Source organism: Nyctibius grandis, chromosome 5 (genome assembly GCF_013368605.1).
Source record: "Nyctibius grandis isolate bNycGra1 chromosome 5, bNycGra1.pri, whole genome shotgun sequence".
In the NCBI taxonomy this organism is placed as follows: domain Eukaryota; kingdom Metazoa; phylum Chordata; class Aves; order Nyctibiiformes; family Nyctibiidae; genus Nyctibius; species Nyctibius grandis.
The window spans coordinates 27630303-27844558 of record NC_090662.1 but is presented as its reverse complement, the minus strand read 5'-3'; the positions used below and the strand labels follow the sequence as shown (position 1 = coordinate 27844558).

Sequence of the window (214256 nt, the reverse complement as noted above, 5' to 3'; positions counted from 1 at the left end):
CACCTGTAGAAACCGGTCTGCAACAAATTGGTGGGACCAAACCTGCCTGAGAGTTCTAGAAGAACTCACGAATGGAATATCTGAGCAATTATTACGTATTTTTAAATGTCTAAAGGAATGGAATGCAATTAAAAAATGTCTGTTTTTAAAAAGCTTCGATTGGGATCTACAAGCTCAATTTTTATTTCTTTGTACTTGATAGAAACTGATAATGACTAGAATTAGTGTATGTGTCAGTATTTACATATTGGCAGAATCCTTGCCTGATGGCCATCAGAGTTCTCGGAAAGCTTCATTGAGTAGACAAAGGTGGCCAGGTTGATGTATACAGAGTCTCCTTAAAGTTTCTTAGAAAACAGTGATCCACTGGTTGAAGAGCAGAGGTCCCTTAATGTTACATGGCTATTTGCAAAATAGAATAATAAAGAGCAAAGGAATAAATTACCAATATTCCCAACACAGACAGGCTGCTAGAGGAGTCCAGCAGGACTCTGCTGCTCAACAGATACGTAAAAGGTCAGTTAAAGATGGGTAAATAGTAACGTAATGTTTGCACTTATGTTGGGTTCTCAAAAATGACAAAAATGCAAATTGTTAAAAGTAGCAGAACAATCTCATGATGCAGAGTGTCTGCTGAAATGGTGGGTGTAATTCAACATTTGCTAAAATAATGTAAATATAAAATAATATCTAAAATAATACTTATTTCTCTGTTTACCTGCAGCTGAGGCCTCCGAAGTAGCTATTGCTGTGTAGGAATGTGATTTTGGCGTTATCTAGGTAATTCTATTGAAACATCAGCTCATTGCTCAGCAGCCGGTCAGATAAGTGCTAAGAGTGTCTCAGTGGGTGATAAAGAATAAAACAGAAAACAGTTTTACACTGTGTAAACTGATGTGCACTTGGGTCTTAATGTGTAAAATTCTGGTCCGCTCCTCTGCAAAAGTGTAGCAAAACTAGGAAAGGCTCAAATAGGAGGACCAAAGTAGTCAAAACCATGTAATGACAACACATCTGAGAAGCAGCTGAATTGTCTGGGACTCTTCTGGCTGGGAGAGAGGCTGCTCAGTGAGGATGTGACAGGGATCTGTAAATTCAGGAGTGCTGTGGAAAAGGTGGGTCTTTTGACAGAAGAAGTAGTAGGGAGGTAGCCAGTCCAAAATGAAGAAAGAGCAGCATTTTTTTCACACGTGGCATGCTTAAATTGTAAAACTGGCCCTATAGCTTACATGGGTGTAAAAAGTGACTGAGACATTAATGGAAGCAAAGCCCATGGAGGCATAAAATGCAGAAGTAACACATCTGGATCAAAAACTCACTAAAGACTGATAACTAGAAATTAAGAGTTTGTAACCAGGGAAGCATTCCTGGATGCCTGTGACAGTCCTACAATCCTCTGGCGTACACCACTGACGCTGTTTGATACAAGACACTAGGTTAGGTGACCATTTGGCACTATGCAGTGCAGCTGGTTTTAGTTTCATCTCAATGCTCCAGCGTTTGAGTGAATTTTTAGGATGAGAGGGTATTTGTAGTACCACAAACTGAGAAGCAATGTGCTAAGCACTGTAACAGTAGAAAACATGGTCTTTGCCTTGTAAAGTGTGTTGTCTGTCTGCATTGTAAAGAAGCAACATTTTTGTCTCAGCTGTAGGTTTTATTTATTCTAGGTCTGAAATGAAAAAGAGGAAATATATTTATGCTTCCTGCTCTGAAAGTCCTGCTCAGTTGCCTCTCTGAATAGCACGGAATTAATTTGCGTTCTTGTCTTCTTTATTGAACTTGGCAAAATGTTGCTCAACCATACACAGTAAAGATCAGAAATTCTGAGGTTTGTTTTCCCCTTTCTGTTCCCCCTCACCAGGGAGGTACTTTCCACTGAGCGCTGGCTTTTCTTGGCAAGTTTTTTCATCTCCCACCTCATCCTGCTGGAATGTCTGGGCCATGCACTTTTCTTGTTCAATAGATGTGACAGGTGACAGAAGGAGGACCCAGGTGGCTTTCACCTTGACAGCAGAGGGTTGAGTTTTGCACTTACACTAAAAATCTCTGAGAAGCAGAATTGCAAGAGGGGTAAGGGTCTGACTTTTTACACTCTCAAGGGTATATATGAATAACTCAAGTTAGGCCACACTGTATAAACACTGTCACTGCAGTTTTGTTACTCTTCCCAGGATTGCCTAAAATGTTCTGAGAATAACGTAACTAAACCAAGAAAAATGTCACTCTCCATTATATCTATATCAAGTTACAGTAATCTTCCTCTAGTACTTTCAATTCCGTATCTTGCTTTTATACTCTCATGATATTCTCTAAAGACAAGCAGCAGCTTTTTCTTCTAGTTATGTCTTGTATTTAGAATCACAGAGTCACAGAATGGTTGGGGTTGGAAGGGACCTCTGGAGATCATCCTGTCCAACCCCCTGCCAAAGCAGGTTCCCCTAGGGCACGTTGCACAGGGTCGCATCCAGGCAGGTCTTGAATATCTCCAGAGAAGGAGACTCCACAACATCCCTGGGCAGCCTGTTCCAGTGCTCTGTCACCCTCAAAGTAAAGAAGGTTTTTCTCATGTTTCAGTTTGTGCCCATTGCCCCTTGTCCTGTCACTGGGCACCACTGAGAAGAGTCTGGCCCCCTCCTCTTGACACTCGTCCCTAAGGTATTTGTAAGTATTAGGAACTATTTGAGCACGCAAAAGTTGTTAAGTTGCGTGATTACTTACAGACTTCTGCTTGCATACATCACATCTTATAATAATATTAGTTTACCACATTATTTCATATACATTTAAAGTCTTTATTATAAATATGACTAACTGCTAACTGTATTCCCTTTGTCTACTGAAAAAAAAATCTGGAAGGTATTGAAAAAAACCCCTAGCATATTACAACTAGAGAAATATTTGCTTCATGACTCTGCAATAAATCTACCTAATGCAGTAGAAAATGATGAACAATGTTAGGATCTACAGCTGTTTTAACATTTTTAAAGTGCTAATACTTACTTATACCTTGTACCTTATATTATGAAAACTTCCGAGTGTTGTGACTGCTCTGTTCCTCTGTAAATATTTATTCAGCAATGCCATATGCATTGAATCAAATCTGTATGCCCACATTTATGAAAATGGCTACTGCCAGATAAGAGAAGTTTCACCAAAGTTTAAGAGTGCAATGAGGGGATTCTTAAACTAAATAAAGTAGATTAAGTTGTCCAGTTACAATTTGTATATTTTTCATAAAATTAACAAAATTTTGGGAACCCTAAGTATATTTTGTTGCTCAGCACAGATTTATTTATTAGGTTAACTGTTAACTTGTTTTTCTGAATTGGAGTTATGCTAAGCCTTTCTCTACAGAAGAGTAAGTAATAGTTATACTGTATTTGCACACATGAGAACTGGTGAAGCAGAAATAGGGGAGCAATGTGAAGATAATTTTACATTGTTTCCACCTGTGAAACTGTGGCCCTGTGACTTCAAAGCAAATTTTACTATTTCTTTTCAGCAAAAGACATGTGGGATAGACGTTTGGATAAACTTTGCAAGTGTGAGTGTAGTTAAGTGCTGGAAGGGGTCAGTCAGAGAAGTACTATAGAATTAGGGATTTTTTTCTTGTCAGAAGAACAGGAATATTTTTCCCTGTGTCGATAAAGGAAATGTTTTTTACAGCTCTATTTTCTTTTATTCTGGTGAGACTAAAATTACATTGTTTCTGTGTGGGGCTAAAAATAAGTGCTCATCATATATAAAAATTGTTTTAATAAATGTTCAGTTGTGTGCTTTGCTTGAAAAGGTGACAAGTTGGAGTGTTTCTGCTGTGATTAATTCATCTGGATATGGTATTCTTGACTTAAATTATTTAAAAATGTGTTTAATTTCTCTGTTGTGTTATTTGGGGCTAAATTAATCTCAGGCTTTTAAAGAAAGCACATTCTGTAGGTGGATGGATTAGTCAATAGTTAAGTGAACTGACAATAAAAATGTGTTCCTCAGTCAGGTCTGGAAAATGTAATGGTTCTACAGTCAGTAGTATTGACCAACCCCTTATTTTAATTTAGGAAGGTATACCATACATTTCCTAGGGATCTTCCTGATTGATAGCCTAATACACTTGGAATGGCTAAGGAACTGAGGAATAAACAGAATTTGAGGTAGGAGTTCTTTCAAAATTACATTCAAAAGTTAAAATTATGTGTTAATCATTTTAATCCAGAGTAGAAATTTTCTTAGACACTGACTTAAAGCATGCTTTTGCACGCAGAAGTCCTAATTTCAGAAGTAATGATTACCTTTGAGAGAGTCACATCAGAACAGTTTTGCCCATCTCTTTTATAACATTGTTGGTTGCTCTTGTAAGACATACAAACAATCTAAAATATGAGCTGGGAAAACATCTCAGCAAAGTTTTAGCCCAGGACAGGAAAACTAAAGATTACTCTCAAAAAACAAAAAAGAGAAAAAAATCCAACTTTAAGGTGTTTTGGTTAGTAACTCTATTAACGTTCAAGATTTGTCAACTCTAAAGTACTTTTAATTTTGAAAGTTCTTTCCAAACACTCACCTACAGCTATTTACTTAAAGACTTCTGTTAAGAGGGTGAAAGGAATGTACTGGGAATGTCTCTTTATGGAAGCTGACAAGCCTCTGTTAAAATAGAAAAGATTCTAAGTTTTCCTTTTCCCTGCTGTTTAAACCTTAAGCAGTGATGTTTAAACCTTAAGCAGTGGTATTTAAACCCATGAAGGAAGGAATCATCAAAATATATTGTTTTAATTACATCAACACATTATAAACCTGTAATCTGATTTCATATTTAGCTAATGATGGCATGATTTTAAATCAACCCCAAATATTCTCTGTAATTCTCTTTCTAAAGTCTGTTTTAAAACAGGTAGATTATCTATCAGCCTTATGTAGAATTTATTAATTTTTTGTGTTGGCACTACCTGGTTTTACTTTATTTTCCCAAACAAATAGTCTCTTCGGTATGTTTTAGTTTTAAAAGTGCATCAAAACATAGTTATATGGAAAAAATAGTTGATTTAAACATATTAATAAGATATTATTCAGCTACTTCATATTGTATTTCAGAGGGATTCTGAATTGGTTATATTTGGATTATATTTTAATTTTTGCAACATCAAATCCTAAGAACATCTACATCTCATGTATAATATACCTCCATAATTAAAAAATGTAACAAAACAACCCACAAAAGAGACAAGCCCAAACAAGCCAGTAATCAGACAATGAACAAAAATGCTTCTATTCACTTTTTACCCCCTCTGGAAAATTCAAATCAGTTGTGAAGTGTAGAAAATGACAACAAAACATTTTAGATCTCTCAGATCTGAGAAGTATCTTTCTTAAACCCTGCTTTTTCCACAGCCCCTTTCCTGGAATGCTGGTTTTACACACGACCTGTTTAATCAAAACGGTTGAGATCACCCACTGACAGTATGATGTTCAGCTTCCTCCCAGCCCAACCACAGCGGTTCAGCATGACATCCCTCCCTCAGTTTCAGCTTTCAAGACACTTCCACACAGCCCGATGCAATCGCCATCAGGCATGTTTTGAACACGCTGTGCAGTCCAACAGACCAGAGCTGAGAGGCGGTGGAGTGACTCTGCGTGGGGCAGCACACAAAGAACTCATCAGTCCGCATGCCAGCTGCAATGGGGACTTTCTGTGTGGCCTCCTTCACTATATGTATTCTGGCTACCTCGCTTTTGTTAGCTGTAAAAATGGTTAAACTTAATTTTCAGCTTTACTTTTAGAAAGACCATGTGGACTGGGTTGACAAAAGTCAGTGGTTAAAAGATGTAATGTACTTAAGGGTATTTATTTCTAAAGTAACTTCTGTGCCACAGTGGTTGCTGTTATCTTGTTCTGTTGTAATCATGCCGTGGCAGCTGGACTCGTGAGGGAAACTATATAGTCATAATCAGGTCAATAAGTTCAGAAGTATACCGTTATCTTTTTCTGCTTGTCCGTAAGAACAACAAAATATCATGTCTTACATCTCCACATATTCTGTTTGCTTGTACAATAATTTCTCATCTACGTGCACAATATGTAAAGTGCCCCAGGTGACGCATTTCTGTACTGGCTTATTGTATATTCTGGCAGCACCACGAGAATGCAACAAAATGGAATAAACTCATATACTCTAGTATATATAATAATGGCTGGTCTTGATGGGGCTGGTTAGATGAATGGACGTCTTGAGAGGCACGGGTGAGTATTTAGTCTACCTTCCTGTATGATGTGGTTGTCTTAAAACTCTCCTTGCTAACAGAGGAAGTCTGTTAAACAAATACCCATCAGTACAAAACTTTTTGATACAAAAAAATCGAATTCTTATTTCCTTGTGCCTAAAACACTCACATGAATGAATTCGTCCACTGAAGTCAGTGGAGGCGAAGATGTGGTTTAAGTTGTACATTTGCATGGATATTTACTGTACTGGGGCTAACCAAAATGTAATGATCAAAATGTCTGAAATTATTGGCACCTGGAAAACTTGATCTAAAATTATAGAGCTTGTTTGGCAGTTACAGCAGGCACACCATCTGCAGCAGCGTGGACTAAATCATCTAGAGGACAACAGCGAGACAGCTGTACGTACCCAAGAGCATTGCACCCTTGTTTTGTATGCATACAATAGAGGTAACACTAAACAATATTTTCTTATTTGTAGGAGACTTTAATTTGTTTCCTTGCTACCAAAGAGCATCAGGGGACTGCTGAACCTAGGAGATACTGGGATAGTCATTCAAAAGTCTGTGAGTGGCCTCAGCAAAGCAGCCACTCTGCTAAAGGAAGAGACGATGTTCCTGATCATGGGAGCAGTAAAGAGGAAGAAGGGCAGCCAAAGGTAATGGGACAGAAGAAAATATGGTTTAAGGAATTTAGAGAGTGAATTGGAAGATGAGTGTTTATGGAATGAGGAGTCTACTTGTATTTTTCTTTTTCAGTGACTGAAAGTTGGTTTATTTGAAGCAGAGCTTGCTCCTGAACTTGAGGACAACTGCATAAAAAACTGGTGCTTGGGGATGACCGACATGAATTTTCTGGTTACCTTGGCTTTCCTCATTTTCTGGACTGGTTTGGGTCCACTTGTGCTGTAGAAGAGAAGGAGAAAAAAATAAACGCTCTACTAGTCTTGGCTACCTACATAATGAGGCCAGGCTGAAGTGAAAAGGGAACATGGCAATGAAATTATTTAGTTTACACAAAAGGGGAGGAAAGACCTTGTGACTGGACCTGGAGGACTATGACATATCAATTCTATATTTGGGGTTTTTTGGAACAGAAACTAGAACAATTAATTTAAAAAAAAACAACCAACCAAACAAAATAAACCCAGACAAAATGCAGAATGTTATACATTAGAAATAAAAGGGTTGTAAAGGTTTCTCTTCCCCCCTGCTAAATGCCCTTACAGACTGGGCCTTTCCTTCACATTTGTTGCTCTCATTCCAGCAACTCCGTGACTTACTTGCTAGCTTCACACATTCCCACTGCATAGGAGGCTATTTAGGACACGTCCTACTGTCGCCCTGGAGGCCTGGCTGAGTGACCCCCCCTTCCTTCTCTGCAGGAGCCTCAAAACTGGTATGCTTGCCAACGGTTGTCCCTCTCCACCCTGTCTCCTTCTCGTGGAAGCCTTTCTGACGTGGTGCTGCGGGTGGAGGGGAAGGGCCTGGCATGAGGAGGGTGTCCCAGTACATGGAACAGTTGGGGAGCAATACAGATACCCTCCACTGCAAACATCATTTGAGCAGGCATGGAGTGGCTAGAATGGAGTCAATGACACTGGTATTCTCGGTTTCTTCCCACTCCCATTGGTCATTTCAACCACCTGAGTATAAGCAGCTAGGAAGAACTGCAAGGAAAATACTACTATGCATCACATAAAGTACATTCAGAGCCCTTCTGCATGTGCAAGGCGGTGAACGGCTCTGCTTGCGGAAGGGGTGCATGAGAAAACAGAAAAGTCTTTGTGCAGATACCTTTCATATAATAAACCCAGATAATGTAACTGAAAAAAAGACAATAAGAAGGCTCTATATCACCTAAAAGAAGAGATTATTCACTGTGTCAAAAGAAGAGAATGACTTTGAGAGAAGGCAGGGCTGGCATTAGAAAAAAGTTTGTAGGAAGAAAGAAGAAGACCTGAGAATGGAAGTTCAAAGGTTCTTACCTGAGATGTGAAGAAGGGGTCCACAAAGATGCCAGAGGAGAAATGTGGACCATGACAAAACAAAATATTTACTTAAAATAAAAAGGAACACAAATGCTGTCAAGAGGTCATGAGATATTTCACTTTTTTCCTGTTCTGCATACCCGAAGATAAATGTCTATGTTCTTGCAGCATATCTGGGCATTTTTTGATTATCACTGACTCTTATTCAGCTCTCAGCAGTAACCAATGAGTCTGAGCAATCGAACTGGACAGGAAGAAGCAAAGAATTTGCTGACCGATTTCTTCCTCCTGACATGCAAATGTGCCTTTTAAGCAGGAACCAGTATCTTCATAAGACTTTGGTCTTCAGCTGCTTTCCCTTACCCTCACGTCAAGCAACATTCTGTATTATTAACATATATAAATAAATAGATACCTGTGTTTCATTGTCACTCTTCTGTCAAAAGTTAGTAGTGAAGAACATGGCTGAGATACAAAGAGATGCCTTTGGACAGATAACTCAGCTGGCCCAGCTCCTACCTAAAACTTTAGGGAAGCTGAGGTAGGTTCAGTAGTCTGGTGAGCTGAATATCAAGATTTGCCACTGCCTAAAAGGTCCTGTCCCTTCCTCTGTTTATGTCCTCTCTCACTGATGTTCTGCTGTTTAACTTGTACCAGCACGAGGGCCCATTGGACCTCTCAGTCTATGCAACTGACTTACCTGGCAGAAAACCAACCCAGCTGCACAGTTTTTTCTCATGAAAAGATCTAATGAACACCACCACAAGGTAAGAAGAGAGGAAGGGAAAAAGCAAGAGCAGAGGTAAGGAGGAGACACTAAAGGCAGGGGAGAGGGGAGCAAGTGAGACCTTCCCTTTTCCATTACTAGAAATGGGAATTACTAGACTGACTGACCTGCCCATGGAACTGCTGGCCTAACAGCATCTTTCTTGGGGCAAAACATCCAGCAACCACAGCTCTTAACACACTGATAAAATTTACAGACTAAGGATCTGAAATGGACCATATATTGACTCTACATATATATAGACTGTAAATCCTATGATAAGTAAACACATTGCTTGCATAATCCAGATAATTTATTGCCTCTTACATAAAGACAAAATATCAAATAAATTGAACAACAATGAGAAGCAAAACTAAAAGGGGAGTCTCCCGTAAAGCTCTTCTCCCATTAACATCAATTGTTTTACTTTCCAAGGATTTGCAGAATCTTCTCTGCCAGCCTGCCTGCACTGCGAGCCAAAATCGGAGAGCTGAGCCAAAGAGGGATTAAGACATGAATCTTTGTTCTCTGGAGCGCTCTGTGGAACAAAATCACAATATCATTAAGGCTTACAGTGTTCTATGAATGGGAAAAGGGGAGAGAGTCTGTTTTTTTACTATGCTGGGATTAATTTAAACTTCAGTAGTATCAAATCTTCCAGTGTGCAGAGCAGTAATGAAATGTATTTCTCCTATATTCTTCACTCTGTGCCAGTCTTCCCCATTCACTACTTATAATGGGAACACACACAGGACTGAAGATACTGCAAATCTAATTGCAATCTGGATTGAATTCAGGATGAAGTAAAAAATGGCGGAGGGTGTGGCTGAGCAGGCTTTCTCCAGCACAGTTTAACTAGATGTTTTGCTTGAATATTTACAGTGCTATGATGCCTATTGTACATAGTGCTTTTATCCAATATTTGAAGTTAGTGAGACTTTATGGCCTTTGCCATAGTTTTTAGCATGCTAGAAAATAAAAAAAAGAAATTAAAGAGTTGACCATAAACAATGAAAATTGCATATAGGTTTGCACTGTGAAGATGACAGACATGATTACAAGGACTTGACTATCCTTTCATTTAGAAATGATCTGTTTGAGCTTATTTTTCATGTGAGCTCATTTATCACTGAAATGGTTGCTTGGACACTATACTTCGCAATTCGAAACTTGCTCTAGAAAAGAGCAATTGTGAACAGGTTTTTAAACATATTCTTGGTGGCCTCCATACAGTGAAATTATTGATGCAAAATGGTTTTTATTATATCAAGTCCTGATCTACAAGCACTTATATCTGGACTTAACTTTATTCAGAGTTGCAGAATGATTCACATTAGATTTCCGAGTGAAGGTAAGCATGCATAAAATGGATCTATTCAGCTGGTCTTAAATTCCTGCTAACTTTCTCTGCCTAATATTTTCCTCTGGGTTGGCTCCTGGCAAATATCTATCCAGGTCACTACTTAGACCATGGAAATCATTCTTCACTGGTCACTAGCTTTCATCACCGAACAAACACCGAGACTTATGTAAAATGGAAGCTGTGTGAATATGAACTGGATTGCTTAAAACCCCAGTGAGATGGCACTTTTTAGCAAGTCTTGTGACTTTCCTCTCACCTTTTCTGTGCCAGGGTATCTTTAAACACTTAAAGTCTATTCCAGATGATGCAGATGGAAATAGGGTTCTGGCTGCGAGCACTGGAGATCGCTCCTGACAGTCATGGCTGGTTGGTTTTGGCAGAAGCGATCCCTGCAGGATCTTGCCTCATGCAGAGCAAGGCAGGAGTTGGCTGCTGCAGCGAGCATCCAGGCAAGCCGTCCTGAGTGAGTGGAAGGAGCAGGCAGAGGTAAGCAGGCTTGAGAGCCCGTAATCCGCACAGCAGGAGCAGCCACTGGAAGGAACAGGTCTCGAAATCCCAAATAGGAAATGAATACTAAATTTGTTTTGTATGTCAGAAAGAGGAGATCTGCAGCTTTCTGCTAAGAATTCTGAACTATGTACACATACCTGCGAGTATAAATACTTAGCTGGATATTTCTGATCTTACAGATAATTGTGTTCTGCAGTTATTTGAATATTATGCACTGAAGAATCTTTCTTGAGGAGTTTGAGACCCAGGAGGCCTGACTCTATATCCACTTATACCCTTTTCTTAAGCAACTAGTTAATGTCAGGGGAACTGGTCCCCATTTGGAATAGTCCTGGCTTATTTTCTGAAGTGTCAGAATGTGATCAGATACGTCGGCAGACATGTAAGCCCAGAGATGTGTTGGAATCCTGATTCAAAAGATGACAGGAATCACGTTCATTGCACACTAGCTGTGATTGAGAGAAGTATTTACAGCTTAAGAAATGTGCATTACATACTATCGTCATGAAAAGAAACCACAGAACATAGGGAAAAAGCCATCTCACTCCTTGGAACATCTGGAAAAGCAGATGAACAGAAGGCTGATCCCCAGGAGTATACAGGAGGCAGTGATCTGCCTGCCCGCTACTGATATCCTTCAGATCTGTTTTTGCAGTATCAGTCTTGGTACAGCAAATGAGTAAAAGCTGTCAGCTTGTCCTGAAGACTTGGGGCCCATAAGTGATCTTAGAGTTGCAGGAAGGATGAATGGGCTGTGAAATGTAGGGGAAAATGTGAGGATAAAGAGCCCACTTCCGAACTGGAAAGGGGGAAATGACATTGGGCTGGAGGGAGTGCGTGGTTACTTTCTGTGCTGAAGGTAACTGAGGGAGCAGAGGGTGAGGACAGAGACGATTATTTTGTTCTGGTGTGGGACTCTAGCAAGGGGGTATGATCTCCACATCATGAAGAGACCTTTAAACCAAATCTTTATAAACTGGTTTTAATCAAGTCTTCTAGCAATAGCACGTAAAACTCTGATTAAATTCCCCTCACTAAGAATCTGGGAGAAGTTGACAATCATGCAAATGCCACCCACATAGCTGGTGGTTGTGGGCCCAGAAATCAGGGCATGCCAAAAACCACAGGACAATCTCTTAAACAATAAAGCAACTCTACTGTGCTCTCCTCTTCTGCTGATGGGGTTACTGTGGCTCCCAGGATGTGGAGCCACAGTATGTACTTTGAAGGTACCAGCTCCCTGGCTACTGCTCTCCATTGTACAGCATAGACCTACCCCAAAGCCAGCGGCAGGGAACCCATGGTTTTCCAATGTCCACTAGCCAGACTTTTTGGCTTGTCAGAGGCTTTGCAGCACAGGCTGGCTGGAGCAGGGCCTGAGGATGTGAACTGGTGTGCTGGGAAGGAGGGAGCATGAGCAACATGTCTCCAGAGAGCAGAGATGGGAGTTTCTGTGTGAATGGCAAGCACCTATCACTGGATTCCTGCTGAGGATAACCTGCGAGTCTAACTTAGACAACTAGAGCCCCAGACAGAAAACTGAAATGCAGTGCATGTGACAGCTGAGGTTCTGCGCAAGGTGTTGAATCACTTTTACGGCATTTTTCTATATGTGCAAATTGATGGTTTTAGTATGGAAAAAAAAAAGGATTTGAAAGCTGAGTAAACACCAACACTTCAAACAAATATATACTCTACTCTTTGTTGCTGTATATAGGCCTCTAACTTGCTAATGCTGCTGCTGAATTATGTAGATTGACTCAAAATTATCATAACAATGCTCATTTCTTATATATGAGGCAGTGTAGGAAGAACTCTTCCTTTTCAAAAGTAACTAAGGATGGAGGATAAAATAGGCAACTTGTGTACAGATATTTTTCGCTAAAAGAACTTGATTATACGAGAAGTTTAAGTCTACAAAGATAACAGAGTTCCTCAACTGTTGCCATCTGTCTCATCCCTCTCCTGTGTCAGCAGGGGGAAGTAGTAACTAAGACCTTCTGTGGCTTAGATACTAAGTGCTTTCATTGGGGTATTTTTGTCCACCCTCCTTTCTTTCCCTCTTTGACATCACTAAGAAGTTTTATTTATACACTGCTATGAGATATTATATCTACTGCGGAAAATTACTGACAACTGCTTTGTCAGTGACACTTATGTCCAAGTAAATCTGCTTCCCTTTACAACTTTTTTGCTAATCTGGATTAAAGTATTGCAGGTGCTGCTCAGATTTCTAATGCCTGCAAGATATTAATATTGTTTCAATTAGACTGATTGCTGTAACAGCAGTTTTCTAAAAATTGCAGTGATGGTGGCTTCGAGGCATGCAGTGTGAGCAAGGACACTCTTGTTCCCCATCCAGATCTCCCGTCTGCGTCTCCAAACCCCGTTCCTGCTCAGAGCTGAGCTAGTTTAGCCCCACCCTCTGAGCAGTCCAGCCTTTATTTATATGAAATCTGTGGTCCAACTGGCTTCAGATGGCGTGTGTATGTGCGTATGCCTGCCTTCTGAGTGTGTGAGACGAGCTGGGATCATGAGCCAGGGTTGTTCCAAGTGGTTTTAATCAGCAGCCCATTAGAGGAGAACGGAAAACTTCTAACAGGATAAGAACCGAGTAAGTAAACCTAACTTTGAACTCGCAATCTGGACAAAACAAATGCAAACGAAAATCTTCATAGTCTGTCAGTTTTCAGATAAATGATCACTTTTAGAAAGAAAGCTGTGCATGCTGACAGGAAGGAGGCAATTTAAAAGGACTGGAATGAAGGAAACTGTAAAAACAAAGTGGGAATTGAGAATGCAAGAGAGAAAAAAACAGCAAACGATTGTTCACGAAGTTGGTACATGCTCTCACTCTTTTCAGCTGTGGACAGGACGTGTTAAGCTTTAACCTTTTGCTTTTTTGGATACTATTGTCTGGCTGAGTGGTTCCTTCTGCAAAGAGGGTGAAGATTTCTGCTCCTCACCTGTCTGCCAGCAGGTCTGTTCTCCCGAGAGCGCAGTGTGGAAGAGCTCGCTACGGCTCCTTGCAGAACGCCCCATGGCACACTGCTCTTTGCCGCTGCTCACTTCTTGTTTTTTCACAGGTTTTTCCCGTACCCCCATGGGAGGGTACTTCCCAAGCCTCTGCGTCTCTGGAACCCATGACTTCTTGCCAAGCACCAGGAAAGCACTCAGCAGCAGAAATGGGGAAAACTCTCACTAGTTTTGGGTGAAGCGTGCCTTTGACTTTTTTTACCCTGGCAAGACGTGGCAACTTGGACTGCATCTGCAATGTGGCAAAGGGTGAAGTGAGGACGGCAAAGAGGCCATGGTTTGTGGGCAAGTCCCCAGGTGCCGCAGGCTTTGTCGCCCTCGTCCCTTCCTTCTGGCCTTAGTGGTGGCCGTCTGTCTGTTCTACCAGACCCTGACTCCTCTCATGACCAGCAGCATCCTTTCGTCAGTCATTAATGGGATTGCACCCAACAAACTGACTAAAACACAGCAAGGAAGACACAAGGAGATCTCCCCAAGCAGCACTCACTGCTTCCACCCCGGCAGTAATTCAGAGACAGTGAAAAAGGTAAGTCAGCTGGAGCAGAGTGCTGAGCAATAATTAGCAAAGCGAGGGTAGCGAGTCTGGCAGGATCATCTGAGTCCAGCTAAAATTAGCCTAAGCTTGGAAGTCTGAGATCTGTATACAAACAAATGGGTGATCTAATGACAGCGGCATATGTGCAAGCACATCTCCCTTACCAGCTCCTCAGTGTGGTGTTATTAACACAGGAATCCTGAAATCTTTGACTGAAACATGGCATTGCTCTGTGACTCCAGGGAGATTTCAGTTTGCTGCACAGACCGTATTTTATTTTGGCTTTAGGAATCAGTTCAGAGGCTTTACAGTACGGGCACGTAAATCAGGAGCCAGCGGGATTTCAAGAAAGTGACTGAGGCTGTTAATTAGCACCAGGACTGCAGCTGCCCTGCGTTCAAGTTAGCTGCTGATCAGTTTTGAACTTTACTGGGATTCTGCTGAGAAGCTGAATTTAACTGTATTTGAGAAATAAAAAAATGCTTTTCAGAATTTGAAATCACACTATTTACTTTGGAATCTTTGTCCCACAAAATTTACTTTGTCCTTAGGTTACCTGACCTCATGTTTATTTTGTATAGGATTCCTAGAATGAGTCTTAAAACCTAACAAATGCAGACACTGTTATTTTAGTTGGAAAATGTGGTTTGTTAAATGGTCCAGACTGAGGCAGTTATTTTTACTCTGGAATCTGTGATCAGCACTAGCACAAATGTTTCAGGTTTTCTTCAATCCTATAGAGGGCTGCTAATAGTGCAGCAGATATCTCACTGTGAAATTATCATTATGCTGGCATTTTATATACAACTGTCTCAGGACTACAAACATTAATCTGTGACTTCACAGATTATGGACAGCATCCACATAAAGCAGCTCAACTTTAAAAAAAAAATTAGAAGGCTGCTTCTTTGATTAGACAGGGTTCAGAGTCTGAAAGGTCAGCAATATTGATTTTAGAAGAGCAGTTGTAAAGTGCATCTTCTGCAACAAACAGTCTCATAAGACTTAACCTTAAGTCTTAAAAAATTGATTTTTTCTTATGAAGGTCAGAGAGAGAAGTCTTTTGAGTTGCAGAAATCTACTCCATGCTGCATTTGTCATAATTTTATATTTTAATGACCTTCTAGTACACTAGGTACCCAGATTTAGATTTGTTCAACAGTGTGACATGGAGAATTACAGTTTAAAGGGAAATAAACACAGCTGACAGATGCAGGTCGCATTGTGTTACAGCTTTTGACACTTAGCAGTCCATTCCTTTTTACTCATTGCTATTGTAACGGCAAAGGACATTTCATATCTTACCTTGGGCTACCGAAAGTCTGTAAGAACCGGTGAAATAATGGCAAAGTTTTGCTAGTATGCTGTTTGGCTGAAAAAATCTGTAATTTCTTCTTTCCCAATTTGCCTGAGAAAAATGCAAATTGACACTGAACTTGGTGTGCTGGCTGTGTGAAACGTGAAGGAAGCTTATGTTTTTACTACATGCTGTACTTACTGCCCTCCAGCTTGCACAGTTGGATGTGACTATCACACGCATATGCTGAATCTATAGTACAGATGTAAATGTGCATGATAACCCTTATAGGTATGTTTTCCAGGGCTGTGCTACTCTAACACATTCCTCTTCAAGTTCTGAAGACCACCCATAGCTGGCTCCCTATTTGTCTTGGAAGTTTCCTCTAGAGCATGATGAACAAAATGTCTTGCACATGTTGGGATGTGACTCTAAGTTGCTCTCCGTTTCTAGAAAATACTCTGCTGGTTGTGTGGGCTGAATAATAACTCAGGGAACAGAAAAGACAAACATCTCTAAAAATCTCTACCACTTTGGTTTGAGAGTGTGCTCTTGAATTGTCTGGTTTTGCCCACTGCTTGTTCAGATAACTGAACTGTTATCTTGCTTGATTTTGTTGGGTACCCAGTAACATCTAAGACAGATGTCATGGCTGAAACTTTACACTATTTTATTTTAGTCACGTGCCCACCCACAGTAGATAGTTTGGAAACAAGTTTTCATTAGAGCTCTGGCTTAAATATGCATGTATGAATCTGGAAAAATACTTTAAAATATAGTCCAAATTACTTACATTTTTAATTAACTAGCTACACATGTATTCTTATTCTGTAAATAGTCCAGCAAGAAAATTTATTAAAAACAGTGCAGTTAAACAGTGCCTTAAAGCAAACGCTGCAACATTGTTTATGCAATCAAAGTTCATGAATAAATTTTAAGGAAAAGAAGACCCTGCTGGAGATAATATTCTTTAGATGACACCCAGTGTTTCTGGGTTTTAAGCCATAGTGTCTGTCACACTGCAGAATCTCTTTTGACTGGGTAGGGGCAGGTTTAATTCTTGCTTCATTCAAAGGAACAATCAGTATTGTATTGAGCCTGCTGTGAGATTTGGTTATGATTAGTATTGCATGAGCAAAATCCCCTTTCAAAGTCTGACAGTTTCTCCATTCAGAGTATGCATTGCACAAGTGCCTCAAAAAAAAAAAAAAAAAAAGCTGTCACCTTTTATGAGCCATTGGGAGAAGAGGAGGGGGAGATCTGAAAAAAAGTGCAGCTTTACCACTGCATCTGTGATCTCAAAATTAGTCTTATTTTGGAAGGGAAAGTTCCAGGCAATGCAGAAAAAGCATGGAGCTGGAAATTGCCAACTTGATCTGTAAATGTGTCTTTAACTACATCCAAGGTGCCTTGGGATGGAGCCATTACTGTCAGGCACATAGTGCAAGCTGTCTTTTTCAAATTGAAAAAATGCAGAGTTCATTACTAGCCTAGAAAACCTGCCAGAACTCAAAGTACTTCTCTCTCAGGTATCACACATTACAGAAGTTTTAAAAGCTGCTGGAGAGATGGTCATGTAGCCTTATTTTCATATGAACAGAGGTCAACATTTTATAGTATAAAATCAAATGTTAATATCCACAGCCTGGAAAATAGAAAGCTTATTTCTGAATCTCCAGCACTAAAGGCATGAGAGGGAGATACCACATCCAGCAGCAGGTTGTCTGCAGGTTCGGCGAGACACATTTTCCTCCTGCATGAGGAAATATTTGCGAATATATATAGCAGAGAGCTGGTGGTGGAGCATCTAAACTGAAATAGGTATCAACAAAAAAAGCCCATACAAGCCCTGTGTAGGTTTGCCTGGCATGATATCATGCCAGAAATACCTTTGGTACCAGACAGATGTAAAGCTGTTACACTCATCTTAAGTAATTCAGCTCTGCTTCTCTGCCACTTCTGAGAAGAGCTAATTAGCTGGTTAAGCTGTGTTTCCACTCTCTGAATTAATTCAACCAGAGCCAACTTAGGTGTCTCTGCACAGCAGTGTGTTTTGCCCAGGTAGACGTAGCACCTTTGCTATTGGGAGGAAGCAGTGAGACAACATTGCTCATGTGCTAGGCACTGTTTCAGCATACTAGATCTCTAGCCATGGCCAATGTATAAAAAATGAGATTTTAGATTTTAAGATGGGTATTGAAGGAGGTTATTTCATGGATACTCACAAGAGCCTTGCTACGTCCCCTGGCCATTTAAGGACACCTGAGAAAAAGAAAACAAACAAGACATGCAGCTGATTATATTAGAGTTTAATGAGTGGGTGAGGCTGGCATCTTAATGAACGAAAGATAATAGGTATGGTGAAAAAATCTGTCTTCACTTTCAAGGCCTTCAGACTGCCACTTATGTTTGGTATAAAAGATATATCTCCAAGAGGAGCTATAAGGAGGTGAGCAAACAGGAAGAATGAGAAAAGGTTTTTTGTGGCTTCATTCAGAACAAATAGGATAGGATATCATTTACTGGGAGTGGACAGTATAAAAGGTGCACGATAATGACAGCTTGATGTGCCCATATCTCAGAGATACTATGTAGAAAAAGGAAAAAAAAAAAAAAAAAAGTAGTAAATAATAAAGAGAAACATCATATTTTAGTCCTAACCAAGATCTAGAGGAGGATTCAGCTGAACCTCTTGCACATGTTACAGGCCCAGGTGCCTGTTTTTGAAAATTTATATTTGAAAATTAGGAATGAAATTACTGAAAAGCTGAGAAATTGTTACTAGAGCTTTAGAAATCAGGACATCCAGAGTGGAATTATCCTCTCTTTATTTGAGTGCTCCACTCTATCTTGATAGAGCCAGAAAGCTGGATTTCATAGTCAATGGAAATAACTGCCTCTAATACAAAATCCATCATGACTTAATGAAGACATTTAAAACAAATCTGATGAACTTCACCCTCTAAAGGCATATGTCTGTTTTTTTTTTTTCTATTGATTTTTTGGATGGAATATACTTGCTTCAGTCAGAATAAGGAGGGAATGAAGGGGGCAGGAGAGGAAAGTCATGGAAGAAGGCATGGGGAAAGGAGGCAGAGTAGGGAACTATGGCTGCAAAGTAATAGTAGCCTCAGAAGGCACAGAAGAGATTGTGCACAGAGGAGGCTGGATTTGTGCTGGGGGAGAGAAAGGGAGATGGGAATGGAAATGGAAAGAAAAGAAGACAAAGCTAGTGGGAACTTTTGAAATGTAAATATGCGAAAAAGGAGAAATGAAGCTGAATGATTGAATGAGAAGGGGTGATTTTTGCTATTATGCAGAAATGGAGTGTGGTGAGAGCTCTGGATAGAAAAGATTACATTATGCATAATAAGCTTTGATACATTTTTAAAGTAAATTTAATCTTAAAAAGGATATTTATTTTATAGAATACGGTAGGGGGATGCGAACTCTTTTCTCCACAAAAGAACAAAGAACTTTGCTAGTATGAAACCTCTGTTAATAGAAAGCAATCGACAGAAGGTATGGTATCAGCAACTGCTTTCCTTGGAACGATACCACATTCACATGGCACCCTACTAAAGCAGGACATTTTTTCCCCCTTTTCAATGTAAAATGCAAAAGGCACTGAGGAAATAGTTATTTTTACTGTGCCGATAGCTAGAGAGATTTTGGTGATAAAGGGCAAGGCTATTGCAGTAGCAGTCAGGAAAGAAGGGCAGGGTGCAGACTCTTTGCAGGAAGGGAACTTTGAGAAGGATGCATCAGCAGCAAATGGGAAATGGAGGCACAATCTCGCTCATGCACTTCATTGGAGCCCTTTCCTCAAAGTAGCTGTTTTGATAAGATGGTAGGATTGGCTCATCGTCTGTTCTCAAGACAAGGCAGTTGGTACCGTGAACTATATGTAATCATGAAGCAAAGGCATTTTGATAAAACAGCTCTGTACTTCCAGCTCAGAGTGCTGGTGTTGACTATGCAAATAACTCCAGTTTTGCTCTTGGATTTATGAAGTCATCAGAAACCAGCTATTAAAGTAGTGCCAATAATCTAGTTGCTTCTTCTGTATTTATTCAGCAAACAATTGGAAGCAGAATTACATTCCAACCATTTCATTCTACAATCCAGTCCTGTCTGATTAGGAAATCTAACAGAACATAAAGCCAACACATTTAAATGTCCTGCAGAAAGTGAAACAGGAAATTAACTTCTCTGTTACTTCTTGATACAGGAGCTATGTGCACTTCAACTATAACAGTAGTATGAACAACTTACCATTTCTCTGAACTTTCATGCAAACATGAAAAAGAATTTAAAAGTCACATTTGGAATTAATAAAGGTCTGCACAGTCCTGTAAATGAATGACTTAGGGCATTAGAACCACATGCTAGGTTTTTATTCTTGTTACTCTTATTAATGCTGTTTAGTATTAGTGCAGTAGTTTCTAGGAGTCCCCCTCATGGATTTCTTTTCAGTGTTGTTGTGCTGGGTGGTATTTAGCAGCGAAGGTAGATCCATGCTTCCTTTGCTGGCTAAATGGGAATTTAGGCAGTTTGCTGCCTGTGAATATTGCTAGTAGTGCCAGAGTTGTTTATGTAAGGCTGGTTCTTTTTCGTGGTATCTCTGTTGCACTCCCCTTTCATACAAAGGCCTTTTGGTTCACTTAGTGGCTCCTATATCTCTTTTGCAGCAGCCCAGTACCTGCAGAAAGCAGTGGGGTTAAAGCAAGCTGCTGTCAAGTTATTTGAAGCTATCAGATAAGACTGACATTGGCTAGCTTGGTGTAAAAAAGTGGCTGCCCGTCATCAACACAGGGACTAACGCGACCAGAACTGGGTAGCTGAAAAGATGATTCACAGTTTTTGAGTTCTTTCCTGAGACAAGCATAGGCAGACATGAGTTGGGCCATTATATTAGGAAGAAGGATTTTGTTTCTGCAGTTGAAGTGATGGTCAATGAAATTCTATGGCAACAGTTCAAACTGTGTATTTGTTTCCTTGCCAGGCAGAGACAAAGCATCAATATTTATGGAATTATCCAGTCTTCTTGGAATCTGAAAAAACGCCAAGGAACTGTTTTTCTCTCCTCAACTTGAAATATCTTTGCTATTTTCTTCTTGGCCAAAACAATGACAGTAGTTATATATTACAAGATTCTGTTACTGACCAAATTTCGGATTTTTGGAACAACCCAGAAATTCTGTACAAAAGAGGAAAGCTTCAGAGACTAATACAATCAATTATATCTTTATACATTCATAACCTAGAATTGGATAAACTGGTTTCAAGCAAAATGTCAAAACATTTTCTCTTTAACAGAGAACTTCACAGCTATGTGGGACTTGCAGGCAGACAGAACTAAGAATTGCAACTCAGATAATAGATGACTATTTTCAGTCGGACAAGGATGATTACGTAATTCTTGCTTTTTCATATTACATGAACTGGGCTGTTTGTCTCATTTGTTAAGACCTCAGAGGAATATACATTTGATTTAATATTTTTTTAAAAAATCTGTAATAAATTTTATGGAGCTCATTTTGCTTTCTTTTGTGTTTTTCATGTTATTCTATAAACAGAAAACAAAATTACAAAATTCATTTTTATGCATTTTTATTCACTTTACAGCCCATTGTGGTTTGTTTATACCAGTTGTTAAAGCTGTGGATCATCTGTGTAACAGTCTATTGCACTAAAACGAGGTCAGTGACTCAGCTAAGTGCAATGGTTTGCAAGCTGTAAGAGCAGGTATATCATGTCAAAGCTGACATAGGCCTCATCCTAAATCATATGGGAAGTCTCAGCTTTTCTGTAAAGCCTCATTAATTTCAGTGGAGACAGCCACGCTATTCTCTAGGTAAGACATGGGCCACAGATGTTCTTTACCAATCCCTTTCACATGAGGTGTATTGAATCTGTAATAAACTGACCTGCTAATAAATAGCCTGAGACTTCAAACTGGCGAAAAGCTGAAAAATGGTTGGGACATGAAAACATTTGGCCATTTAACAATTATTCTCAAATATTCAAAATGTTATGGATCCATTTTTTTCATCTAAGCCTGCTGCACATTAAAGTTATAGGAATGCCAAAAAAATCAGAACCATAAAACATTGAAATATGTGAACAGTTTATTTTCATCTATTGCACTCTGCTTCTTTTACACCAGCTCTCTGCCCAGACTGCATTTTTATGATTGAGAAACATTTTATGAAAACCAGCAGACTCCTTAAGTGTATATACATGACTGCTATTACTATAATACTGGAAATTCTGAAATACATCCAGTAGTAACTAGATCAGCATGGCTAGTGATGTAAGGCATTTTATGTAGAGATTTGGAAAAAATTATGGAATCACTTGCTACAAGCTTGCAGTGGGACAGAATTTTTTTATTCCTTGTAGCCAACGGGGAGTTTAAAACAAAACAAAAAAACACCGTACTTTGCACTGGCTTGGCAAGAAAACAGAGAGGACACGTTGCATCTTGTAACCCAGACTGCAAATAGCTCTGAAAGGAAAAGGCAGGGGAAATAAATTTGGCAACACTATGCATGGATCTCAAGCAAGCACCGTAAAAGGTGTTGAACTACTTCATATTATTTAATAGTACCAGATTAGATATCAGGTCAAACTGTTAAATTTAGGCCCCTGAATTGTTTCAGTGTCCCAAAGATCCTGTCATGGCTTTTTGGGAAGACAGTGGATAAAAGCAGAGCCACGAAGATGATTAAGGGAGTGGAACATCTCCCTTATGAGGAGAGGCTGAGGGAGCTGGGTCTCTTTAGCTTAGAGAAGAGGAGACTGAGGGGTGACCTCATTAATGTTTATAAATATGTAAAGGGCAAGTGTCATGAGGATGGAGCCAGGCTCTTCTCAGTGACATCCCTTGACAGGACAAGGGGCAATGGGTGCAAGCTGGAACACAGGAGGTTCCACATAAATATGAGGAAAAACTTCTTTACGATGAGGGTGACCGAACACTGGAACAGGCTGCCCAGAGAGGTTGTGGAGTCTCCTTCTCTGGAGACATTCAAAACCCGCCTGGACGCGTTCGTGTGTGATATGGTCTAGGCAATCCTGCTCCGGCAGGGGGATTGGACTAGATGATCTTTCGAGGTCCCTTCCAATCCCTAACATTCTGTGATTCTGTGATTCTGTGAAAAGCGCCTCGTGCCTACTGCCTGGGAAGCTGGGGGCACAGGCGAGGGTGTGTCCCCAGCCAGGCCTGCTCAGTCCCTCCCAGCCCTGCATCAGGAGGCTTTGGACACTGGCAGTCTGAAGGATTTTTACATGCCTCGGGGCTGTGTGTCCCAAGGAAAGCCCTCTGGGGCAACTAGTGGTGTACTCCGTGCACGAAGACCATCGCAAGCCCTCTGAGTGCCTGTGGAAGGCGGCTGCTGGGAGCTGGCTGCTGCGTAGCCCCTGTGGAGCCACTCAGGGCCCTTTGCCTTTGTGTTTTGTGGAAGTGGCCTAGGTTACCACCATTGCTTGAACTTCCTTTTTTTTTTTACACTACTATCAATGTTCTCTTGAATATTTGCCATTGCCAAACTAGAGCGTTGTAAACATTTCTGCTAATCTCCAGGGAACTGGGAAGGATGCTGTCTGCATCAGCACTCACGTGGCGGCGGGAGGGAGAGCCCCCTTCCCCTGGGACATCCTGCCGCAGGCGGGCTGGTGCGGACTGAGGCCTCTGGTCCCAGGGACCGTGGAGTCCTCGGGGCCCTCGGGATGGCTCAAGGCCCTTGGTTCCTGTCCCCCTGTGCCTCGCTGGTCAGGAGGCAGGAGCAGCGGGGGACACAGCTTGGCCCCCAGGCCCAGCCGGCACCCAGGGCTGCCATGGGATGTTGCAGCAGGCATGGGCTGCGAGGCAGTGGCTGGGCTGGGGTGAGCCCTGCGAGAAATGTCCTTGGAGTACTGCCCGCAGGGGAAAATAAAGCCATTGCTGGGTGCTTGAGGCAGAAGCTCTTAAAGATTTTTTGAAGCAAAATGCTTAAGGAGTGATGTTGCAGGAGGTTTCGTTTTTGCAAAGAAAGGTGGTTTTTGTTAGCATGAAGAAAGCGTGATAACTGTTAGTGAGGAGGGGTGCACACGAAATGCTGCCAAGTCCCAGGTGGGACCCTCGTGCCAGGCAGTAAGCACCCTTAGCCGCACCCGGAGGGACGGGAGCAGGACAAACTGTAATCGCCAGCTAAAACCGGACAGGGATGTGTCCTGGGCTGCAGCCCCTCTGCGCTCCTCACGTGTCCTCAGTTCACCCCACAACACTGGCCCTTGCAGCACACGTGGATGGAAAAATGGATTTGCTTGCAAAATAAAGCAAGAGGTGTCTCTCTCTCCTGATGTTCTTCCACAATGCGAGTGAAATGGAAAGTGAGAAGTATCTGGCTGGACTGCCTGGTGGAGGAGGGAGAGGGAGCACAGGAAGGGGGGCCCGGGCAAGGGCTGGATTTCGGAAGAGGGAGGGAGGGAGGGAAATGGAGAGGACAGGCTGCCAGTGGCTGCTGGCACTGCAGGAGAGCAGGAAAGAGAGAAGATAAGAGGAGAGGAGGGAGGGGCAAAGGCAGAAGGGGAAAGAATGGCAGGTGTTGCAGTGGGGAAGGGCGATCTGAGACACTCTAACACTGTGCTTGCCACTCAATTAACGTGCTCTAAAAATGCTGGGATGCTAGGGAGGACATCTGACAGGTTACCTAATGCAGTTCCTGTGACTTCATCCTGGTCTATTTGTGCTTCTGGCCAGCACATGATCAACCCTTACTTGAATATCCCAATGCCTAAAGTAGTTCTGAGTTGCACATTTAGCAAATATATGTGGAAGACTCTGACAGTGTTGTATTGAGATATTTTTCAGGGTCCCCTCATCGGTGAAACTAACCCTTTCCACAGGGGATGTCTGCTCTGGAGCAAAAGCAGACATGGCATTAGAGGCTCTGGGCTCTGATATAGTTTGTGCTCCTCACTGCCTCAGAGAAGCTTACACTTCAGCCAAGCGTAATGTAAGACTGCATCCTGTAATTAGGGAACAGACTGCTGAGAATCATGACTTTATCACTAGATCCTAGGCCTATAAAGAACTGGACACATCTTGAATGACATTTGTTTATGTCAAAGCATCTGCCTCTTTTCAGTGTGGTCTACTGTGCAAAAAATGGTGCTGCCTTATTTGTGTAGCACTTCCTATCTCCAGTGATAAGCTTACTAAAATTAGAAGATATGGAATAACTTAGTTCTTAAAGGACATCATAGTGCTGACTACTGCTAGGTTGAAATTCATGAACTTGACAGGAACTAATTTCATGTCCTGAATTGAATCCCTTAAATGCTGGTATGTTTCAATCCTAAAGACAAATATTTTTCACCAAAAGAAAATCTTGTCTGTTAATGGTGTTTTTATTGCAAAAGAACAGCTAGACTATTCCAGACATTAGTGACCTGTTTCCCACATGGAGCATCGTATTTTTATGCCTTATGTAAGACATAAGATATCCCTCTTTCCCAAAGACCTGATGACAGTGGCCCCGTAATTCACTCATTTCAGAACTTCATGTCAAGCTCACACTATCTCTGTGTGTTTGGGATGGCTCTCTTCCATTTTTGTTTGCAAGAAGCTCATATCCCAGTCTATTATACAGACGAAGGGTTTTCTCTAGATGCCATTGTCCCTAGGCACTGTGTAGGAAGACAGTGAATGGTAGACATCCCAAGAGTTCCTTGGGATTCATTGGAGACATCATAGACCTTTCCACTTGCTCCTATATACAAGCCTTTCTGCCTGTCCTCCTGGGCTGGATTGTGTTGGACTAATAAGGCAATAAGGTAATGGCAAGGTTACATTTAATTTTCTAGAGGCACAGCAATCTACAGTACTGTTTAGGATTCTTCTGCATGCTTTTACCTCAGTACCCTTCTTACTTTTCTTAATTACTCTGCACACCAGAACTCAGACTGCTGCACTTACTATCTGCATAGGACCCACGTTCTTTGGAACAGTTAACAGGGGACCCACCAAGTCCTCTCTGCTAGGTGACCCACAGATCAGCATGAGGCCACAGTCAAAGTCACCTGGCAAGTACTGTTACCAGCTCACCAGAGCAGGCTGTGTTTCAGCCAAAGGTGTTTCCATGAAGGGAAGACAATGGTTTAAAGATTCTCCATTGCTACCCTGAGCTTTCGAACCCTTGCAGTATCAGTCCATAATGAAGGTAGAAAAAAATGGAGAGGCAGATAAAATGGAGTTTGTGGTCAGAAGTCCCTGATATAAAGAGAATTCTTAAATTATACCAGAAATATTTCCCAGATTGTCACAGTAAATTACTAGTTTCTTTTTGTGAAAAATAACAGCTATATATTATACTGCTGAGGAGTGTCTTATCTTACAACCGTTGTGTTTGCTGTAGATCGATGACTCCATTCTGCAGTACTTTGGAAGCCATAGGAGAAGAGCAGTTCTATACGCACCTCCTGCCCACCGTGAAACCGATCGTCAGCTCTGTCAGCGCATCCTGGCAAAACATGGATATACAGTGACAGTCCTCGAAAACAGGAGACTGATAGAGGATCCCAGGCATGAGGGCCCTTATCACAGTAAGAATAACTGGACTTAGTTAATTCATTAACTACTAAATGTTAGCTATTGATCCAGCATTCTTCCACAGAGGTAAATCTTATAAACTCTGGATGGGAGTAAGGATATTCTAGCCCTTCCCAGTTATGCAGCTAATTTTCCACAATTAGATTACTCTTTCATTAGATAGTTCCTTCTGTAAAAAATGCAGCAGAGTGATTCATCATAGTCCTGACAACCAAATCACATCAGTTTGGTTCCTGATGACTTCTCGTACCAACTTCATCAATGTAATAATGGAGTGATTTTCAGTAGAACATTTCACAAGAAAACAAATACTTGTTACATTTGGTTCTTTCTCATTTTCTTAAAGAAAAGCTGTATGCATGAAGGTACGCTTTTTCCTTCAGTAATGTTTCGATTGTTCTGTAAGCTTGTTAAAGAACACGGTACAAAGAAGTGCATTTTGCACTTGCAGCAGAAGCTGGGGTAAATTACTGCTGGTTCTTAGTTCCTGTTGAAATTTGACCCACAGTTAGAGCAGGCTACTGAAAAAGCTTGATCTGTCACAGAATGGACTATAGGTTTGTGGTGTAGGGTTATACTGTGCCAGATAGAGGAGCTTTGGGCACCAGTTATATATACTGACCATGTTTAAGTGCTCTTGGACACCTTAGAAGTATGAACAGAAACTGTGATCTCAATTTGGTCTTCTGTTGGAAGTCAATTCTGGAACTAGAAGACTTTGAAAAAAATACACAGGCCACCATTCTGTCAGTAGGAAAATGGTGTGGTTAGTTATTTCTCACGCTAAAGGGAGTGCCACCTGAATCATTCATGCTTGCAATACATGCCTGGGGTTACCAGAGAGCTCAGTTTTGCTTTATGCTTTAACCGGTCAGAGTAGTTTCGTAGATGAAAAACATAATTATTTAGCATGCTTGAGGCTGCTCAAAATTCCACCACTATTTCCAAGTTTCTTTAAGAAACTTTCTTGAAAATAAGGAACATGCAGTTTTCTTGCCAGGCTGTACCGAGAAATAGTAAATTGTCTTCACCTTGGTCTTTTATTTTGATCTGGTTTCATAGGCACCTTTCAGCCCCTCTTTGCCTTGAGTACTTTCCATCCCAGAGTGACAAAACACAGTGTGTCCACAGGTTTTTGCCAATGTCAGATGGGCTGTGGAGAAAAGATAGCATCTCTGGGGAACATGTGCACCATCTCTGTGAAATGCTTTTGTTTCAGATGGCCAAGGAAGTGGGTATACAAAATTCAGTTATGACTTACAAAAAATCACTGTACTAGATTTTGCTAGAGCGCTCAACGCAGGTTCACGTTCTCCAATACAGGTTTTTACCCTCCAAACACTGCCTCTGCAGAAATCAACTTAACTGTGGGTATTTATATTTTAAAGGCTAGTACCAGTACTTCTTGTAGTATTTTTCCAGTAATGAAAAAAAGAAATAAAAAGGTTTTAGGTATTTTCCAGGAACATCCTACAGCTTCCAGCAGATGTTGAAGTATGTAAAAAAGTCAAATGCTTGCCAATTTAAGGTAAGGAGTAAGACTCCACTAACTCCATTTCATGGCAGCATAAGTCTGCCTTTAACTATTCCCTGTGTTATGTAAGTGCCTAGATTTAAAGTTATGTTTTAAAAACAAGAAGTAAGTAAAAGAGCATGTCTGCATACCAAACCAATGATCTTTTCTTAGAACTAAACAAGTTACACTCAAAGTTATTTTTCTTTGCCAGTAGATGATGGGGTTTACTGTTCTGGATGGGATAGTAGTCCTTATTTTGGAGAAGGGTATTTTGAGCTATGCTTTGTCATAATATTTTCCTAATAGAAGTATTATAAGTTATTAAAAAATATGTTCCCTGAGGCCTCTATTAAAAAGATATAGATAATGGACTGAGAAATATGGATCATGAATGTTATGAAAAATCTATGAGAAGAGTCATTCCTTCTTACTTGGTATTATTTAGCACGTCTATCCAGTGCTTTTATTTTTGTGCATTCTGTCTTACTCATGTATATTTCAAAGTTCACTCTAATTTTGAAAGGATTTTTTGTTTAGAATGGCTGAGAGCCAAGAGTCTAGCTGAAGTCATATATGGAAAAAAATTCACCAGAAAACATTCCTAACTTTTTTGTGTGGACCGCTATTAATTTTGGGACCAGTTCTGCTCCTGTTTGAAACCCAAATGTGGCAGCTCTGCACACTGATCTTCCAGAGAGATTGTCCACACCTGGGCTACAGCACTGCATTGAGTTTATTGCTGTCAGAGAAAATCGTCAGGAGAACAGTTTTCTTCAGTGGAAATTTTTCACTTCTTACAGACCAACCAAAACATTTTGAGTTTTGGTAACTGGAAAATAGTTGGCTAAAAAGGAAAAGGATACCTTTTTTTTGAGTCAAAGAGACTGTGGTTTATTGGTTTCCTATGAAAAATCTGTACAGATGCTTTCTGCAGTAAAATAAAAATTATTCAAACCTCTAATTTTTCACTGAAAAATAGCTCTGTCAGTAAATTCTCAAGCAGCTTTGGTTGAACAAAAAGTAGCTGTGCTTTCGCCATCCTTAGCAATTGAACCCACATGGAGGGAAAAGCCCATGCACTGATGATATCTCTGCCTGCTCTGATCTCTTTGAGTCTTCCTTTTGCGGCAGCCTTAAATGAGCCAGTTTTTCTCTAAGGTTTAACACGTCTCTTAGTCTGCTGGTAGGACAGAGATAGAGAGGCGGTGTTGTGTTAGTAGCAGACGACAGGATAGTCAGGTTTTGCAGAGAGCTGGGATTGCCAGCATGGGCATGCAGCTGCTGCTGGGGCATGGTCAGTATCTCCAGAATCTGTGGTAAGTCCGTCGTGAAGCAAACAGTTCAAATGAAGTTGGAAAACAGCTGATGAGGAAGATATCAGGTAGTATTGGCCAGCACATCTCTAAATGGTACACTTGTTTTGTTTGCCAGCTAGGCAGAAGAAGGTGTGATTGGTGTGGTGTTACTTCCTTCCTCCTCCTTTTTTTAAAATGTGAGAATCTGCTCACAGAGACATAGCCTCTGGGTCATGTTCTGCCTTTGCTGTAGCCTTGGAGCGGGTTTGAAACTGGTATCACGCAGCTTCACGGAAAATAATAAAAGGATCAGAAGGAGGAGGAAGAAAGCCCCACACCTCCGGGCTTTCTCCTGGGAGACTTTTTGGGCTGAGCCGCACAAGCTGCAGGCCTTGCTTCCCTCAGCCCGGCACAGAGCTGTGCTGCTCTATTGGAGCACAGGATGAGCTGACTGGCTTCAGAGCACCCTTAGGTCCTCGCAGAGTGGCAAACACTGGAGAAGAACTTACCAAATATTTTCCAGTCTTCTGCCTTCTTCCTTGTCCTTCCAGTCTGAGAAGCTCTCATCTCCGGGGCCACAGCGAAGATTAACAGGATCTGTGGGTCCCTACAGCTCTGTGATGTCCTGCCAACATTTTCATAACGTTTTTTGATAGGAAAGTTTTATCTCAGAAATTTGTTGCACTAAAATGCATTTGTGCCCTCCAAAAATAATGTTCCCTGGTTACTGTCTGCTGCCTGAACCTTTCCTGAATTCCATACTTTCCCCAGATAACATCTTCTAAGATAAATAAACTACTTATATCTTTCTTTCTGGAGCCATCAGTTTTTCTGTCCTTTGCTCATTGTGCCTGCTTCATTAGTCAACGGTGAGCCTCCCTTAATAAGCATTGCCTTCATTTCTCAATTCTTCACCTTTACTAATAGTTGCGCAAATCTCAGAAAACTATGGGCTCCGAAAAATGTGTGCAGTTGTGTACTACAAATCTGACCAGCCAGTGTTAACTCGTTCTGCAATAACATGCAAAATTCTGCTGTTACAGCTCACTTCTGGAATGGAAAATGTTCTGTATAACCTTAATGACAGCCAGTCAGTTTGGCCATGGAAAAAAGCACATCTATTCAGGCTGCTGGCAAACCAAGTGCAGCGTAACATTATATGCTCCCTGCACCTTAGAATGTTAATTTTAATAATTTGATGGAAGTTTGTGCAATTGCAATGGACGACTTTAAAAAAATAATCATAAACCATCTTCATAGCATTGATTTTACATGATCATTTCCCATTTTTAGAATACTACAGTTAAGTATATAAACTTTACTATGGCTTCTGTTTGCAGTTTGAGTGACATCCACTGAAGACGAAATTTTAGCCATGCCATTGGAAAGATCATTACAGTAGATATACTGATTTGGTGGTTTTTTTGTGATTTATTGTTCTATAAGTTAAGTATTGTACTCATATTAGCTTTGGTTGATATTTACCTCTTGTGTCAATAAATCTCAATATTTATTTCCACTGAAATCAATACCAGCTTCATGTCCTATTCCTTCACCTGAGATTGTTAAGTGGAGATCATATACTATATATACGCTTAAATTTACATATATTGCAAAGAATACTAGATCGGAAGTAATTTCCTCTTTGCTGACTTTATCAATATGCATTGAATTCTGTTCTGTTTTCTGCCATTTTAAAAGCATGCTGTGTTTAAGTACTTGGCTGTGGAAATTAAGTCCTGGTTCCAGCAACTATGAGGATGATCTGGCTTTTTGAAGAAGTGGGAGCAGTGCTTGGGTGGAGCTGCTCCAAGAACAGGAAGGGATGAGTGAGACAACAGACCCATGGGAGCAAATCTGAGCGAATCTTGGCCCTTCTCTTTATGTGCTGGGGCCAAGAGATCTGTCTGGCATTTAAGGTGGCATCTCATGGTATTACTTAGGTATTACAGCAAGGAATGAATAACTCCTCAGTGTTCAAGCAACCTGAATATATTCAGACTCAACTCATTTTGCTGTAAAATGCTGATTTGAGAATTGCTGAATTGTTATGGCAGATACGGCCTCTGCTGCCTCCCTCATTGGCTCTCTATTGAGTGCTCTGTTGCTTCCTTGTACCCAGCGGTTGCTCCCTGTAAAAGCTGCTGCTTGGGGAATGTCAGGAAGTGTGAGCCTGCAGGAGCAAGCACAGGTGTTCAGCAGATGTGGAGTGATGCTAGCTGCAGGTTTCTGTCTCTCTCTGTATGGTGCATGACTGAAGCAGCAGTTGGGGAGAGATGAAAGAAAATTCTGCTTTGATTCTCCCAAAAAGCAATTTTCCAAGTCAGTCCTTGTCAATTTTTCATTTTGGTTTGTTGGGTATCCTTTGGAAAAAATTGCTTCCATGGGAAGAAAATGGCTGTGTCTGTTCACTTCTATTCACAGTAGGACCAGGAGGCAGAGAAATGTTGCCATACCAGAGTTAGAGATGGAGAAACTAGGATAAAAACTGTAGGAGTCACTGTCAGAACTAGGATGAAATGCATGCTCCTTGCTGTATCTCTCTATGTTATTCCTGTGGCATATTGTATCACCTCTAGTACTCCTCACTATTCATACTTTCGACCAGAGGCTAAATCAGCAAAAGAATCAACTTAATTGCTGACATCTGGCCAGCAGCAAGGTAGGAACTTGCAGAATTGGTACTTCATAAGCGCAGCCAATAATAGTTTCCTCAGGGCTGCTAATTAGTCCAGAGAATAACCTACAGCCATGGGTTTCAGAGGTCCCCAGGGCCATGGTCTGCTGACTGTCAGATATTTGGTTTTCATTTTTCAAGACATACTATATCAGCAAAAGTAGTGAGAATTAGAGGAGGTGTTAGAGACAGGAGGACACAGTGATGCTCTTTCTTCAATGAGTGTGAAGACTGGTATGACTGGGGGAACAGAGGTACTTGTTAACGTTGAAATATTAAAAAAGTCTGCTGCCAAGGAAAAAAAGAACAATCTATTCTTCATGCCTGTGGTAAATAGGACATGAAGTACTACAACAACAACAAAATAGTTAGGTTAGGTATTAGCAAAACTGTTTTGGGGGTAAGGCTAGTGAAGTAATCAAATGGATCCCCTGGAGCTGTGGAGCATTCGATCTTAGAGGTCTTGAAATATTAGGTAAAGTGATTTTATTGAGTATATAAGACTTGAAGTCTATGACTAGCCTTGAGAAAATGAGGCAGACAAGTAACTGAAGGGGGAAAACATAGTTGATTTCTAAAGCAAATAGAGAGATTTCAGGTACAAATCAGCTGTGGTGACTCAGGGCTTTAACTGAGGAACAAGCAATATGTAGTTTACAGCATGTTCTTAAAATGCAAAATATTCTCAAAAAAAACCCAAATCTTTGAGAAAATATTCCTGATGGGAGTGGGGAAAAGGGAAGGGAGCACAAAATCAGTGGTACTTAGAGTATAGCCAGCTGAAGTTTGAGAAGGTAGAAAGCAAATAACATACCCTGAAATAGGGGTGGTTTTCATGGGATGGCATGTAAAAATCAGTACTAAGAGAAATAGATCTCCTCCCTTAGTGAGTGGTTTTCTATGGAGTTTGAAATATATTAACAGGAGTAGGTAGCATTAGTTCTAACTTTAATTTCATTTTTTATTTTTAATTGTTCAGAGTACAGTTAGGAGGAGACCCAACTTGCTGTTTGTTACAGCCTCAAACAAGTTTCCATGAAGTCCAACTAACTTTAGCAAACAATTATAAAGAGTAAAGGCCTCAAGGAAAATTGCTGGTGTGTTCTGTAAACATCTGGTTGCCATTTTCAATTACAAGGACCAACCCACTGAAGGAAGCAGTTTAGTTTTTTTGGAACAGAAATGGGACACTGGGGTTTTTGTTCTTTTTCATATTGGAGAGTAAAGGAAATGTCAGGAATAGAGAGGTCACTAGATGCTCAGCTTTTATAAATACAAAAGTCTCTGAGAAAATTAAAGTAAATTGAAATCAGGTTCTGAAAGTGTAAACAACACTGTGGAGGTAAGGTTAAATAAGCAGGACTGGAGATCCTAGCATGCCAGCAAAAGCACAAGATCATTCTATCATAAGTAAGTCATTTAAAGTGTTGTGCAAAATAATACTGGTGAGGCTAACCACAGAAGTATTTTGTGGGTTATCGTACAAATACATGTATATCTTCAAATCTAGGAGATACAACTGCTCTTCCAAAAATTGTTTTGGTTAAGTGTTGTCACAAATATATAGCTGACAATATACAAAACTGGCTGATTTCTTAATGCAAAGTATATGTTATGTGAGTCCTGTGCAGTTTTGACAAGTAGAACATGTTTCAGAAGCATTCTTTTTGTATGTTGTTAAGCAAGGAACTTCTAAACAAGCTAAATAGGTAGAAATGTGATCATCAGAGCATGCTGAGTTACAAGCACACTTAATGTTTGTTAAATTTGTTCTCCTTCCTTAAAATGAAAGTTCATATAGTTTTAGGAAGAAAATGTATACCAGAAACATACACTGTCTTGATCACTTTTTAATTTTGCTTTTAGCAATTAAGCTTGGCTGTTTGCTAACTAGTTGAAAGCAGATGCCTAATCTCGTGCCACAGACGTCATTGGTTTCAGTACAAGACAGATCAGTTTTGGACAAACCCAAATAAATGCTCTTCTCTAGTGTGATGCTGTGGTTTCTTGTTAGAAAATCTAAATGCATCATATATTGTTCTGAACAATATGTATTCTCCTTCCTAATTATTAGCAGAACATATTCATATTTTCTAGCAGAAGAGCACACAAACTATTTCTTTGATTCACTAAAATAAACCCTCTGTAGAATTGTACTAAAAACTGTGTTTCAAATGCACTCTTTTCCTTGAGAAAGGGAAATTCTTTATTTGTTCATAACAGATGTATAAGGACATTGAACTTTGTCAAGTTAAAACCAAAATATAGCATTTAGTCATAAAGTTACCAAACATACCTTTCTTTGGATGTTCTTTTTAGTCATGTAAAAAGAACATACAGTCCACTGGAGAGTGGTATTTATTGGGCTGACTTAGAACTTACAATAATTAAAATATTACACAGTGAGCTAAAATTAAAACTTTGCTGGAATAAATTATGTCATGTTAATAGAATCTGAAAAATACCAGTGTCCAGGCAGATACATGTCGGCCAAAGGAAAGCAACAGTGTGTGAGTCCACTGAAATTAAATAAATACAAGGGATTAAGGTGTAAGTATACAAGCTTTATAATATGCTAGTAACATGCAAATCCTGTAAAAGAGTCTGAGGCAATGTTTTGTAAATGTAGCCTAAGGGATAAGACGGTGACAGCAGATAATTGTTTATTCAAGAATTTTTAAAATGCTTGCCTTTAAGAAATGAATTCTGGCTCTGATAAGGTTCAAGCAGAGACTCTGGTTTATAAATATATATGTCTGTTCCTAAATGTCAGATCATTGTCTACTAATATAGGTGCTGGTGAATGACAGTAAGTCTAGCCAGAAGCCTGTAGCAGTCCCACCAGAGCACTCTGTCTAAGGGATTGTTGCATTAGTGTTGCCTGGTGTTTTGACTGCTGGAAGCTGTGTACCCTTTTTGATGCACTCACTGGCTCTGAGCCCTGGTCAGCTGTGATGTGTGGTGTCTTTCATCATTGTGCTCCCATTTTAGGTAGAAGCATTATGTACTTCTGAAACCAAACATTTTTTTTTTCCTTTTCCCCTCACTGTAGCTACCATGACTTTTATTGGTTCAGATAGCAAAGCTTATACACTGTGTGGGCCTTGATTGTAATTTGCAGCCAGCCTACTCCATTCCTAGGTTCAGATTCCAACTTTCTCCAGCTGCATCCACTTCCAGCTGACAGCTCTTTTGAATGCTGCATCCCAAAAATGCCCCAGACATCAAAAGTGCAGTAGCCACCCACGGGTTAGAACATGTTTCTGAAAATTTCACACACCATATTGTTGTTACACTGGCTTATTTTAGATCAAAAGAGAACCTTTCCTTCATGAGGAGAATGATTATTCTACCTTTCTGATGTTTATTATACTCCCTCAAAGTTGATTTTTCAATGTAATAGTGAATATTCTTTTATTCAGCCCCTGAGGTTGTCCATTTGGAGGTAATCCCAGTTTGCACTGATGTTGAAGAGAAAGGAAGCTTCTCTGACATACTCAGAAATCAAAACTAACTATTCCTCCAATTCAGGCTGGTCCTGAGAGCTTTCAGATTGCAGAAAAAAAATATTCCGTACAGAAAACTATTATTAAAAGTGACACCTACTCTTTGATTGGAAAGGAAAAAACCCACATAATTAATTTCTGCCATTTTTGGCAGGTGTGTTTCCCTGCAAAACAATGTATATTTTTCACAACAGAAGGGCAAAATGTGGAAGAGATTTGGGTTAAAAAGTAACAAAGGAATAGGATTTGAACAACCTTAACTGGTAGCAAGATTTAAAAAATATAGTCTTAATATATTTCGTCAGTGGTGCCTCATGTAAGTAAAATGTATTCAGACTTTGATAGAGGGAAGGAGAGAAGAACTGAGTGGTATGCATTTTGGAAAGTCTGAAACAAATGATTCAAGGCATGAAGTGTTTCTATAACAAGCTCATTGTTGTAATGACTTTGTTTCTGACATTTGTGGTAATGCTTTCTGAAATAAATATTTAGCTATTAAAAGGACTTTCATTTTTAATATATAGCATCTACTAAAACTGTGTTATGTACATAGAATATACTGAATTTTCTTCTGCATTGTGTAAATGCAAGATGAATCTGTCAGAACCACAGTTGTTTTAGATCTGACAGTTGGAATACAGCTCTACTGATCAGTTTTTTGAAAAAGGACTTTTAGTGTAAAATGGTAAAATAAGACAAAACCATTTTTTCTTTATTTGGAAGAAAATCAGCTTCCTACAATTCATTTTTTTTTACAAGAGATGAAATAGAAAACCTATCAACATATAGAAGTACTTTGTTAAGCAGGCTGATAAACAAACTAAGAACAAGACCTAGCTATTTTGGACCAAATCAAGAAGTATTTGTCTGTCTAAATGGGAATTAAATTGAAACAGTTTTTTTTCCATTTGGCTTCAGCAACTCACTCAAAAAAAGGAAAAGCCCACACTCCAATTTTCACAACCACAGTGAGATTAAGTATCACTGGGGCCTTTCTAGAAGTCAGTCTTCAACAAAAAATAATTGAGGTAATTTTCTGTAAAGAGTAGGCTGAAGACAAGGACTTTAAATGCATAGAGTTTGGCACATGTTAACCCCATTTTCACTTGGAATGAAGTGTTACAGCTTTAGAAAAAAGGTTAGAGGACCTTTGGAGAAAGCTCTAAGAATAGAAAGAAAGAAGTATTCAAGAAAGTACTAGCACAGGAGGTAACTGTAGACTACTTAGGTTGCCCTCTTTATGACAGGAGGATGTGTGAGGTAGGAGAAAGCAGCAGGTTTTCTTCTTCTCTACCCAGCTCTGTAACACATCCGATTTACATCCCAGATGTTACAATACACATCTTTTGCAAATCTAACAATGTAGGGATTTCTGTTGACCTTCAAAAGTGAGAAGTCTGACCCTATGTTTCTTTAAAATGTTTGGAGAGATAATTTTAACATCTACTTTAGAGTCCATGTTCCACGGATGCTCTACATGGTAGTCATGATGATGTCTGTATCACCAACGTCCATGTTCCACGGATGCTCTACATGGTAGTCATGATGATGTCTGTATCACCAACGTCCATGTTCCACGGATGCTCTACATGGTAGTCATGATGATGTCTGTATCACCAACTTTCACTACCCCATGGCATGCCAGGTGACTAGAGTTGAAAGGCAGTGTAAGGTGCTGCACAGAAAACAGTATCTGTGCGATAGTGTTGGAAGTCTCCCTTACATTAGCCATGACTTAATTATTGCATCACTGTCTTCTGTGGTTTTGTCTAACTCATAAATAAAATGGATCAATTCCCTAGTCCTGAGGACAAGTGATGCAGTATGGCTCATGTCCATGTATCTAAACTCTTTTTCCCTGACTGAGGGTGGCCTGCTCTTTGCTGAGTTTTAGGAACTGTCGCTGGCTTGAGCTGTCTCCTGAGGCATTGCGTGGCCACCCAGGGAGAGGAAAACAAACACAGCGAACGATTGCAGGCCAGTGGTTGAGCCTGTGTCCTGACACTGTTTAGTTTAGCCATTGCCTCTATTCCCAAGCTTCTCTTTTTTCAGTATTCTGATTGTTTCCTGACTCTTGGGTATAAAGGAATCTGACACATTAATTAGTGTTGGCATAGGATGCCCGAGTGCTATAAATGCGGTGATCAAGGGCTGCCATTCAGACTTTAAAATATGTGTCTTTGTTTCTTGCATAGGTGATCAAACACCATACTTCTAACGTTGGAATTGTTATCTTAATCCATTGTAATTAGAATGAGACAGGACATTAAGACAAATAAACCCATCTACTTCTTAGCTGCTTATCCTGAGGCTCCTTTTATATCCATAGAAGGGAAGAGGCTGTTTTCTCAGCTCTTGCACAGTTTCTGCCCTTTAAAGTCAATGATGAATTCTCATTAGTGCCATCATTCAGAGGGCTTCTCGGCTCAGCTTCCTCATGTTCTGTCGCAAAGAGTTGGAGTGGTAGAAAGGTTGGGTTGAAGGGCAGGGTGGATAAGTATACTCAAGCTGGCAGTTTGAACTCTTTCTCCTCCAGGCACTGCTTTCCCATTGAATCACCCATTGAATCTTCTTTCCAGCCTCCAGCTCTTTCCATTTGTTGCATGCACCTCTCTAAAGACCCAGACTCTTCCTTGTAAGAGTAGCAGGATCAGCAGGCTTGGTAGTAGTCTAGTTGGGAAGATGCCTCAGTACCTCTTGTTTTTGTTGTAGCTCCTATGAAAACACTCATCCAAGTTAGGGATTGCCAAATCTGGCAGCCTGACAGAGGTGAGGCTGATGCAGATCCGTGCCCCCACGTTCAACCAGCAGCAAGGCTGAGCGTGTGCTCCCAGACAGCACACACGAACACCTATACACCACTCGTACACACACACGGCCACACAGACCGATACACTCAGTGCTCACACAAACATGAACAGCACTCATGGCCTCATCCATTCACCAGTACTCACACGTGCACTTGTACACCTGCTCCAGCTGCTGCCACCATGGACACATGGGCCTCTGAGCCCTGGTCCCCATCCAGGGGCTGCGCTTGGAGCCTCAGACACACACACACACACGCACACGAGAGAGCGCCCTGCTTCCAGGCAAAGAGTTGGCAAAGGTGTTTAATGAGAAGACAGGACAGACTGCTCTGACCAGGTACAGGACGTGGCCAGCCAAGAGTAGCATCCAGCCCACTGCTTAGGGATGGCAAGCCCTTTTTATCCTTTTATTCTTCTTTTTCCCATGTTTGTTCCTCTTCAAGCCACCTTGATACCTCCTTTTCCCACCTTTGGTTCCTCCACTAAACAGCCCATATAAGCAACTGGGAAATGCTCTTCCACTACACCCTGTAACGGGTCCAATACCCTTAGGCAATGCGTTTCCCTTCTTCCTCAGGTCCACAAGGTGCTTTGGGGCTCCTGTTCACTCATCGTGGTGGGCGCTGGGTCTGAGTCTCCCCTGGGACAGCTAGGGGGGACCAGGGCAGGGGCTTGTGTCTCTCTGACAGGGTTACTGGGGTTCCCCTACCCAGCATCGTGCCTCTGTGCTCCTTCATGTGCGTGTGCACATGCATAAGAGAGAAGTGTTTTGTGTGCAGATCCCTCTCCCACGATGTCCCTGGGAGCAGCTGGAGCAGGGTGCTCTTTGGGTTCCCCCACCTGCTATGGTTCCTCTGGGCTCCATTGGGCCCATCTGAAAATGCACTTTTTATCACAGAACCAGCTATCACAGCACTCCTACTCTGCTTATTTAGCAACAGACATGGGTCTGAAAACTGTAACCTGTATTCCTCTGAGTTTCTCTCAGTAAAATCACAGAGCTTCAGGCGTAACTAAATTTCCTTTTTTGTTTCCTCTGCCACAATAATTGGAGTTTTAGTAAAAGTTTCTGTAATAGAATTTTGAATCCTGGTGATTTTGCATCAATTGTATCTGTCAGTTCTTCATCCTACAACCCTGTATCTAGCCAAGAGGAGGCTTTCCTGTCCCTGGTGTGTTCATTGCTGCATGTGTTTTCCTCCTTTTGCCACTCTGCTCTGTGAGTGACATAGGTAACTACCTCACATATTTAAACTGATGTTTTTCCTTATCTGAAGTGTAAATAAAATAACTATAATAAACAGTTGGAGATCTTTATGAACCTTGTGAATATCAGCCCAGAGCAGGCATATATGCACACAAGCAGCACACAGTTAAGTACTCAAAAGCTATGACATGCACTCTTTTCAACTTTGATTTGACTCATTTGCTCATGATAAATCCTTCCACTGCATGACTGCAGGCTGCTTTTCCACATGACTTTGCCTCAGGGTGCACAGAACAGGGATACAAAGTTCTTTCCTGGATATAGTCCCAAGAGTTCTCTGTTAGAATAACTCGGATCACGTAGCAGCGAGGGTTGTCCAAAGGGAATTGTCTCAGACAGAGTCTTCTTCCCTGGCACAGAGCAGGGTGGAGCTATTCTCCCCTCTCTTCTGAGGCTTGGAGAGCTGAGCACCCTCCTCCTCATTGCATGAAGCACTGTGGTTTTCCTCCTTCAGTGAGATGCATGTGTGAAAGTCTGGGGATGTTTTGATTTATTTTCTTTGATCCATGCATGGCCCAGTACCACCTCTCATGCCAAGCCCCAAACCCCGCTACCAGGGCAGGGACGTCATTGCAAATATTCCAGTGCCTGTGACAGAAGGAGCACATGGACAATAACTTCCTTAACTATAGAGTTGCCCTTCCCATGAGCTGCTTCATCCCAATCTGATCCCTTCATATCTCAACTGCATGACCCACCGCCTCCCCACATGCACATCCTCTCTTTCCAGTTTTCACCTGGTTCTTCAGCACAGTCCACTGTCAATAGCCTGTCTCTAATATCTCTCAATCTGTTTTTTCTGTCAGACAGTTTCCTTCTCCACCTTCACAGCAGGTAAGTGAGCACCCACATAGATGGGTTAGCTGAGCTTTGGCAGATCTGTGACAGCTATGTGCTTTAACTAGGTACCAAGTACTTCCATCCCAGAGAAGGGTAGGTCTCAGTCCCACAATGCTTTCTTGTGCGAGTGAGAAACATATCTAGCAGCTGTGACTGTGGTAGCCTACCTGGTATATTAAATACGTATAGAGTAAGAATTCCAGCATTTGGGAGCAACTAGAGATGTAAACATTTTCAGCTTGCACACAAGTAGAGCATACCATATTGGATTACTAGATGCCTTTGTTTTCACTGAGACTTGCTGTGCAGAAAGTACCCATGTGTGGAGAGCATACCAGAGTAATCTGAATATTCATCCAAAGCACTGTGTGTAAGCACAGAAGAGGAATAACAGGCTTGAGTGTTTGAATTGCCCTGATGTATTTGCCATTGGGTCAGGGCAACATATTTTCCTTTTGTTTGCTATTGAACTCTACTGTAGCTCAGAATGTATTTTGACAGCATATTTTCATAGCTTGAATTGACAGATTATGCCATGATAAAAACTATAAGTTGTTAGAGTTACAATCTGTAATACAACTCAGTTGTATTCTTCTTAGCCTGACACAGTCTCTCCCATGTGTGTCTAAGTGGTGTAGCAGGCCACTAACCATTTCCCCTTGGAATATGGGGGCTTCACTCTGCTCCCTGCCCCTGTCTTCCAGCTCAGGGGCCTGGGTACCAGGAGAACAACTGGTCTTACTACTAAAGACTGAGGTAAAGAAGGCATTAAGCACCTCAGCTTTTCCTCAGCCTTTGTCACTGTGTTTCCCCCCACATCCAATAAAGGATGGAGATTCTTCTTGCCCTCCTCTTGTTGCTAATGTATTTATAGAAACCTTTTTATTGTCTTTTATGTCAGTAGCTAAATGAAGTTCTAGTTGGGCTTTGGCTCTTCTAATTTCCTCCCTGCATAGCCTCACAACATCTTTGTAGTCCTCCTGAGACACCTGCCCCTTCTTCCAAAGCTCATAAACTCTCCTATCTTTCCTGAGTTCCAGGCAAAGCTCTCTGTTCAGCCAGGCCGGTCTTCTTCCCTGCTGGCTTGTCTTTCAGCACATGGGGAGGACGGCCTGCTCCTGCACCTTTAAGATTGCCTTCTTGAAGAGTGTCCAGCCTTCCTGGACTCCTTTGCCCTTCAGGACTGCCTCCCAAGGGAGTCTGTAAGCCAGGCTCCTAAACAGGCCAAAGTCTGCCCTCTGGAAGCCCAAGGTAGCAGTGACAGTGCATTAATTCTTGAGCACAAGGCAATGTTTTGCTCTAAGTTGCTCAGGGACAGATGAGCTGTCCTGGGAATCAGACTGGTTCCACTTGGTTCATGCCAGCCTCTTCTCAAAGAATGCTTCCCTTGGCACTCCAGATCCTCTTAGTTAGGGGGTAGCTGAGCCAAAATAAAACCCTGATCATCCTCATGGGGGGTGAATAGTGACTGTCCTCAGGATTCCTGCAACCTTTCCCCGGCAGCCATACAGCAACTGTACGAAGTATTTTGTGAATGAACTGACTGTGTCCAACAATCTCAGCCACATACATAGTGTGGATTGTTTTTTTTTTTTTACACTTATAATACTACACTGCCATTAATGTGCCAAAAGATTTCAACCTAATTTGTCTAGTTAAGCAGGTGGTTACTGAACTGGACTGTGTGTTATGGCAGAGTACAGTCACTCTCAACAAGTAGAATGGAGCATGCTGTGTGAAACAGGGAGTGGTTTGCACATGGACAGGTGAACAGCTGCCTTCCACGACAGTTCAGAAACCTCATCCTTTTCCTACACTATATCTTCACATAGCAAAGTGATCATTTCTTTATTGTTCTGGTAGTGAGTTCAAAGTGGCAATAGCTCATAGCCACATTAAAAGAAAAATTAAAATACCTCCAAGAACTACTTCTTTAAGGGGAAAATTCCTGCACGCCTAGGTATGAGACATTCCTTTAGGGAAAGCCCTACAAATGAAACAGTGATATCAAAAACTTGTAAAAGGCCATATCATTAACAAAGAGAAAGCACTCAGTCCAACAAGCAGCATTCTGATCTTTGCACAAGTGAGACAGCCAAGCTGCTGTAACCAGAAATAGGCTTCAAAGGATATTTTTCCCTGAAGCGTTATCAGTGAAGCTCAGATCTTCAGAGGTGTAGAATTCCCACGTCCTCAAACCCCGTCATGCAGCCTGCCTGGTGCTGCTGCCCTCTGAGATGCTAGGAGGCACAAAATCCAGCCTGGAGTCCAGGGCCAGGCACTGACGGAGTAGGTCTGTCTTTCAGACTCTGATAGTTCTTCCACTCTGAACTCTTGACTAGCAAACTATTGGCTCCTATAAATTGACTATATTGCAGGGATGAAGCCTGCTTTGTAAGACGTATTCCTCTGTCTTGTTTAAATTCGAATTTGTGCACAAGCAGCTACTTCCATAAATATGTGCCTGCTCACCAAATTTTGTTCAATCTGTGCTCACTCCACTATCCTGCAGGACCAGAGGAGTTTGAGTGGTCTGTAGCCTCCTAAAGTAATGTAGTCCACTACTTCATCCTTGCGGTTAGAAATTTTCTTTATATAACCTTTGCTGCAAGCTAAAATGTTTACTTTGTATCTTGCCTCCAGTGATTAAAAAAGGCAACTGATTTTGGACGAGTAAAAATTTATTCTATGGTGTTGTGGTTTAACCCCAGCTGGCAACTAAGCCCCACACAGCTCACTCCCCCTAGGTGGGATGGTGGAGAGAATTAGAAGGGTAAAAGCGAGAAAACTCATGGGTTGAGATAAAGGCAGTTTAACAGGTAAAGCAAAAGCCGCGCTGAAGCAAAGCAAAACAAGGGGTTCACGCACTCTTTGGCACCAGCAGGCAGGTGTTCAGCCATCTCCAGGAAAGCAGGGCTCCATCACACGTAATGGTTGCTTGGGAAGACAAACGCCATATCTGTGAACATCCCCCCTTCATCCTCCTTCTTCCCCCTCTTTTTTTCTGAGCACGATGCCATATGGTATGGAATATCCCTTTGGTCAGTTGGGATCAGCTGTCCCAGCTGTGTCCCCCTACCAACTTCTTGTGCACCCCCAGCCTGCTCGCTGGTAGGGTGGCGTGAGGAGCAGAAAAGGCCTTGACTCTGTGTAAGCTCTGCTCAGCAATAGCAAAACCATCCCTGTGTTATCAACACTGTTTCCAGCACAAATCCAAAACATAGACCCATACCAGCTACTATGAAGAAAATTAACTTTATCCCAACCAAAACCACTACATTTGGGGAAGTCATTTCCTATCACCTTAACCTTGTTTTAGAGAAAGTGCATCCAAAAAAAAAAAATCAAAATTCTTTTGATCTTCTTCATAGTTCAAATGTGTGGTAGGTTGACCCTGCCAGCAACTAGAGGCCCACCAGCTGTTCGCTCACCACCCGCTGCAGCAGGATGGGGGAGACATTTGGAATAGAAAAGGCAAGAAAAACTCCTAGGTTGAGATAAAGACAGCTTAAAAAGTGCAGGGGGAAAAAAGGGGGAAAAAAGCACCAAGTGATACAAAGGCAATCACTCAGCACCCCCCATCAGCAGACTGATACCCAGCCAGCTTCCAAGCAATGGCAGCTTCGTAAAGACTGCACCCCAGTTTTATTTCTGAGCATGGCATCATGTGGTATGGAATACCTCTTTGGCCAGCTGGGGACAGTTGTCCTGGCTGTGCCGCCTCCCAGCCTCTTGCCCACCCCAGCCTACTCACCGGGGGTCAGAGTGAGACACAGAGAAGGCGGTGACACTATGCAAGGACCGCTCAGCAGGAGCTAAAACATTGGTGCATTACCAACGCTGGTTTGGTCACAGATCTAAAAGACAGCACTGTGCGGGCTGCTAGGAAGAGGATTAACTCCATCCCAGTCAGACCCAGTACAAAGTCTTCTAAAACCCACCTACTTCTTGTAACCCTCTGCTGAAACCATGTTTTCCAAAACTGGGAAACGGTGTTACTGGTGAGGCACGACCAACACCAACCACAGCAGAAGGATTACCCCCCATTCCTTGTATATAACACTTATAAACAGGTTTCGTTGCAATTCTTAATGTCTGTGGGGTTATGATTATAATGAAATAGTCTCTATTATTTAGAATTCTGTGTGACATGGAATAAATTCAAACTGCAGTTCTAAAGGAGGGGAAGTCAGCTCTTTCAGTCCCAATAAATCTTTGCCAACAACTCAAAAGTTATTTGGGGATTTTTTTTTTTTTTGCAACAGTATTATACTGTTAATTCATATGCAGCTTATGAATCTGGTCCTTTTCTGCAGTAGTGCTCTCTGGCCGATTGTATCTGTCCATCTGGTTTCTCCTTCTGAATTATGGCACTCTGAACTTGTTTTGAATTTCCTCAGGTTGAATTTGGACCATGTCTTTCAAAGTGCTTATACTTCCCCTCAACTTGGTGTCATTTGCTATTTATAAATGCACTTGCTGTTCCATCATTCAATTTGTTAATGAGAAATTAGAACAGAACTGAATGTATGGTGGAGTATGCTTTGAGGTTCTGCTCCAAAAGAATTCCACTTTGGTAGTGTAGAGTTCATTTTTTCAAATACCTGTGCACTCACCTGATAGGTATCTTATATGGAAACAGTGTCTAAAAACTTCTAAATCAAACTCTTTCATCGCTATTTCCTTTGTTCACTAAATCAGTTGCTCTGTCAGAAGAAATTAGACTAGTTTTATATGTTCTTGACAAACAAATGTTGGCTGTTTCTTGTCATCTTCTTACCCTCTAGTGCTTGTAAATTGATTAATTTTAGGGTGATGGTGCAAGTGAGTGCAAAATTGCAAACTGAGTAGAAATTAAAATAAAAATAAAGCCAACCAGCCTTTTCATTTCCTAGAATGAATGAAGTACAGGAGATGAGCATAAAAGATGAAAACTGTATTTGATTTTCTAAGTTCTTTCATTTCAAAATTCAGGATGGGTACCTTAACACTGAAAAATGAATTTTCAAGCTATGGTATTGAGATGAAACTTACTCATTTAGTTAAATCAAATAATATTTTTCTGTGTATACACATAGGATATTAAAAACTCCAGCAGTTGCATTTAACAGTTTTCCTGCAAAATCCAGCTTCCAATGCCATAGCTCATGGGGAGAATGTGGTAATTTCAAAGTCTGGAATAAGATCACTTCATTTTAGAAATCACCTTCAGAAATTCTTGAAGTTCATCTATAAAATGTATATGCTGTAAGCTTAAAACCCCACTACATCCTATAGTTTTCATTTTGTTTCTGTTCACTTTGATCTATGATATCAGAATACATAAACTGTCTGCAGAATATTTTTATAGAAAAGTTGAATGTTTTCATTGGTCTCTGCATTGCTATTTCCACTGCTGCTAAAAACATTTGTTTTTTTCCCTAGATAATTATCTTTTAAATTATTTTTCCACATTAACCATTTGAATTGTTCCCAGTGACAATTCAGAGTCAAAGCTAATGAAAACAGTGGTATCTTCTTGAAAATTATAATTTGTACATTATATCAATTCTCAATTTTATATCAGTTGAAACATATTGCTCTCTAAATTGAATAGCATGTACTTTGACTCATTCAGAAAGACAGTAATTAAAGGTGGTCACAGCAGATTGGAATCAAAGTATGCTGTACTACTTATTCTTGGATTAGCAACTCAGGTTGATATTCTCAGGTAAACATGAGATAACATCTCAGGTACACAAACACTTTTTAAGAAGGGACTGCAAGATGGGGCTACAAAGACTGGAGGAGAGGAGGGAGAAAGAGCTGGCAAAAAAGACAGATGAATAAAAGCATTGTGCTGCTGGCATAAGTTGTATCCACATTAAACTCACTTTGTGTACATAATAAGATGTAATTCTGCAGATGAGCATTCCTTGTGTAGGGAAGGCCTTAGTTAACAGGCTGAACTAAAAAATTTTGGTTTGGAAAGATGCTCAGAGAGGGGATGAACACACAATTGCATATTCTTATCTTAAGTTACCACTCTTCTGCTTGTCCAAGTGCAAAGTAATACAAAGCAGTAAAGACTATCTCCCGGAGGTGGGATTTCATACAGTTTAACTGGTCTACTGCTCTTGCACGCTGAGCTCCCCTGGTTTGCTGAATAAAGCAAACAAGATTTCTGTAACAGTAGACAAAGCCCTTCATGGGGAAATAACTTCTTGTATATTGCAAGTAGTTAAATTGTTCAGATATGAAGTATCCATTTTAACCTTCCACTGCAAATGTCCTGTCAAGGACACTTCTGATGTGAAGTCTGCAGGAAACCAGCAAAACAGTGTGTACATTGAAGATGGAATAATATGAACATTATTAATGTTTCTTCATTAAACATCTCTAAAACCATTTTGAAACATGAGTTTTTCTGTGCAGATGACTTGTGTTATTCCTGTCATTTTTGTTCTTCCTTTTTCTTTTATTGTAGACTGTTTTAGCTCATATGTATCTTGCTTTACTTTAGACATAATTTCTGTGAAAGGAATCTTCTGTGTTAAAATATGGTGTCTGACAGTTTGGGATCCTTTGCCTGGGCCATTTGGTGTTACTGGAATTTTAATAACACTAGCACTTTTTTGCTGAGATATAGTTTTATAATTATTACATTTGCAGAAGAGAGACAGACTCATGGTCTCATGATCATAGATGTTCATTTTCCACAAAAGGTTAAGCTGTGAGAGGAATGACACCGGCAATTTATAGGCTATATCTATTCGCAGAGGAGTCTGTTCCAGAACTAAATAACTGTTGTAACATATGCCTCTTTCATTTTTGTTTTCCAAGAACATTTTTTCAGGTGTAGTTGATGACGAATGTATTGACACGTTTAAATAGAAGTCATACTGCTCTGTCAGCCTGAATCCGAGAGACAGCACTAGGTGTACGCTGTTTTTCTAATAGGAAGTGTCCTGTTTTCTATAAATAGACGTGTTTCGGTTCTGATTGTTCTCTACTGAAATAACTGGCTAGATCTCTAATTACTCTAAATAGAAAACGCAAATAATGGCAGGCATTCAACCATTCCTGAAAAATTGTTCCTAGCAGTTAACTGTTCTACTTCCCGGGTGCTGGCTCAGAAACATGCTACGTCTGAGGGCCCTTTTTCCTTTTATTCTCTTCAGTACATTCATATCGATCACTCTGCTGTGTCCTAAAGGCAAATGATACACAGTGCAGCGTATCCTTTGGAGTCTGGGCTCAAATTCATCCCTGGCCAGGATGTGTAACAATAAACAAGGGAAGGAAATGAACAGCTTCTGAGAAATGGAGTCCCCCCCAGCTCCCTTTCAATTTGCACACAGCTAGGCATTGTGCTTTATATGTAATTATAATGATTTATTCAAAGGTGTTTACTAGTCAAAGGCATAACATCTTGCTATCTGATAATTACATAGCTGGTAAGGTCACTGAGTAGGTTGTTAACACTGTCAACCTTCTGCACTAAAATGAAATATTTGCTTGTATGTTTCTTTAATGTTTCATTTATTTGCTGTCTGTGCCGGTTTTATCTACCTGCAGTTTTTTGTTTGTTTCTTTCACAAAGGAGCACGTATTGAATCTGTCTTGCCTAAATTTCACATGGCTTAAATATTTTTATACCATAATACTGGTTCTCGTAATGTGAAATTGAAGGATTCTTGACAGTAATGGATGCAGCATAACTGAAAATTCAACTCTTCAGTTTTGTCGCGCTGCTTATAAACATTAAAAAGCTGGTAGTTACTTTCATAGTCCTGGACCCATTCTGCAGAATCAGTTCATTACTGTGCTTAATGTAAATTGAGTGTTAAATCTCCTTAAGCAAAATCTTCACCCTGCTTGGCATTTGTGACTATGATTGGGATAGGAAAAAATTACATTTTGGAGAGGGAACTCAGCCAAAATATATATCTCTCTGGGCTATAAGTGGGACCAAATTTAGAGGGTAATCTAATAAAATTAGGAAGGTATCACAGATGGATAGCACAAAATGAAATAAAAAGTATGTAATCTTCCCAACCCTGGGAAAAAGAACCAACCAAGCAGTCACAGAAATAGCTGTCCTGCAGAGAGCTTTGGCCTAATGCTACACCCTGCCTTGGCTGCTGTACAGCTCCTCTGGCTGCCCTTTCTGTTTGGAAGTTCTTTGTTTCTAATTGTCATCCTGTCACTGAAATAGTTTACCCTTTATTGAACATATTAATGGTGTCCTCAACAGATGTAGTGATCCTGTTGATCTTTTGAGAGATGCCATCACCTCTAACTAGTTCAGATTTCGAAGGCTGTATACAGAGGAAAACAAATAACCACTTCAGGGAGCTGACCAAGCTCATCTGAAGCTACATTGGCATTTCTGCACCACATCACATGCTGCAATATGGGCAAACTCCAAGACCTATTTGTATCTTCTAATCCATAACAGTGTTTTAATTGGTGCAATTCAGTTGTGTCTCTTCTTCAAGCAGTCATCTCTGACTCTGGTGTTGCTTGTTTCCAGATAATAGAACTCCATGGTCTCACAGGTCAGCTTTGCCCCAGAAAGAAAGCATCAGAGCTGGCTCAGCAGCCAGCTACTTGCTCAGTGCAGATTAATTCCCACTTGTACACCAGCTCTAGATGTTGTCAGTCTAGTGTCTAATATTTAGGAAGCCACTACACCAAAATTCAGGCTAGAAATTCCTGCTGTTTGCAATACCATAATCAGTATTACTTCTTGTAAAATTTACTTCCCAATAATGAAAGACTTCAGAAGATCACACTGCGTATCATGGATGTTTGTTATAAGTGTGCATGATGAGGAGTTCAGAAAAAAAAGAATAAATTAAGGCACCACCATGTTATTGAACGTTTTCATTTCTGAATGCGAAACAGATCAGACACCAGGGGACTGGACATCAGTGGGCGGGTATAACAGGAGATGCGAACTGTGAAATACCTAAATATAGTTCCAAAGCTTGAACTGTAGTAGTGAATATGTCTTTTTCCCTTCTGCCACCTGTAGCTGTTCATGTACTTAGTGTTCCTAGAGTTTGCTGTTTCTCAGGATTTCTCTCTGAGTATTTTTTTGTTCAAATAGGAATTGCATGATATTTTATTTCTCAATACGCTTTTTTGTTTTCCTTTCCTGATAGGTGGTATAAGCCCTTGGGACCTTTTGATCTGTTTATCTTCCAGAAAAAAGGATGGTACTGACTGTGTTCAAATAGATGACTTGCATCGTCTAGAGTTATTCCAAAAGGTACAAGATTATTGTGTTATCCTTTGTGGGAGTGAGAGGACAGGGCTAGCCCAAATTTTCAGCACTCATAAAAAGAAAAGTATCTGATGCTCATTTTATACTGCAGCAGCATGGTTTAACAGGAATTAAAAAGTTTTTTCAAGTTTCCTATCTACTGAGAAATACTTGTCAGATACCAACATTTCATTCTCCTTTACATCGCACCCAGTGATCAAAACCAATTTCTCATTTGGACATAGTATGTTATTTTTCGTGTAAGAATTTCAGTGTAAATACTGAAAATTTTTACAACTGAGTGTCAAGTTTTCATTTTCTCTTCTTTAGCTTGATCTTCTGTGTTCTTGGCCATCCCTCAACTGGCATGTCAGGCAGCAAAGTATCTACAGAAGTCAAATGAAAATTAAACTATTTACCCCAATGGAAAAAGAGAATTTAGAAATGGGGATAAACAACTAGCCAATGCCTGCAATATTTCAGAATAATAGCATAGGCAGAAGATAAAGCTGGACTAATTTAGGCTTCACATCTTATATCACTATTGAGTTTCATCTAATGTAATTGCTCCATTGTAAACATAATATAGGCATCTCTCCAAACAGTGACAGTGCTCCTACAACTGATAATGTGCGAGCTGGGCCAGTATCCTCCTCCAGGGCCTTCATGGGAGTTCCTTGCTCTGGCATTGTAATCTGCATACTCACAGTCCAAAGCATCAGTGGTGCCAGTATTTCTTGGTATTTTCAGGATTGCTGTTTTTTTTTTAATTTCAGCTTGTTGTGGGCACAGTTTAGATTACTTAGATATGCAAATGTCTAAATAAGCGCCTGACCTGTTGGTGAAAATATGTAAGTGACTTAAATTGAGGGCTTGCTTTGAAAAAATGTGACCAAACTATGGATAAAGCTTGGCTTATATTGCAAGTACAATGGCACACATAATAGTGGTGAGACCTAAAAGTATAGACTCTGACCTGAGGGACTGGTAGAAATACAGCTGCTCTTAAAAGAGATTTCGTTGAGGTTTGAAGTTCGGGAGGGCGCAAAAAAAACACTGCGTGTCCATGGAAGTCAGAGCTAGGAGCATGTACACTGGGGTTCCCTGGGACAGGATACCTTATCTAAGTGTATCCAGTGAAATTTTTATAGCAGTTCCAGTTTACTAGAAATATACATGCTTTGGATTCAGGTCTCGGATCGTAAAACACCCCAGGCTTCTGCAAACTACTTTTTGCTCATCCTACCCATATTATCATATCTGAGCCTCTAATACTGTGCAATATAATAATCCTTGCAGCACTCTGTAATGCCCAGAAGTTTCACACATGAATAACTGAGACATAATGTGATCAAAGGAATTGTCCAAGTTCCCTCAGGAAGTCTGCAGCACAGCAGGGACTTAAACCAGATGGCCCATATCTCCAGATAACTAAATATTGGACTAACATTACTCGCTGCTGGCATGTCCATACCACGGTGCAACACCGTTCTTTGTTGCAAAGCCTGGATGTGGTTTAGCTACGTTAGCTTACCACTGTTCCCAAGCACAGCAATTCAAGAGGCATAGGCTCTTTCCACGCAGGGAGAGACAGTGATTGATAACTGGCAGGGAACAGAGAAGCTGCAGAAACTGAAAAGGGGGCAGGGAAGGTGTGAAAATTTAGCAGCCAAGAGGAGAGCCGTAAGTCTAAAATTTTGTTTTGTGATGGCCGTGGAGGAAGAGCCTGTACCTTAACTTCATTATCCCACATTGCAGGAATGGCAAAGTTGTAAATCCCTTTTGACACTGACAGGAGCTTTGTACATGAGGTGTCTCTGATAAATTAAATACAAACCCATTGAAGGCTCCAGGAAAAAGAGCACTTTTCTGAATGGAATCATTAAAGCTTCTCTTTTTACATACAGGTAAACCTACTTCCAGAAATCCAGCATTTCCTTTGCAGAAAAGAGGGAATATGCCAGATAACAAAAGCCTTTTCAGGTAACTTAATTTCTTCAAATCTGCATATGTGATGATGGTCTTTTAATAGTTGTCACAGGAAGTCTCTGAAATGAAACTGTCAGGCTTACAATTCCTTTGTATTTTTAGTCGTGAATGGAAAGGAAGGGGGAATGAAACAAGAATGATAATCCATTTCAGACAACACTTAAATACGAATTACAGTTTTGCATTATCTTTTCAGGTAAAGGTATTGCAATGTTTAGCCATTGCATACTGCAGAAATAATTTGGTTATAAGTGTCTTATCTTTGGACTGTTTTGTGGTAATATAGTGTATTGGTGTTTACACTTCAAAGCCCTGGGTTCGGTGTAATATGTTTATTCAGCTTTACAAATATGTTGTGGCATGGAGAAGGAGTAGGAGCTGGAGTTTGGTTCCCATCCAAACATAGTTTACTGATAAAAAGCCTTTGTGTAATAAGACCATCAACCAGAAATGTTTAAAGGTTATGGGCCAGTTGCCAGAGAATTCTAATTTACTATGGGTGAAATTTAGCTTTGAATAGAAACTGGAAAAAACTTTTCTGCACTGTATTAGGTCTACTTAAACCACAGAGCGACACATTCTGATCTCAGTTACATCACTAAATATCCAGTGTCAATGCTATTTTTGGTTTATGATCTATCTTCACTATATAAACTTTGTTTATAAGAAATCTTGTCTTTTTTTTTTTTTTTTGAATCCAGTAACAACCAATCCCACATTCATTCCATTAGTATTTAACCTTGTTTGCAGACAAATATACAAAACTGATTGGTCTTTTCCCGCTGTATTCAGCATTGATGCAGCCTCACCTTGAGTATTGCATGCAGTTCTGGGCCCCGCAATTTAAGAAGGATGTGAAAGTCCTTGAATGCGTCCAGACGGGGGCAACAAAGCCGGTGAAAGGGCTGGAAGGAATGTCCTATGAGGAGCATCCAAGGACTTTGGGCTTGTCTAGTTTGAAGGAAAGGAGGCTGAGGGGTGACCTCATGGCTCTCTACAGCTTCCTGAGGAGGGGAAGTTGAGAGGGAGGTGCTGATCTCTTCTTGGTATCCAGTGATAGGATGCATGGGAATGGTTCAAAGCTGCGCCAGGGGAGGTTTAGACTGGACATGAGAAAGCATTTCTTTACTGAGAGGATGGTCAAACACTGGAACAGGCTTCCCAGAGAGGTGGTCGATGCCCCAAGACTGTCAGTGTTTAAGAGGCATTTGGACAATGCCCATAACAACATGCTTTAGCTTTTGGTCAGCCCTGAACTGGTCAGGCAGTTGGACTAGATGATCATTGCAGGTTGCCTCCAACTGAAATATTCTATTCTATTCTATTCTATTCTATTCTATTCTATTCTATTCTATTCTATTCTATTCTATTCTATTCTATCCATCTCCTCCCCTCTCATTTTTTATATATATGCTATATTTAGCACATAAGGGAAGGATTCATTATATCTCATTTAACCATTTAGCAGTCAGGTATCTTTTGCACCAGAATTCTAGTCTTCCCCTTAAGTTGGCGGAGAGAGAGGGGCACCTTCAAACACTATTTCATTTAACCTAAACTATGTGTTTAAAATGGGTGTGTTGAATTACCCTCTGCAGGTACTTACTACCCAGTTACCTCTCACCACTGTCTGTAAATGGAGCCTAGACAAGTAGCTTAGATTAAATACCTGACACTTGGATGCCTGACTAAAGCTGTGGTTATGTGGTTCCTAACTTAAGCATACCATGTTTTCCCTTTTAAATATTGTCCTGTTTCATTTAAAGATTGATCAATATTTAAAACCTATGTGGAGTGTTTCCCTTGAAGAGCTGTATGTTGAGGGTCAGTTTAAATGGGACATTTCCATTTTCCTGGTGCAGTACATTGTCAAAACTGATCATAAGGAACATGCAGTCTAAGGAACATCTATCCAGGTCCCATGTGAGTCCTTTATCATGCAGTCATATTACACCAGGAAAGTGATATAGTCCTTTTCGGCTGAGTTTTAAGTATGTCTTCAGAGATGCCTTGAGCCTTGGTTCCCTTGCACTGGAAAGTGAATTAAAAAGGATTCTGAAGTAGTACCAGTCTCAGACAAACCTGAGCAGATTTCTAAAAATTTCAAAGACTTCAGGAACTGGTAGTTCCTACCCATGTTGTAACAGACTGCCTTTAAAAAACGTTGGTTAGCCCTGCTACTTGGAGAAAGGCCAGTTGCAGTAGTTTTATTATTTTGCTACCACAAAACCACAAACACAAGAGGCACTCACCACACACAGAGCTTTCCCCTTAAAATATGCGCTTTTTCACTGATGTCCATAAACTGTGGTACAAGCCATTTTGTATATGCGGTCTGTTAAGCTGTCTAGTGTTTTCTACTCTTTAGGGAAGGGCCATTTGTAAACATCTTATTCCATACTTATATTATTAGTGCTTTCCTGGCAAAGAGAAAAGCCCTTCTGACTGATGCTGAAATCGCACTGAAATCAAGGTAGTATGTGTGCTTGGCAGCAGGGGTCTGAGTGTCCTACCCACCCAGTAACAGAGGATTATTCTAGCAGTCTGCTGAAGCACTGTCAGACAGAAAAAATCCCACTCCTCACCTTTCAGTTACCAGTAAAAAAATTTTGAACCAAAATTAACTGCAGTGTTTTAAAGTAAAAAGAAATCCATATCTTAAATCTAGGTGTCTCCACATCAGCATGTGGCCTAGGGGCTGAGGCAGCTGTTTCAACACAAGGGTCTCATGCCACTTGAGACACCCGGGGGAATCCAGGACACCCAGTAGGGTGGACAGATTTGGCACGGAACCCATGTCTTTCTGGTCCAGCAACTGGAGGCTCGGAGGGATATCCTATGGTGTCCTAGATGGCAATAGATGTTGGTGTGTGGACATCTGAATTTAACAGTTGGTATATAAGCTCTCAAAGTTAACAGAAGTACAGTTTAGAGTGAGCAAGCCCAAAAGAGCATTTACTTTCAGCATAACTTAGAGTTAGCTGAATTGCTCCATACTGACTGTGTAGACTACACTAACGTCCACTAACAGAAATGGGAACTTAAACTGTGGCACACAGGGGGTCATCTTTGTATAGACTAGACCTCAAAGTGTCTCAATATCACTGGATATGTGACATCTAATTTACTATGAGTGAAATTCACCTGTAGAAGGTGAAATTAGAATCAGAAGGGTAAATAATTTGATTTCAGGTTAAGAGGACAAAAGACATAAGTTAAAGCAAACTTCTAGAGCCAAGATTTCAGATACTCTCCTCCCCTCCCATTCATCTGATAAAGCCAGATCTTTCCACTTCTTTCTTTTGCTTGCATCCTCCGACAGACCTTTCTTTCCAACAACAGCAAAGTTGCCAATTATTAGGATTTGTTTGATCCTCAATTTTAAAATTATTTGGGGAAAGAACGGTTTTTAGCAGTATTTCCTCCAGAGAAGAGTTTGTTTCCTTTCAAATCAGTCATGTACTTTCACTCTTGTGTGTTTGAGCCAACAGGGCTTCTCTGCAATTCCTGTTGAAGAGGATCAGTTGGTTTGTTATTACTGTGTTTGTCATTTAGTCAGCCCCCCAAGGAGCCAAGCAATTTCCTGTAAAAGTGAAAAAACAAAGTTTCTGCTCTAAGAATTATGTGATCTAATTAAAGACACACTAAATCATAGAAAGAAATATCAGGCAGCAAGGCTGAGAGGATGGGATTACTGGATTTACTGTGGGTATGACAGTGTTGATATTGATAAGCAGTGGGTACAAGGCTAAAGGTTTTTTTTTTTTAAATATGTTATTCTATTTGTTGTTGTGTAACTCTTAAGCTGCTAGGTTTTGTATTCAAGAAAGCATGCTCCTTCTCATTCTCCTGTTGTATCAATATAGGAAAGAAAATAAGTTGTTGAAAATACCAGGTCAGTGTTTGTTTCTTTGATTTGCCTCTTCAATGGAAAATCTTTTTGTCAGTCTGAAAATTCAAATTGGTTTTATCTGTGTGGAGGGAAAAATTATGCACATACCAGTGATGACTGCTTTTTAGGAGACAGGAGAGAAGCTGGGAAGATGAAAAAAGTTAGGAAAATCATACTGGAAGGACTGTTTAGAGGAGCAAAATGGTAAAAAATACACAATGTGTGTGGATAAATCAGGTTGAGCAAGAGAAGGAGTTGCTGGAGGATGGGCACATGTGGCAGTGGTTTTGTGATGAAGTATAAGAATGGTGATGGATCTTAAAATTCATCATGGAAGACACTGATAAGTGCTTGCTCCTCAGTCTGAGAAGACTGGTTTCACTCCTGCTTTTTCAGGGCATTTGGCCCAGTTTTTGATCAAGTGCCTGATATCTGCTCACTATATGGGACTTGGGCCATGAGGAAGTTCTGGTACAGCTATTGAATGACCAAGGAAGGCTCCTGGCATTTATTACTCAGGTCAGCAAAACTGCAGCTGTTGCAGTGATCTGTGAATGAAATTTTCTTGCAAATAACCTATACCTAGAAGCTCTCTGAGGTTGGGGAATGACTGGCAAAGAGATTTCAGGTGTTCATCTGTGGTGGGATACACAGAATCACAGAATCACAGAATGTTAGGGATTGGAAGGGACCTCGAAAGATCATCTAGTCCAATCCCCCTGCCGGAGCAGGATTGCCTAGACCATATCACACAGGAACGCGTCCAGGCGGGTTTTGAATGTCTCCAGAGAAGGAGACTCCACAACCTCTCTGGGCAGCCTGTTCCAGTGTTCAGTCACCCTCACCGTAAAGAGTTTTTCCTCATATTCTTAGCTGATAGACAGAGAGGACTAAAGTCCACAATGTGAGCAGAATTGCCCAGCCTCAGCTTAGGGCACAGGAAAGGCATCCTGATGTATGCACAACAGATACTCTCTCTGACAGGTTTTGCTTGGGAAAATAATGGAAATGCTTATAGCATTGCCTCCCTGACTTTCTTGTTCCCTAAGCAATCCAGACTAGTCTGTCTTTCCACATAAGAATTTGTCTTGCTTCATCACTTCCAGGGCCCAGCCTGTGCCATGCATAGCTGTTTTCTCTACCCATCCAGATCACCAACTCTTTTTAAAGTAATATTTTGCTGTATGCTTTCCTTCTGCGTTTCTTTTTATTAGTGTCACTAGTGCAGAGACTTTATGAGTGTCTACCAGCCTTGTGTGCTCACTTGGTCACCTGCAGAGCTGGCCAACAGCATTAATCACACGGAAGGTCTTGGGATAGGCATGACCCTAATGAAATTGAGTGGAAGGAAGAGCCAGACAGTCCAGCTGTGTGACTGTGCTCTCACTATGTGATATGTTTACTGTCTGGTGCTAACCCCGTGCCAGCTTTCTTCTCCCCCTGCGTAGTAAATCTACCCTGCCTCCCCAGTGTCCATGAGTTACTCTGGAGTCAGCAGGAAGGGTGATGAGGGGAGGAGAGGAAGCAAGGCCTAATGAGGCTAGCTATGTAAGAGAGAAATTACAGATTAAATTTGTTTTCTGTTGTAATGATTCAACATCTCTGTGACAGGAACATGCTTCTTTATGAGGGTTGCATTTCTTTTGCCAGCTGGCCCTTACAAATGCCTGCACACCAGTTGTGATCAGTTTTGTGCCTATTACCTTTCTGCTACTGAAGTTGCTAAGAGCCTTAAGAATGGCCAATAAAATCAGCATGTGATTCTTTTTAGTTAATTTGATTATAAACTACATGGGGCAGGATTTTCTTTGTTTTACAACAGGGTTAGATCTCAGCTAGGACACAACCATACTTCTGTAATAACAACAAATATGAGGAGGCTGAAAAGAAGTAAAGCAGTTAAATGAATTTAATTACTTGGCCTATACTATTCTGCATTGTACCAAGTTACTAGTACTAGTGGCTGTAATCATGTAACAGTCAGCCAGCATTTTCACTGAGTTGCTTTTTCCAGAGTTTCATAGCTTATCTGTAAATTTAAGTTCTGGTATGAAGGGTATACACAGAAGCAGCAGCCCTTTTGGAAAATATTGAAAAAAAACCCCTGTCTTTTAACTGTGAGGATGCTTTAGGAATGAAGAAGACAACATTGTATTTAATAAATACTGTTTTCTATGCATTTGTCAAAACAGAGAAGCAAAAGCCATATTAAGTGATTAATCTAAACTGAAGCTGTATTTGCTGATGTTTTTAAAGGGGAAAATAAACAACACATACATTTCAAAATTATGCACTACCGTAATTTTGTCTTTACAACTCTGAAACTTCACAGGTGCTTTTTAGCATGAATTTCAGTGCATTTCAACCCACAGTTTATATTCCTTTCCCTCGAGATCTGCTTTACTATAAACTTTTTTTCTATACTAAATATATGTTAGTTTAAATTTCCAGAAATTACTAATAATTTGAAGTTTCTCCATTCTAAATATTCAGGATGAGTTGCTCTGGGGTTAACGGTATTACAGAGGGAGGGATCACTGCAGTGTTTGAATATGAAAACTTTTTAAGAACAGCTAGATCAATAGTCAGTAGTGGGTGGGATATTGAACCTGCAGCAATGCGCACATCGCAAATGAACCTTATAACACATGTCAAAATCATCACAGAAGCGTTAAGCATCAAGCAAAAAATCATATTCCTGTGAAATCAATGGAAATTTTGCCAGGACTTCACAGGGGGCCAGGATTGCCCCTAGTCTTCCTAGCTTCCTTCAATTACTCAGCATCTGCTTTGAGTTTCACAGCCACCCTTTTCTAAATGCGTAGGTTATAAAACTGAGTGTTAAAGGTTCTCTCTCTTTCTTTAGCAACCTCAACGCATAATGTGTAAGCCATAGGAGAGTACTAATCTTTGTTTCAGAGTCTTTTCATCCTATAGGTCAAATGGATAACAGGAGGCAATTAAATGGAATAGGTCTGCTTTCTGTGACAAGCCTGCAATGACCTCAAGGCATGTAGCTGCAGTAGTTCAACAGAAATCATCCATCCTCCAAAGTCAACACTGAAAAATGAAAAAAATGCACTTTTAATGCTCATTACTTTCATGGTTATGCAGCTTAGAGCAGGTTGCTATACATGACTGAGCAAAAGGTACTGGATAATAGGCTTTATTTTGATTAAAATCCCCTAGTCCTGGAGGGGCTCAGAAGTCTGCCTAAGACTCTGTGAAAGCTTTTTAAGCATCTCCTGATGTGAAGAAATCTTTGCAGCTGTTTAACACACCTTTCCAACCTACAAAGGCTGGAAAATAGCCCAGCTGTTAATACCAGAAGAGGACCAGGTTGTAGCAATGCAGCTTGCCCGGTCTGTATCAGAAATAAGCTCTTTGTGCTCCAGCAGCCCACAGCAATCAGGCAGCTGGATGACCCCTGCACAGGATGCAATATGAAGTTGTTCTGAATCACTGAGATGCCCTGTCAGAGACCAAGACTGCAAGGCAGGCAGAGAGGACCTGTTATCAGTCCTTTCTAAATACTGTGCTGCAGAAACTACTGAGAAATTACATGAGGTGACTATCATTCTCCTTTTTTCCTGTGTGAGAGAATTCAGGCTCCTGCTACAGACAGACTATCACTATGAAAATCTAAGAAGAAGTTCAGAAGGCTTCTATGCAGATGGAAAGTCTCTATATTTTCAGGATTAATGTACTTTCATGTTCTAAAGTGAAGAAAAGCAATTGGATTAAGAATCTGCAAGTACAAATGTGCTGAGATTACAATGTCCTTTATGAAAGAAATGAACAGTGTGCTGGGCTCAGAACAAAACACAGCACCTTAGTTGTGTTTCATCCCATCTCTAGCCTTGTGCTTCATTAAACAACCAGGAGATCCCAAGGTCACTCAATTGCTCTTGAAATGTTTCTAACAGATCTGACAGTTGATGGGCACTTCAGAAACAAAACAACCTTTTTCTCACAGACAATAGTCTTAAACGTTCCTTGTTCTATGTTTGAAGCGTGTAAAATATCACCTATTTGATCTTGAACAAAGTAAAAAAATTAACAAACAAAACCATATCATAACCCTCCTTGTAATATCAAAGGATAATAATAAAAGGAGAGATAAAGAAGAGGACACATTCTCATTCATCTTTTGTTTCCTTTTCTTTCAGTTGAGTGTTACTCACTTAGTTCAACCAGTAGGGTCTTCTCCTGAATTCCTTGCCTTTGCAGGTCACCAGATGTTCATGTTAACCTATGTGTTCCATTTACCACCAGTCCACGTGGCCGCAGCCGAGTCAACACTGGCCTGGCTCTGCTCCAGGAAGTCTTAATTTGTCCAAATGTACTTCTAGCTATCAGTAAACCTTTTGCTCAGCCACACGTTGTAACTCTTAAATCAGCTGTTCTTTATTGCATATGGGTTGAATCTCATGTTACACTTAAGAACTCTGAGCCAAAGACAAGTAAATAATTTGGGAGCCGGAGATGGGGGGAGAGGGAGCAAGAAGTCATAGCTGTGTAAAATACTTGAAAAGCCTCATTAGGTGTCAGTGTAGCTGCTGCATTAAGTATCAGTTGTCGCTGTCAACTGATCTGTTTGACTCTGGTACTTTGAGAGATTGAAGTTGACAGAACAATATCTAGCATCAGTTCATGCGACAGAGGTGCTTAATTTTTTTGATCTAGAGGTGTTGACTTGCTTTGGTGGATCTTATACCTCCCTTTCACATGTGCCCCCCCCAGCTGTTCCTATGTCTCAGATGTATGTTTTACCCGCTGCTGTGGTTAGAGGGCTAATGTGTGAACTCCTCTGAGAACTTGTAGTGGCTTCCTTGCCCATCAAAATGGCATCACGGAGAACACCCTAGGCAGAGGTAAAGTGGTGCTGTTTGTTGGTGTTTTCAGTGGTACCATTTCAGAGATGTTAGCATAAGAAACCTTCAAGCCAGAATTTTGAGGAAGTGAGCTTTTTTTTTAAGTGAAAACAGGTATTCTGCCTTAGGCCCTTTGATTTACACTGGATCACCACAAATGGCAGCGGCAAAAGGTACTTGTGACAAAGCCTGCAGCTGCTCTTCAGGAAAAACAGAAGTTTATGTAGCCTTTCAATTACTGCATAGCCACTTCAAAAGGGAAAATGTTAGTTTCTAGTTTATGTCTTTTTTTTTTTCCTTTGATCATTAGAGTCTGCTAAAAAATTACTGATATTAAGATTTGGATTTTTGAAAGAGGGGATATAATCTGGACATGATACTAGGATGCTGGGATTCTTTCTAACTTAGTTTCCCAAGCTGCCTGACACATATCAACTGCTGAGCCTACCTCATCTCATCTATTATAAAATGTTGATGTTATTTAAATACTTCAAAAGGACTGGTTAATTAACAACAGCTTGTAGAGTGATTTCAAGATGGAAAAACATGGCAATTATTGCAAACAGTAAAGGCACTGCAGGCTAATTTTCATTGATGATAACGTTGATTAACAAATTTACAGCTCTAATATACACTGCTACTGATTTGAGTGCAAGAGCAGGTGAAGAGTTACCATGAGAACTGATGCATCTGAGTGTGCTGCAGTTCAGCACTACTGATGTCTCTTTATTATTATGATAATTATATTCATTGATTACTAGGAGTGGCTTTACCAAAGTGAGGGACTGTCACTCCCTCATTAACTCTGTCTGATGATGTACACGCTGTGTGTTATCTCAAAGGAGCAAGCACCTTGTGACAGTCTCACGCCCTCTTCTCCTTCTTCCAGCTACCTTACGATGGGCTCTCTCCCAGGTGGAAGCTAACACAAAAACAACATAGCTGTATAAGGCACCATACAAACAGGATGCTCTATAGCATGAGGAACAATTCACAAGCATTGCCTCTTTTTTAGTTCTCGATGCTAATCACCAACACTCGGAATTTAAGCTTCTCTTCTTTAAGAGATGGTAGGTTTCAAATTTTTTTTTTATGTTGAGGCATTTTGCAATGACAGGGCAATACTAAGGATCTTCTACAGAGTAGTCTGAGAATTTCAGGACACTTTTGTTTTTTTATCTGTCCCTACCCATTTTTTTTTTGTTATATTGAGCTCTAGTAAATGGTCCACTGGGTAGTGACAGATGAATTAATGTCAAAGTAATCTTTTCTATTTCCCTAAACCAGCTAAAAGTCTCATTTAAGAGGGGTAAATAGGTACAAACCTAATCTCATTCTTTTCAGACTCTGTCTTGTGAGTTAATACCATATTGGTTACTTGTTGCCTTAGCAACACAATTAAAACCATATTTTAAAAAGGAAAAAGACTCTCTACTTTCTCTTGAGTAATGAGCTGAACAGCCCTTCTCTGCTGCCCTGTTCTTATTTTCAGTGAAATATTTGCTTTCTTTTAAATAAGAAAATTATATTTTATGCATTTCCCTTTTCTCAACATTATGGTCATTTTAACTAAAGTAATTGCTGAAAAATGTGCACCTTTGACATAATTTGGCTTTCAGATGATCAGCTGAGAAGAGCTGTTGTTCTTGCCCTTTGCATGGTTCTGTTAGTGTTGTCACGTAGCTACGGCCTAATGTAAAAGGTGTATATGTTATATCGAGCCTGGTCTAGAAGCACAGTTCTGCCTCCTTTCAGCTGTGTGCTGTAGCCATCAAGGGAGAACACCCTGTCTCTCTCTCTTGTCTGCCTGCCTAGGTGGCATTGGCAAGGGGGTAGCTTGGATTGCTGTCATGGGCTTCTTTGGGTTTTGTGTGACTGACACCACTCATGGTCAACAGATCAATATCTTGCTGTTTAAAGATCTAGGCCATGAGATTTGAACTCAAGAGTCTGACAGTACTGGGCTCTTTCTGATTGGATGTGCTACAGGACCAAGATACAGGGGAACAGGACTTGGCTTTATAACTCCATAGACAGTTGCAACAGCAGAGGGCTGTGTCTTGCCTTTTTACCAATGTGAGGACAAATCAGAAAAAAAGATCTCTGAAGTCATCTATGCACTGTGGAAGGCCTTTATATGTTTTAATAATTCTGGTTTTGCCTGAACAACTCAATGATCAAACTTTACACTCAGGGAATTATTTTCAGCTGCAAGTAGCTTATTTTTCTTGCATAGTCAGTGAAAAGAGGACGCTTTCAGAGAGCAGCTCAGAACCAGTATTTCTCTTAGCATTCCAAGGACTGGTCTCTCTCTCCCTATTGCCTAAAGACAAAGCCTAAAAATACTATTTTGTTAATATAGGCACTTCAGTTAGGTAACTAAAATGCTGCATAGGAGTAGTTGCTATGGAACCATTGCAAATTGCCATGGTGAAATGCCGTTGTCTCTTTACAGGGTGGAAATTGCCATAGTAAAATGCCATTGTGTTTTTACAAGGCAGATATGAAACAAATAGCACTTGATTTAGCAGATCTTCTCCCTGTGCATATTCAGAAGCAAGTCTGCTGAATAAACGACTTAATGGGTGTTTACTGGCTTATTCCTGTTATCACTGCCCAGCCAAGTAGGCAGACAGCATCCTGCTTCGTTTCTGTACCATCAACAAACAGGTAGTCACTTACGAAGTCCAAATCAGTTATAATGTGTAACACCACACAAAGATGCCAATGAGAGTATAATGTGAACATGAGGTGCTATATTAATAAGTGCCTGTTTTTCATTAGTAAAGCCTTTAATCCTGCTAAATGGTGCATGTAAGGCAAAGGACCAGATTAATTTTAGATCCCAGTTGAGCTTGGAAGACTGAACTGAGCTGATCTAATGAACAGCTGATAAACACAATCACAATGTCGTTTTAACAGGATCTGTGCGAAAATGAATAGTCCTTTTCCTTAAATGGCTGCTCACAGCTAATCGCCAGAAATACAACTTCAGTTTTATTTTTCATTTCGTGTACCAAAGTTGAGAGTGTATGCTTTAGAAGCGAAGCTATACAAATGAATTCATAACATAGCACGATGCAGTATGTCATTAAAAAGATAAGTAATAAGGTTTGGGAATAATGTGAACAGCTTGACTTTTCCCTGACTATTAATTAAGAACTTGAAAGGTGAGGTGTGTTAGAGTTAATGAAAATCACCCTACATGAAATAATGACATAACATAAGGGCTCTGTGCCTTTTTACCAGCACAGTAAAAGCAGAAAATGCATACCACTCATTGACTGATCTCACATCACAATATTTTGATTACTTTTAATAGTCACATGCCTCAGTAATCTTGAGGACTCTGGTACATCAGTCCTGCTCCCACTGCAGGCAGAGCTAAGCCTCCCATAGATTTCAATAACTACAAAACATAGCCTTAAACGATGAACCTAGAAACAAGGATATGTGGTTTTTTACTGAGCTGTCTGTCTGATTCCAGTGGCAAAGTCCCTTGGTCTGTAGTCAAATAAATTTCTTATCCCTGTTAATTGTAATTAGGGCGATGTGAGAAACCATGTTTTGGTATTTTATATTTAGAAATAAAGGATTTCTATTTACAAGCAGAGGGAAGGGGATGCTTTTTGTATGCAGCACTCATGCACTCACCTATGAAGTGGGAGCTGCAGCTAAGCCTGGGAGCTTGCAGCTGGAAGGGGGTGCTTGGTGAGTGTAAAGCTCGATGCTGGCAGATCCAAAAAGGATTATAGTCTCAGCATTTGTTATTTTACATTTTCAGCTGATGCTGGTAGCTCCTCTCTGCCTACTGTGTTTTACACATTTTATCCTTAACAGCAGGAGTCGACCACTGCTTTCAACGCTCTGCTGACTTTCTTTCTCATCCCCTTGGTACTTTTTCAGACCTGCAGCTCCCTGTCGTCACCCGAGAGTGCTCTGGGCAGCGTGGACTGTCAAGGGCCAGTGCCGCAAGCAACGTGTCCCAGGGCAGCGAAAGCACTGACAAGATGCATCCGGCACGTCTGCAGTACTGGTGGAAGCAGAGCACAAGTGCACAGCTGTAAGCGAATGAAACCCCACCCTCAGGAACTGCAAGTGCTTCATCATAGTTACTTGGTAGTCAGAGACGCAGAATGTAGCAAGCGACCACAGCAAATGGAGCGCTTGGCTGTACTGTATCTCTTATGCTTGCATAATGTTTGTTTCTGTAGTAGTCAAGTTTGCACGTGTTTTGTGTGTGAACAGCTAAGTCTTTATGTTGAGGGCATTGAAACACTGACATAGACAAATACAGACACAGAAACACCCATGAATGTTTCAGTCTCATGGTGGCTGAGCTATTTCCTGCTCCCATCCCTGCCTTTCCCCCACCACATATGTAGTGCTTTGCACAGAAACCCTCCCTTAAGTGAAGAACCAAGAAGTACTTGAGAACTGTCTGTCCAAGCACTGTTTCCTATGTTACAGTATCTCACAAATTTTATGCTCTGAGGACCTACCATTCTGCAGAGGAGAGAAAAAGGTGTCTAAGATAGATATTATTAGACTCCCTTAACAAATAGCAAAGTTGAGGTCTGGAAAGGCCACATATTGCCAAAGATTACACAGAAATGGGAGGAGAGCCCTGTGTCTTTTACCAGTAATCAGTCTTAGAGACCCATAATTTGTATAGTCATCTTCTCATTGCATTTGCTATGAGGTCGATTGATGCTCAGAGATTTTAATAGGCAGAATAACCACATTTGTGAATATGCCCAAATATAGCTCAGATTTCCCCAAGCTTTTAAATAACAGATTTTTTTTCCCCTTGGGTTTGTTGTTTTCTGTCCTGTTTCTATGCTTGATACTTTTTGAGTGGACTTTGGGAGCTGTAGACCGGTATCCAGAGCCGTGTCACTTCCTAGACAAAGTTAGCTTGCATAATTCTTTTATGTTTAGCAGTTTTATTATGTGTTATTCCTAGGTGTCATTGTCTTTCATAATATTTGGAATTATAGTTCACAGCTTTGATTAGGGAAAGCATGCAGTACCACCTGTTTGTTTCCCTTTATTACATTGAAGAAAGTGCTAACAATAGTGCAGTCTTTTCACAGGGTTGTTTGTTTTTTTTCTGAATTTACTACAAATCAGTGTTAAAACTGGGTACCTTGAGTATGCACTTCTGTTATTTAAGCTGCTTGGATTTCTTTAATGTTTTTACCTTCACTCTGAATGTCATGGGTTTGAAACAATTCCAATATGCCCCCAATGCGTTTACCCATATGTACTCTCAAACATAACTCCCTCCTAACATAGTTACTTTCTATGTATGGAAATTAAGATTTAAAAACACTGAAAGTAATAAAAAGACTTGATGTAAAGCTTTGTTCCAGCCTGCTTGGTTTCCTCTATTGTGTTGCTTAACTTGGGGGAAAAAAGGCTAATTTTCTATTTCTGCTAATTTCACTATTTCACTATTTGTTTTATAGCTCATTTTCCTCACTTGCAAAAGCACTTCATTAATGCTATGTATTTTTATTACTTTCCAGGAATCAAGTATCAGCTTCACCAGACCACAAGGACATCCTTAAAGCTCAAGACCTTTCTGTCATCATCAAAGCATATGTGCTTGTGACATCCTTAACACCTCTGAGGGCATTCATTCATTCAACTACCACTGTCTGGCATCCACTCAAGAAGCAGCACTTTTCTGTAAAGGTAAAACATTTCATTTCCTGTTTTCTCCATCTTTCAGGCAAAATACAGAGACAGAAAACCAGATAATATCTTTCTTCTCATTTACCCCTTCTTTATTTGCAGTCCACAGCTGACAGTGGATATTCTCCTAATGTACAGCTTTCATTTCTCAGAACGAGTGGGGTTTACTTCATGAAGCAGGGAAGAGTTGACCTGTGCAGTGGGGGTTATGAAGGGCTCTGGGATTTACTTGCCCCAGGGCCCATTTTTATTGGTTACATTTGACAGCAGTGGCAAGGTTAGAGGTTTCTCTAAAGCACAGCAGTGGGGGTGCTGTCACACAGTAACGTCTTTTGCCCGGATATTGACAGTGTTGTAAAAAAGGAAAGTAAATATTTAAAAAAGTTTGTTTAGATTTCTTTTTTAGGTGCAGTAAAACAGAATGGGGGATGGTCAGGGCACTTCTAAATAAGGGGAAGGAAGTATACCATGGAGAGGGTTTGCCTCCCATGGTCTCGGTTTTATGAAGCAGGATGTTTCACATGTGCCTTAAGTGGATTAACTCTGGACATCTCTTAAGTGCCTGGAGAGACCCCTCTCTCTCCACATATAGTTTGCTCAGCAGTCCTATGGATTTCCAAACATGCCTTCCCATTCCTTTGTTCTTTCAGCAAGGAACTGTGCTTGCAACACTGGCAGCTCTTCGTGAAGGAACTACAGTTCTGTGGCTGCTCTTTTCCTTTTGAAGGAATAAGGCCACGAAGTAGCAGTGATTTCTTGAGGTCAAGTAGATCAGCTCCTGCAGCGGCCATCTGAGGATGGGTTCACTTTGCCCATGCGGCCTACTCTTGGGATAGGACCAGGTCTTGGCTTTGGATCAGTCTGAGAGTTGTGGTGTCACTGTCAGGACTCTTGATGGTGCCAGCTATTTGGTATGTTCTACAATTCTACCTCTCTCAAAGTTAAGTGCCAAGTCTAAGCTCATTATCTAATTCTAGTTATTGGAGAAACAGACACCTCTAGAGAACAAATCATCCCACCCAATTTAGACACCAATTTTGGAATGAGATTAATTTCCTGCTAAAAATGTGTCTGCTTCCTTCCATGGGCTATGACATTCTTAGAGAACAAGCCAAATTCTAGATTGCCAAAATCAGGTGAGATGAACCTCCTTCTCTTCCTTTCCCCCCTTGGAAGCTCTGGAAGCCCACAGAGATATGTTATTTTGCCTTCTATTTTCCTCTATTTATATTTAGGAAGGCTAATGGTCACTCTCTTTCAAACCCTGGGGTTCAGTTTTGGTTTATGTTTATTAAAATAGCACAATGTCCAGCAACATCACTATCGCAGCTGAAGTAGGAACTACTTTAAAGGCTAGTAGTCATTAATAATTGTGATATGACTCTGTAAATTAATTCCCACTGAGGGAAATCTGCTGAATGGGGTGCCAGCCACCATTTACAGAGCACTTTGGCAGCTGAAGAAGCAGTAAAAATGATAGATAGAAGCAGCAGTACATCTACAGTAGTTCCAATCTGGTTACTGCTGCAGTGGTGTTACATCTTCCAAAGCTTTAGGCAAACTTGTCAAAATGGCAAGAAATAAACAAAAAATAGTCACCACAGAAAGCACATTTGTAGTGATTGAAACACAAATTAACAAAATGATGGAAAGTGGAGTGTATAAGACTCTCTCTCAGCATAAACAGTGCGCCCTATAAGGAACCTGGGAGGAGTCAGGGAGTCGCCAGAAGTGAGACACTGGGAATTCATGGAGTGACCAGAAAACATTACTGGGAAAAACATAAAGAAGCTTCTGTGCTTCATGCAGAGGCATCAGGCAGGAGATCATCAGTCAGAAAACAATACTTGGGAGAAAGTTTGAATTCAACCATTGATAACCTTTAAAGATAAGATTACATCAAGTTTCACGTAAACGTCATAGAGCCATCACTTGTTGTTAGTGGGACGTACAATACCAGCAGAGTGATGTCTCCCAAAGTAGCCAGTGGGGCTATACATGTTTGTGCCAGCCAAGGAACCTGGTCCAGAAAGCTCCTAAGCTTTCAGTTTCTGCCAACTCTATTATGTATGAAGGAAAATTGCATGTTACGTTGTGAAGTTCCAACCTGTCAATAGTCAATAAAGACAGAAAGGGTCTCTAAGACCTGTTCTTCCACTGATTGACAGAATACCCATTTGTGTCACTGGGGACTGAACATGCCTATAGAGGAGACTTTGGTTTGGAAAAATTTGCTAGTGTTTGATGTGTTTTTCCCCAAGTGCAACTGACTGAATTATTTTTTTTTTCTTTTAATGAACAGATGAGAATAATTTTAATCTGCTGCATTGCCATCATAGATGTGCCGCTTTCAGTAACGTTGCACAATAACTTAGAGACCTCCTCAGTGTATATAGGCCTCTGGTCAGCAAATTTTCTCATACCAGTGTAATTAAACTATTATCGATGAGAAATTAATCCACAGTTGTGGTTAACTTGGTTACAACAATACTATCGTAAACATCATAAACTCAGTATGTTAAGTTTAAAATTTGATCCCCTATGTACAACAACCCTTTGTGGTTGCTAGAAGTAACCAGAATGTGGTATATATGAAGGAAAGATTTTTAAAGACTGGAGATGGGGTGCCAGATGATGTCAAATGATTAAGAGAAACTGTGCAAAGAAGAAACAGAAGGTTAGTGAATTAAATAATACTGCATTCACCACTGCTGCTTTGTTAGTTAACTATTGTAAATTATTTTTACAACTCATATTTACTTATCCTAATCTTTGTAGCAAGGCTTCAGAATGACTCCTTGAATAAGCATTGGCCAAATGGCATTTCAGGAAGAGTTCAAGTGTGTTTTGCTTACCAGCTGCCAGGCTTTCTCTGGATTATACATATTTTAGTATCTCAGTTCAGAAAGCAAAAGAAGGTAAATCCTGAGCTGGCATGAGGATTTTGTGTGTAGTCAAGGGGAGGTAGAAGTGCAACTCTAGATTTGGGCCCTGGTTGGGAAGATGCAGGAGTTGCAGGGGAGAGAGTGGCTTTCTGCCACACAAATGTTTTGGTGTGAGACTTGCATAATAGCCTTATTTCCTTGAGGAGATTTGGAAACCCCTTATTTAGACCATCTGTTTGTTGAAAAACTAATAATAAACCAGAAGATTTCTATTTTGCATGTGGTACCAATTAAGGGATGGGTCTCTGTCAATGCGTGCAATAATTCCCCTCATGTTAATCAACATTATGCATGTGTATTGAGCAGAAGGCTGACCCCTGAATAATCTTCTGTTTTATAGAAGCTGGTATGCAAAACAGTCATTTATGATTAATTATCTCAAGGTTTAACACACTGTGAAGTGCTTCCTTTGCCTTGCCATTAACCTTTCCCAACCTGGTACCAGTTCTTAACAAAGGGACACACTTGTGTAGACTGTAGTGGTGCCACGTCCTGCGTCACCTGGGAAGGCCCTTCTCTGCAGTCGGCAGCTTCCCACGGCCCCGCTCTGGCTCACCGTCCCTTCGCTCACCCACAATAGACAGTCAAGTGCCTTCTGGATTTTAATTTCTTGACTGGTGTTTTTGCATAACCCTCGATACCCTCAGCTGAAACTGTGCTCTCAAGTGATTTTTCAGCTGTGCAGTGAAGTAAACGTGATTTATTAAAGCAGTTTGCTGTTAAGCTTGCTGTGGTACAAGTCGCTATAACTATTGCTGAAATTCTCTCCCTCTGTATTAAGCATTTGGAAACTTGAGTAAAGAGAAATCGTTTTTATACTTAACATATATGCAAATAAAACTAAACCCTCACCTACCCAGGAAATAGAGCTTTTAATACGACATGGAGGTCTGGCTTAGAGCCAAACACTGTTGCAGTATTGCCCTCAAGTGGCCAGTTTTGATACTACTTCAAGTAACTGCCACAGATATTTAATGTGAGACAGAATGCAAACATAGACGCAGATAAAGAGCAAAACGCTTAGAAGCAGCAGAAAGGCTCAGGATTTTTTCCCTTTGTTTTTTCTTTGAATTCCATATTCTTACCCTGTCACTTAGCAGGAGCAAATACAAAAGAAAATTACCATCAACTCTTAATCAAGTAGATTGCAGGCTTATTTGGGTATAAAATTAAATTTGTTCATTAGGTTCTGTAAGAACTTAGCATATGCATTTCACAGTTCTTGCAAGTAGCCTGTGTAGAGAATCAAATGCTGTAATGCTTCTCTTCCTGGGAGACTGAGCATAACAGAAATGCCATCTCTGTTTCCTATCCTCGTAGTATCTAGAGCCCTATCATTTTCTTTTCACCGGTATGAAAACGAAAGTCTGTCCGGACTGGGGGAGATCAAAGACGGGCGTAGTCTGACATTCTGTTTCTGGCAACAACCAGGCAAGAAAGCATCATGAAACTGTGTAACAGGATAAGCATAAAGTGGCACTGGTCCCTAGGCAGGCTGTAGCTATTTCTGGTAACCTGCAAGGTTAGAAACACGAAACTGGAAGTGGAACATATATCTTTATGTTTAATAAGCTCCAGTGGACTTTTATGTCATGCAATTCTCTACCAGATTTTTTTAATCCATTAATGTTTTTGGTCTTCCCCATGTCTTGTGGCAATGAGACTCTACAGATTATTTGTGTGTTGCTTGAGAAAGAATATTTGTTTGCTTTAAAACTTCGACCTGATTACATAATTTCATATCCCCAATTCTTGTCTTAAGAGAAAGAATGAGTAATCCTTCCTTCTTTACCTTCTCCATGTCTGTGCCAATCTGTTATGTAGGCCATAAATAAAGTTAAAGTTCTTCCTGGAGTTCTTTTCTGCTCTTCTCATTATGAACATGCCACTTTAGCTAGTAAGAGCTCTAGACTGATTATTATTTATAACATGTGGATATGTCATAAGTAAGTCTTTACACTGTTATCAGGCCCTTAGCTCTCTGCTTTTCTCCTGGTCCACAGATCCTCTTGCTCTGGCTGTTCAATCCAGGCAGCTCTGTAAGCATGCCCTTCTGTGGCTCCCAACTTCCCCAAAACTACCTCCTGTTATCCTGATTCTTCTTATCTTTCTGTTTTTGCTTTCCAGCTTCCCTTAGTCAAGCTGATCCACTTCTGCTTCTCACAGTGCACTGGGAAATGCTGTTAGTAAATCATTCTTACTTTTCCACTAAGAAGTTGATGCTGGGTTAGGAAACCATTCTTAGTTCAGTCTCAGTCAAAGAACCTAATTTAGTGGTTGCTGAAGCTAGTGAGCAGCTTTTTGTCTTTGGATTTAGTCTTAAGAGCAAGAATCTTTAGAGGAAACCTTTCTCCGATGGCCTTTTCTCCTCCATGTAAATAAGTTATAGAAGCGTTAAGGAACAAGAGGTTTTTTTGTCCTGAACTAATAAATAACATCTCTTTAAAAAAACTCATATAAAGAAAAAAATATTCGTAAGTGGGAAATTTATTCTATAAAATAGCTGAATAATACCTTGGTTTCCCCCTTCATCAAGTGCCATGTTAAAGCTGCAGAGAAATGGCACATCATAACAATAAATCAGGGGTGGAATAAACAGACCTACCTAAAGCTAACACTATAAACTTATGATAAACTACTGCATTGTCTTCTCTGTGATGTATTCTGGAGCCACTGTTTTGATTATAGGTACATTTTTCTCCCATTACATGTCTTATGACTTTTTCTATATACTGTGATCGGTGGAGAGGTCTGCCTGTGCTAGCAGGCAATATAGGAAACAGCTTCATTGCAAGATATGTTTTTTCTGGCCTTCTATGTGGAATCAGTCTGTATTCTTGCAGACATCTTGGGTATTCAGATACCTCCATACATATAGTCAAGATATTCTTGTCTGTGTGTAAAAAGAGTATTTTTGTGTCTATGAATGACTACTTACATGCAAAAGTATTTGTACTTGGTGAAAAAAATTCACCAAATATAGATCCAGTAAGAAGAATGAATGTACAAAAATGAACTGAGAGCACAGAGCCTATACTGAAAGTTATCAGAGACTGATTGAATCGATTCAAGTGAAAACATCCTCAGCTATTTTCAAGGAAAGGCAATTACCTTAAGTCTTTTGAGACCCTGCAGATCCAATTGATCAGAAAGAGTGCAACAGCTCCGATGCATAGCAGAACGATCTGGAGAGGACACCCTTTGTTGCTTCAAGAAAGGTAATTTCTTGAAACCAAAGGTCATGCTTTGGTTCCTCAGATGTAAACCTTGCTTTCAGGTATGGTCCTGGTAATGTTGTCTGCCATCTAGTTTTGAAGGCTACAACTAGGAAACAGTAAGGTCCTTTCAAAATCTATTCATACAAATCCTGTAAAGTATGATGCACCAAAACCCAAAATGTAAACCTCAAAATTACACTGAATTACTCAGTAGCACCAAAGGTCTCTTATCTTCTATGCCTTTGCCTCTTGGGTAAGTTCAGAGCTCAGCTACACCTCCAAAGGTGAGATACTGTTGCGGGAAAAAAGTGATGAGTTCATATTGTTTAACTAAAACCAGGATAGAAGTGGCTAGTTGATGATATGTAATTAACTGGCAACCAGCAATAATAATACACTCAATATCAATTTCTGTGACAGAACAGGTAAACATGATACCAGACACTTCAAAAATATTAATAAACATTGCACATTTCTAAACATCCTTCTGTAAGCACCCTCTGAAGCTGTAGTCACACACACCCACTCACCCACAAAGTCACTTTGTAATTTCATGGTTATTGTTTAATTAATTAATTATTGTTGTGTAGTCACACACACCCACTCACCCACAAAGTCACTTTGTAATTTCATGGTTATTGTTTAACCTTGCTGGCGGTTGCCTTCCTCTTTATCTTGATAAGTTTGAGACAAACATCGTCCCTAACAGTCATGTATATTCCAGGCACGCAGGTTTTGTTGTCCATGGATGGGCTGTCTGAGCACTCCCATGGTGTATCGCCTACCTGTCTTCAGTGTTTCATTTAGATTCCTGTCTTCAGTGTTTCATTTAGATTCCCTGTACAGTCCCTAGAGGAACAGAGCAGTTTTAGATTGCAATTAATGTCACCGTTTTGAGGCGTCTACCTTAGGATGGCATAAATCATGCTCTTCAGGCATCTCTGTTTTGCAGTGAGGTATAAAAGGAACCTAGACATTCAGCTCGCACATAGACATAAGCCATGTAGCCTTGCAGAGTGGGATTCCTCTACAGATTTTGACACCTGAGTGAATTTTCTTCATGTGAGCTGTGCCTCTGAACGCCTATACAATCAACAGAAAGCTAATCAATGCAGTCAGTGAAGGTAGGTGGTTTAAGTTTGCATTTATTGCCATTCCTAAGGTTAGTTAAGGAAAATATTTCTTGTTTGTCTCATCAGGAGGCAAGACTTTGCTAGGACTGAGCTAGAAGGCAAACTCAGAAAGATTGCTACAGTTTGTTTTTATACTGTTTCCCAGGGCAATCCTCAGCTGACCATTCGGCTAGCTGCCCCGGGCTGCCTTGGCATCTCTCTTAAGGAATTCATTTGCAGAAAAATTACACACAGAATCACAGAATGTTAGGGATTGGAAGGCACCTCGAAAGATCATCTAGTCCAATCCCCCTGCCAGAGCAGGATTACCTAGATCATGTGTCACGGTTTAAAGCTGGGCTGGCTATCAACCAGGTGGCAGATGCTCTCTGTTAACCCTCTCCCCCCCCTAAGGGAAAGGGAAAGGGAAAAGGGAGAGAGACTTATGGGTTGGAAAGTTAAAACAGCTTTAATAAACTATAATAAAGAAAAAGAGTATAATAACAATAATAATAGAAATAATCAAATATATACAAATATATACAAAGCCAAGACTGAGAGCTTGGAAATCCTCCTCAGGCAGAGTTGCTCCCCCCAGCACGGGCAGAGGGGAAAATGCAGTAGCTCCCCCCAGCACGGACAGAGGGGAAAATGCAGTAGCTCCCTGCCATCACACCTGCAGGCTTTTAACTGGAAAATTGGCAAAGCTGGTACCAATCAGTGGGAGACAGGAGGGCCCATCCCTCCTGGGCCCCACCTCCAGGAGGCAGTGGGTTAGTGATAAATAGGAAAGTGAGAATGACGTGTATGGGATGGAATATCTTGTTGGTCAATTCTGGGCCACCTGCCCCATCTGCTCCTCCCTGCAGGTGCGACCCCCCTTTGGCTCTTCACTCATAAGCAGTGAGGAATTTAGCAGTGACCTTGGTTTCTCTAAGACTAATTGGCCTGGTTTGGGCCAAACCAGGACATTCCACCCCTTATTCCATACCATTCACGTCATACTCAGATCACCACTACCTTTTCATTTTCAAATATATATATACATATCACTAGTTTATGATTCATCTTTATGCAAAAAGTTCATCAAGTTCATTTGGTTCAGGATTGTGGGTTTCCATCTGGCTAGCAGTCTCTCAGCAGTCTCTCTGGCTAGCAGTCTCTCTTTCGTCATGGTTCGTGCCCACGGGTTGCAGGTTAAAGATGTCAGACTCAAGGAGGTTACTGGACGCCACTTGATGAAGCTAGCTCCGGTCTCATCACCACTGTCTTAACCTGAAAGACACTTATGCAGTAACAACATACAGTTCAGAATTAAGTAGTCTCACCCAGAATCAGATCACCTTCAGGGACACATCGGACTTCACCATCTTGCAACATCACCCACCAAGTACATCCAGGTCCCTGAGCAAAAGCAATCCCACAAATGGGTTTACCTTTGCCCGTTGCAGGAAGAATCCAGACAGTTTTTCCCAATAGATTCCTTTCATGCACCACAGGGACTTTATCTCCTTCTACTGTATGTAGAAGGTCTGACTGAGCAGGGCCAGCTCGATTGATAGATCCCCTGGTGTTAACTAACCAGGTAGCTTGTGCCAAATGCTTATCCCAGTTTTTAAAGGTTCCACCCCCCATTGCTTTCAGGGTAGTTTTTAACAGCCCATTATACCATTCAATTTTCCCAGAGGCTGGTGCATGATAGGGGATGTGATATACCCATTCAATGCCATGCTCTTTGGCCCAGTTGTCTATGAGACTGTTTTTGAAATGAGTCCCATTGTCCGACTCAGTTCTCTCTGGTGTGCCATGTCGCCACAAGATTTGCTTTTCAAGGCCCAGAATAGTGTTCCGGGCAGTGGCATGGGGCACAGCGTATGTTTCCAGCCATCCGGTGGTCGCCTCCACCATGGTAAGCACATAACGTTTACCCTGGCGGGTTTGAGGGAGTGTGATATAGTCAATTTGCCAGGCCTCCCCATATTTATATTTCAACCACCGCCCCTCACACCACAAAGGTTTTAACCGTTTGGCTTGCTTAATTGCGGCGCATGTTTCACAATCATGGATAACCTGTGCAATAGAGTCCATGGTTAAGTCCACCCCTCGGTCACGAGCCCATCTGTATGTTGCATCTCTCCCTTGATGACCTGAAGTGTCATGAGCCCACCGAGCTAAAAATAGTTCACCTTTATGTTCCCAGTCCAAATCTATCTATCTGGAACACTTTAGCAGCTTGATCCGCTTCTTGGTTGTTTCGATGTTCCTCAGTTGCCCGACTTTTAGGTACGTGAGCATCTACATGACGTACCTTCACGACTAGTTTCTCTAGCCGAGCAGCAATATCTTGCCACAATTCAGCAGCCCAAATAGGTTTACCTTTACGCTGCCAGTTGTTTCGCTTCCACTGCTTTAACCACCCCCACAAGGCATTTGCCACCATCCATGAGTCAGTATAAAGATACAGCCTTGGCTACTTTTCTCGTTCAGCCATGCCTAAAGCCAGCTGGATGGCTTTTACTTCTGCGAATTGACTTGATTCACCTTGTCCTTCTGTGGCTTCTGTGACTCGTCGTATGGGACTCCATACAGCAGCTTTCCACTTCCGATGCTTTCCTACAAGACGGCAGGATCCATCGGTGAACAGGGCATACTGCTTCTCACCCTCTGGTAATTCATTATATGGTGGGGCTTCTTCAGCACGTGTCACCTTCTTTTCTGGTGGCATTCCGAAGTCTTTGCCTTCTGGCCAGTCCATGATCACTTCTAAGATTCCTGGGCAATTAGGGTTTCCTATTCGAGCCCTCTGCGTAATTAATGCAATCCATTTACTCCATGTAGCATCGGTTGCATGATGGGTAATGGGAACCTTACCCTTGAACATCCAGCCTAGTACTGGTAATCGAGGTGCCAGGAGAAGTTGTGCTTCAGTACCAATTACCTCTGAAGCAGCTCTAACTCCTTCATATGCTGCCAGTATCTCTTTTTCAGTTGGAGTGTAATTGGCCTCGGAGCCCTTGTATCCTTGACTCCAAAATCCTAGGGGTCGACCTCGAGTCTCCCCTGGTACTTTCTGCCAGAGGCTCCAGGTAGGACCATTGTCCCCAGCTGCAGTGTAGAGCACATTTTTAACATCTTGTCCCGTACGGACTGGTCCAAGGGCTACTGCATGCACAATCTCTTATTGTCGTCGGTGCACCGTGGTAGTAGCAATTGGCACCTGTTGTTCTTCAACCTTCAGCAACCCCACAACAGAAGGATCTTCTGAGAGGCCAGGCAAGGTAGACAGCTGTTTAATGTCCTCAGTCTCTACAGCTGCTATACCAAAGGCCCATCTATACCCTTTTGGGTCCTTAAAATACCCTCTCTTGAGGTAGTCTATGCCAAGGATGCACGGAACATCTGGGCCAGTCACAATGGGGTGCTTTTTCCATTCATTTTTAGTTAGGCTCACTTCGGCCTCCAATACAGATAACACTTGAGATCCTCCTGTTACTCCTGAAATACTGACAGGTTCTGCCCCTTTATGATCCGATGGCATTAGGGTGCACTGTGCACCAGTGTCTACCAGGGCTCGATACCTTTGTGGTTTTGATGTGCCAGGCCATCGAATCCACACAGTCCAATAAACTCGGTTGTCCCTCTCCTCCACCTGGCTGGAGGCAGGGCCCCCCTAATTAAGAAATGGATTCGTGCTGCTCACAGGGACTGGACCTTCATTTCTCCTATTCACACTTGGGAAAAAGTGATTTGAGGCCCATCTACCCTGGCTGGAGTCCTGCTCACTGGTAACTGGAGCAGCCATCCTCCTAGAAAAATTCTCTCTGGTATTTCTGTTAGCTTGCAACTCACGTACTCGTGCCTGTAGGGTACTGGTAGGTTGTCCATGCCATCTGTTCATGTCCTCCCCATAACCACGCAGGGCAAACCACAGGATACCTCGTGATGTGTTCCATTTCCTTTGAGCTGGTCCTGTAGGAGAGTGTTTTCTCCTAACAGCTGCAACGCGTGCCTGCGTAGGTAGAGAGTCAAGTTTATTCTCGATCCTGGACAGTTTGTCTGACAGTTGTTTAAATGAGTCCTTGTTTTCCTTAGTCAGTTTTTCCACAGCCGAGACACGGGCCTGCAGTGGGGAAGAAATACTATCTTCATACTGTCGCATACAGTTAGCCATTTCACCCACAGTAGAACGTGCCATATCATCTTCTCCCCATACTAATATTGACAATGTATGGGTATATGTCGGTGGGGCATTCTTCACAACCTTCCGGAACATGGATCGGTTGCATTCCACTTCATCAGGATCTACAGGATCTACAATGTCCCGTGGGTGTCTATAAATGATCTCTTGCACAGCCAGTTCTCTAAGGTAGTTAATACCTTTTTCTATAGTGGTCCATTTGCTTAGGTGACTCATAACATCATCTTTATAGGGATACCTGCTCTTTACAGCTGACAAGAGTCGCCTCCAGAGACTGACAGTGTTTGACTTTCTTGCGAGCGCCTTATCAATACCACCATCTCTGGACAGGGATCCCAACTGTCTGGCTTCTCTGCCATCCAATTGCATGCTATCTGCCCCATTATCCCAGCATTGGAGCAGCCAGGTAATAATAGGTTCACCATCATAACAGCTGAAGTCTTTCCTTATATTTCTCAGGTCCTTCAGGGATAAGGAGTGGTAGGTTATCTCTACGTCCGAGTCCTCTTGTGATAGTTCTGCTTTAGAAGGACCTTTCTTCTGTGATGGGTCTGCTTTAAAAGGACGATTGAGGAAAGCCCCATCTGTGTCAGGCCCTAACTCTGCCTGAGAAGGGCCCTCACCTGGGTCATATGATGGCTCTGCCTTAGAAGGCTCTGAGTCATCATCCTTCTCTTCACGAGCTGATTTCTTTTGGTATTTCTTCCTGGTTACAGGAGCAATTGGTACAGATTCGATAGATGCTGGGGTCTGAGTAGATGCAGTGGCTGTCGTGGGAGTGCTGAGAGTCTGAGTAGCTGCAGTGGCCATCTTGGGGGGTGTAGCAGTTGTGGTGCAGGCTGCCGAGGCTTCAGTGGGTTTAGTGGCTGTAGCGGCAGTACACACTGTAGGATCTGAGGTGGCTGCATAACACCTACAACTGTCCCTGTACCGATATTTGATCTTATCCCACATCAGAGACACATTCAGGACAACCGAAAATAAAAACATGCCACCTAGACAGCACCATCCTAATTTCACAAAATCTAGTGGAATCAGCTTGGCAGAAAAGGAGAAGGTACTATTTCCTGAAGTAAAACTGGAAGTGTAATCATTAACAGAATCAGCTAAAGGACGCCTGGAGCATGCAGATGAAGTCACTGCTACTGATTCGCGATTAAAGCTGCCCATCATTGTGTCATAGAGATAAGAGATCGGAATATTAACTGCCCAGTTTATCACAGCATAAATCAGTATCAAATCCCATACCAAAACAATACATTTTGACCAGCGCCCACTGCTAAACTGCATGTAAACATTCATAAGAAGCAAGCAATAACACAGTGCCCACGGCAGGTAAGGCATCATTGCAATACTCAACTGTGAAAGAAACTCCATAAAAAGATGAGATAACACAGCATTCAAAAATGACATCACCATCTTCACTATCTGTTTTAAATTTCCAACCCCTCATAAATCTCAAAGGAAGAAATCTGATATTCTCTCAGCTGAGCTCTCCAGGTCTCCTCCCACCAGAGCCAGGATTCAACTTATCAGAGCAACCTGTTGGAGCTTCTCTTGAGCCACATGTTGGGCACCAATAAAATCTGTCACAGTTTAAAGCTGGGCTGGTTATCAACCAGGTGGCAGATGCTCTCTGTTAACCCTCTCCCCCCGCTAAGGGAAAGGGAAAAGGGAGAGAGACTTATGGGTTGGAAAGTTAAAACAGTTTTAATAAACTATAATAAAGAAAAAGAATATAATAACAATAATAATAGAAATAATCAAATATATACAAATATATACAAAGCCAAGACTGAGAGCTTGGAAATCCTCCTCAGGCAGACGTTGCTCCCCCCAGCACGGGCAGAGGGGAAAATGCAGTAGCTCCCCCCAGCACGGACAGAGGGGAAAATGCAATAGCTCCCTGTCATCACACCTGCAGGCTTTTAACTGGAAAAATGGCAAAGCTGGTACCAATCAGTGGGAGACAGGAGGGCCGGTCCCTCCTGGGCCCCACCTCCAGGAGGCAGTGGGTTAGTGATAAATAGGAAAGTGAGAATGACGTGTATGGGATGGAATATCTTGTTGGTCAATTCTGGGCCACCTGCCCCATCTGCTCCTCCCTGCAGGTGCGACCCCCCTTCGGCTCTTCACTCGTAAGCAGTGAGGAATTTAGCAGTGACCTTGGTTTCTCCAAGACTAATTGGCCTGGTTTGGGCCAAACCAGGACATCATGTCACACAGGAACACGTCCAGGCGGGTTTTGAATGTCTTCAGAGAAGGAGACTCCACAACCTCTCTGGGCAGCCTGTTCCAGTGTTCAGTTACCCTCATCGTAAAGAAGTTTTTCCTCATATTTATGTGGAACCTCCTGTGTTCCACCTTGCACCCATTGCGCCTTGTCCTGTCAAGGGACGTCACTGAGAAGAGCCTGGCTCCATCCTCATGACACTTGTCCTTTCCATATTTATAAACATTAATGAGGTCACCCCTCAGTCTCCTCTTCTCCAAGCTAAAGAGACCCAGCTCCCTCAGCCTCTCCTCATAAGGGAGATGTTCCACTCCCTTAATCATCTTCGTGGCTCTGCGCTGGACTCTCTCTAGCAGTTCCCTGTCCTTCTTGAACTGAGGGGCCCAGAACTGGACACAATACTCCAGATGCAGCCTCAGCAGGGCAGAGTAGAGGGGGAGGAGAACCTCTCTTGACCTGCTAACCACACCCCTTCTAATACACCCCAGGATGCCATTGGTCTTCTTGGCCACAAGGGCACATTGCTGGCTAATGGTCATCCTGCTGTCCACTAGGACCCCCAGGTCCCTTTCCCCTACGCTGGTCTCCAACAGGTCTGCCCCCAACTTGTACTGGTACATGGGGTTGTTCTTGCCCAGATGCAGGACTCTACACTTGCCCTTGTTATATTTCATTAAATTTCTCCCCGCCCAACTCTCCAGCCTGTCTAGGTCTCTCTGAATGGCTGCACAGCCTTCCGGTGCGTCAGCCACTCCTCCCAGTTTGGTGTCATCAGCGAACTTGCTGACAGTGCACTCTATTCCCTCATCCAAGTCATTAATGAATATATGAATAGTACTGGTCCCAGTACCGGCCCTTGAGGGACTCCGCTAGACACAGGCCTCCAACTGGACTCTGTCCCATTGACCACCACTCTCTGGCTTCGTTCCTTCAGCCAGTTCACAATCCACCTCACTACCCAATCACCCAGACCACACTTCCTCAGTTTAGCTGCGAGGATGCTGTGGGAGACCGTGTCAAACGCTTTACTGAAATTGAGATAGACCACATCTTTACCATCATCTTTACCACAGCTTTACCATCATCTGTCCACTGGGTTACGTCCTCATAAAAGGCTATCAAGTTGGTTAAGCATGACTTCCCCTTGGTGAAGCCATGTTGAGTGCCCCTAATGATCCTCCTACCCTTGATGTGCCTAGAGACAGCACCAAGGACAAGTTGTTCCATTACCTTTTCAGGGATGGAGGTGAGGCTGACCAGTCTATAGTTCCCCGGGTCCTCCTTCTTGCCCTTTTTGAAGACTGGAGTGAATTGCTAGAGGAAAATCCTTTCAAGGGAATTACTACAGTCACCGTAACATCCAGCCCAGCGGGTGCCACACTCTTCCACTCTCCTTGAGTCCCCATGACTCTGTGCATGAAGCCTGCAAATCGGAATTCCTTTGTCAATTAAATTGTATTTTTTCAGTGTGTCAGGCCTTTAACTGATGGTTCAGCGTATTTTTAAGGAGCCAAAGGGATCTGTGTCACTGAGATCATAAACCTTATTTTAATGACTGCAGATTGTAAAACGTGGATGTCAAAGTGGGTAGAGAAAAAGCATTGCAAAATTAATACTGAGTTAGCCAGTGGCTTATCCTAAAGCAAAAGTAGTTATCAGTGAACGAAAGGTCAATGAATTAAAATTAATCTTAAGAATATTTCTAGCTTATTCTGCCTTTACAGAAAATGTGTGCTTGATCCATGTAATTTGACTGCATTTACACACTTCTGTAAGGCATTACATAAATATGTGGAACATACTTCCAACTGTACACATCCAGCATGTGGATGAATGTCTTCAAGCTCCTGAGAAGTCTTGCAATTCTACATACAATGGTGTCATTGTACAAAACATATGTGCATGACTACGTTAAGTTTTACAGCCTACTGAAATTTAATCACTATTCCTCTGCTTAAGAATTTGCCAGCCAGAGGTTAGCTTTCTCCCAGACTACATTGCTGTGATTGCCACCAGTTTTTCCCATTCTCTCCTCTTTTTACTATTCAATGCTGCTTTTAATCATGCTCAATCAATAATGAGATTGAATCTTGCTGGACAGGTAGTCTGTTTCCTCTGAAGGTGAAAGAACCAGCATCAGTGGTGAACATCTGAAGAAACCTTCAACTCTGTGACTTTAATATTTTGCAGATGAACACAGATATTTATATATCTTTGTTGGGCACACTCAGAAGAACGTGAGGTTGCTGCAGGTTTTCACACTTTATCACCCCTAATCCATACAGTTTACATTTTCCTTACCAGTTGCTGAGACTCCTGTAGAATCCATAGGAGTAAAATCTAACCTGAACTTGTCTAAATAGTTTTTTTTTTCATGAATTGGAATTTAACCTGAGGTATTCATCTCTTGTCTCCATTGGTCCTGAAGTAGCCTTACTAAATATTTATTTTCAGTCATTGGCTTAAAATAAACATTGTCCTAAACCTTGATATCCTCTAATGAGAATCAGTTGAGCAATGTTTCTTTTCTAGTGCGGCTGAGGAGTGGTGTAACTAAAATGCAGTTCCTTGGAGAAGTCAGTTTTATTTTAATGCCTGTTGTGTTGGAAACAGATGTCTATTATAGTGCAAATAGGGCCAATCAGCCTGTCTTTCATCAGTTCTTACTAGAAATATATACATTGTGTATCCTTTGTGTTGAGGTGCTTAGGAATTGTTTTATGATGAGGAGCAAATGAGTTAATGTTTTTTTTTCTGTCCCTCTTGCCCTTCCTTCCAATAATATCCGTCTCTCCTTATAAAATTCTGCAACTCCTTATGTTCTGTGTGCAGCAAAATAACACAGTTTCTCACTTAGCCCCTCAATACCCACTGCAGATTTAGGAAATTAGAGAAAAGGTGCAAGGCAGTGTAGCAGGAATGTGAGTGATGTACAGGATCTAGCAGAGATGCTGGAAATAGTTGTCAAAGTCAGCTGAAGAACCACCATGTAGTCCCACCTTGGTGAGATGAGTCTTAATTTTAAATTTTTTATTTCACCTGAACAGTTTGATTAACTGGTTTTGGCCTGAAGACGGAACTGAAATGGGACAATTTCACTCAGAGATGAATCTAAATCAGAACCGATTTGAATAATGTGCAGCTTCTTGTTCTTAGTCTTTGTACTACTCTGTGGGAGAAACACAGCTTTGGTGATCTTGGACTTTGGGAAACACAGACTCCCTATCAGCCTGTGGTGGCAATGAAATGGAGTGTGATCTGATGATTTGCATAATCTCTTTCTAAATAGCAATTCAGGGGCTCTTTTGCCCTAGAGACTCATGGAATTTCAGTACACATGGAAAACTTTCTACAGCGTAAAAATACAGTGTGATGTAATTCAAGATTTCAACATGATGAGAATATCCAAAGGGCAGAGTTGAGGCTATATGTGCAACCTTCACTTTGAAATTTCCTGGCAGTCAGAGGTTTAGTTTTATAACTTTAGTCATATACACTGTTGTGATGTTTTTCCTACTGGCATTTAAAATAGCTTTATCAAAAAGAGGAGGAAAAGTCAGTAAAGCTTGGGAAGGGAACTGCTTGTTAGAATAAAACCAGAGGAGATAAGAACAGAAAGACAGGCAGACCAGCTTCCTACCACCAGTTATTTGCCAGCACAACAGAATGGAGTTACTGGAACTGAAGAGAGCAAAAAGCAGACGATCAGCGTTAGCTGCATAATCAAACATTTCCCATGGCTGGCTGTAGGCAATGATACAGTATTTTTTGAAAAGGAAAGTGGAAAGTGATTATTACATTTAACTGCAGTATGTTGCCTGAAGAAACTGAAAGCCATTCCTCCATGCCAATGCAGACCATCATGCTAGGCACCAGAGAGTGGTGGTCAATGGGACAGAGTCCAGTTGGAGGCCTGTGTCTAGCGGAGTCCCTCAATGGTCGGTACTGGGACCAGTACTATTCAATATATTCATTAATGACTTGGATGAGGGAATAGAGTGCACTGTCAGCAAGTTCGCTGATGACACAAAACTGGGAGGAGTGGCTGACACAACGGAAGGCTGCGCAGCCATTCAGAGAGACCTAGACAGGCTGGAGAGTTGGGCGGGGAGAAATTTAATGAAATATAACAAGGGCAAGTGTAGAGTCCTGCATCTGGGCAAGAACAACCCCATGTACCAGTACAAGTTGGGGGCAGACCTGTTGGAGACCAGCGTAGGGGAAAGGGACCTGGGGGTCCTAGTGGACAACAGGATGACCATTAGCCAGCAATGTGCCCTTGTGGCCAAGAAGGCCAATGGCATCCTGGGGTGTATTAGAAGGGGTGTGGTTAGCAGGTCAAGAGAGGTTCTCCTCCCCCTCTACTCTGCCCTGGTGAGGCTGCATCTGGAATATTGTGTCCAGTTCTGGGCCCCTCAGTTCAAGAAGGACAGGGAACTGCTAGAGAGAGTCCAGCGCAGAGCCACGAAGATGATTAAGGGAGTGGAACATCTCCATTATGAGGAGAGGCTGAGGGAGCTGGGTCTCTTTAGCTTGGAGAAGAGGAGACTGAGGGGTGACCTCATTAATGTTTATAAATATGGAAAGGACAAGTGTCATGAGAATGGAGCCAGGCTCTTCTCAGTGACATCCCTTGACAGGACAAGGCGCAATGGGTGCAAGGTGGAACACAGGAGGTTCCACATAAATATGAGGAAAAACTTCTTTACGGTGAGGGTGACCGAACACTGGAACAGGCTGCCCAGAGAGGTTGTGGAGTCTCCTTCTCTGAAGACATTCAAAACCCGCCTGGACGCGTTCGTGTGTGATATGGTCTAGGCAATCCTGCTCCGGCAGGGGGATTGGACTAGATGATCTTTCGAGGTCCCTTCCAATCCCTAACATTCTGTGATTCTGTGTGATTCTGTGATTCGTGCTCACAAGGGCAGGCTCCAACACTGCCTAGAAAATTCTGTGGACTAGAGTGCACAGAAGTATGTTGTAAGATATGGTGTCAGCACAGTGAATACACCATAATGCATCACCAGTAATTAGTGGTGTACCCCAGGGATCCTTACTGGGTCCATTCCTGTTCAAAATCTTTGTTAAATGTCTGGACGATGGGACAGATTGTACCCTCTAATGACACAAAACCAGGAGGAGTGGATGGTACACCAGAGGGTCGTGCTGCCATCCAGAGGGACCTCAAAAGGCTGGAGAAATGGGCTGACAGGAACCTCATGAAGTTCAACAAGGGAAACTGTGAAGTCCTGCATCTGGGGAGGAGCAACCCCAGGCACCAGTACATGCTGGAGGACAACCATCTGGAAAGCAGCTTTGCAGAAAAGGACCTAGGAGTCCTGGTGGACACCAAGGACTACAGCCAGCAGTCTACCCTCTGGCACGCCTGGAGTACTGCGTCCAGTTCTGGACTCTCCAGTGCACAAGGGATGTGGAGAGAGTCCAGCAGAGGGACACTAAGATGATTAATGGACTGGAGTATTTCTTATGTGAGGAAACACTGAGAGAGCTGGGACTCTTTAGCCTGGAGAAGCTTCTCAGGGCCTCAGGGGGATGTCATCAATGTGTATGAATACCTGAAGGGAGGCTGTAAAGAAGACAAAGCCAGGCTCTTCTCCATGGTGCCCAGTGACAGGACAAGAGGCTGTGGGCACAAACTGAAACACAGCAGGTTCCTTCTGAATATCAGGAAACACTGTTTTACTTTGAGGGTGACTGAGCACCAGCACAAGTTGCCCAGAGAGGTTGTGGAGTCCTTATCCTTGGAGGTATTCAAAAGCTGTCTGGACACTGTCCTGGGCAACCAGCTGTAGATGACCCTGCTTGAGCAGGGGGGTTGGACAAGATGACCTCCAGACGTCCCTTCCAACCTCAACCGTTCTGTGGTTCTGTGATTCTGTGATCATGCTTTAGAGCCAAAATATCGCCTTAAACCTTGTTACAGACTTCTGCTAAAGGCCAGGCTTGGTTAGGTTAACCCATCTGCTGTGGATACCTGTTCATGAGTGTAGTAGCCAAAGGCAGCTAGAGAGATGACAACCACATCAGTCCCCAGTGAGGTTGTCTACAGAAGCCTGCATGCTTCCATCATGTTACCCCAGTGGGACATGGATAAGAAAATACATAATGGCATTTTAAGTCAATCTAGTAGAGAAATTCCTGGAAATAATCAGAAATTTTTCTTTTCTGAATATCAGTACAAAACATGTTCTATGTGTACTTTATGTGCTTTATCTCTGAAGACACTACTTTTTTACTATATAAATGTATCTGTTAGGTAATATAGTATTACTAAATTATCTAATAGTTTTACATAGTTCAGACGTTAATTGGGTTCTGTGCCATGTGATAACTCTAATGGAAATATGGCTCAAAGGTAGCCCCTTTCTTAGCACGGAGGACTCTGATGCAACAAAACCTGTCTGTGTCTCACTCTTCACTGGGGCTCTGTGTTGCTCCAGTTGATTCCCTGAATATCTGTCTGAAGTGATGAGATGAGTGAATTCGCATGAGTGATGCAAGCAGCTGAGGACTGTGTTGTGCAGGCCAGTTTATATGCCACGGGGAGGATTCACGAGCCTAAAAAACTCAGGATGTGCAAGAGTTCAGTCAAAACACAAGCTGTGGTGACTGATCATTTTTTTCAACATCTTTCTTCTATATTCTATTTAAAGCTTGTTAACCTGGGGTAAGGATTCGTAGTCAAGGTCAAGTGGGATAGCCCTTGGCACAGTATGTTAACAAGAGAAAGACTTTTACTTTGAGTGTGCTATTACCCTACTGCTGAAGAAATAAGTGTTTGTGGTTTCCATTGCCTAGCACCAGTTGACAGCAAAAGGTTTTATCAAAGTAAGCTTTTTAAAACAATTAATACAGTTTGTTTCTCACATGCTTATTTGTAATCAAAATTTCATTCTCTACTAGTATGCTGCGTGGAGCTTTTCATGCCACTTTACTATGCAAATGAATAAGTTGCATTCTAAGGCAATTTTTACTTCTACCAGCCTTTTAATTTATGATCTTGAGCACTGATTTACTGTAAATGTTCAAAAATATATGTAATCTCTTTCACAGCTGCAAAGGTTTTTTGAGATATTCTTCAAAAACAGTTCTCCCCAACAAGCCTTGAACAACATGAAGGAAGCTATAAGCAAACTTCTACTTATAACTGAGGTCTTCAGTGAATCATCTGCCTCAGGACCAAATTCTTTCAATCAGTAAGTGATGTGCAGTGGTCATTGCTATGCTATTGTCAAGATAGCTCCTTAGAACAGAATAAAAACTGTAGAGGATACACAACTCCTAAAATAAACAAATCCCCTCTATTTCATACTTCCTTATAAAGTGAGGACATGCTGCATTTAGGAAGTAAAACTCTTCAATATCCCCAGTGTTTCTGGTCTGTGGAAAGGTTATGATGAATACTTACGACTAGATGTTTTGTCCTGACGAAGTGTTTCAGGCAGTACCAATGAACAGAAATCACTCACAATTGGGCTAGTTGTAACATATAAAGCTTTATTTCCCTTCAGTGAGCCTTCTGTCATGTGTCAAAGTATTTAATGTTAGAGTAGCCCAGACAGTTCAGAGCTGGCTGTGGCAGGCAATCTGAACAAGAGACACTGTAGAATACTTTATGAAATGTACATTATGAAATACACCTAGGCAGTAACAGTTGCATTTCTATGAGTGTTAAATCATTGTAATTACTTCTATTAGAGTGTTACAGTTCTTACACATAAATCAACATTTATTATGTAATATTTTTATTAATTAAAATTAATATTTGTTCTACATATGTTATGTCACATCCCTGACATTTTTATGATAAATACTAAACAAGTTACTATTTATTATGTTTATATGTTTTATAAAGCTATTTGAGAAACCAGGTGTTTTAGTAGCGGTAATATAAAGTTCATTATTTGACTTACGCAGGTTGGGAATAAAGCTTACATTGTTAGCAGAAAGAGTAGTGAGGAGGTGAGGAGTGTAACAGGGACAGAGCTATTTTGACAGTGGTGCAAACTCTAACATTTTTTTCCCAATGGGATGGTATCTCTTGTTTATGTAACCTGAGACTTGCTTAGAGCTCCTGGCCCATGCCTTCAAACATCCCCACAGCTGCAGCACAACTCTTTGGCTTCAGTGAGCCCAGAGAGTTTCACCATCTATTGCCCTCCAAATGCCTTTTGCAGGACTTCATTCTCATCAAAAGGCATTTCCTTCTCCAGCGTAGTTCACCTCCCTCACTGGTTTAAAAGTCAACCATATAAATATACTGTAATATAACACTATTTTCAGCAGCTCACAAGATGACTCCATCTATGTTCAATGCTGCTAGCTCTTCTTAGAAATTTTATTTAGTCCATATCGCATGCTGTCTCTTGACCTATGTGTGTATGTTCTTGTGTGTGTTCTCTGGACCCATGTGTGTATGGCATTGTAGCATATATAGAGATACGGTTGAGTGGTGGACTCGGCAGTGTTAGTTTTACGGTTGAACTTGATGATCTTAAAGGTCTTTTCCAACCTCAATGATTCTATGACTCTTTGATTCTTTTTTTCACAATAGTACCTAACCTCACTGAATCTGATTCCTGTTATATTGTATTTCAGATGCAGCCAATGTTTTCAAATGCTCACCTTTGACATTGGATTTGGCACCTCCATACACCCAGTAGTTCTTGAGGTGAGAAAAATCGCACAAATTATTGCTTGACCCAAAAAATTTACACCAAAAAGAACACAGCAGGGAACCCTCTTTGATAGGTACTCTCAAATCTCAGAGAAATGTACAAACACATTAATATTAATTTTGCCTAAAAGTGGAGAGTTGCTATGGGAGAATACATTTTAAAGGAACAGAGGTCCTGTGATGAAGTTCACCACACCATTGAAGTGTGCAAACTTTCAGTTTTAGCATTAAAGGACTGTCACCCCAATCGAGTATCAGCAAAACAAAATCTGTAGAAAGCATTGCATGAAAGTAGAGTTAGGTATTAACTGTGCCAGAACAAAGATAAAGGGAGGAAGTTAAAATACCACAATCGACTTTTAATACAAATTGAAGTTCTCCTTGAATTGTACTTATTCAGTTCATGACCTGCTATGACCTCCACTGTGCTGCCTTCTTCCTTGATGGTCCTCAAGGCCCTCAAAACCAGAGAAATGTGACCTGTGGCATGAACTCCCTGTGTCAGTTTTGTACCACTCCTGCCTCAGAACAGCCTGGCCAGAAACAAAAATCGTACTTTCCAGCTGCTTCTCATTACCCCTGTATATACATATGAATGTGTATATACCTAGGTACATAAAATCTTTGTCTATATTTATGATACCCAAAAGGCAAAAATAAATTAGTAAATATATCCTGGGAAATTACGGGAGAACACTTTTAAAATTCATCCTCAGTTAAAATCTGTTCAAGTTTCTAGTAACAACGGTGCAGTCAGTCTCTCCATCCTTCACCAAAAAAAAAATCCTTTAAACACAAAGGAAAAATGGACATATGAAAGAAAGCATGCACAATTTAAAAAATCCATGAAGGCAATATCCTCAATTAGTCTAACAAGACTTATTTAACTAGTATAAGTAATGTTACATGTCATAACAATTTTATAATTGTATACCAGGCTGTAAAAAAAATTTCCCAGCAGCTGCTTAAAAAACAAAACATAAAGCATAATGTTTACCTGCCTGTATAGTAATCTCAACCACCAGCCATAATCCTTAAACATGCAGTAAATCAGTAGGGTTTAGTAGTTTCTCATGAAAATACAAATTGCTTTAAAAAATAACGGTTGATAATTACTATGGCATTTGACTTTGAATAGTGTCCCTTGGGATCCGTAGTATGCACACACCCCATGCAGCTTGAAGTTATATTTGTGTTTATGCTAAAATACTAATTTATTCATATTTTATAAACATGAGTTTATTCATTGTGTTTATATACTGTAAAACTTATACTTTCATCTGTAGTAACTCCTAAATAACTGAGTTTTGCAAGAGTTATGTTAACACATAAACTGACATTTTTTTTAATCAAATTTCAAATCAAACACATGAAAAAAAACTCTCACATGAGAATGCAGTACTGTGCTCTATCCACTGGAGGTCAGCAAACATTATGGTGTGTAGTTCTGACAGAAAATGTGGTACAGCATTTGTTATGTTATAATCCTGTGTGGTTTATTAGTGTTATTATGATTTTTTTTTTAATACATATTTCCAGTTTGGTATATGTGGTTATGAGAAGACTGGGCTTGATATTCAAACTATAAATTCTTATATTGCTTTCCAACAGGTGCATGAAAACTTTGATTTTCAAGATGAGGATGAATCAAACATTCAGGACCAAACCCTCAAAGAATTTCTTTTTGAAGATACTTTTAAATTCCTCTTATCTAATGAATCCTCAACATCCAGTTTCATAGAAGCTTTCCAAAAAATATATGGATCAACTGTGAGCAAGGTAGTTCATTCCACATTGTTCTTATTATTAACTATTTGAAAATATTTCATTCTAAATTGTATGCCTTTCTGAAATTGTTGGTGCCAACTTACAGAATGAAGGATTTATTTAAACAAAACTATCTGTTACAGAATTCTGCGGAACAAAACTGTAATTATGTTGAACAACCAAATTTTCTTTTATGAAAATTCCACTTTCAAATTATGTCATTCTCCAAAGTACAGTACTTTAAAGATATATTTAAAACTTTAACAAAGTAATTTCCCCACCATTTTTTAAATGGTCTTTTTTAATATACAGGTTTGTGTGTTTTCATAAACCTAGAACTGATTAGTTCAGAGAAGTAGATTTATGAGCATCAGAATTAAATTGTTTCCTACAACTTTGTGTCTTATTCTGAATGCAAGATCCAATTACAATTTTTTGCATTGATAGGATCTGTATAAATTTTGCATCACTAATGAAAACTATTTCTGACAAGCTGGGATCTCCTCTAGCAGTATTTCTCTCTGTCTGGGAACTTTTAAGGGTGCATTTCTGACAAGCCCCCTGCTTGCAAGACTTACAGGGACTAAATTATCCATGTGACTTCTGCCTCTCAGACAGCTGTGAATAAAACAGGGTCGCGGGTTCTAAATTTATGACAGGATAAAGTAGTAAGCCTCAGACATATGCACACATACGATACGATTACCTAAGTCTGTGTTCCATAGGAGGCCAGACCATATTTCAAACTATCCAATTCATTGTCTATACTTTATGCAGTCTCTTCCCATGGTAGTTTCTATGGGTAATATTCTACACAAAGCTAATGCACAGTCTGCTTTATTCTAGACTGAGAAATGGGAAGAGCTGTCAAGGAGATGTCTTGACATGACTTGGATGAGGTTAGGGCGAGTTGAGAGCTGCTGTAACTTGTTCCTTTGATCACCAAAGGGATTGGGGTCTAATGAAATCACATTGTTTTCCATGTGATTTCACCAGAATATGCTGCCCTTTCCTTCATAGGATGGAACTTACCACAGAGAAGATGAGCAATGTTTGTCTTTAGAAGAGATAAATTCAATGATTACTTTCATGAAGGAGCTGAAGAGTCTTGGACAATTTGAGCTGGTAAAATAAACAGAGATTTGTTGTATTGGATACATAATTTATGTAAATCTCTTAACATTTCTCCTTCATTACCATTCTTTGCTGTCTCTGGTACATGTGTTAAGCTGGATAGACAAGAAAGCAGGGAGATAGAGGTTATGCTGATTTTGTTTTGGAGCATTTTTGAAATTTAAATTAAAAGATATAAAGAAATAAAACAGAGAATTTGAATTGAGGATTCATTGAAAAAGATAGCTGAAGCAGAAACAGAAAGAAAAAGGAGGAAAATTATGTGAATGACTAATGAGCTGCTAAGAAAATAGAAAGATAATGAAGCAAAGCAGGTGTGAAGGGAAGAACTGCATACAGCACAACACTGAGATCATGACCAGGGAATAGATATAGATAAAAATATGGCAAAAAACCCCCATGTGGAATATGTAATATGTCGTCTTCTTTACACTTCAAAGGAGTTCATTTTTGGAGAAGAATAAAGATGGAGGAATAACAGCCAGTGTCTGTGAATAGGCATGGCAGTTAATGAGGGAAATGACAAGTATTGGGGAAATAAAAGATCTGCAATTGGATCTGTTGTTCAGAAAATCTGCATGATATCAGGATTTCTTCTAGACCTTCTGGATGAGTATCAGGATTGGAGACTGATGAGGCTTTCTGAAAAAGGGTTGAGTTGAATAGATCTGGAAGTCGAATCAGAGGCAAAGGAGTTAGACTTCCATGTCAGTACTAGTAATCCTGATACTCAAGGCTGAGCAAGACAGTAATTTTCCACACATATGGGAAAGAGCATTAAGATATATCCATCCATATACTATATACACTGTCTTCGGATCATTTATCACTTCTTTGCATTTTACAAATATTATAATGTTCAGTCTCTAATCAATGTCTCTCTTCTCAGCTTGTCCCTTCTGCTGCACCCAAGATTCAAACTTTACTGCACGACCTTTATCACATGGTAGACCCAATGAGGCGGCTTGGTTCAGTCCTGACTATGCATTGGTTGCTTTCGAGTTTACTTGAACAATTCCAGTCTATGACTAAAGAGGCACATACAAGTCTTTCAGAATGGTAAGATAGCTATTATATGTTAATGGTAACTTCTCAAATTATATAATTGCAGTAGCTCCAGTGAGCATCATAAAACTTAATCTTTCAGTAGATGTAGGTGAACTTACAACACTTGAGATAAAGGTCCATCATCCCATCATGGAGCACTGTCAGCTATTCTGCCATTAGGCAGGTAGCTAGGTTTCTACATCGGACAGTTTTGTCCCTTTATTTCTCTTTCTAATACAGAGGACTCTGGGTTAAAAAATTAATCAGAGCTACAGTAAAGTTTTTTCTAAAAGTATGAAGTAAATTAGGTAGGTTGTTTCTGAACAACTGTAGACTCAAAATTAGGAGTGCTTACCAGGGTTAAGACTGTCTTTTAATTTATTCACCAATGAAAAGCAAAACTGTAAAGAAAAAATAAGAATTTGGGTGAAGATTTTTCCAAAAGGGACTAATAATTCTGAGTGGCTCTAAATTTTCTGTTCAACAAGAGACAGGTCAAAGAACATAATGAACTGAGAACCTCATTTTAACTCTTCTTGAAAAGCTGGAAAAATATTGTAATGACAAGATTAAATCCATTGAGCTTCTGGCAAGAAATTTGCACTTTTATAAGGAGGGAGGGAGAAAGGAAAGAAGGGAGGGAGGGAGGAAGGAATGGAAGGAAGGAGAAAAGTTGTGGTATACTGTACGTTTAGTATAAAATTCATAAAAACATGTTTTCTGTGCTCATTATCTCTTGGCTAATGACATTTCATACACCTGTATGCCATACTTCTTTACTGACTACAGGCATATATGATTTTTCAAACAAGGGCTTGGGAACAGAGGCACATCAGACAATGTATGTGCTCCATTCCACTGCATCTCAAGTTAAATGTGCGAATGACATTATTGTGTACATTTTTCTTGGGGAACACCATAGTGACTATATAAGGCATCTGTAAGGTTTCTTAAGTTTTAATTTTGTTCCTCATTGAATTAGGTGTGGCTTTCATCAAGCCGATAGTCATCTGTATCTTTGTTTTTTTAGCTATAAAGTGGAGCTTATACTTTACCACCATGCTAGGTAACTGTTTATTAGTGTTTTGAAAATATACAATTCCATGAATGTGGTAAGTATCATTGTTGTTACTGCTGGCCACTCCATGAAAAGTAACTCAAAGATGCAGCTGCTTGCATTCATGTGTAAGCCCTTGCCCTTTTGCCAAAATATTTAGGTTTGCATATCAAAGCATACCAACCTTTAGCAGCTTTCTGTTCTAATCTAAGCTGTGCCACTCATTCTATTTGAGCAAGCCCCTTGGCCTCTTTTTTTCTTCAAGCTGAACATTATTGTATGTGTACAAATATGTAGAAATACCATGACCTTTCTCCAGGGCATAGGCCAATCTACTTCTTTGCACTGTATTTTTCTGCAATGGCTAAGCTAATAACACTATCTGTTCATTCAGTGTATAAAAAAACCATGTGTTTTGACATTGCTAAATCATAATCTTCCAGTCCTATAGCTAAATGCATGTGATAGTGATGCATGTGTCAGATATGCATGTAATTATACTTAATTGCAAGGAAGAAAGAGCTTAGTAGAACTTACTCCCCAAATAACTCAGGTATGCATTCTCTTTGAGCTTTGATTAATCTTTTTTGAGATTCCCAGCTTTGATGAGTTTGTATCTCAGAACACTTTTCCTGAATTTCTTCAGTTAAGGCCAGGTAGTTTGCTTAATTTATTTAACAGTTCTTATTTCTCTGATTACGCAAAATTGGTATTTCCATTTACAAAATCCAGTGATTTGCATAGCTGACTGTCCAACCAGACAAGATACTTATGGGAAAAATAATGACTTCTGACTTAAGTCTTGTACAGTTATTCTGTTTACTGATTATGGATCCACAGGATGGAAACAGGATTTAAAGAATTTTCCTGGTCTACTTTTCTTAACCCATTTCATCTAGTATTGAAACCTGAAATGGTATTAGTGAACTCTGAATTCCTTCCACAGGAGAAGCAAGAAGAACTCTAAAAACTCATCTCAAACTATAATGAAATGGTTACACCCTAGGTGAGAATGACCATCTCAGATGTATTGGTATAACATATCACAAAGTGTGGCCAGCAGGAGTAGGGCTGTGATTGTCCCCCTGTACTCAGCACTGGTGAGGCTGCACCTCAAATATTGTGTTTGGTTTTGGGCTTCTCACTACAAGAAACACATTGAGGTGCTGGAGAGAGTCCAAAGAAGGACAACGAAGCTGGTGAAGGGAATAGAGCACAAGTCTGATGAGGAGCAGCTGAGGGAACTGGGGTTGTTTAGTCTGGAGAAAAGGAGGCTCAGAGGAGACCTTATCGCTCTCTACAACTACCTGAAAGGAGGTTGTAGCGAGGTGGGTGTTGGTGTCCTCTCCCAAGTAACAAGTGATAGGATGAGAGGAAATGTCCTCAAGTTGCACCAGAGGAGGTATAGATTGGATATCAGGAAAAATTTCTTCATCAAAAGGGTTGTGAAGCATTGGAACAGGCTGCCCAGGGAAGTGGTGGAGTCACCATCCCTGGAGGTGTAGGTGTAGATGTGGTGCTTTAGAAGACTTGTAGATGTGGTGCTTAGGGACGTGGTTTAGTGGTGGTCTTGGCAGTGTTAGGTTAATGGTTCGGACTTGATGATCTTAAAGGTCTTTTCCAACCAGAACGATTCTATGATTCTATGACATATTGTTTTCACCTTAGAATAGTGTTTGGGACTGGGCAATCAAAAAGGAACAGCGGAGAGAAAAAATGTATTTGACAGGTGTTAGCCATTACCTCATTGGCAAGCAGAAAGAGGGGTGCAAAATTACTTATAACTTGGAAAATAAACTCTCTAATAGGTTTTTAAGTGCCTCCTTTGAAGGAGGTCATGGATGTGCATGAGTTTAGGGTGGTGTCTAGACACTGCAAGCTCAGAACTACATTTTCATGCACACACACAGACACATGGATCTGCCAGCAGCTTCTTTCCTTACCTCATCGAGATAATGCAGAAATCTCTGTTTTATTGTTGGACAGTTTGCATTTTACCATGATTGACCTCAATATTGCTTTCAGCAGCTCCTGTTGAAACATTAGGGATGACTGATTGCGCAGAACAATATTGCCACCTCCCTTCCTTGGCACAGACAGTAACTTTATGTCTTTCAAAATCCAAACTGAATGGGCAGCAGTATCTGGGAAGAAGCTGCTTTATGAGAACTTCTACAGAAAACACTGGGCGGAAAACGTGAAAGCTTCAAGAAATGCTAATAGACCTCTGAGAAGGTCTTATCAGCCAGAGGTCTAGTACATGGATTGGAGAGAAGCCTACTGCCTTTCTTCTACTATGCTCCTAAAATGCTACATGAAAGAAAAAATCTGGAGTTAGCAACATGGGCACCACTAACATGTTAATGAATTGTTGCAATTAATTGTCTTTTTACACTGAGGATTTATATATATATTTGGGATGTTGATCATGTGATTTGTTTTGAATTAACAAACATATCAAAACACATAGATGTTCCATTATATGAAGTCATATTAACGTCGGTACAGATAATCACCTTGACACAGGCCTTCATTTATATTTAATTCTTTTTGAACAAAGTCTAACTTTAACTTCAAGTATATACAAAAAAGCCTCATACAAACAGTTAAGAGATATGGTTTGGGTTATTTTATTCTTGGCTATATCCACTCTTCTTTTTCCGAGCAATTCAACTATGTTTTGAAATTTATTTCTGGTTTTCTTTTTTCATCATATATGCTACCATTTATTATGGAATGTGTGTTTTCTGCCATGTTCATTCAGGTAATATTTCTAATGCTGGCAACATGAATCCAGAAGGTTCATCTTTCCATGGAGAATATTAAAATACAATGTGCCCTGAGCTGCCATATAGAAATTTTTGAAAAATATTTCTTGGTTTCTGTTCCTTCCATTCATGTAGAAATATGTCTGCTATTGAATTGACAGGAATTCTTCTCAAGAAAGTGTGAGTCCTAAGCAGAATGTTCCTTCTGACTTCAAGAAGAATTATGAAGGTAAAGGATCAGAGCAAGGTCTTTTATATACAGTATGATTTTCCTATTTGTACTGGTTCTGATAACATCTATGATTTAGATGACATTGTTTTGCATTCCAGCTGGAAAGTCTTGGCTTACTACACATAAAAGACCAATTTTTTCCTTACCTGTGTAAGTTGTTCTGCTGAGCCCACAAGCAGTGTTCATGAGCCTAAAGCAAAGATCTCACACTGAAAAGAAAACAAGTACACTGTATTTTTTATGATTAACACAGTAAGAGTTCCTCCTCCTATAGGATTGTGAATCAGACTTAGAGTAGAAAATTATTAATTGTTTCTGTTTGTCTTTCAGTGCTGCATTATTCCAGTAAGGCTAAAGACAGACAATGCAGTTACGGTAAGTCAGGGTCTTTCTAGACCACTAAGGGGGAAGAAGAGAGATTACTTGAATAAATTTCTTGAATTTTTCTGCATAACCTTTCAGTGAATGGAGTGCCTGTGAGCTGTTATGTAAAAAAAAAAGGATTTTTAAGTAGCAAGAATGTTTATGAATCACTCAATAATTGGGCTATTATGTTAAATAAGCCTCAAGCACAAAGTTAAACATTGCTGTGTGTGCATACTAATGTGGGTATTCCAGCACTCATCGATCCCTTGCTGCACTTCAGTAGACTTTTGCCCCTTATTTTCAAGAACTTTAGCATGCATTTGTTCTCATGGAATAAACTTTAAGCTTGTATGGAGTTTAATCAGCCTTGTATAAGGCCAGTCTTCAGCTCAATGGTGGAGTTCTAAAGAGCTGCTTAAGAGATGAAGAGTTTTTCTAAAATATCTGCTTGTAGGAATATTTCAAGTATATTTAAAGATATGTAAAGATTTAAAGTGTATTTGTCTTTAGTGGGAGCAATGCTTTCTGCTGCCTTCGTCATCGACCCACTACCTGAGGGGTCACTTTACAAATGTGAAACAATTGCTCTGTGGCAGAAAGGCTTTTCTACCCATTGAGCCTCATTTCCCCTCTGTTACTGATCTCATGGTGCCTCCAGGAACTCCTCTGTGTCAGTTGGAGGCCAGAAATGCTCCTGGGCTGGCTGACTGACAGCACCATTCCGACTGCATGATATTTTATTTTGAAAATACCCCAATTCATTTTATTTTGAAAATTCCTCCTCATTTTTAGGCTACTAGTGAGATAACCTTTCTAGGTAAGGCATACAGGATCTGGAGAACTGTTTATACTCATGTGTAGGATTTTTTAGAAATACCTTCTGTGTGCCAATTTATAAGCCTCTATTCCCCTACAAATCTAGCCCAAATTCTGCTCTTCCACTGGAATAACTTCCTTTACATTTTAATCCATGCAAGAGAGTGCTGAAATTGCCTTGTTATTTTCTCAAGGCAGATATTTCGAGGTAGAAAAGGCCCACATAGAACAGCTTGCATCCTTTATGACCCTTTTAAGCCATGTTTTAAGCCACAAAATTTTTCAGCTATTATATTAGAAGAGTTTCCTGGCTGGATTATTTTCTGAAGTACCCAGTTTTAAACACATACTAGAGAATATATGTGGAAAGCAAGTTTTGAATGTCTGCTTATGCTGTAAATCTGAATCCAATAGGTTAGATTAAAATAATTGTCTTAAGTGGGTTGCCAGCAAATAATTATTCTCATGAGTCATTTGGCAAACACTACAAAATAAAGGATACACTTGAGCAAATAGGATTTGATTGTGGAGGTTTCATACACAGGGAAGGAGCTGGAATTTGTTGATTTAGGAATTTTAATAAAACATTCTTCCAGCTGTACTACAAATGACCCCATGGGTCTAGATATATCCATGTGACTTGTTCTTATGAACAGTAAGAGTATGTCTAACTTATTTTGATATTTATTGGCAATTACACATGTACATAAACCCTGTACACAGGCTGGTACCTAAGTAGGTTATGAATTTTGGCCTAACTCTTTTTTAAGTTTCAGTTAACCAACTGGAGACAGGATCTCCCAGACCTAATCCTTGCATTTTCAAAGGCTTACTCAGACTTTGAGTTTTGTGACTCTGACTAGAGTCATTGGGCACTGAACAGTTAAAATCCCCACAGGGTCTAAAAATTTCTCTCAAATGCCAACAAACTCCATTCAGACCTTGCAGCAGGATTATCGGTCTCAGAGTGACCAAGCATTAAAAATCTTGCCACTGTACATGTTATCAATCTGCCAGAAGTTGCATGTTACTTAAAAATGTTCATACATTTCACAGTTTTTTCTTTGATGCCTTCTTGGAACAGATAAAGATACCCTATCTCATATCAGGCAGATCTTCACCAGTCCACAGCTGGACTTGAATCCTCAGTTTAACCCAAAAATCAGAGAATACTACGCAGAAGTCCCATTCGACATGGTGACAGTGAAGATAGGAGCAGAACCCTCTAACTGCCAATGCCAAGTACACCTTGATGAGAAGAAAGGGCCAAGGTATGAGCAACAAAATAGGAGTGTAAAAACTAAAAGTGTCCTTAACTTTTGAAATTACAGAATTGGTTTATATTTCCAAAAGCAGAGAATGCCAATAGATTAGTTACAGGAAAGTCAGAGGGAGTTCAAAACTCAGAAATTTGTATTTATTTGTCAGTGCCCTGAAGGCAACGGTAATATGTTCACAAGCCATGACTAACCCTGGCTTTACTGAGTGCACAGTTGCTAGCATATCCCCCAGCTTCTCCAGTCACTAACAGCATCAAAGCTGGGTGGCAACAGACCACCATTACATTGCACACAGTAGACAGCAAAGAATTTGAGCTTTCGTATCCAAGCCTTGATTTTGCACTGTGGTCTAAGCTACTGCCCCGCTGGGCTTGGTACCTCAGCCAGCAGTCTGCTTACGTGGGTCAGAGTAGGGCAGCTGGGATCAAAAGAAGAAATAAGTTCAAGTTTACTAATTCAGAATCATCCATTTTTGTCAGAATTATATTATAAGGGATTATCATGGAATCATAGAATCATTTAGATTGGAAAAAACCTTTAAGATAATCAAGTCCAACTGTTAACCTAGAACTACCAAGTCCACCACTAAACCATGCCCCTAAGCACCATGTCTTCTAAATGCTTCCAGGGATGGTGACTCAACCACTTCCCTGGGCAGCCTGTTCCAATGTTTGACAACCCTTTTGGTGAAGAAATTTTTCCTAATATCCAATCTATACCTCCCCTGGCACAACTTGAGGCTATTTCCTCTCATCCTATCACTTGTTACTTGGGAGAAGACACCAACACCCACCTTGCTACAATCTCCTTTCAAGTAGTTGTAGAGAGTGATAAGGTCTCCCCTAAGCCTCCTTTTCTCCAGACTAAACAACCCCAGTTCCCTCAGCTGCTCCTCATCAGACTTGTGCTCTAGACCCTTCACCAGCTTCATTGCCCTTTGGACCTACTCCAGCACCTCAATGTGTTTCTTGTAGTGAGGAGCCCAAAACCAAACACAATATTTGAGGTGCAGCCTCACCATTGCTGAGTACAGGGGGACAATCACTTCCCTAGTCCTCTGGCTGCACTATTTCTGACACAAGCCAGGATGTTGTTGGCCTTCTTGGCCACTGCTGGCTCATATTCAGTTGGCTATCAACCAACACACCCAGGTCCTCTTCTACTGGGCAGCTTTCTAGCCATTCTTCCCCAAGCTGTAGCGTTGCATGGGGTTGTGTGCCCCAAGTGCAGGACCCACCACTTGGCCTTGTTGAACCTCATACAGTTGGCCTCGGCCCATCGATCCAGCCTGTCCACATCTCTCTGCAGACTCTTCCTACCCTCAAGCAGATCAACACTCCCGCCCAACTTGGTGTCATCTGCGAACTCTACTGAGGGTGCACTTGATCCCCTCATCCAGTGCATTGATAAAGATATTAAAGAAAACCGGTCCCAATACTGAGCCCTGGGGAACACCACTTGTGACTGGCTGCCAACTGGATTTAACTCCATTCACGACAACTCTTTGGGTCCAGCCATCCAACCAGTTCTTTACCCAGCAAAGATTATGCCTGTCAAAGCCATGAGCAGCCAGTTTCTCCAGGAGAATACTGTGGGAAATGGTGTCAAAGGTTTACTAAAGTCTGGGTAAATAATATCCACAACCTTTCCCCCATCCACTAAGTGGGTCATCTTGTCATCAGCAAGAGTCCCATCTTATCTGATCTTTAGAGAAGTATAAAGCTGGAGGATAGAGGAGAGAACAAAGTCATCATTAAACATCAGGTTTGAGCACTGACCCACAGTTATCCATGTTGTTTAATTGCTACTATGATCCCTGGCACAGTTATGGCTTTCCCAACCACCTCTCTCACAGACAGCAGCATGTACCAGGGACAATCCCAATAGCCATTTTGGGCATGACCTCTTTTTGGATGTTGGGAGGGACAAAAAGTGTTTGTTTATCTGGGTCAGGTACCTCAGAACCAGAGAACTGTCCTATTTACATAACAGCCCTTAGGCTGTTATGGAGAGAAGGGACAATGATTCCCTTGGGAGGAAGAATCCTTAACCATTACAGAGCTAGCTTCGCTTCATGGCATGAAGCGCCTATGCAACACACCATCTTTTGACTGAGTATGAAGCAGATGCTTTGACCTAGAATGTCTGCTAATAACCAGGCAGTCTGTACAGTTGTTACTGATCTAATGCCTCATATGCTTCCTGTATTGTCAATAAGAAGTTTGTCTTGATTTATCATTTCAAAAGAAGTTCTCATAAAATTCTTCCACCCAACTTTTTAGTGTTTTAATGTAACCATCTTGTCAGTTAACACAGATACCTGCAAAAAACTTGAGAGATATCTTCCTTGTAAAAGGAAAACAGAATAGTAACATGTCCTTTACACTATAAGGTAAAAGCCCTGGGTGTGCAGGTTCTCTGTCTTTCAGCATTTCTCATTTCCCTGCCAAGGGAAGAAGAGCACAGTCCAGCTTTGCTCTTGTCTGTCACTCTGAGCGGTTTGTCTGGGAATCCATCACATTTGGCTAGCGGACAACTTCGACGGCTAGCTGACACCTCTGATCTTGTTTGTCTCCCTGCTGACTTCACCATGAACTTGGACTTGCCAGGAATTATTGTCCCTAGTGGCTTCACTCAGAGATTTCATGTCAGAGTTGTTGCCACTGCCAATGAAGTTATTTTCACTAAGTTTCACTGTCAGTGTTTTGTCTTCCTGAAAGAACTGTAAATTGTTGCAAATCTTATTTTACACTGTGTTGTATTTAAAATCATATGTATTTCATAAGAGAAAGAAAATGTTAGAAATAGAAGCCTCAAGAAGCAAGTAAAGTTTAGCTGCCATAGATAAAGCAGTGTAAATCTTTGTCTCTCTACTGTTTATTCCACTTCTTTCCTGTTTTGCCTTGCAGCATTGCTAACTACCCCCTTGGCCTTGGATTGAACAAAGTCATCATTCTCATAACAGATGATTCTCAGCCCAGCCCTCAGGTTGTGAGCAGCTACAAAATCACAATTTATCGAGAAGACCGCCCTAGTCTGCCTTTGTTTGATGAGTATATGATGTGTGGGTTTGTGCAGGTATTGTCTCTATATTCTTTGCTATGCAAATTGATAGTGACTTTAACTGGTTTCTCTTCATCCAGTGGTATAAATTAGGGTACATGGACCAATACTTATGCAGAGTTAGTTTTGTTGAGATTAGAATCTGAGTTCTAAATGCTATAATTGTATGAAATACAGTATTATATGACATTTTGGATATAAAAACCAAGCCCAGCATAAGTACCTGTTAGAGTTACCATGTATTTGAGAGCTCCAGGTTGATTAATCCTTACTTTGGTCAGCCAAAACCTTACCCATCAGAAAGCTGTTGTTTACCCGTGAGAAAACATTCCCTCTGTACCACGCCGTGGGCAGACCGCCGTTTTCACAACTATCTATGACATTGGAGACATGGAAATCCTTTTACCAGGAAAGACATTTATGATGACAGTGTGTTTATCAGTGTACAAGACAAATTCTGCTAGATGATTTATGAATGAAAAGTGTTTATTCTAGAATACCAACAAACACAATGGAAAAAACCCACTGATGATTCCGAAGGAAGGGATGATTGTCACTTACATTACATTTATCTGAATATAAGTTTGGGAATGCAAATAAATTACTCCTAACAAATAATAATCCTTAGGAAGCAGTGGAACTCTTGAATGAAAAAAAGGGTGAGAGTCTGTCCAATAGGCATAAAATGGGGCTGGGGAAGGGGAGCTCAGGCTGAATTAGACACGAAGTTGGAAGAAAGATAATGAAAGAAAGCAACAGTGAAGCTTTCAGTTAGTGACACTATGGTGGTAAAGATATTCTTCGTAAGACAGAAAACCTGGGACACAGGCTGGAGCAGAACTGTTCGGATTCCAAAGTTTGAGGACTAAACATTGCTATTTGATATGGAGGGCAAAGATAAGCCAGTCGATTCAAAGAGGGAAGTGGTGTGGTAGATCATAATTAAGGGCAGTACTTTTGTCTGTGGGATTTTAGGCAGATTAAAAGGTTTGGTGGGTTCATTCTAAATAGTAGAGCATCCAGAAGGAATATGTTTCATCACAAGTAACTGCAACAAGGAAACAAGTTTTTCAAAACCATGGTGTTGAAACTGTCATCCATGTTCGTGTCAAATATCTAATCTTAACTTTATTTATTTTATTTATGAAGATCTTTATATATCAATATACCCTTTTTGTAAAACTTACTTCCCTTCTCCAGTTTCTTTCTACATACTGCAGAAGAGGTTGGGAGACCAGGGTGGGAGAAGGCAGAGCATTTTATGTGATGGGACAGATCAAGAGGGACTTTTTTTTTCTTGTGGATAAATGAGCACTGGGGCTTAAAACAGGAGCCAAAGAGATTATAAATGTTGATAGCAAATTGTATGTTGACAATAATTATCTCAATCTACAAATCAGAACTGTCAGAGAAATGTAGGTAGTAGTCATAGCCTGATGCTGATCTGAATACCTGATTATGGTGCGTCTGGCCCTCTACCTGTTTTTTGTCTCTTCTGTTGCACTTATCTTACAAGATCAAAAGGTCAAGGACCATCTTCTTGCTCTTTGTACTGGGTTAACACTAAATCTAGTAGTTACTACAGTAAAACAAATAAGAATAAAACCATATAATACCCAAGATTTCAGTTCAGGTGTACGGCAATTTGCCTGACACCTTAGACGTGAATTAGTATGAAAAGGAGAGCATCAATAGGTTGAACTGCAGTTATATTACTAGGAGAACACACTGGCTGGAAAGATGTAAGGAAAGCTCCTCTTGTTGCTCAATTTGGGGCATGTATCTGAGTGTAGGAACAGGAATTCAACCTCATACACATCCACCCACACTAGAGTTTACACTGTTGTTAATGTTTTGTGATAGCATTTATGAGACTGAGTATGAATCTTTTAAGGACTGTAAAGGCAAAGAGATCTAGAATGATAAAACTGAAAAGAGTTTTAGAAGCTTCTTTTCACTGAGCTAGGTTTTCTGCTCATCTGTGAATAACTACTCTAATTAATATAATTATTCAGAGCTAGGGAGGACTTCAGGAGTTTAGAGTAAAAATGAGATGAAAAGCATTCTTATGGTATCTAACAAGGGCTGTGAAGACACAGTACGAGATTCTAAAACAACATTTTTTTTTTGGATATGTTAAGGGCAAACTTATCAGAGAGTACACTTAAAAAACAAATGAAAGCTGGAGCTGGAGATAGAAATGGCATTCTAAAACACTCAAAAGCCTGCATTTTTTTCTGTTTTTCCCTATTTGCTAGAACAGAATTTATGGTCTTTTACGTAGAGTGATGTTTTTATCAATACAAGACTCAGGTCTTAAATAGCATCATTACATTCTGCTTTTCATACCAGAGAACGTTACGTGCTCTTGCAGGGCGGGTTAATACCCCCTGATCAATGGCATGAATACTTGTTCTCTTAGTAATAAGACACCTGTTTTAGGAGCAAAAAGATAAATACAGCATGAACTGATGGAGTCTCCTTTGGACACTTGACTAGGCACAACTGGGATCACACATGTGGAGAGAAAGGTCACTGACAGTGGTGTGGTCTTTCTCACAGAAGGCTTCAGTTAAAATTCTAATCCAGCGACTTTTTTTCCTGACTTTCTTTTATGTTTAATCCCATTAGGATATTCAGGTTTCACTGCAAGATGATACTATAAGAAAGGTTAAAATAAAAAGACAGAGTGCGAGATGTTGTTTCCAGTCTTCTAACAATTCTCATGCAGTTGAATAATCCTGGATTAATTTCAAGGCTATTGAGTTAAGAAGTGTGTGATAAAAGGGGAAAAAACATTGTCCTCTCTACTTTTTGATAGCAGCTATAATATCCTCATTAAAACCAAATTAGTAGGGAATAAACTGTGGCATCACCATAGCACCTTCAGCAACTTTGATTGTCTTTCATTGTGTGTTCTGTATTCTGACAGTATTGTTTGGACTGCAAATGGTTTGTGGTTATTGGTTTGTGCTTTAACTTAATTTTGTGCAATTGTTGACAATATTCACATGAAGTGTCCTTGAGAGAAGTGGTTCCATTTTGTTATCACCTGTGAAGCTGTGATACCAAGATGGGCAGAATACAAAGCACGCAGCAAAATACGGTGAGCTCTTAAGACGGGGGTATCAGCATGACCCCCAAGTGAAAGATACCAGACTACGTACACACTGTCATAAAGGACAAAATATTTCACTCATTCTTGCACTGTCCGTTATCTTTCAAACGCAAACAGATTTATCTGTGCCTCACTTGAAATGTCTGGATGCTGCCTCCTTGATTGTTAATCTTTGCCTAGTTGCCATCATGGAAAGTAACTGGTGATGTGCTTAGCAAAGCTTGTTTGACACTGTGAACTTTTGTACCTACAGTGTCCTGCTGCCACATGGTTTGTTTTTTTTTGTGGTGTGGGGTTTTTTTGTATTTTAGTAGTACACTTATTTATTTGTTTTTGCATTTGCATTGTGAGTAATGGATAGCTAATATTATATTTTATAGCCATAGGGTGCATCATTCTCTTTGTCTGTGCATTTGCACAAAACGTGAAAAAGTACTTTCCAGAATCAGCACGGTGCAGTGGGCTGACGCTCTGCCTTCCCTACAGCTTTCTCAGTTCTGAGAGAATGGACTTACAGAACAGCTCTTAAAACTTTCCTGATTTTTATAGAACATCTTATTCTTAAGTACTATTATCTCTTATATTTTTTATAAACCCTTTTATCATATTCATTTCCTAGAGTCCAGATAGCATAAGAAGTCCAACAGAGCTGATAATGAAATATAGGTATAGCATTGCTCACTCTGTAACACCAAATGGCTGCAACGCAGCTGGCAACAAGATGCCAACAACAAGACGTTGATTTCTCTTTCTGTCTACTGAACTTCCATTGATGAAAAAGCAATTAAGACCTAGGCCTAATACAATAACTATATTTAACTTTACTGTAGTCTTTGAGGGGTAGAGATGAGAAAACCCTTTAGAAAGAAGGAGCTTTAAAAAAAAGTATTTTCTTTTTTTGTAATGTAAGATATGAGAATAATTATATTTTTTTCAGCGTAAGTTATAAATTTCTCAAGGAAAATAAAATGTTTTTATTTCATTTTAAACTGTGTGGTATTACAGTTACAATGCATTTCGTACCAGATAGATAGTACAAGTAAAACTGTCAATTATAGAAACATAAATTAACTCTTTGCCTAGTGCTTTCATGCTAAGATTTCAAAAAACTTTGCAAATATTAAATTATGTCCATAAAATAAGAATAGTTAAAAAAAAGCTTAGGAGAGAAACAAAGAACTTGTCCTGTAGTAGAACAGGCTTGAAGCACATTAGTCTGTTCTGTATTTCCCATTAGCTGCACTAGATTCAGTGTGACCCCCTTTGCAAACCACCCGTCTCTTCTGTCCTTAGGACATTGCGGATGCCACGTGCAGACTCTTAGGTTTTGCAGTGCTTGTTGTACCAGCATCTAACCTTCTTGGTAGTTCTGGGTTTGAGTGTCTTGCTTGAAAACACACAGAAAGTGCATCTCTGGGACTGAATATACAGCCTAATTATATCAGCAATGAGACTGTATCTTATTTGCAAAGTTAGCTTACTTCCCTTTCGGAGAATAAAAGAATATTCATTTTAGGAGCAATCATGCATTGCATTCTTTAGTCTTCTCAGATCTAGAGCTGGTGAGGATATTTTTCAATGGTTTTGAATTTTTCAGAAAACAACAACAAATGCTGCAAACTTAAAAAAAACTAGTTTGATTAGATTTTTTTTCCTTTTCTGTTTTTTCAAAGCTTTCTGATAATGCAAAAAAAAATATAAAGGCCTATGCTTTCTTCTAAAGAAGATGTTTTGATTCAAAGAGGGTAATTTGATTAAAAGAGATTAAGATTTGAAATTTATATTGGCATAAATGTTAAGTTAGAGATTTTAGCTATTGTGCAGTCCAGAATGCTAACTCTATTTTCAGGGAGGGAGTGGCTGGGACAAGCAAAAAGCCTCCTCATTATTAGATCTGAAATACTCTAGCCTATACTCTAAATTTTATTCAGAAACACTGGTGAGAGCATAGTATGACGGTCATTTTTTCCAGGAGCAATGCCAACTTAAGCATCCCTTTCCCTGCCCACAGCTACTCGTGAGGCAGATGGGAGACCTTTTTTTTTTTTAAAAGGACTAGTTTCTAGGATAAGGTTCCCAATCTCTCTATGTGAACACAAGGGAAGGGGTAGGTGCAGGGGCAGGAATGAGCAGCTGGGCACAGAAGAGTGGTAGTGAGTGCTGCTTAAGGCAGATTTTGCTTTCTTCGTGAAAGAAATTCACATCGAGAATGAGTTTAAACCTCTTGCAAGTGACAGTTATAGCTTGCAGAAAAAAAACAGAGACCTGGTTTTAAATGAGCAGGAGCTTCATGTTCAGAAATTGTAGGAGTGACTTATGGGTGAAAACACAAAAAACACTAGAAGTGCATTTGCATTGCTATCAATCTATTAAATAAAGCATAAATTATTTTGGGCTTTGAGTGTCTGCAACCCACTCACCAGGAAAGACAAAAAGAGTGTTCACATAACCTTGAGATGCAAATATGTAGCAAACTGAATACATTGTTAAATTGGAGGCATTTCAGATGAAAGCCACCGAATGATTGAGAGCTAGTACAGAGAGACTGCTGTATGTCAACATGGTTCAATTAATTTCAGGGGAGTGATTCCAAACTACTCTGATGGAGTCCCTGTCCTGACAGTAGCATATGGCTAAATTCTCTTCCATTATATAGGCCAGGCAATGTTAGTGAGTGAGTTCACTTGTGTAAAACTGCTGAAATTGTTAGTAATTTTCCTAAATATATGTGGTCAAACAACAGCTCAGGAAAACCTAAAAACTATTTGAAGGGGTTTTAAAGTATTTAAAGATCAAGGGACATATAATCACCATTCACTGTAAGTATGAAGTGAACAAGCACCTAAATCTAATAACACAACTTCGTGCTTCTAAAAAGTGTATTTATGAAGATATAGAAGGTAGAGGTGTAAATAATAAATACACTAAGGTAATTTGCAAATACAGGGTTAATTTCTGTGTGTATCTCAGCACAAAATGTTTTGTAGAGTCAGCAAATTCTGGTTTTGTCAGCATCTATACCATTGGGGAGAGAAGCCTTGCCACGTTTTCTTAATTATAACAAAGACTTACATGATGATTTAAAGCATTGCTGTGTAGATGGGTCAGAGGAACAATCAGCCATTGTGATGGGTCTTCCTTTACATTTATGCTGTTCTGTGCTGAACTCCTGTTGGATCTCAGCATCAGAGATGTGGCTGTTTGTTAGGCTGGTATCTTGATCAGCGGCCAGTATCTGCTGCTTTAAGGAAAGAACTCAAAAGCTCAACAGAGCATAGATCTGCCCTTCGGGGGAATTAATGTAATGCCTTGGGTTTTCTCTAGAAATCAAACACTCACTTCTTTCACCTACACAGCTGACTTCATACATAGCCTACACTATCATCTGGTAATCACAGGTTCCCATAATCACTGTTCACTGTCAGACATCTGCCAGACTCTGAACAGGACATAGAGAGAAAATGGGCACAACTAGGGTGTAAGGTGGGAAGAACCAGCAAAAGAATGAGTTTGGCTCTGCTTCTACTCAGACATCACTTTCTCTAAGCACGGAATGAAAATTTGCTTTACGGTTTCATCCTGTATCTCCAGCAGGCTGTGCCTGATAGGGCCATCATCATACTCTCCAGCATTTTGGGGATGCCACATTATAGAGCCCAAACTTTGAGGCTCAAGTCCATGTTGGGTCCAGCTGCCTGGAGAAAATCATATAGTCTTCCAGTTTACTGCATTTTGCTTATACTCCTGATTTTATATTAGTTGTGCTTAGTCTTCTCTATATAGCTGAGTTTCCTGTTTAACATGTGATGCAACATTAATACCAGATACCCTCCAGTAAATGTCTCCAGAAGTATCAGGCAGAGACTGAAAAGAGCGGATGTTTCCATGCAGCAGCTACATTTGTCATTATTATGACATATTGTACACAGGAAATAGTGTGTTACACAGATCACTGACAGATATCTTGCCACCAGTGCTTTGAGACAACCTATGTGAATGCTGATTCAGTGATTCAACAGTTTTAAGCCAATAATGTCTGAGATGACACCAACAAACTAATTTTGTTTATGACCATTAACCAGAGGAAGTATTAGGTTGCTATAATAATTAGCCCCTGAAGAGACAGAATTTTTTAGGCAGCGTTCAGCCTTCATTTTTCCTATGCTCCCTTTCCTTGCACAGCACTCTTGTAGTTAAGAACTTCTTAAATAAGGAATGATATCACTTTTCATCACTGCTGAATTTATTGATGCCAGCTAGTGTTGTTTGTAGCACCTCCTACCTCAGCAAAGGAAAATTTAGTATCTCCTCCCCTTCCTTTCCCTCTTCTGCGTGCTTGCAGTTTAGCACAGTCTTACTAGGAACATCCCACCATCCTAGACATTCAGTTAGGTGACTACTGACTTGAATGGTTATTTTGTTCTTATGCTGCCGTAGAAAAATGTCATTAGTATATGTGAGGGACAAACCCATAAAAGATAAACCTCAACGACCTGACAGAGCAATTCCATTCTTTTATGTGTTCAGGCTGTTCTCCCCCTTCATACAATTACTGATGTCATCCCATGGGCATGCATGATACATTAAAGATACAGAAGATGAAGATCTGCCCAGGAACTAGCCAAGCAGAAACTCATAATTGCATAACTAGAAATGTTAGGGAGTTGGATTATGACCTGTATGATTGTAACTGGTGAACAAGATCCCACTGGTGCTGGTGAGGTGTATGTTTGGACATTTCAGCCTGAGAGATGCCTTGCAATACCTGGTTCCTAGGGTGCTACAGGATGGGGAGATGCTGAGGCAGATACAGTGCTGTGGATGCAGATTCTGTATATACAGTGATATCACAGAATCACAGAATCACAGAATGTTAGGGATTGGAAGGGACCTCGAAAGATCATCTAGTCCAATCCCCCTGCCGGAGCAGGATTGCCTAGACCATATCACACAGGAACGCGTCCAGGCGGGTTTTGAATGTCTCCAGAGAAGCAGACTCCACAACGTCTCTGGGCAGCCTGTTCCAGTGCTCGGTCCGTATCTCTGAGCCCATCAAGGACGGCTAGTACAGACTGGACTAGACCCAGGTTTTTCCAGTTCCTTGCCTTTAACCACAGGATTTAAATGTCTTTTTAAATAATAGCAGTGAACCATTGTGGGTTGCATGAAAGGAGACAGGCAACAGTAAACACTGGGTAGGCAATTCAGCTCCTGGAAGAACACTGTTCTCTGGAAAAGATTACCAGAAATGCTCTTTTTATATAATTCTTGTTAGCTATGGGGGTTTTGTTTACACTAAGTTATCAGGCAATCATCCCACATATTTAGAATAGATTTTTCACTTACGCTCCTTTTTTTCTCTTATTTTGGATGATTTCAATATGATACAGGCCCAGTAACACCACTGGAATCAATTACATTTTGCTGGAGAACTTGTAGCAGTAACTTCTGCAGAAGACTCCACGTAGCACAGACTTTTTTGTGCTTATTCTTGTTTCCTCTCCCTGCCCTCCACAGTAATTCCTCCATATATTTCTGCATTGTGGCACAGCTTGGGCAGGAGAGGTACAGCTTGATGGACTGATGGTTAGAGCCCTTTAGGGAAATAAGGGAGCCACGCACTCGAATCGCCTCAGCCTGAGGGCAGTCTAGAGGCTGAGTGCTTGGGGGGACCCTGACCCAGCCTGACTAACCACAGAAAGGTTGCTTCCTTCTGGCTGCCCCTGCCTACAGGAGGGCACCGCTGGAGCCAGACCCCGGGCAGGCAGAGGCAGCTCCTGGCATGCAGCCCTGAGCCAGGTGCCCCTGAGACATACCCTGTGTGTTGTACTAATGATATCATCTCGTGAAGGCACCTGAGATTTCTGGAGAGGAACAGATGATGTACTTGGGGACTCTCTCTCACCCTCTAACAGCTGTTGTTTTTCCTTGATTCCACAGGGAACTTAGCTTAGCCATCTCAATCACCATGGTGGGCCAAGCTCTTGCTTTCAGGCTTTGCGTTGCCTACATTAACCTCTAAATTAGGGAGTCAGAGTGTAGCCCATAATTTTCCATGCTTCCATTTCTAATTGTGCAATATCAGGATATAAGAATTAACTCCCCAGTAAAATGTAAAGCCTTACAAGTCTTTGAATGAGCCACATAAGTATGAGAACTGCAAAGTATGAGTTCAGCAGTTCTCCTTTACGAGCTCCATGAAGTGCAATGATACATTTAAAAGTACAGTAATAGAAGGTGGGGAGGAAGAAAAGGTCATCCAAAGTTTCTGAAGCCTCATTGAAATATTTAACTTATGTTTTTGGTAAACAGCTGTGTCGGTGTTTGCATTCTGTCAATGTACCTGATTCATGGAGAGAAAGTTCATTAATTAGAAATAACTTGCACTGTATGACAGCACACAAAGTGTTACAGCCATGGTCAGACTGCCAGTTTATAAGTCACAGACAAATCAGTACATGCATATGGGCAAAATATTTGCAAAATACACTTTGCACACACATCTGTGGCTTTTTTTTTTTTATAAATGGTCATTGCAGTTTGTACTGGAGCAAAAGTTAATGTTATAAGGTTAAAATTCAGTAGCTTTGTGTGACACACCAAGGTTCTGTGGTGCCTCAGTTACATTTTTTTGTGAATGGTGGCATTCGTTAAATTGCTGACGTGACAGTAGAGTGCTGTGGAGCTACTTGTGCTGGCTGTGAGCAAGCTGGTGCAAGTACAGGGAACAAACAGGGTGCCACTGGTGCATGGTACCCAGGCCAGTCCAGCTCCATGTTAATGTGGTGTCATGGTTTGTGGTACCAGAACTTATTCTGACTGCAAGACTTTCTGTCATACTCATAGACATATCATGAGGTGTGCGTGGTAAAACTGTCTAGAGACAAGTTCAGGGCACGCAAAAGTTGCATGTTGCTTAGTGTACAGTTGTGCAACCACACCTCAGCTCTTCCAGTTCTGAGACTCTCCAAGCAGACTGCCATTTGGATTCAGTAACAGCTTTTGTACCCATTTTTGTGATGTGTATAATAGTAAAAGAAGAGAAAAATATCTTTAATCCAAGACCTTTGAACAAGGAAAAGACTCCCGTTGACTTCAACATTGTTTGGCTCTGACCTAATTAGACTTATTTTGTTAGCATATGGGGTCAAAAAATGAGTCTGCAGAAAAGAAAGTGTGCCTACTATCACATCTCCAGAAATAATAGCTGTGCTTTGATCATCTCAGCTTTTGATGCTAGGGGAAATTATTGGTGACATTTTGCCATTAGAAAGCTGTAATGTGAAGTAGAGGGTATAGGTTGTTACAAAGATGGTATAAGGGGAAGACGGATGAGTCATAGTAATGACTCCATAACTCTTCATAGTAATTTGTCCAGTCTTTTAATGATAATCGTATAATTCTGATTTGGTAAAATAAAAGCAAAAAGGGTAGTTCTGCAAGTCAGCCATATGGTACAATAGAACAATGGAGATTGAAGTGATTTATTGCTGCACTGCATAAAGGCTATCACCTCTTCCAGCTATATGCTCACAATGCATATTTGAAATTCAGATTGTTTTCCCTCTGCGTTATGTTGGTAAAGAGGATGTGACATGACTGAAATCCTGCTGTGGGTTTCATGATCTGGCATAGAGGTTTGACCATTTTTGTTCTCATTAAAAGAGCCAAGGTTGCTGTGGCACCAATAGTGGGTAACTTAGGCTCCCACAGGAAAGCTGAGAAAAGAGATAATCCCATGTCCCAGTGAATACTTGAAACAGAACGGAGACCTGAAGGTTTTATCACAATATGAGGCAGTCCTTGCACTCTGGGCCTGTTACAGATAAAGTGGAAAATTTGGTCACCCTTGTTTAGAAGCTTGAGAAATGGCGTGCTTCGTGGACTGAAAAATTATAGAAGTATTCAGCCTAATTCATGTGTCTCTAATTCATCAGTCAGAAGTAGTTGTACCTAGGTCACAGAGCCATAGATGTTTTCTAGTTTCATCTATGAAAACTTGTGGAAAGTCAGAATCCAACTTCCTTTCTCAAAGTTCAAGAGGTAAATAAAGAAATCAGTGTTCTTTGTTATTTTGCTTTGTTCCTCAGTAGTTTGTTCTTGTAGAATATTCTTAATTGAGATCCAAAATAGAAAGTTATTTAACTTCTTACCTAGTTAGTCAGATTAGTTTCTGTATAGAGTTATAAATATATGAAACATTTTTACTCTTTTAAAGAGTGCTGGTATTGGCCTATGTTGCATCTAAGTAAGACAGTGAAAGATTATTTTGTGGATATTCATAGTTTATTTGATCTGGTTTTGTGTTTATTTAACAACTTGATAAAGAGCAGTAAAATGAATCATTGAGAAGTATTTACTATGCAAGATGAGCCTTACACCAGAAGGATAAGGTCCTGCCAAAGTCAGGAAGCCAGTCCTCCACTGCTCTTGTTCCTTTCAAAATCAAGGTAGATATAAAACACAACCACCAATGTAAGAAAAAAGGAAATTCATATTTGATACACTTCACTTTGTAAGTATATTCACTGAGACAATCGGGTTCACAGTACGTATCTATTGCTATTTCTGTATCTGTAAAATTGTCTGTATCCTCCAGAGAACTGTTGTTCTCTTTACCTGTCCCTCTACAGTTTGTGTTTCAAAGCTGAAATCCAGGGCATTCACTATTGACAATTCAATTACTGTATGCTTTTCAGTTCACTTCATACACTGCTCTCAAATTCATCAGAAAATGTGAAAAAGATTGTTGAATTTTCCACTTGATGATACCACAATAGATGTGAAAGAAGAGCCTTCAGTGTGAGGCTTCCTAAGTGTTAACAGATCATGAAAATTGGCAACAACTGTTGTGCCAAGTACCATAATCTGCAAGAGGAAGGCCAACAATTCCACAGTGATGAGAAGAGAGTGCTTGGTGTTTGAGCTGTGGTCACATTTGCCTTTCAAGTCATTTGGGCCTCCATAACACACTTTGTGGGACAAGAAACCTAATGCAGCTGCCTTTGCTAATCAGTCAGTATGACCCAGCCCCTCAGGGAGGCAGGCAAAGGCAGATACGTACTGAGACACACAATCCTTGCTGATTAACAGTGAAAGCTGGTAAAGTTACTCTCTAAGCCTGTCTGGCCCATCAGCTCCAGAAATGTAATTTAGATGATTATCTATATGCCCATTAAACCTTGTGACCCATCAGTACTCTGTTTGAAGTTTGCCTGCTTAAACTTGCTAATAGGAAGAATAGAAGTATTAACTCAGAGGTCATGAAATGAGAGAGCAGCAAAGAAGATGACAAAAAAGCAGAGGAAAACTTCCTACTGCATGTGTTTGGTAAGGAGAAAGAGCTACAGTACCACGATCATCTCAACAGATAGTGTCACTTTACAGAGCAAGCGAGCCATCTGGAATTCAGGCCATTTAATACTTTTTTGTGCATGCTTTCAACCTATTTTGTTTAGCTGCAGAAATAAATAAAATGCGCTACCTGTGTGATAAACGCTGTCAAGTTAGGTGTTTACAGAACATAATGCAACATATTGTAAAAAAGCATAGAATGACTGATATATAAGTGTTTCTGATATTGCACAGGGTCACAGTGTGTAGATATAAACAAGGAAGAGCTTAATTTAAATCAGTCACATCAGAGTAGTCACAGTCAGGTCAGAATCGAGGCCAGCCTTGTTCCCTTCAGGGTAAGACCCTCCAGCCATTACAGGTGCTCGTGAAGATTATCAATTAAAAGCTTACTCAGTGTATCTTGTTTTTAGTTAGTCAAATTGAACTAAATATAAACATTTATCATGATCTGCATAAATCACTCACAGGATGTTGCGATAAAAATGGTGACCGGTTAAAATGAAATTTGTAGAGAAAAGGTGGGATTCATTGCAGAGAACAGAATGGAATATGTCTGTACCTCAGCAAGGGTGTCCCGGGGTCCTGACTAGTTACTGGAAGAACATGAGCTTGAACTTTAAATTAAGTCTGAAGGTCATTTACCTACTTCTGCATATACTACCACCCTTGGAATGAATCCTTGCCCTTTTGCTGAAGACACAGCCAACCTACTTGCTGAAAAACATTGGTTGGGGGCATATTTCACTGTGTTTCAAAGAAGTCAAAACCATATCACCAGTTCTATGTCGGGATCCCTGTGTTTTGCAGTATGAGATCTCTTTATAAAGAATTATTGTGGTCTACTTTGCAATACTTTTGGTACATTTATTTATTTATGTGATTTTTGTTGATATAGTTATGATCAAATATAGTTCTGTTTCTCATTTTATTGTGTTGAATCAAGCATATTTTCCAGCTGGAGTCTCTGTACATCTCAGACTCCTTTCATTGACTTGCACAACTCTGTGTGAGAGAGACAGCAATATGCTAGTGGGGAAAAAATAGAACAGTATTCAGTGCTGGGACAATTAATTTTAGAACTTGAGACTTTTATTTTTTTCAGTGTTCTTAGTAATTTTTTTTGTGGCTGATGCTGGAAACTCAGATACTTGCTGCTCTGAAGCTGTTGCCTGTACTTTGTAATAAGATGCATCAATTTTAAAATTGCACTGTAAGCACCACACTGAAGCTGCCTTGCACCTTAATCTGGTTAAAAGTATTCAACACTAGTGTCAACCACAGTTGAGATCTTCAGTCTGAAACTGTTAGCCTTCATGTATTGACCACACTGGCAGTAGTTCTCCCCTTGAAAAATATGTTTTCCCAAAAGTTTTGGGAAGGAAGCAAACTTCTATTGCTGATCCTGAGTCTTCCATAGAGTGGCATGTGCTCAGCTGCTTGCAACCAGACTGCTTCAGAGGACAGAAGTTATTCATAAATCTCATTCCATCGGAATTGTCTGAAAAATAAAGTAGATGCCAATATCTGCTGCGAAGCCTTGTAGAAAACAGATCAAAGGCTTCTGGAGCTTATTTAAGAAGGACCATTTGTGAGTGGCTTAATGTCTGACCGTGGCATGAAAAGTGAAACAGCCATGACAATGAGCCACCGTACACAGAAGTCCTCTGGGCTTCAGTAAAGAATTTGAATAATATGTGGTACAGGTGGGCTGATGTCTCACCCTGTCATTCTGTTTTTCCTTTGCCTCTAAATGAGCATTTCCCCCTCTGTCTAACCCTCTGAAAAGAGGGGAAACTTATTTTCAAAGAGATTGCAGAATAGAGCCTTTTTCACTTACACACAGTGAAGTGCTCACTGAAGATATGTTGTCTTCCCTAGGTCATTTGGTTTAAAGGGTCTGTGAGTCTGTGTAATTCACTTAACCTGTGACCAGTGCTCTGGCTAGCATTTTTACTTTGAGAGTTTCTTAAAATAAATCACACCCTTCAGTGTATCCTTGTTCCTGGTGTGAGAAACTGGCTTATTTTTCATTAGAATTCTCTGTTTTATTCATACCTACCCCTCCTATGCCCTGTAGGATTCCTTCACTTATAAAATACTTGGAGACAGCTGCAACATCCCTCAGTTCTTACCAGTGATAGAAGGAATACAAATAGTTCCTGTGCTTTCCTATGGAACCATCACTCTTATGTTTTAGGGTTTTCTTTTCTATTCTTTTTTGTCCCATTATTTTCTTCTTCCTTCAGACATTTCCCATGTGACTATGTTTTCAGTATGGATTGCAAGTACAAGAGCAAAAAAAAAAAAAACCAAAACAAAATTTAGATGAACTCCAAAAGGGGTTAAAATTTTAAAGAAGTGGCTATCTTGGTTTCTCAAGGTGCACCCTACTCCTTAGTCAGCTGTTTATTGACCTCAATGGGATACAAAGGCAGAAACCCTTTCCTGGCCATACCATGCCCTACTGGAAGAAGGGGGTTTAGGACTGCTTCCAATCACTCAGACCTCTTAGCCTGAGTTCTTCCAAGGAAAGGAAATGCTTCATTGAGGAAGTTCCCAACTATTGCTTCTTTAGCAATGAAATCAGTTTAGAAAAAGATCAAGGATCTTAGTAGGAACAACCATGTGAAAAGGATCCAAAGAGCAAAGGAACAGGGATCAATTGCCTCGATATGCACTTCTTGTCACATCAGAAACTCAGTATCACATCTCACCCGAAGCTGCTGATCCCAGAGAGACTGGGACTGTGCGTGCTTGCCAGTTATGTGTAAGTGCTTCATATTATTTGTATTATTTCTACACCTTAATGCACCCAAGTGGCACTAGATACCTGTGTTTCAGTACCTGTACCAAACCCTGAATGTTTTTGGCTGGTCACCTGATAGGTTAAGGTAATTCCCATGACCTGTTGTTGCTATATGAATTTCTTCTATGAAGTATGTTGTCACAACTCAAAAACCCTACTGATACTCCTGCTGATATCTGTCTTCAGTGTGCTATACTTTTCCTGGTCCAACAGTCTAGTGTTTTTCATGGTATTAAGCTACAGATGAAAATGAAAAAAAGGGATCGGAAAAAAATTGCTTGAGGATTTATGTTCTTTTAATTAAAATAGAAACATTGCTAAGTAAAATTATTATGTATTAGCTGCCAAGTAAATTCTAGGCAAAAGGGAATGCTAATAGAATGCAGGAACTGAACAACAATATGGTGACAGCAAAAAGACACAGAAAATACTTGAGGAGAGCTCTAATCCCCATGGCTTGATGAGGTTTCAGAGGGAAAACATGAAGATTTAGTGCATTTTTCTGCAAAGAGGTATGCACACTTAACTTCATACACTGTGGACATTTCCACTGAAGTCAGTGGGATAACTTGTTCTGAATAATACCATATGTCTCCATCTTTGCAGGCCCAAAGTCTTAAGCAGAATTTATTAAGTCTGGGATGTGTATAATTTTATCCATGTTCACATTTGTCCAGTGCTAAAACAGGACAGTCAGTACTTACTTATTCCCAAAACAGAAACATATTTGTAGTGCCTATCAATGCTCATGACTTGTGTCTTCTAATTCTTTTTGCTCTTTTTCATAATGACATGCTTTGATACGTATGAAAAATGACCCTGCTTTTTAGACAGAAACAAATAAATGCTCTATTTCAATTTTATGTGAGTTATTACGTTAGTAATTCAGAGAAGCAGATTCATTGATTACACAAAGCCATTGATAAATGTCAAGGAGTTGCTTATACATATATGGGGCCTGAATCCTTTCTTCTGAACTAGATTTCCTGAAGTCTTTACAAATTGATGGAACATAATAATCTGCTAGAATAATCAGAACTAACAAAGAAAGAATATATCCTCTTATTCTTTCTTTCTTTTTGTCTTTCTGTCTTTCTTTCTGTCTATATGTCCATCAGTAACATTTGGTCGCTTTGTTTGGGCAACTGTTTGTGGAAAATATTTGTTAGGTCCACCACTGATGTCCCTTTCACAATGAAAATGAAAAAAACTCTAGTCTTCATTGGCTGGTAAAGTGATAAAGCTTGAGCAAACGCTTTGGGGGAAAACAGGTGAAAGACATGCAATTTCAGAAAGAACCTCTAGTGCATTTACAGTGTGTGTGTCCTCAATTCCCACTGGGCGGGGGTCTTGGTAAGTAGGACAAGTAATCAAAGGACAGAGAGAAAATTGGATTTGTATGTTTTGTGCTGAAGTGACTAAGTTTTATCATGTAAGCCTCATATCTGGGTAACTCTTCAGACCTCAGATTGTGAATATCTTTTCCACTCATTTATGAACACTGTAACAAAGTACTTAACTAGCTATAGTTACCATGCATGTACCTTTAAAATTTCTCCCTAACAATATTTTACCAGCAGTATTAAATCAAATGCTTTCAAGTATTCTGTAGCTGTTTTACTCAAGACAAAAAAAAAAGTATATTCAATGAAAGCTTTAACTGATCAAGTGATAATTGAAGCATTTTTTATTTTTAATAGTAAAATGCCTTAAAAGATTACATGGTGCACATTGTGTATTTTGGCAAATATGATTTTATATTCTTCCTTTCCTAAGTTCACTGGTCAACACAGAGTTTTCATTTGTCAGAAATCTGCAAGATACTAATTTTTGTTATCAAATCAATCACTTCTCTTACTGTTCCTTTTTGTTTGCAATTAAATACATTAAGTTTTCCCTCTGCCAAACCTTTGTATTCTTTGCACTGCAAGAGTTGACAAGCCTAACCTAGGAGTAAACACAACACCTGGCATCTTCTAGCTGAATGTACAATGAGCACAGAGGCTAAACTGGGGTCTTCATAAGGATCTGGAAATCCCACAACAGAATTTGAGAAAAGAAATGCAGCAAGAATTCTGTATTTGTAGTTGACCTTAGAAAAAACATCAAAAAAGTGCGGATACACGATGCAGGACTGTCTTTTAATTTTCACATTAAAATGTTAGGATATGACTTTTCCATTCTTTAAAGGATGTGGAACAATTTAGAGGAGCTCTTTTTTAAGCTAAAATTCAAATCTTGTGGCTGAAAACTTGAAATGTAAATAAAAGCTATAGGCAGGGCCAGTCATGAGCAGAGTCCCTGCCTGTGAATGTGCAAGATAGGTCTCTGCAGTATACATAGTGTATACCACTAAACAAATGGCAGGAACATATGACTGAAGAATTTATTTGTGTTTCAGTAACCTTGAGATCAAAATATTCTAGATGGGTTACAGTGACCAAAGGAAAGTACTACAGTTGTCTCTACAAGCAGCAAATCCATTGAACAGAATAGCCATGCGAGAACAACATCTACAGCAGTAGATCTCAGTCCCTGGCAGGTGCACTTACACTGGTATTTCAGTATTTTATTTCTGGTATTCAAAGCTTCTTGTCTGTGATAACCTCTGCCACTGCTGCTCCCTATTCATCTGTGTATTCACTCTTCCACTGCAATATTTTGACTGCTACAGAGGGTTGGAGAAACTAAAGCTCATCTTCAGAGCAAAACTAACAAAATGAAATTAATAACAAAACAAGATTATGGTATTTTGTTTCTCCTGCCTTAAGTTTTAGAGGACTTAAATTATCTTATCTCTTTCGCCCTCCTTTTTCCTTTCAACTTTCTCACTTTTCTCGTTTCCTTTGCGAATTCTGGCATATCTCCTGAGGAGGATGTATATAGACTGAGGGAATAAGGTTGTGATTTGCTCTGAATGAGATGATGCTCCCAGTCATCCACCTCCCCTTAGGGAGTAAGTATAACATTCAGTCACTGGGAAAGTTCATACACAGTTTCACTCTCACAAACCTTCTAGTTCCCCAGTTGTAAGAGGAAAGTAAGTGTCAGGAAAACTTTCAAACTTGCAAATAAATTAAGTATATCCCAAGCAGAACTGGTAGATGAGTGCAAAAGACTGTAAGGTCATCGTCTAGATCAGGCGGTGAAGCCCAGAAGAGAGCGAATACCTGCACTGATGTCCTTTTCCCCTGGTTGCAAACAGGGTGACTGCACTCTTAAATATTGCACCAAATCACTGAGCACTTTAGGGGCTGCTGGTGAACCACATACCAAGGACTTTGAGAGCTGGGATGTAAGCGCATAGACTGTGAATCCTTGGCTGGGCAGATACTTTAGTTGTCCAGTTCGCTGGATGGTGCAGAAAGTACTTGGACAGCGGAAGCTGTTCTGCTTCCTTGCACCTGAGCCCAGGGAGGGTTTCTCCACAGTTTGTTTGGCAGAGTGCTAAGACTCAGCATTTTGTACCAGACCCACTCTCTCCTGATAGAGAAAATGCACCATAAGCTTTTAGAAATAGGCGATTCACAGTATTGCTTACTCTCACATACAGACAGAGAGCAACTGGTCTTATAAGGCCAATGCTACTCGCTAAAAAACCTTTAAGAGGAAAATGCAGAAGACATCCATATTGAAGGCATCAGCTAAACAGCAAGCAAAGCGTTGTCGATCACAGTGGGAGAAACTTGCATTACGTATTGCTATTAGCAGTTCTTAACGTGCAGTAGGCAGGATAAAAAGCCCCCTTTTTTTTTGTTTGGAGTTTATGCTGAGGGGTAAGAGGGTGCTTGGCTCACAGAACCCCAACCCTCTCCTGTCCCTTTGAAAAATACACTTTTGCGTGTACTGATTTCACTTCTGCACTCAGCTTTGGCCACACATTTCAAGGAGATTTGGGCACATGATTAGGATGCATTTTTAAAACTAATAATAAACATCCAGAAGTCTTTTGGAAATATGTGTGATGACTAGCACATATTCCAAACAACATGAAGGCAAACTCAAACTGTGAGACATGGGGCCTTGAAACTTCCAGCAGAGAAGCTGACATTAAACTGCATGAAATTCTTGCGTGTCAAAGAAGGGAAAGTGTTAGGAGGATGGCAACACAGGAGGGGCTTGGCACAGTTTATTGTCTTTATTTTACTTACATTCACGCATTCCTTTTCAGATATATTGCATACTTTATGTTGACATTATGAAGCAGTTTACCACAATCAGTAATTAACATGCATTTTTTTTTCTTAAGCTGTTTTATATTTTTTATATTTTATTGTTGCAAATGAGGACTGAGCTTGCATTCAGCTGTTGCTGTGCCACTCTGCCATAAGCCCACAGAAGTAACTGAAGCTATTGTAACTGAGTACAGAGTGTAGGTTTGTGCATTTTGCAAAGCATCTGGAAACTTTGGTGGATCAGAGCCAAAACTGTAACTCATTGTTATTGCTCTGATTATGTGATGATTTTATGACATATAATATCCCATTTTCTTAACAGCAGTCTTTTAAATGCAAACCTCTGGGAACTGATATATTTCTTTCTCTAACTTTTGTTTGTTGCTAGCTTGGGTGAGAGTGTTATATTGAAGACCAGGTAAAATGTTTTTGTTAGACTTTGAATCTAGTGCTTAAGTATGATGAACTTTTAACACATTAATAAGCAGTTAAGCCATGCAAGTCAGCTTCCAAAACAGGACTGAGGGCATCATAACACACCTGACCTTAAATCAGAAAAAATCATGAAGGACCGAACCATTCATTCACTGTCTGACAGACTGAGATACTCTCCTTAATAATATAATTTGGCTGGGAACCTGAGAATTCCTATTTGAAATGAGCACAACAGAAAAATGGAATGAAACAAGTTGAATGACTTTTTTTATACTTCTGTCTGTCTTTAGGGGTATAAAGAAACTTAACATATATTTACTGCTTTGAATGTTTGTAGTGTTAATCCTAGGTCTGAGACAGGATCATTTATTTTTATTTGATAGATATTTTTTGGTACTTGGATTTTCAGAACTGCTCCACCGAATTTCACATTTGCATTATTGTATATAACTAAATATTCTATTAAAACAAACATGGACTAAAGCAAAATAGGGGTTCAATGGAAGGCATAAAAGACTTTTATTATCACCTTGGCAAATTCTACCATAAAATGTGAATAATTCACTTGGAAAGTAGTTGATACATGTGAAAATTAAGTTCAGAAGTATTGATTCATTCTCTGTTCAGACTTTCAGTTTTTCTACCCCTACTTTGTCTATCCCATGTCCAAAGAGACTTTTTTTGAAAGCTGGTTCAGCAGATAGGAAGTTGAGCAAGTTGGTGAGTTTTTTCATAAAATGAACCTTCAACCCCAAACTTCCTCCTGCTTCCTCTAGTCTTGCTCCAAAATATAAAGAATAGCAGCTCCCAGCTTCTTTGTCTTCTGCCTCCGACTCCGTGGTTTCCTATCTTCCTCATTCTGAATGACCTTCTCCAGTTGTTCCAAATCTGCTCCAGGTTCTTCTCTCTATATATCAAAATAGAGAGATTTTTCCTCATAAAACTCTTTTCTGTGATGGGACAGAAGAACTGGCTTCCTGGCCTATAGTTTACCTAATGTTTCATTGGTGAGGTGAGGTTCAGATGGCCTGAATGCATAATGAGTACTGCTGCGTCCTCCTCCTGACTGGTTTTTGCCCTTCATGAGAAGTGTGACACCACCTGAAATAATTCTAGTAACTCCTGCTGATGGCCTTAATGGCTCCTTCTGAATCATATTCCAGTGATCATCCTGGTTCAAAATGCGTGCTAGTCAGCTATCAGAGAAGCTTTCTATTATTGGTTTATGGAATTAAGTTCTCCACAGTCCCAGATCAGTATAGTTGTCCTAAGGCAACAGTGTCTGTAATTTGATCTCTTATATAGCTGGGTGATGGACTGATGTACAAAAAGATGGTTCTCTGTTACCTTAAATATCATGCAGACCTAACTTCCCTGTCAAGGAAAATTCCACTCATTTGGGATTTTATCCAAGATAAAATATTTTCAGTATCAAGCAGATGTTAAAATTCGTAATTATCTTTTGGACTAAACTGTCAGTGAAAGAGAGTTCAGCTCTCTCAGAGCTCAATTGGGAGGGATTCCTTGGGAAGCTTCCATAGACGATAAAGGAGCTAGCGAGTGCTGGGAGTTTTTCAGGAATGCTAACCTGGAAGCACAAAAACAGTTCATCCCCTTTAAAGGTAAGGGAAGTAGGCAGAGCAAGAGACCCCCTTGGCTTAACTGGAGATGGAAAAGTGGACGAATACCCATTAAGACTCACAAGGGCATTGCCAGGGTGTGCAGAGATTCAGTTAGAAAAGCAAAAGCTAAGCTCAAATTTAAATTGGCCGCAGGTGTCAAAAAATACAAGAAGGGGTTCGTCAGGTGTGTAAACAAAGAGTAGAAACAGAAGGGAAATATTGGCCTGCTGTTAAACATGAGAGGTGAATTAGTCACAAACAGTGCTGAAAAGGCAGAGGTTCTTAACACTGTGAACACAGCTTTTCTCACCTCCTTTGTCTGTGTGCCCCATGGAGCAGAACAGGGAGTACTTCCACTGCATCTAGCAGAATTTTACCTGTCTTTGAAGGTCTGAGCTGACTGTAGCACTTCCACTTTGCTAAATACCATGATACTTTGTGCCTGCCAGCTGGCAATCAGATGTACAAGTGGATATAACCAATTAGCAGGGATCCTAGTTCTAGTTGGGGATTGGACTTGCTGTGTACATATCCTACGCATTATTGCAGCTAGGTTTCAACCTACTAGGCCTTTGGCACTGTAAGGCAGGAGCATCGTCTGCCAAGCCAGACTGCAACTCCCCACTCACCAAGCTAGAAGCTGTGCCAAGTTTGCCTTAATGTGAAGCTAAATATGAGACAAGATACATTGTAGTACTCTCATACAGGTTAGTTCAGCAGAGAAGAGGGACCACATTCAGTGATATTGTTTTTCTGTTCTTATACATTTTATTTCTTTAACATACTTATTTACAATTTTGTAAACCACTATTTCTATCACATTTAAATAAAAAACTCACCTTGCTTCTCCAGCATTACTCTGTCATTTTGAAGGAGAGAGTTAATTAAAGTCCAAAGGATGCCATATACTCCTTTATATCGCATTTAATCAAAAACTCCACTCAGAAGGATTTAACTCTTAGTCATATTCATGCAAAAATATCTGGGACTGATAATCAGTATCTTATATGAATTCACATTTTTTAACATTCGTATTTGAAATGAGCACAAATAATCTGGTGTTTTCTGTTATCAGGTCTTTTGGTTAAATATCCTTCTTGTGTTAAAATTCTGGATTCACTTTTTTTCTGAATACTTCTTGTGCATTCATGCCAATGTCTCTTCTCTATTGCATTGTTTTTAATTAACTTTATAGTTGCAGATCTGTAGAGAACTGCTTTTTGCCGTGTGAGTTAATTCCTTCCTAATAACAGTTAGTTATAGATTCATCTACAAAACAAAGGAAGGTCCTATAAAGAAGAAATAGTAAATGGAAAACAGATATTTGACAAAGAACATTATTGCTCATTCCTTTCACCCATCGCTGTTTCTTACCATTTCATGAGTAATAGATTATGTGGCTTCTCCCAGACTTTTTTAGCTATGTTGTGGAATGCCCTTCACTGGAAGACTTTAAGTGAGATAAGTAAAACTGCTGGTAAATTTGATCTTGCCTCAGTATGGGAGGATGAACTGGATGACCACACGGGTTTCCTTGCTCGTGGGTTTCTTTCCTGCTTTGTGTGTCTCTGATTCTCACAATTCAGACTCCTTTTGTAAAAAGCTGTGCCGTGCTGCATTTAATTTAGCCTAAACTGGAAATAACATAGAACTGCTAATGGTTTGCTCTATCTATATATCACATATCTGAGCTTGAGATCTTCTTCTCTTTCCATTCAGTTTTGAAGCAGTGAAACAAGAGAGAAGTATAATTTAGAGACTTCTTATTGCCAGAAATCTTGCTCACAAATGCTTTGCTCTGTGAAGATAAAGGTCAAGAAGGTTTTAAACCAGGATGTTCCTTGCCAACTGAGCAATTTAGGAAGCAATTATTTGTAGCTAATACAGTTTGGGATGGATGCCATCATTAGAACAATGAGACTTTTCCCCTGGTTTTGATCCAGTAAACATTCTGTTACAGAGCTATGTAACCATACGTATGGACATTGGGGAAATGAAGGCAGAATTTGAAAAAGGAAGTGACTGAATTGAAGATAAACTCATGATACAGATTTTAACTCAAAATGAAGCTGGACTCAAGAATAAAGGCTGCATTTTGATTGCTGAAGAATTATGAGGTTGTTGGAAGTCAACAGAACTGTGGTGTTATGATCTACATGGAAATATAAAACCAAAGAAAGCAATTACTTTAATCCATTGTTCAAAGCAAGTTATTATGTCTGCCTAGTTTAAATTAATGAATTCTGATGTAGTAGAAAACAAAGACATTTTCAGACAGTATGTTTTACTTGCTAGCAAAGTGATCTCAAACTGCATATTGCTGCTCTAATGCCTTTTCAGAAATTCAGCTTAATCAATAATCAATAAATTTTCCAGAAGTCTTTTTCTATGTGGGGTTTGGAATACCAAACAGAGAAGAAAGATAGACAAAAGCATTTTGTTTGAAATGCCCTTTTCTATCTTAAGATAATTGCCATGTACAAGTATGAGAAGTTATATATACTATCAGAAGACATAAAGTTCTAATATAACTTCTTTTTTTACAGCATAGTCATAGGAAGCATTTAACACTTTTTCTGCATTTCTGATCAATTGTGCACAATGAAAGCAAGTTATTAATAATTTTCCTGTTCAGATAAAATCTTTCCTCTGATATTGGTGGTAATTCCAACTGAAAGATACATTTGCTGAACAAAACATATTTTAGCCACACAGCTCCTATTGTATCTCAGTTAGAGCCCTATGGAATGGCCAATGTCCAAGGACACTAAAAGAGGTAAAACATCTGTTCCAAAATAAAAGTGGAAAACTACTTTAGGGGACACTTATGTCTATTAACATCAGATGTGTCACATATGTTAAACTTATACTAAGCTCTAGTGTGCTGAACAAAGCCAGAGTATGTAAAGCTCTGTTCTTTTGAAACAACAGAACAGAAATAGGACAGAAATGAAACAGTAAAAAAGCAGCTGCAAAAAGAAGACGATCACATGCAAATACTGAAATGATGACTTTTTTCTGCTTTAATGATGCTACACTCCTCATCTCGGAAACATGTATTAACACATAGGTACCAGAAGAGCTGAACATATCTTGTCAAGATGGTTGTTAACTTATTAGAAGCAGAATCTATCTAGTTGTTTCTGAAAACAAAATTTGGACTGTGCTTGCATACCTATTTCTGCATCATTAAGCAGGAGTATGTTAGGCTGCCTTTTTTCCTCTTGTTACACTGTGTTACAGATTTTACCTACACATACTCCACTCTGCCTTACTGATGCTTTAATCCAGTGAAGGAAGGCTCAAGGCTTCCTTATCTGTAATAAGTGAAAAATCAAGCAGTCTCAATTATTAAGACTATGTTTGGTCTAGCCACCAAAAATGTTGATTTTAATGATAAAAATTATTGTGTATCATATTTTAAGCCTAGGCAAGACTTCAAAAATAGCCATAGAAATCTAAAAATGTCAGCTCAGTACTTCTGTGTGGGAAGATCCTGCTGGCAAAAGCTATGGAAGGACAAAATGGCAGTAGGCTTTATTATGCGATTTTGGTGTTCGGTCCAGATAGGTGAAATTGTGATGTCCTTAGCCAAGGGACATTTTCAGAGACCTCTTCCAGGCACAAACCCAGAAAAGCAGAGTCAATACATCACCCACACCTTCTTTAATAACTCTTTCCACCAGGGCTTAGGTTGGGAAAGAAACTCTTTATTCGCTGTTCTGTAGGTTCAACAGAGTTTGAATGCCTGACAGGCTAAATTAAGGTGAGGCATTATAGACCAGGCTCTGTCTGAAAGGCTCATTAATAAAGACAGAGACCTCTGCTAGAAAGAACACTGTTTCAGAAAAAGAAAATGGGGCATTGTAGTTGTTTTGTTCTACTTCAATAATTCTGTGTTCTGTGGCTGTTTTCAGAAAAGAGAAGATGGAAAACTGAGTCATGGATTAAAGGTATATGACACTCAATAGGAATTTGATTATTTCTTTTCTATTTTACAATAAATTAAATTAATAATCAACAGCTTTAGACAGGAGCCCAGAAAAATATGTAAATTCACCAAAAAAAGAAATGGGAAAGAGTATCATCTCTTCAGAATGCATTTTGTTGTTCCCTTTGAAAGCAAGACATTGAAATAGTAGTTTTTAGTTTAGCCTCAAAGCTCTGTTTTTCCGTATTGTGGCTTATTGCCCACGATTAACTGTTTCCAAAGCCCATTCAAAACTTGTATGTTCTTTGACTGCTTCTGCTACAGATTGTGAAAGACATTGGTGTATATCATGGCCCGTTAAGTTTTATATTTGGTTTGCTGCAGAAAATATATTAACGGTGTCTTCTGCTGCCTACTCTTTTGACAGTAGGAAAGATGAGGACAGTAGTGTGGATTCCCTCTGTGCTTTGTAGCAGGCTTAAAAGAAATTCATTGGACGATGAGTTGCCGGAGAGCTGACATGGTACCTGAAGAGCTACAGTGTGTATTTCTAAAGGGTGCTCTGGTAATTGACAGCCTTTGATGACCTTCTGTACTAAATATTTTGCTCAGTCCCCACTCTCTGCAAAAATAAAAATATAGCAGTGGGATGGAAGGCAAAGCCTTCTGTGACTCGAGTAGTTTTCTCAGTCCATACACTGTGGATGGGATCCATCTTACTTGACTGTTGTTTTCAACAACAGAGCTCTACAGCTGAGCTTGTTCCTTTGGACACCTTTATAATTAACTGGGAAAAACTGGCAGTTTTAAGGCACAGTTCAGCTGATCTGTTTTGAATATCTATTTTGGTTGTCTGAATGGCTTAACTATAAAGATGTAGTGTCTGTGTTTCAGCTGTTAATATTTGCTCAGATGAAACCGATCCTGTGTAACTTGCATCCTGAGAAATCCTGATAAAACACATGCGACAACTCATGCATGCAAAGTTACATGTGTCTCATGTTTACAGGAGGTAGGGAACGTGGTGCAAACTCCTTTAGCAGGATATTTGTTACATCCACTAGCACATGAGATAGATACACGTAGTTCAAACCTGCTGTCAGAACTGTGGTGCCACTTTGTGACTCCTGAGTATCTGATGATGGATATGATGTTCAGAAGTTAAAGACTTGTCGGGTGCTGGGTATTCTGTATACGTGTATTTCAGAAGAATGAAAGCATATGTTCGCTAAATGATTTGACCTGTGTTGGATCTGATTCTTTACCTACTGAAAATTCCTAAAAGTCTTACCAACGCAGGGTCAAGTCATTATAGAGTTAATGTAATTTTTGCGAAAAGGTTTGTTTTGGAAAAGGAAGTGAAAGAAGAGAAAAGGGGGAAAAAAAAAGAAGACTGGTGATGAAGGAAATTGAACAGCGAAACCTCTTTTCCCATAATAATTTTATTTGAAAGTATAAATTTGTGCGGTTTTTTAAATTTTTTTTTTTATAACTTGAGGCTTTACCCTTCATCCAGGGTTTTATCATGTTAGGAATGCCATTTGTAATTTAAATAAACAATAGAGAAATAAACCCACTAGTGATAAGACTGAAGGCTCTGTCTTTAGTCTCTATGAAATAAAAATTCAAAGTGTACACCCCTCACCTTATTAAGTTATAAAGCTTTGCTCCAGTCACATACTTTTGTGACTGTTCCGTACCTTTAGGTGTGAAACTCATTGTAACTTGTTCAAAACCAGTTGAAATATAAAAGCTGATCTGTAAATATTATGATTTGCTTTTATTATTTTGCAACAGAATAATAAGAACAGCATAGCAAGTTAACATACAGTAGAGGTTCAAAAGTGCACTTTTTTTTCTTTTCATTCTTTTGAGATCTCAATTCCCAGCCTGCCAGTCTGGGCTCTTTCAAAAGTGTTCCTCAACCTATAAATACCAAGCTTCAAAGAAGGTAAGGACCATCCAGAAAAGTCATCTTCCTGGAAAGAAGACATGGATGGCATCTAAGTTTTCGGGGTAGGTGTCCATCAAGATGGAAAGAGCACATCATACACTTAATTTTGGATGTGGTTTTGACCCTCTCACTTTCTGAGCAAGTGCTGGACTTTAAGAAGCTTAGAAACTTAATTTGTAGTGATAAGGACCTGGATTAACAATTCTTCTTGATAGGAGCATTGACTTTGCATTAACTCTTCATGAGAGCATCTGTGTTAGGGGGATGCTTACAATAAGTTCCCTCTGTGGCAAATGGGCACTATTCTGGTTCCTCTGGAAGGCTATTAACTTTGGCATGATCCAAGTCAACTTCTGGAGCTGCTACTCTCCATCTTTTGACTAAAAATGGCTTTAGCTGTTGTCTCATAACTTACAGGACACCTCTAAATAGGAATACAGGACAAAGCATCAATTTACATGCCAAGGTATGAATGATAGAATACTCTTGTGTCAATAGCTAGTCTGTCATAAAATGTTATTGTTAAAAAAATTAAGACAACTTTAGATTTCAGTCATCCTACATATGTCCATATTTATCTCAATTCTATATCACTGTAGTGTGTTTGAAGATCCCCTGAACAATATGGAGGGAGGTGTTCATCCCTGTCCATAATCTGAGCATCTCTCTCTCAGATGCCTAAATTAGAGCGTCAGTCCCTCAGAGTCCTCAGTAAAGGGAATGGAGAAAGGCAATCCTCCAGGGAGTGAGTTGGGGAACCTAGCCCATGCCATCCAGCCATTACAGAAAAGAGCTCTTCTTGAAGTCAGTAACAACCCTATTCTTCCCCTTCTCAAGGATCAGCGATCATGATAACTTATAAAACAAGAAGTATAATTTAGGTGATGACGAGAAAAAATATGTTCACTGAGCTTGTACTCTCTCTGTCTTTCCACAATTTTTGCAAACTGTCCTGCAACTTCAGAAAAGACCTGTGAGTTTCCTGGCTATTATCTGTGAAAGGGGGCTCTTACTATAAAGATACTACAGAAAGGAGGCTCCATGCCTGTAACACCAGCGATTGCAGGAATTGAAGTGGTTGTTCTTGTGCAATGCTGAATATTTTGTTCTCAACCCAGCGAAGTACTGATATGAGTGCTCAACCTTAAACATGTGAAACTAAAGCAGGAAGACGTAAATGGGAAGTATGCATGTGCCTAGCAAGAATAGGATGTTACCCTGCCTGCTTGCTCCGTCTCCTGCCACAGAACTGGGAATTTTTGTCACACCTAATCTCTCCATTCTGCTAAGGGAATGACAACTATTAAATCACAGAAATAGTTATTTAGTTACTCCTTATAAGAAAGAGATGATTGTCTGGAGCAAGCAGTTCTGGGGAGTAAAAAGACAAAGAGCCTACCCCTCTGTTATCTGCACAGCTGCCACACATAGCTCTCTGTGCACAGGCTGTTAATTAATTTACTGGGCCGTGTTTTAAGACAGAGAGAGATATTTTTGTTCAATACTGTTATTGTTTAGGACATTTGGTTGTAGTGACTGATTGCTAAGCCCTTTGCTGTAAGTGCAGATATGTTTGCAATAGATTTTTCTTAATTTGTGTTTTTGTAATGGTTTGTGTTATTGCTAGTCTCGAATAAATTGCATTTGGTGTCATACCACACAACTCAGAAAACTACTATGAAATATTAGTAAAGGTCATTCTGCAAATGGACCTACCATGTCCCATTTCCTTAATGAAGCAGACAGAAGCTGATATAAATGAATACATATTTCGAGTTCTGTATTGCTAAAAATATCTTGTCTTTATGGACCAGAACTGTGACTGATAACCAGACTTAATTGTAAACTCTTAGTAAGTGCTAAATTACAGTTCCTTGTTTAGTTGAAGCTGCAAATTATCTAAGTAGGAGTTAAAATACTAGTAACACCAAATAGAGGACTTGTCAACTTGCAATCATTCAAATAAAACTTAATTTCAACAAGTACAGTGCAGCTGGTTAAATTAGGAATTATATTTACAGCTCAATAAAAAAAAATTTATTGTTTTTTTTAATCTATGAAAATGTTGCCTAAAGTGGAGCAGAATCCCCATGCCAGATGAACCCCTACTTTAGAGTTAGTATCTGCTTACCCCACTGGAGATTTTTTACTTAAATCACTAACCAAACTCACATCAATCGGTACGTAAAGGACTTGAACTTGCATCTCCTACATTGCAGCACTAATCATTAGGCTCTTGGAGATTACAAGTATCTCTTAGCTGTGTTTTCCACTGGTCTTAGTCTGGCATATAAATTCACAGAATATTTACTAATCAGCCTCTGCTGACAAAATTAGGGGAATACCTACTTCTACCTTGAATCTCAGCACCGTTAGGCATCAGGTGGTTGTGTGCATGCCAAGCTACAGCATAAAAAGCTCTTAGGGCACATTTGGCCTGCAGCACTTGCCTTCTGAGGAGAGGCTGAGGGAGATGGTCTTTTTTTAACCCAGAGTGCAGAAGGTTTTGGGGAGAGTTAATAGCAGCCTTTGTATCTAAGAAGAGATTGCCAAGAAGAGAGAGCCAGGCTCTTTATGAAAGAGGTGCACAGCAGAAACCAAAGTTGATGGTCACGAATTGAAACAGGGCAGTTTCTGGCTGGAAACATGTAAGGGAATATTTCTCACTTTGAGGACAGTCGAGTGATGCAGGCTGCAGAGGGGGGTTGTGCAGGCTCCGTCCTTGAAGGTTTTCAAGACCAGAACAGACAAAGCAACCTGAGCACCCTGGTCTGATCTCATAGCTGAGTCTGCATGGAGCAAGAGGTTAGATCAGAGACCTCCTGAGGTTCTTTCCAACTGGAACGATTTTGTGACTCTGTGATTCTGTGAACTGTATGGAAGAAGACGCACATTTTTGAGAGGTATAAAACAAATCAGATGTGCTCTTTGACTGTGGAAAATCATTATGATGTGAAAGATTCAAAGCTATATATGTTAGTTTATATTAATGATTAGAAGTGCCTTTTCATTTTGAAATTCTATCATTTGACATCTGAAGTAACTAATGGAATTTACAAAATATGAAGAGTGTTACAACTGTAACATATAAGACACAGATGAACATTCCACAGCCTCAAGGTAACCCATTTCTTGCTTTATAAGCCAGAAATACTTGTGGGAGTATGATAATGTTCCAGAGCGCTACACTGTGCAAACAGATCTCTGCTCTTAGTTGACAGATGTGGAGCAAAAACTTGTGGTCAGACAACCCCTTAAACACTGCACATGTGGATGTTGCAAGAGGCAAGTTATTCCAGATAAAAATCACTATAAAGTTATGATCAGCATGCTTTTGCTCCATTTGTTATTTTTCTGACAGTATATAGTGATTTGACATTGTATTTTTTTGATGTTTGTGTGAGGAAAGCTTCGGATAAGGAGCTTGTACTTCAGAAAAGAAGGACAAGCAGATCTGGAGAGTTGCTCTGTTGGAAAAAATTTATGTGTGTGAGCTGTATCTGGTAGGGTACAAAAATGAGTACTTGGGAACTTACACCTTGAATTAGCTCCTGGCATTTGAGGCATTCACTATAAAGCATTGTGAAAGGATAGATATTACATTTGGAACTTGCTGTATTTGCTGTGGAGAGGTGTTCATTAGCCTTGTGGACCTTTGAGATAATTGCACTCAACACCTACCACTGAGGTCAATAAGAAGACAGGAAAAAAATATCTTGGGAAATGTCCAACTTTCTTGTAAAAACTGGTTATGAACGGCACACTGCCAGTGGACCACCAGCACTCATACATAATGATAGCACCTCTTTCATTTGGCTTTAACTCAGAACTAACTTCACAATGTCAGTCAGTTACTGGAGGGTGAGAAAGGCAGAAGAGGACTGAGACAGCTTTTTTGCTTTACAAGTAATGCTTACAGCACACCCAAGTCTCATTTACATGAAGCTTTGCTTTTGCACTCTGATACAGTGAAGGGATTTATACTGTTTTACCAGGAGAAAGCAGGGTCAACACCATGCCATTGAACTTGGCAACGTGAAAGCCATTTGGAGCCTCTGTGTATCTGGGTTCTCATAGCTGCCTTGAGGTCATGTCTTGGACCTGCGTACCTTTTCATTCCCCAGTATGAGGGATGTTGAAGTTCATCAGCCTACAATAAGGAGGTTATTTAATCACCATAATCTCTGTGTGGTGGTCTATTAAGATCAGTCTTTGTATGGACATTTTGCAGTGCAAAATGGTAAGCTAGAGTTTATCTACTACATGTTTTATTTTTAGCTCACTTTATATGAAAATAGTAATGCAGTGCTTTCAGACTAGCAGCCAGTCTCGAGTTGTTTCCTCCTATGTTATTCTTTCAAAACAATAGAAGGCAGGTTTAATATTGCAAAATAGAGTAATTTCAAAGTATTTCCAAATATTTTTTAGCAATTGCAAACAATTACTTAAGCAATTCTGTTCAGTTGTTTTAACATGGCACATCTAGACAGCCGTGTGCCCTAAGAAAACAATTTACTGTTCATTTAACCCATATTCTTCGCTTTTCCCTTTCCCCTTTCTGACCTTCTCTCAAGCTTTCTTACTGTCTTTTTCATGTCCGTAATATGAAAAAATAATTGAAAAGAAATAAGAAAAGTTGTCAAACATGAATACTTTCCTAGTAGTATCCTTCCCTGATTCAGTCATGCAGAACTGCCATTTTTATGAGAGAAAGGGGTATTAGCAACTGAAGGGTAAAGACCAATGCGGTAGAATCAGCACAGCAAGATTACTCCACATCTGTGTATTTCTGTAAAAAAGTCTCTAAAGTTTATACAATCTCTACTGTTGTCAAATGATAAAAAGGCTATAAAAAGGATGTGGAAGGAGGGGATTAAAAAGAACTAAAAGCAAGATGAGAACATCCTTACACTAATACTTAATTTAACCTTTGTTAAATTACTATCATATATCTAATATAGATTACAGTATACCATGTATAATGTTATCTAATTTATGCTATATCATAATACACTGTAATCTAATATTTGCTGGAATAGATCCCTTCCATTATCTCAGTCCTTTTGTCTGTAGTACATCCTCTAAGTCTGATTCGAACTGGAAACGTTTTAGTTTTCTGCAATAGCCAAGCCTGCCGCAGGGCCAGGGTCTCGGCGTCCACAGTAAGTTCTGGCAGCCCTTTGCCACATGGAAGAAAGGGAGATTCTCATGCTGGAGGGAATCTGGGCCGTGTGTTTGGCTCAAGATTTGTAGGGGTTTTGCTGAGTTACTACTGGGAAAACACTCTGAGTAAAACTCCTGTTGCAAGATATCCAGTATCTTATTGAGGAAGAGTAAGAAGATGAAAAATAGCTGGTTAATGATGAGGAGTATGGGCAGGCTAAAAGCAGTCCATCAGCTAGACTGTTTATCTGTCTAGGCAAAAATATTGAAACAGTAAGATAATATTCAACCCATGGTTTCAGAGCTGCTCAGGTGGCATTGCCTGTAATCAAATAATCCTATTAGTCAGAAAAACAATGTGAGTTATAGTGTGGGAGGGTTTGCTATGGGATGTGAATGTACCCATGCCTACTTTGCTGAAGGAAAAACTTGTTCCACATCTCCAGCAACCTGAATTTACAGCAATTCATTTTATTAGTGGACACAAGAAAGCTGAATGCAAAACAGCTCATAGGCTGACTCAAAATGCATACAAAAGGTGGAGGAGTTCTCTACAGAGTTATTTCTTTGAAGTGCTGAGTCTTGGTGAGTGTAGGTTGGGTCACCGCCTGGGCCTGGAACATTGCCCAGATCCAAGTGTAGCCTCCGTCCTTGAAAGAAAAACAGTATTTAACATGTTTCTGGCATTTTGGAGGGAACAACCTGATTCAGTTATGTTTGTAGTGCTGCACTGGCTGCATTATCTGCCTCCTCATTTCTCCCCAGACCTGAAGTGAATCACAGAAATCTTTCAGAGTTCTGTCTATTAGGGAGAGTAAATTGCTGTATAAAACTATTTGTGTAGGTCAGGGGAACTTAGGTGATTAATAAACTGTAATTAACTGCCTTAATACATTGTTGAGGGAGCCTAGATTGTGATTTTTAAGGTTTTTTTTCTGTTTCCACCGTGCTCCATCTCTGTGCTAATGTGATTTCAGTATTGACAAGCTGAAGCAAGGCTTCAGCTCAGCATCGCTTATCATGCCTTGTGCAGTAGAATGAACATCGTCACTAAGCACATTATTCAATTTTCAGAAGTAATTAGTTGGTTTTTGTGAGGGGGGCCTTGTTCAACTAGTGGCTGCTTTATTGCTTTAGCTGAATGAAAAGGACATGCAGTAGTAAATTACTGCAAGCAGGCTGTTGGAGAAAGCGGGGCGATTCTAACTTCAATCTGCTCATTTGGCACTAACTGCATGCAATCTGTTTCCGTCCATGTGTGAAAGCTACCTGCATGCAGTCTGCTGTTCGGTAAGCCATCAAGCTGTAAGGAGACTGCATTTTCAGTCTGCTGTGCACCAGAAGGCAAACCTTTAATCAGTATCTTTTGAAAAAGATCATGCTTAATAAAAAATCTGTGAAATTCACTTCTGTGATTATAGCAGCAAGTGTGCTGCAAATTCATTAGAGTCAATTTTGACCCCATTGTAGTTTAGAAAATAAATTACTACATGGCCAGATTTGTAGGTGTTCTAGGAAAACAAATTTGCCTGTCTTACTCCTGTCTCCCAGCTGTGTATATTAAATGAGTATCTGGGTAGTCCTGGACGTAGCTATTAGACAGCAAGGAAAATATTCTAACTCAAAGATTCTTTTGAATGAAATATGTATTGATTTTCAAAGGCAAATCAGTCCTTCGTTACTTCATTCTTTTCATGGTAAGCCACAGTGTGGTAAAAGGGAAGTATAAATGATAACCAGATACTGTCTATAAATACATTTATCTTTTCTGTTTTGATACAGTCTTCATTGTGTGCATTGTCCAAGCAACTTTCATCTTGAATGATGTTGACTGATTTCCTTTGAAGTATTTTATTTTTACTGAAGCTTTTAACTGAAGAGAAAGAAAGGCAAAAAAAACCCCACCACTTCTTAAATCTTCACGCTTTCTCACTCTCTTTCATGCATATAGAGTAAAAGTCACAGTCTTCCCGTCTGCACTACTACAGGCTTATACAGCACCTTCTGAAAATAAATAGCTTCAATTTGAGCTATGGATAGTACAGAATGGAGACCTATGCACGCACTGTCCATCTGTCCTGGACATTTGCACAGAGACTTTTTTTTGTGTCATTTACACATTATTGGTTTTAGCCCTCACATTTCTTTGTGCATGCAAGAAGACTCTAAACTGTACGTCAGTAATAGATTTTTCATAAAATATTTGCTGGTTACAGTTAGAAAGATTTGTGTAAATGCTCTCTTTCTAAAAATATACCTTCTCAACATGTTTGAACCTGTCTCTTGACTCACTTAAACAAATAGCTTAGCATCTTAATAGGAGAAGGATCTGATATTTGGCCAGAAAAAACGTCAGAGACTGATTCTTCATCAGAGATGGGCCCTTCGTTGAAGGCCACTTTAAAAACAGGGCAAAATACAGAAGGGTCAGGCTGCTGCTTGCAAGGCTGCCAGTCGCTATGACCTGCCTCCTGCTGAGCTGCTGGGAAAGCACAAGGTGTTAGGGATCATTCCTGTCCAGAATGGGGGCACTGCAGCCAGCGCACATCTATTTCATATGTCTCTTTTCTTCTTGGCACCTTTCAGGTGAGGAGCAGTAGTCGCTGAGGCGGCCTTCCACAAAATGGACATCCCCAGGCTCAGGTCTAGCCCCATGGCACACCCCCTGTGTCCCTCCGACCATCTACACCTGGGTGATATTTTTCAGTTCAGACTGTATATCGAGCAGACAAACCATTTGTACCACTCTCACTGGAGAGCAGGCATAGATCCTTTCACAGGGGGTATTGCCTTTTCCAAGAGGAGGGTGTATGGCTCTTGGGAGGTCACTTGAATGACTCAGCTGCTCAACACAACTGCTTTCAGGATCTGGCCCTGTATGTTCCCTGGGACACCATGAAAGACAGCCAACATCAAAGCACATGGCTGCGTGAAGCTGGCCATGTGCTCAGGCTCTTCAAACATGTGTCAGTGCAGACTGTAAATATGCAAAGGGAAATACCTCCTGTTGTCCACCAGATAAAAGCATGCTTTCCATTAGAGTGAAGCCTCCACACATATGTAGACTTTCTCTTTACATGAAAGGCAGGAACTCGCTGGGTTTTTTGGTATTGTCTGGGAAGACAGTTTCAGAAGTCTTCCACTTGGTGTTTCTGACCTTGTATTAGTGGCTTCCTCAGTGTTCCCCAGACCATGCACGGCTCTGATGTGTATTCCAAAACCTACTATGCCATGGAGAACAATTTCTGTATAAAATAGTGTGTGCACTAATTCCTTAAACAAAAAACATTTTGATTCACCCTGCAGCCAACATAACGTAAATAAATTAACAAACTTTTCTGGCTTTTTTAATGAATATATTTAGTCCAGCTATTTATTATTTTCTTAGGTTTGCTTTTGTCTACTTTCCCAAGGTAACAAAGCTCTTAAAATCTTGCTGTCAGTCCATCCATGGCTCACTAATACCTTTTCAAACCTTTGGTCCAATTTAAGCTCAATTTAGACTAAGAAAGGAAAACCCAATGTTCCTTTTTATTGTTTTTTATAATGGGAAGAAACAAAAAGAGGCAAAATCAGTGCTCCTATCGAACTGGACTTGCAGAACTTAGTTCTTTTGCATCCTGTTTGGCAGTCATCAGCTTGCTATTCATCATGAATATTTTGCTGAAAAAAAATCGGTGTTAGGTTCCTTTTCTCATGTTCAGGAGATCTGCAGGAGAATCCAGGGCCATCAATTGGGAAGAGAGATATTTAAGCATCCCATTTAAGCAGTGTAACTGGGCTCTTTATGCATTACGCAGGAAGTGTTAATGAGGTAAAGCTTGCGGAGAAAAATTTAGGTTGTTTTTTTAGTAGAGCATCTGATAGAACTGGGGGATGAAAGCACAAACAAAGAAGTGTCTGGGTACAACCTTTTTTTAAATGTGGAATAGAAGCTTGTAAAAATAAGATTCTACACGAGCCAGCACAGTGATTAGGGAGTCAGAGATATTGCCCCACAGATATTCACATGGAAAAGAATGTATCTTAAGTGTACCTTTCTCTGGGAGTTACACATCCAGTCTTGGGTTACGGGAGAGCCTGTCCTCCACTTTGAATTGCCGCGTGCTGTCTCAGGGAGTTAATACCTACTTCAGTCGGTCATTTCTCACGTAACAGTTAACAGGGAGCCTGCTGGTGCTTCCACCTTTCAGTTTCACTCTACGTTCTTTACACATATCTAGCCTGTGTGTGGAACACGTTCAAGGCTCTTTACAAGCCAGTATTTAATTGTATGTACAAAGCAAATGCAAGCAGCTTCCTTGGGAGACACAGAGACAGAACTGCCCAGAATAGCCTATAGCCCACTGAGTGGAGGGAGGACATTGGGAGCTTGAACTGAAATATCTGCTGCAAATCAGTTAAAAGAGGGGCTTCAAATTGTGTTTGCTATATCACAGGGAAATGTTCTACTAGGGAAATACCAGTTAATGCTTTGTGCACTGCTCAGTCCCAGTGGTATGTCCTGAGAACACCTATCAGACCAAGCACTGCTGGCAAAGGGATTGTTGGGGCTGAAGGGGCTGACCAACACAGTTCTGCTGAGCTATGGGTGCTTTTGCCTATGCCCACTAGAAGAAACTTATGCACTTAGGAGAATGGTGGCAACTGAGTGAGGGTTTTGAGACGATACATTACAGGTGTGAGTAGTGTTGGATGGCGCTCCAAGCCATCTGTCCAAGCTGATGGAGAAAATAAGAGGCACAGTTGTGAACTGGACCCAAACATCCTAAATCTCTCCTTGGAATCTTAAGCACAGTATGCCCCAAGCCCTAAATAAAGTTAATAGATGTTCTTGCAAGATCTACAGGATTTTGTGCTAAAAGTTAGAAAGAAGTACTTTTGGTACGTTACACCCTGAAACACCGAGTTCAAATCTGCAAGCCTTGCTTACTGTGAAAAGCAACTTTAACAGTAGCTGTAGCAGATGCATAGTCCACTTTACTGAGTCCTTGGCTAGCATATGCTTTTTCAATGCATTGCATTCATTGTCGGAGTATCACAGAATCACAGAATCACAGAATGTTAGGGATTGGAAGGGACCTCGAAAGATCATCTAGTCCAATCCCCCTGCCGGGGCAGGATTGCCTAGACCATATCACACAGGAACGCGTCCAGGCGGGTTTTGAATGTCTCCAGAGAAGGAGACTCCACAACCTCTCTGGGCAGCCTGTTCCAGTGTTCAGTCACCCTCACCGTAAAGAAGTTTTTCCTCATATTTAAGTGGAACCTCCTGTGTTCCAGCTTGCACCCATTGCCCCTTGTCCTGTCAAGGGATGTCACTGAGAAGAACCTGGCTCCATCCTCATGACACTTGCCCTTTCCATATTTATAAACATTAATGAGGTCACCCCTCAGTCTCCTCTTCTCCAAGCTAAAGAGACCCAGCTCCCTCAGCCTCTCCTCATAAGGGAGATGTTCCACTCCCTTAATCATCTTCGTGGCTCTGTGCTGGACTCTCTCTAGCAGTTCCTTGTCCTTCTTGAACTGAGGGGCCCAGAACTGGACACAATATTCCAGATGCGGCCTCACCAGGGCAGAGTAGAGGGGGAGGAGAACCTCTCTTGACCTGCTGACCACACCCCTTCTAATACACCCCAGGATGCCATTGGCTTTCTTGGCCACAAGGGCACACTGCTGGCTCATGGTCATCCTGCTGTCCACTAGGACCCCCAGGTCCCTTTCTCCTACGCTGGTCTCCAACAGGTCTGCCCCCAACTTGTACTGGTACATGGGGTTGTTCTTGCCCAGATGCAGGACTCTACACTTGCCCTTGTTATATTTCATTAAATTTCTCCCCGCCCAACTCTCCAGCCTGTCCAGGTCTCTCTGAATGGCTGCGCAGCCTTCCGGCGCATCAGCCACTCCTCCCAGTTTTGTGTCATCAGCGAACTTGCTGACAGCACACTCTATTCCCTCATCCAAGTCATTAATGAATATATTGAATAGAACTGGTCCCAGTAACGACCCTTGAGGGACTCCGCTAGACACAGACCTCCAACTGGACTCTGTCCCATTGACCACCACTCTCTGGCTTCTTTCCTTCAGCCAGTTCACAATCCACCTCACTACCCGATCATCCAGACCACACTTCCTCAGTTTAGCTGCGAGGATGCTGTGGGAGACCGTGTCAAACGCTTTACTGAAATCGAGATAGACCACATCCACAGCTTTACCATCATCTATCCACCGGGTTACATCCTCATAAAAGGCTATCAAGTTGGTTGAGCATGACTTCCCCTTGGTGAAGCCATGCTGAGTGCCCCTAATGATCCCCCTATTCTTGATGTGCCTAGAGACAGCACCAAGAACAAGTTGTTCCATCACCTTTCCGGGGATGGAGGTGAGGCTGACCGGTCTATAGTTCCCCAGGTCCTCCTTCTTGCCCTTTTTGAAGACTGGAGTGACATTCGCTTTCCTCCAGTCCTCAGGCACCTCTCCCGTTGCCCATGACTTAGCAAAGATGATGGAGAGTGGCCTAGCAATTTCAATTTCAGAATTCATGAATGAACAGTAATAGTTTTCAACTCATTCTTTCTCTCATACTTTTTTGTACTTTCTGAATATAGTTATAGCTGTTCGGTCTGAGAAGTTCTGCTGTTTGTCATGGCTGTGATATAAAGTCTTAATCTAAAAATCAAAGGGACAAGGCTAGAGCTCAAGCATCTCTTGCACACAGGAAGGTGCAGAGTACAGATCTCTCTGCAATGTGAACTGTGAATGCCATATACCCTGAGCATGAGAGGGTAGAAAAGAATGCTCCTTAAAAATAGCCAAAAAGCTGTGGGGTTTCTCAGCTAAGATAGCACATTTTTTATCTAATTACCAGGAAAAACAGTTAGGGCCACATCGGCACTTTATTGAGAGAGAACCATAAATACATAATAATTATTTTCGTTATCACATAAAATATTTACTTCTTACACTGTCAAATCACATGGTTTTCTCAGGCTATTCCCCATTTTCAGATAGTGGACTTGGCAAAACTCAAGTCAATTCACAGTCAGATCTTGCACTGGGAAAAGACGAGGGGAAAGAGGAGGACTAAGGGGGAATCCAAAACTGATGCAGCTCTTAAAATCTCCAGGTCAACATTACCATCTCACTTTTCAAACTAAAAAAACACCAGAACCTAAAATAGCAAAATGCCTCTCTTTATCTGTTATTCCTTGGTCCTGTTTTATCTTCATTTTGAGGGAGGAAGAAACACTAAATTCTTTTCATTCCTTTTTTTCTTGCTTCGTGCTTTTAGTTTATAAAGAATACAAGCTGGAAATCACCACTGTTCTTGCTTGGGAAAAATGTAATTAGTTGCATTAGGAAAATAACTTTGCTAAGAAAACAGTTGAAAAATCCATGCCGGTGTTAGATTCAAATATTGAAAAAAAAAAGCTGTAATTATCTTTAGGTACAGTTTGAATTATTTTCCAAAACTTATGTTTACAATATTTTATTCTTAATGGAGTTGAATTTCACATTCAGCCATCTTACTTCAACTAATTCTGCTGCATCTCTGAGCTTCAGAATCATAATTTACAAGTCCGCTAGATTAAGAATCATGCTTTTTAGCCTTCATGGGAATATTTTTGTTCTATGGTTCACAAATGCAGAACTTTGAACTATTGACTATTTGGGAGCAGGAAGGTAGATAGAGAGTCTAACTGACATTGGGTGCAGAATTATATATGACGTAAAATGGAGTTGAATCAAAATCCTTCATAGATTGAAAGGATTCTATTATATTCTCCACACAGATAAAACATATTAAAATATTGGTATGAAAGTTGCAATATTTTCTCTAGCACTTATTTCTCAAAACAGTTTCTCAGCTTTCTGTGAGGTTAGCATTCTCAGTACAAAGGAAGCCACTTTGCATCTGCTCTAGTGTCAAGACAAAATTTGTCCATATACTCTGTATGTGCTTTGAGGCAGTTGTCTTTGTAGAGAGGCACCTACTGGGATTTTCAAAAGCCCTTTAGTACATAGTAAAGGTATTGTATAGATATGACATCCTTCTGTCACTGGCTAAAGCATATGACATTATTCCCCAAAAAAATTTCTATGCAGAAGTTTGTGATTGAGAGAGAAAAATCCTGCAATTTATCTTATGCTTGTATTCTTAAGGCAAAATAATTAGAATTATAACAACATGAATAGCGCTAGTAAGAACTTGAAAGCAATTTAGACTTATGGCTGCACTTTGTACACATTTCAAACTGTTTTCTGATGTCTCCACCATGCATTGACAATATGGCCAGTATCTCAGCTTTTCATATCATTCCCAGTCTCCTACTGATGTCTGCACACTGCATGCTTCACCCCTGTGAGTGCCCAGACTCCTTTTCTAAAGTGGTTTTATGGCCTCTACCAGATCCCTGTGGAACTGAGCATCTCATAGCCTTTAAATGTGTTTTTTGTGACAGTGCCTTTGGGGTCATTGGGGAAATATTATCCCATTTTTGCAGATGGAACACATTAGGTTCCTTTCAGAACACAGTGGTGGCAGTTTCTTTCCTCTAAAACAGAGCCGCAACACACGGACACATTACTCCATCAGTTCAACCCATTAATCCTATGTTCTCTGTTTAATTCATTTCTGTGTCTTTTGATGTAGGCTATGTCTTAGGCAGTGCTTGATGAATAATAATAGTCATTGTTTCCCAGCCAAAAGCAGTAATGAACTGAAATTTCTTGGGAGACTGCCTCTCTCCTTGCGAGAGCTTTCTAGGCCTATTTTGTACACCCAGGAGTTTCAGTTCAATCTAGTCAATTTGGGTGTTGAACTGAACCAGCCTGAATCTCTGAATCTTTGCAGGTTCATCTACCACTGAATAATGCAGTCAGACAGAGGAAGACGGTTGAATAGAAGTCAATATGCCAACTGTTCCTTCATTTATTACTGCCATATTAATAAAGTTGATAGAGTGGAACTAATCCATCTGCTCACAACTTATTCCCTAGTGATAAGATACAATTTCACTATTTCATGAGCTCACTCTTTGACTAATTTTATTAGAATTCCTTCGATAGCATCATTTTTGTCACTCCAGTCTTCAAAAAGGGCAAGAAGGAGGACCCGGGTAACTATAGACCGGTCAGCCTCACCTCCATCCCCGGAAAGGTGATGGAGCAACTTGTCCTTGGTGCTGTCTCTAGGCACATCAAGAATAGGGGGATCATTAGGGGCACTCAGCATGGCTTCACCAACGGGAAGTCTTGCTCAACCAACTTGATAGCCTTTTATGAGGATGTTACCCGGTGGATAGATGATGGTAAAGCTGTGGATGTGGTCTATCTCGATTTCAGTAAAGCGTTTGACACGGTCTCCCACAGCATCCTCGCAGCTAAACTGGGGAAGTGTGGTCTGGATGATCGGGTAGTGAGGTGGATTGTGAACTGGCTGAAGGAAAGAAGCCAGAGAGTAGTGGTCAGCGGGACAGAGTCCAGTTGGAGGTCTGTGTCTAGCGGAGTTCCGCAAGGGTCGGTTCTGGGACCAGTTCTATTCAATATATTCATTAATGACTTGGATGAGGGATTAGAGTGCGCTGTCAGCAAGTTCGCTGATGACACAAAACTGGGAGGAGTGGCTGAGATGCCGGAAGGCTGTGCAGCCATTCAGAGGGACCTGGACAGGCTGGAGAGTTGGGCGGGGAGAAATTTAATGAAATATAACAAGGGCAAGTGTAGAGTCCTGCATCTGGGCAAGAACAACCCCATGTACCAGTACAAGTTGGGGACAGAGCTGTTGGAGACCAGCGTAGGAGAAAGGGACCTGGGGGTCCTAGTGGACAACAGGATGACCATGAGCCAGCTGTGTGCCCTTGTGGCCAAGAAAGCCAATGGCATCCTGGGGTGTATTAGAAGGGGTGTGGTTAGCAGGTCGAGAGAGGTTCTCCTCCCCCTCTACTCTACCCTGGTGAGGCCGCATCTGGAGTATTGTGTCCAGTTCTGGGCCCCTCAGTTCAAGAAGGACAGGGAACTGCTAGAGAGAGTCCAGCGCAGAGCCACGAAGATGATTAAGGGAGTGGAACATCTCCCTTATGAGGAGAGGCTGAGGGAGCTGGGTCTCTTTAGCTTAGAGAAGAGGAGACTGAGGGGTGACCTCATTAATGTTTATAAATATGTAAAGGGCAAGTGTCAAGAGGATGGAGCCAGGCTCTTCTCAGTGACATCCCTTGACAGGACAAGGGGCAATGGGTGCAAGCTGGAGCACAGGAGGTTCCACTTAAATTTGAGGAAAAACTTCTTTACTGTAAGGGTGACTGAACACTGGAACAGGCTGCCCAGAGAGGTTGTGGAGTCTCCTTCTCTGGAGACATTCAAAACCCGCCTGGACGCGTTCCTGTGTGATATGGTCTAGGCAATCCTGCCCCGGCAGGGGGATTGGACTAGATGATCTTTCGAGGTCCCTTCCAATCCCTAACATTCTGTGATTCTGTGATTCTGTGATTTTTAATCACTTTTTATCCAGTTTTAGTTATGTGTAAAATAGTAGAAAAAGATGGACTAAAGAGACATGAAAGGATTTAATGAGAAACTCAGGTCAGCTTAAATAGAACCAGATCAAATAAAATCAAGTCAGTGAGCCTACAAAGGCCAACAGAAAAGCGGTCAAAATTACCTCTTTCACAGGAAGCTTTGTTCTGTCATGTCTAAAATGTAAACAGTCAAAAGAAATAAGGCAGCCCTTGCAGCATCATAAGATGAGGCAGGGCTGCGGAGCCTTAGGGGAGGTGGCTGGGTTACCTGCCAGGCTGATGGGCAACACTGTCCAAAGGACTACGGGGTCGGAGCTCGATGGATGGAGAGGTCTCCTCCCTTCCTTGCCAAGAACTAGTGAATGAGGTTTAACTCATTCGCTAGTTCCCAGACATGTGTGGGTTCTGGATGTTAAAAAGATGCAGGATTTGACTACATGTTGGTTGTATGCAACGTTAAAATGAATTCCTGTGAGCTTAGTTATATTTCTCTTGTTATTTATTTTAAAACATTATGACACACTGATTCTTTATTAGTCTGGTAGGGGTAGTCTTCAGTGATCTGGGCTGGGTGCAATTTCAGACATGAGTACCTAAGCAGAAATTACCTGTTTTTCAAAGTGCTGATCCCACCATTCCCATTGATTGCTAGGGGTTTTAATAGATATACAAGAAGGAATTTTACTGAGAAAGCTGAGTGTAGAGCCTAGATGCAGGCATCCTGGGTGGGAGTTTCCAAAGCAGTCAATTCGTTAACATAAGTCTACTTCCACTGAAAAAGATAGTTGTAGCAACAACTTTGAATGGACAGAGTGGGATTATTCCAGAAAAATTCTGAAAATTCTACCTTCCTGTTTTAAAATGCCTTTTTGATCTGAAAGATAACAGCAGTTGTAGATTCTAAAAGTAACTTTATTTTTGTTATGTGGTGCTCTGTCACTGCTGGAGCACTGACCATTCAAATGAACAAAGACAGACAATTTGTCTCTATTCGATATGACTTTTCCCAGGAAAGTTGTGGGTTTCTTACCTTCTCTTCTTTTAACGGCTTCCAGTTTGGTGGAAGCTTATGGGGTTAATCTGTAGGCAATTACTGCAATTTCAGTGTGATCATTCTTTCATTAGGGTGGAAGCGGTAAAAAGGTAAAACAGCAATTAAAATCCATTAATAATTAAGTTAGATCTCTTAATCTAAAGCATAACTGCAACTACAATGGTATTATCTATCTGACATTCATTCCATGATCTTAGCTGCATGACTGTGGATCATCTTTATAATGCTTTGGTTCTCTCTCTCTTTTTCTCTCATCGATATGATTTTAAAACTGGTGTATTTTTTTAAATATTTATGTACACTTGAGTGAAACTGTGTATGTATATGCATATGCATAAATATAAGTATATATGTATATGCATATGTATATAATTGAGAGGAAATACAGTGTGGTTATTGAAAGCTGAGCTAAACAAACAAAATTCTTATTTAATCAGGCACCTAGACTATAAATAAATGAAATAACATATGCATTAATAGTTCCAAAATAATAATTTGAGAAAACTATAAAGTAGCAGGCTCAAAAATATGTGTGATCTCTTAAAGGCTAAAACTTTATGAAGAATCAAGTTCACTGTAGTGTGGTCTGAACAGAAACAATTCTCATTTCACACAGCAGGTGGACTCCAGAAATGTTCACTCTCTAAGTATCTACTGATGTTGACTGAAAGCTATCTAGATGTATAGAAGAAAGCTTTATTCCTTTTTTTATTTGCTAGTGTCCAGAAAATCTTCTGTAAAGATAAAAGACAGTTTACTAGTAAACTGCCAAACCAGTCTTATAGTCTATTCTAACTGTGCACTGAAGTACATAATGCAGGGGAATTATTCGTTTGATTCTAGTCCAGACGTTTCAAGGGCCTTTTTATGTCTGCCTTCCAAAAATGAAGGTTTGCAGGGAGAACAGACACAGAGCAAGAACTATCATTTAAGTTTACGTGTCTGGCTCTCATCTTTGCCATGAGTGATCTTTTGTAAACATACTTAAGATCACAAGATGTTTCATATCTTTGGGCAAGGCAAGAAAGATGTCATGTCACTGCAGCACTTGAAGAAAACTTTAAAAAGTCTGCAGGCGGTTAGAAAAGCCCTTAACATGCTGTACATTGGTGGAGCTGCAGTAAATCCATAGATGTGCAGATTCATTTTGCACATTATATAAATATATCATTGACAATAAAGGATTGGTCTCCCACAAAAGTAAAGATGAAATAAATAAGTGTTGTTCAGTGATTCACAATCTCTCATGACCCTATAGTTTTAGATGTGAATTACATGTTAAACACAAGCAGTGTCCTTTAAAATTCATGGTTTGCATATTTTGAAAACACAATGAAGTCATAGGGAATTGGTGACGTAGTTTGACCTGCATATTGATTGTGATTAGTAATAAACCAGCCCCATGGAACTGTTGCTAATGATATTGTCCAAGGAATGCAATTAAAATCAATTCTTGTTTGTTTAAACACATACCCTGAGCAGAGGCATGAACAAGAAAATCCCTGGTAAGTTATTTTATGGCACTATGTTGACAGCAGTGGCAGCATATTCAGGAATTTCAGCCTTTCTTGTGAAGTCCTGTGCAAATTGTTTTACTGCAAGGTAGGAGCTTTCTGCTGTTAATGTTAGTTGAAGTAATACTGTCAAATAGCTGTACAGTGTGCCCAGACTCAGAGGCTCCAAGACAACATCACAGTTTAACACTAGAAGATACTGTGACATTCATTTTGTCATAACAGCTTTCCCTAGTTATAGAGCATTAAGCAGAGAACAGGGCAGTTGTACAAAAGAACCCACACATATCTACCATTTGTCTGACTTTTTGTGAACAAAAATGACCTTAACCCTTTAAAGTCAGTGGGAAGATTTTTATTCCCCACCATAGAATTTAATAAGATTAGAATAATTGTGAGACAACTATTTCCCTTTGTTTTTTGATTCCATAATCAAGATCCACCAGTATTTACTAAATTCCAGGATGGATTCATATCTCTATCTATACTAGCGGCACATATCCTACTAATTGCCAAGTTTCACCTTGACAATATTAGGACATAATTGTCATTTGCTTATTGGTTCAATTTAGGCATAGCATCCTAGATGCAGCATAATTTCACGGAAACAGTGGATAATATTACTTGACAGTTGCCAAATTGATTTTATTATTATTTTGGAAAATAAAAATAGAAATCAGCATACTTCAGTGAAGAAAAGACCAATGAAATATTTTTTTCTTTTTGGAAAAATTACATTTTATTATTCTTTTTGGTTTCAAGAATACTCCTTCCTGAAATGGACACACTCCAGTAAAAGCGTGTTTCCATTTGTGTATTTTGCTTGTAACTAGTTAATAGGACTAAGCATATGCAATTATTCAAAAAGACAAATTTTGAATTATTGAACATTCCCATGACTAATATTCTGTTTAGCAAGAAAGGGCCACAACTGCATTTTTCATACAGTGTTTAAAAATAAAAACACATTAAGTAATGATTGCCATGGTTGAATTTTCACAATATTTTCTTCTTTGTCATAAAATGATCTTTTTCACTGTTTTAAGTCCCAGTTTCATAGCTTTTCAGTTTTGGTGAAAAAAACATTCGTGTTCTGGTGAACTTGTCACAATACAGAAATGAGGGTGAGACAATGAAATATGAGATAGTAGACACTATTTCTTAAGGTAACACTGACCCGAGAATGCTCCTATCTTCTGATGAAACAACTGGCAATAGCACCAGTTTGGGCAATGCAGTGTGGAGGATGAATATTTGTACAAAGTCATTTGAAGACAGTTTCATCTGAACTAAGGTAGATATATGCCTCAGAATTGTTCTAAACTCTTTTAACAGTTGCGGGAGAAAGGCATTTTTAGGATGTGGTTCATTTTAACCCAAAGTGCACATCTAAAACAGATTAAAAATATGTCCTAGGAAAGCTTTTCTCTGCAGAAATGATAAAGGAAAACTAGAATGAGCAACTCATGCAGCTGCCATATTTACTGCAGATGTCTAAAATTACCAAAAGAATTGCCCAATATCACAAATGTTGTGATGTCATTTATATCATGTCAGTGGATGCTTGAATATTATAACTATAAGGCACAAAGTTGATATAGTCCATTACTTGAAATGTAAGAACACACATGTGCTAAAACTTGTGATAAGGAATCACTATTTATCTGGATATTTTGTCTGAAATTTTTGGGAGCCGGTGGCACCTCTGGCCTTCCATAGAGAAAAATAACAGTTTTCACCTGCAAATTTCAAGAAAGTTAATTTTAAATTGATTGATTTGTATTCCAGGTTTTTACTGCCAATTTTTTAGACATCTAACATTAATTAATTCTTATATATACGTTTCTGCTAGTACCTATAAAATTTATCAGAAATGATCAAAATGTGAGAAATTCAGCTCCTTATGAAGTGTGTTTACAGTGTGTGCCATTACATTAGCGGTCTCTAGTTCTTTACTGTATTCTGTTGATTTAATAACCAGTCTATATTTCTGTATCCAAGCATAAACATAGATAAAATATTTCTGTCTTAATTGTGGGTCTTAGGGAATTCTTCTTTAACTAGGACATGAAAAAAGGTCAGATTCTTTTCTATAAAGAAAATTAATTAAAAAGTGAATATTTTTAAATATAAATATGTCCATTATTTATGCTACTCTTATGGTAGTGTCTGAGGTTTACTATGGATTACGTCTCACATGAAGACCCACAAGAAGATTATATTTATAGTTATACTAAATCCTTTCCTTCAGTACCTCTAATAAGTTTTTGTAACGGCTTTACTAGCTCTAACATTTTCTCCTTGATATTTTTCTTTTTTCTTTCTTTTTTCCTTTATGCACCTGTGTCACCTGAAGATAATTTGGGGCATTTCATCACAGAAATGTATTCCATATGACTGCAGATATGCAAAAAAAATTGCTAAGGGCAAATAGATAGGATTGTATGATAAGTAGAGACAACATGACAAGAATGTTATATAAGTTTGCCTTAATAAATTTTCTTATATCTTTAGCAAATGTAGTACCTTGTACATTTACTGTGGATTGGGATAATTTATTACAAAACTGTTGTCTGAATGAAGAAAGGATTCTAAATTTCATATTAAAAATATAAACTGAAGAGCAAAGGATGAATGAATTGCAGAACCAAACCCAAATATTTTTTTTCCTCTTTAAATGTCCTTGAAGAAGATTTCAAAGTCATATAGATGGGTGCAGTGCTGCCATTTTCACAGATTCCATTTTAAATTCAGGACTGTGGTTCTCGAATTCGTCCAGAGGAATCCTGTGGCTTGCAGCCTCTGTCTCATGAATACCTCTCAGCAATTTCACAGACGGTGTTTAAGACCTGTGAAGGTGGAGACACAAAAGGTTTGTACTTAATCCTCTTTCTTCTGAAAATTAACTCATGCACCTCATCAAGGTAAAACTAGAAAAAATGTTTCCTCTTTTCTATGGACATGCACTAACCTACGCACAATAAATTCAGCTAATCACTTGTAATAGTCACAGATATTTAAAATCAGGTTAATTAGTTTATGTGACAATTTTTTGTTTAATAAATTTCTGTCAGTGATCCACCACTGGTTTTGTTATTGTCATGTAGCCTTTAAAATGCATTGAAATATTTCCATCAAAAACATTTAAAATAAGAATACTTCATTCTAAATGTAAAGGATTATCTACTCAAAATAAAAATTAGCTTTAGAAAAAGAACACAACATTTTGATCCATTTGAATTTTATATTTCCACTTCTATATTGGAAACACAAAAACAATTAATAATTTCAAACAGTAAAGTATGTGTTTTTACATATATTGATACCTTAAAAAACAAGATGGACAAATCAAACATGGTACAATAACCAATAAAATCAAGACATCTCTTTGGCTTAGTGAGAACCCAGATTACAATGGAACAGCAGACAGGTATTCATCTTTAGGACACAGCTGCATGAAGATTTATGCAAGTGTACTTTAACAAATCTGAGTAATCCACAAGACTACTCAGGTATGCAATCTTATTCAGAGCTGAAGTTGTTGCTGGATTGGACAATAAGTAAATTTTTTCAATTCTTTGTTAGACAAATGAAAAATAACCCAACACTCTTGTATCGTCTACTAACACAACTGTATATTTTATCTTGCCATAGATAGGAGCAGTTTCTCACAGCAGTAAATTTGCACAAACTCATTGAATAATCAATACAAAGCAAAAGGAATGTGGGAAGTGCCTGAGTGCATCACTTTGTGTGAAACATAGAGGCTTATATTAATTTTGTGTTATATGAAGGGAACACACAGAGGAGACACTGTTGTACCTGGCAGTGTATTTGAATCACACAGCAAGCTGTGAATCATAAAGAAGCACAACCCATCCTATGCTACTATATCAGAACATAACATTCCTGACTAGAAAGTGCAAACCAAATTGACAGAAGAGTCCTTCTGGGGTGGACAATCTGTTTCTCCTGATATATATAATATGCTTCTTTTGAATACCGTGTCTAGCTAAGTGAAGCTGAATATAAAATACCTTACAGCCTTACTGCAAATAATATACACATTTTAAATGGAAACAAACTTCAGGAGATATAGTCTCAAAGGACAAGTATATTAAACAGGGAAGAATAATTTCTACTTATAAAGTGAAGATTGCCAAGAGGCGTCTAATAAGCCTAGAACTGGTGTTTGCAGTATGTGGCAACAAGTGGTTGTACAGTTTTAATGTACATCACAACTTCCAACTGAAACTGGAAAGCATGGCTTTTTGTGGAAAATCATTCCAAATGTGTAACAACTGAATGATACCCCAATCCTGGCAGTGAACATTTTCCTAACACATATGGGAGTAATTGCAAATTCCCACCCAAAGCAGCAACATATCTTGTACTCAAATAAGTTAAATTTTCAGAGAAGCCAAGCAATGTCCTGTTTCCTCTCAGAAGAAAACTGAAAACTTCTGCAGAAGTAAGGTAGCATCATACATTGTTCCTACGCCAGGGAACAGCTTGGTTGCATGGGGATGCTGAGGTACTAGCACAGAAAAATGTGTCTCTGCTGGCAAAAGTTTCTGTTTGTGCAGACGTAGGCAGAGGCTGAGGCAGAGCAGCAGAGAGAGATGAAACCTTAGTTCTTCTGACATCAGTGGTAAAACTTAGAAGTCTGCTTTGCAGTTCGGTACAACCAGGATTTCATGCCTCATTTCTAGTCCTTTGATGCACTCCAGAGACAGCAGTTCAGGGTCTAAGCAAAGGCAGAACTGTCTGCCTCCTGTCCTAGTCACCACGGCACTATTCTTTGGAGGAAGCTCAGCATCTTACCAAATGTGCACTTAATTTACACCATTTCTTTCTCTCTCTCTCTTTTTTTAAAAAAAATCAATAAATACAAATTGGAATATTCAACAGAGGAAGTTTCTCACTTTCCATCTTGTTTGAATCATTGAATTAAATTATTATTTTTATAGCAACAAAAATCCTTTTTCCTTCAGAAAATCACCTTTAGTTCAATGGGGTTTGAACCAGGCTATCACGGGAATATTACCTCTCTGTTCACTATTGCTGTGTTATCAATAGTATAGAAGTCAGCAAGCACTAACCACGTGTTTAGCTTCTCAGAGAGAGAGAAAGAATTGATAGAGACCATGAGCACCCCAAGCTGTGCTAAATGCCTGCAGTTGAGTCGGGCTACTGCAGTCTGGAAATTTCGTATGCAGACACTTACAAAATCTGGTGGGTAAGAGAACACAGCTTCACTTCTAATATTCTGCCTCACTGCTATGACATACATGTTTTAGTTGTATCCAGCTTTCCATATTTTCCACAACTGTATCCAGTTTAACATAACTCTGTACGAGCTCTCTCCAGATTTAACAGCTACCTGGATTTAGGTCCAGCAGAGACATAAACTGATGTTCAACTAAATGAGCATCTCCTTTGATTACAAACAGTAAATTTCAGTTTGGACATAAGTTTGTAGGCCTAAGGCCGTTTATTCTGTAGCATGAGAATTGTGTCCTTTTAAAAATAATTTAATTTTTGTTGTTCATAAATGCAGATTAAAAAAAAAAAATCTATACCCTATTCACCAAGAAAACATTTTTTAAAAGACTTAGGGTGCCAAATAGACATCAAATGTAAAAGTAAGCCAGTCCTTAGCATTAGTTTGGGTTAAATTTTTGAATTTGGAGTTGTCAGTTTAGCATTTTTTTTCTTTTTATATGGATAATTGTATGGCATTATAAAAAAGTCGGATTTTGATCTTGAAAGTAAAATATGTGTATTTGTGGCTATGACAATGGGAAAGGTTGAATAAAAATAAAAAGAGGCTGCAAGACCTATCCAGAAGAAACAAACTATCACATTGAGTGTACAGCCTTTATTGGTTAAAAGTTTTAAACTTAGGCTAATATTTTTTAAATACAAGGTAAACAGTCCCAATGAATTTTTTTAAAAGCAAATTTCATGCCATTTTAGGAGAACAGTATGTAGGAGCACTGGCAATGTTTAATCTCATATCTTAAGCAGAAGATTTATGCATGCAGCTGATAAACTGCTTTAATGAGCCAAAATTCCAGTTTACTTTCACTCTTCCTGTGGAAACCTCTTACTTACTGGCTTTCATAAAACTTTATTTTTAGCAGTTTTTAATTTGGGGATAAACTTAAACTAACAGCAGCTGTCTCTTTCTTGCTCTCAGTGAGTTGTAGGTAAACTTTCCTTCGCCTGGTAGATCCAATACTAACTCTTTTAGGTGAAGCACCAGAAAATGCAGACTGCTTGAAATGGTGCTGAAAGTGACATTGGGTGCTGCTACCTCATAGAAATGGGGGAAAAAAACCCCAATATATAATTGCAGTAAAATATAAGCTTAATTTCCAAACTAATATTGATTGTTTGCAATTTTTCATTGTTAACTGTCTTCCTCTTTTACATATGAGTTTCATTTTATCTTTTAACACGATCTTATTTTTGAAGGGTAGGAATGCATTGACTAACTGTTGCGAAGATACAATAGGAAAAGTTAATAATAATTGGATTAAAATGCATAAATTTACATTTAAAAAATAATTTAAAAATCTATACAAATACAAAAACTGCAACTCTTCTATGAGCATTAAATGTCAGTGCTTCCTATAAATATGAATTTCTCTCCATATGTCCTTGTTCTCTCATTTTTTCACATTTGCCACTAACCGATTTTGCATATGCCAAAAATTGTTCTTTTTTTTCCTTAATATACCTAGAGAACTATTGAATATAAATCAAACACACTATTTGAAAGAAGCTTTTCAAAAGGTACTTATCATCTTCAGTTACCAGTTTAAACTTTTATTGTTCAGATGTTTCAGCTCCTCAATATTCATTTTATATAGTTCTACTTTTCCAGTTTATTACCTAAAACCAGATCAGCTCATAAATGTATGGGATGTTAAGAAGAAAATACCATAAAATGAAGGATCTCAGAAGTTGTAGACATTGCCAGAACTTTTACGTATTTGGTTTGAGAGAAAAATTATAACGTCAGGAGAAAACTACCCAGTTCTATAATATTCTTTGGATGTAGTGGTAGTCTGAGTCCGGACCTCAAACCAACCAACCATTCTATCCCTACTCTGTTACTCAAAAGGCACAAAGCAATAAAAGGTGTTTGCATGGCACCTATTACTGTGTTATCTGAGACCTTGCACTTTTCAGTCTCTTCATATGACTGCTATGAAGCTGGGAATGACCCTTTAGCCATGGATTGCAAACAGGGCGTGGAGGGAGCTAAGAGCAAGATCCACAAGTGGCCATAGAATTCTTGGAGGGTCAAAGCATACCAGGCCCCTGTGGTAGCCAGGAAGCCACAGGCTGGAGCAAGGGACCTCAAAGTCAAGGGAGGGCCATCATGAGGAAGGGATTCACAGTGGCCAGCACTGGAGGCTTCAAGAAAGAGGAATCATCTAAATTCAGCCCTCGGTTTCCCAGCTGAGCAGGGTATTCAACTGGAAGAGCACTCCCTGCTCCTGGTTATCCACCTTGTATCTTTAGATAAAGACTCACTTTAACACCTAGACAAAAAGTCTACATAGAATCTCACCCAGGGACCAAAGTTTGGATCTCTCTTCTCCCAAATAAATCACCACGTTACAGTCATGCTATTTTCCCATCCTAGTGAATTTTGAACTTTAAAGCAGGCCTCAGCTGACGAGAAGAGTGGGGAAAGTTATCCTTAAGGACAAACAGCTAGGTGATTAGCACACAGGTGATACAAATTTATAACTCCTCTGGGCAATGAGCACTGGGCAGCTCCATCTCTCTGCTTGCACCCTAGCACCACGTGCCTGAGCATCCCTCCTTCCTCTCCTTATGTCATGGTGAACCGGGCTGCTTGCCTGGCAGCAGCCTTCAGGAGGCACCCATGGGAACCAGGGGAGCCAGGTTATGCTCACTGATCCACAGCGTGCTAAAGTCAGTGTCCAGGCTTTTGTTTAGGTCCAGTCTGCCATTACTTGCCCCACATCACCTGCAAGTGTAGCTGAGGGTGGGGTGAGCATGCTCTGCATGGGGCAGAAGTAGCAGTGGCTGTGCAGGCTACACAGCAGCTGGAGCTGCGTGGTCATAGCACCGTGGGATGCATTCCACCCTTAGATGTACCAGCGCAGGCTCCTGTACAAACAATTCTTGATGGGTTTATTTAGAAGGACTTTTTTATCTGCTAAGATAATTCCCCCTGCTACTTACCACAACATATCCGTTTAGGACTTTTGCTCAGTGTAAGCCAGGCTGCCTCCCTGGGCGTTCCCTTGCTCCTGAGGTAGCAGCTGTCTCTCCCAAGGCTGCTGAGATCTTGCAGGGTTGCTTCACTCAGCCTCCCACTCAGTCCCTGGCCTGATAAATGTCGATAGGCAGCCTTGTTTTTTTGCTGTGACTTCTTGTGCAGCAGCAATCTATCACACACAGCGAAGCACACCCGGCTGGCTGCTGAGCTGCTGCTCAGTAGTAGTGGCAGTCACAAACTCCAAGGCCAGATCAACTCTGCAAACATTTGCTTTCAGAGCTGTTTGCTGGGCTGCAATGAGAAACCCGGCTGTGCTAGCAAGGCCTGAGAGCATTGACACAAGGACCTGGGGGCCTCTGCGCTTTTCCTGGTGTAAAATGCCTTTAATCAGAGGCAAAAGCAGGTTTTGCTGGCAGAGCTACACAGACACTGGGAGATATTGTCAGGACAATGCACTTGTATGGGTGAGAAAAGTGTTTCGTCTCTTGATCTGAATATAAAGGCAACTCGAAAGTTTTCTGTCTTCTTTCAGAAGCTAAATACCTCTGACTTCCAGTAAGATTTTGGAAATTAACAAAATAACAAAATCATTCAGCTTTTTAGGTAAGAGATGCTTAAAACCCACTGAATTTTTGTAATGTCACTTTATGGCCCTAATCTGTAAAATCATTTTTGAAAATAGGGATTGGGCTCTAATAAATCACATAGGTTGTTCATCTCACCTTACTGTCACCTTCTGAAACGTATATGTGTAGTATGGGATGGTTCTCTGAACTCTCACAAATTAAAGAAATTAGTATTTCTGAGGGAAAGTCATCCTCTCATTATCTGTACATTATCTGTAAAATCTTAGATTCATTTTTCTATCAGGGGCCTCTCAAAACCTAGCTTCAATCAACCTCCCACCTTTTAGATGTTTAGTGGTATAGGAGAATGAATCTTGTCTTTAGACACTTCTGGATGTGAATATTTTTCTCTTCCCATTCAGCCTCCACACTCCCTTTCCGTTTCTCATATACCTTCTGTGGAGAAAGGACAAGCTGCTACAAGAAAGGCAACGTGAACTGAGAAATGAACCCACACACAACTATCAAATTTCAGCATTTGCAGCTCTTTCATGGAAAGGAAAAACTCCCATCCTTGCTAAATGAAAAGGGCATAACACAGAGGAAGGAAATAGTCTCTTCAAAGGGTTGGAGGGCATTTAATTTAGGGAAAACTCCTAAAACAAAATAGTAAAAGAAAATCTCATTTGCTGTATAATAAGGCTACTCACAAAAATACAGAGGAGGTGCTGACATTCTGTTACTGTTTTCCAGGGCAGTGGATTGTCCCTTGCCTCAGCTGCTCTGACAACAGGACCTGTGACTGGAGAGAAATAACGTGGCAGCCCCATGGCTGCCAATACTCTGTGCTAGCCAAGCCTGAGGTCCAGCGCTGTGTGGAGGGCAGAAGGGTATGTAACAGATTTTACATTTTATTTTGGTTTTATTCACCTGCATATTTAATGTTCTGAAGCCTTAAAAACAATTTTATGAATGATCTGTAAGAAAAAATCTCTTTTTATTATAATTGGGAAAAGATTCAGATGGAAAATCCACAGGGACAAAAACCAACCGTCATCCATAATTTAGCCTCATATGCAGTCACAGTTGTCTGCTGCCATTTCGCATAGAGTTTAGGTCACACCAGTGGAGTTTTAAGACCTACAGTGTACGTGGTTACCAGTTAGACCTGCAGTGAGTATATAAGGACTGTAAATGGAGGATGGATTTGCATTGTTGTCACAGTTTGTCTCACACTCGACATGCAAGCTGGGTTTCTTCTGCTGCATACCTAATGCATGGCATTGCTTGTGCACACTAATCTTACCAAGTCTTCTCGCCCATTCTTTTCTTGTAGTGAAGCTTCTAAAGTGATTGCTTGGAAATACAAGGTGTCCTTAATAAGCATGCTATGACTGTAAAACTGTTGAGAGAGCTCTGATCTGAGGCTCAGGTACCTTACTGAGGATACAAGTATCCAGAAAGTAAGTAATTAATTGTTATAAAGACTTTTATAGTGTGTTGTCTAGGTAAGAAAATAGTAACTAAAAGTGGCGTTTTGATAAAATCCGAGAGCATTTCTATACAGACAAATACAAAAATAGCAGTCTTTCAGTTAACATTTCCTCCTCTTTTCTGGTCATTTCTTGTCCTGCACAAAGTCCTTCATTGCCTTTTGGCTTTATTTCTGCCTGTGGTTTTCTCTATTACTATAGAGCTGTGGGTTTCTCCTAACATATTTTTCTAAAAAAACACAGGTTTATATGACAGAGGAGAAGCTTGATTTGTTCCTCATGTACAAAGCAAGCACTTCTGGATTAACCACAGCAAAAAAATATAGAAGAATTTGATAGCTTTGCTTTGGTCTTTAATTTCCATAGACAATGGGCTGCTTCAACAAGCAAACACCCTTTTGTCAGGCAACTGAAGGACAGCAGAGGAACAATGCGCCACTACGGAAGTGGATTGCCAGGGTATTGCTGGGAGAATTGTGCTGACATTCCCACCTCCTGAATTTGACCACTCACATTCACCAGTGTGAAAAACAAGACAACGTTTGTTAAGGGTCCATCAAAACCAAGTATCTGAAATGAATGTTTGTTAGCTTGATTTTTTAATGAAAATTCATCTATGATATGACTCTCTGAGGTCACTGATCTATTCTAGTGTCAGATGAGAGCCAGATCCTATATGATCTACATTAACACCCTTCAAGAAAAATCTCTGTGAGACTAATTGTACTTGTTCCCCATTCTACATCTTTTGCAAAAGTCTTCCGTCATTGTCTGATAACATTCACTGCTCTGTAGAAATCTGCTGGATCACTCCTTTTACCTTTGCATAGATGTCCATTTAACTGGTTTATTCTTTTAAAGTCATAACTCTAATGCATGTCCCCCTTTTGGTATATTTCTCCTATATCTTTCCCTCTGATGTTATTTTTGTCATCACTTTGCAGTGTTTTTAAATTTGTGTGACATTTCACAATAGCTTTTTTTCTTCTTTCACCGTATAAATAAATGTAGAGCCTGGACCAGCCCCCTTGTGTCGATAGAACTTAAGAACTAAGAGAGTTTTTCTTCAAACCTAAGTTAGATGAGTAAAAATGGCCCTCAGCTTGGATGATAAAGTCATGATTCTGTCTGTGATTAAGGCAAACTTTAGAATTACTTTACACAGTCTAAGCAATGTAATAGAAAAAGTATTTTTTTTCTGGTTGTCACTGAAAGAGACTTTTGCCTGTTAGTTGTAATATATGCTATTATATATGTTTAAGCAATCTGGATCTTTTATAAGGGAGCTATGGAATAGAGAGATATGATTTTTGTGAACAAATACATTTTTATTACACAAGAGATTTTGGTAACCATCTATAAATATTTATATTTCCTATTTTTTATATTCATTTAAAACCATTATATACCTTGTCTGTAAGCGCTACAGAGATCACTGACTTCTACCCAAAATAATGACATCATAGTTCTGTAGTAGAATAAGCAGAAGGTTTCAACACTGGAAATGTGAGCAGATTGCAAAAAGAGCATGAATGCAAACCATAAGGGCAAAAATCATCAACCCAAGTGAGGACACTGAGATGATCTAGAATGCTGTTTGATTTATATTGTCATATGCTGAAGTTCATTAAGAACAACAGCTCACTCATGTATCACTTCTCAAAATGTACTCAATTAACCTCTATGCCCCTGCATTCTGGGGATTTGTAGTATGCCACCACACTTAGTATATTCAGCTTTTGTAACTTTGGTCTCTGGAGTTCAAAATCCTTTACAAAGGAGTCATGTATAATGATCTGCATTTTGCAGCATCAGACGCAAAATCGTTCTATCAGAACTGGAAGTAACCATGAGCTCTCCCAACCCCAGCCCCATTTTCTTACTTGCAGATCACACAGAATCTGAATTGTTGCTCAAAGTTTGTTTGAACTAAGGCAACAAAACCAATCTTTCCTCAGGAAAGCAGAGATAGGTATGTCTACAGCATCATTGGGACAAATGATGTCACACCTTCCATCAAAACATTAACAGCCGTCTGTGACTGAATTTCTCTTCTTAAAAACCCATCATAAAAAGTTCAGTCATGCAAGATATGACCAGGAATCAAAGGTAAAGCAAGTAGTGGCATTTGTGATTCACTAGACTGAAGTCTCTGATTTTTGTCCTGAAAAAAATAATTTGGTTTCAGGATTCTGAGCTGCTGGCTTTACTTCTTAGGTTAAAATGTCATGATAAAACATTATTAACGTGTCTGTGATTACGTCTTTTCTTTTAAGTAGGAGGTGTTAATTGCTATGCCACTGCCAAATTCCAACTATGATAACTACAGGCTGTTTTCTTATACTTTACTAGTTTTATATGCAAAAAAAATATAAATAAAAAAAAGCCTACTTGTCTTTCTACTTCTGATGAATGTGAAGGGAAGCATGTAATGAGTTAAACACTTCTGTGCTGTGTCCCTGGTCTGAGTGCACTGCAGCAACTGATGAAATAAGATGTACAGTGAATGCTCTTCTTGGCTGAAATGCAGCACATGTAAGACCAACTGCATGTTTAAGTGCAGTCGTTCTGGTTTTCCCATGTTTCATAAAACAACAGTAAAATGCAGCCTTCAGCTACGTCTCTTGCTCATTAGTTTCTTTTATGCATTTGTCAATGTTTCTGAAATATGTTTATGGTCACCCAAACAGAGCACTTCTTTCCTATCTACATCATAAATAAGCCTTCAAAAATGCTTTCTAATTTGTTTTCTAACTCCAGGCTGCTTTCATGTCTTATATTAAAATTGATTTGTTTTTCAGAGCTCATCTCTAAAACTATCATCTCCTTTCTCTGTAACAGAAATTCATTTTCCCTGGCTGTGTCTTCCAATTGATTTCTCATCATCATTAACTGCTATTTTAATTTGTGTGCATATAAAACTTTGTTTGAGCTAAGTTGTCTCTGTTTCATGAAAACCTAAGACCACCTGTAGTGAAACAATAACATGCAGATTGGTGGAGACATGAGAGAGGATATACATCCACAAAAATGTTTATGAGGCCTTATTTTGGTTTATGATGTGTTAGCAAGACTAGTCAGTCATATGTCTGCATTTCAGACATAGAAAACAGGAAAATTTTGAAGTGCTGAGGCTAACATGATTCTGACTGAGTAGATTTTCATTCAGTCCACTTTTCTCCTCCATTTAAACTAAGGGTAACAAATGTAGGCTGTGTTGTTCTTAGGGAATTTCACATGTGTGTCCTAATTAGAATCATAGAATCATTTTGGTTGGAAAGGACCTTTAAGATCATCAAGTCCAACCATTAACCTAGCACTGCCAAGCCCACCACTAAACTATGTCCCTAAGCACCACATCTACACATCTTTTAAACACCTCCAGGGATGGTGACTCCACCACTTCCCTGGGCAGCCTGTTCAAATGCCTGACAACCCTTTCGGTGAGGAAATTTTTCCTAATATCCAATCTAAACCTGCCCTGGCACAACTTGAGGCCGTTTCCTCTCATCCTATCACTTGTTACTTGGGAGAAGAGACTGACACCCACCTCGCTACTACCTCTTTTCAGGTAGTTGTAGAGAGCGATAAAGTCTCCTCTGAGCCTCCTTTTCTTCAGACTAAACGACCCCAGTTCCCTCAGCCGCTCCTCATCAGACTTGTGCTCTAGACCCCTCACCAACTTTGTTGCCCTTCTTTGGACTCTCTCCAGCACCTCAATGTCTTTCTTGTAGTGAGGGGCCCAAACTGAACACAGTATTCGAGGTGCAGCCTCACCAGTGCTGAACACAGACAATCACTTCCCTAGTCCTGCTGGACACACTATTTCTGATACAAGCCAGAATGCTGTTGGCCTTCTTGGACACCTGGGCACACTGCTGGCTCATATTCAGCCGGCTATCGATGAACACCCCCAGGTCCTTTTACACAAGGCAGCTTTTCAGCCACTCTTTCCCAAGCCTGTAGCATTGCATGGGGTTGTTGTGACCCAAGTGCAAATCAAAGTGTGACCCAACTGAATCAAAGAAATAAAAATATTATATCTGTATTATATTGGCTCAACAAAATCCTCTGTAACTGTGGTTAATGAGTTTTTGCTGTAAGATTTACACAATTCTATTAAGACATGACGCTTTGATTTTTGTACAAGAATTTTAAAAAATGAGTGAAGGAAAAGGGATTCTAACAGGTAATTATTTATCCAATTAGTAGCATATAGAAAGCTGGCCTCAATAGCAGGGGGATATGTATTTTGTTTATCATTGAGAAATATTACTCAGAGTTTAGTCTTATAATAAAGTACCATTGAGTCATGTGTAATTAAGAACAGGAAATATGAAAAGGCAGTATTTGCTGGAGTACTTAAAATTCAGCTGTTAAAACAGGAATTTTAAATTATAATTTCTTAATAATATTTTAGAGTTAAGTAGTGTTTTGGACTTACAGGTGTTTAAATTTCCTAAGTGTAGTTAATTTATAATGATAGGTCTGGTTAAGAAGTGAATTCCACTATGCTTACGCAATCTTTTAAAACCTGTAAGCTATAATGGAATGTTTCACACAAAACAGTTGCAACAGAAGACACTGAAAACATCTGTCTGCATGAAAGTGTTGTTCTTTGTCTGGTAAAATTACAGCCCTATGTATGTCTGATCCTCTAGTCATCCTGCAGACAAATCTCAAATTGACCTGAACAGTACATGACTAAGTCTTGTGCCAGACTGTAAAGAAAATAAGATATGGCACATTCTACACACTCAAGCCATCATTTTGCTCATTATTGTCATAAAGCTAAATACAGAATCATCCCCAGAGCCCCTGGTTCAAATCATGTTAAATACTATATGGCATGCACAACTATAGTAAGTTCACACAACTGTATAGAAATAAATGTGGCCATGGCTACCATGCTTTCAATTACATCGAATAATTATTCTAGTTCATTTAAGCTCTCGGCTTAGTTGAAGGACATAAGTTTTCTTCCTGGGGCTATACACCACTTACTTTAGCCTTTGTGTCTTCCAAGCATTTTCTGTAAATGAAACTGACTTGCAAAAGGTGGGTGCTTTGAAAGATGCTTTCTGAGGGTCTGCATACCATAACGAAATGTGCTTAACCATCTCTGCACAAGGGCAATTTGAAAAGCTACTTTGCAGGTAGGATTCCCTACAAATGTTCTTTTCTTCTACCTGGATTTTTTTTAGGGAGAAGAAAAGAAGAATTTGTCTGTTTTTCTAGGATTTACACGTCTCACAGCATGGTGGGACCAACAGTTAGCAGCAGATTGTTGGATGCTCTGTGTGTGCAGGTTTGCTGCTGATGTGATATGCATCCACCAGCCTGGGATGCATTGGATTACAAGGAATGCAACCCATCTTTCTATTTGAGATCTTCTCTGCACTTATGGGAGAGCATGTACTTCAAAATCCCAGCATGTGTAGTGTTCAGAGTGTGACTGCTGATACCCTTCTGTGACTACTGCAAACAGACTTCAGAGCCCTCCATCAGGGCTAGAGGACAGGGACCATAGGTTTCACATGTTGCAGTCCTAGTTTTAATGACATACCTTTCAACAATGCTGTGATTTCACTGTGAAAGCAGTAGCTGGAGTTAAACAGATTTGCATGATTCCAGTGATACAGTCCAGGTATGGCTCATACCTACTTAACAGTCAAAGACTTCTTGACTGAAAGCTAATACAGTTGCTATAATTGACTGACATCTTTCAGGATAACCTACACTGGTTTTCTGTACAACTACAAATCCACTTTGGCTCATTTCTCTCTTCCCCACTTACATCAAGTCTTAACTATTTTCTTAGCACACTTGTTCCTGAGGATTCAGGTTCATTTAGCTAGTGAAACAACCTGTATTCCTCAACAATGTGATGTTGCCATCTGTCTCAGTCCTGACTCATCCTGCTCAGACACACCTTCTCCTAGGAATAAGTACATTCCCAGATGGGCAACCAGACACTCTATAGCATTAGCTGTCTGATCTTATCTATTTCCTGACCTCCTGCTTTACCTCTTCACAACAAGCTCACTTAAGAGTGGAAATGGAGATGTTCTGAGACTCAGAACTTACTCCTTCAGAGATAGTCTATGTGCAGTCTCATCAGTCTTGTCATAGTATTTGAAGAAGTATGTCTGGGACCTAACAGTTATCTATTTCATCCAATTATACTCTAAAGGAATCTACTCTGACTCCCGTCACTCCCTTCATGTTCTCAGAACATCAGGACAACAACAGTACTATTCTAAAGCCTACCAGATATTTTCATATGGTGCCCAGCATCATGGCGTTTACAGACTAGAACTGCCACTTTAGGACGTGATTGTACCTTACTTATCTCTCCTGGTACTGTTTTTCTAAATTACTGTACACAGTGCCCTACCATCTGCAGACCTGGCCAGCTGTGTACCCCAGGGCAGACTTGAAAACTCACTCATGGACTCACTGCTTATATGTGTGTGCGTGTGCAGGTGTAGAAATTGTAAAGCCTTACAATACTGAAGTATTTAATAGTGTAAATTTAGTGTGTGTGTGGGCAGGGGGAATGCTCTAATTTTGACATAATGAAAAAATGGGAAAGAGGCTGATGAATCAATCTCAGTCTTTGATGCTCTGCTACGTTTAAGACTTTGGAAGTATTTAGAATGACATTTCACACTTAAATTGCTAGAGAATACACAGTGTTGGCAAAACACGACATCTGTGCATCAAGTTCATTGGCCTTGGCCATGGTTCTCTCCTTTTTTTTCCATGAAGGGTGTTGTTCTGCTATTTGAATTCAGCAGCAGATGAGATTAGACCAAATACAGTTAGAAGGAGAAAATATCTATCAGAATCTTAGTCACAGTAGAATGAAGACTGAGATAAAAATGTCACATCTACCATATCAGTGTAATTTATAGCTGAATACGCTCTTTTGCAATTAGAAATCCCCATAGGCAGTGATAATAAAATGGTATTTTATGTTATTAGAAGCAGAAGAAAAACAATCTAGCATGTTCTACCCACTGCTCTATGTGTGTAACCTGGTAAAGCCTGTTTGTTATTCTGCTAATGATGTTCTGTGTTTTTATAGAAACGTTCTCACCCACATTGCAAGTTAATGATATCCTTGCCTGCTAATATCTGAGAACTGTTTTTTAAATAGATATACATCTAGATACCACAGTGATGGACTTATGAAATGGAGATTAGAGAGACATGGATATAGACAGACTGGAGAGACTAAGAGATTTTGCGAGTTAAAAGAATTGTTTAAAACCTCAAGTTAACCTACTTTAGAATTAGGACATATTGTAAGTGTGGACTGTCTCCCTAACCGTAAATAATGGTGTGTATGTTTGTGTCTGTCAGGGAGGGGAAAGAGAGAATATCCGATCAGTCCTTCCAAGGATCGAAGGATGCTTGACTTCTCTGAGTCATGTCATGCTTGGTTTAAAGGGTTTCTTCTGACACAATGTGAAAACATTTGGAAATCCCCTTGCATGTGAGAGAAGAGCTTGTTCAGTCCAAGCATGAATAGCAGCTGTTTAAGAATTTACTCTATGAAGCAGCTTTGAGAGGTCCAGGACAGGAAGTCTACATATGCTCAGTGCTTGTTTTAACTTGTTTGCTACCATAAATAATCTGTCAAGGGCTTCTCTGCAGCCCACAACAGGCAAGGCATGGGAAGTTCAAGTCATTGTCATGCCCATTCTTGGCCTTGCCACCAGATCAGGGTATGTTCATCTGAAACTGCCTCTGTTCTGTGGGAACCATCATTGATACTTATTTTTACTCTCAATAGATTCATAGTGGGAATCAGTTCCTAAAACTGTGACATTCCTGAAGGGAACAGATAAATAGAGAAGTATCAGACGAAAGAAGTCCAAGATGCTGTCACCACATAAAATCTCTAAGAGAATCTTTGGAAATGTATTCTTAAACATGTAATCTTGTGCAGTCTGAATTTTATTTGCATATTCAAGGTGGAAGTGGTAAAGCATCAAACCCCAAATCAAATTAAAAAAACCCAAACAACAAAAACTGAATTTACAGGATGCCAACTACCCTGAGTGCCAGAGGAGGTAGAAGAAGTTACATACTGCTGTGCAGAGAACAGGGCTGTTACAGTGTTATGACTAAAACTGGGTTTCTGACTCCCAGTTTTACATTTTTGCTCTTCTATGTGGATTTCTGGCTGAGGTGACTGTGGTAATAACTGATTACGCACACAGTTTCATTGGCAAAACACAGTGAACCTGGGTTCTCTTCCCCTTCGGACTCTTGTCATGGCTTACATGTTCTCTTCATCAGGAAGAAATGTTAGTCCTATCCACTAAAACCAGGACAATTACATTAAAAACCCCACACATTAGGTTCTCTGATGCCAACATACAGAGATGTTGATTTGTCAGGGGAGTCTACAGAATGAGTAGGAGCAAGCCCAAATTTGACTTCTTCATTCATTTGCAAGTTCAGAGTAGTCCAGCGAAGACTGCTGATACTTGAAGTACCTCCATCATCCTGATGGCACTTCTAACTCCCTTCAGGCCACAATGTTTCCCGGTGGTCACCTCACACATGCCAGGACTCTATTCAGAAAATCTGCCACCAAAATAACCCCCCCCCTCCTTTTTCCCAGCTCTGAAATGGCAGAAAGACCATCTCTCTATGAATAAGGCAGCAGCTGCATTTATTGATGTGTGTGTGTGCATTACTTTGGTGTAAATTCTAATGAATCACATTTATGGAAGACAGACATTAACCAAGATGTGCTATGTAGGAACAAACCACATGAAAAACTGGAGGAACGAGAGCAGGAAGCTGCAAGCAATCACAAGAGGTTCTGTACTAGCAATTGGAAGTAAATATAAACTTAAGAAAAAGAAATTATCAACAAGGATGAAAAATGCAGGACTAACTGTGCAGCTATAGCCATCTTTGAGACTCATAATATAGCCTTTTGTTAATCAGATCACACAGATTTTGTTAAAGGACAACTTTAGTATTGAGATGTCAGGGCTGGCAGCTCACAGAGATATTTCTTGAACATTATGAGAAGGGTTTAAAAACCTCCAGACTAGTTGTATTCTTTTTGTAGCTTTTGGTTTTTGGAGTGTACAACTGCTAAGTCAGTCATATCTTTTTTTCCATCCAAAGATTCTTTTTATAGGTGACTCAACTAACAGAGGGATGATGTACTATCTAATAGAAAGAGTGAATAAGACTCTTCAGGAATGGCAAAAGACTCATGGTGTTAAATGTTATCATAATATCAATGAGGGGAAAACATTTATCAGTTACTCCTACTACCCCCAGTTTTGGATGAACACAAACCAGAGACCGACTTTTGAAAAAGCACTAGAACAACTGCTGCAGAGGTACCGTACAAACTCTATTGCTGGCTTATTTGTATTCTCATTCTGTTCACAAATGTGTTTAACACATTTTACAATTAAAGTCAGTAAACAATTAAACATAATGTGTGCAGACCTCACTGTGTGGTCGAAAAACAGTAGAAAATGACATCAGGCTTCTGATCAGGATGCCAGATACAGTTCACTGAAGTGCAGTGCAATGCAGTTAAAATGTTTGCCATCTGTTTTAAGGCAACATGTGTTGTTTTTCCTTTATGGGTTTCAGATCACGTCCCCTGGAGAACACAGATCAGACCGTATTAATTGTAGGTGGCGTTCAGTGGCTTAATTCCAATCACCTTCAAATTATCCAAAAGGTGTTGAACAGGTAATGTTATGTGTTTGGTGTTATTCCAAGTCTTGATATGATAAACCATGAGAAACAACCAAAAATTTTAAGTACAAACATTTCATTTGTTTTCTCATGGATGTGCACTTACCTGACTTTGAAAAAATAAATATGAAGTTTCTTTTGATGTGTCTGTTAAGTGAAATGTGTATCATTCTTTTTTTTTTTTTTTTTTTAAATTTACCAAACAGGGAAAATCTATCAAATATCCTGGTAATTATAAAATCCATAGGGATGGGTTTTCACCTCCCAGTGGATGGAATACATTCTCTATCACAGGTAAGCTACAGTATATTTAGAGTGCATTTTCATGGAAGACTTGTCATTCCAGCAATAATTTTGCTGTCTGGTCAAAATATGTTACAACCTCTGCTGAGCAAGCTTTAAGTAGATCAAAGAAAGAATAATGCTTGTATTTGTTCATATGACTTGCTGATGTGGATTCAAACCTATTCGCCTTATTTCATGGATTCCGCCACAATCAGAGCACTGTTCAAGATGCCGCACTGAGTCAGACGTCCCCGGAACCAGAATTATCTCTGATATTAAGCGTGCTGCCAAACTTGAGAAATCGAGCTGGGGACAGGCAGATTGCTCCTCATACCACATCAAGCACAGGCCCTTCCCAGGCTTCCTCCATGGTTACTGCTGGATCAGATTCACTGGTCTGGCTTCATTGTGTGGCTCACCATGAATCTATCTGAACCAATCTATGAAGCCAGAACATTACAGAGCAGCTGGAATGTACCAGTGAATCTAGCCTGTTATTTGTATGTCAATCGGGTGTTCCAGTCAGTTTAAATCACGTCCAAGACTCTCAGAGTAACAGACGGGCTCATTTCAATGTGCTGTGTAACTAACTCATACAATTCAATACTTTTATTTACAATTGGGACGGTGGTTCTCTATTGAACACATATAAAACCCCTGGATGAGACGGGGCTGGGAAGCTCTGGAGGGCAGAGCGGAGTAAATGATGCCTACCAGCACTGCGTGTAACACTCCAGCTATTCACAGGTGATGAAAAGAGAAAATCATTAGCTTTCATAGTTTACGTACAGCACTCCTATCACACTGGGGACTGGCACCCACGTCTTTTTGCAACCGTAACACACTGCTGTGTTTAGTGTGTGACTTACTGTTACTCTGACTCCTCTTTCTGCTACGGAGACTGCCCTGTCAGATTTTGCCCATTATTTCTTTCTAAGTTAGTACTATCTGCCTTGCCTCTACTGAATGTCTTTTTATTGATTCCAACCATTACCTTAATTTATATAGATGATCCCATTAGGATACAGTAGGGAAATTGTTGGACTCAACGTGAAGAAACGTTGTCCTAGGTCCTGCCTTAGCTTTCAGGGGAGTTCAGTCCTACAAGGAAGAAGCAGAACTTTGGCCAAAGGTAGGTGAGACAAGGACAGAAACAGTATTAAAGGCTTCCCGGGACTGCCTTTTTCTGTTTCTCATCCGGTAGCTTATAAAACTCCAAAAGTCAACTACAGTGCATAACCAACATTCTTTTCCCTTTCAATATCAGAATCATATGCCAAATTACCCATGTGGTTTGGGTGCTCTGGACTTCTGGATTACCCCAACTACTCTCAAAGGCCTTCTGTCTTCAGTGACAAATCCACCGCCTTGACAAATTTATGGCTAACATTTTTTCTATTCCTGGCCTTCCTTCAGTATCTTGAGAAATAACAATCTGTTCTTCACTGTAACCATTTCTAGGATACCCATGGCCCTATACTCCTTTTTAAGTAACAGTCTCAATGACTTTGATTTGAAGCTGAATTTTTCTTTTACAGGAACAATTTCACCATTTTTTACAGACAACTTTATAATAGGAATTTTTTCTGAATTATACCTCATATTAGCTAAGTATATATTCAAAACAGTTACCCAGTAATTATATTTTAAACAACATTGAATTCTTTCTATGAAGGAAGTTGCACAACTATTGAAAAATAAGTATAGTTACTGCTAGTCGATTTTTAGTTTAGATCTTTTTGAAATCAACGTGATTTGTTGTGTAATTACTGGAAAATTTTTCAGATTTTCTTGTAACTGTTTTTGTGCTGCTAAATCCATTCTAAGAAATTTTTGCAAAAACCTACAATAGTCTTGGAGTAACAGCTACTTTCAAGAGTGAATTGATAGTAATTCATGTCTGGAGTATAATGTAATTTCTTTACTCAAAATGCAGTTTTGCTGTTCATTTCAGTGGCAGAATAAAATAACCCTTAAACAGTCCTTCTGACAAGACATTGCAATATTTTATCTGGAATGCAGGCAGAAGTGCAAAACTTGTGGAATGAAAACTTGCTTATTCTGGATACAGCAAAAAATTTCGGCTATGAAGTTGTTGACACCTTTGTCATCACCATGGGACGTTACAAAGAATTCCTGCAAGGGAAGTGTGGCTGCCATTTCCATGAGGTAATAGTTTACACTCATATCGTTCCCAGGTGTTTAAGAGAGATTTTAACTGTCAGGTGCTTAGAAACAAAAAGGTATGCAATGAGGTTTGGATCCGTGACTCAAAGTTAGGCCTAAATAAAAACTGCGGAGACAGAAGTTTGAACGACAACGCTTGTCCCTCGCTGCTCAGAGTGCAACACCGCCTGAGGACGGGCTGAACTGCTGTAGTGGTGATTCCTTGAAATAAAACCAAGCACGCTCTTCTGCAAAGGTAACCCATATAAAAGGATGTTGCACCGTCTCCAGGTTCTTGTATTATTTGCAATGCGCTATATGTGCCTACTGCTTCTGCACGGACTCAGTTTATCTTCTGTGTGGACTCAGTCCCATCAAACCATAGGTACATTTAAAATGGATCTTAAAATTGAAAGACCAATCTCACTGCTGTATATCTGTTTTCATATGTCTGAGAAAGAGTTATCTGGGATAGTTATAGTGACTGACTAGACAACCAGAAGTATAAGTCGCTTGTTCTCACTCGTGCCCATAGTTCTGTTTTCTTTTTTGTCTGAAATCTATAGAAATTCTGTATTCTGTTTTATAGCTGCTGGACGGTGAAACAGGGACGTGGAAAAATATATGAGTAGGGCAATTGAGTACATATTCTTCCATTCATTCTAAGTTCTGGCAAGGAATCCTCACAACATATTGCAAATGACAGGAGTTTATGGATTAAATCAAAAACAAATAAGCAAACACATTATTATACCTAGGCAAAAAATGAGCCCAGGAGCTGCCAAACCAGTGAAAGTAAAGAGTTTGAAAAACAAGATATTTAAAGTTTTTCTGGTTTCCTTTAAGATGTATTTTGAGTATGTGGTATGTCTTTTTATAGTGAGTGCTCTTCCCTGTCGGCAAAGGAGGGAATGAGAAGAAATTATTACTGAAAAGATAAAACTGAAGGAAAAAAATGATGCAACGAAAGATGTGTCTTTGAAACTGAGAGTTAACGAATTTATGGTGTTTCACAGTCAACTGGGGGCTTTGAGCCAGTAAGAATACACTGGTTGGAAGAAATCTCAGGAGTTTGGTTAGTGACTAGAATAATGACACAAGTGATTTGATGTGCCGTTTAGAAGACAGAACTCCACAAGTTAGTTCTTATGGAGAGAATCCTAGAACTTTTTTTATTAGAGTTATCAAAAGTGTATAAATATTTAAAAAGACTGTCACCCACACAAGTGAAATGCTAGCATTTTTCCAGCATGAATTTAGGAATTTGTTTTCTGTCAAAACAAATTACTTCAAATAAGAGAGACCACCAAATGTTTTCTAAATCTCTCAAGAGAAGGATAAAACCCCTTTGCTTATTTTGCCAAGTCATGCCCATTTTTCTGGAAGCCTCACTCTTGGCCAAGCCTGTTCCCAGGACCTGGACGTGTGCAAGGTTAGCACAGAAGATCTGTAGAGCTTCACAGGTACAAAGGTGGGCCGTGACGCCAGGAATGAAGTAGAAGAGCTAATTTTTGCTGTGAAAAAATGTCAGGACAGTTGTGATATATTTTTCTTAAAGATCCAAAAGAAGCCAAGATCTAAAAATAAGGTTTCCTTCACCAGACACCCACAGTATACACCAGAAAACAAAATATACCATGGCTAATTAAACCTAGGAGAAGTTTAAACAACAAACTGAAAGTCAGTGGTGATGATAGTAAAATTCAAGCATAGGCTCCGAAGTGTCCTTGCGGTGTCTGCTGGCCAAGGACTAGCATAGCAAGCCCAACTATTTTCTTGTAGCCAGTGGATTATATTTAGTTCTCTCAGCCACAGAAGTCACATTTACAAGAAGCAGAATAAAAAGTTTAATAATTATAAGGCTTTGATTTTTCTCCTTAAATATCACAGACAGAGATACAATGTCAGAGGCAGTCTACTGGACAACAAATATGTTCCCAAAAGAGAGTGGGGAGATAATTATCTGCCACTGGTTGGGACTCTGTTCCAGTATGAGGCTCACTGGGACTGAGCACAGGTTTGGGAGCATTATCAGACCCATCTGACCTCACAGCTGGTTTCCACCTCAGGCTCCTCAGAAGCTTACATGTTTTCAGCCTATTGCCATGGCCTCTGTCCTTCTTTGGGACCAAACACAGCAGGTGTGGTTAGTTAACCCATCCTTTAATCTACTCTGCTCATTACATGAGAGAGGCATGAACAGAGCTCAGTCCAAATGGAGCTGGAAAAGAGGGAGTAAGTCACGGAGCAGATACTTACTCAATGGATAAATAGTCCCGTGGAGTAAATGCCTCCCTCCATTTCACCCAGGCGGCTCTATTGACCCTTTTTTGTCCAGAACCCAGATGCTGGTGTCTTCATGGTTCATTGCTGATGCTCTCCATTTCCACAGAGCTTTTGCATGAAATGGAGAGCTTCAAAGTGAAGTATTTCAGATGCTTTGTATGGAACTGGGTGGAAAACAGCAGGGCATGATCTATCCTCAGCATTTTTCATGCACTCCTCCATCATTTTGTATTATCTCATGTGCAGATTTAGCCTTGCTCTTCTGCAGAGGAATCTCAACTCAGAGTGTGTGTTTCTGGGGAGGATCAGGGCAGAATTTGGCTCTCGGCGCTGTTGTTTATGAGCCTTCAGAGGCCATTGTGCCTGAAAGAGGTGTAGATGTGCCCAGGAGAATCCATCAGCCTCCAAAAACCAGACTTGATCCTTGCAAAAGGCAAAAAGAAAGTCCTTGAATGCTTTTGATACCTCATTAGTTTTAACAGTTTTGTCATCAGTTTATTTCTGCATCCTGGAAAGTTGAGTTTCATCAGGTGCTGAAGCAGTTTGCACTAAGAAAATGGCATTCTGCCTCCAAGGACGGAGCCAAGAACACTGTGTAAAACTCCAGCACTTTTCATGTTTTGTGAAACCAGATGAGATGGATTAAATCTACTGCTTTGTACTTTCACTTTCTTTCTCTCAAATAGTGACCTCCTAAACTCCCAGAAGGCAGCACCCCTCTGTAAATGCCATCTGAGCTAAAGCATGGCTGTGTGGGAACGGGGGGCTGGCTGTTCTGTGCAGTCAGAAAACAAGAAATGAAATGCATTCAGCAGTTCTCATTTAGTTCTCGCTAGCTGGCCAAACAGAAAGCTATTTCCCCTGATTGTCCTGATAAATTATTTGAGTTCCCACCAACCCACTTCAGAGGGCCTCGGGTCATCCTGATAGCATAGGAATCTGTAGCTCTGCAGACCCTAAAATCTTCGTTCAGATTGCCAAGGGATCTGGACTCACAAAGGGATTTTATCCGTCTGGGACAAAAAATCTTGCATAACTCTGGTACTCTCTGCCCAAACATCCTTCTAGTTCTATGCACACATGCAAACCTGATTTTTTAATTACCTCATTCTTCACAAATGCTTATGGAGAAGAGATTGGTCAGCAGTTATAAAGATCTTTATGGAACCTATTTTTTAATTCAGATTTATTTCCTAATTTAATAGCAATGAAATCACGGTCACAACATAGAAACTAGCAACCACTGGATTTTGGTATCTTAATCAGTGTCTGGCTGCTGGATGAACATTAGATTGCATTCCTGGGAGATTATGTCTAACAGGAATGCAGTTTGGGTGACTGGTTCAAGGTGGCATCATTTTGGAATAGTTCTAATATCTAAGGCACTAATTTAGAAAAATGAACCTGTGGTAATTGCATGAAAACGAATAACAGCACTTGGCTTAGCTGTACCAAATTGATCAGAGGATATATTAATTTTCTACATGGATAATTCCTGGTCTTTTTTAGTTCAGCCAGCTCCCTCATAGCCCCTCTGCCCAGTCTTTCAAGCCTTTGCACATTTTATTCCTTCACTCACATTTAATTTTGTATGAGTTGTTTCTTTTATTACAAGCTTCACTACATATTAACATTGTTTCTGATTGTTCAGTGACACTAAATATATATTTTTAAAAAACTAATATGCTTCCACATAAATATATGCATTAATAAATGAAGCCTGCTTTTTCAAGTGTCTGCTGTGATTGATATAGCAGGAAAATTGATGGCCATCAGAGCTATCAAGTCAGCATATATTTACTCTTTTAAAAATAAGTTAAACACATGGCCCCTGTTCTGCTTTCTCTGGATTTGCCGATGCCTGGGCCGGGGTCCTCTGTCCTGCATCTGTGCGAGATTCTGAGGTTTTGCCTCTCTTGAAGTTGCTTCATTATTCATCTGTGACTGTGTGTTCACTGAGACGAGACCTTCAGCATCTCACAGGAGACCACCCGCTCAGTCATTAGGCTCCTGACAACCATACCTTTCACTTTCTTTCTCATTAGTCCCATGGGCATTTGTTTATTCCATACAAATTGAACATAATACCACAGGTTCATACATATTTGGGGGTCCAAGGAGGAGCATTCTTCTGCAGTAAGTTACTGAACCACATTGTGGTTATGCCAGTGTGACGCTCTGGGGAGAGGGATGTCAAATTGCACCGTAACTCCCTTCTTGGAGAAATATGACACATGAGTGTTTTCATCTCAATATGGAGCTGGGCCAGGTTTACACTAAGACCTGAGAGTGAGGCATTCTTGCAGGGCTCACAGCTGAAACACAGCATGTGTTCCTCAAGTGCTTGGGATCACAGCAGGATTTAAACCTTCCTGCAAGTCAGGGCTGTCCTGAGTTTATTTTTTTCCCATGGTAAATATACAGACAAGCTGTTAAGTACTAATTTTGTTGTTCAGATAAATTGTCCCTAACAAAGAACAGAGTCTAATATACAAAGGCATTACAGACTCAACCAACTGAGTATAATGGGCCGATACATTTAGATTTCAAGGCTTAAATGAATAAGATCTTGCACTTCATGTACGTAACATAACAAGGTGGCCCACTAAAATACTGTTTCTGAGCAACTTGCGGCTCAAGGTAAGAGTATCAGGACCTGCTTTGTGGAGAATGTCTCAGCATTTCTGTACACACAGCTGTGTATCCTTCCAGGTGCAGGCAGAAAGCACGCACATATGTCACTTCTTTTGCAGGTGGTGAAATCCAATCCCTCTGAAGAAAGTCCGCACATAACAATGACGTTATCACGGCACTACACACTGGGGAAATATTTCGGCAATCAAAGCAAGCTATCACAACTGCAGGACTATGTAACAAATTCTCAGTCCCCATATCATGTCCGAGGGCCAATAAATCAAGTTTATTCTGAAATCCTTCTCAGCAGGCTCTGTGCAAGCAAGAGGGAGCTTGTCAGCACATAGCCTCTCTTGGATGAAGCGCTGGGACTGGAGATGTGCCACTACCTGAGTGACGTTCGAAGGACCATGGTGGATTTATGAAATGCTTCCTTGATTGGCTACACACACACCAACAGAGTTCGGGACAAGTGGTATTTTTCCTAAAACTTTATGAAATCAAGATATGCCCTGGCAACTCTGTGGTGTCAAAATGGAAGAAGGAGGGATGCAAAGGAGAGAAGAGGGGAAGTTACTTGAACCTTTGCCAAAGGCTAGAACAGCTGTAGCTCAGGCAACTGTGTATTAATGATAGTAAAGAGGGAGAAATATATACACTTGAACAATTTGGAAAGGACTGCTTTAGCTCTTCAGCACCATCTAGTTTTCTATTTATAGAGACACTGTAATATTTGAATGTATTTAGAAACTGGCTACATTCCGTTTTAAAGAGTTTTATTTTACATTGATATGTTCCCTTCAATATCAAACCTTTTCTATTTAGACATTTGGTTTATACAATGTGAAAATGTCTATTAGCATTTTACTGATGATGCTAAGTTTTGAACTCCACTGTTTTTAGTGAAAACACATCCCTTCTTTGATGGAACAGATGTCTACTCTATTTTTTGCATGTTCTAAAGCTAATATAGAGATGGATTACTTAGACTTGAGACTGATTATAACTGTCTCGATGTAATATGTAAATATAGTGAATATGTTAACATAACCTTATTTGTGGTCCCAGTTTAGGAGAGTGGCCATATGCAGGAAGACTTCTTAGATACGTGCTTCAGCGTCTGCCTTGGCCTCTAAGCCTAGCAAGTATTCTTCCTGCATGGAAGTGTCATTTCTTTTACGATTTTTTAAAAAATACTTGCCAATGTGTGAAGCCAGTACCACAAACAGAAGAAAAATCCCATTTGCAAGGACACATAAGAACCTTGGGGTCTGGTTTTTAATCTGTCATGACAAGCGTGTGATGCAATGTGGTTGGAGCATAACATACTGCCTGCATCTTGTGCTTGGCAGGGACAAGACCTTCTCTGAACACTAGTTTCATGCTGTAGCCCAGCTACATCACCAACATTTGTAACCTAGTCTGGGTGAAATCCCAGGGAAAGGCTTCACCACTGTAGGGGGGAACCGTCTGCTGATCGCCTGCCACAACATCGACAGCACATTCATTTGCAGCTGCAGTGTCCCGATGGGAAACCAGAGGTGGTCCAGGCTTAGCAGCTGGCTGATGGGTTAATGGTGGCAGAGTGCAAAGCCCCCTGAGACTGTTCTCCCTACAAATTATCCAGTTATAGATTTTTATTAATCCAGTCACAAAGCTGGCAATTCGGGCACCACTCTCTCCCACCATGCACTAGAGAAGAGAGTCAGAACCAGGCAAGTACGAGTCTAACGAAGGATCTGCCGAGCTCTGTGGCATGCTTCCTCCCTCACAATTTCATATATAATCCTCCACTAGCTTCTACTGCCTTTTGGGGAAGGAAGACTCAAGAAATGTTAGGGAAGAAACAAATTATAGCACAGAAATAATCACTATCTTATTGGCCTTAGTGGCACACATAGGGGCTGCTCTATATAGATGTAGGACTAGAAATTCATGACACTATATTTAGAATTTGCCAAATATCCTTAAACTCAACACAGTCTGTATCCCCAGCTAAAGTATTGTGAATTCTTGCTTCTTCAGATAAGGTATGTGGAAATATGATGGGAAATTGTCCTGCAATATGGAGTTTGGCTTCCCTAGATGATCAGGGGATCCTCAAAAAGAGGATCTGGCATATTTAATTCAGGAGACTTTCCACTATATTGGCGAAGCTCCTAATTTAGACAATGAGATTACATTTAGGGAGACAGTGTGAATATTTCTGTTTCTCTATAAAATGCTGCTGCTGTGTTCACAGTAAATGTCCCTGAATTTCTATGTAAGGTTTTTCCCTGGCATGGAACTCTACATGGAAGATGGGTCAGGAACTGTGCATAAATACTGAAAATATCAGCATTTGGTTTTGAGCAATATGATTATGTAAGAAATATAATTGTATGCTAATTATGTAATATATAATCTCTGCTGCACAACCTTAAAGTTGAGAGATTTAATATCATGTCATTAATATCACTAGATGCAAAATTCAGCCAGATGTCTTGGGTATTAAGATAATCAATGATAAGTGTATTACACTTCTGCTTCTGTTAAGATTTTTTTTTGTAACTCATTTAAATACACATGCTGTTACAGTTTTTGTTCTGTACACAAATGTTTTTAAGTCATGAACTGGGTTTTTGGTTTTTGTTGTTTTTTTTTTTATCAAAGCCTGTTGCTGAAGCATCAGTTATAATGATGAAAATGAAAGAGCTGACTTTGTTATATTGTAGCTGATATTGGCAAATGTGCAATTCATCACTTCTCGTTTCACCACAAAATGGTTTACATGTGCTGTACACCCAGATGTCTTAAAGTTTTCCAAATCTTAATATTTTTCAAATGTATGAAGTTGAAATTTTCCTGTGTGTTGTCTGTTTTTTACATGTCTATGTACATATATATTCCTGTACAAAGTCATTGGTACAATTTGTAAATTGATCTTTATTTAAACAAGTTCTTTGAATAAGTTTTTTTCCAACACTATATATCATCCCTGTAATCTTAGGAATAAACAAAGGGAATGCAGACTAAAACAGGTCCCAAGGTACGTTTTTCATTATGTAATTTTGAAGTATATCTAGCACCTATAGGTATGTGAAAGAAGAGAGTTGAGATTCACATGGAAGCATCACTCACACATGCACATGAAAATTCACAGATAAAGACAATAAAATAATTACTATGTTTAAATCCAGTCAGAACACATGTGTTCCTAATGATGTTTTACTTTATAATTATCACATCTACTGTGACATTTTGCCTGAATAAGCATTAAAGTGTTCCTACTCTATTAAGACTGATTCAGAATGTAGGATTTTTTTTTCCCCCGTGTATTTACCTTAGTCCTATTACTTACTGTTAAAATAGCAAAGGACATAATTATCAAGATGAGTTCCACCTCCTGATACAGACATGAATGTCCCTGGAATTCGTGGTAGGATTGAAATAATCAGGCTGGGGAACAAGTACACTGAGAAGTGGTGTTTCCAGCTCCACGTCTACCCAGAAGTACGTGGAGTTTAGAGTAGAACCAGGGTATACTTTAAGCTACAGGTAGAGAGACTGAAACTGTGCTGCAAAAAAATAAATAGCCTGATATACAAAGCAGTAATCTCAGCTGTTATTGCATCCCTTTAAGCTTCAGCTGAAGCTGCAGTATGATGTACCAGTGTCCAATGAGTTATAACTCCTCACTTCTCCTGTAACTCCGAAGATGTTGCACAGTGATTTGGTTTTTAGCCTTGCAAGGTAGATGGCCACCATGATCAAGTCCCTCTCAGTGAGTGTCTTTGGAATAGATGGCTATAACAAAAAAGATTTCTCTATTTGTAGGGAAATGCCTTGACGAGTCAGCTCTGTCATCAGAGATGCTGTATTTCAAATAGCCTTATTTGACAAGGAGCTGAAAGAATGAACTCCAAATACTTTTTTTACGCTTAGTATTCATTTGAAAATGTTAATCTTTAGAATAATCTCTTTCACTCCATTAAATAGAAGGCCTTTATTTTGCTCTTCTGTGACATATTAAAGGGACATCAAAGTCACTTTATTTGCTTAGTGGGTGGGGTAGTGAGGCATCCAATTACCTTGAAGTTGAAATAACCATTAATAGTTATGCTTCTGTTGCTATACTGAGACAAATAGAATGCTTTGAAGAAGCAGATATGTGTGATATTGAGTTGACTGCAGTCCAGGGATCTTTCAGATTACTTTTTTAGAGTAAAGCAATTTTTTAGAGGTGCAGCGAGCTATTTGGCACAGAGTCAAACTGCTAAACAAGCCTCTGTAGGCTCACATGAAAAATATAGTCTTACCTTTTTGTTTGCCTGTTAGCCTTACATCTGGCTTGTTTTACCTCGCTGGTATGACTATCTGTACCTGCTGTATTCCACATCAGCCTTTCTTTCAGATGACCTGAGAAGTTTCTGTTTCATCTTAGAAGCAACCTTTGGAAATCTGAGATATGATTGTTGCAGATTCAGCCTAATTCTTCAAAATATCAATGTTATTATCTTAATGTTATCATCTTGTTATTATCAATGTTATTATCTTATTATCTTTGTCAATTCCAACAGCAAAATATCTACTGAGTGCAGCAGAGGAAGAGTACACCTCTTCTCTAGGGCAGTGATTTTCTCTGATGAATTTAAAACAGCTGTGTTGTGGTAAGTACTTAGTGTGGACTAGCACTTAGCTCTTCATGGAGCTTGCCTTTACCAAGTCAAACTCCATCTTTCAAACTCGACTGCCATCTTTACCTGTGTAAAACTTCAAAACACCAGCACAGTTGGTGTATAATGCAAGCAGACGTAGGTATTGGTGCTCGTACATATCCTGCAGTATGTACTGGTACCTTCACGCTACCCATTGAATGGAAAAGCCCTGACTACACAGTAAAAAGATGCGGTGCATTTTAGCCTTGCTTGCATGTGGTTTGGTGGTAGTAAAAATAGTGTTACGCATGTCAGTCTAGGCCAGTACCAAGAGCCAAATGTTCTAGAAAACTACTCAGGTCCTTAACTTGAATGGGCAAGACGGGCCCATAGGGTCACAACAGGGGCTCCTGCAGCACCAGTTTCTACTGCGATGGACTTCTCCCTTTTCTAAGTTCATTCATCTGGCTGCTTGGCCGGCTCACTGACAGCTGTGGGCAACCCTTCCTGCAATCCCTTAAACATGTTCAACAGCCTTGGCAAGGTACACCATGCTAAGTAGCCCTGAACTGAAGATAAAGTGCATGTTTAAATGAAATCTGAACTGAGGTCTTTGTGAAACACAGCACCTACTCAGCATCTCCTTGATTTCCTCTAGAATTGAACTGCTCTAATGAGGAGCAGAATTCAGTCCCTTTCAGCTGAATCTCAGATAACGGGTTCTATTCTCAACTTTCAACAAGCTTTCTTCTCACTGCTTGCTTGCATGAAATAAAGGGAGGGATCTTCTCTGCATGCTCCCGCCTAACAGAGTGAGGTGAGCTGCATTCGCACAGTCACTGTGGTAGGCATTTCCCTCATATACCTTATTATGGGGACAAATTTCCCACAGCAGATGGTGTTTTCAATACTTTGATTTTTTTTTATGTGTCTTGAGAACTGAGAGGCAATGCAGTTAACACAGCCAGTGCCTGGCTCGGTGTCTGCCAGGGCTGTCTGCCCCAGTGGTGCTCTCAGGATGCCAGGGACATTCTGGACAAAGGCAAGACTGCAGAACTAAAATCCTTGAGTGAGGAATCAAAATGCCTCAGACACCTTTTGGCAAAGTCGGGGCAGTTACGAAGAGCTCACTACAGATCAAGCAGGCGAAATGAAAGTTATCAGAAGCCCTTTAAGGTTAGTAAATCCTGTGGGATATTGCCAGGGTTTGAAGACCGGATCTGTATCTGGCAGTTTCTCACTTGCCATGTTCTGAAAGAGTCTTTTATCTTTTCTTTTGTAGTTGTCATTATCAACTTCCATGTTTCCATTATGATTCTCTCGGATTGAGAGGCTTAAAGTAATATTTTTGCTCTGCCTGACAATGGCTCTGCAGCCTCACCAAATGGTAGTTAAATTGTCTTATGGATCAGAGAATTTTTATTATTTCTGCAGGGTTTATTTCCTTTACTTCCACATGCCAACTCCAAAGGTTCTGTATATTTACAGTTAATCATCAGTGGCTTTAATTATAATAGCTTGAATGCCTCCAATGTATTCGAAGAAACCTGATGATCACTTTTTATCCTAATTGGACAGAAAACACTTTAAACCTGGAAAACCTGACTTTGCAAGTCATTAGACAATGCAGCACCCAGCATGATTTATCCCACAACTGGCTTCCTTTAAAATAAAGAATCAGAGTCACATCTTCATATCTAATAATGTGATGTTGTCTCTTACTAACATTTTTATGTGAGCAATCACAATTTGAACATGATTTGTGTGGACTGATAGTTTTTTTCATCTCAGGGCCCTGGTTGAGCTCTCTTTACAGCAAATGGTATCTATTAGCTACTGTAAAATCCTGTTTCAACATCCTTTGTGCACCGTGTCCTGCCCAGTTATTATAAAATACATACATACAAGGGGATTTACTGCTGGTGGTAAAGGTTAAATCATAACAGTTCTTACTGCTCCACCCATTACTGGTCCTTAAATTCCACATTGTGTCATTTCTGTGCAGTAACAAGGAGTAAGGGTCTAGTAACCCTGAAATGCTGGCTGTCTGCATGGCTCCTTAGTCTCTAGAACAGTTCAACGCTGAAGCCCTGATGGAGCTATCAAAATAGCACACTTTCAGCTATGAAATGCATACAGCAGAGCCTGCAGACATACTCAAAACATGCCTGTTGGATCAAGTTCAGCCTGGGAGTCAAGGATGACAACTTCTAGAGACTATTTTCAAGCACCAGAATCTGGACTCCTTCTTAACTCTGAATATTTAACTGAGGCATTTTAGTTATGAGTGTGGTCACACTAGGATTCTTCGTACTCATCACAGAAAGACCAAGATCTGAATTATTTCTAGAGGTGTCTATTGCTTCTACAATATTATTTACTGTACAGGAAACCTTGGAATTGTCTGGCTTTGGGATTCATTCTGTGGATAGAAGATGTTTTCACATCTCCACTCTGCTCATCTAGACCAGGAACTTGATCACAAGCCCACCACCACCAGGACATGCTCCCCAGCATGGCCTAGGGTGGTACATTCTCAACATCTGCTCCTGGAGCTGCTTGATTGTTTAACAGTGTGATGGATCAGAGGGCAGCCAGTGCTGCAGGTAACCTGGTGAGCAGAACATTTGATGGTAGCATGGGAAATGGGGGTTCAAAACTCTTCATTTGGGAAAATGAACAAATCTCCATCTACTGCCTTACAAGGGGGCTGGGTGGATGTCTCTCTCTCTCTGTGAGAAAAGCCAAGCTGACAGGCACTTGACTCCAGAAAATAACAGAGATTCTTTTTCAGGTTTAGAAACCAGATCAGAGATAGGTACTTGGTCTGTATCTGAGAGCTCCAGCTTCTAGCACTTATGCCTGTCCTAGAAGTGTATGGCGAGCCTGAGTAATTTAGGGGCTGATGACTTTACTATGCAGTAAAAGCATCTAACAGGTGTTGAAAATCTGAGCCAAACACCTTGGTCACATACCCCATTTTGGCTCTATGAAGAATTTACTGCTCTGAGCACCTCTCCATGCCTCACGTACACAAACCCCCCCCCCAACATTACTTCCCTGTTACTTTGTGGTTTATAGCTGTTCACATAATTGCTCTCTAACCCAGTTCACTCAAAACAATACAGGCTAGAAGAAACCTCTGTGAATTAAAGTGAGTAGGCTAACCTAGGCAATTTCAGATGATTTGGGTTGGGCAGCTGCTAGATAGCAGCTATGTCAGTAGGTGAATGGTAGCATCCCTGAAGACATAGAGGGGAAAGGCAAATAATGAGCTGGAGGCAGGATAGAGCTGACAATCTCTCCACAAGTTAGCTGCAGACAGAAACAGAGTCTTTCCCAACTGAAGTCCTGTTGATGGACTTGTCCTGCAGCTCCTGGGGTTTGAATGCCTGGCTTCAAAGAAACATCCTTAAATTAATATGAATAAATACCTGCTACAAATACAACTCTGTAAATGAGACAGAAAGGGTCAAAATCAGGAACTACTAAATGTTCGGTAACTATATCTAACTCTGCCTAGGGAGTCCCTAGGGACTATAATGAGTCTATAAAACAAGTTAACACCTGCTCCTCACACTTTCCTTAATTAAAATTCGTTAGAGATGCAAGACATTTTAATGAGTGATCTGTGCCTCCACAGGAGCCAGTCTGGAGTGGAGGCTGTCTCGACAACATCGCACAGCTTGTGCAAGGCAATTACTGCACTTTGCATTGGGCACACCATCTTCAGTGCTGCTCCAACTCAGGCAATCATGTTTTTTCCGAGGGTCTGAGGGACAGAATATCAACTATTTAGTCATTATTTGTCCCCCAGGTTCATGGTTGTTTCTAGTTTGGACTGATACCCTACGGAAAAAGCTGTGTTTTGACTGTGGGAAGGTCAATTTAGGTGCACTGACCTGCCCGTAAGGTATCAACGGTTGAGTAACCACCATCACAACACTACAGAGTACGGTCCTGCAGCTACTGGGAGAGAGTCGGTACAGTTAGCACACCCCAAGTAAAGTGAGTAAGGACTGTACGCCAGCCAAAGGCAGCACTTGCACATCTAGCAAGACTTTTCTTGTCCTGAAGAGGTGCTCCCTGCCGTGGGCTTGCTTCAATTGCTTCCATTTGGGAATGTAAGACCTAGCCTTTCTCGCTCCACCATAACCAGGGCTCTGCCTCCTTCTGGGGCTTGGGGAAGTTGGGATGATCCTGCCCCTTTCTGTCATCCTGGCCACACATTTTCTGAGATGTTTCTAAGTGAAAACACCACACTGACTGTTTGTTGCCTGGTTCAAGGTTGTCGCTGACGCTGCTGGGCAAAGGGTTTCTACACAGACTGTAGAAGATCTGGGTAAGGAAAACTGATGGGGAGAAAAGTCCTTTGGCACATTTAAGATTTTGACAGTAATTCAGCCACAGACAAGTTGCTGAAGTGAAAAGTATGGCTAATGTCCAAGTGGCAGCTCACTTCAATATAAAATGAAAGAAAAATCAAGGCTTGATTTACAAGGGCTCTGGTAAAAATGCTATGACACAATACTGGTAGATTTTTCCCTATTTGTGTCTTAAAATCTCTCACCAAGTAATATTGAGGGACCTAGCTTTATTTTTTTTATTTTCAGATGGAATATTTGCAGGTTTTTTCTCACCACACAGCATTATTAATCACAGTGCAAGCTATGCTCAACAGACACAAATCTAAGGTCTAATCCTGGCTTGTTCATGCATGATATGTTATTACTTTTGAAGGAAAAGAAGATACCCAGAAGTGCCCAGTATCTTTCCTGGTTATTGTTGACAGATTTAGAGACAACTACTATAATAGCATCTAAGCAAATGCCTTGTCACAGCCACATATTCAACTGCTATTAATGGACCTGCTTCCTGGATCCATAAACTTTTATACCCATCTAGTCAAGAATGTAGATAATGCTGTTTGGTATTAATGTCTTGCACATAGTTCCAACATGTGGACCAGCTACCTGGGTCCTTTTGCTCATGTCTAGCCTCCTTCCTCCAACTGTTCAGTTCTTTATTTGAAAAGATCGCCAAAAAGGGCTTACAGATGGCCAGAAAATGACAAACCTCAGAAGCCCAAACTTTTTCAGATTTGCTCATGCTTTACTTGGATACACACACTGCTCTGTGTGAACATGACTGCATGCAAGAAATTCATGGGCTCTCCTGGCTCATCTTGACAAGTCCTGCAAGTATTTGATTCCCATTCTACTACAAAAGCATTCCAAGTCTTTTGCTTTTCCTGAGTTTCATTGAATATTCCTTTGTAAAACCTTTCAGTCTTTCTTTTCCTCTTCCATCATTTTGCGTTACTTCTAGTGGGGGTCCATGCTTTCCATCTCACCCTCCCTCTGCCTGTGAACCGTTGATCGAGATCATTTTTCCAGTTTCCGCACACCACCTTAGCCTGCTGACTAGTGTTCAGTTCTCAGCTGGTGAAGCTGTGGTCTTCATCAGCTTTGTTTTGGTGGACGAGTGGTGAAGGCTTTGTGAGTGAGCTGGTGTGCCTCCATGCTGCAGTCACTTTCATAAGGATTACAGACTATCTTGCCAGTAAACAGAATGGGCAAAGTGCACAGTCTGTTTCCTCAGAAGGTCAGAGACAGCTGTACAGCTGACTTACAATGACCTCCACATCTCAGCAAACCTCCAGACTCAACATGCCTCTCCTGAGCTAAGACTCCTTGTGTTCACAACTGAGGTCCATTGCGTAACCAAAACCTGTTAGAAGTAAAAGTTATGAGAAGATGAAAATTAAAGTAAGGTAGGAATGCATTTCAGTTTTCCACATTCTCTTACAAGAACCATCTCTTCCTCCATCTCCCTTGTTTTTTCACCAGCACATGAATTTCATCAAATCTCTATTTTTATAGAAATGTGTCCTACCTACCCTTTCAAAATCCATCCCCTGTCTCTGTATAGGTGAAATTACATGCTGTATTTACACAGCCATGTCCTCCTTTTTAATTTGTCCTGATACAGTGACAGCACACTAAAGGATGGAAAGTTTTGTGTTGGTGAGGTGGAGACTCCTGATCTGAATAGGTGGAGCTGTATTCCTGTAACATAGCAGATTCGGGATGTTGGTAGGTAAACTGCACCAGCTCTCACACTCACACGTGTGTAAGTGGTCTCAGGAGTCTTACTGTAAAGCAGTCTACCTTGTAACACATCGCCTCAGCATACAGCTTTAAGTGTCTTAAAGCTTAGTTCTGTAAAAAAAAAATCACCTGAATCACACACTCAAGCTTCCTCTGCAATCATGAAAGCTTTTAATCTCATGTGCCCATTAAGCTGTATTTCAAAACACAGGCCAAGTATCACCAAGTCAGTCTGCAAACCTTTCCTATTGAATCACCTATATTATTGGCCAGCATACTATGATATCCTGGATAGCCTCAGGGTTAGATAGACAAGAAGTACATGGAGATACTGGATTTACATGCTAACCAAGTCAGCTTCCTGATAACAAATATCGAAAGCCCCGATCACTTTCCTCCCCTTTGCTCCAACAGATATTAAAGAAGTGTAACAAGCCTTGGAAAAGACAAGATGACATGAAGATAGTGATAGTCATTTCCAGAAAACAGGTTCAGGTTATATATCATCGTGATGTTTGTCCATGAATGAATGGACTCTCTCGGGACCCTTGCAGATAACACTCCCCAAGGTGCAGCTGAAGAGGGTTTATGTTCCATTAAAACACAGATAATGAGGTGTCTGACATTGGAAAGCAATTCTGAGTGATTAGATATAGCTTACACTCAAATTTCATTATCCAAACATAGCTCCTAATCACTTCTGTAGAAATAGCCATAGATATAAAAAAAATCAGCAACAGTAATGAAGCACCTGTTAGGCTCTCACACACAGAAGTACCAAGCACAGCCGGGGCAGAGTGATGAGACAAAGTAAATTCTATCACTACTGCTGAGGATACTTAGAAAATAAAATAGATTAATATTTACACAAATGAGAAATTAAAGGACTTGATGGTCCTGCCTGTTGTCCTTCAATAGCTAAAGGGTGGGGAAGTTCTGAATCTCAGGATAATTGAATTTTCTGAGCAATAACGAGAACTGAAAACATTTGCCATGAGCATATTGAAACTATAAAAATCTATCTAATTTCTAGACAGAAGTAATTAACTTTGTGTTGAAGCTGTAAATACATTGTTCATTCAAGAGGGAAACTTAATCCTGTGTGCACTATTAAAAACAGATATTTATGGCACTGCAGCACTTAATTTTACAGCTGTGTTTGTGAGCTCCTTTACGCTTCATCTGGGGCATCTTTCACATACCGCAGGAACTGCAACCGGTAAGAGTCCCCAACCCTCGGGGCAGCAGCTCTTTCTCTGCAGGCTGGGTGAGGAAAGGCAGGGAAGTGACAAATTGCACTGTTGGGGTCAGGATTAGCCACCGCACTTTGAAGGAGCTGAGACTTTTCCTTCAGAGCTGCTGGTGTTTATGGAGTCCTGGCATCACCTGGACCCTCCAGGGCAGCATCAGACCACGTACCTCCTGCTTGCCTCTCGTACCAAAGACTAACTGGCTGTACTAGCTCCTGAACAGGGTTGGGGTGGAGGGTGCCTTGCCCTACTTTCCGTGATGAATCCCAAGGCATGTTTACTACTGCCCCTGCGATGCTAAGGGATACTTCCCTCTGTTCACATTAGTAGGGGAAATTGTAGATGCTCAAGCTCCACACTGACCCCGTTATCACTAGTCATCACTGGAGATTTTTGCAGCTCTTGAACTGCTCAAACATCTCAAAAGACAAGAGTTAAAGTAAGTTCTCAAATAAATAATTATTAGCACAATAAGAAACTACCCGTAAGAAGGGCATAAAACCACAAAAAAAAATCCCCAAACAACCTAAACTATTCCATTTTATCCCCATCAGTCTTAAATTTCGCATGATTTAGGTCTATGCTATTACAAGGTTGCTGAGATGTCAAACTCCAGCTATTTTGATAACTCGCCAGTTTAGCAAAGAGTTCAATTAGTTGGGGACAGACTAAACCCTGTAGACTTTGGCATCTTGCCTGCGGCTACACACATTTAAACCACAACCACCCTGCCTTATGCAACAGTGGATAAATATCGCAGCTGCAGGGATATAACAAGGGTAAGATTTCCAAAGCTGAAAGACTCTCTGTGACAATGGTGCTAAAAGGTTTAAGTGGGTGCAAATACTCCAGTACCAGGCCCAGCCAAAAAAAGCATGTTAGAAAGAGAGGAGGAGGAGATCGCTAAGGAGAGGAAATAAGAAGGTGGGAAACAGGTAATGAGTTACACTGATTTAGTAAGATTTAGTAAGATTCAAGGAAGGATTTGATGTTTATCAGCTAACCCAATCAAAAACTTTGGAAGTGTTATAAAACCTGCTACTTCAAGGCAACCTTTTGACATTAAAAATTAACTTTTACAAAGTGACAGATTACCTTCTTACTAGGGAGTTTCTTGCACCTTAGTTTTTAACATCTGTTGTGCTCATTATCAGTGGAGACAATTTTATGTGGAACTTGGGATAACCAGAACATAACTGCATTAATTTTATTTTTATTTTATTTTCCTCAATCAGAAAGTGCTAAGTGGGAACAAGGCAAGACATGAAGCAAGGATTATTGAGGGTCTAAAGGAAAAATGCCAAGGTAGAAAAGATGAAATGAATGCACTGAAACAGATAAGACAATTGAAATTGAGAGAAAAGGTGGGAAATGTATTATTTGAATCCCATGCTTGGGATTTTTTAACTGTTGTCAAATAACTTGAAAGACTCTGAACTTGAAAAATTAGGCCGTTCATTCTTTCCTATCACCACTACATCGCAGGTAGCAGGTGGTTACAAGTGACTACCACAGAATCACAGAATCAACCAGGTTGGAAGAGACCTCGGGGATCATTGAGTCCAACCATTGCCCTGACACCACCATGTCAACTAGACCTTGGCACTAAGTGCCATGTCCAGTCTTTTCTTAAACACATCCAGAGATGGCGACTCCACCACCTCCCTGGGCAGCCCATTCCAATGTCTAATAACCCTTTCTGTAAAGAAATTCTTCCTAATGTCCAACCTCAACCTCCCCTGGCGAAGCTTGAGGCTGTGTCCTCTTGTCCTATCACTAGTTGCCCGGGAGAAGAGGCCAACTCCCACTTCACTACAACCTCCCTTCAGGTAGTTGTAGACGGCAATAAGGTCACCTCTGAGCCTCCTCTTCTCCAGGTGGCTGTCGACACAACACTGTTCCCTCACATTTCTTCCTAAGCTTTCTCCTTTTGAAACTGGCCTTGTAGGTAAATTCACACATAAGATGTAAGTAGTCTGATGACTGGACCAGATGCTTTATGGATTAGGCACACATCTGTATCTTGATGAGTGAGAATATAATTGAGTGTCGGCTTTATGTTATGACAGTTACAGAGTAGATTCTTCTGTTTCTATCATTATCCTCACTCAAAGGGTAAGTAACTCATTAGAAATGGAATTAGCAATGAAAAACAGAGGTCCTAATTGTGGTTTTGATGATGATGTGACATCTGACTCCAGCATATTAAACATCTTTCTGAATCTCTGTTCTCTCATCACAGGATGGCAATAGTTCTCTATGTGTGAATCATGTCACTATTACGAGATATCACAAAATTATTGTTCTAAGAGAGTTGTGTGGAAAGTGTTAATGCAAATTAGCATCTGGGGCAGGAATATGAACTAGGTTGCACTGCTTTTAGCGGAGCAGCTCCCTCTCCGTCCTCTACCTGTTGCATACCTAAAATACAGCGACCTGCTTGGGAGCATGTCACTTCTGTGCACACAATGAATGTGCACACACGCACACACACACACACACATGTGTGCACACATACAGAGTACCTTAACCTTCTCATCTCAGGAACTTCTGTCTAAAGCTTCCACATACAGCATCAAAGCAGTGGTGTTACACCCTCAGGAGAGTCTGAATTAAAAACTGAATAAGGAATACTTCCCAACTTCCCCTCTCCAATAAGGTCATTGGGTGAAGTCTGGAATCTCACTGCACATGTCTCCTCATGTCCTTTCTCGATGAGGCTATGGTACTCTCACAGATCCCACAGTGCAACAGCTCTGCTTGAGCACTGCTACTTTGCTGGGGAGCGGAACATGGACATGGCTTGCCCCCAGCCGTTCCCCACCGCCGGAGCAAGGTAGCTCACGCAAGCAGCACTGCCTGCGGGCCAAGGAGGAAGGGAGTGGGGGCAGACAAAAGAGGCATGGGATGGCTGGGCTGGGTCAGGCCTCCCAAGGCACAAGCCTGGTTTTGCAGATGCTGCAACATCACGCTATCAGTTCCTGGTAACCCTGGCAGCGTGCAGAGTGGCGTGTGGAGCAGTGCCATAGCACTGTGCTGTCAGGGCATTGCCCCAGATGGATGGTGTCACCAGTCAGTGAGCAGACGGCAACTCACAGCTGCTGACTGAGTAGCGCCTGTGACCTTTACACTTACCTCAAGGCTCTGCAAGCACGTGATCTCTGGAAACAGCCTGGGTGCTTTCCTCACAAGGGTTTGTCACAGCCAACACATACAAACCTTGATGACAACACCTAATGCTGACACCGTTCCAGTTTCTTCAGTGTGGAGACTCAGCACGTTCCCAGTTCCCAGGGCTGATGGGCGCCATCGTGCAGGCAGGCGCTGAGGTGGATTGGAAGCACATTGGTTGCATTACAAGGGCAGACTCTGTGCTTGGTCACCAAACATGATAAATTTCATAGCTGGAGGGATAACCTGAGTTAGAGAATATGGGAGATTTTTTCTGTTTGGAAGGCGGGTTTATCTCTGCTCATTTTTTTAAGATAAGGGGGTAATGCCCCCATTGGTTAGTAGGGCCCATATGTTTAGGTGGGATAATGCAGTCTGCTGTGGTGTATTGATTTTCTCATGTCTCTGCTGGGTGTCAGAAGTTCCAGGAGAAGGAACATAATTTGAACGAAGCTTTCAAAAGTGGTGACTTGTTTAGGAGAATTTAACTTTGTATGTACTTGCATCTAGTAAATAAGATGTCAGACCTTGATTATAGTGAGAGCACTAGCCACTAACTTTTTAAAGAGATAATTGGTCTGTCTCTGAAGAATATTGTCTGTCGAGTGATCTGCTTATTCACATGGATCCTGCACAACAGTATATTTTTCCTTATCTAACAGTGAATCAAAAAAATATATATCTGTAACTGACTTTGTCAAGATCACATTAATCTTCACTAAACAGTAAATTAGTAAATGTTCAGTCAGGAAATACCACTCAGCTTAGACATATTTCCTTCTTTTTTTCTTTTAACAACGTTTTATTGTCTTCTTTTAAAATAGAAAACTGTGGGCTTTTTAGTATGAATAGCCACAGATAGCCCCACCTTGGCCAGAGAAAGTAAGATAAGAAGTAAATCTAATTTATCTTCCCTGATTTATAGTAAATTTTAGTCACTCAGTCCTGGCACTTGACCTCGGCTTGGATTCTCGTTCATTGTCTCTGCATCACAGTCATGTTTCTGTCTGTCATGGAGTGAATGGTCTTCCATCATAGAGGGCTCTGAAGCACCAATGAATTTGAATTACAGACCTTAGAAACATTTGGCAAATTTCAATAAATTTTGGTAGGTCAGCGGTTTATTTCCAAGTCGTGTCCCTTTGCAGGTTTTCAAAGCACATAACTTGCAAAGTAATTGGTTTACCCTTCCCTTCCCCGTAGTCAACCAACCTATATGCAGACACATAGCTTTAGACTAATATAAATACTACTATATCTACTGCTTTTGCCCAAAGAGGAGAGTGTTGCTGGAGGAAATAAAGAAGAGAGACAGTGTAAATGGCAGGCAGGAAGCTGAGGGGCAGGATGAGGGCAGAGGCTGTGGGATCTGGTGGGGAACAGGGCTGCAACAGTCAGAGAGGAGGTGCAGGGGCTGTGGGCACTGGGGGAGTGGTTGTAAGGGAAACAGACGGGAAGAGGTGCAGATGGGGGATTAGGACACAAATACATGGTAATTCAAACTTCTTTAAATTAGATGGTCATTGCAAAATGTGGTTTGTTTGCAGTCATTGCTAGAGATTGAACTGGATGAGCTCAAGAAGTCCCTTATAATTTATATATATATATATTTTTTTAGCATCAGCCCTTCAAATTGCAACTGTTTGTTCCACTTTACATGAGTATACAAATGATCAAATACATGATCAAAGGGCTTTCTTAACTACTAATGGTTATTGTAGCAAAAAAAAAATGTAGACAAAATCAGCTCCCAGCATATGGGAACCCAATAGAGAGGTAACCTATTTATGGTATCATATATGAAATATGCTACAAACAAGACTGGAGTTTTTGAAATCAATGTTTTTCTAATTTAAATCTTACATTGTTATTAGCATATAAGGTTCTGCAGCTTCTAGAGAAAAATTCACGTATAAGAATTTAGGGCCAAAACTCCATACTAATTTTAAAAACAAAAACAAAAAACAAAACCCAAACAAACCACAAAGAAGAACCCTGTTAAAAGAACTGGCAGGAAAAAATCATTTCAGAGTGGATGATAAATGCTTATAGCAGATCAAAAAGCACATAAGAAATATACGGCTGCTAGACCAGGGCTTTGAATTAACTTTAGAAGGTTGAGCCAGGAAGCAGCAATAAGGATAAAATAAACCATGTGTTCTGGAATAATTAGATAATTCTCTGACACAGCCCACACAGTTTTGGCTGGTCCAGGCCCGTTTCATGTCTGATTCCCTGTGTTCCGATGTCATCCTCCATCCATTTCCCTCACTCCGGACTAAGTTCCTCTGCAACCACAAGCAGATGTTCTCCAGACTAAAATGCAGAACAGAGAAAACAAGCCGTTATCGGAAGGTTTGAATAGCTCATGGGGTCATATGGCATCTGCCCAGAACTGGCGATGCTTTGGAGACCCTTTAAGAGCAGGCAAATGAGCACGAAGTAGGAAGGAGACGTAATTTTATAGATCTAAATGTACCACAGCCTGTGCTCTTAAAATATCTCAGCACATCCACAGGGAAAAAGAGGGGGGAACACCACATTTACGTGATTATTTCTCAACATATTGTACTCTTAAAAATGTACTTCTGTCATTTGAGATGATTTATTGTGCTCTTCACTTGGAGCTGTTGTCAGTCAACAAGAGCTATTTCGCTAATTTACAACTGTGTCAAATCAAAGTCTTTACAGAGTTGACATTTTACCCAGATTTTTTTTTTGTGCAGGTGTTTCACTTACACAGAAGGAAGAAGCAGTATATTGTGATCAAAGAGGGCTTGAAAGTCCAGAGTGCCAACACCAACTCTTCATCAGGTGCTAGCTGACTCATTGGCCTTTAATGTGTAAAACGAGTAACTCACAATTATTAAGGTAGTAGTTGATAAGTGTCTCACCGAAGTTAACAGGAGTGGACAAATGCTGTCCTAATGAATACTGATGATGACTCTGGAGCCAGTTAATACTGCTAAAGCATTAGAAAATTTGAATAAAACGTGTGGGGAATGTTATGATTTATTAACATCAGCATTTTGTGCCTTCTCCTCTTGCTGTGGATGAAATCACTGCAGACCTGCAGGTTCCTCCTCCGGCAGCCCCACTCTGTCGCGCCCGGACCCCCCCTCCAGCACCCCCCGCAGCCGCTCTCGGCGCTTCACACCCCAGAGGAAAGTAGCAGAGGGGCTGGCGAGCAGCTGTGCCGGTCCCGGCCGGGGCGCAGCGGTGCGGAGCGGCGCGCAGCGGCGCGCAGCCCCCGCGCTCCCGCCGCGCCCCGGCCCGGCCCGCCCCGGCCCGCCCCGGCCCCCGGGCGGCCAATGCGCGGCCGGGGGAGGCAGAGCCGGGGACGGAGCCGGGGAAAACATCAAACCCAACTTTCTCACCTTGAAGGGAGCGGAGCGCTCCCAATGCTTCCCCTCCTGCCGCCCTCCCCGCCAGCCCACACTCCCCGGCAGGGCCCTCCGACGGCCCGGCCTTCCCCAGCCAGCTGCCCCCTGCCCCCCGAGGAGGAGACAGCCGAGTAGGGGGGCGCCACTGGCGACTGTCCCCTCGGTCCCTGCTGCCCGGGGGGCTGGGTGGCGGGCCGCGGCGGCGCGGCGGGGCTCGATGCGGCGGCCATGGGGCGCGGGGCCCCCCTCGGACCGCGCCTGCTGCGGGCAGCGCTGCTGCTCGCCCTCTGCCCCGCCGCCGCCAGCGGCACCTGGATGTGAGTAGCCGGGCGCGGGAGGGAGGGCTGCGCGGCGCCCGTCCCCTCGGGTCCGCGGGGCCCGGCGCTGACGCGGGGGCTGCTTCTGCAGGTGGCTGGGCATCGCCGCCGCCGGCGGGCCGGAGAAGCCGGGCTGCGCCAGCCCGCCGCTGAGCCGCCGGCAGCAGGACCTGTGCAAGCAGAAGCCGGAGCTGGTGCCCGCCATCCGGGAGGGAGCACGGCTGGGCCTCCAGGAGTGCCGCAGCCAGTTCCGACACGAGCGCTGGGACTGCCGCCTGCCGCCCGCCGCCCGCCGCGGACCCGCCGCCCTCGCCGCCGCCGCCGCCTTCGGGCACCAGCTCAGCAGCGGTGAGTGTCCGCCCCGACGGGGCCGCTGGCCCGCAGGTGCGCCCACCGCCACCCCGCCGGGGCAGGGAGGAGCGCGGGGCTCCGCCGGCTCTCCGCTCCACGCAGGACTCCCGCGGGGTTCGGGGCTCCGGCGGGGCGGGCGCGGGCACCGGCCGTGCCACCGACGGGGCCGGGGAGAGGAGTGCCGTCGTGGCGGGCGGTTACCGCATCCGCCCGGGGGGCTGACACAGGTACAAGAAATGCACCGAGCAGACAAAACCTGCCATTGTCTTTCCAAAATTATTGTTGCATATTGCAATTTCTGCTTAATGCGTCCGTGAATGACAGTGCCTTTAACAAGATCCACTTAACTGTGTTGACATGTTGTTGTTCTTAGACTGGTGTTGGTTTTATCCCCTTATGTCATAATTACTAAATGAGTGAGGTAATGAAACATAGTATTTCGAAAAGGTCTCTTGATTGCAGGTAAAAATCTGCTCACAGCACCATATGCAAGGTGAATTACCTTAAAATATGTCGTATGCACTCAATTAGGCAGTATTGCTCAGCACAGCGAGACCAAAGCTGCTTTTGTTGCATGAACTAATAATGGAATTCCTGAAATTTACACTGAAATAGGGACATTTTGCTGTATCAAATAACAGTATCAAAGGTCTTGATCCTGCTAGTTTCTTTTGAGCACTCTGCTCAATGATTTCAGCGTAGCCATTTATGTGAACTTACGTATTGGTAGAAGCATAGAATAGTTTGGGTTGGAAGGGACCTTTAAAGGTCATCTAGTCCAACCCCTCTGCAATGAGCAGGGACATCTTCAACTACATCAGGTTGCTTAGAGCCCCATCCAACCTGACCTTGAATGTTTCCGGGGATGGGACATCTACCACCTCTCTGGGCAACCTGTTCCAATGTTTCACCACCCTCATTGAAGAAAATTTCTTTCTTAAATCTAGTCTGAATCTACCCTCTTTTAGTTTAAAACCATTACCCCTTGTCCTATTGCTACAGGCCCTGACAAGAAATCTGTCTGCAATTTGTGCAATTTTCACTTTCTACTACAATACAACAATGAAAAGACCCAAACATTAATGATGAAAACATAAAAGGAGCAATAAAAAGTGATGCATATTCCAGAAAGGAGAAGAAAAAAAAAAAGGAGCAGTTTACACTACTATAAGTAGCCAAAACAGGAACTATCCTGCCCATGAGCAGAAACTTGGGAGACTGGAAATAACAACTTGTTTTTGCAACAGTGAAAATTAGTACAGTGAAATTTTAGCTGCAGTTAATAGCCAAGCATTGATTTTCAGTTTGCTTAGAGAGCATACTTTGCTTAACATGGCTTAAAGATTTGCTCTGCATGATGCCAGAAGTCTCAGAGAATGGGACTGGCTTAAGAAGCCCAGGCAGGTCCCTCCATGGTTCTTCTGAGATATAATAGGAACAGTTAAAGGCTTTTTATATTGCTGTCTTGCCCGTGGCCAGCTTATTCTAGGAAAAGCACATGGCCTAAACATTCTTGTACCATCCTGATTTCTGCCTGGTTTAAGATTCTTGGGGTTGTTTGCAACCTTTGTGAGTTAGAACAACCTCAATGTTTGCTAAATTTAGCATGAGGTGAGTTCTGGCCCTATACCAGAGTAACTCGGGATCGTGACAGCTTGAAGTTCCTCCTCTGAGATCTGAACTAATCTTCTTCAAACCAATATGAATAGTGAAAAGCAGAGTGGAGAGTAAGGGGGTGGGTGTGGTTTGTTTTGTGTTTGATTTTTTTTGTTGTTATTAAAACTTAAGTGGCTTGAAAGTTTCTGTGGCAAATAAAGTTCCCAACCAGATTTAGAAAGGAGTTACCAAAAATCACACGGTACAGGCAGCCAGAAATAGCCCCATTAATAGCGTGGTCATATGAAGAGGCCCTGAAGTCTTTTTTGGATGTGAATATCCACTACTTTAAACAAGTTAACTCTACGGACCAAGCTGTGATGGCTTTAAACTTGTGACTGTTCGCTTTTAATAATAGTCTGACTTGTAAAATCGCTTTCTACAGCTCCACCAGGAAGGTAATCAGAGGGAGTTATGAAGTAACATGCTCGTGCCTTGCTTTGTAGGCACGAAGGAGACCGCGTTCATATACGCAGTGACGTCGGCGGGCCTCGTGCATTCAGTGACACGATTGTGCAGCGCAGGAAACGTGACCGAGTGCTCCTGTGACACGAACCTGCGGCACGGGGGCTCGGCCAGCGAGGGCTGGCACTGGGGCGGCTGCTCTGATGATATCCACTACGGAATGTCATTCAGCAGAAAGTTCCTGGACGTGCCCATTAAGAATGTAACAGGCAAGAGCAGGAGCGGACTGGCGGCCATGAACCTGCACAACAACGAGGCTGGGAGGCAGGTACGTGTCACCGTTCAGAAACGGGAGCAATTGCTTGTTCGCCTTCACTGACAAAATGGCATCAAGCAAAGGAGGTCCGTCCTTGACTGCGGTACAGACGGGCCCAATTGCAAGGGCAGGACTAACATCGCCAAAGCAAATGTGTACAAACTGGGAATCAGAGCTGGTTTTAACTGACTAACTAAACTCCACAGGTTAAAATAAAATCCACAAAATAAGAATCAGATCTGGAGTGCTAATCAGAGTTATCTTAAATAGATATTTGATGTTCTGTAGCAAACTTGAAGTAGTCTTGTTATCAGCATAATACATTAGGAGTTTTTTCACTGATTATTCTGTTGTTATCATGGCCTCCATTTTTAATTCTCTCTAATACCGAATGAGCAGGCAGATTTGACATGAGGCATCATTACCCATCCGCAGTCTGGGGACCATGGCTGGGAGCAGGAGTCTAAAATCGTTCAGAGAGGAAATCTAGAGTTAACTTTTTCTTTTAAAAGATGGGCTGGAAATGACACCTCTATTTTAAAGTAGCCCTCTGTTCAGGACACTCATCAGAGAAGTCAGAGGAGACTGGCTTCGGATAGCTCTTCTTCAGCCCAAAGGACTTCAAACCCATGGTTGCAGAGGAAATGTGTGTGTGGGTGGGTGACATTGGGTCCTCCTGTCCTGTTCTGCAGAGGATGATAAATGGGGGCAGAAAGAGCCACTATAGGGAGATGTGAGTCTGTAATCTAGTGCTTGGGGCTTACACCTGGAATGGCAGAGACTTGGATTCTGGTTCTTGCTTTAAAATTATTTTCTCTGCTTAAACTTGGAGTTTTTAACTTTGTAAGTGTTTAATGGCTCTCTCTGGCCCCATAATACTTTAAATCTGTTCTGCTCAGTGACACAGCTATAACTAAAGAAAAGAAATGGAGACCCTCTGGTTTTGACTACACATATTGATGGACTCCACTGTAACTCAGTAATTTCCTGTAGCCAGAAGCAGCATCAGTGAGTTTTACTGAAAACAACTTTCCTATCTGCCATAGACAGGGAATAGCCGTAGTAAGCCATCATGAGAGCCATGGTGGTATCATTGCACACTGTTTTAATTTAAACTAACTTTTACAGTTTACAAGGTAATACATGTTATTTAATTAAGTTCTGTAGTTGGAAAGCCAGAAAATCTTTCAGGGACATAGGCCTTTTTCAGGACTGAAGTAGAAGCAGCAAACTTTAAACCTAAGTAGATGCTGAAAACAGTTACTATGAGTTTAATCAGATGCCAGTCAGCTAAATCATCTACAAGGAAAGGTGGCTGGTATTGTGTAGTAGGGGATGTTAATAAGATGAACAGAAGATTAAGTGATATTTCCTTAGGGGAAGAGCAAAGGGTCATTTATCACGTCTATAGAGAGAGTTAGTTAACGGAGGAGATAATAATCTCCATAAAATTATCTTTCTTAATTTCATTATTTTTAATATACAGTACAGATATGAAGTTTTATTTTAATACTTTTAATGTTTATCATTAGATAGTGCCATTTTCTCAGATTAGGGTGACAGTGGAAGTGTAGAGAAGAAGACTGCAAGGCTCCAGAGGAACTTCAAAGAGAAAGAGAGATGTGACTTCTGTCTTTAGATGGCAGCAACAGGTTTTCTCATTGATACCCTGTTCTCTTGTCTGCCTTTAGCTTTATGTTAGCAGCAGCAGTAGTTTGCTACACAAACTACTACCTGTCCAGTAGTACGCTGTCACAGGCTTATCTGGTGCACACGATACATACGCTCATTCCTTTACCAAGACACTGTGGGTCTTTTTTAAAAAAAAAAGTCCATCCACTGCAAGCCTGAAAGGCCAGAATACCCTTATTTCACTGATTTTGTATCCATGGTGTATTTGTTGTTCATTATCTTGGAAGAAAATATGCAGAGTATTTAGTCAGCTTCCGTGCATAAATATTTTGTAACTTAATGGCAAACTGTAGGATAAAGCAAATATTTTGACCACTGTCCAGAGTGAAAGAGAATGTTTATTGTTGGTATTTTGGACTTCTAGCAGCAATATGAGCTGAAGTATAGTTTAGCAGAACTCTTCATTTTTGTCGTTTCACAATCCTGAACTAGGAGGTGTTGGAAAAAGTTGACCTTCATGTTTTGGGGGTTACAAGAAGGATGTTTTGCAATATATTTTGGTACCTTATGACCTTTTGTAATAAATACTATCATGTTCCTGGTTCCGTGTCTTGCAAGAGCAGTCTTCCAGGGGCAATACTTCTGTGTTTGTTTGGAGTTACTAATGGAACTGGTATGTGCAGAATTCTCTTTTTCCTTTCCCATTTCCACACAAAATACTATTTTACATTTCTACATCTCATAGTTAAATCCAAGATATATCAATTCTAAAAAAGTAAGGATCCTTTGACTGAGTTGTCACCTGTTTAGGATACTAACCTGAACCTCAGAAGATCCAGATTTCATTCCTTATTCTACCACAAGGTAAATGTTCATCTTTGAGCACTGTAATATTCAGTGTACTTAGATGTGCACAAGTGAGTTGGGCACCTTTGCCCCTTATAATAAAAGGATGAGGGGAGTCAGGCAGTACGGGTTGACTATTACTGTATTAGTATTTTTTTACTGATGGAAGAATTCTGCTCAGTTTTCCACTTGTGGAAATTTATTCGATCTGCAGGACTTACTTATATTCTCACACTGAAATAGTTTGGCTCATCAGAGAGTTTATTTTTACTGATACTTGTGGGTTGGTAACAGACTCACCAACAGTCTGCAACCGTTCTTAAGTGCTGTATCTCTGGTAAGGCATGTGCTTGTCTTCATGAATAGTCCTATTAGTTCTACCAGTGGCTTAAATTAGACTGTTTGACTACAGGCATCAGTTCCCATTGCAAAACAAGTACTCGCAGCCCCTGTCCCACAGCTGAGAACAGTGCCTGCAAACAGAGAGCTTAGCTTGGAGATATTAAGCATTAATCGGCATTAAGGGCTATGCAAACTGTGATTCCACTGACACTCTCCTTTGCTGCAGACCAATCTCTGCTTTCTGCCCATCCGCCTGTTCTAGCCACACATTCCCACCCCACGCCGCTCCCTCTGTTAATTGCATTGGATCAGTGAAAGGAAGTCAGTTTAAAAATTATCTTTTTTTCAGGTTAATTTTTAACACAGATCAGCGTTCAGCACTGAGTCCAGTTCATCACTGAACCCCGCACTCTTGTTGCACTAGTACCACCAGGGCTGAGGGCAGTGAGTGGCAACAGGGGCAAAGAGGAGCTGCTCAGGTGGGCTTGTGGCTGAACACAGCACTCGTGGATCCAGCTCAGTTCCACACAGATTGTTTCTCACAAGCAGTCAGTTGCTTTCATGGCCATCCTAAGAAAAATGAAAATCTGTCCCAGCTTGCACAGAACAACACATCTATCCACCATGTTTCTGTAACAGTGCTCCTCTGAAGTTCTCTATGATAAATTTTGTTCCTTGGGGAGAATCGTCTCACAATTTCACAAATAACTGAAAAGATTCACCATGTGAATCTAAAGGTGTGAAACTGAGAACTGTTTGTGGAGTCAGTCTGGAAGTCACGCTCCCAGTAACTCTGTGCATCCCAGTAACTCTGTGCACTGCTGAGACACAGGCGTGTGTAGCAGCCACGTCCCACCAGAAGGCTGCGTTGGCTCTACAGGCACCACCTTAGGCACCTCTCTGCTTGCAAGAAAACAGTGAGAGAAGATTCCTAGTCCCTACATTTTGCTAGATGTTCAACTATGGGAGTTCGTTCACTAAAGTTCACATGACAGCCTGAGGTCCAGCAGCATGTTTTGTGATCAGCCAAAGCAAGATGTCAGCTCCCTGTGCTGGCAGTAGAGGCACCCCAAAATATGTTGGAGTCCAACCAGAAAACTTGCCCATCCTAGCAGCTGAGAAGCAATAGCCTGGGGTCATGCACAACTGTGATGACACCATAAATCATTCTAAAACAGAGTGCATCAAAGCTTCATGTGAGAATCCTGAGCAATACAGAATAAAAACACAAATGTTTGTAACTGCTATGGATGTCCTCAGTGTTTCCACACTCAATCACGTTTGTAGCTCTTTCATTCATCTGATCATCAATACACTGCTAATGTATGCTGCATTTTTCTATTTTGATATCAACCTGAGACTGCAACATCACTTTCTGCTCCTGTCTAGAAACTCTGTCTCCCTTTTGTTTTCATTAATTCATCCTCAGAGAAACACTCTGAGTGTCATCTGCTGGACTACTTGCCCACGTGGAAGTCACTCACCCTTAGCACCTAGCAGACATGTCCAGTGCTTCCCCTGACAATTTTTGGATCCTTCTGCCTCATCCAGACTTAACTATGCCTGATTCTAGCAGACTTGGAATTACACTTCTTTTCCAAGCCAAACTGTATATTTTTCCCCTGTTGTTTCTTCCCTAGTTAGTATCCTGTCATACTGCAGTGGAAGCAAGGATTACACCTGTAACCTTATAAATCTTACAGCACAATGTGATTTCAAACTACTTTGAGATTCTAGTTACTTGCCTTGATACAAATAACTAATCATTTGAAATTGGAAAATACTATTAAATCCCTTCTGTTTGTAAATTGTGTTTAAAATTTATCTTTTGATATGGTGTTTCTCTTTTCCTTGACGCTTTATTAGGTTATCAGTACTCTAACAAAGACTTTCTGTCCTTGGATCTCAAATTCTCACCTGCCTCTATCATTGTTACATCTTAATGACGCATATTCTAACTACACAGTGATTTCCTTATTGAGAGATTCTTGACATGCAACCACAAGGTCAAGTCTATCTATTAAACAGAAACTAGCCTGTGGAGGAATATATACAGAATATAAGTATACAGAATATAAGTATCTGTAAGAATTACTGTCAGTTGATTTGCCACTGAAAGAGTCTGTGCTCTGGCGTGAGGGTCTGCTTGTTGCAATGTTCTTATTTCTTCCAGGACAGGGAAAAATCTCCGATCCCAAAAGCAATCCACAGCACCTGGAAATATCTCCTGTACTGGTGCATCACTTCACCAGGTTTAGTTTGCAAAGGCTAATGGCTGTTCTAGGTCAGGGCATACACCTGCTCTTTCTTGCTAATGGTTCTTTGAATGCCTTGCTTGTTTGGCTTCCATAGTAACCTCTACCAACAAATAGGTCCTGTTCGTTCACCAAAGATGTGACTCCAAGCAAACACTTTAGTCACGTGTATTTTTAATAATATTTGTAGAGTTATATGCAAATACCAACTCAGGCTTGGGTATTGACCTGAGGACATTGGCAGAACATGCCAGGAGGCCTCAAATCCCACTGAAACCAATGGATTTAACCACGCTGGACTCATCCCAAACTTCAGTGACCACATTCACCATGATGAAAAGTCCCAGTTTTTAACACACAGGGTAGAAACAGATCATTTTATCTGCTCTGTGCCTTGACTAGCTCTGAAACTTTGAGGATGGCATTTGTGCTACCTGAGCTACAAATAAGCGGTCTGGGACTTGAGTTTATGACTGGTCCTGCATAGGGTCAGGAGGGCTCAGTAGGATTTCTGGGCTCTGATCTCACTAGAGAATCAAGGCTTAGGAACAGGCACAAATGAAACTACTTTCTCAAGGGAAACCAGAGGAGGGTGTTAGATGGATGTCTTTTGGGTTTTTATTCCCTAAGACAGTTTGAGAAAGATATAGATTGACAGCGGTTAATATTTGTGGGGGCTGTGGGGTAAGTGAAGGTTTAGGGTGAGATGTAATATCATGAAGTTGGGGGGAGGTTTTGTCTTCCCCATTTTGTGGAAAGTAGCAGTTCTTCCACAGACAAATAATTTGAAATCTGTATTGGCCTTGCTACATGAGAAGTTTCAAGAGAAACTTACTATGATTTAATTTAAAATTCATGCTTTTTGTTACATTTCCTAATTGCCTTGATTATGGAAATTAAGTATGGGGGGGAAAGGTTAGTAAAATGGAAGACGGTAACGTGGGCTTTCCACATCATTAACCAATGGCCCGTATGAGTCTACACGATGGCTCCAGAGAGGACGTTAATGGAAAGGTAATGCAGAACAAAACAAAAATTATGATACCGTGTCCTTTTGGTGTATCTGTGCATGTGACAATTTTTCTGTGAATTTTTCCAAACTCTAATGTGAGATGTGTCACAGGTCTAATTGTATCATTTTATACTATGACTATTAGATATTCCAGAAGGAAGTATTATATTGATTATCTGCTGACTATTTGAGTTGTAGTCCCAGATAAAGAAAGTTACTGCTTGTTTACAGATTCCAGTTCTTTGAGGCTTGGTCTCCTATAAACTGAGCCAAAATTCTTGTGTGTTGCAAAAGCTTAACGCAGGCTGCAGATTCCCAGTTGTTGGTCAGACACTTATTGTTCAGCCGAGTGCTTGCTTCTGCATGGGCGTGGAAAAGTAGCCCATCTAAGAGTATTTTAATGCTGATAATAACTGTGGAAATTTTGCTAAAACATTGAAAGTTATAAAAGTGATATAAATGCAACTATCAAATTGTGTTAAATAGAGCCATTATGCAACTGGAAACACCAGAAACCCATGACAGTACTAGTGTGCCTAAATTACAAGAACAGGGCTTGGTCCTGTAAGTGAAAAGCACCTGAGATTCACTCCAGAATACCTGAGTTGAAGATACCTCTGCTGAGCTATAGAGGCTCCTTTGACAGACTTTCCATGGAGCTCAGAGACATGGGCATCCTCCTGCTCTGCTGACACAGGTCTGCCCCGAGGCGCCTACAGGCTGTACGCTGCACTGGTACGGATGCTGAGCCACGCTGGTTGCACAGACACTATTGTGACACCTCAAACCACTCCAATGGCCTTAGTTACAGACTGTGTTGTGAATGTTTAGTGATCTTGATGGTAGCCGCAAGGCACCCTTAAAAGATGGCATAGACGTGCCCAGTAAATGTCTTCCAATGTAGGAACGAGCCCTATCCCTGCTTCCCCTCCTGCTACTCCCCCCAAGGACTGTTTGCATTCCAGGAGGTTTGCATGGCAGGAGGATCAATACAGGATGTGTCATTCCAGGTATTTAGGATCCTCCAGAATGAAAAGCCAGCCAGAAATACAAGCTTTCATTATTGTGATTCGATATTACTATGTTATTGCCATTGCAAAGTGCAAATGCAGAGCACTTCTGAAGGTCAGGCTTCCCATAGTGGGGGTCCGGAGTTGGAAACCTGATTCCTAACATGTATCCTCCTGTGCTCTGGCTTCCCCATCACTGAAATGGCAATGGCAGCTGTAATATTAAATACTTTGAGATCTCTATGTTACTGATGTCAGGCAGTATTCCTAATGAATGAAAGACCACATCCAAATGTCATTCTCTGTTTGCTTTCAGGCTGTAGCAAAGCTGATGTCAGTGGATTGTCGTTGTCACGGTGTTTCTGGGTCCTGTGCTGTGAAAACTTGTTGGAAAACAATGTCCTCCTTTGAAAAGATTGGCTGGTTTTTAAAGGATAAGTATGAAAACAGCATACAGATATCAGACAGACTGAAAAAAAAGCTACGCAGGAAAGAGAAAAGCCAGCGGAAAATACCAATTGGGAAAGAAGACCTGCTGTATGTGAATAAATCCCCTAATTACTGTGTCGAAGACGAAAAATTGGGGATCCCTGGGACTCAGGGAAGGGAATGTAACCGCACCTCGGATGGACCCGATGGCTGCAACCTGCTCTGCTGTGGGCGCGGGTACAACACGCACGTCGTCAGGCACGTGGAAAGGTGTGAATGCAAGTTTGTCTGGTGCTGCTACGTGCGCTGCCGGCGGTGTGAGACCATGACCGACGTACACACCTGCAAGTAAGATGGAGTACAGAAAACATGGCCAAACCATTCCGCACTGTTTGGTACACACAACAAGGCAGTAATTACTCCTACCATGTGGGACTGCAGGGGGATCAGCCCCAGGGGGAATGGGTATTGCCAAACAATGGGTAGTCCAAACATTTGCCGTATGAAAGAGCAACCGAGTGAACGGCAGCCTGCATGCAGGGACAGCTAAAACAACGAAAAAGGACTCCTGATGACGCTTTTGAACATGTAACTCCATGAGCAGGGACAGACTCTAAATTTTCCAAGTCTTCAACAGCCACAGCATCCTGAAGATCCATGTGCTCAGTAGGTACAGTGGAGAAAACTCAAGATCTCATTAGCCAGAGACTAAAGAGTTAAGAGGGCGCGTAAGACACATTAGAGATAATCTTTATGTCTGTATTTTTAAAATTGGGACTAGATGATCCACTAGATGGTTCATTTCTGTAGGCTTTAGGAAAAAAAGAAGATAGGGAAAAATGTTTTGCTGTTGACCATGAAGCATTCGCTTTGTGACCATTCAGAAAGCTGTCTTCTGCATAATGTGCAGGAACATGTCTGGTACTGAGAAACACGCATGACTGCAGAGAGCTGGGCACTGCCTGGGTGGACAAGGAGGGTCCATCAGTGTGGAGAAAGCTGTGTCCACAGTAGAGGGGCTGGAGCACATCTTGGTGCTCCATGAATGGTGTACAAAATAGCAACCTTGGGATTTTTTTATAGATTGTCTTTCAAATGCACAAAGGACAGGTCTGAGGAGGGACAGAAAGAAATAGTTTGGTATTTGAAGGAAATAAAATCCTTCACAGGCATTTCCTCAGTATCTGTAAAATTTGTGAGTCCACCTGTCATCACCCCATTGTTGGACTGTATGCAATAACCTGCTGTGTTCAACCATCTTGCTGGTGGTTCACCATCATTTTCACAATTAACCATATGAGATTCAGCCAAAGAAAACTTTGCTTTCTCTTATAGAAGCAGCAGCTAGAACTTTTCATGAAGTTGCATCCTGAGTAAGTTCAATGCACAATGTAACTTATGGATTGGTTCACACCACTAAAATATTTAAACTGTTTTTGATAATATTTTCTCCCCCTCCATATGTTGGCTCAATTTTATTTTACATCTGTGAAAAGTTGTTTATTTCTATGCAGTGATTTAATGCCTGGCTTAAAAAGCATCACGTGAAAGGATTTCTGTTGTTTAAATGTGCGAAGACCTATTTTTGATAAGACAAGAAAGTTTATGTTTTGTAAATATTTAAATTATGCAAGTTATGTAAAAGGTTTCCAAAACTAATGTGATAAGATTACAGCTTTTGACATTTGTTGGTTAGATACTTTTACTATTGTAGTAGCCTTTAATTGATTTTTATTTGCATGTGCAGGGGGAAATTAGTCAGAGAATTACATAAACGTTCTTTTTTTTACCATGAGGATGGTTATAACTATTGCAGTTAACACACACTGATGAGAAACACTTACTATGATTTTCTAGATGATCAGTTTATTAATATTCTGTATACTTTTTTTTCAATCCATTTTACAGGGAAATCCCAGCTCCAGCATAAGTGCAGAACTCCCACTGACATCAAGGGGACTTGCAAGGGGTTGCAGTCCCTTAACTTGTTCCACACTAACAGCCAGTTTTTAGAAAGAAATAATCTTAGACAGTTTGGTTGAAGCTTTCAAAGTTACTTTGAGGAATTAATTCCCTAGCTGTCAATTCTTTTCCTGTGGAAGATGGTGACCAGATTCCGTGTCACTCTTTACCAGATGTGTAGGTCAGGAGGAAGCAAACAAAATTTTCTGCGTTGTGGTACTTCACTGCCTTATGTGGAGTATTTTAGGAACACCAGTTCAACAACAAAGTCCTTTATCTGCTGGTTCTTTTTGGACCTTCCCTCCACATTTGGCCAGTCTGTCTCCATTAACCTAGCCAGATAACTATCCTGAGGCCACAAAATCTGCTCTCTGTGGGAAGGGTGCTCAGCATCCCAGTAGCTGTCACAGGAGGTTTCAACACTCTTCCTGTGAAAACTTGGATGGGGAGGACGCATCCTGGTGGGAGACCCTGAAGAGAGAGTTGTGAGCTCCAGGTTGTTCCCATCTTCCAGTGATGAAAATAAACCCACAGTCTCCACAGCACCTATTGGCAGCAGAGATGGGACATCCTACTGGTCATTGTTGAGATGAAAGTGCTGTAGAGACGGCCTCTCTCTCTTTCTGAATCTGCCCTACATCAAGATGCTGGCAGAGGTGAGTGCCTTGGTGCCCCACGTGAGGCTGCTCCCAGCAGTGCCTCCACTGAGTTCAGTGTTGAGCTCACCACTGTTTTGTTGTATGGGGCTCCAGCAGGAATGAGTCATTGGGAGTTCAGTGTGGAGACCAAGATCTTCCCTTGAAGCAGCCCCAGTCTGTATCTCAACACTACTTTAGCTTTTACCCAGCCTAAAGGTTCTTCCATGCCTGATCTGTGAAGTAAGGAAAATTGCCAATGTACTTGGTATGCCTTAACTTCTGGCAGGGTAGGAGATGGGGATAAAATTGTCCTGGACTGCTGGGCCTAAGGTCAGCTTTAGAGATTTTCTCATGAGAAAAATCTCGGTAGCCTGTTTCTGTGGGTTTGAAGGGGAAGGGCACTCACATCAGCATTGCACGGAGACATGGGGCAGTCATGATGCAGCCAATGCAGTCTGGGTGTCTCTTGCCTGCTTGGATAGCCAGTATTTGATTCTGCGTTATTTTTGAGAGGTCATCTAGTTCCAAAAAAATATCTTTTTGTTCTTAAATGTTGTTAATAAAAGATTTTTTTCTGGTTTTGCGGGGGGGAAGAGTTTATTTTTTCAAAGAATGACAAAAGACAATGAAGAGAAGCAGCAACACACACAGTTATGAAAGCTACAATGGCTGAGCAAACAAGGTCACAAGGGTTTGAAGCTTCACTGGCAGCAGAAGGACCCATCTTGCCTCTGAGAAACTGAAGAGAGCTATTTCATGGGAAGTGGCATTACCTTTTCTGCACCAAGGGCACAGTACTGGTGAGAGCAGGTACATGTGGTCTGAGGGGCTGCTGCTCACTATCCTGCTGCACTAATGTCAGGAGCTTGGAGGGGGAGCAGAAGCAAAGCTGAGTGCATTGGGGAGACTGGAGCATGAGCCCCTCTCTTTACCTATCACAGCTGAAATTGCTGTTTCAGTTAAGCTCTAGTGTAACTTATCTAAATTACATCCATAGAACTAGTTCTGGATGGGCAGCATCTATAAAAGCAATTCTGGATGGGATCAGGATATGAACATTGTTTTGTAGTAGCATGAGGGCTAAAAAAATTAGCTGACATCTATTGCAGTATTTATTCCATAAAACTGCCTTTACTCCTTCCACACTCTGGAAAAATTCTCCTTGGGTGACAGCAAGAGGGAGAACCATCTGCAAGACAGCATGCCTCCTTAGCTTTCAAAGAGGAGCCTATGTATGACATATGTGGTTCAGATAATTTTGTGGGCATATGGCACTGGGATGAGTTTCATTCACTCAGTTTACTAGGGTGGCATTTTTTTCTCAGTGCTGGGACTGAAGGATCAAGGTTGTTGACTTTGAAAACACAACTTTATAACGCTCTTGTATAGCTTTGCAATAATACATCCTTTCTCTTTGAAAGTAGCTATGTGTGTGCTTATCTGAGCAAGAGAGATTAGAAAAAAATTTGAAAGACATTCACAGTTTGAGTGGGGGAAAGGTTTTATCTCAGTCCTGTTCCCTCACACTGTGCTTTTATGCACAGAGCAGCAGTTTGTGAAAAGTAGCAAACCTGTGAAAAATGCCACAAGTTTACTTTTTGAAGAAAGGATAATTTCACCTCTTCTGAAAGTGAAAATTACATATGCCATCTTGGAAACAGAAATGCACGTGGACTGGCTGTGTGTTTTAAGAACCAAGTTGTGTTGACTGAAGTGCTGACATACTCAGAGGAGTTACTGCAGGAGTTCAGCTGGTCAGTCTGTGGACATGCCAGCCTGTGCATGCATCGGCAATGGGAGAACACCGTCCTGTCTTTGCCTGTGGGAGATCCCTTGTCCAAGGATGTGTGGTAAATGGAGATTGTCTCCATGGCTATCAAAATGTGTCTGTGCTGGGCAGCACTTTTCAGTGAATGACGAGTATGTGAAATGTGTAAAGTAAACAGCAACAATTAGCATTAGTCATTCGGAGGAAATGGTGTTAAAAGGACATCCACATGGGCTGAGGTTTCTGATGGAGATGAGATGTTTGATTTCATCGAAGGATGAGGTTTCATAAGATAGCAAACTTGACTTTAGGGTGGTTCCTCACAGATTAAAACTGACATGGCTAAGTCATGTAAAGTGCTGACCTGGTACCAACTCACTCTGCTGGCTAACGTTTATTAAAAACATGTAAAAGGATCATCCCACTGTGGCAGACTTCATGCGAAATGAGGCACTGTCTGTCTGAGCCCTCTAAGGTATTGTAGACATCACACAGGGTGGAATATCGGGAAGTATCAGAGCAGAATAAATGTTATTATTTGTTCTAGATAACCTGCTGAAATTGCTAATTGTTAATCATTTCCTGATTGTATCCCGTCTATCCTGCCAGGTAATCTGGAGTGCCCAGATCCAGTAGCAGTATTAATGGTGAATGCAGTATCATGACTTTATTTTTCATTTCACGCAAGGATTTGCAATAGCATTTTTTAGGATTTTACATACTTCCACATTTTTTGCTGTCACTGAATCAGCACAGGCAGACAGTAGCTAACAATACCTGAGAAACCAGGCTTCACACCGAGATGTCCAATGAGCATCACTAAGGAGGGTAGTAGTAGTAGTAGTAGTATTCTGACTATAAATGGAAAACTGTGGAGAAATTACTTGCTCAGCATCACTTGCAAAAGCAGGGGCAGACCTAGGTTTAAAAAAAATAATAGGCAGGTCTCCTGATTACCAACCTAATGCTTTAGCTGTGTGGTCACTGCATTTGTTTCTCAGCCCATGTAGTTTGAAAACTGTGGTTTGCCAGGTGGGACTGTACAGTTACCATCTGAGTTGTGACTACTGGGCAACTCCTGCTGCAGGGCCCACTACAGGTTTTCAAGAACAGGCAAAGACTAAAATAATCAGATGGCTAAAACTGCATTTCCTAAACATGGCCTCCTGTGGTTTGTATTTCTGGAAGTCAAATATGCTTTTTTCCCTCACACAAATGACAAATTCATCCTGAAGTGAATGGTGTCTGTGAACTCCACATTAAATGAATAGTGCAGATAATTAATGCTAAAATACCTGTGCCTGTCCCAGAGTCTGCTGTTACACTGAATCAACAGCTGTGTAATTCCACAGGTAGTTCTGTTAAATAACTAATGGTTTACTCAGCAGAGAATGAAATGGGAATTAATCCTCTCTGGCCACTGTGTCAGCTCTGCAGCGCTGAAAGTATGGTGTCAGGCAGGAACATGAGACTGCAATCCATTTCACAGCTAGCAGATAACGCTGACCTGTGATCCCTCTGGCCGAGGATGGAGTTTGGCTGCTGGGGCTGGCTGTAGCTGGATGGCCTTCGGTGAAGGGGAGCTATCACTTCGTTTGCACAGCAAAGAGGTGTAACAAATAAGGTGTCTATGAGAGTGAAGGCAGACACACACGTGGAGTTTAGATGCACTAATTGAACTGGAGAAAGATAGAGAGATTCATTAGAGGATAGCGCCACGTACCTTGTGAAACCTGCTGAACCTGAGCCTGCAAGCATAAGCACAGCTTGTCACAGGCTAAAAGATCAGAGCCTGGCTCAGGGTTTGGCCATTTCATTTGTCTCTCAGCCTTGCTATGTTTATGACTCTACAGTGTAATTTTAACTGAGCTGCACATTTTCCTTGTTAATGCTTCAAGAATCATCAGCTTACCATCCATTTTTATATTATTTTTATAATATCAAGTTATGTATCAGGATGCCTTAATTAAAATGCTGAAACTTGATTAAGAATCTATAATAATTTTCCCCAAAGCCCTGAAAATTTGTGTTTGATTGTGGAGCAGAGTGAAACACATTTCACGAGCATTTCTGTTTTCTAGAGAAAAAGCTTGACACTATACTAGGGGCTAAAACCAGACTGCAGTATGATTTATGTTGATGATGATTTACTCTCTGTGCTGAAAGATACATTGTGCCTCGTGTCAGTAGCACAAAACCGGCTGACAACTGAAACAATGTCCCATTCTCTTACATAGAGCAATCTGCCACATAATCTATGAAATTAATTTGACACTCTATTGTGTCTCAGTATGTGCTAAATAATATTTTGACATTAAACATGCTGAGTTTTTAGAGGATCTATATATCATTAAGAGAATCAATGTGCAGAGGAACACAACAGCAAGATACTATTCAATTCCAGTTTAAGATGTGCTCTTCAGGTTTTTAAAAAACAATTCTGGCTAGTCAGTGCTGATTATACCAATGGGAGCAAATACAGAAGTTACGTGAAACTTAAAGAACTAAGTTGTTAAGTTTTACACTTGCTGACTTTGGGGCTGTAGGCTGCAGTCTCATGGCAGGCTGGGTTTGCCCGCCGGGTTGGCTGAGCATCTGCTCAGGCTCCCTACCCCCTGCCCTGACCCCAGCCCGTCGATCGGTTTAACGATATGGTTCACAGAAACACGCCACAAACAATAGATTTGGCTCAGTTTGGAGCAGTAAACTGCAGCAAGGACATGGCAGTAAGAACTCAGGGAGGTGACCAGGAGTAGTAAGTCCGTGAGCTGACCATGCTGCCGACATCAGAATATTGTCCAACTATGGATTCACACTTTACGTGCGTTGAAAACTCCAGGTTTTTAACATAAAACAAACCAACAAAACTAAAACCCACACGTCATGAATGGAGAGTATTTGACAGAAGTTCTACAAAGCAGCTAGTGAAATAAGCCCATTTTAGTGATTTCTTTGCAAGAGATTTAGGTAGAACCAACTTTTGGGATTATCCAATGCTACAACCACCTCTTGTACAAGTTTTAAGATCCCTCACAATGTGCTGATATTGCGCCCTCTCAGGAAAACAAGCCAGACACGTGCAATAAGAAGGGTTGATGCTTCAGAGCAGACACATTTTTCATTGATCAATGATTTTATGGCACTACAACAGCAAGTAACCTCTTTAAGAAGCCCTCCTTGCTTTGGGTCACTCAGGACTAAACAGCACTAAGGCAAGACAGAACAGTATCATACTCTTTGCTGAGACCGTATTTGGGGTAACACAATTCTGTTCACCTAAATAACCTTGAAATACTAATTGGGTTCAGTGGTTTGTTTTTTTTTCCATTTGCTGACTATCCCATAATTGCAATGCTAAGAAACCAGTCTAAACCTCTTCCATTGTAGCACAAGATCAGCAAGAGGAACAGAATTAACCAGCTGCCTTAGGCTGCCTCCAGGGATCAGAAATTTCCTGTAGAGGATGGAGTGATTTCTCTGCTTTTTACACAGTACAAAAGATGGCTGGACTGTTACAGTGCTCTGTACTGATCCCTAACCCTCTCCGTATACATTCTAAAGCCCTGAAAGAAAGTTTTCATTTCTACATACTTCAAAGGAGAATAAACAGATGATGTTAATTTTATTTACTAATACACCACAAAACTTAACATAAGGTATAGTTATCTACATTGTGCATTAGGTGCTTTCAAGACATCTGTGAGGCCTTAGCTATGAAAGCCATAAATCAAGACATTATCCACTAAGTTTTATGTCCTGGTTTGGCCTAAAACAGACCAATTTTCCTTTCAGGGATTTTTTACTTTCAGCTAAGTCTCTTCTAAGTAACTGCACTTTCTGAAAGTAACTGCATGTTTTGCAGACAGTGTCTGCTTCTAGGACTGATAACGCTCAAAGTTTGTAGTTATCACTGAGGGACCGGTAGGGATGTTATGCAGAAAGGCTCTTGCTGTACTTATTCTTAGAGAAACCAAGGTCACTGCTAAATTCCTTACTGCTTACGAGTGAAGAGCTGAAGGGGGGGTCGCACCTGCAGGGAGAAGCGGACAGGGCAGGTGACCCAAAATTGACCAACGAAGGTATTCCATCCCATACACGTCATTCTCAGTATAAAGAGGGGGGATCACGAGGGTCTTACCCCTTTTTCTGCCATGGCCGGTGTCCGAAGGGACTCTGTCTGTTTCCCTGCTGCCTCTGATCCCGATCTGTGTGTCCCTGAATCCAGTCCCCGTCCGCTGCTGGGCCCAGCCTGGGCATTCCCGGAGCCTGCCCTGCAGTGCTGGGTGTGATGTGACCGACATCGGGGGAGCCCAATCTTGGTTTTGTATATATTTAATTACTTCCACTATTATTATTATACTCTTTTTTGTTATTATAGTTTATTAAAACTGCTTTAACTTTCCAACCCATAAGTTGCTCTCCCTTTTCCCTTTCCCTTCCCCTTCTGGGCGGGGAGGAGGGTTAACAGAGGGCATCTGCCACGGGTTTAATAGCCGGCCCAGCCTTAAACTGTGACATTTTCCAATGGGAAGGATGATTCAGCTGCCAAGAGGCTGTACTGATAAAGACAATGTTGAAATATTCAAGGCTGAGGAAGATAACTAGCCAGAGAGGATTGCTGCAGCATTTGGTAGGAAAAAACACTTGCAGACTACGTTCCACAGAAGACAGCACTCCCTTCCACCCCCATCCATCAAGCTTAAAGAGGAGACATGATTCCTCCTCAGCTGGGAGTGCCTTTTTTAATGTCAATGAGGTTACAGCTATATCTTGCTATGGACAACATCCTAAAAAAGGAACAGACCTTTTTGAGGGAAAGGATGATTACGGATTTACAGATTATAGCAATTTAAAAAGGATAAATGCAAGATTAAAGAACTGGGTTGCATGTTCTAGAAAGGAACAGATAAGGCCAGCAAGAATCTAAAAGACATCTAAGAGGAGAGCCATCAATTTTCAATTTGCAAAGAAGTAATCATTAATCTTCAGAAAAGAAGATTTGGATGGTACACGAGACAACCTATCTAGCTGGATAGCTAAGCATAGCAAGAGACATCTGAGGAACCAGTTTTCACCTGAGTCTATGAATGATGCATTAGATCTTGTTTGTAAGGGGCAACTACAGGAGCAGCGAGGAGAAACTAAAAGTGGTTTTAAGCTGATAGTAAGATAATCAGAAATGTAATGACACATCTCAAGTAGAGCACATTCTCTCTTGCCATCCTTCATTTTTTCACCTCCAGGGAGGCAGCAGCAGGAGGTGTCTGAGCCCAGGTGTTTGCACCCTTTTAGCACATTGCTCAGAGGGTGAGAAGCAGGGTCCCTCATATCTCTAGTACAGCACGAGAAGTTACTGGCACCTCATGGTATCACTAAACAGGCCAAGAGCTGTTCTTACACCTTCCTGGTTTGACCTCAAAGTTCCCATCCAGCCTTCCAGGTTTCAGTTTTCTTAGCCAGGCCCCTTAAGGCTAGCATATGGCCTTAGCCTGGCCTTACAGAGGTAAAACTGAAGAGGATTTGATCAATACAACATCCCTTGCTTGGTATCCACCTTAGCCATGACCCAAGTCAGTTTAGGGAGGGACTACAGCCCTTCCCACCCTTACACAGGCAATTCAGTCAACACTTATGATGGCAGTATTATTATTTCCCCTCCTGAAGTTATCCACCTGGCCTCTATTTTACTAATACACTCATTCTTGAAAAACACTCAGACTGCAGAAAATTCAAACAGTTTAGGAGACACTACATATGCATCAAGTGTTTAGTAGTCATGTCAATGTTTGAAAGAACTAAGTGCCACAGTAAGA

At 40.5% G+C, this 214256-nt stretch overlaps 2 protein-coding genes across 4 annotated transcripts; both read left to right on the top strand.

Moving 5' to 3' along the window:
- Positions 1-13349: 13349 nt before the first annotated feature.
- On the top strand, positions 13350-177796 carry CPED1 (cadherin like and PC-esterase domain containing 1). Of its 3 annotated transcripts, none has more exons than XM_068402071.1 (23): positions 13350-13463; positions 13936-14411; positions 26121-26307; positions 49375-49481; positions 51383-51458; positions 64137-64293; positions 65762-65930; positions 86711-86853; positions 88256-88328; positions 89946-90113; positions 91122-91226; positions 92125-92294; positions 96269-96336; positions 96670-96714; positions 98606-98792; positions 101711-101879; positions 150265-150382; positions 157096-157232; positions 166992-167212; positions 167475-167576; positions 167789-167876; positions 169890-170036; positions 175073-177796. In XM_068402071.1, the coding sequence occupies exons 2-23, from the start codon at positions 14160-14162 to the stop codon at positions 175298-175300; spliced, it is 3117 nt and encodes a 1038-aa protein (XP_068258172.1). In that variant the 5' UTR covers positions 13350-13463; positions 13936-14159; the 3' UTR covers positions 175301-177796. The 3 variants fall into 3 exon arrangements, with proteins under 3 accessions (XP_068258172.1, XP_068258174.1, XP_068258173.1); XM_068402072.1 differs by lacking the exon at positions 13350-13463 and adding an exon at positions 13776-13829; XM_068402073.1 differs by lacking the exons at positions 96269-96336; positions 96670-96714; positions 98606-98792.
- A 15936-nt stretch (positions 177797-193732) lies between these two features.
- WNT16 (Wnt family member 16) lies at positions 193733-204427 on the top strand. The gene is made up of 4 exons (XM_068402060.1): positions 193733-193821; positions 193913-194169; positions 196275-196561; positions 203963-204427. The coding sequence occupies exons 1-4, from the start codon at positions 193733-193735 to the stop codon at positions 204425-204427; spliced, it is 1098 nt and encodes a 365-aa protein (XP_068258161.1).
- Positions 204428-214256: the final 9829 nt, after the last annotated feature.

What these genes read in the sequence shown, in the direction of transcription:
- WNT16 (XM_068402060.1), top strand. Translation starts at nt 193,733, where the DNA reads ATGGGGCGCGGGGCCCCCCTCGGACCGCGCCTGCTGCGGGCAGCGCTG. An exon ending in GCCGCCAGCGGCACCTGGAT is followed by an intron (nt 193,822 to 193,912) that starts GTGAGTAGCCGG and finishes CTGCTTCTGCAG; the next exon opens with GTGGCTGGGCATCGCCGCCG. An exon ending in ACAACGAGGCTGGGAGGCAG is followed by an intron (nt 196,562 to 203,962) that starts GTACGTGTCACC and finishes GTTTGCTTTCAG; the next exon opens with GCTGTAGCAAAGCTGATGTC.
- CPED1 (XM_068402071.1), top strand. Translation starts at nt 14,160, where the DNA reads ATGGTTTGTGGGCAAGTCCCCAGGTGCCGCAGGCTTTGTCGCCCTCGT. An exon ending in ATGGATCAACTGTGAGCAAG is followed by an intron (nt 90,114 to 91,121) that starts GTAGTTCATTCC and finishes TTTCCTTCATAG; the next exon opens with GATGGAACTTACCACAGAGA. An exon ending in TGATGTGTGGGTTTGTGCAG is followed by an intron (nt 101,880 to 150,264) that starts GTATTGTCTCTA and finishes TTTTAAATTCAG; the next exon opens with GACTGTGGTTCTCGAATTCG.